A 239,448-nucleotide genomic window follows, 5' to 3' on the forward strand; every position below is an offset into this window, starting at 1 on the left:
TTTCCCCGACATGGCGGCGGCGATGAGAGCAGCACCAGCCGCCGCCCGCTCCTCCTAAGCCGCCCGCTTGCTCGCTCGCCCGCCCGCCCGGGCCTTCTCCTCCGCCGCCGCCGCCGCCGCCGCCTCTCGCCCTCCTCTCTCCTCCTCCTCCTCCTCCCAGCCGGGCCTGCCTCTCGCTCTCGGGCCGCTTCCCGCCGGGGAGGGCAGCGGGTCATGGGCTGCTGCTGCGGCGGCGGCGGCGGTGGAGGAGCAGCAGCAGCAGCAGCAGCCGCCGCGCCGGGCAGGCCGCGAAGGCGACGGAGCTCCGAGCCGTAGTCGCCGCCCCGCCGGGGGCTCCTGAGCGCCGCCGCTCGCCGGGACGGACCGAGCCCGCCGGGCAGGCAGCAAAGCGCTCCTCCGTCGAGGTGAGCCGGGGCGGGGGGGGGGGCTAGGCCTCCATGGGGAGCATTGGGGTGGGTGGAGGGAGGGGTGGTGTGGGGCCGCCTGCCCCCCCTGTTATGTCAGCCTAGGGGGCAAAATAGGGAGGAGAGATGAGCTTAGGTCAAGGGGGAGCGGGGGGGGGGAGGCTGCTGTGCTCTTATTCCTCCTCCCTCCCCACCCCATATAGGGGCAGAGGGTTTGAGGTAGTGGTATGTGGCAGGGGAGGGAGGTTGGGATAGGGGGCAGATAGGGAATCCCTATCAGAGAGGGGGGTGGGTGGGCTAAAGGGGGCGGGAAGAATGGTTGAGGTCACTGAGGGAGGAGAGGACTGCATCTTTCTTGCCCCCCTGCAGGTCTGGGCGAGGGAGGCGAAAAGGAGGGGGTTGAGTGAGGACTGGGGCAGGCGTGGGGTGGGGGTTGAACTGGGGGGACAAAAGAGCTAAAGGAATGGGGAGGAAGGGATTTCTCAAGGCGATGATGGGTCCTCCATCCCCAAAGGCCTGCCTAAGGTGAAGTTGAAGTGTTTAATGCCGCATTTCCTTCCTCTTCTCTGCTGCCCCCCATCTTTGCAGGCCCCATTGCAGCTGAAGCCTTAGCAGCAGTAGCAGCAGCAGTGCCCGCTTCCCTGCAGCAGGAGGCCACCACAGGGAGGAGAAGAGAGCCAAGCCAAGGACTGAGGCCGCTATGGCCCACTCTCCGGTAGCAGTGCAGGTGCCTGGCATGCAGGTGAGAGAGAGAGGTCTGTGGGTCCTGGGGAGGGAAAGCGGGCTCAGTGGGTGGCGTTGAGGAGGTGACTGCAGCCTGGTTTCTGGCTTCCTGTCACTGGTCTTGGTTAAAGTGAGTGCTTCTAAGCATCCATTAAATGCAGCCTCCTGTCGTTACAATGAAGTTTACATCGAATGGCAAGCAAATCCTCAAGGACAAAAACACACCGCCCAAATTGTGGTTGCTGCCAGGATACAACTGAGAATAACACTTGGGGGTAAAATTGAAATTGGGGGTCTTGGCCCAGGAGGCTTTGAGACATGACCCCATGTTTTTGCCACTCTTTCATCCTAGTACATCATGGTACAGGTCATGCCGACTACAGGGACTAATTATTCCCACTCTTAACCTGATTTGCCCCAAGCACTGGACAACTTCAGAATGTATTAATGCAGTTTCTTATTCTGCAATTCCTGACCCTATTTTGTTCTTTGACTCAGACTGTCTCTAGAAAAATAAAACGGGTTGTGTGTGTCTGTGTGTGTGTGAAGGACGTGTTGTACTTTGTTGTGAGCACTGGAATAGATTGTAAAATAGTGCCAGTTTTCCTGAGATTAAAGTAAGGTTACTGTGATCTGTTTGCTATAGTATGCAGTTTCCGAGCATGGAAACATTTCTGTTATTAACATAATTGATGCTGTTGTTTTAATGTTAAGCACGTGCTTTAGTCACCATTGCAACATAAAGTCCCAGTCGATGGGGCAGGATTTTGCGGGGAGGTAGCTGGCCCTTCTAGAACTGTACTTGTCATCGTGGGAACACTGTCTTTGGCCCAAGACCTGTGGCTGAAGGTAATGCTTTTTGGCCCTTGGTGCATGCATAATTTAAATAAAAGAGAGACTTTCCCCCTCAGTTTATGGTACAGATTAATACAACTCCTTTTCAGGAACTGATTTGGAATGTTGTGGAGAGAGGGGGGAAGTTGTTTCCACCCCCTAGTGATTTGCTAATCTGTTTGACATATATGTAATGGCCTTTTGATGGGCTTAGTGTGGATGTGTGTGTGAGTGAGAAAAGAGCAAAGGCCTGCTAGGAGGCTGGCCCGCTAGCAGGTCTTGCTGGTTGTTGGTCAGTTTATCTCTAACTCTATTTATGGATCAAAAGCTTCTGATTCCTTCAGGCTTGTTTATCTTTCAAATCTAACATATCTTGAAAGGTCAATGAACCTTCCAGTTACTTTTGTTCTTCTCTAATTCTATTATATGCATCAAGAAGTCAGTCACCTAAAATTAATCTAAAAGTATTCACATGAACTCCCTGGAAAGTTGTTAAAGCCTGAAACACAGTTCAGAGCTTGTGCTCTTGAATTTGACATATTACTGTTCAGACATACTAACATTCCTATAAAGCATATTTTCCAGAGCTGAACATATAGTATATCTTTCAGTTTTATCATACTCAGATGCAACTTTCTTTTTGCACATATTTTAAAGAATGATGTGTGTGATAGGATGGGGGAAGTGGGAAAATGTCTTCATAAATCTTGCTTGTCACTCTGTACTGCACAGGTACAACTGTAATGTATCTGTAACTGTGGTTAAGATAGAAAAAGAAACCAGATTTTCTTTGTACTGGGAGGATGGGTGTAGTGCAAAGTTTAAGCAGAATCTCAGTTGTGAATCAGGTCTTTAGATTGTATATTAACTTTTATGTTTAAAGATGAGTAGTAAATACTTCTGGAATGAAAGGGCTGTTTGGGAATTTGCCAGCTTGTACATCTTTGGTAGAACTTCCTGGAGCATTCTTGCATTTGAGGATGTGTTCATACAAAAGGTCATTGCAGCCCTTCCAGTTAAAAGTTCGACCTGGTCTGGCCTATTTCCAATCTTCTTGCTTTCCTACTGATCTCATGGGTTAGAATGAGTTACAGTGGGCCAGTTAACACACAGTGCCAAACCGTGGTTGGATGTTACGTGAACAAGGCCTGGGTTCATCCCCTGCAGTTCATGTACTCACTTCCTGGTTTATGGCAGCCACAGTGGTTTCCAGGTCTGATTCCAGGTCTGAGGGTGAGTGCAAACCATGGTTTGCTGGTACAGAAATAATGGTGGAAGTCAGTGAGTGGAATGTACAATGGGTGGAGTGCACAAGCCACAGGTTCCTTCATGCAAACCATGAGTTGCTGTTGCATGTGAAATGACTCGCTGACTTCTTATCAACTTTTAATCTTCACAGTAGTAGTATATGAGGTAGGCTCCGCTGAGGTAGCAACTTGCCTGAGGCTGTGCAGTGAGTTTCAGACTGAGCTGGAATCTGAGCTTGGATGTCTCATCCAACAATCCATCTGTTGTCCTGGCTGTTTTTGATTACAGTACTTTGAAGGAAAAGGTCAAAAAATTTTAAGATTCTTGCCTTTTCAGTGAGGGGGTAGGTACTCACTACTTCTTATTATCCACAGCATACCCCCTCTTTTTTTTTTTTTTTTTGCTGAATACCATGTTCAGCTTCTGAAAGAGGACTTATTGGACTTCATCCATGGCTCTTTCCCCCGTGTGTTTCACATGAACGTATTTTCCCATTTCCATGAAAAATAGAGCTATACAATCCACCTCTCTTTGATAGAGTTAAGGTGCAATAAAAGCCAAAATGAACCCCACCGCCCATTGAGATCATCAGGAGAGGTCCGTCTGCATTCTCCGCTGCTGCCCCGAGGCTTTGGAATGTGCTCCCTAGTGAAATAAGAGCCTCCCCATCTCTGATATCTTTAAAAAAGTCTCTAAAGATGCATTTCTTCACCCAGACTTTTAACTGATATTGTTTTGATTGTTTTAATGTTGTTTTTAGAATATTGTTTTAAAATTTTAAATTGTGTTTTAAATTTCTCGCTTTTAAATTTTTTGTTTTTGTTTTTAATTAATGTTTTACTTTTAATCTTGTTGTAAACCACCCAGAGACGGTGGTGTTTTGGGCGGTGTAAAAATATGATAAATAAATAAATAAAATGTTTGTTTTTAGCACTGAAAATCAGTGGGCGTTTCTGTGCTAAAAATGAGCATCTTAGAAGCTGCATTTTGCCAGGTAGTGACACAGTGTGTTTAGAACACAGGTCTGCTTGAAATCTGTGGATGTCTAGCTGCTATGTACAAACCGTAGCTATGCATAAAAAGCTTGATTTAAGTGACATAGGTACTTGGTGGTGCATTCAGTGATAGAATCTGCTGCCTTGGAAGGAACATGGAGAAATCAGTCAGCTGTTGAAACAAATACATTATGTTGCTACCCCAAAATTCAGTAATAAACTGCCAAATTCCAGGAATAAAGGGCATGCTGATCCTTCTGGGGAGCATCTTAACTTCTTTTCAAACAAGTTGTTTATATTTATTTCCTTATTTTCAAACCTGAAGACTGGTTTGCTCATGTTGGACCAGGTTGGCCTCTGATGTTCTTCCATTCATATAATAATAATAATTATTAATATTATTTACACAGTCAGACAGGTGTTATTGACTGGTTTGTTTTATCCAGACATCGAGTCCTTCCCAAGGACCTGGGATGGCTGAATTTTATTGTCAATGTTGCTGCTGTTATAGATATCGTTGCAGAATATAGGCTGTTCCCAGTAAAGTTGCTTTTTGTAATTGGCTGATGGTGATTTCTGTTGTTGTTGTTGTTGTTGTTGTTTATTAGGGTTAATCCTCATTGCACCCTTTGTGTTTTCACACCATTTGGCCTGGTTCTCCTCTCCCCAAGGCCTAGGAAGACAGGGGGAATGACGGGAAGGCAGATGTAGCTTTGGATGGGTTCAAGTGTAAATTAGCAAAGGAAGGTGATCAAATACTACTGGTCCTTAGAAACGGGCAGGGAGTAGTTGGCACTGGAAGCCCTACTTAGCTATCTTGTACATTCTGAGAGTATAGTATGGACAGATTTCAGGATTGTGGGATTAACCTTTTAAAAACAAAAACTGGAATCTCGAAGTAAAAAACTGCCACCTGACAAACTGACCGGTGGAAAATCAGGTGCAATTTTGTCCTTTCATACACAAATCAACTTCTCATATAACAACAAATATTTATACACAACGCTCATACACAAAGCTTTCTTTGGACTAGTTCAGATATAACACTAAACCGTGGTTCAACGCTATGTGAACAATCCTGGAGAACCCGCAGACTTCTGTGGTTCACTCCCTCCGTGTTTTCACTTTTGAACAAACCACATTTCCGCATTACTCGGGGAACTGTCGTTTGTTCTGAAATGAAAGTGAAAACATTCTGTGCCCTCGCTTTTAAAGGTGCCCAATCTGTGCTTCAAATCGGTGCACGAATCCTGATTTGTGCACATCCCTACTACAGATGAGGGCACACATGGCTATTTATAAGCATGTTGGAAGTTGATTTTCTATTTTCAGATCTGAGCTTTTAATAGTCTTTACTCTCCTAATTCTCAGTTATTCTTGGTCTATGCTTTACTTTCAGGAAGAACTTTCTGGAATTGCTTTAAAGTACTGTGTTCAACTGTTAAGACAATAAACTTTCTATAACAGCATGCTTCCTTTCATTTCCCTGTTGTTGTTAGCTTAACCTACATCCCTTAATTTACACATGTACAGTTAATATTTTTCTCTGTTTCAGTTTTATATAGCTACAGAGAATAAAGCGAGTTCCCTTTTAATAGGTTTTTTAATGAAAGCAAAGCAAACATTCCTTCAAGGACTGGATGCAGAGTGGAAGTTATTTCATATGCCATCTTCTTTCTTTGAACTCCTATTAAAGAAGATAGCCATTATGGATTTGTCCACTTCTAATTATCACCATTATTGAAGCCAGCTTAGTTTATTGTACCAATATTGCTTTGTTCTGGATGGCATTGAAGTGCTCATGGTTTGTTTTCAGGAAGTGTAAACAGATCAGAGTTTGAATGGAACATGCATCCAGTTGTTATGTTAAAATTAGCACTGTGGGAAATATTTTTGTGTGTCTATGTACTCATACCTTCATCTTTTGCTCTGTAACATTTTGCTTGTTGGTAGAAGCAGAACCTATGATGAAATGAGCTGGTGTTTTGTGAAGATCATTAGCAATATTAAAACGTATTCAGTCTCTCTCTCCTCTGCATTGCTAACCAACCAAGTAATGTTAGTGGACAAGAATGAAACAGTGTTTCTGTTATATTCTTTAGGAACATAAGAAAAGCCGTGCTAGACCAGACCCAGAGGTCCATCTCATTCAGCATCCTTTTCTCCATAGTGACCAATCAGATGCCTCTAGGAAGCCCACAAGCATAGGCATGGAGGCATCAGCTTCCCCACTTGTTGTCTGACCCCAGCAGCTTGTATTCAGTAGGGATGTGCACGAAGATCTTCGGCGCCGGCGGGGGTAGTACTTTAAGGGCGGGGGAGGGTGTACTCACCCCTCCCGCCACATTTTCCCCGCCGTCGCTCTGTTATCTTTAAGCCCCTCGGGGCAGCAGCGTTCCTCCCTGCCGCCCCGTTTCCCGGAAGTGGTTGGAAGTAGCGAGCATGCATGCGCCCATCGTGCGCACGCACAGCAGACGGGCGCATGCACGCTCACTACTTCTGGCCACTTCCAGCCGACGGGGGAAACGGGGTGGCAGGGAAGAACACTGCCGCCTTGAGGGGCTTAAAGATAACAGAGCGCCAGCGGGGGAAATGCGGTGGGAGGGGTGAGTACACCCTCCCTCACCCTTAAAGTACTACCCCTGCTGGCGCCGACCCCATGCCCCACGCCAAAACGTTTCGGAGGCCTTTATAATGGTCTCCGAAACGTTTTGGGCACATGCCTAGTATTCAGAGGTAAACAAGAGTACCTCATTATCCACAGGAGTTCCCTTCCCGCAGATTACTGGACGTAACGAAATCGTGGATTGTGGGGGTTAGCTTCCCATACTAACTCCCCTGCCCTGCCCCCACAAATCACCACCAACCTTTAAAATGGGAAAACATGTTTAGTGTAGTAGCAAGCAAGCCATTTCCCAGGGAACCTGGTTGCATATCCTCCCCCAAACCTCTGAAATGTTAATTTTAAAACTTTCATTACCCTGCAACCCAGACACCACATTTCTGCTTAAATGAGCACATACTTTGTGTTGGCCAGCATCTTACTGACCAAATACAAATGTTATTTCAGAATTCAGTCTGGATTAGCAGAGTTTCCAGACCTTTTTCTAGTTAAGGCAAGCTATATTGTGCCCCCCATGGCAATCTAAGAGGCAAATATGCACCATGATTAGAGACCAAATTTCTTATCCACCAGCAACCTGCACACAGGATGAAAAAGCAGGTACTGTAACTCTTACCTATAACAATAAATTGTTGCTGGGGCTGATGGGAGTTGTAGTTCAGCACCATCTGGAGTACCACAGGTTGGGAACCCCTGCTCTAAAAGATGCTTCACAGCAGAAAAAGCAATAAATCAGAGTTAACCATAAGAAGGAGCAAACAAAAATTTAGTTGTTCATACTGAAGGTATATATGATCTCTTAGTATGGTTTTTACCTAAGTGCCATGGGGGAACGGCAGGCAAGCAAGCCTTCCTAGGTTGAGTCTGGAAACCATAACAAGATGGCCCTATCCTGTGTATCCAACAGCTATTCCTATGTTGGCAATGAGACACATAACAGCAGTCGTTCTGAGTCTGTCATTCCCCCAGGTAAACCTCGGAAACGTCTGTGGGACCTCCCACTCCTGTGGTTATTTTGATGATGAAATCGTAAAGATCAGTGAGACAATACAGTGTCACTGATGCCATCCTGGAGAAGCTTGGATGTGTGTGGGAATATCCTTCCAATGGAAAGAGTTCTCTTGGGAGTATCCATCCCTGGAAAAGAGTAGCAGGATTACTGCATCCTCTTCATGCTTTTGGTTTTTCTGGATAGCACTGCAACACTGGAACTGTCCTTTGGCCTTTAGCAATACCTGTCAGATTCAAGTCACGCTGTTGGCATACCTGCACACAGCCCTTGCTTGGAACTGGGCCCACAGTCTTGTTTGTTGTACGAGGTAGGAGAGAATTCACAGCTTGCCGTCAGCCTGTGTTGGTTCTTCAGGTTTGACTGGAGTTTAATATATCAAAAAACCTGTTTTGGCTGATAGGAGTGATCTTGGCACTGAAGAACAGGTCAGTGAAGTTCTATTTTTAAAGTCATTTTCAGAACACTCTAGTTGTTGAAAAGTTTTCAAACAGCCAGGTCATCGAATTCAGGCAGATGTATTCCTGCAGTAACAATGACAAAAATTAAAATCATGTGAAGTGTTATATATACACGCATGCACGCGCGCACCAGCATTACTGTGGTTTAGTAGAAGTTTGTAGAGTATTACAGAGACATGAATTAAAAAAATATTGGAATGCCACAAAATTCTGAATGAGATCTAAATAAGGGTTATTTCTAATGTTGCTTTCCCATAATACTTATATAGAACTCTTAACTCTGTATGGAGGTTAATTGTAGTTTTAAATGCAACAAAATTAATATGGTATTATATCGCTAGCTAGTAAAAGGTAAAATTAAAAGTACTGTTTGGATTGTTTCCCCTGCAAATGAGAGCACTAACCCTGCAGTCTTGAGCATCCTTATGTGGAAGTAAGTCCCATTAAAATCAGTGGGACTTACTTCCAAGTGAACATGCGCAGGGTTGGGATATTGGACCTATAAGCAACAAAGCCTCTGAAAACCCTTCATTGGAGAATGAATCAGTATTCACTTAAACTTGCAGACTATGTGCTTTGTTTTAATGAATGATAATGATTTGTTGTAAATTGTTATAAAAAAGTCAGACTCTTCATGTTGCTAATAATGTGCTTCTTGATATTCCTGCTCTGTTGTCATCTTGATTAAGCTTTGAACTTTGCTTTGTCAGGAGAAAAAGAGCGATTTTCTCCTCTGGAGTTCCAAGTTTATTTTGCATACCGTACTAGCAGGGAGGATCAAACAGTATTGACTGAAGTGGGTGTTCACAAAAGATATTGCCTGGTAGAAACATAAAGCATTGTTCTTCATGCTCAGCCTCAGACAACCCACTCTGGAAGGCAACACCATGTTCCAGGGTGACCTCTGGAGCAGCCAGTCAGATGTTAAATTTGATTGATGTTTCTGTGCTGTTGAGACCTGTTAACTTGTTAGACTTGCGAGCACACAGTCATTTCATATAGGCTGCTCAGTGTTACCCAGAGATGACTAACAACCTTCCTGTTCTTGACGGTTCTTGAGAGTGTAGTATGTACAGGTCTGACATCTGCTTTTCTCAGAATGCAGTTTAATGTCTTAAAAATCTTAAGAAATCAATAACTTAGCATGACAGTTACGAAGCTGCCTTATACAGATCCGTGGTTCATCTAGCTCAGTATTGTCTATTAAGGATGTTCATGAGCCGGTTCGGCACCTCCTATGGGAAGTGCCGAACCGGCTCGATGGGATGGGGAGCGGTTCCCTCTTACCTGCTTGTTCCTGCCCCACCACATTTCTGCCCTAGCAGTGTCTGCGCAGGGCTGCAGCAGTGTTCCCTGCAGCCGCTGCATGGTGTTGGCATGCACATGGCTGGCACGCATGTGTGCCAGTCATGTGCATGCCAAGGCCATGCGGTGGCTGCAGGAACAGCACCACAGCCCCCTGCGTGGTTGTTGCTAGGGCGAGGACTCTCAGCAGAAAAGCGACGAGGCGGAAGCGGAGCAGGTAAGGACCTGCTTACCAGCTCCTTAAGGGAACCACTCCTTGCCCCACCAGGCCGTCCACAAGCCATTCATGCATATCTCCTCCAGGGTTTCAGGCAGGAGTCTTTCTTAGCCCCACCTGTAGATGCTGCCAGGGATTGAATGGGAACTTAGATGCTCTTCCACTATGGCCCCATCTCCTAAGGGGAACATCTTACAGCACTCACATGTAGTCACCCATCCAAATGTAAACCAAGCCATACGCTGCTTAGCAAAGGGGACAATTTATGCTCACTGCCACAAGGCCAACTCTCCTCCCTTTCTACCTAGAGCTTCAGTTAAAGGCTAACTATGTTTTATTTTATTCATTGATTGATTGATTATATTTGTTCACCGTTCCAAACTTCTGTCTTTGGGCAGTATACAACAACATAAAACAAATTAAAACAGGAATTAAAACCTTAAAACAATTTAAAACAACAAGTCTAGTTAAAAAGCTTGGGTGAATAAATGTGTCTTTAGAAACTTCGTAAAAGTTGTCAGAGATGGGAAGACTTATTTCATCAGGGAGCATTCCAGAGTCTTAGGGTGGCAACAGAGAAGGCCTGTCCCTATGTAGTCACCAGACAAGTTGGTAGCACTTGCAGATTAACCTCTCCAAATGATCTCAATGGGCAGTGGGGCTCATAGTCAAGAAGACTTTCTCTTAAATACCCCGGGCTTAAGCTGTTTTAGGGCTTTATAGATTATAGCCAACACCTTGTATTTTGCCAGAAACATATTGGTAGCCAGTGTAGTTCTTTTAAGTGGCGTAGCAAGGAAATGCTTAACAAGCAGAAGGTTACCGGTTTGAATCCTCGCTGGTACTATATTGGGCAGCAGAGATATAGGAAGATGCTGAAAGGCATCATCTCATACTGTGTGGGAAATGGCAATGGTAAACCCCTTTTGTATTTTACCAAAGAAAACCACAGGGCTCTGTGGGTGCCAGGAGTCGAAATTGACTTGACGGCACACTTAATATGGTCTCCTCCAGGTGACCCTGAGACTAACCAGGCTGCCGCATTCTGTACCAACTGCAGTTTCTGGACTACGTACAAAGGCAGCCCCACATAGAGTGCATTGTAGTAGTCAAGTCCGGAGGTTAATAGCATATGTGCCACTGTTCTGAAGTCGTTTCTCTCAAGGAAGGGATGGGATGCAACTGTCATATCAGCCAAAGCTGAAGGAAAGCACCTCTGGCCACTGCCTCAACATGAGGGAGATATTTGGATCCAAAAGCTCTCCCAGACTGTGAACGTGTTCCTTCTGGGGAAGTGTGACCTCATCCAGAGCTGGCAGATCAAAATTGTCACCTTGATTTCAACCCCGCACAATAAGTGATTGATTAATTGATTAAGTGCTGTTAAGTCAATGTCGACTCTTAGCAACCACATAGATAGATTCACTCCAGGATTATATGTCTTCAACTTGGCCTTTAAGGTTTCTCAGTGGTGCATTCAATGCTGTCGTAATCAAGTCCATCCACCTTACTGCTGGTTGTTCTCTTCTTTTTCTTTCAACTTTTCCCAGCATTATGGACTACTCAAGGGAGCTGGGTCTTCACATAATGTGACTGAAGTATGATAGTTTGAGCCTGGTCATTTGTGCCTCAAGTGAAAATTCTGGATTGATTTGTTCTGTGATCATTTGTTTTCTTGGCTGTCCATGGTCTCCTCAAAAGTCTTCTCCAAAACCAAAGTTGAAAAGCGTCAATACTTTTTCTGTCTTGCTTCTTCAAAGTCCAGCTTTCACATCCATAGAGTGTCATGGGAAAAACCATTGGTTGGACGATTCTAATCTTTGTAGGTATAGACATGTCATGGCATCTAAATATACTTTCCAAGGCCTTCATTGCAACCCTACCAAGTGCTAGTCTGCGGCGTATTTCTTGACTGCTGGATCCTTGACTGTTGATGACCAATCCTAAAAGGCAGAAGCTATCCACCACTTCAATGTCCATTACAAATTCTGAGGCTGGTTACTGTACCTGTTGTCTTCAGTTTAGTCTTCTTTACATTTAGTAGTAGTCCAATTTTTTCACTGTGCTCCTTGACTTTCATTACTAGAGCTTGCAGATCATCGGCATTCTCAGCTATTAGAGTGTTGTCATCAGCGTAGCACAGGTTATCGATGTTTCTTTCTCCAATTTTAAAACCATGCTCATCTTGTTCCAATCCAGCTTCTCTCAGTATATGTTCAGCATACAAGAATAAATAAGGAGAAAGTATACAGCCTTGTCTTGCTCCTTTGCCGATCTGGAACCAGTCTGTTTCACCATATTCCGTCTGGACTGTGGCTTTGTGGCCTGTGTATAGGCTTCTTATGAGATCAGTTAGATGTTCTGGGTTTCCCATTTCCCAAGGATATTCCACAACTTGACATGGTCGATTCAGTCAAAGGGTTTTCTGTAGTCAATAAAGCACATATTGACTTCTTTTTGGTATTCTTTGGCTTTCTCACTTATCCAGCGTGCATCAGCAATTATGTCTCTTGTTCCTCGGCCTTTTCTGAAACCAGCTTGGACATCCGGCATTTCCCTTTCCATGTAGGGCTGTAATCTGCGTTGGATGATCCTGAGCATTATTGTGCTAGCATGTGAAATTAAGGATATTGTGTGATGGTTTGCACAATCTGTTTCCTTTCTTTTCAATAAGTACCTCCATCTTATTTGAACACAGGAAGCTGCCTTATACCAAGTCAGAACTTTGGTCCATCTAGCTCAGTATTGTCCACACAGACTGGCAGCGGCTTTTCCAAGGTTGCAGGCAGGAGTCTCTCTCAGCCCTATCTAAAAGATGCCAAGGAAGGAGGGAACTTGAAACCTTCTGCATGCAAGCATGTAGGTGCTCTTCCCAGACTCGTCTGGGAATATCTTACAGTAGAATATCTAAGGGGCATATCTTACAGTGCACTGCTCACACAAGTAGTTTCCCATTCAAATGCAAACCAGGGCAGACCCTGGTGTTAGCAAAGGGGAGAATTCATGCTTGCTACCACAAGACCAGTTCTTATCCCCTTTTGGATTCTGTCTCAGTTTGTTATTCCTCATCCCACCCATCACTTCTTCCAGACAGGTATTTAGGGACGTTATGCCTTCTCCTGATGATGTTGACATGGAGAAATAGATTTGGGTGTCATCAGCATGCTGATAGCACCCTGTACCAAATCTCCTGATCTCTCCCAGTGGTTAAAGAGCACTGGAGACAGTATGGAGCCCTGGGAGACATCCTATAAAAGTTCACATTTGGAAGAACAACAGTCTCCAAGTGACACCATCTAGAATCTTTCCGAGAGGTAGGAGTGGAACCACTGCAAAGCAGTGCCTCCCACTCCCAACTCTCTCAGGTGGTCCAGAAGGATACTATGGTTGATAGTATTGAAAGCTGCCAAGAGATCCAAAAGGACCCACAGAGTCACACTCCCTCGGTCAATTCCCTGTTGGAGATCATTCATCAGTCTGGCCAAGGCAGTCTCCACCAGTGTTCCCTCTAACAGGAATCCCCAACCAAAGGCCATCACAGCTGGGATGCTGGGAGTTGTAGTGAACAATATCTGGGAATCCCTATTAGAGGGAGCACTGGTCTGCACCCCATAGCCCACCCCAAAACCAGTTTGAAATGGGTCTAGATAATCAGTTTCCTCCAAGACTATCTGGAGCTGGGAGGCCGCCACCCTCTTAATTAACTTGCCCAGCCATGGAAGGTTGGAGACAGGCTTGTAGTTACTCAACACTGAGGGATCCAAGGCAGGCTTCTTCAGAAGTGGTCTAATAATTGCCTCCTTAAGACAAGGAGGCATCCTGCCCTCCCTCAGACAACAATCCCCCTGCCAGATAATATAAGCCATATCAGACATGGGTCAAGAGAACAGATGGTAGTCCATTCCACTCCAAGCAGCTTATCCACATCCTCAGGAGTTACAGCCTGAAACTGTTCCAACCTAACCACATAAGAGGAGTTGCTGGACACCTCTGCAATAATTGTGGGGTGTGAATCTAAGTTGGCTCGAATACAAGATATTTTATCCAAAAAGAACTAATTTATAAATGTCACAACGGGTAATTGATAGTTCCAGATTCTGATTCAAGGAAGGAGGGGCATGTACTAGCCCTCTCACAATCCTAATGTTATAATCTGTTGCATTAGAGTCGAGTCTTTCTCAACTTGCGCTCTAGTTGTCTGCCATAGTTCTTCTGTAAAGCAAGAGGCCAATTTCGAAGCAGGTTGGAGAGGACCCATAGGAGCGATCATGTCTACTGACCTGGTGAGTTTGCTGTTCTAGTCCTCCACCAGGGCATCAACAGAATCACTGGCAGAGCCAACACTAAATCCTTCCAAGGTTTCTTGGAATCCTATTGGATCCAATAACCTTCTTGGGTGGACCATCCTAATAGGCCTCTCACTCCTGCGGAGGTGGTTCGTGATCCTAACCAGATGGTGGTCCGTCCATGACAATGGGGAAATCACAAGAGTCCCCACCCATGAAACACCACCCTGACCAGAGTAAAAGACCAGATCAAGTGTGTGTCCAGCAGTGTGCATCGGTCCCAGGACCACTTGGAATTGTCCCATAGTTGTCATGGCTACTATGAACTCTTGAGCCACTCTGGACAAATTGGTCTCGAAGTGAACAATGAAGTTCCCCACCACCATAAGCCTGGGAGACTCCAGCGCCAAGCCTGAGACCAAGTCTGTCAGCTCAGTTTGGGACTCTGTTGGGCAGTGGGGTGATCTGTACACCAACAAAAGTTCCAGTCTATCCTTGTTCCCCAGACTTAAGTACACATGCTCAATATGGTCAGACACTTCGACAGGAATCCTGGTAAGGGCGATGTTGTTCTTATAGACCACTGGCACACCATGTCCCCTCCCACATCCTCTCACCTGCTTCTCAACAGAGTATCCTGGAGGGAGACGCTGGGACCAGACTGGGCCACCAGCCTCCCCCGACCAAGTCTCTGTGATACATATTCGGTCAGCCCCTTCAACCTCAACCATAATCAGATCATGGATGATTTCTGGTTTATCCTGGACCAACCTGGCATTACAAAGAAGTAAGGTGAGGCTCTGTGGGTGGTTGGCACTGCTCCCTGAGGTAAAAGAGCTGGCAGGACAGCCGGAAGGGGAAATAGCCATTAGATTTCTGGCTTCCCTTTCCCTGTAATGACCTGCCAACATTACTTCTTCTGCTCCCTACCAGCACTGGAATAGCTGCCCCATAATCAGTGGATACCCATTCCTGTCTCTAGACAAGCCTAGACACATTGTAGACTAATCTCACCCAGGACTCAGACAACAGAAGTTATCTAAACAACAGCTTCAGCTTCTTAAACAGCCATAAAAGAATATACTCTGCTCCAGCCCCCAGTTGGGAAAGGCAGGCCACGGCTCCAAAGAAGGCAGCCGAGGCAGAGCAGAGCTGATCCTCTGGCCGGGCAAGAGGGGTGGGAGGCAGCAATCCATCTCCCCGTCTGAACGGAGGAGCCTCGCCGGCCAAGTCCAAGCCTCTTACCTTATCTTAACTCCTCCAGTTCAGAAATATTATACTATTTCTCTGAAACGTTTAGGATTAAATATCTTGCATGCAAGGTGCTGTTTGTGTGCACACAGTGTTCACAAGAAAGCATTGCAGAGACGTAAGTTTTGGACAGTATAAAAATATGCTAAATAAAAATAAATAAAAATTGCAGGAGCGGGCACCTCAGTTCATTTATTCTTTTACATCGACTTGCTGTATGTGTAGATGTCAGGGTGAAAATCGGTTCTGGTCAGGGACTGTCATAAAGTGATCTGTCTAGGGCAGGTGCTCTTGGGAGGTTTGATGTGCCCCCGTTCCAAAGGGAGCGCTCAGAACAGGTCCTGCGACTGTGCTGGGCCTGGCGCTGCGTTGTGCCTTTGTGTTGGGAGTAGAACCTTTGCGCCGCACCTTACATCAGGGCTGCAGAACTCTGGCCCTCCAGCTGTTGCTGGACTACAATGGCTGTCATTCCTGACTGTTGGCTGGGGGTGATGGGAGTTATAGTCCAACAGCAGCTGGAGGGCCTTAGGCTATCTAACCGCGTGGATCATTAGTCCTTGAATAAGTTGCTTTTAACTTTCCCCTCCGTCCAGCAGCCTTTTGAGTAGCTTACAATATTCAAAAATGTATACCAGTTCTGGGGAAGAAGAAGAAAAAGCACACCGCTGGTGAAGCGGCCCTTGCATGTCCACAGCCACCCAATACCAGCCTAAATAAAAACATATTGCATTGCAGTGGAAAATGCTCAGGCTCTGGCAGACCTCCAGAGGAGGCAGTTGAGCATTATTAAATGGGGAAAGGCTTGGTGAATAGCTTCATGTAGATTGGAATTCACTTAGTCTTCTTGCTATTTCTGACCTAACCCAGCAAAGGAAGGGGAAATAGCAAAATATATAAAGACTGGCGGGAGAGATTTCCTTGCTGCAAGGCATACCACTTGGTGCTTCATTTCCCCACCTCTGTGGCAACAGTTCATCTCCCTCGTCTACTCAAGATTGCTTGAGACAAGGGCTGCCTGCTTGTGTTCTGCATTTGGCACAGTTCAGCTGATGTCTCCGATTAGGTATTACTGTAAGAAAAACAGCAGCTACTAGACAAAGGGCTGCTTGTACTGGGCCCTTTGAGTGCTGAAGAATCTGCGCTGGGGGCACTTTACAACTGTTTAGTTGGCTTTAGCTTTTTGCAGCTCATTAAAGTAGAATGTGGGAGTGCCGGGAAAGACAATAGGGTATCCACTCGTAAAAGGAGTGTGAAATCTCAAACTCGAATGGCCACGTTATTGCGCAATGGATCACTTCATGAGCATTCCAGGGGAGGTGCTGATATACAGCTATTTTCAAACTCTTGGCAGTATTTGTTCTCTTAAGGCTTCACTGAGCACGGCAGGAATGCTGCCTTCTCTGGCTTGGCTGTTTGGCTCAAATTGTGAGAACTGTATGGATAAGACCCATCGTCAGTGTTTTTATTTTGCCGTCTGTCATACAGATTATAAGGCTGGCTTATGCATGCAGCCTTTTTGGTGTCTTTAGACTTCCCTTGGTAATTATTGATAGGATGCCATTTATTTTAGAGTTCCTATGTACCTTATATCTGCTGTTAAGTGTGGAGTAGTGAATAAAGTGTAGGGGTTTGAATCTCTTCTCAGCCATTAAACTCATTAAGAGACCTTAGGAACATAGGAAGCTGCCATATATTGAGTCAGACCTTTGATCTATCTAGCTCAGTATTGTCTTCGCAGACTGGCAGCGGCTTCTCCAAGGTTGCAGGCAGGAATCTCTCTCAGCCCTATCTTGGAGATGCTGCCACGGAAGGAACTTGGAACCTTCTGCTCTTCCCAGAGCGGCTCCATCCCCTGAGGGGAAGATCTTCCAGGGCTCACACTTCTAGTCTCCCATTCATATGCAACCAGGGCAGACTCTGCTTAGCTAAGGGGACAAGTCATGCTTGCTACCACCAGACCAGCTCTCTCAAGTACCTTGAGCAAGATACTATGTCTGAACTACCTTGCAAGATTGTTATGAAGAGCTGGGTGGGATCTGACAATGTATTCCTAAACTCCTCGGAGAAGCGAGGGAAAACATAAGCCTGACTGAATGCTATACAGCCAACATGGTTGAAGCAGCCTCTGCATGGAGACAGTTATGGTGTGTAAAGTAGTGGTTAAGGGTTGCTTCGTGCTGAAATTCAACTGCTCACCATTTTTAGAGCTGGGAAGGAATTCTCCCACAGGGCAGATTGGCTGATGAGATTTGCCCTTTGCCTGTGGTTTATGACTTGACTCTCTTGAGTCATCTCTAGAGTGCCACAGGCACCTCTGTGGTGGTGCTGGCCCTGTGGCACCTCATAATCTGGTTTATATGGGTTAATCTCTGGGAAATAATGTGTGGGGAATCATGTTTGGGTCAGGAACATAAGCCAAATCCCTTCTAGCCTTATAATAGTGATTCCGTGCTGTTCTTTTGATCTGCATACTCAGGGCTCAGGAAATCCACTAGTTTATTTGTCTGTGATGAGTGAAAAATGATGCCTGACGGGAAAAAATCTTGATGAGTATGAATATGATAAATACGTATATACTACTTTTCAACAAAAGGTTCCCAAAGAGATTTACAGAGAGGGAGGGGGGTGCAGGCTCCCTGTCCCCAAAAGGCTCACAATCTAAGAAGGATACATGAGATAGACACCAGCAACAGCCACTGGAGGGATGCTGTGCTGGGGGTGTATAGGGCCAGTTTCTCTCCCCCTGCGAAATAAAGAGAATCACCATGTTAAAAAGGTGCCTCTTAGCCCAGTCAGCGGTTGACCTAACCAAGAGTAATGTACTAATATAGTTTGACAAATAAAACGTTTTTGTCTGGCTGAGCAGAGCCAACATTTCTTGACCTCTATGCCTATGTAGCAATAATTAGCATGATAATATGACTTCAGCCTTGCAGATCCTTTTTGGAGAGTCTTAATATGGTCATGCAGGCTTTTTGTTTTTTGCGATGTTAGTAATACTTGGCATTAGAGGAGCTGCAAGTGTGCTTCACATAAGATAATCTTGACATCCTTACAAAAACCCTGTCAAATAAGTCAGTGTAGTTGTCCCCGTATTGCAGCTAGGGAGCTGGTTTGCCTGCAGTCATCCACAAAGTTTCTGGCTGAGACAAGTTTCGAACCAGGAACTCCCAGATTCATAGTTCAGTTTCTTAGCCAACTTTTGGAATATGCTTTAGAGATCTGATTTATACGCAGCCCTCCTCCCATCCCAGTCACTAATTCCCCTTCCCCTGTTCTATTTGGAGAACTTCTTGGAAGTGTTTTACTCTCCTAAAGAAAGCCTCTTTATTTCAGACCTCTGGTGACTCCAGAATAAATAGTATAGAACAAATTGATCTGTAAATACAAGTTACAAATAACTTTCCTGCTGCGATTAAGATTGATGGTTATATCAGAAAGTTGTTTTATGTTAAAATACAGATTGAAGTGACTTCTGCTATCACTTCCAGCCCTCTAGGAACCGCGGATACGTGGGTTTTAACCCTTTCGTATCCACGGATAATGAAACCGGGGTGTCAGTCAGTGTGAAACTGCTGATATAGAGTCTGTGTTTAACTAGGTTTGCCTGTATCTTACTTCTCCTAATAAGCAACTTGAGGCGGCTTACAAAAACAATCAAATTGAAATAAAACCACCTAGTGCCATAAAATGCAAAATAACCACAGGCGCAAAAGAAAAGCACTGCCTCAGAGACTGGAAAGGGTCTGGACAGCCAGGTCTTGATCTGGTATCTGATGGTAGAAAATGAGGGAGCCCATTCTTGGGGAGGTAATTCCATAAGGTTGGCGCCATCACAGAAAATGCTCTGTCTAGCTGAATTTCAGTTGACGGAAGAATGCAGCTCAGGACCTCGGATGTTGACTGGAGCATATGGAAGAGGGCGAACCTTGACTTAATTAAAGCCGGTCCTTCCTGCTTTGTGCAAAGTGTTCCCGAAAAGTAGAACCATGCCATTTTAAAAACTCATGTAACATGCAACACTCCATTCAGTCTCTTCACTCAGAATGGTTTCCCCCAGAGTTCATTGGGCAGCGGAGAGGGTCAAAGGATGGCTCTTACAATAGCCCAGAGTCTTGTGTATTAGCTGGTTTATGTAATGGTTGAATGACCAGGTCCATGCTGAATGCTGGATTAATGCATTTGGTTATGTTTCCATTTTTCATTCAGCTGAGATGATGTTTGCATACAGCTGCTTCCAGGCTTTTAAACGGGTTTTTGAAGTTGCGGATTCTAAAAATATATCCAGTTCTGGAAAAAACCTGCCTTATTTCAAGAAGACTGGAGCTCTGGTCTCCATTAACTTGTGCAGACTTAAAAAGGCGGCGGCGGGGAGCCTTCAAATCACTCTGTTTGTGAGGTTCGTTTTTATGAATATCTTCATATCCCCTCAGGTGGCAGGCCTTTGTCTGGCATGACCCAGTCCTGTGGGGAAGAGCAGGAGATCGAGATTTAGAAGTGGAAAATTCCGTGAGGATATTGGACTTTCTTAGCTTTGAAGGAAGCAGTCTGTGTAATTATCAGCTGGCTTCTAAAGAGGAACAATTAGGCAAGTAGGGATGTTGCACAACGATTGCTGCGTGTATTCACAAAAGTACAAATTGGAATGTGCTTCCGGTAGGGCTGTGTTGGTAGCATGCAAGTCCCTTTGGACTCCGCAGAGGGTTTTTCAGAATTTGTTTGGGGGGGGGAGAATTCCTGAGTTGCGGAATGTCAAAGCCTAGCTTCAAAGAAGCATCTCTTTGAAACTTCAAGGGTGGAAGGGGGTTTGACTGCTTTTGTTTCCTTTATGGCAGCACACTGGCGCTGTCTCCATATCCTCTCACGTGTGCACGCACATACCCCTTGCGACGCTGACACTAACCTGCTAGTATGAATTCTGTGGCAAGGTTTCTCAGAGTTAAAAGCCATTGTGGCTGCAGGCTGATGGGAGTTGTAGTCCAACAACATCTGAGGACCAAGTTTGAAAAACTGTTCTGTGGTATAGGGATGACCTATAGTTGCGTTCATTTTAGAGTTGCCATGCCCCCTGAAATTCCAGGTTTCACCCGGATTATAAGCATCAAATTAGGGGCTTAATGTCAAAGGAGGTGGTCCTGGCTTGCGGGGGCAGGGGGCCGGAATGGCCAGTGGGGCTTTAATGTCCGGGGAGGTGGTCTTGTGCCAGTCAACCGCGTAGCAAGGTTGGAGTGGGCCCAGAGACAAGATTTTAAAATAGCCCCCCCCCCCCCCCCCGCCACTGAAGCTCAGCTCATGAAGTAAAGAAATCATAGTAAAATTTACACACACACACACACACACACACACACACCTCCTATGTGCCACAATAGAACATCATCCTGAATTATTTTTTTAAAGGTTTTGTAAATTGTGGACGATGCAAGTCATTTAAGGGTACTAGAGAAAGACCTGCTGTTCTGGTAGCTCCAGGTCTTAACACTCCCATCAATTTCGGAGGATTAATACAGCTGAAGGAGGCCCAGGCGGGTGCGAGGCTGGGGTAGTCAGTCATGTGGCTTGCCTCTTGGGGGCCTCCCAAGGCAGTGGGCCCCCGGACAACTGTCTCTCCTTGCCCTATTGTAGTTACGCCCTTGAATCAGTTGGGGTGGGGGGTGGGCAACGGTTGGCTGGAGCAGGGAGAGCCCAGAGCATGTGAGGAGTGCTAAGCAGAGGGAAAGAGGCCGGGAGAACTAGCATGCAGTTGCGCTGCACTGGTCCAGCTAGTAACAAATAATAAACAAGTGGAAGGGAAAGGTCAGTGCCCCCTCCCGTTGGTGCCCCTTAGCACCTGGTGTTCAGGGGCATGCCACCTCTGATCCTGATGGAGGTACACAGCTGTCCGGTCTAGTAGCCATTGAGAGCCCTGTCCTCCATGAATTTGTCTAATTTCCTTTTAAACTTGTAAAGATTGGCCATCACCACTTCTGGCAGCTTCCCAGAGGCTTCTGGTTGACCAGGAAATAGGATGCTGGACCTCTCTGCTTGACTAGGAAAGGTGGGACCTTTTGTCTGATCTGACAGGACTGTTCTCATGTCCTTCCATCTGCCCTGGGCTTTAGAGAAAAAGCAAAATCAGAAATTACTTCTTCATCCTTCTCTTCCCCCCCCCCCACCACTCTTTTGCTGCAGAACCACCGAGCAGACCCCGAGGAACTCTTCACAAAACTAGAGCGCATTGGAAAAGGCTCATTTGGAGAAGTGTTTAAAGGAATTGATAATCGGACACAGCAAGTGGTGGCTATAAAGATCATAGACCTCGAGGAGGCCGAAGATGAAATAGAAGACATCCAGCAAGAGATAACTGTCCTAAGCCAGTGTGACAGCCCTTATGTAACAAAATACTATGGCTCCTATTTAAAGGTAACGTATACAATTGCTCCATGTTCACTGGGAAAGCTGAATCTTGTCCTCAGTTGTTTTGAAACCTGCAGAATTACATTTATGAGACCAAAGCAATGTCAAAGGGGTGTGTGTGTGTGTGTGTGTGTGTGTGTGTGTGTGTGTTGTGAGGCAGGGGTGGGTCAGGTCGAGGGTAGAGTCTGAGTTTGGATTTTGGTTGATTGTGTTCTGATCTTGGTGCATGAGGGAGTTGCAGTAGTCAAAAATCCCGAAGGAGTTTCAGCTTCCACACCATGCAGTTGTATGGCTGTTTCTTCTTGTTGCAGTTGCATGGCTGTTATGTTTATGGGTTGTTCCAATAATACATGTCATTATGTTTTTTGGTTTTTTAAAGAAACCCAGCAAGTTCCCTTTAGACGGAGCTGAAACCCAAGCATTACGCTCTCCCGCACGCTCTGTGGTCCACCACTTAGCAAATGTCCCCTTTATTTAAAAAGGTGTGGAACATCTTTAAAATTGAAGGCACTACGCCCAGAGTAGGAGACAGGGAGAGGGAGAGAAATATGTGGGGAGAGCAGGAACCCCCCAAGAGCAATATGGGGGAATGGAGAGGGAAAATAAGGGTGGTAGGTGCGTGGGTGGGAAGATCACCTGTTTGGTTTCTTCTTCTAGCATCTGTAAAGGCAACTTTCTTTTCTACATATCACTTCCTTAGTGAATCTGGGTGACACAGTGCCACTCTCATCTGCTATGCACATGTGTGCGCGCACACACACACACACCCTTACCCTTATTCTTCTGAAACAAGCTCACTGACTGAACATCCTGAATATTTCCCTTACTTATTGACAGTTCCTGTAAAAGGAACAAGGCACTTGATGTCTTCACTCTAATGGAGCTTTTCTGTAGGAGCCTGCTGCTATTCCTGTTTTATTAATTAAAATCCCCACCACCTCTCGCCTTTTTAAAAAGTAGGATACCCCAGCAGCTTAAGAAGTTAATTTTTAAGATTTTATACAATATCTAGCAAGGCAGAGCGCAGTCCCCAAAACCTACAAGCAGAGATACTACTGTTGTTGTTGTTGTTGTTGTTGTAACTTATTGTAATAAAAATATAGGACTTTCCCCCCCAAAAAAGGCCTTTGGAAAAGGTATATATGAGTGGGACTAAATACACACCTTGTGTTTCTTTTCAGACTGTGAGCCTTTGGGGGGACAGGGAACCATATTTATTTTATTTTAAGTAAGGGGCTTTGAGAACGTCTTTGCAACAGAAGTTTTCAAAGCAGTTTACTACTGCTACAACTGCTGCTGCTACTACTACTGATTAATTGATTAAGTGCCATCAAGTCGGTGTCTACTGGTAGCGATCACATAGATAGATCCTCTCCAGGATGATCTGTCTTCAACTTGGCCTTTAAGGCCTCTCCGTGGTGCATTCATTGCTGTTGTAATCGAGTCCATCCACCTTGCTGCTGGTCGTCCTCTTCTTCTCTTTCCTTCAACTTTTCCCATCATTATGGACTTCTCAAGGGAGCTGGGTCTTTGCATAATGTGTCCAAAGTAGGATAGTTTGAGCCCGGTCATTTGTGCCTCGAGTGAAAATTCTGGATTGATTTGTTCTATGATCCACTACTACTACTACTAAATAATAATAATAGTATAATATATAGTTCCCTGTCCCACAAAAGGCTGGCAGTCTGAAAAGAAACACAAGGTAGACATCAGCAACAGCCACTGAAAGAATGCTGTGCTGGTTTGAACAGGGCCAGTTTCTCTTCCCATGCTTAATATTCAGAGGATCACCGCTATGAAAGGTTCCTCTTAGCCCAGTTAGCAGGGATAATTGTATTTAGTTGCAGTCAGATTTTCCCTTTCCAAAGGCTTTTTTGGGGGAAATGCCCTATGTTTTTATTGCTTGCCAGAAAGTCAGCCATGATTGACTAAGGTGGGTCTCTCTTGGGAGGACGTTCCCCAATTGCAATGCTACAACCAAAAAAGCCCTTTCCCCAAGTACCCGCATACTCTTCCTCAGGCAGGAATAACTTCAATAGTGCATATGGGAGTGCATGTATTATATGAATATTTGTGTGAGGATCCGTGGTGTTTGATGATCTGGGGTCTGAGCTAGAGAAAAGGCCACTCTGTAGCCCCTGAAGAGTGAACCAGTCCATTAGGAAGAGCAGCAAGATTTCCCCATAAACACACTGTGGTTGGGTGCAAGCACTTGCTTGAAGAGGAATGCGCCTCTTCATCTAAGATCAAACATTTTCTTTAGGATATAATTTGCATTTCAGCACATGTCATATTCTTCCCACCCTGCAGGGATTACAATGTAAAAGATTTCTTATTTTGCTCTTAATGTCGGATGCAGCACAACTCTAACTAAAACTGTTTTTGCCTCAAGCTGTTCCAGAATATGACACATCCTCTGCCCTGCATGCAGTATATCTTGTTGGCCTGTTAGCACCAACAGGGAGCGTTTTAAAATGCCCAGACGAAAATGAGACACACCCAGTTACAGTTTACAGTAGTAACTTCTTTGAGGCATTATTGGAAAAACACTGTACATCTCCCTTTCCGATGTGTCGGTGTTTCCAAATCATGCTCATACCATGCTGCAACCACACAGTTTGCCTGAAAACAAATACTTATTGTGGGATGGGTTTGGTTTTTTCCCCTTACCTGACAGAGTTAGCTTTGTGGAAAGAGCTAAAAGTAGCAAGTATTTCCCCTCCTAGACATTAGAAGAAATCCTTGTCTTATAAGTGCAGTCTATAATCCTTCATAGTTCTTAACAAAGTATGCTCTATTTGGTGGCTAGACCTGTGGCATGGAGATCCCACACCTTTATTTACTTATTACGTTGTGCTCAGATTTCAGTTTGTGTTCAGGAAATGGTGTTGGGTTAAAACTCAGCCTTGGGTGGCAACCTGAATCCTGAAGACTGCTGGCAAAATTTTCTTTGGGCAGGGGCAGATATTTCAATGCTTATTCAGTTATTGGACCAGATGACGAATTTCTCTCATATGACGTCTTTAAATTTTAAGAGAACTTCACCAAATGGGTACAGTGACCTTTATATATCTATATAAAGCTGCTTGAGCCTCATTGACTGACATGAACCTCCCCGACCAAACCACGAAAGTTAGAAACATGCCATTTTCGCAAGTAGGTTCCAGACCTTTTCCAGACTACCAAAAAATGGAGAACCCTGGAAAATTCATTAACTTCCTGGAAAATGCGGAAAATGCTCTCACTGGAAAGCAGAGAGGATGGTGCCTAAATCTACTTGGCATACTCTTTGGTCATGTTGCGTGTGGCATGTTTGAACCTTACAGTCTGTCAAACTCAAAAGCAGTCTTATGGACTCCCAGTTGGCTGTGTACCTCTCAAGCAAATTACAGACAGGCTTAAGATGCGGAGATGTGTGCACGCGCAAAAGCCTTTTGCTGCCGAGAGGGGGAAGAGGCGGCAGGGAGGTACCCTGCCGCCCCAAATGCTTTCTAAAATACGTGCACTGGCGGGGAGAAAGTGGTGGCAGGGGTAAGTACACCCTCCCCCCGCCCTTAAAGGAACCCCCACCCCAGTGCCGGACTGCAGCTCTGTGGTTCCGTGCACATCCCTACTTTTGAGCATGTACGGTGACCTCCAAAATGGCCGCCGCACTGATCTTTGTAGGCCTGAACAGGCCAGAAATCAGACCGAGATGGACTGTGGCGGTATTCTAAGAGGATGGTGTGGGGAGGGGGAACCTTTGCAGACCCCCTGGCGGCCTTTAGGAAGCCCCCCGAAGGGGCTACAGGTTAAAAAATTTTGGGGGGAAATCCATGAATTGGGGAGAGGGTGGGGGCAGCATGGCACTGGCGCCCCCCCCCCAGTGGCGCCTAGGGCACGTGCCCTGGCTGCCCCCCCCTAGTTTCGCCTATGCAGATTTGTCTCTGTTGGCATTGTAAAATAGGTTATGGCACACTGTTTCATCCCATGCAAGCCAGCAGTATCCTTTTGCGGGGGTTGAAGTCATTACATGGACTAATCTAGTGTTACAGATTGCTCTTCCTCTTTCTAGAGGTACTTTGTTTGCTTGTTGGGTATATTCTGACCACCTGGGATCTAGAAGATCAGGAGACTGGTACTGCTTGCCAAGAGACGGCAGTTTCACAAAATGGGATATGCTGATCTTTGCCTTCCGTTAATTTGTGGATGGAAGTCCTTTCAGCCTGAACTGCCTATGATCCGTGTGTGTTAACCTGGCTGTCTGGAACTCCTACGCCAAGATTTGGGATTAGTCCAGTTATGTTAGTTCTTGAATCCTGCTGCTTACTGCCTGGGTATGAATGAGAAGAACAGACGTACTTCTAGAAATATTGTATTGCTGCCCCCTCCTCTTTGTCATCTCCGTGGTTGTTGTGGTAATGTTGATTATGCAATTCATGTTTTATGTGCGCAGGATTGCTTATAACTTCTGTTTGCTGACTGCTCATATTGTTTTTTTAAAAAGTAGTGTATCAGTTTTGTTTTGTATTTAAAAGTAGCTGAGGGTTATTTATATAAAATGCATCCTTTTTGAGACATATAAAATATATAAAATACTAAAATAGTTCAAACTGCCTTAAGATGTTGTTAACAGTGAGAACATAGTTCTCCTGCTTCCCATGTTGCATTTCAAACTTCCATTGTAATAAGTATATCCTGTTGCTACGGAAAAAGCAATAGAAAATCAAGACAGTAGAGTTTTCTGTTGGACCCATGTGTTTACTGTAATGAAAAGCAAACTTCATATTACACACATTTTTTTCACCCCAAAATGGAAAGCTGACATCCCCTCAGTTATATGAAGAGCACAGTTGGCTTCAGAAAGCAATGTGAATCATAAAGCTTTTGTCATCACGGCACTTCTTGAAGAGATTAAAATGCCTTTTTACTAGGACAAGTTAAACGTATACCCGACAAATATTTATATCCCACTTTTCAACAAAAGTCCCCAAAGTGGTTTATGGAGAGGGAGAGAGAGAATGGCTCCCTGTCCCCAAAGGGGTCACAATCTAAAAAAGAAACACGATAGGCAACAGCCACTGGAGGGATGCTGTGCTTGGGATGGATAGGGCCAGATGCTCTCCACCTGCTCAAGAAAGAGAATCACCACTTTTAAAAGGTGTCTCTTTGATCAGTTAGCAAGGGATTGTTTGTTAGCAGGGGACAGTATGCAAGTTATTGAGGCACATAGCTTAGGGGTGAAACACATGCTTTGCATGCAGAAGATTCAAATTCAGTCCCTGGCATCTCCAGGTAGGGTTGAAAAGATTCCTGTCTTAGACCTAGAGAGCAGCTGTTGTCAGTGTAAAAAATACTAAGCTAGATGTACTACTGGTCTGACTTGGTGTAAAGCAGTTTTCTGTATCCCTAACAATAGTTATTGATCCAGTAATCTCAGTCACTTAATTCTGGGCACTTAAGATGGTGCATATATAAAATATGACATGCCATTGAATGGAAATATTCTGTAAACAAGATTACTACTTCTCTTATATGCTGTTGGGATTACAGGTTATAGTCTTCTCCAAAACACTTTCTCTTGACAGGCTTAAAAGAACAATTGTTTGTTTTCCCAGAATGTTGAACAATGCTTTGGAACAATGCCTTGAGTGAAATTGTTACTAAAGGACAGTTCAGAGTAGTTTGAAAGTAAACAAACCTCCTCATGTCCTAACATTTATTTAATTAGTTGTTAAAAAGGGATGTGGGGGTTGGTGCAGCAGCGGATACTATTAGTGATATAAATACTTGGATTGTAATAGAATCACTTGCATTTGTTTTAGCTGATAGATAGAACTTCTAAATACTATTAGCCCTCAAACAAATACATATATTGACTTCAGCAGCCTTCACTCTCCTGAGCAGAAGAGATCTGCTTAGATATAAATATGAATTATGCTGAGTATTTGAATCTTGAATCTTGCAAACCTTCAAAATTAGGAACCAAACTTGGATGTGGTGATGATGATGCTACCAGTGTGCATGTGTGAACTTGTCTTTAGGTCACTAACTAATAGGGAAGTTGTGATGGAGAGTGGTGGGAGTTGTCATCCAGAAACAGCTAGAGAGCTACGTTGGGGTTTGCCACCCCTTCAGTAGTGCTTTTGAGGTGTCCATGGTGTAGAAGACATTTAAAGAGAGACTCTTCTCTAGTTCTGTTGGGATGGTTTACTTTCTTCTCTTCTCTTTGTGCAAGTGGGGGGGTAACGAATGAACACCCCGCAGCAGAGCTTATGCTCCCTCCCCCTAACCATCCTGCTTCTGTCTCCAGATACATTCTGTTTCCATTTCTCTCTCTTTTCCCCATCCCAGCTGCTTTTTCACTTTCCCTTGGCTCATCTCACTTATGGGTGCTTCAAAATAGATATGACATAACTGGTGCAATGAGGGATATCCTCATGATTGTTTGCATGACCTTCTGCATTTCCTCTTACCCAGCTTGCAGCTGCAGTGGTGTGTGTGTGTGTGTGTGTGTGTGTGCATGTGAGTGAGAGAGAGAGAGGGAGAGAGAGATGCTTGCATGTGCATTGTGTGGTGAGGTGGGCTACACATCTGGAAGAGATGTCTGCCCTTTAGGATCGAAACACGAACCTTTCTTGAGAAGTCTAACATATTGTCTATGTTCCCTTTTAGGGCACAAAGTTATGGATAATAATGGAATACTTAGGTGGGGGATCAGCATTGGATCTTGTAAGTATTCTGGTTATCAGTTGCTAATTCATATTTATTTTTAAGTTTGTTTACGTGTCCTTTCTGTTAGAAGTATGGTTTCTCTCTCTCATTAGCAGAGTGCCTCTCCATTCAGTTTCTGCTCTTTATAGGGGGTTTTTAAGCGGACGTAAACATGCCTCTTGCCTTCAAGCAATGTAAGCATCCAGGTTTGGGGAAAGGTTTTAGGTCCTAGGTCCTAGTTACACTAGAAATCCACCTCTGTCTATTCTTGCACTACTGAAATCTTGCACTGTGGAGACAGAGGTGGATTATCAGTGTAACGAATGCCTAGGACCGAAATCCTTTCCCCAGACCTGAATGCTTGCATTACTTGAAGGCAAGGGACCTGTTTACGTCCTCTTGTGGGCGAGGCAGGGGACACACAAACCCTATAAAAAGCAGCAACTGAATGGAGATGGAATGCAACTCAATGGAGCCAGCTGATCTTCGTAATACACTATTAATAATAGGTTTTCTTAGCACATACCTGTTCAGTGTGAGATTGCTTTTGATTGGAAGTTGCTCAGTTTGGTTATCTCTTTTTGTTATTGCCCTCTAAAGTACTGTTCCTGTTGGTGATGTATAAAAGGTACACATCTTATCTGCTCTCCTTTTTACAATAAGCTTGTGAGTCAGGCGACTATAACCTACGTTTGTAGACCAATATCCAAGACTACTGAGTGAGTCAGTGCCCAGGGAGGGTTGGGTCCAAGGCAAACACGCCTTCTGCTGATGTAGACTGGCTGTGTCATCCAGCAGTCCTGTAGGTGCGGTGGTCCTACATGTCTGATTGTAGATGAAGGCAACTCATCTGCCTTGCGCCTTAAAAACCATATTTTAGAATAAAGCATTCAGCCCATTCTGCATGTTAGTAATAGGAGAAAGCCTTGTTGCCATCAAAACATGGTGAATAGTTGAGAAGGTGGGATGTTCTGTCAACTTTAAAACACCCAAATGTTTCCCTTGGAAGCTGGTCCCAGGACTGTTCCAAAGAACAGTTCATATTCAGTGTTGAAACTGACCTGGCTTTTCCATTTTCAGCAGTTTAAATTTAAACCATGAAAGGGCCCATTGCTTCTGACAAATGCAGCGTTCATGGCAGATGCAGCGTTGGAGCGACTAAAAAAGCAAAGAGCTCTGGGTGGTGATGTGTGGTTTCCCCCTGCCCCCCAGCCCAGCTCCACCACAGCCCTGTATGGGAGACCCACCCTTTTCCTGTAAGATAATACAGCTCAGTGTTTATGCTTATGAGATCCTGAAATATTCTTAGCAGTGTGACATTTTTTTGTGTGCTTCGTAGCAGGCTGGCTTGGTTGCACTAGAATTTCAGTGCCTGCTTACGAGTAGCCTCTTCTACACACGGCTCTGCTCACACCACGAGCTCTCAATTAAACCCTACCCAACAACCACCTTCTGCTTTTCCCAGCTGGAGTTCAGTGTAGCCAGGCGCAAGACATCATCTTGCTCAGGGCTGCAGAGCTTTGGCTTTCCTGTAGGTGTTGGACTACAACTCCCATCATCCCTGGCTATTGGTCACTGGGGATGATGGGATTTGTAGTCCAATGGCAGCTGGAGGGCTGAAGTTGTGCAGCCCTGACCTTGCTGCTTCTTACATAGCCAGGTTCTTATGTAGTAGTTGGCGCCTGGAGCCAACAACAAATATTTATATACTGCTTTTCAACAAATGTTTCCAAAGCAGTTTATATAGAAAAATAATAAATAAATAAGATGGTCCCCTGTCGCCAAAGGGCTCACAATCGAAAAAGAAACCTAAGATAGACACCAGCAACAGTCCCTGGAGGGATGCTGTGCTGAGGTGTGTGAATAGGGCTAGTTCCTCTCCCCCTGCTCAATTCAGATAATAACCATGTTAAAAAGGTATCTCTTTACTCAGTTAGCAGGGGTAGAGCCAGAGTCCGAGTCAGAGCAGACGTTAGCAAGAGGGCTCATTCACACTGAATTTTCATTGAATGTTCCTCGCTCCAGTGCCAAGGCCTGATGAGTGAGAACCACCAGTTTGCCTTACAATTGCATGTGCTGTCATGACCTCAAGGAGAATACTTTAGACAAGTCCACACGTTCAGTTGCAAATCATCAAACGATAGACGTGCATGTGTGAATCGACCCTTCCTAGTGGCAGAAGGAGCTTGTCGGTGACAAACTCCTGTGAACCTCTAGCTAGATCCTTGTAGTCTTTGTCTACAATTGCTTCTTGGCCTTTTGGCTAAGATCAAGTGTGTGTGGATTGTCTACAAGGAGTAATACTTGGTGCTGGTGCCTGTTGAGGGCCTTGTGGGTGACATCCCAGCGTCTGTAGATATTCACACTGATCTTGCCAAGTTTCACTCTACTGCAGGATTAGGCAACCTTGACTCTCCAGCTGTTGTTGAACTACAACTCCAGTCACCCCCGCCACAATAAATTGGATGTTTTCTTGCAAAATGAGGGGACGAGACAGGGGAACATGTTCTTGCTTGTGGTGCCCACCGTCTAAGAGATTTCAGGCTTTATTTTTTACCAGAACCCCAAGGTCTACCAGCTGCAGAATAGATTTTGCAGAAAAGCTGGTATTGGCATGTGGCTGGGGTTAGGGCCAGATGTGAAATGGTTGGCTTGGGGTTGAGCTAGTTCCTTCCTGCACCGGGATGACATATACACAGATGAACATCTGAGTTACTATAGATCAGGGATCTCTAATACTGACCTACAGAGTTGCGCAAAGACCTAGTCAAAGGTAACCAGTTCATTTCCCCTATTTTACAACTGAGTAACACTGAGACCAAGAGAAAAGTGGTTAGCACAAGGCCAGCTATGGCTGAGAGCTGGTTTTTAAAAGTGATTTTGCTTGTTTTTTTGTTAAAGCAATTGGGAGCCAGAAATTCATGCCAATCTACTGCAGATCATCTAGAGATCTACCAGTAGATCCAGGGCTGCCAAGACCAGGTTCTGGCCCTGGTGGGGGGGAAAAAAAAGGGTGGCCACCACCACAAGGCCAAACTGCCGATCTTAAAAATAATTCTAGCCACCATGTGTGTGGCTGGGGGTCGAGGGTGGGTGTGAGCCAAGCACTCCCCTGTAGTGGCAGGAGGCAAGACAAAAACATATGCAACATAGTTGGGCCCCGGGCCCCTTTCTGGACCACTGGGCCCCGATAATTTGTACCAGCTTCCCCCTGCCCCCCATCAGCCCTGAGTAGATCCTGATGTACTACCTTCTGCCCATCCCTGCTCTTAGCAGATCGCTTCCAGTGTGGCAAAGTATATTTACTAGAGTATTGCTACATCTTTACGCATCACGATCCTCTCTGTAAGACAGCACTGGCTAAAACCTCTTAGTAAACATTCCCGGTGGTTGCTTGACCATGTTTCCAAGCTGCTTGCAGTTATGATCAATTGTTGTGGAACGTATGCATCAAAGTTTTTCCTTCCTTGCAAGTCTTTCGAGAGAGAGAAACAATGACATTTCAAATTCATTGTGATCTGTAACTTAACGAATGGTGAAGGCTGGGGTTAAAAATAAATGTGAAATGCATTTTGTGTTTTCCCTAAAGCTTCGTGCTGGCCCATTTGACGAATTCCAGATTGCTACGATGCTAAAGGAAATCTTGAAAGGTCTTGACTATCTACATTCAGAGAAGAAAATTCACAGAGATATAAAAGGTGCGCATAAACAAGTGTGAGAGTAAAAACCCTTCAAGCCATATTTCCTTCTGTTTTTAAAATTAAGTTGTCCGCTTTCTCCTCCCTTCAAGCGGCCAATGTCTTGTTGTCGGAGCAAGGAGATGTTAAGCTTGCGGATTTTGGCGTTGCTGGGCAGCTGACCGATACGCAGATTAAGAGGAACACCTTTGTAGGCACACCATTTTGGATGGCCCCTGAAGTCATTCAGCAATCAGCCTACGACTCAAAAGTAAGCCCTTTGTGTGACCTGTTCGTGTTGTGCCCAGATGTATTTAGAAACCTCCCTTGACCACAAGTGTATAATATGGCCCCGAATGTAGATTCTGGCAGATGTCATGAAAGCTTGAGAATGTCAGTCTGCGTGCATTCAGTTTTTAAGAGCAAGCCTCTAGCCCTGATGCTTACAAATGAAAAGCCCAGAATTGTGTGGAAGATTCTTGCCAAGGACAAAAAACCAGAGGGGCCCCTTAGGCGTGGCTATTAGTGCATATGCTCGCTTGCCTCTGCAACTTCTCGTCCTGGGTTTAGTGAGCTTTTTCTCTTCTGCCCTTGCCCCATACCATCTGAGCAAAGAATTCTGTGTTCTTCTCCAAAAGGCCCAAACAAATTGCTGTCTACGAATGTATGCAAACTTACACACGTGGTTCTTGTATTGCAAAGTTTCAAACCTTCCTCTTGTTACACTGCAGAGCTATGACAGTTTCTTATCTTGGCTTCCTGGTGAACTCACACAGCATCACTGCACCCACTTGCTCTTCTTTAATTCTCCTCCTTCTGTGTGAGCACTTCCGCATTTTGTTGACCACAAAGCTGCAGGAAGTTTGTCCGTAACTGGGCTAAACCTATTGAAAGGGCCCACCCAACTCTAGTTCCCTGGGCATGGTTTGGGAGCACACAATGCGGGCACCTTGGTGAAGTGAAGCGAGTCTGGTCGGCGCCTGGGTGGGAGACCACCCTAAATATGCCATCTTCAGTTGCATTATGAAAGACAGCCAGAATATAAATATAGCCAATTAATATGTAACCATTCATTGCTGCCCCAGTGTCCAGAGAGTGCAGCAGCCCTATTTTGTAGGTGTGCAGTGCTCCATATCAGTTCAGGTGTGTGTTTGGGGTTTTTTTCAGACTTATGATGGCTCTCCACATGAGCAGTGTGGAGAGCCAAAGAGGGTTCCACAGGGAGAGCGGGCTTGACCTGCCCTCTCCGCAGACAAGCAGGCAGCTCGGTCTGGGGGGCCGAATTGGCTGGAGCCGGTTAGGGTGGCGATTCGGGCCCCCACTGGAAGTCCCAGAATGCCCTGCGCTAGTATGTGGGGCATTCTGGGGAGCCCCCAACCACAACCACCACCCCCACTGCTGGGAGGCTTCTGGGCCTCCTCGTGAGTCACTGCGGCAGCACACAATCAAAACAACAGGGTTAGCGGAGCGCTCGCTCCACTAACCTCGTTTAAGGGGGGGGGGATTAAGCGGACGGTTCACACGCGTTGTAGGAATCGAGCTGGGCTCCCTTAGCTCGGTTTCCTCTGTGTGTGTAAATAGCCTCCTAGTCTGTAATTGGGGATTAGCAATTCTTGTTCTAGTTCGAAAATATTTCTGCTAAGCAACTCGCTATTTTGTGATAACTGGCGTTGTAAGGAGTGTGGCCTTCCCTTCCCTTCCCTGCAGGCTGATATTTGGTCGTTGGGGATCACCGCTATTGAGCTCGCGAAAGGAGAGCCGCCCAACTCGGACATGCACCCGATGAGAGTCCTCTTTCTTATTCCCAAAAACAACCCTCCAACCCTAATAGGAGACTTCAGCAAGCCCTTCAAAGAGTTCATTGATGCATGCCTGAATAAGGACCCGACGTTTGTGAGTGTCACTCTTTACGTCTCCCTCCGCCTTTGAAATTGTTCTGTTGTGTTCCTGCCGAACAGGAGGCCAAGAGAAGTCTGTGTTTGTTTTAAAATATGTATATCCTGCCCCTCCAGTGCGATACTGCGAGGGGCAGCTCACAAAATAACAGGTGGAATTGAGATATTTCAAACTGTTGCAGGCTGTTGGGATGTGTGGTGTACCGAGTAGCATCGGATGCATCTTTTTTTGTTTTTGTTACTTGATTGAAGGTGCTGTGAGAACAGAGTGGATGGTTGGAGACCACTTGCTTTAAAGAATAATAGGGCTGGACGGGAGGAGAGCTGGTCTTGTGGTAGCGAGCATGTATTGTTCCTATTGATAAGCAGGGCCTATTCTGGTTTGCATTTGGATGGGTGAGCACTGTAAGATATTCCCCTTAGAGGATGGGGCCATAATTCCGTGGAAGAGCACCTTCATACTTGCATGCAGAAGTCCCCAGGTTGTTTGCTTGCATCCCCAGGTAGGGCTGGAAAAGGCTCCTGCCTGCAACCTTGGAGAAGGTGCTGCCTGTCAGTGTAGATAATATTGAGCTAGATGGGCCAGTAGTCTGACTCGGTATAAGGCAGCTTCCGACGTTCCTAAGGGATGTACCTTGTGCATAGTTTTCTTCAGGTAAATCTATTCTCGGATATAATGAAGGCTGCAGAGTTAGTTGTGTTGGGCTTGATAAGAACCACGTTTCTTGCTCTGGGTTACGGTTGGGATAGGAAAAGGTTTTGGATTGCACAGTGCTCTTGGGACAGAGTGGAAGAGAGAGCTAGTTTTCCGCTATAAAGACGATTGAGTAATATATAATTACAGACGCTGTCTTGCAGTGTTCTTCATTGTAAGACCAGGGGGCCAGTGGCAGGCCCCATCTACCCTACGTGTGCCCCCCTGACTAATTGTTTGTTGGGCCTGTGTGAAGTTTCAGCCAAAGCTGAATACTCTGCTCGATCCTCCTGGCACCATGTGGAGACTACCCTGCTCATCGTGCAGTGCTGCGCTTTGCCCAGCACCCTAGGGGCACCTTTAAAGGTAACGGAGCCCTCTTGAACCTCTGCACCATCTTGGCAGGCAGAGTGCTGGGAAGTGTAGCCCCTAGGGAGCTGTCCTCCTAAAACGCTGGAGAGGGCTCCATCTTCCTTAAAGGAAGGGCCCCCTCAGCACTGAGAAAGGTGTCATACTGTGCACAGTGGGAAATGGCTCTCACCGTTAACAAATATTTATATATTGCCACCAACAACAAATATTTATATAGTGCTTTTCAACAAAAGTTTACATATAGAAATAAATGAATAAATAAAGACGGCTCCCTGTCCCCAAAGGGTTCACAATAATAAAAAAAAGAAACACAAGATAGACAGGAGCAACCGTCACTGGAGGGGTTCTGTGCTGGGGGTAGATAGGGCCAGTTGCTCTCCCCCTGCTCAATAAAGAGAATCACCTCTTTTTAAAGGTGCCTCTTTGCCCAGTTAGTGGAGTGGCCCCTGTTTGAAAACTGCTGTGCTGTACTGTTAAAGATTTGACACTTAACAGGTGTGCCCTGATCTAATCAACCAATTTGTATTTACCAGAACTGTGGCCAGTGTAAACTCTATGTGTTTTTACAGCGTCCCATCGCAAAAGAACTCCTCAAGCACAAATTTATCCTGAAAAATGCCAAGAAGACTTCTTACCTGACGGAGCTTATTGATAGGTTTAAGAGGTGGAAAGCGGAAGGACACAGTAGCGACGAAACAGATTCTGATGGCTCCGACTCGTAAGTCTGAGTTCTGGGCTGTGGTTTGTTGTTGTTGATTTTGGGGGCGGGCGGGTGGCTGAAGGTATCTGCCCAAGCGTGCGGCTTTTGTGCTTTAGGGTGTGGAGTTGAGCTCTTGTCATCAGATATCAAAACTAGTATTTTGGAGCCACTAGCATGGGCCAAACCCCTCCTGTATTCTACCAAAGACAGTCACAGGGCTCTGTGGTCGCCAGGAGTTGACACTGACTTGATGGCACAATTTCCTTTCGCATGGGCCGCAGTCGTGAGTAAAAACGTTTCTTGGAGGCAAACTGGCAACTCCTCTTGAAATAGCAGTTTGCAGCCTATCCCTCTGAGCAGTGCAAGTTTTCAGTCCCAGCTGTCCAGCGGTATGTTTAAATCCTGCCCCAACTTGAGCAACGGTCCTCTTGCAGCCCTGAGTGGAGTGTCCCTCCCTGCTGCCAGTCTGGTCGTAGCATTGCATTGTGGTTTCCGCCGCGCTCTTTTCCAGCATATAAATACTGTTGTAAACTGTCCAGAGACGTGAGTGTTGGGGCAGTATAGAAGTGTGTTAAATTTCATCACTCTTGGCCGGGATCCAGACTGCTGAGTGGAGGTGACTGGTCCCACGTCCCCCACCCCCTCCACTTCCGATGGCCGTTTGCTGTGTGCCTCCCCAGGCACCTTCCCACAGGGTGGAACCGCTTCTGCGGCAATACCCAACAAGGCTTGAGTGCTGTGTGTTTTTATGTTTGTTAGTAGCCGCTTCGGGCACTGCATCAGTGGCAGAAAATGTGGCACATAGATACAAGCACTTAGCACATGTGCATCGGCCTCTCTGGATCCTGGCTTTTATTTTTCTTGTAGGTTCCACATGTTTTGTTTTTTTCGTAGCTGAGATATGTTAAGCTGAGAGGGTGTGATCTTTGCCCAAGGTCACCCTTTGGATTTCATGACGGAAACGTGTCACTGCACCGTATTGATTGTGGCGTATTTGTTACATCCTTGTATGGGTGTTGCCCCTTCATTTATGCTTTCTGCCTTGACCTCAGACACTTTTAGATTCCTACATAGTTTGGTGGTGGTTGGTTGGGGTGTGTGTGTGTGTGTTTTTAAAGCACATACTAAAGGCATTATTTAGGGCATTGCACCTACAAAAGACAGCCAGATCCTCTCGTATGAAGAGGGGAGTTGGGAATGCACTGCCAGACCCACTGCTAATGTCGCCATGCCCTACTGGCCCTGACCTCTGTGCACTGAAGATCTGACGTGGGGGTGGGTGGGTGAGTCTAACTGTGTGCGCATAGGTGCTTCACGTGATGGGTAACTCAAGATGTTTGGGTTTCCCAGTCCACACCATTTCCAGATGTTTGGCTAAAGGCCGAGGAGTGAGGCCAGTGGTATATTCCTATGTGCCCACATACAGCATGTACAGAGGAAGAGGAAGGTCTGGAAAGACCCTCTGTGAATGTAGCCCTAACCCATTCTCATCGGTGTGATTTTTATCATTGACCTCCCAGGGATGGGGATTGCATCCTGCTATCAGTTTTGCCCCGTTCCACACCACCTCTGTGAGAAGAGCCCTCAAACGCTGCATCACACTGGTTAATGCTTTGATGTCCTAAGTCTTCAGCTGATGAGGCATGCACCATTCGGACCTTGTAAAGCAAGCTGTCTGAAGTCAGGGGCAGCAGGGTTTGCTTTTAGTCCCCAATTCTTGTCCAGTCTATCACACTGTTGACACTGGCCATATACAGACATGCTGTATGTAGAGCATACCACCAGCCCTGAACAATATATTTAAGAGTTTTCACTTGTCCAGACTTCTGGTGTACTAGCACATGACTTTAAAACGTGTGTCTTTTTTTTCCTTTCCTCAGGGAGTCTAGCAACAAGGAGAATAATTCTCACCCCGAGTGGAGTTTTACTACAGTTCGGAAGAAGCCAGATGCCAAGAAACTGCAGAATGGAACAGTACGTCCAGCCAGAATCTCTTTATACTCTCACGACTCCTTGGAAGCGGTGGCAGGCGGAGTGCTAACCTTGGTGCCTGTGAAAGCGGAGTCAAATGACATGTTGCTGCTGGTGCAGCTCAGGGAAGGGCAGCCCGCTCTGTGGAATCGTTGGCCATTCTCTAGCCATAGTTGTCTCTGCAGCCATTATTCTCATGGCTGAAGGCGGGTGGGGTTCTCGGGACGGCAGTGGAGATTCCATGGGGTTTCGTTGCAGGCCGTGGTTTCTTACTGCACTCCTGAGCACCCTGGCCTTCATCTGTTTAAAAAAAATTACTATAATCATTATTACCTTTATTATTATTAAATATTCAACCATTTTAATAATGCAGGCCCTATTCACAAATTGCGCTGCAAAGCTTTCTGCTTTATCCCTTTAATGACTGGGTTTGTGCAGATCATCTTTTCTCCTGGTCGTGTGTGTCTGAATTTACCTCCAGAATAGTGGCTAGCCCGTGATGAAGCAGTGACCACCAGCAGTAACCCACACAAGACTGTTGCATGTACTCATGTAATCTTCTGGCAGGCGTTAGCGCTAGGTGGTGTCTTTGTTTTTTGTCCTCCCAGTTGCAAAAATAATTTGAGACCAGGATCAATGGATAGGGTTGGTCATTCTTTCTCTGGAATATTTCAGCAGGGGTGCAGGCAAGGGGAAAACCTGAGAGAGTCTGCCCACTTAAATTTGGGTGGAGCAATAGGAATTAGATTTGGCCAGGAGGGGCACTCCTCAAATGCTGGGAGCGGGGGCAATGTTCCTTCTAACAGGGATTCTCAGATGTTCTTAACTACAACTCCCATAATTCCAAAGCAAAAGACATTGCAGCTGGGGATTCTGGGAGTTGTAGTCATCAACATCTGGGAATCCCTGTTAGAGGGCACACTGGGTGGGGGTGGAGGGGTGGGTCTGCATCCGTTATCCCTTCTATAGTTTCAGCCATGATTTTCTCTGCCACATTTCTGAAAACAAAAATACCCCTGATTTGTATAGCAAAATCAGCATGTTGTGAGGCTCCTAAAACTCTGAAAGTATGCTTCCCTCATAGGTGTGGATGAACTTAACTCCTCCAAGAAAAATCTCCTGGCTGTTTCTGTTCTCTCCAAGAGTGGAGACAAGGGGGGAAAGTTGAGGAGCAAGTCCTTATTTATTTTTTTGTGGGTTAGACACACTGGGAGTGAGCTTTATTAGGTTTAGGCAGAGGAGAGTTCAGTGCAGGAGCAGCCGAAATGCTAGGGGGCTAGCATCACCCCTGTATTTCAGGGACGTTGTCCTAATTTGGAAGGGAATTCAGACGGGTTTCCAGTAGGTTACTGGGCTCACGAGACTTCTGCACGGTGTGACTCTTCTTGCTTCGCATGTACTTCCACACGGCACAGCACTTGGTGATGTGAATGTTGCCTTATGCAAATGTGGAGTGTTCCACTTTGACCACGTTAGGGTCTGTTCGTCCAGGCAGTTCCCCTGCACCATGAACCGCTATAGCTCCTCCACATGCAAGGGGTACAACCGTGTGAACCAGGTGGGGATGCAAAGGCAGCCATGGCCCCCTGCCCGGTGGCAGCCCACAGGAAAAAGACTGTCACAATTGCCGAGAGATTTCTGCTGACTGTGTTGGTCTACAGCCCAGCTGATGCTGGCATTTCCCTTTGTGATTGCAGGCAGGCACATGTGCTCAGGGAGGAGCCTCTGAGATGCAGGAGAGTGTGCCTGTGGGGAACTAGTGCATGGTGTCCTGGGTCAGAGCTGAACGGGCTTCTGGACCTCCTTTTTGTTTTTCACTTGGCACCCCCAGGTCTGCCAGTTGGTGCAAAGTGATGGCTTGGAGCAGAGCCAGTTGACCTGGGGAGAGGAGAGCTGGTCTTGTGATCGCAAGCATGACTTGTCCCCTTAGCTAAGCAGGGTCTGCCCTGGTTTCATATGAATGGGAGACTTGATGTTTGAGCACTGGAAGATATTCCACCTCAGGGGATGGAGCCGCTCTGGGGAGAGCAGAAGGTTCCAAGTTCCCTCCCTGGCAGCATCTCCCAGATAGGGCTGAGAGAGACTCCTGCCTGCAACCTTGGAGAAGCCGCTGCCAGTCTGTGTAGACCAGGCATGCACAACTCAAATGACCTGGTGGGCCGAAACTGACCATGACATGGCTCATGGGGGCCGAGGCCAATTTTTAGGGTGCTGATTATTAAAGTAACACTTAATATCAATCAATTAATTAAATCAAATCAAAGTGAAAATAATTAGAATGAATGTAATCAAAATTTAACTTTTGAAGTTCTGGCAGGCCAAGATTAATTTAAATTAAAATAAAATGAATTGAATTGAATTAAAAATTCTAATAAAATAAATACAATACAATCTGTACAAAATACATAACAATAAAATGCATTGTTCTTCCTTTCCACCTCTGCCAGAATGGGGCAGTCTTGGCTTGAGACAGAGAGAGAATGGGGCAGTCTTGGCCCCCGTGGGCCAAGAAAAAAGGCCTTGTGGCCTCATGCTGTCTAGGCCTGGTGTAGACAATACTGTGCTAGATGGACCTATGGTCTGACTCAGTATATGGTAGCTTCCTATGTTCCTACCTGTATACAGGTGGCCCTCATTATCGGCGGTCCCGTGTCCATGGTCGGGCAGTGAAGACCTGGCCTCGTCATGTGCGCTTCAAAAAATACTAGATAGATAGACATTTTTATTTACGACCCGTGGTCAGCTTAGAAAACAATTAAAAAATGGTAGAATAAGAAATCCTACAAAAGGTTAACAGTTGCTGGAAAATACTAGGAATTTGCCTATCTGTGCTTCCTAGGTGGCGGAAATGACCCCCAAGGTCATTTCCGACCGCCCTTTTGCTGAAAGGAGTCTTTTTGTAGCTCTTCAAATGGCCCCCCCCCCCCGGGTGATTTTTTTGTGAGAAATCACCAAAATTGGGGCTTGGCCATGGGTATGCGTGTGTATTGGAGACCTGCAGAGCACAGCACAGTACTTTTTATCCTAAACCCACCCATCTGCAGTTGTATCTGAGAACAGAACCCCCACATGAAACAAGGGCCACCTGTATATGCATACATCCGCATTACTACATATCAAGGCACTGTAAAACTGACCAGCAGAGCTGTACAAAGACCTGGTCAAAGGCAACCAATTCATGCTCCTGTTTTATGGTTGAGAAGCAGGCCGGCAGGTGGGAGATGTGATTACACAGGAAGAGGCCTCCTACCAAGTCAGACCCTTGGTCCGTCTAGCTCAGCATTGTCTACACTGACTGGCAGCGGCCTCTCCAAGGTTTCAGGCAGGAATCTTTCCCAGCCCTTCCTGGAGATTGAACCGGAGACCTTCTGCATGCAAATCAGGTGCTCTACCACTGACCTATGGCCCCATCTCCAAATACAAGGGGGATTAACACAAGGCCAGCCCTGGAAGAAGTCTACTTTTAAAAAAACAAAAAACACTTGCAGTTTTCCTTGTTGTTAAGCTATTTGGATTCAGAAAGCTATGCTGCTCTATAGCAAATCACCCAGAGTTCTGCTGCAATCTCCCACCTATTCGCCCGCCTCTGTCCTAGGTATTTGAGTGTATTGTGAACAAAATATTTTTCTAACTTCCAGGATCAAGACCTCATGAAAACCCTGAGTTGTTTAACCATGATAATCACGCCTGTGTTTGCTGAGGTGAGTCATGATACCTGTTTTGTCCAGAGCGTGTGCTGCAAGGTGGTGAAATCCTGACGGCATGCTGTTGGTCTCCCTCACAGCTTAAGCAGCAAGACACCAACAATGCGAGCCGGAAGAAAGCAATTGAAGAACTTGAAAAAAGCATCAATATGGCCGAAGCTACTTGTCCGGGGATCACAGATAAGATGGTGAAGAAACTTATGGAAAAATTTCAAAAGTAAGCTTGTGGGTTCCATTGCTTCACTTGTGGTTTCCCTTAGGGTGCGTCCACACAGGCAGTTCCTTCACCTTCTGTTTACTGTGCAGGTCTGGAGGAGAGAGTTGGAATAGCGTAGCCTTGAGGCAGTTGGGAGTCAGTGGTGGAGATCTGGTCTTGCAGTCGTGAGAACTAATTATCCCCTGTGCTAAGTGGGGTCATCCTTAGTTTGCATCCTTAGTTTGCATTCTTATGTAGGTGGCTACATAAGAACAGCCCTGCTGGATCAGGCCCATCTAGTCCAGCATCCTGTTTTGCACAGTGGCCCACCAGGTGCCGCTGGAAGCCACAGGCAGGAGTTGAAAGGGGCATGCTCTCTCTCCTGCTGTGACTCCCCTGCAACTGGTACATGTGAGCGCTGTCTGCTGTGAGATGTCCCCCTTAGGGGATGGGGCCATCGTTAGTGGTAAAACATCTGCTTGCATGCAGAAGGTTCAAGTCCTGCCATCTCCAGGTAGGGCTGGGAGAGACTCCTGCCTGAAACCTTGGAGAGCTGCTGCCAGTCAGGGTAGACAAGACTGAACTAGATGGACCAAGGGTCTGACTCAGCATAAGGCAGCTTCCTGTGTAAGTGGAGCTAGATGTTTGCATGACTGAACAGAGGTTGAGGAAGTCAGAGTGAGCACAGATGGTTGGGTGGTCAGACAAGTTCTAGAGCATTTTTATTTACAAGACTGTTCAGCTGAGACAGGATGGTTGGTGAATACTTTTTACCTTGTGTCTCTCCTTCCAGGTTTTCTGTCAATGACTCCTCCTAAGAAACTTTCTATCAGTGATTGCTGTTCCTCACGGACATAGTATAGCCCACCAAAACCTACTCTAAGCTTGGCAATGCTTTGCTCATAAGCTCCTTGTGCCTTTTGGGATCATTGCGACATATTTGATGATCGGGGATTTGAAAGGACTTAACTCCACTATTTTGTGATGGGTATACATGCTTTTTTGTATTTCCAGGACATTCTTTTTGTAAAGAGCAACTTTTAATATTGTAGTTTTCACCTGTTTAATCCAACCGAAAACACACACTTGCAGAACCAGCGGCGAGGTGCAGTTTTGCTTCTAGATCTAATCAGGGGCTACAATTGCCAATCCCACGTGTGGGATCGGGGGGTGTCCAGCGTTCAGTGGAGCACACCCCATCCCATTGAGGTTCATAGGAGATATACAGGCCGTGTACTCCAGTCGCATTGTGTTACTCTCCAAAGACAAGGACATACCGGTGGAGGTCTCTTTTCTTCTGTTTTTTCTTCCGTACGCATAAGTTTATAACTAGGCTTCAAAAAGTAGCTTTTCACAAGCCTCGACGTGAGAGCACCGTAGCCGGCTAGGAAGTTGCTGTAGCCCCTGCTTGAACACGATAGTCTTTATTTAGGCCCCTGTAAAGCATAACTAGCCTGCGACAATATCGACTATTTTGAAAACTGGTACAGTATTTTAGGCAGCTCTGTGATCACCTACCTTTTGAGAGCAATATGTCAAATAGCTTTGCAAGTTAACATGTAGCGACCTGGTATAGCTTAGTGTACAGTCTGTGTGTATCCCCTTTTTAGATCAGGATTTCAGTAGTCTTTCATCATGGTAGGAAATTTTTAAAGCAATACAGGTGGAGGGGGGAAGGGAGGGGGCATTTGGCAATAACGGTCACGCACAGGCATCTGGCATAATTGAAGCGTTTCTTCCTCTTTTTTTCTTTTCTTTTTTTTGAGTAAAATGGGAAATAAGTTTTTAAAAAAGAGTTCATTCTGTGTTTTGGGGCAGGGGACCTGGGCGATTACCGTGGCATGCGATAAATACCTCACAAGCAGGTATATTATACATGTGGGGCACCAGCGTTGTGTGTGGTGGCGTTCCTTTCTTGTAAGATATTTATACACTTGCGTTCTTTAAAGTACATTACATACAGTGCATCACCATGTTACGTTTAGTTCCCCACCCCCCAAAGTGTATTTTAAATATGTATTTACCAGTTAATATGCAAATAACTGAGTTATAGATATTCTTTCACAAAAAGATAGTACTGTGCAGTATGGAGTGATTTTCCCCCCCCATAAAAGGTAGATAAAATTATAAACTTGCTTTCAATTATATATTTATGGTACTGTTTAGATGGGGTAATACCTTTTTTCCTTCCTTATTTTTTAAACCCAGTATGTATATTATGCTGAAGTTTGAAGTGGGGTTGTATTTCAGTCCTTAGCTGTGGAACTGTTGGTGTAAATTTATTTTTGATAAAAAGGCTGGATATGTTTAATTTTATGGTTCAGATCTGCACATTTTTGTTTTGTTTTGCACAGATGTCATTTTAAAGGATTTGAAATATATCTGCCAAATATTGAAAAGAGTTAATGGAGTGCAAACAAATATTGATTTTTTTTTCCCATTCAGTTGCCATTGCATCCTTTTTTAAAAAAGAAAAAAAGACTAAAAGACTCTGGTGAGAGATGGTGGTTAGAAATGCCAAGGGCAATTATTTTCAATGGTGCCTACACTGTAAAAAAATAAATAAATTACTTTTAACGTCTTTGTTTTAATTTTGAAGAAATGTTTGTTTAAAAAAAACTTTCATCTGCTATATAACTGAAATACAATTAGAATTTATATCTGAGGAAAAAAAGTCTGGACATAGTTTTTGAAAACAATAATGTTATGGATTAAATAAAAAATATTTTTATAAATGTAAAAGCAGCAAAAATTGTAAATACAGTTGATTTGAAGCTTTACAAAATAACTGCATCACCGAAACAGAACTGTAGTGATTTTCGCTGTAGCTGTTAGTCCTGTAAATCCGTTCATAGATGAAGCTTCTTTCAATGTTTTTTGGGGGAGGGAGGGCAGACAAGGGGCAGCGGAAGGTTGAATGGTTGAAAAAATAAATAAATATTTAAGTTCTGTAATCTGTTTGTTGTCCCAATTTTGTGGTGATGTGTGTTCATCATAGGACCAAGTGGGAAGCGAGTGGGGTGGAAGGGAAATCGGGTTTTCTGTCTTGAGAGACCCTAGGCTGGACTAGAAATTGCTTCTCCCTGTCACCTAACCCATTGTACCCCTTTTTAGCAAAGTCCTGGGGTATCATTTCAAGTGTGTGGCTTTTATTTAGCAGGTGACTTAGTGCCCAGGGACCCATTAGAAGTGAATTATTCACAAGACTGCTATTCAGAAAACAGTGATGTCACATAGGAAACACTGGCCCTTGATATTTGGGGCCTTACTTGGAGCTCTTTTTTAAAATCACTGCTCCCACCCCTGCACACCTCTTGCCCTAGGTAAGTAAAGCTGTACACCTCTGATAGAAAGCACTCCCAAGCCAGCTTTTCATTGTGAGGAGGGGGAGATGGGGTGGGGGGAACCCATCCACATCTGGCAGCTTCCTGAAGTGCTGGAGAGGTGGTGTTACAGGGCAAAACCTGCAGTTTGTAGTGTTTCCAAGTATCTCTTCTCTCCTGGCTAGTGCCATGTTGCTTGAAAGGAAGCAACTTGTGGGTTGTTGTTGTTGTTTTTAAAATAGCTTGCCCAATTTGTGATGCAGATCCTGCGTGCCTTGAAAGTGCATTGCTTCTCTTCCGACTTCATGCCCTAAAAGCGAAGGGCAGCCCAAAGTTTCAGGCCCTGAGATTAGCAAATAGGTGGCTATATTGAACTTGGATCAGTCCTGACCCCAAATCCCTTGGTAAAGTTTCCTGCCACCGGCATTCTTCTCCGAGTGTCTTCTAGGCCCAGGGTTCCCAAGCTTTTTAACCAAGTGAACTCTTCTGTTGTAAACCTTCAGCTGAGGTATCCCATAGAGACTGTGTCTGTACAGGTGGATCCTATTATCTGCTTGGGTTCAGTTCCCACAGATTTCCACAGATAGTGAACTGTGGGTAATGGGGCAACAGGAATCATGGGGTTAGGTTCCTGAGGCAGCAAAAAAAGGGTGAGAAATGGAAATAAAATAAAGTGCCCTATCGTGCTTTGCAGGTCTGACTCTGCAGCTGTCCCACAATGCCTCCTAAAAGTTTAAAAAGCCACTATCTTTGCGTGATTTTTTTCATGGAAATTTAAAAAGCCACAAAAAAAGTGGCCAGAAATAACCTAAGAGGTCATTTCCGGCCACCCTGACAACGTGGATACGTGAAACTTAAACTGCCCACACCCCTGCCTATACCAAGATTGGGTGTCAATTGCCTGACCGGTGTTATGCAGAACTGCAGGTGTTGGGGCCATGTAGGGCGAGGTTTGCCTGTATGTGTCAATAAAGACTACTTATGAGCAACTTAGTGTGGCTGTGAGCCAGTGCCTATAAAAGTAATAGCCTGTCTTGCTAACTGTAACACTTAAATGTGTGGTTATTGTGTGTATAGTTAGGGAGATGGGCGACTTCAGTCACTGGCTCACATCCACGCTAAGTTGCTCATGAAGCAGTTTTAATGGGGCAAGTTTACTTGTCCGTTTTGATTTCAGTGAGAGTGAGTACACAGGGCTGATTTTCTGAAGTTTGTCAGGCTGAGGGGAGGGGTTTGCTGAGCCAATGGGGAGCAGAGGAGGAGGGACTCCTCCCTCTCCTTCTGCAGCAGATACATCGGGCGTCAGGCTGGCGGTCCTCCAATGGAGAACCAATTGCATGGAGAGGCAAGATTGCTCTGGGGATCCCCCTGTTCTAGGTAACTGCTAAAATGCCAGTGTCTTCATGACACATTTGTCATTCACAGCAATGTCTTGAGAAACAAGAACATACCAACATTCTAGTCGTTTCCCAATCATGGTGAGGAAGTAGGTAAGCTCCCTCTCTCTCTGAAGTCTGGTATAACGCCTGATAACTCCCTTGCACAGTACTGTTATTTGCTCCTGAATACTTTTTCTTTTATCAAATTCCAGTGTTTTAATAATAGCTACAAAAACCAGTAAATCCATTCTGAGGCCTAGAGAAAACCTCCTTTGCCCAATGGCTTTGACAAAAAAGAAAAATACGGGTGCGTTAAGTGAAATAGTTAGATGCTCCCAGGAAAGTCCTGTCCTCAATGCCGCCAGTAGCAATACACACTTCTTCATCCTCCTCTTCAAGCTGGAGACTCCCTGAAGACAGGCGGACCCTTGCCTGGGGTGTCTTGACTACTCTCCCGTAGAGGGAATAATAGTCTGGGAGGAGATCTGAATCCGAGTCGCTAGACTCCGTCCCGCTGCCCACATAGCGTTCAGGAGTCCGCTGGACCCTGGGAGCTTCTGGAAATCTTTGAGCCAGCATATATTGCAGAATGTCAGCTTTCCTGCTACTCAGAACAGGACATGGACCTAGAGGGCGGAACTCTGAGCCGTAGGGGAAGCGGATGGTTTTCATGTCCGATTGGCTCCAGGACCTCTTGGGAACTGGCTCTTGGCTGCTGTAGTCGAAGACACTGCTTCCATCATCTTCCTGTTCCATGCTAACACTGCTGAGATAGCTGGTCCTGGGCAGGGCCTCTGGCTCAAATCCCCGCATCCTTGGCGTAGCCGGGCCTCTTCTTGAAGGCTTTGTGGGTACTGCCACAGGGATGCTGAGCCCACGGGGGGTTTCCTCAGCAGGCCCCACTGAAGGGTGGCTTTGGAACAGGGGTGGCCTGTCCACGTAGAAGAACACTTGTGGAGAAGCCATGTCCAGTTGTGTGTTGGCAGGGGGCAGGTAGGGCACATCTGTGTATGTGAGCAGCCTGGGGGAAGAGAGGGGTTCCCGCATGTTACCCACAGAGGTGCTCATGCTGTTCCCGGCAGCCTTGTATGCAGGCCGGAAGGAGGTCAGCGGGATCCTCTGCCCGTAGGGGTCTGCTGGCTCCCAGTCATGCTCCAACTCTGCATAGACCAGCGGGAAGGTGGAGCTGCTTTGGGAATGATGCAGCAGCGTCGGGTCAGCTTCGGGCTTGGATCGCTCCAGTTCAGCAGCAAAGATCACTTCCACGGCAGAGTTCCGGCGCCTGCTGTCCAGCATGGGCTCCGAGACATGGACGCCGTTGGCGTTGTGGTAGCCCCCCATTGTGCCATAAACCAGCCGCAAGTCCTCCATCTGAGGGAGAAAAAACCAGAATTGCAGGTGAGGGGCATTGTGCTAGAGCTGAGCTGCACAATGGCAGCCCTCCCGCTGTTTTTGGACTACAACTCCCATAAGCCCCAGCCACCATGGCCAGGAGTCGGGGATTCTGGGAGTTGCAGGCCAACATCTGCGGGAGGCCTGAAGTGATGCAGCCCTGTGCTTCTCGTCAGCAAAGCCAAAAGTGGTAGTCCATGATTCTTCTCGCCTAAAGGCGCAACCCCAGAACCATCCCTAACCCAACCATTTTCCTCAGCATGAGTTGGGGGTGGCTGGCAATAAACCCGGAGGTCATTTCCAGCCATCATTTTGAGTTCAGCAGAGACTGAGCCATTGTGTGGCTTGTTTTAAACAAGAACACGCAAAACAAACAAACAAACAAACAAAAAACACCAAAAAACAACCCATGATCTCCGGCTGATTTTTCATTCTTGCGGGGGCATTACCCCTTTTTTGACATTTTACCAACCCCAGGAACCTCCCACCCCCCGGATTTCCATTGCCCCAATTATTCAGTGTATGCAGTTTTCATATCCATGGTAGTAGCAAAGAGTGGAACCCCCACGAATACTGAGGTTCTCCTGTACTTGCAACGGTGTAAAGGTAGCTCTGTACAACTCCCCACATCCCAAAATTACACACTTGTTTGGAAACATCAGTAAGAAGGTCTGGTGACGACCGGCATTGTCTTTCATGGTATCGAGAGGGATAATGCTTCCTGGAATTAAAAAAAAAAAAAAAGAATCATTGGTCAACATCTAATGGCCATTTCAGCAACTTTTAAAACACTTGGTTCCCTCAAACACTTTGGAAGCTGAGCCAGACCTTTGGACACAGTGCTAGTCCCAACGTAAAAGGATGCCAATTCTTTAGCACAGTCAACCAAAACCAAAAAGCACTCTTATAAAGTTTCATTGTTTTCAAAGGATAAAATAAACTGCACGTGAACTCTTCCATTCTGCTCTTGAACTCAGTTCCATTAAAGCACTTACATTTGGCTCTTTTGGCCATTAAATACGAGGAAGTCAGACAATTATCCTATTAAAATACAGAGCATTTACTACTAGTTTGGTTTTTGAAAAGACTATCTTTTGACAGGCTGCTTGGGACCCCAGAGCCTCTTGTGAGCAGTCACAGGTATTCCTGTTGGTGTGGGGTATTATCCCCAGATAGATAAGCAAGCAGGAGATATTTCGATTAATAGTAATGCCTCTGAAAAAGAGCATCTCACGCTCAAAATGCATCAAGCAATAGTGAATACATTACTTATTAACAATTTATCAGCACCTTTGGGATTTCCCCACCTTTCTTTGGCAATACCAGATGGTACCAAGTGGGCAAGAGTTAAGCCATGTTGCATGTGTACTTACAAGAATTTTAGAAGCTAAAGGCCTGGTTCACACAACCACTTGAATCTAGGTTTAATGTGGGTTACTGGTGGCGCAGTGGTAAAACTGCCGCCCTGTAACCAGAAGATTACAAGTTCGATCCTGACCAGGGGCTCAAGGTTGACTCAGCCTTCCATCCTTCCGAGGTCAGTAAAATGAGTACCCAGAATGTTGGGGGGCAATATGCTAAATCATTGTAAACCGCTTAGAGAGCTTCCAGCTATAGAGCGGTATATAAATGTATGTGCTATTGCTATTGCTACTGGCATTAGTGTGGTTGTGTGAACCCCTACCAAGGCGAGAATCTCCGATTCATCTTGGGCCATAAAAACCTGGGCCAAATGATAGTGTGAACCAGGACAAAAGCCAGCGAAGTCTCTTGGCTGGTGGGAGTTGTTGTGCTGGTCATAGACCATAATAAACTTTGAATCTCAGAGTTGCAAACTTAAGCATCACCACCAAGGCAGCTCTGCCTGCATAGTCATCAGTTTGATGTCAAAGCACAGTGGGATGTGGACAGAGCAAAGCTTCTCCTGATAATCTTTAACAGGTGGGCAGAATCCTGCAGGAGAAAACAGCCCTTTTACTCCATAAGGAACTGATTTTTTTCAGACACATGTAGAAAAATCCACTTCTTTAAAACTGAAAAAATCGATTCATACACTTCCCTAGAAGAGACAAGCCTCTTTATAAGTATTCATAAACTGGCTTGTCTCTTTGGCAGTGGGCACCAGCTGTAGCCCGCACATGAAATAATCAACTGTACACAAATCAACTGTACATTTATGTACATTGCAGTTATGGGCAATTAATTGGACTAATTCTAGCCTGCCCTGTTTACCATTTCCTCTTTGCTGAGCGAATCGCTCACTGCTATTTTTAGCTATGAGCTATGTGTGTTTTTCCCCCTCTGTGCAGGTGAAGCGTTTTAAGGGCTCAGTTTCCATTTTGCTTTACAGCATATTGGTGCTTGCAGTGGGATTACATCTGTAGCAACAGTTGCTTCGGAGCCGCACGTGGCAGGACTTGGGTCTTCAGTACTTCATTACATTAGTACTAGGAGCATAGCAAGTAATTAAGTTAGCCCTGGAGAAAACTAGGAGACTTGGTTAATTTAATTTCTTCTGGCAATTCAACTTGAGAGAGCCTCACACAGGGGAACATTAACTATGAGGCTTTTATTTGAAGTGGAGGGGAGCATAGGAAGCTGCCATATACTGAGTCAGACCATTGACCATTGGCTCAGTATTGTCTTCACAGACTGGCAGCGGCTTCTCCAAGGTTGCAGGCAGAAATCTCTCTCAGCCCTATCTTGGAGAAGCCAGGGAGGGAACTTGGAACCTTCTGCTCTTCCCAGAGTGGCGGCTTCATCCCCTGAGGGGAATATCTGTAAGTGCTCACACTTCTAGTCTCCCATTCAGATGCAACCAGGGCAGACCCTGCTTAGCTAAGAGGACAAGTCATGCTTGCTACCACAAGACCAGCTCTCTTCTCTGAGTAGGGGCTGCTATGGGATAGAAGAGGGGGATTTCTAGTGCACCAGCTGGCATTTAATTGTGAAAAGATCATACCTCTCAAAGGGAGAACTCTTCAACTTCCCTTTGGTCCCATATTCCAGCAACTGCCGCTGGGTTCTTCCACTGTCATTTTAAAAAGGACAGGAAACAGGTAAGACAGTTATTTATAATCATGCCAACACAGGGTGCTTTAGAATGGGCCAAAGGAGTGGTCTCTGCCCCGAGAGGCTTGCATTTGCAATAAGGGAGAGAAATGCAGGCCAGGGAAGATTATGCATTTATTTCGGTACAAGAGGCCCTCCCCTAGTCCCATTCTCACCCCCAACCCACCCCCCACCCCCGTTCTGTTTTGTTACCTGTATCGGAAGCTAGAACCCTTGCTACACAGAAAGGCTTTGGGTTTGGATTTTGGCTCCTCAGAGAGCCGGAAGAAAGCATGGTATTCCACACACGTCTTCCAGAAGGCTTTGCAGGTGTCACGGCTTGCCATGGTGAACTCCAAGGTGTCCTTGCACAAAGCCTGGGGGAGGATAATTGGAAAATTAACCCCACTAGAAACGACTTGGGGTTTTTTGGTTTTTCTGAGCGACGTTGGTCCTTGTGCCATCTCAAGGGAGGAACGCTCGTCGTAATTTTTGGCAACATCTACCACCTCCCACCCCCCGAGATGGACAATAGGTAATAGCATTCTTGCACTTATACCTTTCCGGCTGTTATCACCCCTTCTTTAGCCCCACCCCCAAACAACTGGGATAAAATTGCAGTCATTTTTGCACTGAGGAAAGGGTCAGAGTCTGGGTACCAATGGTTTCAGTGTTCTAATTTTTTTCATCTGTACACGGAATAGGTTTTGTCCTGGGGGGCAGTATTAAGGCAGTGTGTGCACATGTGCATTCAGAGTGGGGTCTTCCTGATTCAACCTGCGAGGGATCTAAAACTGAGCGGACATCCAAAAATGTGTGGCTGTGTGCACGTACACACCCCTTAGAGCAGGGCTGCACAACTCAAATGCCCTAGTGGACTGCAAGCATCCACAACTAGGCGTGCAGGGGCCGAGGTCAATTTTTAGCACATTACATTGAAATTAAAATTTTTTAGCACATTACATTGAAATTAAAAACATTATTAGTTACTTGTGGCTCTATTCCCTCTGTCAATGGACACATAGTTTTAACCAAGAAATAGTGGCCAGATAAAAGGTCCTATCCCTGCTCAGTCATTGGGGCCCCTGGGGTGCGAACCAGCCCAAAATAAATGACAACTCCTCTCCTCTCCCTAAATTCTTGTCGCTTTCAGGCTGCAATCCTAGGCATGCTTACATGGGAGTAAGACTCACTGGGCACACCATGGAACAGATCTATGAGAAAACATTCATAGGATGGCGCCATAAAGCAGTTCTCAGCTCCTATGTTGGCTGCAGGGTACCCCAGGGGCCAGTAAAAAGTCCCGCTGGGCCAAATCTGGCCACTGGGCCTTACGTTGTGCAGACCTGCCTTAGAGGGAACACTGAATGGTTGTACTCTGTGCCCTGGCGTCATCTTTGGAGGGCATTCCTGTCAATTTTCATCTCCATTCTTCTTGACAAAATAAAAGTTTCCAGTAGTTCTTGTGTGTTTTAAAAAAATGTTTTAAAGCTTGTAAAACACCATTGCAGATGTGGCCACTAGAAGCCTCTGGTCGGGGTTAGGGATGTGCACGGAACTGGCAGTGTTCTCTCTAACTTTTTTCATCTGTGTGTGGAATAAATTTTGTTCTGGGCAGCAGTATCAAGGCAGTGTGTGCACACCTGCATTCAGAGTGGGGCCTTCCTGATTCAACCTGTGCAGGATCTGAAATTAACTGAGTGGACATTTTAAAAAAACAAAACATGTGAATGCACGCACAAGCGCACGCCTCCCGGCCGCGGTTCCCCAACCGACGCTGTTTCCTAAAAGTCAGAAACTGAGCAATGGCGGGGGAAACACGGCGGCGGGTGTGCATGTGTGTGTGTGTAAGTTCATCCTCCCCCACCCTTAAAAGAAGACACACAGACACGCACACTGTCGAACCCGCTCAGAATTCGAACCTGTTCGGACTAGGGCCATAAAGAGGCCTCCAACAGGTTCATGCGCTTCCCTAGTCAGGAGAATAAACACATGAGAACACACCAAAAGCTGGGAGACTTGTAAGGCTATAGCCTATTCCCCCAACTGGCTCATCATATACCAATAGGTTGACCGTTGTGGTCTCCGTGCAGTCACGTACAGGGGGGAAATATTAGGGTCCTGCTGATCACACACCCGTCCCCTGCTGGAGGCCCTCTTGGTCCCTGTGGAACAAGTCCTTGTTTCCTTCAAAGACTTGCTAAGCTACACCCTCCCAAGCAAAGGCAGCGTGAGATGGCCAACATGGGGCCCGTTTGCCTCCCTGACTGGATCCCTAGGAACATGGAGCCTTTTAGGCACAACTGTACAGAAAGAAGCAATGCAGCACTCACCGAGACGTTGGCGTGGAGTTTGATAAGGAAATGCTTCCGCTTGAAACTCAGTTTGCGGATTTTGGCCCAGTTGAACGTGTTAATCTTTGTATTTCCCTGCGCACAAACACACAAAAATCTGTCAGGCTAGGAAGCCAGGTGCTAACTGAGCAAAGAGACAGCTTTTAAAGCGGCAATTCTGTTTAGTAGGAGGAGAGCAACTGACCCTATCCGCCCCCAGCACAGCATCCCTCCAGTGGCTGTTGCTGGTGTCTGTCTTATGTTTCATTTTAGATTGTGAGCCCTTTGGGGGCAGGGGACCATCTTATTTATGTATTATTTATTTTTCCATGTAAATCGCTTTGGCTGAAGAGCAATATATACATATTTGTCATAGTAGTAGCAGTGGTAGCGGGTGGTTGCATTTTGTCCACTGCTGGAGTGTTGGGAGGAAACAGCCCACCCTCCAGAGCTTGAGAGCGACGAATAAAAACATTCACAACAAAATCTGCACTGACGATGCTTAATTGGACAGCGCTAGACGTCTGACTCGGTATAAGGCTGCTTCCTATGTTCCTATGAGCTCCAACCATTTTCTTGACCTGGGGAAGTCATCTATCTTTTTGTCAAATGTGCACACCGCCCCAAACTTTCATCTCTGGGCGGTTAACAATAACATAAAACAAGTTAACACATTCACAAAGATCTTAACACAATTTAGACAATCTAAAAGTCAACACAGGTTGAAACTTAAAAATTTCAAAAGCTTGGGTGAAGAGGTGGGTTTGCAAGCAGTAGCGTAAGGAGGCTGGCGGAGGCCCCCCTGGCCCCACCCCCACAGCTGACATCAGACACAGGGGGCTGGCTAGCCACGCCTCTGCATCTGACATCAGACACAAGGGACGTGGTCTCCCTCCCAAATGGGGCCGCGCGGCCCCGTTTGGAAGGGAGATCAGCCCACGGTGCGTTGGGCAGTGTGGGCCGGAGCAACTCTCCCTGCCACACCGCCACTGCAGTGCGGGCCGATCTCTCTCCTAAACGGGGCCGCGGGGCGCGTTTGGGAGGGAGATCAATTGGCCCCGCTTTAAGGCAGGGCGAGTCACTCCGGCTGTGCTGCCAAAACAATGCCCCAGTGTCTGACATCAGATGTGGGGTGGTGGGGGTGGTGTCTGGGGCCACATTCTCGGCCCCTGATTGGTGGCGGCCCAGGTTCTTTTAACCCATTTGCCCAAGGGTGGCTCCGCCCCTGTTTTCAAGTGCTTTTTGAAGATTGCCAGAGATGGAGGTGGATCATATTTCAGTAGGGAGCACATTCCACAGGCAGCAACGGAGAAGGCCTGTCCCCGTGTGGCCGCCGGCCAAGATGGCGGCAACTGGAGACGGACCTCTCCAGACGACCTCAATGGATGGTGGGGCTCATAATGAAGAAGACGTTCTCTTAAATACCCAGGCCCTCAGCCGTTTAGGGCTTTATAGGTTATAACCAGCACTTTGTATTTTGCCCGGAAACCTATTGGCAGCTAGTGTAGCTCTTTCAGCAAAGGAGTGATGTGGTCTCTCTGAGATGAGCCAGAGACCAACCTGGCCACCAACTGGAGTTTCCGGACTACATACAAAGGCAGCCCCACATAGAGTACATCACAGAAGTCAAGTCTGGAGGTTACCAGCAGATGTACCACTGTTTCGACAGAGCTTTTTGAAAAAAGACAACCACCCTGATCTCTGCTAAGGTTGACTTTTGAGCAAAGCAGCCTATTTTAGTTTCTTCCCTAGTTGGAAGCAAAGCTGTCTTGGCCTTGTAGCGCCCACATTACACAGCAAACACCAACCACAGTATGTGTTTGCTCCGCAAATATGCCTTGGAGCTGCAGTACCATGTAATTGCCCCGAAATTAGGTGGCTATTTCTGGCAGAAGATTACATGGTCAAGAGATGTCGCACTACCATCTCACGCCACGTTCTGACATTGCAGCCGTTTGGTTTACCAGGAGAAGACAAGGCGTGACTTTAGTGGAGACACCCACATCAAAGGGAGGTTGAGTCTCCTCCTTCAGACCGCGCCAGCAGCAAGGCTGAGCCGAAAACACAAGGACCCTAAAGCACCACTGAGCCCTACACACCCTCCAACCTTTCAAAAAGAAAAACAGAGAACCCTTGTCACGGCCTTATTTCAGAGCAGACCTCGCTGCCCAAGGCTAAATCCTCCCTCCACAGATCTTGCTCACACGCCCTGGCTGTGAGCTTCGTTCATAGGAACAGAGAGAGCTGCCTCCTACTGAGTCAGACCATTGGTCCATCTAGCTCAGTACTGTCTACCCAGACTGGCAGCGGCTTCTCCAAGGTTGCAGGCAGGAATCTCTCTCAGAACTGATCTTGGAGATGCTGCCAGGGAGGGAACTTGGGACCTTCTGCATGAAGATGCTCTTCCCACAGCAGCCCCATCCTCTAAGGGGAATGTCTTACACTGCTCATACATGTAGCTTCCCATTCATCTGCAACCAGGACAGACCCTGCTTAGAAAAGGGGACAATTCATGCTTGCTATCACAAGACCAGCCACCTAATGGCACAGCGGGGAAGTAACTTGCCTAAGGAGAAAGAGGTTGCTGGTTCGAATCCCCACTACTATGTTTCCTATATCAGGCAGCAGAGATATAGGAAGATGCTGAAATGCATCATCTCATACTGTGTGGGAGATGGCAACGGTAAACCCCTCCTGTATTCTACCAAAGACAACCGCAGGGCTCTGTGGTCGCCAGAAGTCGACACCGACTCGATGGCACAACTTGACCACAAGCTCTCCTATCATTAAAAAAAAAAAAAGTAGTGTGATGCAAGTGCCCATGTGCTGTTAGGAACAATAGGAAGCTGCCATATACCGAGTCAGACCTTGGGTCTATCTAGCTCAGCATTGTCTTCCCAGACTGGCAGCAGCTTCTCCAAGGTTGCAGGCAGGAATCTCTCTCAGCCCTATCTTGGAGATGCTGCCAGGGAGGGAACTTGAAACCTTCTGCTCTTCCCAGAGCGGCTCCTTCCCCTAAGGGGAATATCTTGCAGTGCTTACACGTGTGGTCTCCCATTCAAATGCAAACCAGAGTGGACCCTGCTTAGCAAAGGGGACAATCCATGCTTGCTACCGCAAGACCAGCTCTCCTAGATTATTTCCATGCACGTGTACCCAGGACAAGATGCATCCCCTCCATAATCTTACTTACTCGTAATACAAGCACTCCCATGTGAGTGACAGCTAAATTGATCTGGGTCCCTTCCCCATCACTCGCTGGGTGGGGCCGGATCCCGTACATTTCCAGTTTCCGAGCTATGTCCAACAGGTGCACATCCGAGTCAGCTGGAGTTTTCCCTCTGCAGGTGGCAGGCAGTGGGGGGAAGGAATCATATTTTAAGAGCAACCTGACTCATTTGGGCTCAAAGTATGATTATTTTTTAATATCAGAGACCCATCAATTTTACACTTCAATTTTTTCCTTCTGTAATTTCAGCCATGGTTTGGCCTGCATTTCTGAAAATGACAAAACAAACAAACAAACATACAAACCAAAAAAACCAACCCCAAATTGTGCATCAAAACTAGCATGTTGGTAGACCCCCCAAATTTTGAGAGTCCACTTCCCTTTTAGCTAAGGAAGAGCTTAACAAATCCGAGAAAAATCCGATGTGCTATTTCTATCCCTTCTATATTTCCGGGCATGATTTTGTCTGCCACAGTTCTGAAAACTACAAAAATACCCCAAATTTATGCACCAAGGCCAACATGTGAGGCTCCCCCAACTTCAAAATTGTATTTGCTTTGTAGCAAATGTTTGGTGTGGACGAGCAGCTTAACAAATCCAAAGAAAATCTCCTGCTGATTCCTACGCCTTTTATCATTTCAGCCATGTTTGTGTCTGCCAGATTTCTGAAGATCACAAAAACACCATAACATTGTGCACCACAACCTGCATGTTGCAGGGCTCACAAAAGACTGAAAGCGCACTTCACATGAAGGTGTGACTGTAGTGGTTAGAGTGTGGGACTAGGACCAGGGAGACCAGAGTTCAAATCCCCACTCAGCCAAGAAACTCCCTGGGTGACTCTGGGCCAGTCACGCATCTCTCAGCCTAACCTACCTCACAGGGTTGTTGTGAGGATAAACATAACCATGTACACCGCTCTGAGATCCTTGGAAGAAGAGAGGGATATAAATGTAATAACTAACTAAGACAAAAGACAAGCAAGGTCTCCTGGCTATCTCGGTCCTTTCACTCTGACATTGTCTGCCACATTTCTAAAAACTGCAAAAATATCCCGCCCTCTGAATCTGTCTAAGCCCCTTTTAAAGCCATCCAAGCTAGAGGCCATCGCCACATCCCATGCAAAGAATTCCATAGATTAATCTATTCTATACACTGTGTGGAAAAGTGCCAGTCCTAAATTTCCAGACCTTCAGTTTCATGGGATGACCCTGGGTTCTAGCATTGTGGGAGAGGGGAAAATCCCTCTCTCTCTATCCACTCTCTTTACTCCATGCCGAATTCCAGAAGGGAAAGGCGGAGGGGCAACTCGTTTAATTTTTGAAGGGTGGGTTATCAGGTTTGGCTGGGGAGAATTTAGTAAAATGAGTGGGGAACTTTTCAAATACTTGTGGAGGGTGGTGGTGAGGGTACACTCTGTGCCAAAGCAGCAAGGGATAAAAACAACAGACTTACGCGTGTTTCTTGTGGTAGTGCATAATTTTGTTCTCCAAATATTCTTGGTTTGGTAGATATTTGTGCGTTTCCAGGTGCTTTCGATCCATTTCTTCATGAAAATCCCCCAGTGCTGCTGCATTTAAAAAATAATGATTTTAGATAGATAGATAGATAGATAGATAGATAGATAGATAGATAGATAGACACAGACACAGACACACACACAGACACACACACACACACACACACACACTCGTTTGGCCTGACACCATCAATGGGACAGACTTCGGTAATCAATGGGGGCGGATAGGCACTTGCGATAATGGTCAGGCTAATACTACTAACAGCAGCTTGTGTTCTGTAGATGGGGGGCCCTGCTGGGGGTCGAGGGGGGCATTCTATCTACCTAGCCAGGATGGGATCCAGTAATTCAGGGATTCCCAATCTTGAGTCCCCAGACGTTGGACTACAACTCCCATCTCCCCAGCCATTATTATGGAGATTATGGGAGCTGTACCACCTAATGGTGCAGCGGGGAAATAACTTGATCATCAAGCCAGAGGTTGCCAGTTCAAATCCCCGCTGGTATGCTTCCCAGACTATGGGAAACATAGTCTGTGTTTCCCATAGACTATGGGATGAAATCTGCTATCTGTGATCTGAGATCTGAAATCTGCTATCTGTTTTCATCGTCTGAAAAGAGACTATGGGAAACATCTATATTGGGCAGCAGTGATCTAGGAAGGTGCTGAAAGGCATCATCTCAAACTGCACGGGAGATGGCCATGGTCAACCCCTCCTGTATTCTACCCAAGACAACCACAGGGCTCTGTGGTCACCAGGAGTCGACACCGACCCGACGGCACACTTTACCTTTACCCCAATAACATCTGGGGACCAAAGGTTGGCAACCCCTGAGCAAACGGGAGTAATTCAAATGAATTAGAAACTATAGAACCCCTCAAATCTGAATGGCTGTTCAGACACATGCAACATAGTGGGGGTTCTCCTGGAAATCAGACAGGAAGAGAGATGAAAACAGAGGACATGTACATTAGACTGAGCAATTTCAGCACTACAAATATGAGTTTACTCGAGGCAAAATGTGGATATGGATGCCAATTTTACTTATTTATTTTTTTTAAAGAAAAATTCTATACCACTTGTTCACCATCCAGAAATTCCACAGGGGTTTGCCCATGAAGACAAGCAACTAACAAAATCTTTCTGAAATAGTTTTAAAGTGGTTTCAAAAAGACAGCAGGGATGAGACTGTCTGACTTTCTCTCTCTCCAGATTGTTGGGGCTGTTCCAGAGAAGTCCCTGCTCCAGGCTGAGGTTGATTTAGACTCCACAAAGCTCCAGAACAGAATCTTGTGAAAAGCACTCACATGCCAAAACCAAGATGACATTGCAATGAAAAGGGATCCAGAACAGAACCAGAACCTTGGCTTCAGAACAGAACCTTATGAAAAGCCCATGCGTGCCAAAGCCAAGGTGACATTCGTGTAACTAATAACTGCAGTGAAAAGGCAAGAAGCCGAGGAAAGCTGTAATGCAGGGATTCACAACCTTGGGTCCCCAGAGGATGTTGGACTACAACTCCCATCAGCCCCTGCCACAATGGCCTTTGGCAGGGGATGATGGGAGTTCTAGTCCTACATTCTTTGGCGACCCAGGGTTGTGAACTGCTGTTGCAATGTCAATGTCTGCCCAACTTTTATAGGTAAGGAATCCTGTGTCTTCTTTTGAACCTGTCCAGACTTGTGCAGAATGCTAATCAATACTCCAGGCCACGGCATACGCACACTGCAAAAGGTGAGATACCATCAGTGCCGAACTGTTATCGCTGCATGGAAGCCGCCCACCTGCCAGATCCTTCTTGATTTGGAGCGTGAAAAGGTATCTTTAAAAAGAGACAGATAGATATCATTTCAAAGACATTAATGATATAAATTCCTCCCAAAAGGTTTCCCTACCCAACATGAGTTGCAGATGTTGGAGTCTTAATACACCCCTTCATTGGCTTCTCCCATGGGGTGTTTTATATATATATTTATTTATATCTATGTAAACCACTTTGGGAACTTTTGTTGAAAAGCAATATATAAATGTGTGTCATATTCATCATATTCGTATGCTGTGCTGTGAATGTTCATTTTCTAGAAAAAATGCAAATGTGATCAGAAAGCTTTTTAGTGCCTTAAATTCACCAGAGTCGGATTTAGCATCAGATTTTAGTGTATATTACATATATAACAAAAAACTATGTATGGCATCCCTTTGGGCAGTACCAACTCCTCACCCTCCTGGCTGTGTAGATATCAAGCACACAGTTTTCAAAATATATATTTCTAATTTATTCATTATTTGAAAGTATTGAATTATTTAAACATTTAATAAAAGCTACGTTCCAAGACCTCCAGGTCCATGTGGGGCTGGGGGTGGTTCTGATTTCTGAAAGAATCAACTCCAAAGAATCCTACCTTGTCAGCTCTTCTTTCAGATGACCCGGATCCACTGGGAAAAATTTCACCATAAATTTGAAAAGAATCTCCTTAGGATCTTAAAACACAACATCTTCATAAGTTTGGTTTCAAAGGTCTGTTGGGAACATTTACATTACATTTGCACATCCTAAGGAATCAGTTTCTCAGAGCAACCTGACCAAGCGGGAACAAACCCATTTCTACACCTCGCACCAATGGTTCTAGAAGGCTATCCTACTGACGAGTCGTCTCTGTATTTATTACTCGTGTATAACCTATGCACTAGGGATGTGCACAAATGAAAATTTTCGATTCGGATAGAATTCCAAAAGTTCATTTCTAATTTGAATCGAATTCAGACCTTCATTTCTAATCTGAATCGATTCGAGCCTGTTTGGGCACCTTTTTAACCAATCAGGGGGTCTGAATGGTTTTTGAAAGGTGACCAACAGCGCTCTAATCGTATTTGAATTGAATTTCAAAAATTCAATCCGAATTGAAATCTAATTGCCCTTTTAAGGGGTGATTCCATTCGAGTTTGAATCACCCAGATTTGAGTTGAATGGATTCGAATCCGAATCGATTTGCGCATCCCGACTATGCACGCTTTCAAATGGATTCGAATCCGAATCGATTTGCACATCCCGACTATGCACGCTTTCAAATGGATTCGAATCCGAATCGATTTGCACATCCCAACTATGCACGCTTTCAAATGGATTCGAATCCGAATCGATTTGCACATCCCGACTATGCACGCTTTCAAATGGATTCGAATCCGAATCGATTTGCACATCCCGACTATGCACGCTTTCCTTAAGGCTTCCAGCCTTTCCTTTCTCCAGGCATGGAGAAATAATGCTTTAAGGCAGGGAAGGGCACATTTCAGGCTTGCGGGATTGACTTGGCTGTTTACTAGGAGCCCAAGATCCACCAACTGGAGCTGGGTGCAAAACGATAGCTGGGGGGTGCAGCCATTTACATCCTGCCCCCCACCATCCTTGTACATACATTGGGATAAACTTGTGTTTTCAGATTAAGTCTCCACCTGGGTTACTACAGATCCGGGATTCAATTACAGAACTCTGATATCATCCCGTAAAGCTGTGCAGTGACCTGGTCAAAGGTGGCCAATCAATGGTCCCACTTTACAAGTGAGCAATACTGAGGCTTCTGAAAGATAATTAGCACAAGAGGAATGCGGCCGTAGTTCATCTGCTTTGCATGTAAAGTAAAGTGAAGTGTAAAGTTTAGTAGCAGTCACTCCCGACCCCCACCCCGAAGTTGGGACAACAGTCCTGGGAAAGGGAGTTAACCCTCCCCTCATCTTCTTCTTCCAGGGATCATAAACCCCCACACCCCACCTTCTCCATGAAAGCTGCCTAGAGAGCCATAGGGCTGGCAAGTATCATAAAAGTAAAGCAAAACTGTGCTGTCAAGTCAGGGTCAATTCCTGGCGACCACAGTTGTGCTGTTGAATCGGAGTTGACTCCTGGCGACCAAAGAGCCCTGGGGTTGTCTTTGGTAGAATCCAGGAGGGGTTGACCATTGCCTCCTCCCGCGCAGTAGGAGATGATGCCTTTCAGCATCTTCCTATATCGCTGCTGCCCGATATGGGAACATTCCAGCGGGGATTTGAACCAGCAACCTCTTGCTCCCTAGGCAAGTTACTTCCCCGCTGCGCCATTAGGTGCAAGTATCATAGGGTTGAAATTATTGGGCATTCTTTGCAAAACCACGAGTTTCCCTAATGCCAGGATGAGGCCTGCCTCCTGTTTGCCTGAGGCAGCAAGACAGAAATAAAGCAACCATGACACCTCCCACGCCCAGTGCTCCAGGGGTCCCTTTGCCCACCATTTGTTCTCTCCACTGTATGCTCTTTGGGGCAGAGATCTGTGCCAAGCCATTTTGCAAAGCAACGTCTGCTTATGTGTTTATTTATTTATATCTATGTAAACCGCTTTGGGAACTTTTGTTGAAAAGCAGTATATACATATTTGTCGTATTACTCAGACCACTACACCATTCTGGCTATCATACTTGCCAATCACTCTAAATAACTTGTATTATTTTTATTTTTACTTTTATATCCTGCTCATACTAAATACGATCATGAGAGTTAAAAATAGAAGCGGCATGCAAAAGAAGAAAAAAGTGGGCAGATGGTCCATTACATCAGAGTTCTGCTTCCTCCTCCTGAACCGAGCACTCTTAGATTTGCTGAGATTTCTTTGAAATTTGAAATAAATGGTACATATACTTACTTTTAATCTGCTTCGTTATGGGTTTGAGAAGTTCCAGCCAGGCCTGCACAAACACACAGACACAAAGGAATACGGTGAAAAGGATCATCGATCTTGTGCTTTTTCCAGCTAGAGCATCACATGGACAGCAGGGCGTTTTCCACCCAAGGATTTTAGCTCGCATCTCTGGAATGGAGAGTGTGTGTTCACATATTGGCCAGAATGACCCCAAAGTCCCTGCGAGCTATCGGAGAGCTCTTCGCACACGATTTGGGGTTTTCACTGCATATTAGAGTGTAGCCCTATTTATATCCGGGGTAAAAAAAATTCCACTTTTTGCATTGGTTTTGGGGGACAACTTCGGGTTCGCAGTAAAACCGCGCAGTCAACTCATGGTAAAGCCTGGACTGTACCACTGCAGGCAAGAGATGCCACTTTGGGGTGACCCCCCCTCCCCAATGTATTTTTTAAAAAATCCTTGCAAGCAGAAAACTAGTACCTCAGGAGGAAAGAGCCTTCTCCCTGCTGTGCTTGATTTCCACTTGCAGGGAGTCTATAAAACTTGGGAGAGCTTTTTTTTTTTTTTTTTTTTTAAATGCAGTTTTCCTGCTAGCAGCCTGAAGTGGTAGAGTCCTTTCAGCCACCTCATTATGCTGCTGGAGTAGACCCGATCTCTGGCACCCATACAATGCAGAGGCAAAGTTAATCTGTGTACTGATGTATATCATTGAGCGATGTGTCTTGAATGGTTTCTGGGGAGAAAACAGCCTTTCAGCAGACAGGCAAAGAATCGCTGTCCGGCTTTTTATAAATGCACAGCCCTGTTCTTTTACCCCACTGCACTCTAGCTGGTTAATGAAGCAGAGTGAAATCAATGGGCCCCATTGTTGTCCTGAGGATGGAGAATCGGACCATTGATGCCTCTATACCACTTAGCTTCCTTTTTTTTTTCCTACCTGGATTTGCTCCCTTCTGGAGAAAGGTCTGCTTTGCTGAAATCACATTGTCACCAGCGGCACAGAAAGGGGACAGGAATCATACAGCCCTGGGTGGTGGTGGGGAGTCTCTTTAGACAAGAATATAAATAGCTTGGCTGACATGAGGGAGGGGAGCAGCTGAGGGGGGCAGGGCACCCGCTTCGGCTCTTGGTATGAAGACAGGTCAGGCTGGAGATGACCCTTTCCTGAAATCTGAGAAAGCCACTGCTGGTCAGGGTAGCCCAAAGGGCACTCAAGGCATCATCTCATACTATGCGGGAGATGGCAACGGCAAACCCCTCCTGTATTCTACCAAAGATAACCACAGGGCTCAGTGGTCGCCAGGAGTTGACACCGACTCGAGGGCACAATTTGACCACAAGACCAGCTTTCTTCCCATTTATTATTGCTTTATTTTATTATTTATATGCCACCTGATTCCAAAGACTCTAGGTGGTTCACAAAGAGGAATACAATAAAAACAAAATGAAACAAACAGTTAAGACAACAAACAATTTAAAACATTCAGAAATTACTAAAAGCCAGGCTTTAAAAAAATGTATCTTAAGGGCTCTTTTAAAGCCCTGATCAAAATGTTAGAGATGTTTAATCCTCCTTCAAAGCCATCTAAACCAAGTGGCCATGATCCCATCCTGTGGCAGTGAGTTCCACACACCGGTAAGGCCCAAAATTCAAAGCATCCTCACTTACAGTATGCCCTGCAGAACTCCAGAACTCCAGCCCAAAATATTCCTTTTCTGCAAGGTTCAGGTGACTACAGCTCAGGTTGAACAGCGTTTTGCCGGAGGACTTTTGCTATTGGAAACAAGCAAAAAAAAAAATTAAAAAAAATGATGTGGAGTGGAAGATGATCAGGTAGGCAATGCACAAGACTAGAGGACAGAAATTTATTTTAATTACAAAGGATCTAAAACTTTCAAGCCTAAACATCTCTTCATTTTTTAAAGAAAATTTGTTTTAAAAGGAAAAACGCTTTTGTTATGAAGAACTTTTCAGGCATGCTTTTTCGTTGGCCAAGTCAGATAGATACAATCTGGAGCTTCACAAGTCTCCAGCACGCATGAGGGTCTGTTCTCCTCAAAACAGGATAGAAAACAGTACATGCAAAGCTCTGTGAACACATGGAGGCCCCAGTGAATCTACTAGATTGGTGTGATCACATTGTGCATTCAACACAAGCTAACGGATATTAATTCTGGGTGTGTCTTTTAAAGACAAGCTTCTTAAGGTGAGATCAGGGTGAGATCGAAGAGGTCTGAAAGAGAACAGTCCTGCAGAGAAGTATTTACCACCACCTCAGGTCACAGGACCACTATGTACAGCCTAAATCCAAAGAGCTAGGAAACCATTTCCCAATATAATGAATATGACAAATATATATATATACTGCTTTCCCACAAAAAGTTCCCAAAGCGGTTTAGATGGATAAAAATGAAGAACTGAAATGGCTCCCTGTCCCCAAAGGTCTCACAATCTAAAAAGAAGGAAAAAAGAAACATAAGATAGACACCAGCCACAGCAGGGATGCTGTGCTGGGGATGGATAGGGCCAGTTGCTCACCCCCTGCTCAGTAAAGAGAATCATCATTTAAAAAAGGTGCCTCTTTGCTCAGTTAACAGGGGTAAATGATCACAAACGCTTGCCCGGGGTTATTTGGGGGGTTCAGAGGTGTCAACCTAGGTAATTTTGGAGCCTGGACCTAAAGGTCTTTGGAGCCCCTACACCCACCCACAATATTTTAAATACATTTTTAACATGACCACACCACCCAGAACAGACTTAAAAGGATTTTGAAGAACCCAGGCAGTGTGGAGGCCCTGGACTTTGGCCGGGAAGTCCAGGGGTAAGAGCACTTTGGGCGGTGGGGGGTGCGGGTTGTGTTTCTCAGAGAGCAGATAATCAATCCCTTCTGGCTGTATGGCAATCCTCTTGTGAACTGCAGATAATCTGTACAAGCACTTTGTGATATCTACAAGAGGGATTTCCGGTCTCTTCCTGAATGTTCTCGAGTACCCGGTATTTGTGGAGATAAACGGTTGGAAAACCATGCATGCAGGATTCTACCCCGTGGCTCAGCAAGAAGTCAACTTCTTCCAGACTTCAAGCATCCCGACCAATGAATGCAAAAGCATTGGGATAACTGACAGGAACGAGGCTTTTAATATTTTTAAATGGGCATTTAAATTTTGTTATTCTTTTGTGAAATAAAGTTCAAATATAAGGTTAGCGGTATTTGTGTTCTGGCCGCTCTGCAATTATTTCTTCCTCCCTTAAACCCCCACCCTGTCCCCTCACAAAATTTCTGGCTACAGGTCTTCAATTTTAATTTGGCACCCCCTAATAGGGCAGTGGGGAAATGACTTGATTAGCAAGCCAGAGGTTGCCGGTTCAAATCCCTGCTAGTATGTTTCCTAGACTATGGGAAAACACCTATATCAGCAGCAGTGATATAGGAAGATGCTGAAAGGCATCATCTCATACTGTGTGGGAGGAAGCAATGGCAAACCCCTCCTGTATTCTACCAAAGACAACCACACAACTCTGTGGTCGCAAGGGGTCGATACCGTCTCAACGGCACACTTTACTTTACTTACTTACAGCAGTGGTTATCAACCAGGATTCCTCCAGATGTTGATGAACTACAACTCCTAGCATCCCCAGCCACATGAAATTGTAGCTGGGGATGATGGGAGTTGTAGTTCATCAACATCTGGAGGAACCCAGTTTGGGAACCACAGCCCTACAGGAAAATAAGTTGGCCGAAACACCCTCAACCATCTACAACTGAGCCCTGAAATGGAACCCAGATCAAGTTTGACCCACAATGCACTGAGCCACCTGGCAGATTAGAGGCTGTAAAATGGCTTCTGGCATCCACAGACCACATTGGCAAGAGGGCGGTGCAATTTGCACGCATTAATTAAGCTGCACAGTCCTTGATGCGCAAGGCTAATTAAGTATCACTGAGCATGAAGAACAGTGCGGTTAAAAAGCTGATTGCTCAGGCATTCCTGGCAATTTAGCAGCAAGGAGGGAAACAGCACTAGCTGTTCCAGTCGTCAGTTTCAATAATCAACCAATTACTTTATTTGTTTAGGTGAAGCCATAACAAAACTGTTTGATTCCAAAACAGGATAGTTATAACAATATTTTTTTAAAAACCCACAGGACACTAAAAATAAATGTAAAGATGGACTCAAAATAATACAGTGCTGATTATAGCCGCTTTGAGGGAAAGCAGGAAAGTGGCAGCAGGCAAAGTCAATAAAATGTAAGGGGAACTTCTTAATAAGTTGATGATGAGTATTTATATACTGCTTTTCAACAAAAGTTCCGAAAGCGGTTTACACACACACACACACACACACACACACACACACACACACACACAGGCTCCCTGTCCCCAAAAGACTCACAATCTAAAAAAGAACATAAGAGAGACACCAGCAACAGCCAGTGGAGGGATGTTGTGCTGAGGATGGATAGGGCCAGTTGCTCTCCCCTTGCTCAATAAAGAGAATCGCCACTTTTTAAAAGTGCCTCTTTGCTCATTTAGCAGGGTGAAATGACTTAATAGCTTCTGGAATTGCAATTGCATCTTATTTATAAGAACATAAGAACAGCCCTGCTGGATCAGGCTCAAAGGCCCATCCAGTCCAGCATCCTGTTCCCCACAGTGGCCCACCAGATGCCTCTGGGAAGCCCACAGGCCAGAGCTGAGGGCATGCCCTCTCTCCTGCTGCTGCTCTCCTGCAACTGGTATTTAAGAGCCATCTTACCTCTGAGGCTGGAGGTGGCCTATAGCCCTCAGACTAGTAGGCATTGACAGACCTGGTCTTGTGGTAGCAAGCATGACTTGTCCACTTAGCTAAGCAGGGTCCGCCCTGGTTGCATATGGATGGGAGACTAGAAGTGTGAGCCCTGTCAGATATTCCCCTCAGGGGATGGAGCTGCTCTGGGAAGCAGGGCAGATGTGCGAGGGAGCTGGGGCACAGCATCCTCCTGATGTCCACAGAGACCCAGACCTGCCCTGTTGCTAGAGGAAGTGTCTCTGGCACACAGCCGGACGCACCTGTCATTTGACTCCAGCTCCAGAGGAAATTGCGGGGTTGCTTACACACTGCACATCTTGCTCAGCACGACGCGTACATGCTAACATTTTGTGGATAATCCCTCGTTGCAAACGCGATGTTCCAAATTACTACCCCTCTGCAGGAAGGCAGCTGGGGAGTGACAATATAATAACAGTCTTCTCTCCGAGGCTGTCCTGACGTTCTTCCAAAGGGCTGGCTCGCAGCAGCAATTAAAACCATTATCATTGTTTATTCCTCCCGCACTCGAGTATCTGGGCACCAGCTACTCTGAGAGGGGAAGAGTCAGAGACTGGCTTTCACTCGGTCTTTCCTCACCAGAGAGAACCTCATGGGGTCTAATTGGCAGGCACCAGGTCCCCCAACATGTAGGGTGCGTGCGCCCCATTCCTCATAGAAGGAAAGAGGAAATCTTTGCACATATGGGGTCTGAGACCCAGAGGTGCATCTAGGTAATTTGGGATCCAGCATAGCGTAGTGGTTAGAGTGTTGGATTAGGGAAGATCCAAGTTCGAATCCCCACTCAGCCACAAAACTCACTGGGCGACTCTGGGCCAGTCATGTATCTCTCAGCCTAACCTACCTCACAGGGTTGTTGGGAGGATAAACATAGCCATGGGCACTGTTCTGAGCTCCTCAGAGAAAAAAGTGGGATAGAAATGTTTTATTTATATATAAGATTTAGGGTCAATTCAGTGCACGCAGAGCATTGGCCAGGCATTTCGAGTCTCACTGTTATCCTTCATGAACTGAGAGTCTGCTGAACTATTACAGACATCTCTCCCAGCCTCCTCTGCCTGTCTCTGAGGGAACTTCATCAGAACTTCAGAAGATTGCAATCCAAGATTGCATTCAAAGGTCTAAGTCCAGCATCCTGCTTCCCGCAGCAACCAAATAGATGCTCTGAATGGGAAACGCAGAAGCAGGGCATAAAAGTAACAACCTTCCTGCATTGCTTGCCCCCTTCCAGCCACAGGTATTCAGCGATATCCTGCTTCTGAACATGGAGGTTCTGTTTTGCCATAACTACTAACAGCCATCACTGCTGTCTCCTCCTCCATGACTTTGTTGAACCCCCATCTAGGGCCTGCTAAGTAACTGGACATCACCCATCCTGCGGCAAGGAGTTCCACAAATCAATGCTGCATTCTGTGAAGAAGTACACTATCTGGACTGTCCAGAATCTACCATGCTCATCAATTTAACCCTGGGTTCTAGAATTATGAGAGAGGAAGAAGAGGTTCTCTCCATCCATTTTCTCCACTTGGAACATACTGTAGTTATATAAACCAGTGGAATGATATATGGAGGGTAGTGACAGCAGCTGTGATCCTACTCTTCAAGCTTGCACAACTTCCTGCAGACGTTGGACTACAACTCCCATCACTCCTAACTATTGGCTGCTATGGCTGGGGATGATAGGAGTTTATTTATTTATTTAACATATTTCCATACTGCCCAAGCTCACGTCTCTGGGCAGTTTACAACAGAAAGGTTAAAACATTAGTTAAAACAGAATAAATGACAGAAAACATTAATTAAAACAAAATAAGTGATACCAGAAAAGATTGACACAGTACAACAATTTAAAATTTTAAAATATTTTAAAACCATGTTAAAACTATGAAAACACTATTTAATTAAAAGCCTGGGTGAACAGATGCATCTTTAAAGACTGATCTTTAAAGATCTTTAAAGACTACAGCTTTAAAGAGTTGTAGTCCAAAGACTGCTGGAGGGGGCTGTGTGGTGTTTTTGGTTAATCCATCCCTTGATCCAGGCCAGCTTTTGAATGGGGCTTTAGTTATTTATATTCCAGTCCTAGTGTAGAGGTGGGGCTGACAAAACAGCCAGCAGCAAGAGCCCTGAAAAGAGGCGGGGCTAACAGCCAGCAGCAAGAGCACAGAAAAGCAGTCTGCACTTGCCTCTCTGTACATAATATGTATTTCAATGAACCATGAAAATTCCTGATTTTACTCCACTGCCTTGTCCCTGAATACCACAAAACTCTTTCCTCGGGATTCTACAGGCTGTCGTTGTACAGCTCCGCATCCCAATTCCACATGGTTTTTACAGTCCTGCAGCCGATGTGCGATTACGAGGCACGCTGTATGCATTTGTGACAACCAATCAGCAGCTGTTTCGGAAGCCACGCATCCCACACCCTCCACACATCAATTCGGCCCTCCTGATCAGCCTTAAGATCCACCTGATACTCAAAAGATTTTTGACCTCATCCAGGTTGTAACAAGAGCCACATCTGCGCTGCTTGAATGACCCGTTGGAAACGTAACCCTGGGGCAGATGCTTTATTCCAGAACACTCACTAATTCCAGTCTCCTTTGTTGTATCCATTCAGCATCAAATGCACCCAATGCCTACAAGGAGTTTTCATGGGTTTTAAAAGGAAAGGCCAAGCCGGGGCCTTTTAATGGAATATAGTCATTGCAATAACATGTCATGCAGAGCTAAAAGTGCCAGAGACGTCTTCGGCTGTGAACGTCGAGGTGAAAAAGCTGTTGGCGTAGATGCAGAAAGATACCAAACTGCAAGTAATAATTGGCCAAAATCTGGTACATTTTCCAATAATAAGAAGACAAGACCTGCTCAGTTTTAATGCAGCAATCTTTTCCATATTTCCTTGCAACACATCTCTAAAGAACATTGAATCATAAAAGATAAAACACTGAAAACCTCTGCAGTAACATTGCCCGACCCAAATGCAAACAAAATCTGAAAAACCACAAATATTTTCACACTCTGTTAGCTTTCTAGAATGCAGCACAATATCATTTCCTATTGATCTAGATTCTATGAGATACCACCTTTAAACAAAACAAAAACAATACACATATAACACACCCCAGAGCCAGATTCTCACGGATTAGAGAAAAAGAATAACACAAGCCATTTTCCAGATGTGTCAATAACAGACACTTTATCTTAAACAGAATAGATAAATTATCAGGTTTTGAAATGAATGTTTTGAAATGATTGTGACTATATATCAGCAGGTCCTTCCCCTGCTGATATATAGTCATTTAAGGAAGAAGTTTCTGAAATTAGTTTTTCAGATATAAGAGATCAGCTACCCACCTATAAAACAGGATTTTAGAATGTTGATCGAGGATGTTAGAATAATTACATAGACACTAAATTATTAATATATGACACTATCAGCAGCACAGCTTTTCACTTTCAGGTTTCAATATTTTAATGTCGATGTTATGGTTTTAATAGCACAGGTCACTTTGATTACACAGTTATTTCTTAGCACTTGTAATTCTAGATTATCACAAGCAATGCAGATGTTTTCTTCCAAAAGTAATTTCTTTTTTCAAATTTCCTTGACAATCCAATTAATATTTAAGGAAATAAACTCCCAGATATTACATACAGTGTGAGTCACTTATATACATATATGAACACACAATTTCCTAGTGGTCATTATTGTTTATAAACACACAATCTTACCAAAAACCAGCTATTCTGCATTGCTCAGTCAACACTTTGAAACAGCAAAGTCCTGAATGTTAGCAGAAACTAAGGACAGGAACTAAGGACAATTAATCCGAAACAAAGGACTATTTCCATTTCTGAAGCCAAAATGAAGAGGTAGCTTTGGAACCAGACCAGGGAGGTCAGAGACACTTTAGAAGTCAAGATAACAGCTCAACAATGAGAGAAACCACTTACGTCCACGAGGAAAATCTTCTGGGAGTCATCCAAAAATTGGACTTTCAAATGCAGCATCCTTAAGCGCAGTTGGCAATGTCTCGACACTCTGGGATATGAGCAGTGCAGACAGAGAGCTAAAGTGAGCACTAACCCTCCTGATTCATGCAGAGTTTCAGTCTCTGCGGGATGAGGAGAAGGAATGAAGGCTCCAGTGCAGACCTTTGCAGAAGAGCACAAGGAGAAAAGCACTGCTGCTGCTGACAGAAATCAAGACCCTTCCCCCAAATGACAGCTAAACACTTTGTTTTGTTTGCAATTCTTCTTCTTCTTCTTCTTCTTCTTCTTCTTCTTCTTCTTCTTCTTCTTCTTCTTCTTCTTCTTCTTCTTCTTCTTCTTCTTCTTCTTCTTCTTCTTCCTGATTTTCTGCAATGCTATTAAGGTCGACGTTCTGTGAAGACCACCACCTTAACACCTGCATATTGCTCAGACCACTCTGGATTTAAACCGAGAACTGGATTCTGTGCAGAGTTCGTCCTCAATGCTTCCAAAATACCACCGAGGAGGGGGAAAGGATTGCTTACTTCGACTAGTACATGAGGCATAGCCATCTCTCTACCATTCAAGGTCAGAGTGTATCCGATTCAAGAGCTTGAGATTTCAGCCGCTACCTGAGCAAGGTCTCTCTTTAAGGACCAAGAGGACTAGAAACCAACTTAAACAAAAAAAATTTACACCAGATCCTGGCATTTGGGCCAGTGTGTGGTTAAGGGAACAGTGACTACAAGGATTATATGTGTGAAATGGTCATGGGACTCAGTGATCTATGTATTTGGACATTGTTTATGAAGGGGAAGTCATCTGTTTTCTTTTCTTTATTTTTAAGATTCTGAGCCCTTTGGGGACAGAAAACCTTTTTTCATTCCATTGCTATGTGGCAAACATTTTTTTAAAATCATATGTAAATATTAATGAGTCTCTTAATTTGGGGACACCCTGGAGGTCTGCAGAGACCTCACAGAACTATGCAGGTGCTGCTCTGAAACTACATCCCCATTCAGATGGGTCTACTCTGCACTCTTCGTGCCCGTGTCAATTCACATTTACTAGCTTGAGTCGTTTCAAATTTTTTCTCAGCCATGCAGAAAGGACTTTCTTGCTGCAGATGAGATTGTTCCACTTAAACAAAAATGTCCTCTTCCACTTCTTTCCTCTCTTAGTTCATCCAACTTTGGTGCCCTCCCCGCTGGGGAACAGATCACATTTGCATTGCCTTCAGATGACCTGCAGAAGCACTGGGACTAGATCAAGGCGGCAAGGTTGAACGATACAAGGCATCTGCATACAATTACACTCTGTAGTTTTGCTCCTGTTGTCCGGGTACCACATCCAATAGATCTGAGTCCAAGTCTCAAAACATGGTGCATAGAAGTCCCATAGGCCTCCTCTCGCTTGTAACAGGGTTGGGAATAGCAAGCCAGTGGGCAAGTCAGGAATCACTGATAACAGAGCAGCAGTATCAGCACGGGGAGGGTAACTTGCTTTCAAGTGCTGTTCATGGGCTACCTGCCTAGCCACTGTGCAGAGCAGGATAGTGGACAAAGTGAACGTTTGGACTGACAGGACAGAGCTCCCCTTCTGTTCTAATGTCAGATAACGGTCCTTGACATTTAATGGAAAAATTAACATCTCCTGGACGGAGAAAGCTTGGCCACAGTTACTCATGCTCTGGCTTAGATTACTGCAATAATTGTGGGGCTACCTTTGAAAATGGTCTGGAAACCGCAGCTGGTACAAAATAGGGCTGCAAGATTATTAACTGGGACGGGACATTTTGATCATATTACGTCAGTGCTTCGTAAAAGTGCTGGTTTTAATCTTTAAAGCCCTAAATGGCTTTGCTGCAGGTTACCTGAAAGAGCGCCTTGCCCCATTATGTCCCAACCTAAACCTTAAGAGCTTCGGAGGCCCTCCTCCGGGTGCCCCTGCCAAACGAGGTGAGGAGGGTGGCTAGCAGGGAGAGGGCCTTTTCGGTGGTTGCTCCCCATTCATGGAATAGCCTCCCCAGTGAGGTTCGCCTGACTCCATCACTTTGTTCTTTTAGATACCAGGTAAAGACCTTTTTGTTCACCCAGACCTTTTAAAACCTGATTTTCATAGTTGATCTGATTTTACAAGGATTTTAAGCTGCTTTTTAAATTGTAATTTGTATTTTCTTTTCACCAATTTTGTCTGTTATGATTTAATGTATGTGTTTTTATTGTAGGCTTTAATCCTGTTGTGAGCTGCCCAGAGAACAATTTGTTATGGGGCGGATAAAAAATAAAGTGTAATATTATTATTGTTAAAACCAGGCCTCTGATAAGCAAGATGACTCTGAGCCTTTTATAGATGGCTGGTTTTCAATTCATTAGATGCACTGGCCAATAAAACACCATTGGCTCAATGCTTTCCTGAGAATCCTACATCATTTTGGGTCAGTTATATTGGATACTAATGGGGGAGAGCTGGTCTTGTGGAAGCAAGCATGAATTGTCCCATTAGCTAAGCAGGGTCTGCCCCAATTTGCATTTAAATGGGAGACTACATGTGTAAGCACTGTAAGATATTCCCTTTAGAGGATGGGGCTGCTCTGGAAAGAGCAGAGCATTCCGAGTTCCCTCCCTGGCAGCATCTCCAAGGGAGAGCCGAGAGAGACTCCTGCCTGCAACCTTGGAGAAGTCGCTGCCAGTCTGTGTGGACAATACTAAGCTAGATGGACCAGTGATTTGACTCTGTATAAAGCAGCTTCCTGTATTGACTGAGCAGTGTCTTTTGTTTGTGCTCTGTGGTTGAATTCCACATCTAAGTTCAATTTTAGTATTTAATGACATTTCCTTCCTACAATATTCCACTTATATTTTGTTGTTCTCCAATCAACTGGGGTTTCTCCCCATCAACAAAAACACAGTGTCTTGCATAGTTTTAAACTGCCTGGCGATTCCTGTGACTCTGCTTTGCAACCATCACAACCAGAAGTTATCTTTAAGACAGTCGTAAGTAACCCTGGAATACATGCACGTTGAATTTTTGCTACGTACCCAGTAGTGAAAGTACCCTAACCCTTTGGTACCATCCATCAGTGGGGCCTAAGCATCTTTATACCTGGTGCTTTTATGTTGGCACCCACCCTATGCATATGCGTGCGCACATACACATGCATGCGCATGCGCACGCACACACATACACACATGTTTTCAGTGTGCCTCTCTTGGCCACTCGGTGACATTTCTAATGCTGAAGTCTGATTGACTCTTGAGGAAGAACAAACTGTGCTCCATATCTCTGATCTGGGATCACCCCTCTGCGACTGAGCAAAAGAGACACCTCTTAAAGTGATGATTCCCTTACATTTAGCAGGCGGGGAGCAACTGGCCCTATCCAGCCCCAGCACAGCATCCCTCCAGTGGCTGTTGCTGGTGTCTACTTTGCATTTCTTTTAGACTGTGAGTCCTTTGGGGACAGGGAATCATCTTATATATTGGGGGTTTTTTTTCTATGCAAGCTGCTTTGAGAACTTTTGTTGATAAGCAGTATATAAACAGTAGTAGTAGTAGCAGCAACAGTAGCTGGATCTGAGATTGGGTCAAGAGAAACAAGTGTGTTGCTATCTCAGTAGCATTCTGTGCTTGTAGAATTGTTTAAATTAACTCTCAGAAGCCAATGAATATCCACTTCTTTTCTGAGAGAAGGGACCACTCAGAGGAGTTCAGTGCTATCAACAACAGCTTTTTGCTTTAGAAGACTGCCATCTCCTGGCTGCTTTCAGAAATCCAGCCAAACGTTTGTTTTCATATCTTTGAGTATTTGAGTCTACCTTGCACCTGATCTACTGATTTAAATTATTTAAGCTGCATATCTGCCCCTCCAGCACAATACAAAAGCCATTCCAAATCCAGTTATCTTCCTCTTGCTAAGAGCTGCCAGACTGTATATGATGCTCTTAATTTCAAACTTCTTGTTTAAGAGAGAGGCCACATCCATGTGCATATGGCTTGATGAAGTGTAAGTGGTCAGGTCCCTGACCGGGGAGACCCGAGTTCAAATCCCCATTCAGCCATGAGACTAGCTGGCTGACTGTGGGCCAGTCACTTCTCTCACAGCCTAACCTACTTCACAGGGTTGTTGTGAGGAGAAACTTAAGTATGTTGTACACCATTCTGGGCTCCTTGGAGGAAGAGTGGGATATAAATGTATTCATATAATATGAATACAGAATCCTCCTGCAATAGCAGATAACGATTGGCAGTGGATCCCATTTTTTTAACGTTACATAATAATTTACAGCTGCTTTACTCACAAGAAAGCCTCTTCAAATGCCCAATAATTAGTGTTCAAAAGTTCCTGTTCAAATCTGGTTACACCAAAAGACAAGGAAACACAAGAACTTACTCTGAAAAACTCCTTCAAAGGTATCAATAGCCATACCTCACCGCAGTGAAGACTGTTAATATCCTGGAAATGCTCAAAAATGGCTGGTTTTGTGAACAGCTGTCTCTGATGATCTTCAAAGGCTCCCCTTCTTAAAGGAACACATCCTTAAATGCAACAGTATTACAAAAAGACTGAAAGATCTCTCTTATCTTTTAAGCCCAAAGGAGTTGTGCTTTGGTTAAGATACATCTGTCTCAATTCCTTTTGTAAGACCACCTAGAGAGTTCTATATCAGGCAGTATAGAAAACAAATAAATAAAAACACCACCACATTCTGTACATTCATTCTGGAATATCTCCATGCTATAACTTTGTCCACAATCATAACAACAAAGTTTCTATAATCCTGATGGTCATGAAAGTGATTAATTAGGACAGATATCCCCTGGATCATTTCCAAACCTCCTCCTGTGTTCTTGAATTATTTTGAATAGCTTGTCCAATATAAGTTAAACCACAAGGAGTAACAAACAAACATAGATACACTCTACATTGAGCATACAGTATTGCTGCTGCCAAGTGTATGAAAATATTTTTTCCCCACAAAGCAAGATAAGTATATTGCGTGAGCCATCTTGTATGTGACTACATGGGCCACATTTAGAAGTGCCAATAATATCATAAAGTTTTTGCTTTTGTGCAGTTTGGCACATTTTATGCATTTATAGTTCTGCCTTTGTATGTTTGTCACTTACATTGTGTATTTACAATATCCTGTTTCATAGCACTACTTGTCGGTTTCATCCAACTTAAGTGCTTCTGTCTGTTTAACCTGAATTAAGGTTCGCCATGTTCTTTGAAACTCTTCTCTATACCCAATAGTCTATGTTTTTCTCAATTGGTGCCAGTTATACATTTTGCTGATATTAAAAACAATGCAATCAAGTCCTTTTGCAATCTTGGAGGTTTAATTTCTCAAGTTGCTCAGAAATATTACCTCTAGTTTACACAGCACAACACTTCCAGTTATGTCTTCTATATATAGCAAAACCTATCGTCAAAACGGGCATATTTTTAACACTGCCTGATTGCACAATTTTATTTGGTTGTGACTTTGAGTGAAATATTTGTATGAATAGCCTGTTTCTACAACAAATATTCATATGCTGTTTTCCAGCAAAAGGTCTCAAAGTGATTCACACAGAAAAAATAAGCAGCAAAGGGCCCAAAATCTAAAAAAAGAAAGGAACAAGATAGGCACCAGCAATAGCCACTGGAGGGATGCTGTGCTGGGGCTGGAGAGGGCAGTTGCTCTCCCCCTGCTAAATATAAAAGAGAATCATCACTTTGGAAGAAGCCTCTTTGCTCAGATAGCTAGCAGGATAACTCAAACTCTGACTTTGTGTCCAGGCCAGGTTGAAGGGATTGATAATCAACAGTGGCTTTCCCCCTTGATTCTGTACATTTTAAGAAAAACCTGCTCAGTTGTAGCGTACTTTCATTTAACCATAAAATCTGTAATCACGGCTGAGCTTCCTGCAGAAGGAGCGGTTCCAAAGCTCCAGCTGATGCTAAGGGAACTCATCAGTGACCACTATTAGCAATCAGCAAACTCTCCCAGGCTTGATTTGGATTGGGACCAGCTAGTATGACCCAACCTTAAGTGGTATGGTGGGGAAATGCTTGACTAACAAGCAGAAGGTTGCCGGTTCGAACCCCCGCTGGTATGAAATGCCTGTATAGGGCAGCAGTGATATAGGAAGGTGCTGAAAGGCATCATCTTCTACTGCGTGGGAGATGGCAATGGTCAACCCCTCCTGTGTTCTACCAAAAGAAAACCACAGGGCTCTGTGGGTGCCAGGAGTCAAAATTAACTTGAGGGCATACTTTACCTTTACCAAGTACGTCCCAAAGTGGAACACACTCAGAAAGCCGCCCACCATCCCAAAAGTTCAAGACTGAGTTATCATATCTGGCTCCCATCTCAGATCCCTCCTCCAACCAGGTTTGTATGGAAAAGCAGACAATATGTTTAAATAGATTAATCTACATGCCTCCATTGAGAGAGAGCAGACACCCACCAGACCTCACGACATGGCAACCACATGCCCTCTGCGCTCTGTGCTAGGGACAATAAAATCCTGCAGGGCTGATCCGAGTTCTATGTCAAGGAAAGCTGGATTCTGCAGCCTACACGAACGATGTACGTTGGCATAGTTTTCTGGTTGTGCTAGTCAGGGGGAGGGGTAAGGATCCTCTAAGCGAGGGAAGGTGGCTTCTTCCTCAACCAGAAGTAACCTCCTTCCATGTCTCATTCCAGGAAGTCTGGGGCCAACATGAAACAAGCTGCCCAAACACAAACACACACAGCATGCTGATGACCACAAAAGAAGAGCAGAAGGCCCTATTTTCATTCACTAGCCCAAGATGATCAGGAAAAACCACGACAACTCAAGTTTTGGTAATACAGGTATCTATTTTATTAGAAAAAGTTACAAACAGGTGGATTGCAGGGTTGTCGTACAAAATAAGGATGAATCAGGGGGAAAAGGAGGCTTTTTTGGGAGGTTTACAAAGCATTAGATCATTTTTTCGACCTTTTCATTTGCTAATTTTCAGATTTTCACTTTTTACCAAGGAGGATACAGTACATTGGATACGTGTAGGTATTTGCAGGCTTCACGCGTATCGGGCCATTAGCTGCTTCCATGCAAAAGGTTGCTATTGCACCCCCAGGAAGTGTTTCTCAAAAATAAGAATAAAAATCAGACGGCCGTGTTCATGCGCCCTGGGCAGCCAGAAAGACACAAAGCGAGGCCGGCAAGGAATAAGATGCATCAAAGGGGCACAACTGGCCCAGAATACATCCTCGCCACCTCTCAGTAAGGCAGGGGGTCTCAAATGTGGGTCTCCTGATGTTCATGGACTACAACTCCCATCATCTCCTCAAAGCAGCTGGGCCGTTGTGGCTGGGGATGATGGGAGTTGCAGTCCACCAACAGCCCAAGACCCATGTTTGAGAACCCCTGCAAAAAGGGAATAGTTGTCTTGAGATGGTTTGAGAGATACCCAAACACACCTTGTGTTTGAAGAGCCCTACCACAGTGATTTGAACCCCAAACAGATGTCCGAAGAGGACAGAAGGACCCAATCCACCAGCAACCTTCCCTTCAGCGAGCCCCACTGAAATTGAGGGAGTTTATACACAGACTTCATTCATTCATTCGGAGGCACAGTGCTCGTGAGACAGAGGTCAGCGTGCTGTGAAAACGTGTCACATGAGCCTCCAGTTCTGCCTTACAGCCTACGAGAAACTTCATCTAACTGTTTGGTCCTTTATTCCAAGCTGCACTACTGAAGCGGCTGCCCTCAGATGCAAGTTTTGCCTTCTCTGTTAACATGCCAGTTGCAGGTGCAGAGATCAATTAAAAACAGAGTGTAATTTTAAAAAATGTAACTAAAGATATCAGTCAAAATAGAGGAAGAGCCGCTAGTTTCAAGCAATGCGACTTTCCTTTCCTTCTCACTTACAGGAAATTAAGACTGACAGCTCATTTGACTTCTGCGTTTCCTTGGCACATCTGTTAACACATCACCATGTAAATATATTTTGAGAACAGTCTTCCGGTTTAAGTATTCTATTAAAGTGCAAACCTAACGTCAGCTTCATGTAAACCCTTGCAAATTCAGGAATCTGGAGATCCAATGTTAAAACTTATTTTTCTTCTCTGCAGCTGGTGCCTCTCTTTCGTTAAATTACTGAGTTGCCTCACCTCAGACAGGTACTTAACAGAGAGAATTCACTGCCCATCTTTATCTGCTATTGCAGGAGGATTCTGTATTCATATTAAATTGGAATACGACTTACTCTAATGACTTAGAATAAGTCAATTAGTTCAAATGACTTAGTTGGGCTCTTAAACCTGTAACTCTGGTGCAGTTAAACGAGCTGTGGGTTATTCAAACTGGGAGAAAGCTGTGTTAATAAATCCAAAGGTTTCAACTATTTATATATATTCTTCATTCTGCTCGATACCTGTGTTGCTGTTCAAAGATTTCAAGTATCCAGACAAAATAGGTTAAATCAGGTAAACTGTGCAGAAGGCAAAGGCCGAGTAATGCATTTTTCGCATGGCATTACCGCTCACACTATCGCCCTGTTATGCCAATTAATACTCAGTTATTCACTGGAAACACCAATAAAATAAAAAATAAAATTAAAATAGAACCACCCAGTGCAACACAGGGCAAACAAAGGATAGATATTGCTTCAAAATATTATTAGCAGAGACCATTTAAGAATTAGAAAGTGTAAAGTAAATTTTATTTGCATTTGGTTGACATGTGTGAAAATTCACCAGATGTCTTAATCCTATTGAGCAAACCAGAGTCGGATTTTGCTCAGGAATACAAACCCCGTGGGAATGCATTCTCCCTTTCCAAGAAGGCATATTGGGAAAAAGCATATCAGAAATCAGGAGGTGGTAAGCTGAACCACCACCACCAAAGAAAGGGATGTACTGGTGGTTTTCAATACTATGGTAGCATTGGTTAAAACACAAAACAGAACACAGAATTTGAATACCATGTGATAAGAGAAAAACCACACATACAACTTACAGGATGTCCTCAGTTCCTGTCACGTAATCCTCCATCTTCACATCAGGTCAGGCACTGTGCTTTTCAAACTTGGGTCCCCAGATGATGTCTGGACTACTCCTCCCATCATCCCCTGCAACATGGTGGCAGGGGATGATGGGAGTTGTGGTCCAAACAACATCTGGGGATCCAAGTTTGAGACACACTGAACACACAAACTGCCACACTTGCTGTGAAGAGGAATTTTACATCCTTACAACATAAGTGGATTCTCCTGTATCTTTCTATGACTGCATCGCAAGGAAAAACAGAACATTTCAAAGTTTCAACCAATGACATTTGGGGGGAGGGGGGAATACTTTGTTTTTTTTGCAAATCAAGCATGAATGTGAGGTACTATACAGAAGTAACCATTCGTTTAAGGCTCACTTTAATTCTCCATTAAAACTTTCTCTTAAAAAGGCATTGAGTAGGTAATACTGAGTTTTTTGTTTTTTTAAAGTTTAATAAATACAAGTTTTGGAAATCAATAGAAGAAATCAAAATATTTTTTTTAAAAAGAACTCTTGCATATTAGCCATTAATAGGAACTTAGAAAGCTATTAAAAAAACTGAGAGGACCGAGAGATTAAAGAACAGATTTTTAAAAAGAGAGAGAGAAAGAGAGTATGGTAAAGATGCTGAGCATTTCTGTCGCAGGCCCACGGTTCCCCACGGCGGATGCCAGCGACCTTTCGCACTCCGGTGCCTGGAAGTGTGCTCTAGAGAGAGAGACAGGATTTAGCAAGGCTCAGTTGGGCAGCCTGGGGCGAAAACAAAGAGTTCTCCAAAGCAGCATCTGTGTAAACTTCCTCTGAGTTTTCATCTGCAGTGAAGACAAAGAGTGAGTCAGGGGCAGGCCTCGGCTCTCGTGAAAGCGTCTGGGCCATGCGTGCTGCAAGGCTGCCTCACGATAAGCAGCAAGAGGCTCAACTGAGCCAGCTCGCCAAGCCCAAGGTCCACCTGGGGACTCTCCAGCTCTTTCCTGCCTGCAAAGGATCCCTCGCTTGCTGGCTCTCTCCTTATGCTTTGCTTGACAACACACTTCACCACCCGGGTTCCCTGGCATCGGGATTCCCGACAGTGCTGACTACAACTCCCGGCAATGCCAGCTGCAATGGCCTCTGGCTGGGGATTTGGGGAGTTGTAGGTCCGAATCCCCGCCGGTACTATATCGGGCAGCAGCGATCTAGGAAGGTGCTGAAAGGCATCGTCTCATACTGTGCGGGCAGCGGCAATGGTCCACCCCTCCTGGATTCTACCAAAGACAACCACAGGCCTCTGTGGTCGCCAGGAGTCGGCACAACTTTACTTTTCGTCAACAACATCCGGAAATTTCTGTTGCAGGGAACATTGTCCACCACTAAAGATGGTGGCCCTTCTCTGGGCTTCTCTGCTTTCAGGGGAAAGCAGGGGGTGGGAACCAGGCAGTGCAGGCACTCACACCCCCACACCAGATCCCAGCAGTAGGGGAAATGCCCGCCTTTTTCCAAGGGCAAACAGGCATTCTGAGCAAGGGGCCTCCTAAATGGCTCAGGAGGAAGAAATAAAAACCACCACCATTATTTCTCATCATGGCAAACTTCACTGAAGTTCCTCTATGGTAGATCTTGCCCCGGCTGGGCAGGGAAAGACCCTGACCTGAAACCCTGCAGGGCTGTTGCCGGCCATCACGGACAAGACGGAGCTGGAATAACGGCCGGATGTGGTGCAAGACAGCCACCTGTGGTGACAAGTGTTTTACACGTGAAACCAGCCTGAAGACGGCCCCACCCTGCCCCACCACAGTGGAACAGAAAGCGTCACATCAAATTCGGCTGAGGGGGTGGGGAGTGGAAACCAGCCGGCCGGCCGGTCACAAGGGTGGAAGTGGCAAACCAGGACAAAAGGCTCCACTGTGTCATGGCTTCAGTTCTCTTCTACTTGAAGCAACCAAGGAGGGTTTCAACACAGGACCAACGTCAACACACTCGAGAGACGGCTGACACAACCCAATGCTTTCGTAACCTCCTGCTCTGCACGATGGAGAAGCACAGCCCGGACTGACAGCGGTTCCTCTCTTTCAAATGCTATTGTTAAAGCAATTTGCATGGCCGGGGATGTGCGTTTAGGAAACCGTTTTGCCACCATGGGCTGAGCGACACCTACACTTGCGTAGGATGGTATGCATACGGCTGCCTCCTCAACCACTGAAATTGCATCTACCTATCTATGTATTATATTTGTAGGCCACCCCAAACTTCCATCTCACAGCCTACAAACCAGAGGCCAGCTCAAAAGAGAGGGGTTTGGCCAGCCGACTTAACCTGGCAAGCCAACCGCCTTGGGAAACAGAGGTTGCACCCCAGCATCCAGCTCATGAGACCCGAGGAAGAGCAAAGGAGTCTCTGGTAACGTCCTGAGTGCCTTGCTAAGCCAGTTACTGCACAGCGCCACCCAGGATGCCACTGCCACTCCGATTTGAACCCTTCGCCTCCGACACCTCATTACACACTTTGGATGTTCTCACTCGCACTCATGCCCCAGTGACTAGAGGCAACACAGCCTGTGTGTAATGCAGAAACCCACCCCTGTGATTTCCCAATGTGAGCTTTTCTACCTTAGGCTCTGGCAGTTGTACATAGGAATGTGCATGGAGCCGGCGGGGGCTGGTTCGACTGTGGGGGGGGGGGGCTTTAAGGGCTGGGGTGGGTGCACTTACCCGCCCCAACAGCTGGAGTTCCTAACCCCAACCAGTGGTACACCAACTCCCATCATCCCAGCTACCTTTTATTGTGGCTGGGAGATGATGGGAGTTGTAGTTCCTCAATATCTGGAGAACCACTGGTTGGGAACCTCTATAGCAGGGGTTCTCAACGTTGGGTCCCCAGATGTTCCTGGACTTCAGCTCCCATAATCCCCAGCCCCAGTGGCCTTTGGTTGGGGATTATGGGAGTTGAAGTCCAATAACATCTGGGGACCCAACGCTGAGAATCCCTGCTCTATAGTACAGTACTGGGCACATAAAGCATCTTTAAATTGAGTCAGGCCGCTGGTCCACCTAGCTCAGTACGGTCTACACAGGCTGGCAGCAGCTCTCCAAGGTTTCAGGGAGGAGTCTTTCCCAACCCTACCTGGAGATGCTGTCAGGGAGTGGACCTGAGACCTTCTGCATGCAAAGCAGATGCTCCACCACTGAGCTATGTCTGCTGGGATAGATGGACCCAAGGCCTAAATACAAGGTAGCGACTTATTAAGACACTCGACAGATCCAACGCTGCCATCACCTGCTATGAGAATTCCAGGGAGCAGGAGAGTCCGTGCTATCCAGTGAAAGCTAGTGCAGTCAACCGGCTGGAGTGCTGGACCTCAGAAACCCACGTCTAATCCCTGATTCAGCAGCAGACGCAACTGGCTAGCCTTGGGCAAGGCGTTTTCCGAGGCCGCTGCAGGAACGCCAAGGCAAGGCTTGCTCACTGATAAGAAGACCATGCTCTAACCCAAGCCTAACTACACACACTCTTTTGTTGGGGGTCGCGGCTCTACCGGTCACAAAGATTCCACCAACCTGCTCTGGATGGCCATGATTGAGGTTTTGCTCGCTCGCTCTCACTGGACGATGCACGTTGTACAACACTGATCTTGCTTTTCAGGCAGGGACGCATAGTTCATTTGCCTGACAATCTCCGCAAAGAGTTCATCCACCATGGTTTTGCTCTTCGCCGACGTCTCCATGAAGGGGCAGCCCCACTCCTGAGCCAGCGCCCGGCCTTCTGACGACAGGACCTCCCGCTCCGACTCCAGATCCACCTTATTTCCCACCAGGATGAGAGGAACCTTCTCGTACCGCTTCACACGGACAATTTGGTCCCTCATTGGCTTGATGTCCTGAGGAAGAAAAGCAAACTACCTAAGGAAGGGGCTCTCAAACTTAGCTCCCCAGATGCTGTTGGACTTCAACTCCCACAATCCCCAGCCAGAATGAGGAGCTGCGGTAATTTCCGACAGCAAACATGCATACGGTGTCTCCAGTCTTTAAAACTTGTGACACGTTTTATTTTTCAGCAAATACTTAAAGTATTAATATTCCACTTTTTCATCGCTCAAAATGTTCAAGCAAAAAGAAAGAAAGAAAGAAAGAAAAAAGAAAGAGGGGGAGAAAGGACACCAGAACAGAATAACCCCAACATAATCAAAATATAAAGAATACATCAAAAAGCCAAAATTTCATTTTAAGACAACTGTTTTTATTTCAAGGATTGAAATAGTGATGCAGAAAGAGCCCCCCTAAACACAGATATATGCATTATGCTTTCATCTATGTTTGTCCAAACATTTATATTTAGGATTAAAACTATCACAAGTCTATATTCTTGCTTCATAGAGGGTAGGTAACATATGAATAAAACCTACACATACACACTCTCTCTCTCTAAACAGGTCTATGAACATATGAAGTATTAAGAAGTCCAAAAAGGGTATTCCAATGGGAGTCCCAAGTTGCACAGAAGTTAAGCTTCTGTGTCCATAGTGTGGAGTGAGCTATTCCACATGTTGCTTGTCCTCTCATGATAAGGCACAGCACAAGGAAACCACACTCCTTGTGTGCCCATGTAATGATTTAACCATTCAGCATTAAGGTCTGCTTCGGACCAAATCTGTAGCTGTGTATCTCCTCTCTCAGTGGATTGGAATAGACCAGGGCTGCATAACTTTGGCCCTCCAGCTCTTTTTGGACTACAACGCCCATAATCCCCAGCCACGGTGGCCAATCGTCAGGGATTGTGGGAGTTGTAGGTCAAACATCTGCAGGGGGGATCCAGGTTGTGCGGCCCTGGGATTGGCCAATGGGAACTGCAAGATGAAGGAAGAGGGCAACTACTCTAGACCTACAAGTGTGTAAGGTAAAGGGTGCCTTCGAGTCGGTGTCGACTTCTGGAGACCACAAAGCCCTGTGGTTGTCTTTGGTAGAATCCAGGAGGGGTTTACCATTGCCTCCTCCCGCGCAGTAGGAGATGATGCCTTTCAGCATCTTCCTATATCGCTGCTCCCCATTATAGGTGTTTCCCATACCAGCGGGGATTCAAACCGGCAACCCCTGGCTTGCTAGTCAAGTCATTCCCCCGCTGCGCCATTAGGTGGCTACAAGTGTGCAGCTATGTGCTTATAGTCAAACGATCTAAACAGTTCACACAGATTTAAAAAGAGAAAAAGCTCTTGCCTGAAGTCTCGCAGCTTATGTGAAAGTCAGACAAGAGGGGAAGGAAGGCAAATGTCCTGCGTCCTGCCACAACCACAAAGCCCATGAATCCCCAGCCACAAAGCCCATGTCTGGGGATTCTGGGAGTTGTAGTCCAACAACATCTGGGGGGCCCAAGGTGAAGAAACCCTGTGATAAACCATTGAGTTTTGCTGTCTGTCTTGAACGGCAATAATAGCGGGGTTGTTAAGCACTTGGCAGACTTCAACCCAAGTTGGTGGGCTCTGCAGGTGTCCACTGGAGCCTCCAAAGAGACAAGCAGGCGTTTCTATACTGTGCGGTTGGAACATTCCTATAAATAAGTCACACAAGATCTACAGTGTCTTGCACAACCCTAAGACACAGAAGTAATTAAGCACTGAAAGCTACAATTACTAATGCAGTCACATTGGAAGGCTGACGCCTACTTCCTTTTGATTAGCAATGCTGAAAAAGCCCCCGAGCAACTGAAGTGCAAGAACGCACCGCTGGCCCACTTGAAGGGTGGAAAGGCGTTCGGCACAGACTCCGAGGACTTGAGGGGTTTATTAAGCTGTCTTTCTGCTGGAACACATAATGTTGCATGAACAGGAAGGAGATACAGCCAAACAGGACAGAAAAGGAACACCAAGGAAAACAGGCCTGGGATCTGGGGAGCATTTCCCTAGTTCTGCATCCTCTCCTCTGCTTAGCTTCTGCCTCTTCGTTTGCATGGGTGTAGCAGGCTCTGCCAAGAAGCTGGAGTCTGCCCAACTCAGCATGTTTGCTGGTGCCAGGGAGCCTCGCACGGCCCTCAAGGGAGACAGCTCCTGCTTTCACCCATTCGCTTCTTGCCACTCACAGGCTACAAGGCCTCTCCTCTGTCCAGCACTCTGCAATTGCAGTCATTCACCTCTCATTCCTCTGAACATTCGTCGCCACTCCTTCAATCCCTGCACCAACTTCCTGCCTGCTCCCAGGTATTGCAGACATAGCCTGGCCTGGCCTTCAAAGTCCTCCAGGGCTTTGCCCCCTTCTCTCGCCACGCCTGTATTTCAATATCCTCCTCTTTGAGAACTTTGCCTGTTCAGTTTTAGCCCTCTCAAGTTCAGTGGTCCCTCTAATTTTTCTCATCTCTGTGTGGAATGAATTTTGTTGTGGGTGGCACTATCAAGCCAGTGTGTGCACACATGCATTCAGAGCGGGGCCTTCCTGATTCAACCGGAGTGGGATCTAAAATTAACTGAGCAGACATCAAAAAAAATTGTGAGCGCATGCACATGCACACACCTTAGAGGGAACACTGCTTAGCAGGTCTCCCGTTCCTTCAAATAACTTCCTTTTCTCCCTACAGCCCCTCATGTTAAACTACCTCACAGAATCTCTAATTAATTCAAATCCTTCCTCAAAATCCACCTTTTCTGCAAAGCCTTCAGCACAACCGCTCGGACTCCACAGTCCCCTGTGACCAAGCCTAAATAAATTAAAAACAAACAAATGTACACATTCTTCCCCCACCTAATCAGCCTTCATTTCTCCCAACTTCCTCTGTAGTGTTATAGCCTCTTCTCTTGTATTTTGCAAGATGCTGCACGTATAGATTGTGCCAAACAGTGACATTTTTGGTGCTAGACTATAGGTGCAAGCTTGAGCATCACACAGGAAGCCAGTCCAGACAGCCTCTCCCCTCCAGAACCATCCCTAGAAACCCAGGCAGTTAGACCCAATACTCAATATAACTACCCAAGGAAAGTCAGATTTATGAGCACAGTGCAAACATTTTAAACTAGCCAGATCTCTAGATCAAGCTATTAAAATAGCAGCAAGAAGATTAAAAGAGGCTGCCCAAGAACAAATGAACTTATGTTTGTGAACTGAGCAAATCTGAAGGTTGATAAATCATGCAAATCAGATGCATAATCAAAGTATTTCCTCTTTTAAGGCACTGGAGGCAAAAATCCACATATGCCAACAAAATTTACAACTACAGGCTTGAGTAATCAAGAATCAGCTATTATTTCTTCTATCCAAAATAGAATACAGGAGGGCAGCTTTCAAAACATTATATAGAAAGGTTCAGAAACACGGGCTTTGGAGAAATAGTACTATGGTAAAACTCCATACTGCTGCAACTGTGATCATGGATATCAGCTTCATAAAGTCAAGGTGCAGGTCTCATAGTGATTTTTTCCCCAGCTGGTCAAGGTACTTTGTAGTAACTTTTTATGAGATACGTTACCACCACCACCATCAGAGGAGCTGCATTTATTACCTGGAACGACTGTTGGTTTACTAGGCTGTAAACAAGGATGAATCCTTGGCCATTCTTGATGTACAGATCCCGCATGGAAGCAAACTGTTCCGTCCCTGCGGTATCCAAGATTTCAAGTACTGACGGGGAGCAGTCCACTTCGATCTCTTTGCGGTAGAAGTCTTCAATGGTGGGGTCATACTTCTCAATGAACGTCCCGGTGACAAACTGGACAGTCAAGGCTGACTTACCCACCCCCCCACTCCCTAAAACCACAACTTTGTACTCCCTCATGGGCGCAATCTTCCCCTCCGCACAGCATAAAACAGGGATACTGCAAACTTGGGAGGCGGGCAGCCGGTGGGTGTCGGGGACACACACCACACAGCAGACTGGAGAAAGCGCAACTCCTCTTTGGGGAAAGGGCACTTTCCAGTTTGCAGATGGCAAAAGGAAGAACAGTAAATCGAGGCGGCTGGGTCATGCAAGGGAGAAGCGCCCCTCTCTTCTGCAGATTTGCAAAATGGGGCTCGGAACTGGCCCCTTTGCTTGGTGGGGAAAGTGAAGGAGATACCGAAGTAGGCAAAAGAGGGAGAGGAGGAGAGGGAAGCGGGAGGGGAGAGGTTCTTCTGGGAAGGGGGGACGAGGTGCGGGGCACAGGACAGAGCCCCCCACAAGAGTCTAGGGAAGAGCCCGGCTCTGCTGGGGCAGCAGAGGGGAGCAAAAGGGCTCCTCGGACAGGCTCGGATCTCCTACAGGGATCAGGGTGGGCAGGGAAGGGTCCAGGCCCTGCGTGGGTGGGGGGCCGAGGTCAACGGGGGTCCGGGCGTCCCGAGTCTGGTCGGCCTTCCTGTCCGGCGGCTCCGTCTTGCCTGCAGCGGGTGGAGGGGAGAGAAAAGGGCGTCAAGGCGGGAGGAACGAGAGAGGGTCACCCGCGCCGCCCCCCACCTCCAACTCCAACCAGGCCCAAGGCTGCTCACCGCCCCTTGTCCCTCTGCCGCCCCGGCCTGCTGGCGCTCACCCGCCTCGCGCCCCGGCCGCCGCCACTGCCGCCTCACTCCATGGCCGGCCGCAGCGCTCTGTTGAGGGGTGGGGAACCGCCCGCCTACCCGGAACATTAGCCCGCAGCACCGGCTGCACGACTTCCGGGAAGCGGAAGTCGCGGCAGGGGGGCTTTAAAGACCGACACACACCCCCGAGGAGCATCAAGGCGCATGCGCACGGGCTCCCCGAAAGACCCCCCCCAAGAGAAAGCGGCCGGAACGTGAATAATGAGACACCCACATGACCATGAAGAGGGGAGAGGAAAAGCTAGAGTGGACGCTGCGGCGAGAGTTGCGGGTACAGAGCCTGCATTTCCGCCGGTCTGCCTCCCTGCATCTTTTTGGTGAAAGATAGCCCAACACTTTAAAAAAACAACCCAAAAACTTTATAATCTCATTCTCCGTGGTTTAGAGTCGTGATTTGAATGACACTCACAAAGCGAGGGGTGGTGGTGGTGAGGAGACGTAAGTTCACCGGCACAGTCTTCCTGTTTGGCAGTTCCGGTCTAAAGCTGAACAGGTGTCCCACCCTCACAACTATAGAGAACCATAGAGCTGCTGAAGGATGGAGCGGCACCGCTCTGTACCCGGAGGCTCACGGCCAACGCCAGCTTCCGCATTTTTAACCAGTGAAAGGGGAACAAATAAGCCCCTTGTCTGAGCTTTCATCTCAGGGAAGGAAGGGAGCGTGAAAAGTGTAACACCAAGTTGAGCAGACCTGATTCAGTAGTTCAGTTCAGAGATAACTCGATTCAGGTCTTTTGTTGCTGGTCTGCAAAACCCTCTTCTCATATTAGGGGTTCTGCTTTCTAAATAGCATTTATTAACAATTTAAAAAAAAAAAACCAACAAACAATGTAATCATTTACTTATCATTACGAAAGGTTTCTGCCCTGAGGAACTCACTTCTTGTTTAAACAAAATCCATCCAAATCATCCCTTTTATCTTTAAAGCAACCCTGCTGTCTGGGAAAGCTCCAAGAAACATCTTCCAGAAGGGTAGATGTTAGGGTTGCTAACCAGCAGGATGTCCCTCATTTCAGGGATGAAATGTTGGTCCCTAGAGGGACAGCATCTGTCCCTCATTTATTCGGTAGCAGATAATTCAATTACATATACATCAGTGATACTCAGGCTTTGATTACCACTGCATACACCCCCCACCGCAGCCAGCTCCCACAAACTTGTGTCCCTCATTCTGGCAATGAAATGTTGGCAACCCTAGTAGATGTGTTAGTGAGTTGCAGCAACAAACAAAGACTGGTATCTTAATGATTTAAAAGGGTGGTATAGAAATTGAATGAATGAATGAATGAATGAGCGAATTTTGAGAAAACAAACTCTAGTCCTGAAGCAGCTTTTGCAACAATGTATTAGTTGTTGATGTTGCTGTTGCTATTATTATTTATTCGATTTCTATACCGCCCTTCCAAAAATGGCTCAGGGCAGTTTACACAGAGAAATAATAAATAAATAAGATGGATCCCTGTCCCGAAAGGGCTCACATTCTAAAAAGAAACATAAGATCGACACCAGCAACAGTCACTGGAGGTTCTGTGCTGGGGGTGGATAGATCCAGTTACTCTCCCCCTGCTAAATAAAGAGAATCACCAAATTAAAAGGTGCCTCTTTGCCAAGTTAGCAGGGGTTAGGCTTTAAACTCTCTCCTTAGACTCTTCGGGAAAGTCATCTGTATTTTTCTGAACTTTTTCTGCTGTTGGGCTTGTCAAACTTAAAACTCAGCGAGTGCCACTAGGTGTCAGCATCAGGGTTTCACTTAACAATCTAGGCCTGGGGACCTGCTGGTCTCATGACCTTGGCTGATTGTGCCCAACATCCGTGTTAAATATTGTTTTGTAATCAGAGGGATTTCCTAAACTATGTGGCGTCCTCTTCTTCTTCTTTCTTTTTTGTTATATTTGAAAGCAAACTCTTGCTGTAAGGGATAATAAAACACCACATTCTTTGCTTCTTTAAAAACGTCTCGCTGCCTTATAAACATTCCCAAATTTTTATTTTGCAATCCTCCCAGAAGAGGAAAAAGAGGCATTTGGATTGGGATTAAATCTCACAACTAAGTACACTACAGGATAGGGCCCCAGCAGCCATATGGCGAATTTTATGGGCTGCCATCAAATTGGTTTTTCTGACAGGGTGTATGTACATTTGAAAGCTGCATGACAGGAAGGAGTTCAATAGTTACACGTTACCCCCAGTACAGCGATGCAACCGTTAGCAAAACTATAACCTGTTGAAATGTGCTTGTAATGCAGATGTTAAAGGCACAGGAGTTTTGCCAGAGGGTGAGGAGGTTGGCAGCACTACAATACAGTTTACTTATCTTGAGCCAGAGCACTCAACTTCCAAACTGGTTTCATAGTCAGAACCATCCTGAAAGTATACTGTGCTTACTCAGAACAGCCCTGAGAGTATACTGATGCATACAAATTGCTTTTCTGACAGCACAAGCACTCTGCAGCTTCCCGCTGAGGAGTCCGACAATTGTGCCTAAGAGCTGGCTGTATAATACAAGACTGGACCCTTGGACAAACGTCCAAGAGAGGAGAGCTGGTCTTGTGGTAAAGGGTGCTGTCGAGTCAGTGTCGACTCCTGGCGACCACAGAGCCCTGTAGTTGTCTTTGGTGGAATACAGGAAGGGTTGACCATTGCCTTCTCCCATGCAGTGTGAGACAATGATGCCTTTCAGCATCTTCCTATATCGCTGCTGCCCAATACAGGTACCAGCAGGGATTCAAACCAGCAACCTCTGGCTTGCTCGTCAAGTCATTAGGTGGCTATATGGGTGGTCTTGTGGTAGCAAGCATGAATTGTCCCCTTTGCTAAGCAGGGTCCACCCTGGTTGCATTTGAATGGGAGACTGCATATGTGAACACTGTAAGATATTCCCCTCAGGGGATGGGGCCACTCTGGGAAGAGCACCTCCATGCTTGCATGAAGAAGGTCCCAGGTTCCCTCCCTGGCATCTCCAGATAGGGCTGAGAGAGACTCCAGCCTGCAACCTTGGAGAAGCCGCTGCCAGTCTGTGTAGACAATACTGAGCTAGATGGAACAAGGGTCTGACTCGGTAGAAGGCAACTTCCTGCCTATGTCCATTTTGTTCAGTAGCAAGGCCAGCCCTTACGATAGCAGTAAGGAAGCATGGTGGAGGGGTTCTCATCCTTGGGATCCCAGTTGTTCTTGGACTACAACTCCAAGGGTTGGGAACCCCTGGGCATAGTAGATGAAAGTGATTTGCAGAAGGAGGAGAAATGCACTGGTAGGTGCTAGCCTTCATTGGAGTTTATTGACACTCCGTATTTACTTCTTTATTATTTCTTTATTTAGCATAGTTGTATGCTGCCTGCACTACTGACATCTCTAGGTGGTTTACCACATTAAGACAAACCAAGAAATGTCAAAACAATCTAAAACATCTAAAACTCCATATCAAGAGAGCAGGCCGGGCAGATCGCACAAGAAGTTCCATCCAGAGAAGCTTAGGGTCTAATTTTAGCTCTGACGCCAACCGTGAGCGAGAGTAACAAACGAAGGCAGGAGCAGGGCTGGGAGGAGAGGAGAAAGGAAGGTCACAATAACAAGATTATACGGTCACTTAAGTTCACTGTGTGAGCCGGTAGACAGGCTGCTGTTGGACTGGGAGGCCAAGCCCAGGCTGGGAAGGACAGGTGGGCACCTTTTAAAAGTGGCAACGACTCTCTTCTGTTTAGCAGGGGGAGAACAACTGGCCCTATCCATCCCCAGCACAGCATCCCTCCAGTGGCTGCTGCTGCTATCTTATTTATGTTTCTTTTTCAGATTGTGAGCACTTTGGGGACAGGGAGCCTGTATATTTATTTGTTTAGATCTCTGTAAACTGCTTTGGGAGCTTTTGTTGAAAGGCGGTATATACATATACATATACATTTGTCATGTTTGTATTCATTTTGTCATGGCCAAAACTTCTCTCCCAGGGACTTTCCTGCATAAACCTGCAAAAGCTGGTAGACCTGCCTGGAGACCAATTATTAATTATAATAACTAATTCAACCAGGTCCACTATGACAAGCGTCAAATTCTACACATTAGAATGTGGATTGTTAATGATTAATAATTAATAATGTGCATTCTAATGCAGAGAGGTGTGCATTTTAACCTGCAATCCACATTCTAATGCAGGGACGCACAATCCAAATACCAACCATGACATGATGTGCAGGGGCCAATTCTCAGGGCATTAATTGCTACATGTAAAAAGAAATTATTTGCTGCTTATGGATATCCCGTCCCCCCACCCCACCCGCTGTCAAGGGACCCACAGTTTGAACCAAGAATAGCAGCCAGAAAATAGGCCCTGTCTATGGTCAGTCAGTGGGGTGCATGCCAGCCCCAAACAAATGCCAGGTTCTCTCTCCTCCCTAAATCACTGTTGTTTTTATGCCGCACTGGTGTTTCTTATTGGGTGTGGTTGGCAGCAAAGCAGCCTGGGAGGACTGTGACAGAGGGCCTTTGGGGAAACGGAGGTTGCGTCGAAGTCGAAGTCTTTTTGGGTGCCCATATACTCTCCGGTGCTCAACAAGGATGCTCAAGATGGTTTCTTATTGGGTATGCCATGGGACAAATTAACAAATCAATCTGCACAGGACAGCATTGTCAGGCAGTTTCTGGAGAGGAGAGCTGGTCTCGTGGTGGCAAGCATGACTGGTCCCCTTTTGCTAAGCAGGGTCCACCCTGGTTTGCATTTGGATGGGAGACTACATGTGTGAGCACTGGAAGAAATCCCCCTTAGGGGATGGAGCTGAAGAGCAGAAGGCTCCAAGTTCCTTCCCTGGCGGCATCTCCAAGATAGGGCTGAGAGAGACGCCTGCCTGCGACCTTGGAGAAGCCGCTGCCAGTCTGTGCAGACAATCCTGAGCTAGATGGCCCCATGGGATGAACGCTGCCTGCCTGTGACAGAGGACAGCTGCCCTCAGAGAGTTTTGCTTTCTGCTTTGCTGGAGGGCATCCTCCCTGTTCTGTCCCCATCCACTCCAGCCAACTGCATTGATCCGCCGCCGCTTGTCACATCAGTGGGTCAGGCCAAGAGTTCTTCTCGGCTTCTGCTCTTGCTGTGGGATCTTCCTCGCGGGCAGAGCTGCCAACGTTCCATGGCCCGAATAAAGGCCACGAGGTGGGGAGAGGATGCAGGAACCTGAGAGAGTTTTCACCACTTTCAACTTAAACGACAAGGCTCTCCACACGAGCAAACTACAAGGCTCTCCCCGCTCATGAGCAGGCAGCCCGCCCTGGGTGGCCGAATCGGCCGAATCGGCCACCCAGATGATTACCGGCTCCGTCACAGAGCTGGTTGGGGTGGCAGGGTTCGGGGGCCTCCCAGCACCCAGAAGTCCCAGAATAGTGATCTGACCTATGGAATACCAAGGAGGCAAGGCTCAGACCCGAGGAGGCAGCAAACTTCAAGCAAATATAGAAATTAATCAATCAACGAGAAAACGAGGGGGAATGGGAAAGCTAAGTTTGTTAGGGCTAGGGTTGGCGTTCTGGCTGGCTAGAGGTAAGAACAAACCTCTAGTCAGGGCAGTTTTTCTGTCGTTTTAATATATTTTTGCATTTCTATCCCGCTCTTCCTCCAAGGAGCCCAGAGCGGTGTACATGCTGACGTTTATCCTCACAACAACCCTGTGAGTCAGGTTAGACTGAGAGATACGTGACTGGCCCAGAGTCACTCAGGGAGTTTCATGGCTGAATGAGGATTTGAACTCGGGTCTCCCCGGTCCTAATCCAACACCCTAACGACGACACCGCACTGGCCTTCAATGGGTGGGCCTTCAATGGGTGTGAAACAGGATTCTGGACTAGACCCAGCAGGGTTGTTCTTTTGTTCTTATCATCACTATTTATTAAGGGGAGGGGGCATTTTGGCCACATGAACAACCCTTTCTTGCTGGTTTACATATGCCCACTGACCCCAAAAAACCTCTCCTGCTCTGCTCCTGTGACATCAACAGTGGCTTTGGAGTGCAGAAATCCGGCATGTGATGCTTTTCACAGCGTGGAGATGAACCTCATCACCCTGCTAATCCCACCAAATTGTGCTACTCTTCAAGGCGCAGTCGCAAGGGAGTTTAAAAGAGTTGGCAACCGTATTCTGCCACACCATTGCGGTTGCTGATTCATGCTCACCAGCGCCTTCCCCTTTGGCACAGGGAAACCTGTGAACCATTCTCTCTGATTCTGCTCCAAATACCCCAGCTACCAGCATGTAATGGCATTTTTTTCCTTGTTGAGCAACCACAAAGACCAGCAAAAGGGAGGGCATTTGACATGGAGTAGATTATTAAATACATTCCAAGTTGGGTGTGTCTGAGATCATGTGTAGAAGCCAACTAGACAGATAAAGACAACGCCATTTCCTTGAGCCACAGAGCCATAGGAACATAGGGAGCTGCCATATACTGAGTCAGACCCTTGGTCTATCTAGCTCAGGATTGTCTTCACAGACTGGCAGCAGCTTCTCCAATGTTGGAGGCAGGAATAATCTCTCTCAGCCCTATCTTGGAGGAGTCAGGGAGGGAACTTGAAACCTTCTGCTCTTCCCAGAGTGGCTCCATCCCCTGAGGGGAATATCACACTGTCACCTCCTCACTGGAGGCAAGATGCCTCCAAATCTCAGTCGCAGGGGAGTAACAGCAGGAGAGAAGGCATGCCCTCTCCTCTTGCCTGTGGGGTTCTCCGAGGCATCTGGTGGGCCACTGTGGGAAAGAGGATGCTGGATTGATCTATAGGCCTTGGGCCTGATCCAGCAGGGCTGTTCTTATGTAGCCGCTTTTTAGCACTCTGTCCTCTTCTGCTGCTATTCTTGATGTCACAGTTGTTCAGGATGATGGATAGTCTCTGCTGCCTTGGCCAAAGATGCCTGCAAGAACCTTTCCCCAGACTTCGACTGAGGCCCTGCACTTCCTGTGTGTGCCCTTTTTTTCTTTTCCTAACAGCCTTCTTCAGCACCTCTCCTTTCAGGGCGTGGTTTAAAAGGCATGTTTATTTCATGTTTATTTCAGTTTAATTTAATTTCCGTTTAAGAGGCATGTTTATTAATGGGAAACGCCACCCTCTCACTCACACGCTGCCAGCTCCTTACCCAGCAGGGGTTTTTAATAAGGCACTAATGCAGGAAGCTTATAGGATTTCTTGTAACTGAGCAAGGCTGGTGGAGAGAAGAAAGAGTCCAGGGCGAGGACTTTAATTGCCTTAGAGAAGTCCAGCAGCACAAAGGGATAAACCCTGTTCACACGGAGTTCAGAATCAATCCAGATGAACTCCACAGTGTACAGACGCATGCTAGGAAAGGTGACAGTCAGTGGCGGATTAACGGAGAGGCAGAGGAGGCATTTGCCTACGGTGGCAAAATTTGAGGGGCCTCAAATTTCGCCGCCCCCCTCTCTGTGGGCAGCGAGGAGAAAGTCCCCCCTTTTGCCTTATCTTTAAAAAGGCAAACCCTTTTTCTTTAAGGTAAAAGCCAAAAGCTTAATCCGCCCCTGGTGACAGTGTTTGAGACACGTTGGTTTACATAGGAAACTGCCATATACTGAGTCAGACCATTGGTCTATCTAGCTCAGTATTGTCTTCACAGACTGGCAGCGGCTTCTCCAAGGTTGCAGGCAGGAATCTCTCTCGGCCCTATCTTGGAGAAGCCAAGGGTTTGTGGGGTGGAAGTAGGGGAGAGACACAATAAATGCGTCCTGATCCAAACTGCACTTCTGTGGGGCTGTTTTCTGCTAAACTGTAGAGCAAGGGGTGATCAAATCACAGACCTCTGTGTTCTTATCCAGTTACACTAGGATATACCTGGATATCCTAGGGTCCTCAGATGTCATTAGACTTCAACTCCCATATCTGGCCATAGTGGCAGGGGGTAATGGGAGTTGTAGTCCAACACCTAGGGACCCATGTTTGAGAAGGCCCGAGTTACTCTTCCAGGGAGGAGAGTTGGTCTTGTGGTAGCAAGTATGAATAGTCCCTTTTGCTAAGCGAGGCCCACCCTGGTTTTCATTTGAATGGAGACTACATTCGAGCACTGTAAGATATTCCCCTTAGGGGATGGATCTGCTCTGGGAAAAACATCTACACCAGGCATCCCCAAACTGTGGCCCTCCAGAACTACAATTCCCATCATCCCAGCCACAATACATTGTAGCTGGGGGTGATGGGAACTGTAGTTCAGCAACATCTGGAGGGCCGCAGTTTGGGGATGCCTGATCTACATGCTTGCATGCAGAGAGATCCAGGTTCCCTCCCTGGCATCTCCAGATAGGGCTGGGAGATACTTCTGTCTGCAACCTTGGAGAAGTCGCTGCCAGTCTGGGTAGACAATACTGAGCTAGATAGACCAATGGTCTGACTCAGTATATGGCAGCTTTCTATGTTCCTACGAGTTAAGAACAAATCAGAGAGCAGAGGAGGGCTCTCAGTAATGCAGGGATTCCCAGCCTTGAGTGCTATTTGACTGCAACTCCCATCACCCCCTGTCAATGCAACAGGGGATGATGGGAGTTGTAGTCCAACACAACCTGGGAACTTGAGAACCCTTGCTCCAATGTGCTTTTGTTATACTATTCGGCATACAATAAGACAGCAAGGCAACAGTCTAGTTTGCTAAGGACAGCAAAAAAGACCCCGCCTTTGGTCTGTCTCAGCCTCCCTTTGGACACTGCACTCCCTCTTGAGCACACTGCAGCTCTAATAAGAGAAAGGCCGAGGTTTAACTTTGCCATCTGCTGGCAGGCACAGTGTTACCTTGGCATTTAGCAAAGAGGATTTTGCAAGCAGGCTCACATTTCAGCCAGCTGTTGCCAAGGAGGAGAATTTTGCAGAACAACGTAAATTAATTGTGAATTAAAAAGAAAAAGTGTGTGTGTGTGTGTCCCCATTCAGCCATGAGACTTGCTGGGTGACTCTGGGCCAGTCACTTCTCTCTCAGCCTAACCTACTTCACAGGGTTGTTGTGAAAGAGAAACCTAAGTATGTTGTACACCGCTCTGGGCTCCTTGGAGGAAGAGCCGGATATAAATGTCATCATCATAATCACCACTACTACCACCACCACCATCATCATCCCAGTGGTAATTGGCGGCCTGGGTGCAGTTCCAAAAGACCTTGAAGAGCACCTCAACACCATAGGGGCCACAGAAATCACCATCAGCCAATTACAAAAAGCAGCTTTACTGGGAACAGCCTATATTCTGCGACGGTATCTATAACAACTGACAATAAAATTCAGCCATCCCAGGTCCTTGGGAAGGACTCAATGTCTGGATAAAACAAACCAGTCAATAACACCTGTCTGACTGTGTAAACAAGAAATGATGATGATGATGATGATGATGATGATGATGATGATGATGATAATAATAATAATAATAATAGAAGTGAGATTATCGCTCAGTGCCCTTTGTCATCCATTCTTCTCGGGCATCTCCTAAGCTGCTGTGCAGTAGCTTTCTGGTTTAACACCAGAGAAACTGGAGTCAGGCCCCTCTGTAGGATGGGCATTGGAACTTCTGCAGAATCCTGTAGGCTCGGGATCAGAAAGAAACCAGGAATGTTCCTCTATCTGCAATAGGATTAAGGGAGGCTCTGGTTTTGTTGCTTTAAAGACCAGAAAGGATTTTTCTGTCTCCACCAGAGATTCCCAAGATTTTGTTTATTTTCTGTCAGGAGAATCCCAGCTGCTCACAAAACATGCATGCAAACAGATACACCAGATATGCCCCCCACAAAGGACGTAAACATTAAATGCCTCAATCTGGCATCACCTATACATGGGTAAAGGGTCTGAGTGAGATTCCCAGCAAGAGATCATCAGAGGCCAGACATTGCAGGATGAGGACAGAGACAGACATATAGAAGGAACTCCATAAACAGCAGGAGGCAATAGCCCTCTCCCGCCATTGCTCACCAGCAGCTGGGGTTCAGTGGTACACTGCACCTGGACATGGAGGTTCCATTTAGAGTGCTGGACCAAGACTGGGGAGATTGGCGTTCAAATCCCCTTCCAGCCATGAAACTCACTGGGTGACTCTGGGCCAGTCGCTTCTCTCTTAGCCTAACATACCTACCTCCCAGGGTTGTTGTGAGGATAAGCATAACCTTGTACACTGCTCTGGGCTCCTTGGAGGAAGAGTGGGATATAAATATAAACATAGATAAAAAATAAATAGTCACGGGGAGCTACATTCACCAAGGAGAAATCCAATCCCCCTTTAAAACTATTTATACAAGTGGCCACCACCAGATCTGGCAGTCGTGATTCTCATGAATTAATTATGGAATCATTCCATTCATCAGCGAAAGATCTACTCAAGGTCGAGGGTGCCATTCCTTTTCACGTACCTGGTATGTGAGTGCTGCACAATCCATTGTGGATTTTTCAATCTGTGTGGATCGGCAGTGGATTTTCCAACCCTGTACCATTGGGGTCGCCTTCAGGCTTGCTGCTTCATTATTGACCTCAAGCCAGATGAATTCTGAGTGAATTGCAAAGGACCAGTCCCACTGCAGATCCTTAAAGGACCACAAGGTAAAGTTCCTTTCATTCTGAAAACCTTTGAGTTCCTCCAACCATCTGCTTCCTTTGCTTTAACTGCTTCTTGTTGTTGTGCCCTCGACTTGGTGTCGACTCCTGGTGACCACAGAGCCCCGTGGTTGTCTTTGGTAGAATACAGGAGCGGTTGACCATTGCTTCCTCCCGCACAGTATGAGATGATGCCTTTCAGCATCTTCCTATATCGCCACTGCCCAATATAGGTGTTTCCCAGAGTCTGGGAAACATACCAGCAGGGATTCGAACCGGCAACCTCTTGCTCCCTAGGCAAGTTACCTCCCTGCTGCGCCATTTGGTGGCTTACTCATAAGTACTTCCACTGAAATTAATAGGAGAAATAAACCTGCCCCATGAATTTCAGTAGCACTATTCATGAGTAGCTGAATCTGGATGAAAACCACTATAGGCAATTGCTCAAATCAAGAGGTAACACAGCCTTTCAGCATCTTCCTATATCGCTGCTGCCCGATATTGCACCAGCAGGGATTCGAACCGGCAACCTCTTGGATTCGAACCGGCAACCTCCTGCTCGCTTGGCAAGTTACTTCCCCACTGCGCCATTAGGTGACTTCCGCTTTAACCATTTACCTGTTGCAAAAAGGCCTATCTTGTCCTCTCGTGCTTCCACATCTTCAAACGATTCTCTGCACAACCTAGACTCATACTAAGAACGTAAAAATGACTTTCCTAGCTGTCCTGACTCCTACGAGAGCCAGAGGAATTGGGAAGGGGCAGTTCACTGGGGCTGAATCCTTGTCTTTAAGGGATTCACAGTAGGCTACCAGCACCCACTTTACTTTAATGTGGGACAAACCTCTCTTTCCGCATAAGATTCCTGGGGGAGGCTAAAGTGGCAAAAAGAAAAGAAAAAAAAAGAAAGGTAAAGTGTCTCATCAAGTTGATTTCGACTCCTGGAACCCACAGAGCCCTGTGAGGGCAAAACCTTCCCCAAAAAGGCTGAGCACTCCTAGGCCTCCAAAAGCGTGTGACTAAGGCAGATCCAAAATGAAGTACACTTCAGCAACAAAGATTTATTATTAGATTTAAAGAAAAAGGTATGCAATAAAGACAACTGTCTTTTCATAAAACAGATTAGACGAGAGTGTCATCATTAAATTAGGCAACTCAGATTCCAAGCAATATAGAAAAGAAAAATAACTTCCCTGACGCATCTAACTGTACTGGTCCTTATTGCTCACAGGCTCTGGCTTTCCCTTGTCCTCAGCAGCTCTCAGCCTGCTGCTTCCTCAGGGCCCTCCTGGGACAGACTAACAAGCCAAAGCTTCTGCTGGTCCCTTGGATTTGAACTTCCCGGGCTTTTTTCCATTTTAGGAAAGGCCGACCCTCCTAGCAGTTGCTCTAAGTGAGGCTTGGTCCTCCCTCAAAGCCTTCCCATCACTACACTAGCAGAATGAGGAGCAGGGTCTTTTCGGCAGTAGGCCCAATCCTGCAGAATTCTCACCCAAAGCAAGCTGAACAAAGCCCTAAATTAGACGCCTTCCGAAGGAAATGAACACCCTTCCTTTTTCTAATATATAGTAGAGCTTTGAGTGCTCTGGTATAATGGTAATGAGTTCCTTGTTTTAATTCCCACTTTTAATGTCATATTCTCCTATTTTTAAATCATCTGTTAATTCATCTGTTATACTTTTTTTTGGCCTGTTCATGTTGTTAATCTGCTGGAATGCTTCTTTTAGAAAAAGATGGAATATATTCCATCTTTTTCTAAAAGAAGCACTCCAGCAAATTAACAACATGAACAGGCAAAAATATGTGTGTATGTGTGTGCGCATGCACACACACATTCGCGGGAACCTTTGATGAGGAGCTATATTCCTTTTCTCTTTGGCTGTAATCTTATTTGGGGGGCGGAGGCGGGAAAGAGGAAAGGAAACATGACATTTCATTTTTAAAGTTTAATTTGCAACCTGGTTAGGAAGAAGCCATTTATAGAAAGAACTACAAAAAGTGGGTTGACACAACAGGTCAGTCAATTAACCTGATTCGAAAAAATCAGTTCAAAATAGCCTTCCGTAAATGAGAATGGAAGAAAATCCTAGTTGTTAATGCCAATTCCATCCCAACCCCACATCTCTGTCCTTTTATTTTTATCTGAAGGACAATCTAGGGCAGTTTCCCCTTTGCTGGGTATAAGTCACTTAAAAACTCAAGTAAATGTTTCCTCTGCTAACATTCTGCTCTATCCCATCATGCTCACCAGCAAAACAACCCATAAATAGAGGTGACATCTTACTTTTTCTAATGTAGGCATTCCCAAACTTGTGTTCCCAGATGTTTTGGAGTACAACTCCCATCACCTGCAAGCGCAATCGGCCATGATGGCCGGAGATGATGGGAGTTGTAGTCTATCAACTTCTGGGGACCCATGGTTTAGGACCTCTCTTTTAGCTGGTTTTTATCCAGTGTTTCTAAAAGAACTCTTTCCCCAGCAAGCAGATAAAGTGATGAGCTCTCGTTAGGCATAGAAACAGGGTAATTAAAGAGCAGCAAAAGCCCCTTTAGGGTCAAATGAAGCTTTGATCAGACAAAACCAGGCAAAATGTTTGCTAAGAGCCGCATTGGGAATATCAAGCAATATCATCTAAAGCCTGGGAAGGAGACATTTTGCATCAAATCACTGTTGCCAAAGTGAAGAGATGCGCTATTCCTGAAGGACAAAATCAATGGCTACTCCTTAGTCCTGGAGCTGGTGTAGTGGTTAGAGCACTGGACTAGGACCGGGGAGACCCGAGTTCAAATCCCCATTCAGCCATGGAACTCAGTGGGTGACTCTGGGCCACCAGTCACTTCTCTCTCACCCTAACCTACCTCACAGGGTTGTTGTGAGGGTGAACATAACCACATACACCATTCAAGCCTCCTTGAAGGAAGAGTGGGATATTAGTAGTTAATAATAAATACCATGACCCAGAAGGGGATATCAGACACAATGGAGCTCCCTCTCTTGCTTTCATCAGTCAACACTGCCTTATTAATATTTTGTAGCATTAATTCTTGTATTTATTATTTCTGAAGTATGGCTTGGATCTGAAGAACCGTGAGAGGAAGGAAAAAATGTATCTGTGTGATTTAATCAGCGGCAGCTCAAGATTAGTGGTGTGCACGAACCGGTTCGAAAGCCATTCAAAAGGCCACCGAACCGGTTCGCACACTCCATTTTTAGGAAACCTCTTGGGGCTGCAGCGTACCTCCCTGCCACCCCTTCCCCCATTCCTGGCCAGAAGTAGCGACTGCACACATGCCTGCAGCACGGACGCACAGACGGCCGCGCACGCGTGTGCATGCGCAGTCCTGCTTCCGGCCGGGAATGGGGGAAGGGGCAGCAGGGAGGTACGCTGCAGCCCCAAGAAGGTGGGGGGGGAAGCAGTGGGAGGGGCAAGTGCACCCTCCCCCACCCTTAAAGGAACCCTCCCCCCTGGCATCGAACCACACTGTGGCAGTTCCGTGCACACCACTACTCAAGACCTTTGGGACTCTGAGTCAAGTGCATCCTCTATCTCTTTTCTGTGTCCCCCAAAGTAGGGAGCACGAAGTCACCTTAAGTGGCACAGTGGGGAAATGCTTGACTAACAAGCAGAAGGTTGCCAGTCCAAATCCCTGCTGGTAGGCTTCCCAGACTATGGGAAACAATATAGGAAGGTGCTGAAAGGCATAATCTCATACTGCATGGGAGGAGGCCATGGTAAACCCCTCCTGTATTCTACAAAAGAAAACCACAGGGCTCTGTGGGCGCCAGGAGTCAGAATCGACTTGACGGCACACTTGACCTTTACTTTAGGGGGCACGAAGGTGTCTTGCTGCCTCTCTGGCACCCCTATGATCTGCTGCTGGAGGCAACGGCCACACCTTGCCTCACAGAAAGGGGAGGAAAGCTGGTCTTGTGGCAGTGAGCATGAATTGCCCCCTTTGCTAAGCAGAGGTTGCCCTGGTTTTGCATTTGGATGGAAGACTACATGTGAGTGCCGTAAGATAGTTCCCCTAAGGGATGTAGCTCCGTGGTAAAGCATCTGCTTGCATGCAGAAGGTCCCAATTGTCAGGGATGATGGGAGTTGTAGTTCAACAAGGCCAAAAGTTGAGCATCACTAGTATAGACAGTACTGAGATAGATGGTCTAATGGTCTGACTCAGTATAAGGCAGCTTCTTTTAGGGGATGGGGCCATAGCTCAGTGGAAGAGCATCTGATTTGCATGCAGAAGGTCCCAGGTTCACTCCCTGGCAGGTAGGGCTGGGAAAGACTCCTGCCTGATATCTTAAGAGAGCCGCTGCCAGTCAGTGTAGATGGTCGGGGTGTGCACGGATCAGATGTTGCGTTTTGTTTTGAGCTTGAATGAACCCAGTCCTCCTAGGCGTGCCGATGCTCCAAGTCCGGAGCGGAGGCCTGGTTTACCTGCCACATGAGGTGGGTAGACCAGGCCTCTGCCCTGGACTTAGCTCATTGGCCCATCTCTAGTCTACCTTCTGACCCCAATCGGGAGACCAGCTCTCCCTGGAAAAACAGTCTTCCAAAGTGGCGCTTGAATCACTCAAAGCAGGTAGTTTTGTTTTGAGTTTAAAATGGGCCCTTTATTTTGTGTTTTGTCTCGAGCTCGAAACGGCTGTTTTGCACATCTCTAGTAGATCGTACTGAGCTAGATGGACCAATAGTCTGACTTGGTAGAAGGCTTCTTCCTATGTTCCTATAAAGGGCTGTCCCAGGATTTTGTGAACTCTAGGAGAAAGACCCTTTGGGATCTCAGTTGTTGTTCTCAACTTTGTTTACTTGTTGTCAGCCAGAAAGGTTGACAACACACTTTCACAGGCCAAGAGCTTTTGCAGACTTATTGCACACAGGAGTCTCTCTCAGCCCTATCTTGGAGATGCCATAGAGGGAATATTTGTTTCCAAAAACAACAACCACCCCATTTTGATTTGAAACGTTTCGATGTTTTGAGTGCCATTTTGAAAGCCCGTTTTCTCCTTGCTGATTGGTTTTCTGGCACTGGCTTCCGATTGGCTTGCTATCATAGAAATCTAGTATTGTCATGGACAACTGTGCTCCCATTGGCTGGGGGAAGGGAGGAGGGAGCCTAAAGGGGGAGTTTCAATATAGAGTGGTCCCTCGACTTACGAACTACTCGACATCCGAATTTTTCGACTTACGAAAGGAAAAAGTGGCCGCACGCTTATGAATTTTTCGACATCCGAACGGAAAACCGTTGGCGGTTTTAGATGCGGTTTCCTCGACTTACGAATTTTAGATGCGGTTTCCTCGACTTACGAATTTTGATAATGTGGTCGTTGCCCCATGGCGAGCAATGCTCCGCAGGAGTTTGCAGAGTTTGCATTTTGCATGCCTTTAAAGTGCACTTGATAAAGAGTTTTGCACATAAAACTGGGTGTCTGGGTCTTTTTCCTAGGCTCCGGAACGAATTAATCCGTTTCCAATGCATTCCTATGGGAAACCGCTTTTCGACTTATGAACTTTTTGACCTACGAATGTGCATTCGGAACAGATTAACTTCGTAAGTCGAGGGACCACTGTATACTTAAAGGGATTGGGAAGCAGAGAGAACCCTTATAGTGTGCCTCTCTTGAAGAGGATACATCTGTGCTGTTCACATTTCTTTCTGCTCCTTCCATCCTGTTCAGTCTTCAGACAGCTGAGCTCAAAGCTGATCTGTCCATGCCCCCCAAATGTGGAAAGAAAACCCAAGTCTCTGTGTGTGTGTGTGTGTATGTGAGAGAGAGAGAGAGAAAGCAACATCTCCTAAGATCCAATGCATCAGAGAATGCAGCACAGCTTCTGGAAGCTCCAGCTTGTTTTTCCTTTTTCAATTTTATTTCCTAAAATACAAATTTCTCCCAGGTGTTATTAACTCCCGTACAGCAGGTCTAAAAAGGCACCCCATGAGGAAGAAGCGGCCTCGGTGTCGATTCCAAAATACTGTAGGTATTCCACACACCCCACCCCTGGAAAGACATTTATTCTGTCCTGCGCATTACGGATTCATAACGTTTGTTTGATTCAATGTGCCATTTCTTTACATCAGAGAACCTTTCCCAAAGCTGCAACTAATCAACCGGAGACTTTAAAAAGTAAACTCCTATTTATTAAATGTGTCGATATGGGTTCATAAAAAACATAAAGAGAGAATTTTGTACACTTTATTAAAAGATCAAAAATAAAACAAAACAAAATAAAACCATAACAATATAGAAGTAACATAGTAAAATGAGTCGCATTATGCACGATTCTAAAAAGCACTGACAAGCACTACAGCAATATAAATGTGGCAAAAAGGAAAAGAAATTCAAAGCATACACCCTGTCAATAGCAGCTGAGGGGAGGACTTGTTGTGGGCCTGGAGCTGATAGACTGGAATTATCCAGCTCTACATCACAGTGGAACTATGATCTGAAACGCTTGGACTTGAAGCAGGTCATGCTGATTTCCATCAAGCTTGCTTCCGTTTAAGTGTGTGTTAAGATAACAGCCCGAGTTTCATACTAGCTCTGAACACTACACACAGTTCTAGAAACATACAGGAAGGCAAATCTGTGCCTCTGCACACTTTGTGTGTCATTTTTTTTAAAATTCCACATTATGATAAAATTTCCAAATATTAAATGCACTTAATTTTACATTTGTGTTCTTTGCATCTATGAATTTCTAGAATGTTAGTATCAACCAGGCTTTTACGTATTAATTCTTATTAAACAAAATTTGGAATGCACTCTTCTGGATTGTAAATTTTCACACATGGATCCAAAACCAAAGAATGCACAAGATGGTAAATTCCAATTTGAGTTCAGGATCGTATATTTTTCTGGTGTGAAAGTTTGAATGAAGAATTTGAAATGGGGTCAACATTTGTGAGGCTTTCTTGTTGTATGGATGTTTGTTCTCAGTGGAGAATTGTTACTCCTCAAATCCTCTCTGGAGCACAGAAAACGCCTCCTCATCAAATCTCAGATTTCTAAACACCCCAAAATTATCTCCTCCTAGCTCCGAATTTGGGATTTTAATGGGCTTCTGAATTTTGTTCCATCTTTCTGGAAAGCTAAGGATTCTCAAGCAACCTCCTGACCATCCCCTCGAGGCTCATGAATTTAAAGAGTGAATTTGTCCAGAAATGTCTTGCCAGCTCTCTGGTGTGCGGCCGTGTCATTCCCTCAGCTGCTACGAAACAAGAACCATGGCAACAAAATCATTTGGCTTCCACCACTATCAATAGCATCTGTGTACAGTAATAAAGATCTGGAACCTTGTAATTCTGTGTCAGGTAATTTCCCTCTGTTGTGTGTTTGGAAAGGACCACTTGGTTTTTGTCGTGTTTTTTTCAATTGTGTTGCTGGGTTTGTTGGGTTTTCTTTCTTTTGCATGTTTCAGCTGCCTCCTCTTAGAGGCGTGATTGTAGAAAATATGGCTGTGAAGGTCACTAGCAAAGGCTTTATTCAGGGTGCTTGTCGCGACGTTGACCCAGAGCTGTGGTTGTCCAACAACCTCTGCCTGAACAGTAGCCCCATTGTGTTCTTGGCTGCAATTCAGAGTTTGATTTCCCATAGAGTGTGCCGCCCTTAAGGCGTCCTCTGCCTTTGCTTTTGTCAACATGGCTGTTAAGGATTTTGCATGTGACACTAGGCAAGATGCATGTATTAAGTTATGCTTCCAGGGTCTACAATTGGGGGGGGGGAGGGATGGGACTTGGGCACCTTCCCTATGGGAAGATGTGCATCCTCAGATCTGGTATCCCCTGTGCATCATCCTCCAAGATCTCCACATTTTCCCTTCTCGAGAGCTACTGCTTACTCAAAAATTCGCTTTTCATGCTTCTGTTGTCACGTGCAAAACCATCTTTGGGACCTGTGTCGGTCTCACTTCCAGATGATTAGAGGAGAGGAGACTACGTCTAATTGAGCAAAGACCTTTTAAAGTGGCGACTCTCTTCTATTTAGCAGGGGGAAAGCAACTGGCCCTATCCATCCCCAGCACAGCATCCCTCCAGTGGCTGTTGCTGGTGTCTATATTATGTTTCTTTTTAGGTTGTGACCCTTTGGGGACAGGTGACCATCTTATTTATGTATTATTTATTTAGGGGACCATATTCTTTATGTATTATTAATTTTTCTGTGTAAAACGCTTTGGGAATTTTGGTTTAAGAGCGGTATACTAGCATGTCACTTTTCTTTTATTTATTCAAATTATATACTGTCCTTCCTAAAGTGGCTCAGGGTGGTTTACGTTAAAGTCAAAAAGACATCATAAAACATTTTTTTAAAATTAAAAAAAGCCATTTAAGCCAGATTAAAATCAACCATTGACCTCAGTGATTGAGGTCACTGACTTTTGACCTCAGAGATACACATCTCAGCTTGTGGGTCGGCCGAAGGGGTCTTCAGCCTGAAGCAGGCATGGAAGTCACCTGCACCTAATTCACTTGCAAATCCACCCAGAAGCTCTCCTGCGCATGTGTGGATCTGATGTTCATGGGAAATCTGTGAGCACACGGATGACTGCTTTGAGCTGTCCTTAACCTCCAACAAGTCAATAGAGCGGCGCCTTCCAATGTATGACCTGGGCTGCATCTAGCTTCAGAGCATGGCACTCCTCCTGCAAGCGCTTTGGGGCAGGGCTTCTCAGATTCTCCACAGTGAACCTCTCTCCCAACATGGAGAGTTTCAGCTGGTGTAAGGCACCGGGGAGGAGGGCATTTTACACTGGGGCTCCCAGCAGCTGGACTTGGTGCTGCACGTCCTTTGCTACTGGTGCCATTTCTGTGGCAGGTCTGGGCTCCAGGGCGCCCTCTAGGCTGCACTACCAGCCTCCTGAGCATTGTCAGGTGACCCCAAGGACCAATCCCAGGCCACCAGGCCCTATAACACCCTGGCCTGAGATCTTCACTCCTCAATCCAAGCAACTCTTCCCTTGGGCATTGCCTAGTGGCTGCTCCCTTGCTCGGAATTGACTATGTACCTCCCTTCCGTCCCTCTGAACCTGCTTCATACCCAGTTGTGCTGACAGCTGGCTCCCCAACCCAGTTCTGGAACACAACCTACCTGGAGCCTAACCTTTTTGAAGCCTGACGGCATTCATTTTCACCCTCATCTGAGCAGGGAAAAGGCTCAAGGGTGCCTTGGAGAGGCATCTGAGGAATGACAAAAGGCTTTTGAAAGTGTAGGCACTTTCCCTCATCTGCCCTCCCCCTGACGATCTCTCAAGAAGTCCTGGATTACCCGTTGCCCTTCGAAGACACAGCTTTGAATGGCAATTCCAGACTTCTTCTCCAGTATACTTGTGCTGCTAGTGGGGCCGGTGGCAGAAAGCCCAACTCTATTGAATAACCTGCCTGGCAGAGTTGCTTTAGGGTAGGTGGGAATACAGACAACTGTTCATCAATACAACCATGAGATGGGATGGCCGTCCACAGCACCTGCCCATGCAGAGAGGATAACCTTCCCCCCCACATGTCCATACCCACTCAGAAATTTGGGGACACAACAGAGTGGTGCAACACTCCTCGTTGATTTGATGAGTGTCCCGTCCCCACATTGTTCACATTTCCCTTGGCAACCCACCACTTGGAAAACTGGCCACCTTGAATTGGATTCCCGACATGTAGCTTAATCTGTAGCATAATCTCCCCCTTACAGCTGCTCCTACAGACGTTTCACCATGACTCCAAGCTTGGTTGGAGATCTGGATTCCAATTCCTTGGCTTTACTCCTCCCATCCTGACCTGGTGACCTCAAAAGCAGAAGTGGAGCCCCTATCTTGGAACAGGGTAGGGATGGGGCTACAGATGTGCATACAGCATAGCAGGATTCCCTACAACAGGGGTTCCCAAATTTAGGTCCCCAGGTGTTGCTGGACTACAACTTCCATCACTCCCAGCCACAATGGTCAAAGGCCGTTGTGGCTCAGGGTGATGACTGTCATAGTATCATGACACCTGATCAAATAATTTGTGAGTATTTTTAACACATGGAGTTGTGGAAGGGAAGAGGATTCCCCCCCTCCCCAATCCAAGGAGTTGGGAGTGGTGGAAAAAGCATGGTGGGTTTTTAGACACAAGGGCTATAGAGAAACTCCATTCTCAGAGGCAGTCTATCTTAATACCAGCTGCTGGGGAGCAGAGGCAGGGAAAGGTTGTTGACTTCATCTCTGACTGGTGGGCTGTCTGGAAACAGAATGGTGGGCCAGAGAGGCCTTTGTTCTGTTCCAGCAGGGCTCTTCCGATTTAGATTGGCGACAAAGGACGTGAAGCCTTTGCTGGTGACCTTACTTTTTAATTCAGCATTTATTTCCATTATTACTTTGTTTTCGGAGCTGCAAGTTGAAGGTGATCCGGTATCAGTCCGCTGTATTGTAAGCTATATGGCAAACTACGAAGCTTGTACAATAGCAAAGCAACATCATGCGTTCAGATAAGTTTTATAGCAAAAAATCTCTTCCTTTTCAAAGCCTTTGTAATACCTATCTCTTTTACAAACTTTTCCTTGTATTATTACAGACCTTTTTTTTAATATATATTCAAAATAAGTTCCAAGGATTTTCTTTCGTGGACTATGTACATAAGTGCAAATAGATGTGTCTCACACATTCGTACACTAACTGAATCAATTTAACTGCAGCATATTGGTATCTTCAACACTGTTATGGGGTCATTCCACAATATTTTTTCTTATGTACAGATTTTTCTTGTCTTTTCATGCTAGCATAATTAAATTAAAAAACAAAAACAAAAAAACAAACAAATTCCAGTCCTGATTTCAACGTAATCACAGCAAGGCTTTCCTATTACAGAGAGACAAAATCTGTGTTTTTGCAGTAACCAAAAGTTCTGTTATGAATCGACTAATGTTGAAACAAACAAAAAGATTGCACCATTTCAGAATCTGATTGATTTCCTGATGTAAAGACTGACACATGGGCTTCCAAGACCTCACCGGCTGTGAACTTTGATTCTGGGAGTTCACCCAGTGGCTTGAATTCTAACAGCCGTGGTAGAAATGTCTGCTTGCCCCTTTTCTCTGCAGCCTAATGTGCCCTTTGAAAATCTGCTCTCAAGGGTTGCAGGATGCTCTCCACTGCCCTGGAAGATGGCACGAGGTGTGTTCTGGCGAACAACAGCAAGAAGGGGGGAAATGCAAAAATCAGGGGCTTCCTTGCACAAGAACATCTTAGAATCAAAGCCAATGGCATTCTCTTTGAAAAAGTCTATGCTGAAATTTTAAAAAACTTAAGCCAGGTGAGAAATTTGTCAACTGGACCACAATCATTACTGACTTTTGCTAAATTTTGCCCTGAAAACTACTCTCTCGTGATTTTTTGGTTCAATTCTGCAGGGTGCCAATTGCTTTTCAAATTCTAAATGGGTTGTCTTATATTTGTTTCAGCTCTAGATCACACAGAAATGACTCAAACAAAACAGAACCGTCGTCATTGTGCCTCTTAACCCCCACGATGCCGTCTGGTGGGGGTGTCTATTGTCCAGGAGAAAAATACTGTGGAATAACCCAACCCACACAACAAGTTCTACAAGCTATAAAACCTGACTCTAAATCCATGTGTTGTAAACTTTTTGACTGAAAAAGTGACATAAAAGACACAAATCCAGCGTTCACATGGGACTTTGGGATTTTAAAAATATTCAGTCATATCTTTTCTCCGACAGTATCGAACTGTACCTTGAACGAGCCCATACTGTTACACTTTTTAAATTTACATGTGAAAATTTCACAAATAATGTATACAAAGGTAGCCATGTTGTAGTTTGTTGCCATAGCAACAACAACTTAATATAATTAGTTAACAATGAATCTATCATTGTAGGAGTTACATACAAAGTTAATCTTTTGTTTGTTTGTTCTTAAACTATACAAACTAGTAATGGACTGTATATTTCTTCTATATTTTGACATGCTTCAGTGTTTTTAGAAGATAACTAAATGAGTTGAATACATGTATTTAAAAATCTTAAACATCCTCTAACTCTCCTTCAAAAATTAAATTCATTAGTTACTAAAGATATATATATATATAATATATATATATATATAAAAACAAATAATGAAAAAAATCTTTAAAACTAAACGATAAAAGAAATGGAAAATAAAGAGACATGAATGAACTTCTTGTAGCCTAACAACAATGTTTTTTTTTAACTCTATTTACAATTATTTTAGGCTATCAACTAATAGTTTCTTTTAAAAAAAGGTTATTACAGTCTTTAACATACAATATATTCTAAGGCCTTCATCAGGCACATGGTAAATCAGATCATTAGCATCATCCATCCACCCAGGAGGAAGGGGAAATTATATTTTCCTCGTAATTTTCACTTTTAAAATGTGTGTGAAATGTATTTGGGTTCTCGACCTTGGATGTCCAGGTGGTGCTGGACTACAACTCCCATCACCCCCTGCCACATAGCGGATGATGGGGGTTGTAGTCCAATGGCTGGGGGCCCAAGCTTGAGGCCCCTTGTGTTAGGGATTTAAAAAGGGAGGACTCCAGTTTCATAACCACTCTGTGTGTTAATGCATTGTAGAGACAACTACTCTGTTAAGCAAAAGGTAAAGCTGAGAATACAGAGAGGATGAGGCGAATATTATCCCCTTACCTGATCTGATGAATCTACACAACATTCACTACATTCCCCCCTCACCGCCTGTTTATGTAGCTAGCTAGTGTATTAAAAAAGTCATTGTGACGGGGCTGTCTTATGCGACTAGGGCCACGATCCACGTCCCATTAGGCCTATTTTGCGCAGGAGGGTTCGTGAATGAACTGCACCCAACAGGAACCTCTGTAACAGCAGGACCCTATGCATGCTGACTCAGGAGGAAGCCCATTGACTTAGTAGGGCTTGCTCCCTAGGATGTGCATTACGGATTGCAGCCACAGGCCTGCTGCTCAGCATGACTTCTCCCTAGCCGTATCATCTCTAGGACAAATGATCAGCGGTGTGAAAATTCACGCCACCCATGTCACCGCCTGAATCAGTGATCCACACTCCTGGCTTCCAGGATGGACGTGGGAGCCACCGTAGCCCAGAGAGGACTTTGCGGCTCACAAATCTGTCAGGCAGCCAGCTGCGGCAAGGGTCAAAAGAACGGCATGCGATTGATGAGTCATCGGGGTGTGTGTGTGTGATTCCCAAATGGCTGCCGTCCTCCATGCCGCTTGCAACCCGCTGCGGAAACCGAGTTTCCAAGGCGCTGGTGATGGCACGAGGCTTCTAGGCATTCAGAGGACAACACACTGAAATATCCGAGGACAGGGGTTACCCATCTTGGCTCCCCCCCCTTGCTATTGTTGGACTACAACACCCATCACCCTCAGCCACAATGGCCAGTGGCCTTTGTGGCTGGGGATGATGGGAGTTGTAGTCCAGCAACAGCGGGGGAGCCAAGATGGGGAAGCCCTGTTTGAGGGCATGCACTCAAAGCAGCCCGTCGGACCCCAGACCATGTGTATGACTTTCTCAGGCCAGATGCTTGCACAGGGAGGTGTGCGGAGGAGCAACAGGCAAATCTGGAAAAGCACCAACTCAGGCACCCTTCAGCCACATTGGCAAAACATGAGATTTGGGGCCAGACAACACACGAAACTGTGGTTTTGCGGCCGGGGCTCTTGGCGTCATTTTCTCCTTCCAAAAGAACTGTGGCGAGGGGAAGCGGGGAGATTTGTAATTGAGCTGTGGCACAGGAGGAGTGAGGGTCCAACTCTGACCCCCCCTCCACAGGGGCCCCCAATGCAAGTTCCCCTTTGGAGCGGATATTAGCTGTGGAGGGGGGAAACCCTTATGGCACAAAAAGTTCTCCCCAATGTCGCTAGCAGCGGCTCAGGGGAGGGAAATTTGGGGAATAACTGAAGGGTGGGGGGTAAGGGGTTAACCCCCTCCCCTTGTGCAGTGGCCCTGGGGATGGCATCAGACTACAACTCCCCAGATGTTCTTGGACTACAACTCCCATCAGTCAGTCACCTCAACCGCTTTTATAAAGGGGAGCCTGGCTGCGGGAAGGGAAGAGGAGCAACGCTGATGCCCACTGGAAATGCAAAAAACCGACACCCTCTCAAACTGGAAGCTTACGGTTTCATACTAAATGATCAAAAGACAAATTACATGGCTGATTAAGGAAAAAACCACATCCCTATCCATAAGAAGACTGTACTTTATTTTAAAGAGCTACTGTATTTTAAATCCCTCTTTTATTGTTTGGGTGTGCATGTTAACAGTTTAGTTAGTACTGGGGTTCCAAACCTTGGGTCTTCAGAGGTTGCTGGACTACAAATCCCATCACCCTCTGTCACAATGGCCTTCAGCCACTGTGGCTGAGGATGCTGGGATTTGTAATCCAACAGCATCTGGGGATCCAAGGTTCAGCACTCTTGGTTTAGTAAGGATTTTAATTTTTTTAAATCTCTCTTCATAAAATGACTAACGATCTTCCTCCCTCCCCTCTAAATGATCTATCAGCTTTCTCAGTTTCTCTCTGCAGTGACCCGTTTTACTCAAGTTTTAACATTTCTTGCATATTGTTTGCATAAGGCTGAGAGGAAATGGACACACAAACACCAAAAAAAAAAAAAAAGTGTGTGAGAGAGAGAGAACTTTGGATAAATTAAAAAAAATATTTCGGTCTGTTGAAAACTTGGGAAGCTTATTAAAAAGTTGCTAAAATTACACTCAATTTGAACAAACTTTACACACATCTCTGCAATCAGAAGATGAAATCTCTTGTGTTTGTGGCATTTTGTTTAGAGTCACCGAGTCGCCCGGCGACTTTGTAAAACAGAACACACCTATTACTTAGGATTTTATAGTCTTGTCGACTGCTAATTTTTTCTTTCTTTTTTGAACAAAGAAATCATTGCACAACACGCTTTAAATAGTGCTCGCCTCAGAATGGCATGTTTTATTCCTGCACCCCACTTTCCCCGATTGTACTGATTTGGTGGCATTCCTAGTGCTTCAAGCTTTCATTTTCCCCAAACTCTCTTATAAGCGAACGCTAGATTTGCCAACTATATATATATATATATACACATATATATGTAAAGAAAATGGTTGTGGCACCTAAGAAAAGAGTCTACCCTGAACACCTAGCGGACCTCCATATTAGAAAAAATATCTGTGTGCGCCCAACATCTGTAAGGTTTGTGTGTGGCATGTCCCAGGGTGCAGAAATGCAGGGACCCAGTGGCCCCCCGGTGATTGGATTATTGTGGAAGTCGGGAGGGAGGTTTTGCCACCTCTCTGGCCTCCTAGAAGAATCCTGCTTTGCAAAATTAAAACTTTGCCAAAAATAAAAGAAAAATTGCACCCCTGGTGTGTTCTTTTCAGTGCTTTAAAAGGTGTAGACACAAATGCTGTGGAAATATTTTCAGGCTTACATTCTATGCACATCTATGCAAGATGGGGTTCTGGTTTGTGTGTGTTAAGTATCATTCAGAGAAAGGAGAGGGCTACATCAAAGGTGGCAAAAGAGCATTTAAAAATTATAGTACTGAAAACAGACACTCAACCTCCTTCAAAACCATAAAGCTATCACGAGCAGAACGTGTATCCTTTCTGACAAGAGATCAGGTATGTTCTCTGTTGAGGCACGGCCACAGATTGTGCAAAACCCATTTTTTTGTTTGTTAAATATACACATAGTTTCACCCAGGTAGTACTCAAACCCACCTCCCCCCACCCCACCCTCCTCGCTGCCCCCACTAACAATGTTACAAAGTTGGGAAACAGAAAGTCAGAACAAGCCGTGGGCTGGCTGGTTATATTGTCAACATAGGTTTGCCCCTTTTTAGGCAGGCATGAATCTGGAATTAAAATTGCTGGGAAAACAGAATTTCAAATGTGATTTGATGAGATGAACCAAACAATGTTTTCTTCTGTCTCTAGGTGTGATCCAATTCCACCCCACATGTATGGGGGAAAGTGGCCGAAATGCCATAAATGACAGACACTCATACTGCTCTGGATGTCTCCCCAACCTTAACAGAAGGCTTTTGGGGGCAGCTGAAAGTGGGGCTTAAAAGCTCCTGCACAAGAAGGGAGCAGACTCTTACATCCCTCTGGACTCTAGTCCCTGGAAAGTAGCACTAAAACGAACATTTGTCCTGGTTCAAAAGACCTCTGAGTTTCCCAACCAACTGGAATGTGGATTTTCCAGGTGTCCACTCATTCCATAGGGTTCAAACTTTGAGGGCAAATCTCTGTTCGTGGATGATAAGCACCGGGGCAAGAATAAACTTTTTGCAGTGAAACGCAGGGACTGATAAAATGTGAATTTGGAGGAATGTTCATGTACAGTGGCATCTGGTGGGCCATTGTGTGAAACAGGATGCTGGACTAGATGGGCCTTGCGCCTGATCCAGGAGGGCTGTTCTCATGTTCTTACGTGTCTGGGGAATTCCGATTTAATTGGAAAGTCTGTTTCTCCAGTGGAAAAGCAAGGCTTCAACTGGGACCCTAAAGGACACATTCATTTATTCAAAAATCAAGCAAGTTGTGCTATTCCAAAGATAAGCTGCACCTTCACAGCTGAGATAATCTTTTTGCTCCTGCTAAGAAAAGGGAACAGCAAGAAGGAAAACCACCAATTCAAAAAGGAAGAAGTTGATTTAGGTCTGAAATGGATTTGAAAGGTAGGACCTGACCTGGCCACCAACAGAACAGACTGAGAACCAGCTCATACCCCAGCAAAAGACTGGTCATAATACTTTGTCTCTTGAGCCTTATTCAGACATTATGCTGCATATGCATGCTGGTATCTGTACACTTGCACATGTGTTACATGACTGTACATGACTGTACATGTGTTACATGACTGTACATGAGTTCATTTTAAAAGTGAACTTGGGTACAGGTCCCCCGAATACATGTATGGATAGGAAGTGTACAGCTGCATCTGCATTCAACAGAACATGTGAATCGCTGTACGTGTGTACAGATCTGTATGTGCATAAACTGTACACAGTTTATATATGCGTTTAACATAACATGTGAACAGAGCTTTGGTGCCTGGCTACAAACGAACTAGTATGGGGCATTCGTAAGTTACTTACTTTTTCTGGACTACAAAATAGTGGAAACATATTTTGCTTTTTGGCCTCAATTACAAACCTCTCAGCTCCTCCTTAAATGCAGCACTGCTAAGATGTTTCTTTAGAGGTTCGTCTGAGGGTGCCGCCAGCTCGTCTGGTGGAGACCCAAAGGTGAACCTTCTCTGCCGTTGCCCATGAGCTGTGGAACACACTTCCTGCTAAGGTTAGAGCTGCTCCATTCCTGTTGCCTTTGTAGGAAACCAGGCCCCAACTGTGGTTTATCAATAGTCTGAAAAGTCAGGTATCGCAAGTCACAATTAGCACAAATTGTGGCTCTTAAAACACCTTTAAGCTGTGATGATGAATCGTGATTTATCAGCCCCAATCAAACCATGGCTTGTGGGTAGGGGATTGATTGCGGGGAAGAGCTTCAAATTAAAGCAAAACAAACCATGGATTTGTGCAACACCTGAACCCAGTTCTTCTCTGGGCCAGTGCATTTCCACTGTAATATGGTTCTGATCATTACAACAACAAAATACTCTTTTAAAGGAGCTATTCATTCTTAGAATTCTGCCAGGAATACTACTCTTCTCTGTACTCCCTGGGGGTGAAGGGATGTATTAGCAATTAAGGATGCAGAAGCAATCAAGGCAGCAAGTTTTCGGGCTGGTTTGTTCTCCGTAGACCACTGCTTTTTCTCACATTATGCCTGACACGTGGGAGGCCCCGTCACTGATTTTTGCTCTTGTGCAGCAGGAGTCTCACAACCAAGAAAACCACGTGCAAATATAACAACGCCAACTCCACCACGTAGCAAGGTTTCATCTTTCCCTACACTCTATACATTCAGTGCAGCTGCATCAGAGTGTAGGAGGAGCAGAGCTTTAGTTGGGCATTTGCTTACTCCAAGAAAGGCTTTTTGAAGGCTCTGCTGTTGCTTTCGGCATGATCTCGTGGAACAGTGAGTTCAAAGATTAATGAATCAGCCAGCAATTCCTCCTTCAAAGTCCGAGGGAAACCGTTTGCAAGGACAATACTTCATGGACAACCAGGACTGTTGTTTGGTGCTACTTTCCTGGGTGAAGCAGAGGATGAGGGGGGATGGGTCACTTATATGTTAATAGAAAGTGGGTGTTTGTAAAAATTTCTATGTATCACCATGATGGGAGTTTGCAAATCCACAGACTTAATCTCAATGGCAAGAAATCCTCATTTTCCAACGAACTGGTTCTCTTTCCTGGTTTTTTTAAAAAAACAGGATCAATAAGATATCAAAGAATCTTGTGCGCCATCTGCAGCACAAAATGGCACTTAAAAGCAGAAACTTCTGTCTCCTGATGCTTTCTGCCAACCGAGTGAAAATCTCCTTGGCCTTGATGGGTTTGAGAAAATAGCCACATTGCTACCACTCTTTGATCACCACTTTCCCACCATTTCCTGGACTGGCACACAAAAGTTCACGCAAATGTTTAGAGACCCAATTTTGAAGGCAGAGTACAGGTTTCCAGTGGAGGCTTCTAAACATTAGCCAAATCATTTTCCTTTTGTCTTTTCTTTTTTCTTTACAAAATACAGCCAAATGTCTGAACATTCTCGTGTCGTGCTGTTTTTTTTTTTAAGCACATCATTTCCTGTTTCCCACTATAACATTCTTAGCTTGTCTCTCATATTCATATATATATATATATATATATATATATATATATATATATATATATTTATTTATATTTATATTTATATTTATATATTTATATATATATTTGAAAGAGAGAGAAAGAGAGAAGAGAAACCCATAACAACCACAGTATATGAAAACATAAAACATTATGATAATGGGAAAAAATGATGCCGAGTATACACGATAGGGACGTACATTTCTTTCTTCTCCAAATGAATCAATAGACTAGGATGTAAACAAAACAGTAAGATAACACTTCGAAAACAGACGAAACATTTATCCATCGACAATAGAACAGCAAACCCACACAGGTCCACTGGGCAGGAACACTTGTCTTGATGGTAGAGTCAGAAAAATGCTTTTAAGTGTGTTAAAGGAAGGTGTTAGAAAAGTCTATTGTTATAGTTCGCTACTTCTATGTCTCGTGTAACAGAGCGCGGTTTGTTAATTGTTTCTATAGTGCTTTAAAAAAATCTTTTTCTTTTTTTTTTTAAAATGACATTCCCATAGATCAGTTTTTGGTTATCATGTAGGCTGCAATAGGCTTACTGTGGATGTTGAAGGAGGAGGAGAGACAGGCTTATACATACAGAAAGCCCTGCTGCAGCTTCCCACCAAGAGAGAAAGAGAGAGAAGTCCAGGTACTCTGTGATTTCAGGTTCAGTGATTTCCACATGGTTTGCTGGGGAAAGGGAAAAACAAAACCATGACCAAAAGGAAACATGAAAAGGAACGTCACTAGTGTGAAAGTAATAGCCCTATCTCACTGTTGCTCTCCAGTAAATGGCATTCAGTGGTAGACTGCCTTTGAACGTGGAAGCTCTATATAACCATCATTGCAAGTAGCCATTCATAGTAGGGATGTGCAAATTGATTTGAATCAATTTGACTCGAATCTGGGTGATTTGAATTCACATCAGATTTTCAAAATTCAATTCGAATACCATTGGGCACCTTTTAAAAACCATTCAGCCCCCTGATTGGTTTAAAAAGGCACCAAAACAGGGTCAAATCGATTCAAGTTTGAATCAATTTTTTAAACCAGATCTGAATTTGATTCAAAATAAATTTTTGGAATTTGATTAAAATTCAAAATGGGGGGGGTGGGAATTGTTTTATGCACATCTCTGATAGATCTACCCTCCTCTAAGAATCTGTCTCATCCCCACCTCAAAAGAGATGGAATGCAAGAAGGAATGCCTCTTTATGATGAGAGGAATGCCTCTTTATGATGGCTCTTTTCATCTGCCATTTTCATAAGTACCTCTCTTAAAAAAATCATAACGTTTTATCCAAAATCCTGCTGCCCAATTGGGGGCACTTCTTCAGCCAATGACACATTTTTTAATTGAACAATCTAACCAATGAAATCCAATTAGAATTGCAGTCCTACCCACACTTATCTGGCAGTAAAACCCATTGAACTAAGTGGGGTTTGCTTCTCAGTAGACAGCCATACGAAGCCGTGCCAATGCTGCAGCCTAGTTTCAGCCAACCAGAAGCCACTATTGTAGGGCAGGGGCTCCCAATTTTGGGTCCCCAGATGTTGCACTACAGCTCCCATCATATACCACCACAATAGCATGACTTGGGGGATGATGGGATTTGTAGCCCAATGACACTGGTGTGAACCCCAGCTGGAGGGGAATCAATTATATAGGATGATCTCAAGACATCTTGTCAAGTAGAGAACCCCAACATGTGTTGCTTTCTAGGGTTGGGGGGCATGTCTGTCTGTTCTTCCCCACAACTCATCTCCCAACTGGGCTGTTCCAAATTAATAGAGTTAGGAACATAGGAAGCTGCCTTATAGCAAATCAGACTCTTGGTCCATCTAGTTCAGTATTGTGTACACTGACTGGCAGCGGCTTCTCCAAGGTTTCAGGTAGGAGTCTCTCCCAGCCCTACCTGGAGATGCTGCCAGGGATTGAACCTGGGCTCAGGGCTGTCAGGACGCCAGGCCTGCTTAACTTTGGCCCTCCTGCAGATGCTGGCCTACGACTCCCATAATCCCTTGCTCTCGGCCACTGTGGCTGGGGTTAATGGGAGTTGTAGTCCAAAAACAGCTGGAGGGCCGAAGTTGAGCCTGGTCTACACTGACTGGCAGAAGCTCTCCAATGTTTCAGTTAGGAGTCTTTCCCAGCCTTTCCTGGAGATGCTACCAGGGAGTAAACCTGGGACTTTCTGCATGCAAAGCTGAAACTCTACTAGTGAGATAAAGTTCCATCCCCTAAGGGGGATCTCGTACAGTGCTCACACTATGTGGTCTCCCACCCAAATGCAAACCAAGGCAGACCCTGCTTAGCAAAGGGGACAATTCATGCTCACTACCGCAAGACCAGCTCTCCTCCTCCATTAAGCAGAGAGCTAGCAATCCAAGCTGCAAACTTGGGATTCCCAGGGCAGCGCTGGATAAGACTTCAGCCACGCCCTTGGATGGCACAGACGCAGCTCTCTGCCCGAGGCCTGTACTGTGTGGTTCTTGCGATTGTGCCACTGACTTTGATTTGCTCTAGAGTTTTCCGCGTCAGATCCCAGTGTGCCACAGCTGAGGCGAGTGCTGAAAAGGACTTACTGTTCTGTTGCTTGCTTCTACATTTGTGACACAAACATGCTGCTGTTTAGTTCATCTACTGATAACTGGGATATCTGCAGTGAAACAAGGGAGACGAGAGAGAGAGAGGGAAGGGAAAAACAAACAGATTTCTTGTTAAAATATGGCCTTGACATTCATTCTGTCTGTTCTCTTCAGTGCCAGCTGTGGGCCCCCTAATCCAATGGCAAAAGCGCCATTCGCTTGAGCAAACGAGAACTGGGACCCCAATCACTGGTATATCCCTGCTAACCTGGCAAAGAGGCACCTTTTAACGTGGTGATTCTCTTTTATTTGGCAGGGGGAGAGTAACTGGTTCTATCCACCCCCAGCACAGCATCCCTCCAGTGACTGTTGCTGGTGTGTAACTCTTGTTTCTTTTTAGATTGTGAGCCCTTTGGGGACAGGGAGCCATCTTATTTATTTATTATTTCTCTGTGTACACGGCCTCGAGCCATTTTTGGAAGGGTAGTATAGAAATTGAAAGAATAAATAAAATAATAAATAAATAATGTCAAGGTGACACCAAATGATGGAGAAACCACTTCTGAGCCTCAAAGGGATCCCTACCTGGGTATCATGTGGGCAGTGAATCTGGACAAGCCACTGCTGGGTGTTCCTTCTAAAAGGGATTCCCAGATGTCGTTGACTACAACTCCCAGAATCCCCAATCAAAAGCCATTACAGCTGGAGAGTCTGGGAGTTGTAGTCAACCACATCTGGGAATCCCTGTTAGAGGGGAAACTGGCTGCTGGCCTCTTCTGCTATCAATTCTACTGCTCAGGTGCGTAGCCCAAACTAGGAAATTAGCATCCCCGTTGAAGTGGGATGAGAATCGTTGGTTGCTTTCATGTAAAAACTGTATGCAGCATCTAACTCAGGGGTAGGCCGTCATGGCACTCCAGCTGTTGATGAACTACAACTCCCATCATCACCAACCGTATTGCAGTGGGGGATGATGGGAGTTGTAGTTCAGCAGCAGAGAGCTAAGGTTGCCTACCCGTGGCTAAGTTAAGCAATACTGTCTCTCCATCTTATTGATTCATTATTTCTCTGTGTAAACCGCCCTGAGCCATTTTTGGAAGGGCGGTATAGAAATCGAATAAAATAAAATAAAAACATAAAAATAAATATGCACGATAGGGGCTGTGCACGAACCAAATATCGTGGTTCAGCTCAAATTCGAACTGAATTCGAGCCGAACCATGTGCTGCTGTACCGAATGACCAGCCATTTGAGCAAACTGGTTTGGGCGGCTAATACTTGTAAAGGGGAATCCGGTGAGGATGTATGGCCCTGGGTTTGATTCGCGATCGAGCCGCCAAACCGGCCCAGTTCGAGGTGAACCGGTTGAGCACTGAACGGTTCGTGCACACCCCTACTGCATGAGCACAGCAAGCAAAATGTTAGCACCATGGTACCAGCCATGCCTAAAATCTACAGCGCCATCCCCCCACAAATTTGGGGGCCAGTGTCAAGAGGCTCTGTATGGCTAGTGGCACCCTGAGAATAAAAGAGATACCCCCTTTTGCCTCCAGAGCAATTCTGAACTTGGCGCCTGCAGCACATTGGGTTTATGACAGCTGTTGTTGCTACCACTGTATGTACAAACACTGCATTGCATAGCCCCTGAAATGTTGCCTGGCCCATTTAGAGTTATCCAACGACATTCTTTTAAAAAAATGAATTGATGTAGAGCGGAGGTGCTCAACCTTGTGGCCCCAGGTGTTGGACTACAACTCCCATCATCCACAGCAACAGCAGCCATTGGGCTGTGTTGCAGTAGGTGATGGGTGTTGTAGTCCAACATCTGGGGGTGCAGAGTTGGGAACCCCTTCGAGCGTTAGGATTGGTGTGAAGGCAGGAGGCCCGTCCCTTTTGAAGATCCCGTTTGTCGCTGTTTTTACTTGCAAGACAGAATTCGGGCTACAGCCAAACGGTCTGAAATGTTTTTGATTCTCCGTATCAGAAGAACCTTAAAGGAAAACAGAAGCCTACTCCTGACACAACACAACAGATATTAATTGTCAGGGTGGATGAACCACTTTTTGAATTAGCTGCAACCTTTTCCTATTTGAATTCATTAAAAGGGGGGAAAAAGACAGTAGACACTCGTCTCTTCTGCTTTCCATCTGGGGTAGAGGGACCTGAAATACCACAGGGGAGGTGGTTTGATGTGATATTTCTGTTGCAAAATAGAAAGCAGAAGCGGCTTAAGTGGATCTTTCAAGATGAAAAGAAAAGGCTCATCAGGGAACTCAGACACCGTTGTGCAGCACGGCTCGCCGAGTCTGGCGGAGAAACGCAAATTTCCCCAACCGCTGCTCACTGTCGGATTTGACGTTTAATGTGTCTGGGTCCTCACTCCCCATCCTTCCCCTTCCAGAATCACAAAAAGGGGAAAGGAAGCATCCTTGCCTCATCACCAATTCCAAACACAGATATGTTGCCTTCCAGTCACACTGACTGGTGGGAGGTGCTGATCCCACCCAACACTGAAGGACGACAAGGGGAGGGCTGAAGATACTCAGGGCTGGAACACGTATCACGTCTGCCACTGGGACGCCACCAAAAACAACCATGACGCCACCAACAATCCCCATTGGTTTGGGCTGTAAATGGCCTATCGCAGAAATTGCTGGCATTCACATCAGTGCAGGCTGGCCAATCGGAGGCTGCTGCTGGACTCCAAATCCCATCATCCTCTGCTGCCATGTACTGCAGCAGGGGGCGATGGGAGTTGTAGTCAGCCAACAGCTGGAGAACCTCGGACTGGGCACTTCTGTGTTAAGAGCCTTTCCCTTCTGTGCTTGGGGCCTCCAGGAACAAGCCAAAGAAGGGTGTGTGCTTTTGTGGGGAGTCTCTAGCGTGGTAAATGGTGACCCCCTACAAAGATCTCACACTGTGGGCCAGCAATGGCTGCGGGCTCCTTAAAAGAGATTCTACATGCATGGCCAAGGCAAGATCGCCCAGCACAGAAAGGTGGAGAGGGAACTGCCTTATACTGAGTCAGACCCTTGGTCCATCTAGCTCAGTATTGTCTACACTGACTGGCAGCAGCTCTCCAAGGTTTCAGGCAGGCTTTAGTCCTACCTGGAGATGCTAGGGAGTGAATCTGGGACTTCCTGCATAATAGTAATAGTAATAAATTAATCAAAATAATAATAAAACAACTTTATTTGTGAGCCGCCCCCATAACAAATTGTTCTCTGCTTGCATCTGCATGCAAGCTGATGCTCTATCATTGAGCTATATCCCCCACCTCACTAGCAGGGCTGCTCAACTTTGGCCCTCCTGCGGATGTTGGCCTACAATTCCCATAATCCCTGGCTATTGGCCATTGTGGCTGGAGATTATGGCAGTTGTAGTACAAGCCCCACCCCCCTAAAGGTACACGAAGCTCCCCATCCAAATGCAAACCAGGGCCGACCCTGCTTAGCAAAAGGGACAACTCCTGCTCTCTACTGCAAGACCAGCTCTCCTGGTTTTCGATGGCATCTCTGTGGGGAAAGCAACGTGAGGTCGTAACCTCGGCCCCACGTGGGATGTGGTTCCCAAACAGCCCCTGGCGCATCCGAAACATTGCGAAAGAAAGCGATTGAAAGGGCCAAACCTGATTGGCTGTAGCAGTTGCAGCGAAAGGAACGCTGGTGGCAGGTGTCGTTGCTGCAGACACAGTGGTGGGCGTGGCCCCGTGCATCATGGGAACTTTTCAGTAGGGAGCCACGGACGCGACATAACGGAAGGGTGGAGCGGTTTATGTAACCATGGCAACAGGTGGTGGTGGTGGTGGGGCGTGGCAGGAATCACAGCAACAAGCCATGTGACGTCACGGAAGGAGACACCAGGGCGCGGCATGCAATCACAGTGCAAAGCAAAACGGCATTGGAGGGGCAGGAGAGGAGGGGGTGGGTGGGGGGGGGAACAAAGAAAAAAAAGAGAAAAAAGGGGAGGGGAAAAAGGCCAATTACAATTATAATTAAGGAAAAAAACTAAAACATTCTCAAACACTTAGTCACATTTATAAGCAGACCAATGATGTCTCAGACTCCAGGGGCCAAGTTTCCAAAGACGGGTGGGAAGGGAGCAAGCCCACCGTGGCCCCGCCGTCGGCATGCACGGCTAGGCTCTTGTGGGCACACGGGGTTTGCCAACCGGGGCCCCACCGTGCTTTGAAAGATTGGGCCCCCCCACCATGAGTTCAAAGTACACTGCACACTTCAGAGCAAGAATTCCGACGGGACGCCGTTGTGTGACACATTACGATGCCACGGGGTGTTGTTGTGGCTGGCAGCGGAAACATCCCTTCCGTCGTGGGTTCCCCCGGCTCCGGGTCAACCCGGCCAGGCTGTGCCCACGCAGAGCTGCTAGTTCTGTGACAAAGAGGCTGTTCCAACAAGCTGGCCGGTTTGGGTTCAGATATTGTCCAATCCATCATTCGATCGTTTTATTTACGGCCGGAAGCCAAATCAGATATTGTCCGATTTTTCTCAGGGGCAGAAGGGTGAAGGCAGACAGTAACTCTACGAGAATTGAATGCACCCAGAAAGACAGAAATCGCAAAAAGAGGGGCAATTCTGCAGGTGGCCCGCTTTGAAGACCCCCAAACATGAGGGGCTCGGAAGTTTTACAGACCGTGATGTTTTCGGAGGAGCGTTAATGAAGGGATGAAGACTGTTTTGTGATCAGGCCAAAGAAGGGAGCGGGTGAAGATTCCTGATAAATTCCCTGCAGAGTTTAGAAGCTTGGGACTGGGAGAAGGAACGCCACAGGGTCCGGGACTCCCAAGTCTGTTTTGCGTATACAGAAGAACCTCATTAATTGTAGGTCCAGCACCCGCGGTTTCGCATATCCGTGGCTGGGTAAGGCACACCCGACCTTTGTATATGCGGGAAACGACCCTGCAGAAAAAGGGTTAAACCTGCAGATTGGGCTAGTCGTAAATGACCTCGGAGGTCATTTCCACTTGCCATTTTGACATTTTATGGCTCACTTCCTCCAAAACATGGGGCAAAAAAGTGATTTCCGGCCATTTTTTTTTTACTTTTGGGGGGTACCTTCAGAATCCTTGAGGGAAGTGGGACATGGTAGGGCACTTATTTGATCCATTTGGGGGGTGTTTTGGGGCACTGCGGAAACCTAACCCCACAATTTACATTCACTTTAATGCCCCGTTATTTGCGGATTTGCTATCCCCCCCCAACAGAACCCCCGCAACTAACGGGAGTTATTCCCTGCATCCGATACAGTAAGGACTGAAGAGGTTTATGATTAGCTGTAGACTCTACTTGACTTCCCTGTCTTCTCCGGAACTCAACCCTAGGCCTGTCTCTGCCCTTTATCTGCTTGTTCCGGACTCAACCTTGACTTTTTGGACAATGCCGTATCTTGGCACTCCACAGCTGAGAACAGACCCCACCTACAGCCCAACAAAAACCCAACTGGGAACGACAGAATACAAGCTTGTGGACACCACATTCTATTGCAGAGCTACACAACTTCGGTCCTCCTACAGAACAACTCCCATAACCCTAGACTACTGGCCACCATGGATAGGGATGACAGGCATTGTAGTCCAAAAACAACTCTGCTTCATGGAAACCCTCATACTCATAGGAACATCGGAAGCTGCCTTATACCGAGTCAGGCCCTTGGTCCATCTAGCTCAGTTTTTCTTACACTGACTGGCAGCAGCTCTCCAAGGTTGCAGGCAGGAGTCTCCCCCAGCCCTACCTGGAGATGCTGCCAGGGATTGAACTGGCAACCTTCTGCCTGCAAAGCAGATGCTCCATCACTGAGCTATGGCCCCATCCCTGAAGGGGAATATCTTACAGCAGACAGTACTCACGCATCGTCTCCCATCCAAATGCAAACCTGGGCAGACCCTGCTTAGCAAAGGGGGCAATTCATGCTCACTACCAGAAGACCAGCTCTCCTCCCCAATATTGAAAATAACTATCCTCAGTAGTCTAATTTTTACAGGAGCTGTATGAAAATATCTTCTATAAATAGTGGTAGCAGTCCATGGGTAATACATGAGGATCTGGGGTAGGGCTTCACAACTTCGGCTATTCAGCTGCTTTTGGACTACAGCTTCCATCATTCCCCCCCTCCCCCCACTATAGTGGCCAATAGTCAAGGATCATGGGCGTTGCAATCCAACATCTGCAGGAGGGCTGAAGTTGTGCAGTCCTGATCTGGGGAGTCCAAAGCAGTGTTCCCCGTAACAGGGGTTCTCAGATGTTGTGGCCTACAACTCCCAGCATCCCCAGCTGCAGTGGTCTATGGCTGGGGAATCATGGGAGCTGTAGTCCACAACATCTGGGAATCTCTTGTTACAGGAAACACGGGTCCAAAGGTGCAGAAAGGTTAAGTACTCCTTTTCTAGGTCAACCACAACATGAAAATTCCCAGTTTTTCAGAGGAGGAACTTCCCTTTTTTAACCAGTTCTTCTTTAAAAGGAACATTTAATTTAATGTGAATGCATGCGCCCAAACTGGACCCTCCTCCTGCCTCAGTGAAGGGGGGCAGAAACATGTGACGTGACCCAGAGATGCCAATGGAACAATCAAAAGGTCTTTGTCACAGAACCAGCTTAGATGCTGGGAATTCATCCCTCTCAGGTTGGCTTATTTGCAGGGCTGTGCCAGATCGTCTCCCCTATTGATTTTGGGGCCGAAAATAGGGCTTCGGGAGGGGCAGAAATACTTGCTTTAAAATTGTGAGCATATTTATCTTAAAAAATTTTTTTTCGCCCTAACTGCTTCTGCTTTGCACATTTTTCTCCTCTTCTATTTAACTTTGTCTTCATTCTTCCTGGATTAGCCATGCGACTGATTCCAGCCACTCAGGAAACACACGGTGAAAGGGGTGACATAATCGCGCTACATAGCCAATCAGGTTTGTCTAAACGATGACATCAGTGAGGGCGAAAAGATCACGAGAGTAAGGGCAATACTTCCTGGAACCTGTCTTGTGGGAGATCCTGGCCAATCACATAGCAAATGGGGCAGCATCGTGATGCTACGTAGCCAATCAGCTTTGACGATGTCATACTGCCACTGAGGGCACAAGGAGCCAATTGAGAGGGAGGGCACAATGAGCCAATTGAGAGGGAGGGCACAATGAGCCAATTGAGAGGGAGGGCAATGCAAATGAATAGGTGGCCATTTTTGCAGGAGTTCCCAGAAGGCATTATCAAATGGGGGAAGGCGCTTTCCCAATACTTCTCTAGGTACAGCCCTATGTATTAGCATTCGGACTTGCCACACAAAAGGGATCCGACCACTTCAGCCTTCGAAACAACAGTGGGTTGTTAGCCACGGCACTGCACAGCACAGAGAATCGCACCATCTCCCGCCCCGCCCCCCGCCAGGGACACAGAGCAACGCCACCGCCACATTCCGGTTAGGAAAAATTTGTGGAGAAGAACCTACCAACGCTTGCTGTGGGCGTCATGCACAGCACAGAGCCTGAGCACCATGCAGTGAAGCGTGGAAAGATGAACAGAAGGGACATTTCATTAGTGAAGCAGTTCATGGGTTACGAGAGAACTCTTTCAACCGAAGGCTAACGCACATGCAAATCTCCGATCTGGGATCATCGAATCAGGATCCAGGTTTCCACTTTAAGATCATGGCAAATTTAGAATCATGCTAGGATTCTTGGCGGGGCGTTTTGCCTGGCATTCTGAACACAGATGCACACACAGCTTGGGCTGCTTAACACAGTGCGGCTTTCTGGGTGCCAGGGAACACAGACACCAACTCGCGCTGCCGTTCAGAGTTCTGTAGGGTTGCGACATGTACAGGGAGCACAGTGTAAGCAGAAGGTGGGTTCTCGTGGCCATCAAAATCAGCGTAGGAGGCAGGCTACCCAGATTTGCATGATTGTCAGGATCCATGCTTTCCCCTCCAGCCCAGGTTGCTTCCAGCAGGGCTCCCCAGGTTTGACTGAGGGTGGAGAACAGCAGATGTCATACTGCCACTGAGGGTGCAATGAGCCAATTGAGAGGGAGGGCATATGGAGCCAATTGAGAGGGAGGGCAATGCAAATGAACAGGTGGCCTACCCTGATGCTTTGGTTACGAGAACCCTCACACTGCTTCTGCTCAGCCACCGGCACCCAGAATGCCCTCGCCCACATGGCAGCCATAGAGAGCAGTGCCTAGAGCGGCTGCTGTCAGTGGACATGGCAGCCTGCAAAGCACACTCTATGATCCCAAAGCTGGAGCAGCTTTGGATCACTCTATGATCACCTTGCATGGAGGGACTCTCCCAGCACCAAGAAAAGTGCAGCACTGTGTGGAGGTCAGCACAGTGGGAAATGGCTCTCATTTATTTATTCGATTTCTATACCGCCCTTCCAAAAATGGCTCAGGGCGGTTTACAAAGAGAAACAACAAATAAATGAAATGGATCCTTGTCCTCAAAGGGCTCACAATCTAAAAAGAAACATGAAAGTGTTTGGCCAAAGTGATTCCTGCTTGAAAAACAGGGAGGATCACTGATGTAGAGGATTCGTAGAGTCATTCCATTTTAAAAGCTGGAAGGAGCCTTGAAGGTCTTCTCATCCAATCTCAGTCAGTGTAGGAAACTTTGATATCAACCCTGACAGATCCAGCCTCTGATTGAACTCCTCTAATGAAGAAGAGCCCACCACTGCATGAGGCAGACAGTTCCACTGTCTAACAGCTCTTACAGTTATGAAATCCTTCCTGATGTCCAGCCTGAAGCTGTCATTTCCTCTAGTCCTGCTCGAAGGAGCAACATAGAATGATTTCGCTACTTCTTCTGCCAGCCTTCAGATATCTGAAGACAGCTCTCCTATCCCCTTCTTCTCCGGGTTAAACATACTCACTCCTTCAACCTTTCCTCACAGGACTTGGTTTCCAGACTTCTCGTCATTTCTGTTGCCTTCCTCTGAACCCATTCCAGTTCATCAACGTCCTCCTTAAAATGCAGTGCCCAGAGCTGGACACAGTATTCCAAGTGAGGTCCGACCAGAACAGAATAGAATAGAACAATGACTTTCGTGAACTGGACACTGTGGCTTTGTTAGCACAGCCCAAGGCTGTACTAGCTTTTTTAGCAGTTGTGACACATGACTGGCTTGTGGCCCCTGCTAACTGGGCAAAGAGGCACCTTTTTAATGTGGAGATTCTCTTATATTTAGCAGGGGGAGAGCAACTGGCCGTATCCACCCCCAGCACAGCATCCCTCCAGTGACTGTTGTTGGTGTCTATCTTATGTTTCTTTTTAGACTGTGAGCCCTTTGTGGGACAGGGATCTATTTATTGATTTCTCTATGTAAACCGCTTTGGAAACCTCTGTTGAAAAGCAGTAGATAAATATTTGTTGTTGTTTGTGTTCAGCTTGTGGTCCACAAAGACACCTAGCTTGTTCTCATGTCAGCATTTTCAAATCTGGGGCCCACCTTTACTCACTTTGAACGGTGGCACTGTCACTGGGGCAACCCATCTCAGGCCAGGCTGTATCCCAGTTGTGGGTCCCGAATGAGCAGCTGAAAACCACGGGGTTTCAACAGGAGGAGGGATGGGAAAAAAGCTATCCTTGTTGAAACACGCGTATCTACATATTTATCAAAGCTGCTGCCCCCAATAGGCATTCCTGCTAGTTGGGACGCGATTATCTCCATTTTACAGACGGGAATCTTGAGGCCAATGGAAAATAAGAGATGTAAATAAAATGTAGATGCAGTGGAGGCCGGGGCCTCTTCCTGAGGGGAACTGTGGGGTAAAATACAGTGGCTGGGAAAAGCATCCACACACCAAATTCGCCCTCCCCAAATGGCCTCTCCCCAAATTTTTCTGCCGTTGAAGGCAGAAGCCGGCACACACTGGAGCTGCCAAAGAATCCACAAACCGGTTCGCGATTAATTTAGCAGCACCATAAAAAGAGAAGGAAAAGGCAAGCATCAGTGGAAAATGTGGGAGCCACCTTAGGGCATTCAATCTCTTAATAGTGTAGAGGAGAAATAGGCAGCTCAACCTTCCAGCTTTTAATCACGGACGAGATAAGAGAGCAAAGTGCTGGCATTCACCAGACTGCAAGGAGTGGGGCCCAAAGGCTGTCTCCAAGGAACAGGCCTCGTGAAAGTGCATCGGCACATCTCAAGCTCTAGAAGTGGGGTCCCCCAGCTTGGGTGGCCAGAGGATATTGGACTACAACTCCCATCATCCAAAGACCACCGTGGCAGGGGACGATGGGAGTTGCAGTCCAACAACGTCGGGGGACCAGCGTTCCCTATAACAGGGATTCCCAGACGTTGCCGACTACAACTCCCAGCCCCACTCCCAGCTACAATGGCCTTTGGCTGGGAATTATGGGAGTTGTAGTCAACGTCGTCTAGGAATCCCGGTTACGGGGAGCACTGCTGGAGACGCAAGCTTGGAATCCCCTGCTTTACTCAATCCGCCGGAGGGCAATCACCCCGAACCGCCAGTAACTGCTCTGGGGCCTGGTTAGGGTGACGCGGTCCCCTGGGAGGTCCTTCTCCTCTTCTGAGAAGTGGAGCACGAATGATTGCAATCCCAATTCTTGTTCTTTGTGCGTGTGTGTAATCAAGGACTGTGCACCCTGTCGTTCCCAGCGCTGCGCCTCTAACCCAGTTCTCGAGAGCTGTCCCGGATCCACAGCCTCCAAAGACACTTAATAGCCTTTGCAAGGTAACGAGAGCGGCAGAGAGATGAATGCTTTACTGTCCTTCGTTCCCTAGCGCGACAACGCCACCTCCTCCCAAATGCAATGTTCCACCCCCGCCCTGCCCCCCCCCCCCGCCGGAGACCATCTTGATTTGTGCACCTGTCGCCATGCAACACCTGTACAGATCAGCAAAACGGAGGCTGCCCCATTACCAAGGGCGGCGGGAGGGAGGAGTTGTGCCAGCACAGCTCTGTCGGGAAAGAACCCGCTGAGCAAACCGCAGAAGCCAGACCGCGGGCGTCACGCCATGCCGGCCACGGCCGAGCGAGGGCAAACGGCGCGGGCAACCCGTCTTGCCGCCCGCGTTCCCAGGCGGGCGGACCCGCGCGGGCCAAAGCGGAGAGGGAAGCGCTCCGAGAGACCTACCTGTGGGGATGAACGTTGGCTGCTGCAATTGCATGTTTGCTAGGGCCTGTTGGTAGTGGAAAACATTTGGGTTAAAGACTGTGGTGGCACCGTTGTTTTTTTCAAGTGCTGGTCTCTTTGGTAGAGGCTGAAGGGCACCGGGAGGCAGGGCCTGCAGAGTCCGAGAGAAGTCGCCACAGGCGGGGGGCGGGACAGATGGGGAGGAGGAGAGGAGAAGGGGAGGGTGGAAACAGAAGCCCAAATTAGGACACAAGTAGAGATCGCAAGGCTCAAACTAGATATGGTGTGTGGTCTGCCAATCACCTGCAACTGTATGGGGTCCAAAATGGGGGTGGGGTGGGGAAATCACTGTGGTCCATTAAATTCACAACTTTGGGGGATAAACAGGTAGTGCAGATGGAGAGGGTGAAATTTTGCAGGAGGACAAGTCCGTGCTACAAATGCAAACCAGGTTTTAAGCCAGGCCTGCTCAACTTAGGCTCCCCAGCTGCTCTTGGACTACAACTCCCATCATCCCCAGCCACCGTGGCCAAGAGCAAGGGATTATGGGAGCTGTAGGCCAACATCTGTAGGAGGGCCGAAGTTGGACTCTTGGGGCTCCAACCGCTAAGGAGAGAAATCAGGATTCGTGGGGAATGAATATATTCTGGCTAGCCCCCTTCCCCCCCTGCACGCCCCTCCTGGAATCCCCACGGTTCTCTGAGACAAGCGTCAAGAGTTGAGCCGCCTTTGAATCGGTTTGCATTTGCAGCGCAGCTGTGCTCGGAAGGAGACGTTTTGATTTCCAAAGGAGAGAAGGGTCATTAAGAAATTAAAAAATAAAATAAAAAGATCATCAGAAATAATTTGCACTTGGTCAGGGCAGAATCAGAAGGCAGTTGCAGGCAACAAGCATTAGACAAAAACAGAAAAGAAAATTACCAGCTAAGAGGAGACAGCTATTAAAATATTAGCGTACGATGCAAATGTTAGCGAAAAAGTCAAGAGAGCTGTCCTTGGCTACCTTCCTGTGTGCAAACATCTACCCATTTGGTACAATTAGTCCTTGAAATGATACGCAGCAGCTGCAGCAGCAAGGATATGTGAGAGCTCCAAGCCGACATGCTTGCAGAAATGGGCTTTCTTCATGTACGCACGTGAATACTATGCATAGATCATTGTGGGAGTGTGACCTGGGCAGAGCCACCACTGGGTGAACGGGTTCAAAGAACCCGGGCCGCCACCCCCAGGGGCCGCACCTCACGGCCCCAGACACACACCCTGTGTCTGACATCAGATGCGGGGGGCATTATTTCGCTCCCAAACGGGGCTGCGCAGGGAGTGCCACTCCTGGCCTCACTGTCAACGCAGTAAGGCTGATCTCCCTCCCAAACGGAGCCGCGCGGCCCTGTTTGGGAGGGAGACCACGCCCTCACATCTCACATCAGATGCAGGGGGCATGGCTAGCCGACACCCTGGGTCTGACGTCAGACGTGGGGTCAGGGGGCTACAGTGGCGGCCAAACACGGGCTGCCGCCGGCCTCCCTCCACCACTGAGCGTGACTTTAGCAGCCGGTCAGGTGCGCATCTGACACATGGATCGCACACAACAGGAGCCATGTATTTCTGCTCCAGACTGGTGCCGATGTGGAGAAAGTAGGCTCGTTCACACGATTATTGTTTCCGGGACGACCACGGGTGCTCCCGTTTTGTGACTGTATGTTAAGATAAAAACAAAGTCAGAGATGGGGAGCTTGATCGTGTGTGCTAAGCCCCAGCTGGGTAGGGCGTTTTTTCTTCCTTTCTTGTTCCAAAGCAGGGGATGGAATCTGGGGAGGGCGTGCTCACTGGACCCAGCTGGGGCTTTGCACACGATCAAATTCCCCACTTCCACCCTTGTTTTTAACTCACGGACAATCAGAAAACAGGAGCGTGCGTAGCTCCTAGGCTAGGGTAGGATATGTGTCCTATCCTAATAATGATCGTGTGAACAAGCCCATCTCTACTGATGATGCTACATCTTGTGGAACTTTGGGGTTAATCCAGAATTTGTTTCCGCAAGCCTGTTTTTAGGAGGACCCAAATATCCCCATACGAGGGCAAGAAGCACTGTCTGAAACTTTGCAATTTGGGCTGGATTGACAAAGGTGCAGCTAAGCTGGAAGGGGAAGGAGCGGGCTTAGCAGATTTGGGGATGATCAGCAAAACGTGCACGAGCAAAATGCGTCATAGAGTGCTACCTTTCCCAAGCTCTTGAGACAGGCCAGGTTCAGACTGCGAACCACCAACCAAGCCCAGCTAAACCGAAGGCCAGCTTAACCGGCCGTCAGCTGAAGAGGGGCTTAACTAAAATGCACAAGGCAGCTGACTTTTACGGGGTGGGTTATTCCCCGCCCCCAAACCAAGCAATGTGTGAAAGTCATGCAAGGAACCAGGGTCGCAGGGGGCCAAATGGAGGCTCTCCAGCTCTTGTTGGACTACAAACCCATCATCCACTGCTGTACCCGTTCCGACCCTTTGGCTTAATTGGGCTGTGAATGTAATTGCAAGAGACAATGGATAACGGGAAACCCTTAATTTCCTGCTTTTTTCTTAAGGTGGACCACTTTGCCAAAAAGGATGTGTGTGTGTGTGTGTGTGTGTGTGTGTGTGTGTGTGTGTGTGTGTGTGTGTACGGACAGGCGGGGGGTGGGGTTGATGACTCTTTCTAACAAGCATATCTTCTCTTTTTGACCTGTCACATCATGGTGCTCCGAGTCCGTCAAACCTGTTTCACCGCCAGAGTGAGAGAAATTGCTTCAAAACCCTTGCGCATAGGAAAAGCGTGCCCTATGGTTTACTCATCCTCCAAAGGACATGTCTCAACAACAGAACGGCCCGTCGAGCTCTCAGAGAGCCACGGACATTTCTCCCCATTAATGACTTTGTGCAGATAACTGCCTTCTCCCCCTCGCCCCCACTTCCTCTGCCAGGCCCTGGATCAAGGTTTCCACGAAATCCCACCTTGCAATCTTTTAAGCTGCCGTGAGACACAGGCAGCCGGGGTTCTCCAAAGGGAGAGGTGAGCCCCCCCTCGAAGGGGTAGCAGTGGCTAGAGACGCTGGGCGTTCAAGCCTGCAGCCACGGAGAAGCCGCTGCCAGTCTGTGTAGACAATACTGAGCTAGACACAGCAAGGGTCTGACTCGGTATACGGCAGCTTCCTATAAGCTGCGTCCCCAACTCAAGTCTCTGAGTTGACTGCCACGGCTGAGAGCCAATAGGACAACTCCACTGCTTCCCTGGAGACCTTCCTATTAATTTCCCAGTCCTTCCCTCCTTGGTACACTGTAAAAATAACGAGTGTTAACCGCTCAGGTCTCTCATCTAGCAACCTCGGCTTCAGAGCTACCTTTCTAGGGACAGAGATCTTGAATTTATGAAGCTGCCGTACTGAGTCAGACCCTTGGGCCATCCAGCCAGGGCTGGCTTACCCGGACTGGCAGCAACTCTCCAAAATCGCAGGCACAAATCTTCCCAGTTTGGCTAACCTGACAGCTCTCGCTTATAGAGCAGGTGCTGCTAAGCCCTGCTAACTGAGCGAAGAGACACCTTTTCAAGTGGCGATTCACTTCAATTTAGCAGGAGGAGAGCAACCGGCTCTATTCAACCCCAGCACAGCATCCCTCCAGTGGCTGTTTCTGGTGTCTGCCCTATGTTTCTTTTTAGACTGTGAGCCCTGTGAGGACAGGGGACCATCTTAATTAATTCTGTATTATTGATGATTTTTCTACGTAAACCGCTTTGAGAACTTTGGTTGAAGAGTGGTATATAAATATTTGCCGAAGCAGTACATGCTCTGCCACTGAACTATGGCCTTTAAAGATTGGATGCATTCAATCAGGGGTTCCCAAACTGTGGTACCAGGTGTGGCTGAACTACAAGTCTCATCATCCACCACTACTGGGGATGATAGGAATTGTAGTCCAGCAAAGCCTGGACTACTCCAGGTTGGGAAACCCTGGCATAACAGAATAAAAATCCAATAATTCCGAAATTTCAAGTGCCATCTCCAAGGAGTCCCACCAGGCCCCTTATGTGTTCTTGGGCCTCTTTTAACGACTTTGCTCTTTCAACAAGCTTTCGACCTCGAAGAGAACTGCTGTTTTAAGGCATTCGGAACAGTCAAATCTATTCACTTGCACACAGCATGCTTCTGTGTTTGCGAGATCTGAAAGTGAATTTCACCCCAGTTCAGCATATCGGCTGACAGCTGGAATGGGCATGATATTAACGTGCAATTGATCATTCATCCAGTTGTTCAGAAGCAATACTGGGCAAACATTTGACACGGTCCTCCCCTACCCCAGGGGCATGGCAACAAACCCCTCCTTCCATCCTGGCAGACTATTCTGGGGTACACCCTCGAATTTGCATGAGCAAGGGGCGGCCCGTGAACACGCCACCAGGGAGCGGGGGCGGCTTCTTTAAGTGTAAATGGAGCCGGTGCTCCGCGCCGCTCAGCAGCCCCCGCGGCGGGAAATTGCCTCCACCACTCACCTGGCCGCTGGCGGGGGCTTGCCTCGGTGGGAGCCAGGCGAGTGACCGAAGTGATTCCCCACCACTGGGGGTTCTTGGCGGTATGAAGCACCGGCTCCGTTTACACTCAAAGAAGCCACCTGCCGCCCTCCCGGAGGCGAGTTCACAGGCCGCCCCTGAGCTATGCGAATGAGGACATGAGAGCCTAGAATCTCATATTGTCCCTGGCATGCAGGGGGCGAGCATCTACTGAATCGGGCCGTCCTACAGCTAGAACTCCCTCTTTGGCAGAGCTGACCCTGGCTGTGACATATAACGCATTTCCTAGGGGAAGCCAGAGAAATTACTAGGCTGGTTCTCTGGACCAACAGCTGGTAGGAGGCGAGTGCCCTGAGCGTGCTGTTAAGAACAGGTCACGTGCCGGGGGGAAATCAAGGTAGGAGGACGGGGAAGTGATGTTGTGCTGGTGGTCTGGGCAGGATAGGAGGGGCGTGCATTGCCTCCGCCCTCGATACAGTGCTGGGAACATGATGGGGGTTGGTCACATGACGGCTGTCCTACCCAGATCAGGGCTGCTTCCACTTCCTCCTACCCTGGTTTTTGCCGACTCGTAATCAATTCTCGGGAGGGCGCACAGGGCTTGGAGCAAGGTTGGATGCTCCTATCACCCAGCTGTCGATCATGAGAACAAACCTTCTTGATTCCCAGTTTAGGGAGGCTCACCATTAGTGTACTCTGTAATGGGGATTCACAAAGATTGTTGACTACAATTCCCATAATCCCCAGTCAAAGTCCATTGTTGCTGGGGGTGCTGAGAGTTGTAGTCAACAACTTCTGGGAACCCCTATTACAAGGGACACTGCTCACCACAGAACAGTTTGAGAACCCCGCCAAACAAAAATGAAAATGACATATTAAAGTCTTAATCGATTACTGATTAACTTTGGAGGAAAAAAGAAGATATACAGGGTTGCGGAATTACTTGTGTTTGTTCTCTGTGTGCAAGGTTGTAGGATGGGGTGGGAAACCTTGACCCTCCAAGCTGTGGTTGAACTACAATTCCCATCATCCCCAGCCACAATGTTGCTGGGGTTGATGGGATCTGTAGTTCAACCACAGCTGGAGGGCCAAGATCACCCACCCCGTTGGAAGAGGTTGGATCTGTTTTGCTTAAAAGAAACTGGAGTGTTAGATTCTTCGAAACAGGGGCACCTTTAAGGCTAAGGACTGAGATGAAGAACAGTTTACAAGATGTCATGGATGGAAATGCACAGCAGGAGGGTAACTTCAGACTTCTGACAGTTTACATGGAAACAGGTTTCACTTTGGTTTTCAAAACGCCACCGGAGACTGCTCATTGGAGGAATGCTCTGTTCGGCTCAACTCCTCTTGCCAGGGTGGCAGCTGAGTAGATTTGGGTTGAGCATGTAAAGACAGATCTTGATTTTAAAATAATCAACCAGGAAAAAACCCCCACAAAATTTTATCAACAAGAAAATACTCCTCCATGGATGTAGACAGGATGCAGCATGGAACAAAAATGGGACCTGTAGAATCTATTTACCCATGTGATCTGAGGTTTTAACATCAGGATTTGTTGGGTGCTCTCTCTTGCTCTCAAACTGGGGCTCCTAGCCCTTAGGAGCTTTTACCTTTTGTGACAGCAGCCCGTTTCCACTGCAATCCTGGCAAGCTGAGCTCTGTGCTCCAAGGGAGCCCTCTAACCTGCAGTACCAGCCTGCCTACGCCTCAGGTCAGCTGACCTCCAAGAGCCAATCCCAGCCCCTCAAGCCCTAACATGCCTTAGCCTCTGGGGTGTGCTGAACATTTCGAGGTCAGAACCTTCCGCCTTAGAACGGGCCATTTTGAGTGCTCTGAGCTCAGAACGCCATTAAAAAGGGGAGTTCTGTTTCGAGCACCATTTTGGATTCCAAAATGGCGCTCAGAATGGGGTTGGACCATTCCGACGGAATGCTCTGCGCATTTTGAGTTCCGTTCCAAACTCGAAGCGGAATACAAAATGCATTTTGTGCACACCCCTACTAGCCTCAGGGCTTGCTCCTCAGTCTGAACTCCTTCCCTCTGGGTGAGGACACGGCCTTAGCACCTGCTCCCATTCCAGACTGCCACCTCAGATCTTGACCCAGGACTTGACTGGACCACACAAATCCACGCCTCTGGCTCCTTCAATCCTGGCTTGACGCTTTCGACCAGGCGTTCCCAAAATGTGGTACTCCAGATGCTGCTCAACTAAAACTCCCATCATCCCCAGCCAAAATACATTGTAGTTGGGGGTAATGGGAATTGTAGTCCAGTAATATCTGGTGTACCACAGGCTGGGCACCCCTGCTTTAGACCTGCTCCTGGCCCAATCCGACTGACCGCCAGCTCTCCTCTGGATCCCAGAATGTGACCGCCTGGATCCCAACCCTTGTTTGAGGGCTGTCCACAGACCACTTGCCTGTTCATTTTTTACAAGTCAGAAGTGCCTGCAAACGAACAAGCAGGGCTACTAACTTCTAACAAATATTTATATACCACTTTTCATCAAAAGCTCTCAAAGTGGTTTACATAGATATAAATAAGTAAATAAGACCCTCTCCCCAGAGGGCTCACCATCTAAAAAAGAAACATAAGAGAGACACCAGCAACAGCCACTGGAGGGCTGCTGTGCTGGGGACGGATAGGGCCAGTTGCTCCCCCCGCTAAATAAAAGAGAATTGCCACTTTTAAAAGGCACCTCTTAGCAGGGAATTGGAGTCAGCAGAGGAAATGTCCGCTTGCTGCTTTGCTTTTAGTAAACTTAAAGGAAGCAAGAGCAGCAGGGGGTTGTTGACTGAGTCACAAGGCTGTCCTCTCACACACCCTTTTGGCCCATCTCTAATGGATCATAAGGGCAACTGGCAGAACAAATTGCCGGGGAGAGGTTCATAGGCAGCTTCTGAAGCAGGGCCTTTGTCCATGTCGGAAGGTCACTCCCTGGGCTGCAGTGAGAGCTGGGCCAGCCACTGCCACGAGGCACACATCCAACGTTCTTTGTTACAAGTTCTATCAGCCCAATTATTACGGAAAGAGAAAGCCAAGGTGCTATGAGTAATTATTCTTTTCCCACAGGGGGAGAGGGGAGGAACACAGCCCACTTTAAAGAAGGTGGGGATGCTAAGGCAGTTCTTTCTGGGGCGGTTCTCTCAGGAGGAAGGGCTTTTGTGCCCAAATCCCCTCCAGAAACACCCTTTGAATGTGTTAGCAGCTTAGAGTTCCTGTAGCCCGGGGGTCTCCATCCTCAGATATTCTTGGACTACAAGGCCTATCACCCCCCACCAGTGTGGCAGGGGATGATGGGACTCATAGTCCAGCATCATCTGGGGACCCAAGGCAGAGAACCCCTGCTGGAACCTATCATTTGAGAAGAGGGTCATTTTAGTTCAAAGCTGTAGTAACTCTCCAGGAATACTGAGTGGAGGCAAATCCCAATTAGCATTTTGGATGGCAACTGGGTTCAAAAGGCCTCTTGTGACAGCCCCTGCTTGTCTCACTTCCTTTAGGTTTTCCAAAAGCAGCAGCAAGCGGACACCACAGAGAGAATGCATCCCCTCCTCGTTTCTCACTTCCAGTTGAGTACATTTTCTTACTTGGGGCACTGTTTGAATGTGCTAACCTGTTCCCGAGAAGCCTGGATGAGACCTCCGAACTTGGCCTAACTCTTTGTAGCCGCCTTTGCTCTAGAGTGCCACAGGCTCAACCGGGTAGCCATCAGCCTGGGCACAGGTGCAGTTTCAGGCTGGCTTTGCTCGGAACACAAATGCCAGCAGAAGGATGTGCAACGAAACACTGCAACACCTGACAGAGCCTCTGGGTCTGTCCTGTGGGCAGCACACAGTTGCAAATACAGAACGTGTATTTGGAAGAGGGTGGGGGTGGCCACAGCTTGGGGACAGAGGATATGCCCTGCATTCAGAAAGCCCACAATTTAACCGTGGCATCCGCAATTAATAGACTTTTGCCTGAGATAGAGGAGTAGGGCCATATAGTGCATCTGCTTTGCATGCAGAAGGTCCCAGTTTCAATCCCTGGCAGCATCTCCAGGTAGGGCTGGGAGAGACTCCTGCCTGGAACCTTGGAGAAGCTGCTTCCGGTCAGTGTAGACATTACTGAGCTGGGCGGACCAAGGTTCTGACTCAGCAGGGCTGTTCTCACAACTGGGTAGGGCAAGTATCCCGCACAGCTTTGGGAACTGTGTGCACTCCCATTTATTGTGGTGGGTGAGTTAAAAGCCAGGGCAGAGGAGGGGGAAATGACCGTGTGGGTGGTATCTCCTCCTAAACTGGATAACATACTGGGTAGGACGCTGCCGTCCAATCTTGTCCACGCCTCCCACACAATCACTTTCCTCTCCTCCCACCTAGCTTTTAAACTCACATACGGCCATGAAGAGAGAGCACGCACAGCTCCCACAGTTGGGCAGGACGCTCACCCCAAAGTTTAACAGTTGGGGTGACAGCCCTGGCATAAGACCACAGGGATGTGTGAAACAGCTCAAAAACAAGCTGGTTCGCACTCGAACCAGCGTGAACCGCCAGGTCCGGTTCACTCCGAAACGGCACCGAACCGCTCGTGCCAGTTTGGGCCCAGTTTAAGGGGGGCTTCCATATGTGTTATATTCATGAGTGGAACTGAAGTACTTACTCCCGGCAACGCCTCCCCCCCACCGCCACTGGCTTCCCCCCACCCCGACTCTCGGGCCCCTTTTGGTCCTCTGCGTCCATGGAGGCCATGTTTTTGGCCTCCATGCATGCACACAGGCCATTTGTGTGGCCAAAACAGACAGAACTGGGCCCGGGAGACACGGGGGGGGGGCTGGGGAGGGTAAGAGGAGCTACCACAGGCCCACCCCCCCACACGACCACTGGTGGGAGTAAGTACTTCAATTTTACTAACCAAGATAACACTTAGGGAAGCCCCTCTGTCCCACTCGAATTGGGCCTGAACCAGCTCAGATTCGAGCCAAGCCAGGCCCTGTTCCGGAGGGGAGCAAAACTAAACTGGTCCGAACCTGGTTTGGATTCGAACTGAGCTGGAAAAACCAGTTTTGTGCCCATCCCTATAAGGCAGCCTCCTCTCTGTTGCTATGAGACCCTGGAGAACCGATAGTAGTCCATGTAGATGGTACAGATCCAATTGGACTGGTGTTCTAACTCAATAAGCTTCCGGTCTGAAAGAAAGAGCGGCTAAGGCCCAATCCTTAAAATGCCAAACAAGCTGGCACACTGCCGGGGCTGTGGCAAACACAGTGGCACAGCCACTGGTTTGCGTAGAACCTTGGGTTTCATGGCACCGAAACTCCTGGAAGGCTTCCAGTGTGTTTCAGACCAAAGGTGTGAAACGGATCCTGCTGTGATCCATGCTGCAAAAAATTAAAAATAAAATAAAAGGAGAAGACAAAAAGGGCCCAGCTGTTGCTGTTTGGAAACAGACAGGTTGAAAAAGGCTGTGATAATGACATTACTCCCAAGCTGCATCTGGTCTTTGGGAGGGGAGGAAAGAGCTCCTGTCGTATCGAAACAGATCCGACGGCACTCATTTTTCTGTTCTCGTTTTTTGAATTGTAGCAATCGGAACAAACAGGGTAACATTTCCTCTCCGATGGGCAGTCTCCGAGGGTCACACACAAAATGAGTGGGGGGCGGGAATCAATGTACTCCATGCAGTCTAAAGAGGGTTACATGCAAAGCGAAAAGGTGAGAAGTCCAAGTACCAGGTCAAAGGTTGCCTCGAGGGGTCGCTTCAGTGATCGGACAGCTGGCTGAGTCTTAATTAGCAGGCAGCGAGCACATGATGGTAATGAGCCAAGGAAAGGGGGTCAAGCACAACAACAGAAAACAGCAAGCAGAGGTGCGTCATAAAGGAGCGTGACATTGTGGAGTAGGTGAAGAGAAAACAAAACAAACAAACAAACAAAAAACCATAAAAATGAATGCATTAGACCATTTCTTAAGAGAAGACTATACATGCAAAACGCAAGGGGCGGGGGGGAAGTCTGCAGCAATCGACCAGACACACGCTAGGATGGACCACTTTGCTTGCTGGGCTTGGCCGTAGAGGTCGTCCCGCCCACAGGACGATGGTGCCCAGCGCCAGGGAGAGAGAGGGTCCATAACCCCCCCACCCACCCTGTGCAGGTTTCCAGCAAGCACAGAGAACAGGATAAAGTTGCCCAGGGGATCTGGATAGTTTGCTCAGGGCTTTGTGCTCCCGGGGTGTTTAAATGTTTGCTGGGGGTTTAAAACCCTAGCTTTCTATTCCTCATGGGCACGGAGGCGGGAGGGGAGCAGAACACACGAGGCTGCCATACAGTGGTCCCTCTAAGAGGGATTCCCAGATGTTGTGGACTACAACTCCCAGAATCCCCAAGCAACAGCCACTGCAGCTGGGGATTCTGGGAGTTGAGGTCAACAATGTCCGAATCCCTCTTAGAGGGAATACTGCAGCCATATACTGAGCTGGGACCTCGGTGCATCCAGTTTGGCATCCTCTACACAGACTGGCAGCAGCTCTCCAGGATATAGGAACATAGGAAGCTGCCTTATTCCGAGTCAGACCTGCTCCATCTAGCTTGGTGTTGTCTACACAGACTGGCAGCAGCTTCTCCAAAGATTTCAGGCAGGAGTCTCTCCCAGCCCAACTTGGAGATGCTGCCAGAATCTGAACCTGGGACCTTCTGCATACAAAAGATGTGCTCTACTGGCAAGCTACAACCATTCCCTAAGTGTCTAGCTCCTCGTGCTATACCTTTCTCCATCTTTCAAGCATTCCCTTCTCAAAAATCCTCCAAAAGCCCCTTAAGACCTACACTATGGGATATAATTGTGCAAAAATGAAGCACCAATGCAGTTGATCGGCATAATTGCTTCCGGACTGCAGAATCTGGGTTTCCTGGCCACAGGAAATGGTAGCAAGCATGAATTGTTGCCTTTGTGAAGTGGGGTCCACCCTGGTTGCATTTGAATGGGAGACTACATGTGTGAGCACTGGAAGATCTCCCCCCCTTAGGAGGTGGACTGCTCTGGGAAGAGCACCGGCCTGCTTGCATTCAGAAGGTTCCAAGTTCCCTCCCTGGCAGCATCTCCAAGAGAGGGCCGAGAGAGACTCCTGCCTGCAACCTTGGAGAAACCGCTGTCAGTCTGGGTAGACAATCCGGAGCTAGATGGGACCAATGGTCTGACTCGGTATATGGCAGCTTCCTATGTTCCTAAGTTCCTATCCCATGGTGGTGCCAGCTCAGAAGCACAATTGCGACCAGTTTTAATCGGGTGTGAGTTGCTGTCTGCAGAAAACACAGACACCCACAGACACAAACAGCCCTGCTGGATCAGGCCCAAGGAGGCTCATCTAGTCCAGTATCCTGTTTCACACAGTGGCCCACAGGCAAGAGGCATGAGAATGCCTTCTCTCCTGCGGTTGGTATTGCAAATGGTACTGAGAGGCATCGTGCCTCTGAGGCTGAGGCCACACACACACACACACGGCATTAATCATGTCCTAAAGGCCATGTATGGCCAACCTGTGGCACGGATCCCACATGTGACACCGGCAGCTGGTATTTGTGGCACGCCTGGGCAGGAAGAGAGGTGCCAGAAGGCCTGCTGGTGGCAAATTCTCATCCACTGAGTCTGTCTTTTGGCACAGATGTGTGCCCTCAGCCCAACCAACCCCTGGTCACAACTGCCATGCCCGGTTCTCCAGCTGCGCGGGAGCAGCTTTTGCATGCTGCAGCTTAAAGAGCCGACACCCCATTTTTGCATTTTGCGCTCTGTGTGTGTGTGTGTGTGTGTGTGTGTGTATAAGCACAAAGAGGGGCACACACCGTTCTTGAAACGGAGCAAATCTGGCTCCCGGCCAGACATGTGAGCTGCTGAAAGGCTTCCCAGAATTTCTGAGTCGGTGGGTCTGGAAAGGAGCCAGGTGTAATTGCTACCCACCGAAGCCCAGCGTAGGATTTAAGTGCTGATAAAGGGGGTCTTGTCAGTGGACAGCCTGCAATGAAGGCACAGTGAAAGGGGGCCGAATGGCCCGCGAAGCGAAGCTTGCTGGGGAGTAGGGGCCCAGCACCAGTTGCAGCCTCCAGGAGTGCCCTCGACTCATCCTTCTCCATGGATTCTGACAATGTGAGGAGGCAGAAACAGGAATTGCCCCCATAGTCTATCCACTGATTGGCCGCGCCCTGCTATATGGTCAAGCGTAGAGAGACACTTGGAACATTTAAGCCAGCTGCAACAACTAAGTCTGTTTTCTCCCTTTAAGCGGAATTTGTGCATTTGTGTTTTTTTTAAAATAGATCTCTCTCTCTCTTTCATGATCCAACAGCTCATCTCTAGGACTTTTGGCCAGGAGAGCAACTGTCCCTATTCAACCCCTGCACGGCATTTTTTCCAGTGGCTCCTGCTAATCTCTGCCATGTTTCTTTTTGGATGGTGAACACTTTGGGGGACAGGGGACCATCTTATTGGTGCTTCTAAGTAAACTGCTTTGAGAACTTTTTGTTGTTGTTGAAAAGCAGTATATATGTTGCAATCATTCAATCAATCAATCATCATCGAGAGGCAGAATCTTCATGGCGGTGGGGCCTGGGCTGTTGAATTCTTGGCTCCAAGAGAGACTCAGCTAACCTCTTAGAAACCTAAGAAGACAAGAAGCTGCCATATACTGAGTCAGACCACTGGTCCATCTAGCTCGGTATGGTCTACACAGACTGGCAGCGGCTTCTCCACAGTTGCAGGCAGGAGTCTCTCTCAGCCCTATCTTGGAGATGCGGCCAGGGCGGAAACTTAGAACCTTCTGCATGCAGGCAAGCAGGTGCTCTTCCCAGAGCGGTCCACCCCTAAGGGGGAATATCTTCCAGTGCTCACACCTGTAGTCTCCCATTCAAATGCAAACCAGGGTGGACCCTGCTTAGCAAAGGGGGCAATTCATGCTTGCTACCACAATTCATGCTCTCCTCTTCCCTTTGTATATCAAGGCCTTAGGTCAAGGGAGCACGACCTGGCCACACTTTCACTGGGGTTTACTTCTTGATCTGGGTCTGCATCCTGCTGACAGACCACGGAGGCTCTCTTTTGCAATATAGGTTGTTTCATTTTTATTGCTTTGTGTTTAATTGTGATTTCTATCTGTTATAACAACTCCCCCCCCCCACCCCAAAATCATACAAGTGGAAACAACGAATATGGATAAGCTGGATTCGATATACCAATGGGCAACCAACGAATTCCATCTCGTAAGGATTCCCCTTTGCTTCAACCCCTCGAACCGGGTCGAACCGGTCTGCAACAGACCGGGCTTGGTCTGATTCGACTGTAGACTGAACCGCCTCTGCTGTCCCGGAGGCCGGTTCGGTTTGTGATCGAACTGTCAAACCGGCCCGGTTTGCTGCAGCCCGGTTCGATGTCCAACAGTTTGTGCACACCCCTAATCTTAGTTCAGTTAATGGAGATCTCCATAAGCTGCAAATCCCTCTTCCCCTGCAGGAATCTTCGGAGAGCAAAAGCTAGTCAAAGTAGACCATACTGGGCTAGATGGACCGATAGTCTGACTCAGTAGCAGGCAGCTTCTGTACAATATGAGATGTTTTTAGATCAACTCTTTCTAGGTATATCAGTACGATTGACACCACATGTGAAGCTTGATGGAGAAACAGGAGTTGCCTTCCCGCACCCATCTCCCAAGTATAGCCAAAAGTCTGGTTTGTGACCCTCGGGTCATTCCAGATGGTAATAAGCTGCGTGCCATGAAACGATTATGCTCAAGTTCCAAGCGCAAGTGTACTCCCCCTCCACACACTCCCACAGGTTCCCATCTACCTTCCCAGTGCAAATTCACACACTGTCGAGATCCTGAGCAGGGCCCTCGTGTGATTTCTGCAGTGCCACCTGTTGACCCGCTGTTGCTTTCCAAGACGAAGTGATCGCTACTTTCCTGGTGAATGAGGGTGGAAATGGCTGGTTCTTCTTGAAATGCCAAAGCCAGCCTGCAGGTGGTGCTGCAAAATCCGCGCAAGGCCCCTGCTCATGTTTGAACACAAGTGTGTTATTTGCACTGGGAGGAAGGGTTGAAGCCTGTGGGAGGTGTGGCAGGTGAGTAACATCTTGGGACTTGAGTGAGCTCCTCACGCCACACAGATGATTGCCCTCTGGAAAGTGGGCAATCATTTTTGGGCAATAGTGGGCAAAAAAGTGGGCAGTAATTATTGCCATTTGAAAATGGAAAGAGAAGTGGTCCTTTTCTTTCCTTCCCTCTTCGTTTCGGCCATCCATGTCCCGTAGATAACTAAACACTGGTAGGCAGTGTGAGGCTAGTTATTTCTCCTTCAAGGCCAGCAACTTCTGCAGATTTCTTTGCAAGGCTGCCAGGAACCCAAGAGAGGCATGCCGAAAGCCTTGATTTAAATTCATGAATAATGTAAAGGCTCTTTGGGTGGCCAGACCCTGGAGACCGGCGATCAATAAATATTTTAAGCTGGCTGGTTAACGTCACACCAGTGAGGCAAGTTAAGTTTGCGCTGGAAAGGGACAGCATGAATTAAAGACGCGCAGGGGTGCCGATGTCACCGTGAAGATGTCAAGAATTAAGCCTGATTAACAAAGCGCCCCGCAAGCCGATATTTCCAAAGGCTCGCTCCGAGCAAGAGTGCTCAGACTTGAGTGCCGGTCATTAAAGAGCGATCTTTTAAAAGACGAAGCGTGCCGTTAACGGCATGCTCCTCGCTTCTCATTTTAATGGCAAACAAGGCAGTGCAGCTACTGAGTGCTGGGACGCAAATTGGTCGCACGCAAAGATCTTTTCAAGCAAGATGGATTCTGTTGGGAAGGACGCTGGGCTGATCCATTCCCACTTGGGTTTCTAAGGAGCCACACTTTGAGCCAAGGGGTAATCGTTTAGGGCATTAAAACCTTGGGTCCCTGGGTATTGCTGGACTACAGTTCCCATGATCTCTTCGGCCACTGTGGCTGGGGATGATGAGAGTTGTAGTCTAACAACAACAGGCACAATCTTAAGGCAGCAAAACCTGGCTCAGAAGCTCCATCCTCTGCACTGAACAACTGGGGATTAGCTGTGAGAACTAAGCATGGAACTAAGAGAACTAAGCATGGTCAGAAACACTCGTTTCCTCCCAGACTACAGGTGCAGAGGAAAAAGTTCCAGTATAAACATGTTTAGATCTAAAGCTTGGCTTCTTAGATGGCACACCCCAAAACCAGTGGGCCTCTGTTCAAATTAAGCAGTAACTTTCAGGGCTGCTCAGGTTTTCACTACAGTCTTGTGGAATTTCTCCTCTCTCACACCATTTTCCTGCTGGTTTTTACACACTGAGAATTGCTGCTCTCTGCCAACCTCTCCCGAGTTTCACTGTGTGTGTGTCTGAATATAAATAGTCCCCGGGGAGCTTGATGCTGAAGGGTGACCTTAATCCACCAGCCCTAAAGGACCCGAAACAAAGAAATACAATTTCTAAACAATGCTTTGAGGCTGCAATCCTATACATGCATACAAAGGAGTAAGCTCTGTTAAAGGAGTGGGACTTCTCCCTCTCCCCCCACGCAAGGAAGCATGCCGTAGGATTGGGCTGTATAAGATGAAATGCACCGGACCATCCTAAGGGTACTAAAAAGAAGGGGGGTATTCTCTCTCGCTCTCTCTTTGCAAGGCAAACACACAATTTTTAACAGCGCCTTTGCTGGCTGTCGTCCCTTACCATAGCGGCTGCAGCGTTTTGATTCACCTGGTGCTGAGCTGCCTTGATTTTGGCTTGCAGGTGTGCAGGGGGGTGAAAGTACTTGCATTTCTCCCGAGAGCACCGCCCTTTGATGTAATCCATGCAGACTGTAACCGTGTTCTCGTTGGTGTCGATCATGGCAATATCAATCGGGTGGGCGTAACGGCAGTCATTTTCACCCCGTGTGCAATTCCCACGCTGGAACTCTCGGCAAACCTTGAAAGAAAGCCACATGGGTCAAACAGGAAAGCCAGCAATCTGCGCCCCAAGCTCTTCCAGCAATGACTGGATCAGTGAATGGGCAACCCCATTAATTAATCCTCTGAACTGAATCCCAGGAGGGCAGGGATAATGGAGCAGGAGGGGAGGAACAAATGTCTCTGGGCTGCAGAGAGGCCACCAAGGGTTAGGACGGGGACAAGAGAAGGGGCCTTTTCAGTTGTGGCCCCTCGGCTCTGGAATGCCCTCCCAGAAGAGCTTCACCATGCTTCTTCCCTAAAAGATCTTAAAACCTACTTGTTCAGAGAGGCATTTTAATGTGTTTTATTACAGCCCGATGGGCTTTTAATTCTAATTGGGTTTGTCTTAATTGTTTTTATTCTACATGGTGTTTTATTGAGTTAAATGTTATATTACTTTTACTGTTTTACTGTTATGAGCTGCCCCAAGCTGTATTGTACTGGAGGGGCGGGACATAAATATTTTTACTACTACGAGTGGCGCAGCGGGGAAATGCTTGACTAACAAGCAGAAGGTTGCCAGTTCGAATCCCCGCTGGTATGTTCCCCAGACTATGGGAAACACCTCTATCGGGCAGCAGCGATATAGGAAGATGCTGAAAGGCATCATCATCTCATACTGCGTGGGAGGAGGCCATAGTCAACCCCTCCTGTATTCTACCAAAGTCAACTACAGCGCTCTGTGGGCACCAGGAGTTGAAACTGATGGCACACTTTACCTTTTACTACTACTACCCCTTCTCCCCCACCACCACCACTATGCGTACCGTTGTCCAGGTTTGATTCACCTGGTGCTGAGCTGCCTTGTTTTTGGCTTGCAGGTGTGCAGGGTAGTGGCCCCTCTGGGTTTTTTTTTCATCTCTGTGCGGAATGGGTTTTGTTCTGGGCAGCAGGATCAAGGCAGTGTGTGAGCACATGCATGCAGAATGGGGCCTTCCTGATTCAACCAGAGTGGGATCTAAAATGAACTGAGCTGAGTGGTGCAGCAAGGTTGGAAGTACCCTGTTTCCCCGAAAGTAAGACCTACCCCGAAAGTAAGACCTAGCAGTAATTTCTGATGTACCGCTAATTGCCCTAGTGGATTTTTGGGGGCTAAAATTAATATAAGACACTGTCTTATTTTCGGGGAAACACGGTACTTGCATTTCTCCTGAGAGCATCGCCCTTTGATGTAAACTATGCAGCTCGTAACTGTGTTCGCATTGCTGTTGATCATGGCAATATCGATTGGGTGAGCATGGTGGCAGTCGTTTTCACCCCGTATGCAATTCCCAATTCTGCTGGGTCCCCTTTTTGAGATTACCATGCCTCTGTCCCAAATTCATTAAAAAAAAATAAAAAATGCCTGAACACTTTGAGGCTGTGCATGCAACCAAAGACTGAAAGCTCCTAGGTTTGGGACCTTTGCGTGTTTCCTGGTTTCTGGTTCTGTGGAAGCAAATAACTAGATAGGAGTTATGGGGAGTGATTGTGTGGGAGACAGGAGCTGGGTAGGACAGCAACATCCTAGCCAACATTTAACCAAGGTAGGAAGAACAGCTCCTGTCCCCCACGCAATCACGTCTCCCTCGTCCTATCTAGTCGTTTCTTCCCACACAACCGGAAACTGGGATTGCACATAGCTTCCAAACTTGGATTAGGACACTTGGGAGTTTTTGGTTGTGTGAACAGCCTCTTCCTCTGCTTCTGTCAAGCCAATGCGCCTGCCATACCAGTCATGGCCCCATGTGGGCAGATAAGGCCTCTTCTCATAAGAACAGCCCTGCTGGATCAGGCCCAAGGAAGCCCATCTAGTCCAGCATCCTGTTTTACACAGTGGCCCACCAGATGCCTCTGAGAAGCCCACAGGCAGGGGGTGAGGGCATGCCCTCTCTCCTGCTATTGCTCCTCTGCAGCTGGTATTTAGAGGCATTGTGCCTCTGAGGTTGGAGGTGGCCTATAGCCCACAAGACTAATAGCCATTGATAGCCCTGTCCTCCATGATTTTGTCTAAGCCCCCTTTAAAGCCATCCTGTGGCAAAGAGTTCCATAAGAGTTAATTATGCAGTGTGAAGAAGTACTTCCTTTTGTCGGCCCTAAATTTCCCATGATCGTCCTGGTTATCCTCTTCTGCATCTTTTCCAGCTCTACAATGTCCTTCTTAAGATATGGTGATCAGAACTGTACTCCAAATGTGGCCACATGGGATATACCCACAATTCCCTCCATGCATTTGCGGGGAGGTGGGACCATGCCTGCTGCCTCAATCCACCTCCATTTCCTCTTGTAATTGGCGACCGCTAAAGTGTCTGTGCTGCCATTTTTATACGCATGCAGAGCTGCATCCGATTCGGTATTCCGTGTAGGACTTCAGTCACTTGAGAGGGTGGGAAGGTGCAGCTGGCAGGAAAGAACGAAGATCTCCTGCCCACACAGACAAGGTTTCTTGATGCAAGATGACAGACTTGAATCAAAAGCCTCTTACTCTCCGATCCCCCTGGTTTGGCAACCAGGTTCTGGGGACTTGGGGCAGGAATTTGTGGTTCTGCTCTATTAACACCACTCTCAAGGGTTTCTCACGACTCATCCCAGTGAACTGTGACCGTATCGTCCACGATCTGTGACCGTATCGTTCACGATACAACTTTGATGCCTGAGAGATGGTGGAAGCTGCAAAGCCATTTCAAACAAACATTGAGCTTGACAGAAAAAGGGAAACGCTCCCTTCAGTGTCTCATATAACCAGTCTTAAAAGCTTCTGGCCCTCTGGACTAGCAGATCAAACAGTCTGCGGACATTATATGGAACCGATGCAATCAAGACTTTACAGAACAGAGCGCAGCCTGACCAAACTCCGCCCAGGGCCAGATCAGATGTTTGGAGCAGCTACATGTGTGCTAAAGATGTGCTTGTCCCATTTGCCTGTTATGAACGGGGGTGGGGGTGAGGTGGGGATCGAATACCAGAAGGAGCACGTGGGAGAGGAGAGCAATGCCTGCTCTCCCCACCCCCCTTGCTCTGACACAGTTATTCCTGTGCTCCGAAATCAGATCTGAACCAAGCAAGGACAAAACTGCTTAAAGCAACAGAGTCTGGAGGTGTCACGGGGACTTTTTTTGCTTCCCATAATCTGTCAGACCAGGCGTGTAACTATGAACTGGGGGTTGGGGGCAAAGAAAGAGGGTCAAAGCCCTGTACTAGCCAATAGTCCCACTCCAGAGAAGTATTCGCAGTGCAAACAAGGTGGGCCAAAGGTGCCCATCAGGGGCACTGTTAGGGGGTGGCCTATGGGGCATGGGCCCCCAAGGAATGGCTCAGAGCCCCAAATCTCAGCAGCTCCTTCCCTCCGCCACGACCTCTTCCCGAAAGGATGTGCAGCAGTGAAGGCTCCTGCACGGAGCAGGGGAGAGATTGCTCCTAGTCTCACTTTGCTCTCTGATGCCTCCACCTTCAGAGGTGCGGGATTGTAATACTAGAGACTTTTTAAAAAACATACAGAATTATTCTGGGGGTGGGGGATGATGGGGTTTAATTATCAGAAAGGGGCTAGGGTCCTGTGTCTTTTTAAGTCTCTAGAAGTGCCCCTGGTGCTTATACAGTGGTCCCTCGACTTACGAAGATAATCCGATCCGAACGCACGTTCGTAGGTCGGAATTTTCGTAAGTCGAAAAGCGCATCCACGGAGGTCCGGAAACACTCGTAAGTCGAGGAAACCGCAACTAAAAATTCGTAGGTCGAGGAAGCCGCATCTAAACCGGAAACGACTTCCGGTATTTTTTGTCGTTCGTATGTCGAAATCTTCGGATGTCGAGTGCTTCGTAAGTCGAGGGACCACTGTATCTGTTTTAAATTTTTAATCAGATTTGTTTAATTCCCCCCACACACACACACTTAATATTTTAATTTTACCATCTTGTGTTTAAATTTTTTGCTGTAAAGCGCCTTGGGATTGCTTTAATGAAAGGAGGTATATAAATTTAACAACAAACAAACAAACAAACAACCCATTTGTACCTGAACAGAAGATGACCCTGAATTCAAGACATCCCCCTTAAAAAACAAGAGTTTAAATACACGATAAACCTGCATTTACCCAGAAGGAAAGGCACTCTGAATTTAAGACGACCCCACAATTTCTAACGTCAAAGAACTTGGGGGGCGGGGGGCGGGACGAGGTTTGGAGTCAGATAAACACAGTAAATTCTTCCATTGCATAAGACGGGTCCCCAAGGGTGGGTCTCCAAATGTTGTCGGACTACAACTCCCACCCACCCCCGCCACAGGGGATGATGGGCGCTGTAGTCCAACACCACTTGGGGGCCCGAGCTTGGGAACTTCTCGCATAAGACAACACCACGATGCAAGAAGGCGCCAATACCTCCAGCTTATCGGTCCTCATCAGTTTCTGCCCAGCAGAGCCTCCCGGTACTGAAACAGTCGGGTTCCCGGACACCAGGACAGGCGTATTTGGTAACAGCTCTGCAGGAACCAAGCCCATGCCAGGGGACATATGACTTAAGTAGGGGCTGAAAGCCATGGTGGGGCTAGTCGCAAGCGAGGGAGTCACCGGAAACGTCGTCTGTTGGCAAAGGAAAGAGAGTCAAGGGGGCAGCCGGCTTCGGCACATGCCAACCTTTGGAAGCAATTAGCTCCGTTGCACCAGCTGAGAGGAGAACGCCTTGGTCTATTAATTTTCTGCCGTTCACTTGTGATTCCCCACCTCCTCCTCCTCTATTGATTCTCGCCTACCACGAAGGTGCATTTCCTTCTTCATCGGTCAGGACAAAGAACACCTGCGATCGTTAAGGGCTTAATGACACAATTAAGGAGGCACCGGAGGCAATTAGCACAGCTGCCCCCCACCCCCACCCCGCGTCCACTTAACCGTTCACTGGCATAAAAGGAATGGATCTGTCCTTTTTGGACATGAGATGCGCTGGGATGAGCTACCGAGGGGCAGAACTGGAACACAGGCATCTGCCCTCTACTGAGTCAGAGCCTTGGTCCCTCTAGCTCAGTACTGCCGACACTGACTGGCAGCAGCTCTCCCAGGTTGCAGGCAGGAGTCTTTCCCAGCCCTACCTGGAGATGCTGCCAGGGATTGAACCTGGGGCCTTCCGCAGGCCAAGCAGATGCTCTGCCACTGAGCTACGGCACCATCTCCAAGACACATGCTTTGCGTGCGGAAGAGAAGAGCTGGTCTTGTGGTAGCCAGCATAAAATGTCCCCTTTGCTAAGCAGGGTCTGCCCTGGTTTGCATTTGCATGGGAGACTACATTCAAAAGGGGATGGGGCTGCTCTGGGAAGAGCAGAAGGTTCCAAGTTCCCTCCCTGGCAGCATCTCCCAGACAGGGCTGAGAGAGACTCTTGCCTGCAACCTTGGAGAAGCTGCTGCCAGTCTGGGTAGACATCACTGAGCTAGATGGACCAAGGGTCTGACTCAGTATAAGGCAGTTTCCTCTGTTTCTAAGGTCCCGTTTCAATCCTTGGCATCTCCAGGTAGAGCCAAGCAAAGGCCCTGGAAGGCTGCTGATCAGTACTGAGCAAATCTGAGTGATACAGGACCATCTCCCTATCTGGAGATGCTGCCAGGGAGGGAACCTGGGACCTTCTGCCTGCAAACATGCAGATGCTCTTTTATTGAGCTACGGCCCTATCCCAAAGGGGAATATAGGCAAAGGGTTTTCATGGAGACATAAGGAGGCAGGAGAAGACACCATCACACTGCCCAGTTCTGCTGGACTGCCATCTTCCCAACACTGCAGCCATGGAAGCCCAACCAAAAACCAACTTTTCCCATCAAGTTTTTTCAGGGCAACTTCGAGCCTGCACTAAAAGCCTCGCAGTAAACTCGTGATAAAGCCCCTTGTGTGAAAAACGCCCAGGAGCGGGAAGGAGTTAAGCAAAGAAAGACCAGATGCCTGCTTTTGGATCACTTCAAGTTGCCCTTCCCTCACTCCCCAGCCCCATTCTCCGTGTGCAAAACTTTATCTTAAATTCACGTTATTTTTTAATACAATAAATGTTTTGGTTTTTTCCTATTTCTTTCAGTTCAGTATTTCAAAATTCTGCTTTGCAATCTGCCCTCCTCTTCTCTTTCCCCAGCCCCCACCCTCTCTCTTTCATGGTTTCAGTTCTTAACCTTTTTAAGGGAAACACATGAGCTTTAGTCAATTTATCTGTTGATTAAATTTACCAATGAAGCATTTCTGAAACATAAAGCAGAGGCTCCTTTTCAGATGTGCGGCCGCCGTACCAGGCATCACCTGCAAAGAAGCCTCCCTTCTTATGTCAGACCAAACCTCTTTCAAAATGACACTCGCTATCTGCAGCTTCTCCAAGCACATATTGAGGTCATCTGAGGAGGTCCGTCTCCAGTTACCGCCAATTCATTTGGTGGCTAGACAGAGATGGGCCTTCTCGGTTGCTGCCCCGAAACTGTGGAATGCACTCCCTGCTGAGAAACGATCCTCCCCATCTCTGGCAATTTTCAAAAAACACCTGAAAACCCATCTTTTCACCCAAGCTTTCTCAGCTTCCTAAATTTTTTAGGTTTTAAGCTCTGGTTTATTTTTAAATTTTTAAATTGTTTTAAGTTTTTGTAAATGTTTTTAACTTGTTTTATTCTATTGTTAACCATCTAGAGACGAAAGTTTGGGGCGGTGTACCAATTAGATAGATAGATAAAATAAGGGGCTAAAGGTAGTTTACATTAACTTAAATTTTTTTAAAAAATTGCGGACTGGTCCAGACTGGGGGGGGGGGTTCGATGGGGGGCCGGACTGAACTGTCCCGGTTTGGTTCGAGGCCAGTTCGGCCTCGAACCGAACCGGGCCAGCCGGTTCCATGCACACCCCTACCTCTGGCTTGCTAGTCAAGTCATTTCCCCACTGTGCCACTTTAGCAGTTATCAAATCACCTGCCCTACTACTCCTAGTATTTCAGCGGTTCATTCTAACTTGGGACCCTGTTAACCTGGTCACAGGTACAACTAGGTTGAAGCCTGATGCAGCTGTTCAGCACGGCAAGTGTGCCTGCTCACGGGGTCTCATGTCCAGCCTGTCTACTAGGCGGATCTAGGTAACTGTCTAGGGAACAAATTCTTGCAGGGGGGCATGAATAGACACCCTCTGCCTGGCAGCTGGGGTGGGGTGGGGGCAGTAGGGAAGGAGGCAATAGCTTTCTAGATTCCTATTCTAAAAGGTATTTTATACCGAACTACTCTATACTGAGCCGTCTAACGGCGCAGTGGGAAATGACTTGCCTAGCAAGCCAGAGGTTGCCGGTTCGAATCCCCGCTGGTATGTTTCCCTGACTATGGGAAATGCCTATATCGGGCAGCAGCAATATAGGAAGATGCTGAAAGGCAACATCTCATACAACGTGGGAGATGGCAATGGGAAACCCCTTCTGTATTCTACCAAAGACAACCACAGGGCTCTGCGGTCGGCAGGAGTCGACACCGACTCGACGGCACACTTTATGTTTCCTTTATACTGAGTCCATCGAGCTCAGTATTCTCTACACCGATTGGCAGCAGCTTCTCCAAAGTTTCAGGCAGGAAACTCTCAGTTAAAAATATATTCTATACTCTACACATTATAATTTAAACTGAATGTGGGTGGGGAGGCCAAAATCATCCTTTGCCTAGGGCTCCAAAAACTCTGGAGTTCGAGCGCCTTGAAGTTTGTTCTGTCTCGCATCACTGGAGCTCACTAAAAGAAATTATTCGTCTGGCGGTGGGGGTGCATTGAATCTTCCTCGAATTTTAGACCCAAATTTTCCTCCAGCCAAGTTTTTGTCTTCGTCAAAGCTTTCTGCATCTCAGTGGTCCGGAGGATATCCAGAATGATTTGAGCAGAAACTCTGGCTGAGCAGAGATTGCTGACAGGGCAGGGGAAAGAGACACTTTTTCAAGTGTCTGACATGTTTTGTTTTCCTGAATAAATCTTGCTTGTGGTTTCGCAGTTCTCAGTTTGCCGCTGGGCTGTTCACAACTGCTGCCACCCACAAGGCCTTGCAGAGTTCCTTACGCCTGCTCACATCTTGAGGAAACATCTATGCAAAGCAAATACCTATGAAATGCACGTTTCCTTTGAACAAAATCTGGGAAGAGAGTTTAATTCACTTTAAGGCCGAATACTGCACACAGCTTCTTAGGGCTGCTTTTGTTTCCAAGTTTCAGTCAGAATGTCCGAGAATTCTCTTTCTTTAGAGCTCTTTGGTCTGTAACTGATTTGGTTGAACTTCTGCCTGGCTCAGGGGCATCGCTATAAGAAAATGGGCCCCCAGCTCCTGAGGGCCCTCCAGCTCCCTCCCTCCCTATTTTCTTCATTGTCTCCCTCACTCTGGGGGGCCGCCAGAGAGGAGGATGAACACGGGCCCCCTCTCGCCTAGTTATGCCCCTGGCCTGGCTTTTACATTTAATGTTTTAATGGCTTTTACTATTTAGAACTGTGGCTGCAGCACGGTTTTCTGTTCTAAATCGCCATATGTTTTTATGTTTAAATCTCTTAATGTTTTTTAGCCCTTTGTGTGGCCCTTGTCAAAAATCATAGAGGAGTCTTCATCCCCCCCAGATGGTATTGACTACCCCAGTGGTCTCATATACTTCGCAGTCATCTTTCTGAACCAAAATGCCTTTCTAAACCTTTCCTCTTATGAAAGGTGCACTAATCTATTGACCAAGGAATGTAATAAAGCATGCCACCAACAGGCAATGCTCAGTTCCATTTCCTAAGGCAAAAACAGATGCCAGCCGAGATTATTCATGTGTGTTTTTTTTTAAAAACCAACTACTACTACTGCTACAGGACATTCCCATAGCTACGGTGAAATCAGATTCTGAAGGCTGCTATTCATACTCAGCCACTGAAATCTAGAGATGTGCACAAAACAAAACTTTTTGATTCGTTTCAAACCAAATCCCAAAATTCGTTCTGAATTCAAATCAAATTTGAATCTGGTCCAAAAATTAGATTCGAATCCGAATCGAATATGAATCCTCTCGACCCTGTTTTGGTGCTTTTTTTTAACCAACCAGGGTGGGAAGAATGGTTTTCAAAAGGTGCCAAATGGCTCTCCAATCAAATTTGAATCGAATTTTGAAAATTTGTTTAGAATGCAAATCGAATTGCCCTTTGAAATGATGATTCGATTCAAATTCGAATCACTTGAATCACCCACATTTGAGCTGAACCGATTCAAATGCGAATTGATTTGCACATTCCTACTGAAATCCTCGGGCACGCACTCACTCGTAAAAGCTCTTAAGCTACGCCATGCTTCCCAACTCCTCTCCTGGCACTCGGTCTAGCAACGCAGCTGCGCCACGTCACGAATAGCCAATCAAGCTCTAGCAAGAAGCCAGCGGGAGCCCCTCCCTCTCCTACGGAGGTTTTCTTGCAGTCAGGTGCTTGTTCAGTGGGAGATTTCCCCCCTCCCTTTCTCTCATGATGAATATGAAATAAACCCAAAGTATTGCTCTGGTTTCCCTCCCTTCCTCCCAGGAGCTCGGATTGAGGGTTTACATAGGGATTCCCCTCTTTAAGGAGTTAACAACATGGTTGCCAACGGAGCTCCACAAGGGATCTCGGCTTTGCCTCTGCCGCTGAGGTGGAGTTGAACAAGCTGCTGTTGGAGCAGACCTGCCGGCTCCCAGGTATTAATGCAAAGCAGTTCAATGAGTGAAACTCTACCCACTGCACATAAAGAATGCAGTGAAAATGATTAATCCGCAGCATTGTGTCTTCTTTCCTGCGCAGGAATCCGCTGTTTTTATGGGGCACTGACGTGAGTGGCTGTGATATCATCTTACAGTATGGATAACAGACCCGTGTAAATCACTATAGTCATATCCCAGTTGGTTTGGAGGTACCTTTCCTGCCCTTAATGTGGACCATAGGGAGTGGGGTTTTTTGCCTGTCTATCCACTTGGATGACCAACTCTATTGTACACCTATATGCCTTTCGGATCTTGCTTACAAATGGTTTCAGGTGAGGATTTGCCACTGGGACGGTGCATCCCAGAGGAACTTCCCACCGTTCTTCATTTAATGTTTCAACACACAGAGGCTATTCTCACAACCAGCAAAAATCAGGCTAAGAGAGCCTAGCCCGATTTTTGCTGGTCGTATAAACCACCGGGCTTGCAGGCGAGCCTGGTGGTTTACAAGCGGCTCACCTGCTTGCAAAGCCCAGGTTAGAGGAGCGAGCGTTCCGCTAACCGGGGTTTCCAGATTATGCGTTGCTGTGGCGCAGCTCTGCGGCGCGGCAACTCACGAAGAGATCCCCTGATCGGGAGGCTAAAAAGCAGCCTCCCGGCTCGGGGGTCTCTCCAGCATGCTTTACACGCTTGCACAGAGCATGCTGGAAATCCTGGGGGCCACGCGGCCCCCGAACTCCCAAGCCCCCGCCGTCTCCGTGACGGAGCCGGCAGTCGTGTGGGTGGCTGATCCGGCCGCCTAGGGAGGGCTTAATGATCGTCTGTGGGGAGAGTGGGCTTAGCCCGCTCTTCCCTCAAACCCTCTGGAGGCGGGTCTCACTGATCGTGAGACCCGCCTCACAGGGTACTTCAGCTTCAGCACAAGTTCATTCATGCTGGCCTCCCCACTCCTGCAAGGATTTCCCCTTTCTCTCCTTTTTTAACATTAATATCTTCACTGAGGTCGATGTTAACCATGGTTAGCTTTAAACCAGACGCTGAAACCAGAGTTAGGAGCTGGTCTACAAACTCAGATTACAGATAACCATGGGTAGTGTGTCGTATTGGTGCAACCTTAACCAGAGTTTCCAAACCAGGTTCCAACCCTGGTTGTAAACCCTGGTTTAAAGCGATCCATGGTTACTGTTTTAACAGCAGCAAAGAAAGAACACATAAGATTATTTCTGACATTAAAAAGGGAAGAGAGAGAAAGGGCTTTGCATAGTGGAAGTGAATGAGACGCAGGTTCTCCCAAGCTCTTGATCATGGTTATTCTTGCATCTGGTCAAGGTCTTGGAACAAGCAAGCCAGGCAAAGCAAAATAATTGAGTCGGCCACTTACAATTGGCTGCAACTGTGCTCCTGGTAGCATAAACTGCATTTGCTGTGCAAACATGGCTGCGGCGGTCTTTTGCTGAATCAGGTTGTTGCGTCCGTTGATTTCGAGTTGCGTTTTTAAGTGCGGCGGAGGGTGAAGGTATTTGCAGTTTTCTCGAGTGCAGCGGCCCTAAGGGAAGTGCAAAGAACCAAAAACAGAAATGGAAAACGTTTTGGTGAGTAGAGCGCCTACGACATCAGGATAAAATGGAACTGGGGGAGAGCAGAACTTGGCACTGGGGGGGGGGTTCTTTTTATGTGTTTTCAGCTCTTGGACCCTAACTTCTATGCATACGAGAACATGAGAAAAATATAAGAGCAAGTATATTGAATTGGACTGAAGGTCTGCCTAGTCCACTATCCTGCTTTCTGCAGTGCCCAACCAGGGAAGTCCACAGGCAGGAGATGAAGGCAGGAGCCCATTCCTGAAGTTGCTCCCCAGAAACTGGTATTAAGAGGCAGACTGCTCCTGAACAAGGAGGCTCCCATCCCAACATGGGGGTTGAACTGCACTGGTTTCTCCTTCCCAGTTTATCCCGCTAAATTATCCAGTTTCATCTGGATAATTTTCAACCATCCAGCTTTATATAAAAAGGTAAAGTGTGCCGTCAAGTCGATTTCGACTCCTGGCGCCCACAGAGCCCTGTGGTTTTCTTTTGGTAGAATGCAGGAGGGGTTGACCATTGCCTCCTCCCACACAGTATGAGACAATGCTTTCCAGCATCTTCCTGTATCGCTGCCGCCCGATAGAAGTGTTTCCCATAGTGTGCTGGGCTGGATCCTGACTAAGACAACAGCCCTAGTCAGGCAACAGGGCTCATCCTCTGCGCAGATGAGGAATGCACCTATTGCAGGAGGCCCTGCTCCCTGATACTTGCCCTTCCAGCATGCTGCTTCCTGTAGGCTGCTCTGCGTGTGATCAGGAACCCTGCTTTCCCAGCATTCTTGATCATAAGCATCTCGAGAGTTCCAGGTTCAAATCCACGCTCAGCTATGAAACACACTGGGAGACCTTGGGCTCGCTCTCTGAGCCAACCCTACCTTGCAGGGTTGTTGTGACCATAGAACAGGGTGGAGAGGGCATGTATGCTACCCTGAGTTTCTTGGCGGAAGGGTGGAATGAAAACAGTGGGGGGAACAATGTAATATTATTTCCCCCACTCATGAGGAGAGCTGGTCTTGTGGTAGTAAGCATGACTTGTCCCCTTAGCTAAGCAGGGTCCACCCTGGTTGCATATGAATGGGAGACTTGATTTGTGAGCACTGGAAGATATTCTCCTCGGGATGAAGCTGCTCTGGGAAGAGCAGAAGGTTCCAAGTTCTCTCTCTGGCATCTCCAAGATAGGGCTGAGAGAGACTCCTGCCTGCAACCTTGGAGAAGCTGCCAGTCCGTGAAGACAATACTGAGCGAGATGGACCAGTGCTCTGACTCAGTAGACGGCAGCTTCCTATGTTCTTCCTATGAGCAGGGATCCACAAATTTAAGCTCGGCTCGCTAGCCAGCCATGATTTGTGGTCCCCACCAACCCCACCTCAGTTCCTGTTCTGGCACACCGGGGTGGGGGTGGGCGGGGCGGCTTAAGCGAGTAGCAGATCTTCTCATCTGCACTGGGAGATGGAGAGGATAAGAAACAGGAGGTGCCCTGTCTGACTGCTCAGAAAGGACTCCTGCTGTTTCTCACCTCCTTAAAAATGCCAGTGAGAATGAGACTTCTGGGGAGGAGACCTGTGTGGTGCTGGGTGTCCTGCTTGCCAGAGGTCTGGGGGCATTCGCCACTGGCGAGTGGGCAAGCGGACCTGTAGTTGCCTGATCAGGAGACGGCCAGAGGGCCAGTCCTCTAGCACGAACAGGGCTTCTGCCCCAACTTGCCACACTGCATCCCTCCATATTAAAGCCTCCTTCCCAGCTACTGCCTCTCCTCCCAAGTTGGTCCGCGGCCACGTCCTCGGCATCGGAGAATATTTACGAGGGTCCGTGACTGCGCTTGCAAATCCCTTCCAGATCAGATGCCGATCTGACAGGCAAGGCCCACGCTTGGGTCAATGTGCCTTTCTACCTAATTTAGGAGAAATCTGCCGGGATGTTTTTGCATTTACAGGAAGGAGGAAACGAGTCTGCCTCGGCCTTCCCAGGCGGTATGCTTTGCCAGCCAAGCTCTAACTGGGAAATGTGTTGCTTGGGTCGGCCTCTATGGCAGGCATTAAATCAGCTTGCGGGTGATGGTGGTGGGAGATGCAGAACTTGAGATGTGGGTTCAGGGGATTGGGGGTCTTGGCGGCTGGCCCCTTGAATCAGCACACCAGAGTGCTGTGTGTGTGTGTGTGTGTGTGTGTGTGTGTGTGTGTGTGTGTGTGTGTGGGGATGGTGGGGGGAGTATTTGTCTGAAAGCAAGCCTTTCACACTTGAAGGTGCTAAAAAATTCAGAGCAGAGACCAGAGAGGATGGTAGCTTCTTCCTTACATTTCTACAACTCTGTTCTCTCTCCGTTTTGCCAACAAGAATAATGATAATTCTACTCCTTTGGAGAGCCCGCAGCTCAGAGGTAGAGCACATGTTCTGCATGCCGAAGGACCCAGACCAGATGCAATCCCTGGCTGTGCTCCCCAAAAGGATTGCAGGCAGCAGCGCCAGGAACGGCTGCCAATCAGAGTGGGCAGTTTTGGGGTCGATGGGACCAACCATCCGAACGGGTTAGGAATGGCTTCAGTGGTTTAACACTTGGAATGGACCCTGCATATGGTTCGTGGAAAATTGAGTCCAGACGCCCCAATTGTGTTCCTGAAAGGATGCTTTGCATTCTGATCATATTTGTGGAATACGTCAACTCAAAACTCAACGGCACATTATATTCTCAAAACCTAATACTGTATGAACAAATTATTCCACAGGCTGTCGCTAAGTTCTCTTTTCTCAATACACAAACAGAACACAAACACAAACAAAAACAAAAACCCACCATAAAAAAACAAGACCATATTCTTCTGGAGTATAAAAAAAGGAAAACCACAGACACCACCAGAAAACAAGCTGCTGCCTACGGCTAACCAATGGTAAAAGGAAAGGCACTCTGAGCATGCTTTAAAGCGCTCTTGTTTTTGTTCAAATGTCGCAAAGTCAAGCCATCTAAGCCAGAGGCCACATCTTGTAGCCGCCCAAAGCAAGGAAGCACTGTGTGAAGGAGTACTTCCTTGTGTCTATCCAGAAAAATCTGCTGTTTCATTCTCGGACCCTGGGGCCATTCTCGTGATCTTAACTCCCCTGTAGATGATCCACCTGGGGCGCTGGGCACCCAGATCACATCTGCATGCGGATCGGGAGCCCAGAAGCTCAGCCACTGCCCCTGACAGCGCTGAGGCCGGGATGCTTTGCCCCCCCCCCCCGCCCCAGATATCCCACAATGCACTGCGTTGAGTGCATGGTGCATTGTGGAGATTCCCCCAGCAACTGCCGGGTGCCTGTCACTGCTTCAGAGCCAGCTGAAAGCAACCGGCACAGGAACAGGGAAGCGGGGTTAAGAGAGTGCTTGCGCCCTTAACCTTGTTTAAGAGGCGGGCTTCACAACGGGGTTAAAAGCAGCACTGACCTGATGGGATCGAACCTGATCCCGGTGGTTCTCATGCTCAGCCTAACCCAGGCTGGGCGTCCCAAGAGCCTGCCGGAGGACTAGTTTTAAAGAGGAGAGAACATCCTTCTATCTGCTTCATACCATGCTTAACTTTATCTGCCTATATTTTATCACAGGCCTTATCAGTTTTTCTTTGGATCTAGCAGACAGGCAGCCCCAAAATTTGGGAGCCAGATAAGGGACACTTGACAAAGTTACCGGACATTACGGGAAAGGGGGTAATTGGGCTTCTCTTTATCCCCTTCACAAGTAACGTACGGAGAACAGAAGCAGGGCTGCCTGGGACAGAGAAAGGTTTTAGGAACATTGGAAGCTGCAGTCTACTGACTTAGACCATTGGTCAATCTAGCTCAGTATTGTCTACATCAGGCCTGCTCAACTTAGGCCCCCCAGCTGTTTTTGGACTACAACTCCTATAATCCCCAGCCACAGTGGCCAATAAAGGTAAAGTGTGCCGTCGATGCAACGTCGACTCCTGGCAACTACAGAGCCCTGTGGTTGACTTTGGTAGAATACAGGAGGGGTTTACCATTGCCATCTCCCACACAGTATGAGATGATGATGCCTTTCAGCTCCTTCCTATATCGCTGCTGCCCAACAGAGGTGTTTCCCATAGTCTGGGAAACACAGCAGCGAGGATTCGAACCGGCAGCCCTGGGGTTGCCCTTCTCCTTTTTATCTAGATCAAGATAACCCTGCCCTTGGGGACTGTCGTGCCCTGCAAATTTAGAGGGAAGAGAAAATAAAAACAAAACACCTGTAGGAATCCTGCAGTGTCTCTTGTTTGAATGGCAACTGATTCAACTATGGTACCTCTGGAGTATTAAAGAGATCGAGAGGAACGGCCAATCAGAACGGCCAATCAGTACATCTGGTTGCCGGCAGCCCACTGTGCCTGCCTGCACACGCGCGCACACACACACACACACACACACACACACACACACACACCCCTGCAAATCTCCTAATCCAATTCCACAACTTTCCCTGCCTGCCTGAATCTCTCCTCAAGGTCACCTGGGGATGTCAGTGCCTCTGACCTTGCCCTGAACATCACAGCCACCCAGGAGCCAGCGTGGAGACGGCACGGAGAACATCCAGGCCCGAGAGACTAAAACGCTGAACTGCCACATTCATGGTGTGCAAACAGCAGCTCTTTCTGTGGCGCAGAAGGCCACCCTTCCCCAGACTCCAGCAGCATATGTACACCGGAGATTTTAAAGGGACTCTGGTCCAGGTGTGGTTTTGGTCGGACATAATCCAAGGAGTGTATGGAAGGAGGGAGAGAAGGCTGCCAGGATGGCTTCTTCTGCACCACCAGACGCATGAATTATTTTGCAACCTGAACAATGTCTCTTTCTCTCTCCATTTATATAGGAACAGAGGAAGCTGCCTTATACTGACCCTTGGTCCACCTAGCACAGGGCTGCTCAACTTCGGCCCTGCTGCAGATGTTGGCCTACAATTCCTATAGTCTCTGGCTATTGGCCACTGTACCTGGGGATGATGGGAGTTGTAGTTCAAAAACAGCTGGGAGCCCCAAGCTGAGTAAAGTCAATGTCGACTCATTGTCTTGGGTAGAATCCAGGAGGGGTTTCCCATTGCCATCTCCCACGCACTATGAGATGATGCCTTTCAGCATCTTCCTAGATCGCTGCTGCCCGATATAGGAGTTTCCCATAGTCTCGGAGACATATGGGATTCAAGCCGGCAGCCTCTTGCTCCCTAGGCAAGTTACTTCCCCGCTTGTGCCTGCTCAATACTGAGCCAAGTCTCACAATCAGCGAGACCCGGTTTTGGAGAGTGCGCGGGGAGAGCCGGCTAAGTCCGCTCTCCCCGCACACGAGCAGGGAGGGAGCCCTTGGCTGCTGGATCGGCCGCCCACATGATCGCCAGCTACGTGATGGATCTGGTGGTGGCTGGGGAGCTCGAGGGCCGCATGGCCCCTGGAAGCTACAGTATGCCCTGCACGAGTGTGCAGGGCATACTGGGGAGACCCCCGGAGCCGGGAGAGTTAATCAAAGGGAAATGTTTCTTCCTCTCTCACTACACTAGAACCAGGGGTCATTCCATGAAACTGACTGCCAGGAAATTTAGGGCCAATGAAAGGAAGGGCTTTTTCACACAGCGTAGAATAGATCTATGGAACTCTCTGCCACAGGATGGGGTGGTGGCCACCAGTTTGGATGGCTAGCAAAGGGGCTTAGACAAATTCACGGAGGACAGGTCTATAAGTGGCTGGCTACTAGTCGTGATGGCTTTAGATTATCAGAGGCGGGGCGCCTCCAGGCTCAGAGCCTCTTGGCTGTGGGCTTCCCAGAGGCATCTAGTGGGCCACTCAGGGAAGCAGGATGCTGGACTAGATGGGCCTTCTTGGGCCTGATCCAGCAGGGCTGTTCTTATGTTTGTGGCCCAAAGAGACAGACACAGCCCTCAGTATAACGGACAGGGTGCCTCTGAGTACATTCTTAGCCCAAGAGTTCATTTTGAGGACCGATCCGAGCTCACAGTCCTTTCACTCAGGAATCCACTTCTGGTTTTACACTATCTTCATTTCAACTTAATTATGGGGGTGGGAATGAGAGGCCTTTTAGTTGTAGCTCTTAAATCATCGGGAGACAGAAATCCTCGTGGACTTACTACAAAGCACAAAGATCTCCAAGTATTTCCAGCATTACCTTTTGCCTGCCCTGTTCTACAGTGTGCATAAAATTGTTAACACTAGGAATGCTGGAACGAAAAGAAGCATGCTCCTTATTGTACAAAAAGAAAGATTTCTTTAAAAACCCTTTTATATCTGTAAGTGTCGAAGAGTCAGGTTCAAATCCCCACAGCTACAAAACTCACTGGGTTCCCTAGGCCGTTCACTCACTCTCACTCTCTCTCTCTCTGCCTACCTCACAGGGTTGCTGTGAGTACAAAACACAGATATGATGAATATTTATACACCACTTTTCAACAAAAGTCCCCAAAGTGGTTTACACAGATTTAAATATTTAAATAAATAAATAAGTGGCTCACAATCGAAAAAAAGAAATTTAAGATAAACACCAGCAACAGCCACTGGAGAGATGCTGTGCTGGGGATGGATAGGGCCAGCTGCTCTCCCCCTGCTATAGACGCGGTGGGGAGAGCAGTAGAACCTTTTATGATCCTTAGTTAAAGGGCAAGATAAAAATGTAATAAGCAAACAATAAAAACAGCCATTTACCTCCTTGCTTTCAATCACAAAATAATTTGGTCCTGTGATAGTGAACATGGATTGCCCCGTTTGCTAAGCAGGGTTTGCCTTGGTTTGCATTTGGATGGGTGTCTACATGTGAGTACTGTAAGATATTCCCCTTAGGCGACAGAGTCATAGCTCAGTAGTAGAGCATCTGCTTTGCACTGGAAGGTCCCAGGTTCAGTCCCTGGCAGAATCTCCAAGTAGGGCTGGGTAAGACTCCTGCCTGAAACCTTGGAGAGTTGCTGCCAGTCAGTGTAGACAATTTTGAGCTAGATGGGCTAATAGTTTGACTCAGTATCAAGCAACTTCCTATGTTCCTAGATACTGTGCTCCTGGATTAGGATCTAACAACTTCACTTTGAGATGGTATTGTGTGGTCATTTCCCACCATGTTACTTAGGGAAACTATGGTCTCAGCAGTAGACTCTATTTGTAATATGGGCCATCTCACAGGGCTGTTGTGAGGACTAGAATTTGATTGCCAAGAAATTTAGGAGCAACAAAAGGAGGCATTTTTTCACACAACGCATAATTAACCTACGGAATTCCCTGCCACAAGATGTGGTGACTCCCAACATCCTGGATGGCTTTAAGAGGGGTTTGAATAAATTCATGGAGTCGAGGTCTATCAATGGCTACTAGTCTGGTGGCAATAAGGCACCTCTAGCCTCAGAGGCAAGGTGCCTCTAAATACCAGTTGCAGGAGAGCAACAGCAGGAGAGGGGGCATGCATATATCTCTTGCCTGTGGGCTTCCCAGAGGCATCTGGTAGGGCACTGTATGAAACAGGACGCTGGACCTGATGGGCTTTGGGCCTGATCCAGCAGTGCTGTTCTTATGAGCACTTGGGAAAGGCACTTTATAAATAATTTTGATTATTAACTATTTAGTTGCTGCTCAGCATGTGGGACACAAGCATTAAATACATTATATATATATTTAAAATCATCAAAAAGCAATTAAACAGCAGGACAACATGCCTTTGGCTGCAGCCAAGTGAGTTGCGTTAATTTTGCAAAATCGTTTATCAACACCAAAACGTCTATATTGTATTCCCAATGAAAAAGGGTTGAGAATTTGCATCAGAGAATGACACAAAGAAACAGCAAGAAATGAGCTTGCATTTTTTTAAACGTAAGATTTAGCAGAAATCAATGGAGAGGGGGGAAAGCGGGGGGGACGGGACACATCAAAGATTCAGGCCGATTCATGTTTCTGTTGTCGCATCGCTTCAAAATCATCAGCCTAATGAACATAAACAGATCCTGGATTTAAAAATAACAGCCCATCTGAGCTGACAATTTGGTTTCAATCTGGAAAAGCAATCCGAGCCAGGAAAAACGTCACTTGCTTGCTTGCCTGAGATCACAGAATTAGAGGAGGGGTTCATCTGGAGAGGTCCGGTTACGGTTGCCCCCGGCTCGTTTGGTGGCGACTGGGAACCGGGCCTTCTCTGTGGCTGCCCCGGGGCTCTGGAATTCCCTCCCTGTTGAAATAAGTGCCTCTCCTTCTCTGCTTGCTTTCAGGAGGACCCTCAAGACATACCTGTTTTCCTGGGCATTTAAATTTTCAATACGTTTTTCTCTGCTGAGATTTTAAAAAAATGAATTTTAACTGTCTATACTGTTTTACATTTTATGTTTTAACTTTGCAGATTGTCTAGAGATGTCAATATCAGGTGGGATGGATAAGCAGATGGAGAGATAACTGCAGCTGGGACCCTGCCACGGGGCCGCAAGCAACTTTAAAGGGGGCTGGGGGTCAGGAGGGAGTGGTTAGGAACATAGGAAGCTGCCATATACTGAGTCAGACCATTGGTCTATCTAGCTCAGTATTGTCTTCAGAGACTGGCAGCGGCTTCTCCAAGGTTGCAGGCAGGAATCTCTCTCCGCCCTATCTTGTTTTTTGATGATCCGGTGTGAGAGAATCAGGATTTCTTCCTGAGTAAGAGAACCCCAATTATAACTGTGTGAATGAGGCTAGTGTCTGTCTGAAAAGAGCTAGGATGTTGCATTTCAGCCTAACTCTATTAATCCACCCAGGACAAAACCCCACCAAGCTCTCTGGACAAAGAAAGCAACCGCAAACCTTCTCAAAACCTTCCTATTTTGTTTGTTTGTTTCATTCATTCATTCAGCAACACAACCAAACTCAGCTCATCAGATCCCTCAGGACTATTTCTTGTGCTCGGAAAGAAATCCAGTTCATCGGACACCGTCCAGAAGCAGTTGCGTTAACAACCAAGAGTTTTGTGGCCCCTTCAAAATTTATTTATTTATTTATTAAGACATTTTTATACCGCCCAAAACTTGCGTCTCTGGGCGGTTTACAACAAAATTGTTGGCCGCACGAACTTGCATCAACGAGAGCCCACTTTTGGAAGGCTCGAAGGCGCCACAAAGGTCTCTGCTGTCTGCATGTCATGGAAGGGAATGATATGCTGGTGCACCGCTCACCAGACAGCTGACTGCTCCCTGCTATGCAAAGGCTGGCCAGGAAGCCGGGCTGCACACAGCGTGCGTGTCTAATAGCTGCACAGTGTACTCAGGCTGACCCCAAGACCTAGAAATATGCCACGCAGCCGCGCTGCTGTTGCCATGCAAAGCCCTCAAATCTAATAACGGCGTTTCAGTTTCTCCAGGCAGTGCCAAGGAGGAGGATTAACAGCAAATGCAATCGCGGCTTCAGAGGCTGGAAGGTTAATTCTGCACACCCACCAACTACATTTCTCCCCTCCCTTCACGCTTTCCCCAAGGCATTCCTAAAACAGCAGCAGACCGAGCTCTCCTCCCAGGAAATGGTGCACAGGGTGCAGTGTGCAAGACTATCGCCTGTACGCAAAGACTAAGGCGGCTGGACCGATACCTGCTTCCCCAATTTGAAGCGAGCAAAATCTGATGGAGAGAGCTTGAGTGTCAGACTGACATTCTGAAATTGTGGCTTCCCAGGTGCTGTTAGCCCTACACCAGGGTTTGCAAACCTTGGCCCCCAGTTATCGTTGGACTACAACTCCCATCTTCCTCCTCCTCTTCCTCAGTCACTGTGGCTGGGGATCAGTGTTTCTTCTAACAGGGATTCCCAGCTGTTGTGGATTACAACTACCATCATCCGCAGCTGCAACGGCTTTTGGTTGGGGATTATGAGAGTCGTAATCAAGACCATCTGGGAATCTTGGCTGCGGGGAACACTGCCGGGGATGATGGGAGTTGTAGTCCAATAAGATCTGGAGACCCAGGCAGTGTTTTCTCTAAATTTTTTCCCATCTGTGTGCAGAATGAGTTTTCTTCTGGGCGGCAGTATCAAGGCAGTGTGTGCGCATGTGTGTTCAGAGTGGGGCCTTCCCGATTCAACCTGAGCGGGATATAAAGTTAACTGAGCAGATATCAAAATACGTGTGAGCGTGTGCATGTGCGCACGCCTTAGAGGGAACACTGGACCCAGGTTGGGGGACCCTGCTGCTCTGCACCCACTAGAGCTGTTATCACAATTCTTAGTAATTGCTGCATAAACTGCCCTGAGCCATTTTTGGAAGGGCGGTATACAAATCAAATCAATAAACAGGCACCTTCTAAAAGGGGTGATTCTTTTTGAGCAGGGGGAGAGCAACTGACCCTCTCCATCCCCAGCACAGCATCCCTCCAGTGGCTGTTGCTGGGGGTCTCTCTTGTGTTCCCTTTTTCGCTCGTGAGCCCTTTGGGGACAGGGAGCCATTTTAATTATTTATATCTATCTAGGTAAACTGCTTTGGAAACTTCTGTTGAAAAGCGGTATATAAATATTCGTTGTATTCGTATTCGTCGTATCACACTGAAGAAACTTCTTGTGGCCACACCTTTATGGTAGCTAACTGGAGACAATCAGTCGTCGTCATCATCATCTCCTTTTTCTAATTTGATCCGCGAAGGGGAGGTTCTTAAGTAGCCTCATCCTGGGAATTTTATAAAGCTGTCATGATTAACCTGGGAAACTATCAAATGGGGGGGTGGGGGAAGCAAAATATGTTTCTGGCCCTCATGGTAGCCAAGTGCCTGTCTAACTGTTCAGATTGGCACGTGAACAATCCGTTCTTTATTTCCAATTTATAAAGGACTGGATTCAGTCTCCAGACTGTGCATGCTCCCTTCTCTAGGGGATGCTTTTAACATGCCCTCTGTTTCCCTATGCAAAGCTTCATTACCTCTGAGCCGTGGCATCCCTTGCAAAGAGTTTGGCCTTTGACCTGGAGTGCCTCCCTAGAACCAACAGACTCAAAGCGAAAGCCACATTCTTTTCAAGCACACTTTCTAAAAGCAGGAGGCGGTTCTGGAATCCAACGGCTTACGGCTGATGGCTGCCTCCTCATCTTTTCTGAAGCAAGCACTCTATTTACCAGTGTTAACCAAATCCACTAGCATCTCACCTTTTCTCTTGACAAACAATCTCCAGAGCTGCAGGAATCAAAACAGAAAGCTCTTCAGCAGAAAGCCTTCTCAGGGTAACAAAACCCACCCTTTTTCATTACGATCCCCCCTGCACCCTGCAAATGAAATATTAGGGTTGTTCACACGTCCATCAATTGGGTAGGAGAAGAGTCCTACCCAGTTTCGAGAACTGGGCGTTTTGAAATCATGCGCAAGACGAAAACAAGGTTGGAGGCAGGAAGCTGGATCTAAAAGCTAGGTCAGGAGGGAGAAATGATCGTGTGCGAGGCGAATGCAGCATCGGACAATGTTGTCCTACCTAGCACTTTTCCGCCACGTATTACCAAGGTAGGAGGAAATGCCATCAGAGCCTGTGCTCGCCCCCACACAGTCGCTTCCCCCTCCCTCCAATCTAGCCTTTCATTCACACACAACTGGAAATCGGAAGAGCACGCAGCTCCCAAAGCTAGGGAGGACATTTCTCCTACCAGTTAATGGTCGTGAGAACAGCCCTAATGCCCCGAATAGTGATATTTTCTGGTCTCTGGGATCTGTGTGTGTCCGGGAGCTGACTGGGGCACAGTTCTGTCTGTGGAAAACTGGGCTGTGAGAGGAAAAGCTAAGTTAAAGCAAATGACCATGGCGAGCGGTGGGATGTTGGCAACCCTAAACCTCAGGCCTGACAGCCTAGGGTTGCTAACATTTCACTGCCCAAATAAAGGGACACGATGGGGGTGGTGGGCAAGAATATGTGTGGGGGGGGTAATCGGAAGCCTGAGGAACAGTGCTGTATGCGTTTTAACCACTTTTTACTTAAACCAGTTACAACAAATTGCTTCTCCTCTGCTGATTGATGTAACCATGGTTAGCCCAACTGGGCGTGATGTAATTTTGTTTTCTAAAAAGACAAGCATTGTTAGCTGGCAATTATAGGTTTCACATACAAGCACTGTCTAGTAGTTATTGTTTGCATGGTATTAATGATCCTGATACCTGGAGAATGGGAAGTGAGCCTATCATTCATTCATTCATTCGATTTCTATACCGCCCTTCCAAAAATGGCTCAGCGCAGTTTACAAAGAGAAACAATAAATAAATAAGATGGATCCCTGTCCCCGAAGGGCTCACAATCTAAAAAGAAACGTAAGACCGACACCAACAACAGTCACTGGAGGTACTGTGCTGGGGGTGGATAGGGCCCCTGCTAATAAAAGAGAATCACCTTTACAATCAGAATCACCGTTCAAAGGTGCCTCTTTGCCAGGTTAGCAGGGGGTCTACCATCATTGGTGGCTGTTCATGTTTTTGTTAATTTCCTCAGTATGGGACTGTTGGCATCCCTAAGCCTGTAGCCCACCAGAACCACAGAGTATTCTGGTGGGGAGGGAGCAGGGAAAGGCCTTCAAATGTGTACAGCAGCAGGCTCCTTTAAAGGCACAGAGAGATAACTTGATAGTGGTGGTGGCGGTTTGTGAATCCCGCCCGCTGAGGAATGGACAGGAGATCGTCTGTGGGGAGGGCAAGTGAAACCCACTCTTCCCCCAGACAGCCCAAGAGCTCTTCTCACTTATCGTGTGAACAGCTCTGGTGTGTGGAAGCAAGGTAGGAGGAGAACCTGGGTAGAAGTGATTGTGTGGAAGCCAGCTAAGAAGAAGAAATCTTGGGTGGCTTTTCCTACTACTTTGCTTCTACACAACCACTTCTACCCAGGTTTGCCTCTTACCTCACTTCCACAACACTGAAAATTGGGAGCACAAACAGCTCCCAAACCCAGGTCGAACACAGTTTTTGATTGTGCGAATGACCTCAATTTCTTTATATTTTTCTTTGAAGACTGATCGGGATCATCACCTTTATTTTGTTACTATTGAAAACGGCAGGTTTAATCTGGGCCATAGGTTCTTCCCATTAGCTGAAAATAAGGGACAACGGGACATCTCCGTTGGTGGCCCTATGCCACAGCTCTTCATATTCTGGCCTTTAAAAATGAGAGAATAGATTCCCCAAAGCCAGGAACGTTGCACTGCAACATCACGCAAAAAACAAAGAACAAACCAAATTGCACGGAAAGGAAGAGGTGAGGGGACCGAGGGATTCCCATCAGCAAGGAGAAAAGTGGCTTTTAAACACTGGGGGTCTCGGCAAATCAATGGTGCGGCGCAGGAAACAAGGGGGCACCGAATTTGGCCCGGCCTTTTATCCTGCTGCTTCTGGGCGGCAGTTCTTTAAAGGCCTAATCTCCGTGCGACTGTGTCACCAGCTGGCTTCTATGGATAAACGTGTACTTAGAAAGCGGCAATCCGGTAATGGAGGCGAACACACCCGCCCGGCCGCCCTCCGCTTCAGGCTCTCCCACCCCAGACGACGACAATAAAGACAGACACTCGACATTCTCTAGTGACAGGCGCTCCCGATGCGAGGTCACAAGAGGGCGGCTGCAGTTGGGGAGGGGAGAGGCTTGTAGTCATAAATAAACTCCCTGCTTCAGATCACAGCCACTGAAAAGCTGAGAGGGGCAACAAGAGAGGAAATGAGGAGTTAATGAGGAGGAGGGCACAGGAGACCGAGACGAGTGTGCCATGCAAATCTGTGCCGACAACGAGAAGCGCTTCCACCGCTGCTCACACTTGGTGCACAGTTATTTTTATTATTATTTATTCAATTTCTGTTATTATTTATTCGATTTCTATACCACCCTTCCAAAAATGGCTCAGGGAGTTTTACACAGAGAAATAATAAATAAATAAGATGGATTCCTGTCCCCAAAGGGTTCACATTCTAAAAATAAACGTAAGACAGACACCAGCAACAGTCACTGGAGGGACTGTGCTGGGGGTGGAGAGGGCCAATTACTCTCCCCCTGCTAAATAAAGAGACTCACCACGCTAAAAGATGCCTCTTTGCCCAGTTAGCAGGGTTTAAATGTGGTTTTCTTACTACTGGACGAGCCAGGGGCCACTGGAAGCACACCAGCAGAAGCAGAGGCACCAAAAAGGAAGCACAAACTGCTTGAAGTCCTCCAGGGTCAGAGAAGTGGGTGGCTAGAGCGTACTTAGTAACTGGAGCTGCCTCTTCCTGTTATAAGGAACATTCTATTAGCTGCACAGGATTGTTTTTTGTTTTTTTTTAAACCCCAAACAAACCTTGTGGCCTGTTTATACAATCGGCAAAATCGGATGGAAAATTCTCTTTGAGACTGCTTTGCAAATGAGAGATGGTGGCCAAGTGTTGGAATGTTCCCACCCAGGAAAAGAAAAGTGTCCCTCCATATGGGAAAGGCAGCATGGGCTGAAATCTTCTCTCTGGCATTCTAGCTTTCTACCTGTAGGGAGCTGGGGTTGTGTGTTTTGTTTGTTGTTGTTGTTTTTTAATTAGAGTGCACAGAATCACACGGGTGGTTCCCTCACCTAAAGGCTGATGTGCTCCAAGAGGAATTCTCAAGCTTGATGTTGACATCAAGCAAACATCATCCAGATGTTGCTAGATGATGACTGGTCTCCCCCAGCCACCATGGCCAGAGGCTGGGGGTGGAGGGGACTCTAGCCCAGCCACACCTGGCAATCCAAGTTTGGGAACTCCTGCATTATAGCAACTGCACTACTACTATGCAGATGCTGATCTGGTGTCAGTTTCTGGGGCCTTAATTGCTTCTGCTTCCATTGCAAACACCCTGTAGAATATTCAACTGAAAGGTGGGGTGCCAATCTTTAATATAAGTTTTTAAAATTCTGATAAAGAGAGAGAGGGAGGAAGAGGGAGGGAGGAAAAAGAGAGCCAAAGAAATAAAGTTACAGAAGGAAGGAAGGAGAGAAAGAGAGAGGAAGAGAAGGGAGGAAGGAAGGAAGAGAAAGAGAGAGAGGGAGGGAGGAGAGAGAGAGAGAGAAAAGGAAGCAATGAGGGAGGGAGGGAGAAGGAGAAAGAGAGAAAGAGAGAAGGAAAGAAGGAGGAGAATGACAGAGAAAGGAAGGGAGAGTGAAAATGAGAACACTAGTATTTTGAGGTCTTCTACTACTACTACTACTACTACAAATACTTATATACTGCTCTTCAACCAAAGTTCTCAAAGCAGTTTACATATAAAAGTAAACAATACATAAATAGGATGGCCCCCTGTCCCAAAAGGGCTCACAATTTAAAAAGAAACATAAGGCAGATACCAGCAACAGCCGCTGGAGAGATGCTGTGCTGGGGTTGGAGAGGGCCAGTTGCTCTCCCGCTGCTAAAGATAAGAGAACTGCCACTTTAAAACGGTCCCTCTTGGCTCAGTTAGCAGGGTCTATTCAAAGTATAAGCAAAGCAAGATGAATCTGTTTTCAAAACGCCAGTGAACAAACACTTTCCTCATCCTCTCCAGAGAGTCAGCCAGGAGCGTAGGATCTATACCCTTGATGGAGCACTGCTAGTTAAAATCAGAAGTGTTTGATCTGGGCGTTCGGCCTTCGAAGAGCCTGTGTATCAGAGGCAGTAGTACCTTGCTAGCAATCATTGGCTGTATAGATCTTATTTTCATTAATTAAAACTATCTCATTTGGCTTTTTAAAAAACCAAACAAACAAAAATTAAAGCAGAATGTGGTCTGTATTAAACCTAAAGCAATAACAACAGTGTCTGTTGGAACAGTCAAATATAATGGATTAAAATAGAAAATAAAAGCCATTAATAATTGCATCTAAAATGGGGCTAAGTAGTGTGCGTGTGTGTGGGAGGGGGGAGTAAGTTTTTAAAAAAACCTTTCTATAAAGGAGAGCTGTCTGCTGCTTCCTAAAAGTTATCAAGAAGAGGAGAAGGCAATTTTTCTTCGGAGAGGAAAATAGTGACCATGCAGCCACGGCGTGCCCAGATAAATTCCTTTGAGAAAGGCTCTGCCGCAGGCATCTTGCAGAAGGGTTATACGTGAGCCTGTAGTAGCATAGTGAGTGGTTAGAATGATGAACTAGGGAGACCTGGGTTCAAATCTCTACTCCGCTCGGATGCTCCTAGAGGGGCTTGGCCAGTGGACAAGCCACTCACTTAGAAGCCCAGGGAAATCATCCATGGAGGTCTCCACATAAGCACCCTCCTCAGAGGATGTGTAGTTCTGCGGCACTTTTACACCAGGAGTGACTGGATCCGATCACAACCAGTGGTAGAGATGGGCCAGAATGACACCGCCCTCGAATGGGCTGAGTGTGGAAAGAGGCGCAGTTAGAACAGTGACTCCTATAGAGAGCAGCAGGCAGCCTCTTCCAGATGGTGGGCTTCTACACTGGGAACAACTGGGTACCAACCGCAAACAACACAAAGGCACAGCAACATTGCGAGCCCATCGTGGAGGCTGAACGGAAGAGGGCGAGGGCAGGGCAGCAAGTCAGACCGAGATACTGCAGGCAGCCTCTTCTGTGTGGGCTGGAAGGCGCCTCGAACCACACAGCGAATTTATTTCTCACGGCACACCAGCCGTTTTTCTCATGGCGGGCTAGAGCACCCTGGGACCGTTTTGCAACGATTCGGAGCTGCCTCCTCTCTGGGAGGTCATCTAGTAGTCCACAGAGGCCCTCGTCTTCCCCCAAATTCGGGCTGCTTCTCAGCCAGACCGCCTCTCCATCAGCATCGTCAGCCTCTTTCACTGTGTGACCTTATTAGTACTGATCATGTTTCTAATAATATCTGGCATTGTAAGATGGCCATCTGCTGCAGCCTTTCCAATTCCCGCCCCCCCCCCCTTCCAAAAAACAGCAGAAAGCGTGTTTGGGGAATTGGTCGACCCAATCAAGGAGAAAACACACCAAATCCTTTCAGTGGCAAATCGCAAACTGCTAGTAGATGCGTTAAAAAGGTAACAAAAGCTCCCCGATTCAAATTAACCCACAAATCGGCTGCTATGAATCCCGAGTCGGTTTCCCGACTGAAAACCAAAGAAAACAAGGAGAATTAAAGATACAGCAAATGTAGGTTAACATACGTCAAATGCTGCAAGCTCAGTGAATGCTGGCACTTGCTAGACACTCTCCAGATTTTGGGAAGCGAATGCCAGGATATTGTGACATTCCCCCTAGTAAATCTCATGGCCAACCAAGTATTTCTGAGAAATGACCAAATTTCATTCCCATCTCCACCAATTTACCAGAAGAGGATTAAATAGACCAAAAATTACCACATGAAGTTAGCAATGTAGGAAGCTGCCATATACTGAGTCAGACCATTGGTCTATCTAGCTCAGTATTGTCTTCACAGACTGGCAGTGGCTTCTCCAAGGTTGCAGGCAGGAGTCTCTCTCAGCCCTGTCTTGGAGATGCTGCCAGGGAGGGAACTTGGAACCAGAGCGGCTCCATCCCCTGAGGGGAATATCTTACAGTGCCCACACACTGTCTCCCATCCATATGCAACCAAGGGGGATCCTGCTTAGCTAAAGGGACAAGTCATGTTTGCTACCACAAGACCAGCTCTCCTCTACCTGGACAGCTTTGAAACCTACCCTTTCCTGATTGTTTCACCCATATTTCCATCGTTGGCTGCTGCCATGGCATTAAGTACAAAGTCAGGCCTGTATGTACTTTTGCGGTAGAAAACATTAGATCCTCAAGCCCAGGCAATGCAAATTCCGTACTAAGAAAAGCTGGATACTGCAAGCTGCATGGTTTATGCAAAAAGACCACATCTGCATACTGTCAAACAAACATAAAACTGCAACACAAGCAGGACTCTGTTGGACCAGACCAAAGTCGGTTCATCGGGTCCAGCATGCTGCTTTCCACAACGGCCGGTCAGATGTCTCTGGGAAGCCCACCAACTGGAAAGGGAAGGCAACTGTGCTGGTACTGTACCCTGGCAACTTGTATTCAGAGGTAGACTGCCACTAAACATGGAGGTTCCATCTAGCCATCACAGCTAATAGCCACTGACAGTACTGCATTTTTCTCAGTGCCAAGAGTAACAGCTCTCTTTTAAGAGCTCTAGGAGGAAAGCGCTGGGAAGGGTGACACTCTGTGCATGCCTTCTTGAGCAGGGACTCAAGAGGGCTCCATTTTCCTTAACGGAGCCCCACCAGCAATGGGCAAAGCACAGCACTGCACAGTGAGAATAGTAGTCTCTGTCTGGTGTCGAGGGCGGGGCAGGGACAGGAGCATAAGGAAGGTGCCTTTATACCAAGTCAGACCATTGGTCCATCTAGCTCAGTGTTGTCTACACAGACTGGCATCAATTTTTCCAAGCTTGCAGGCAGGATTCTCTCTCAGCCCTATCTGCAGATGCCTATGTGTAGGAACTTGGAACCTTCTGCATGCAAGCATCCCCTAAAGGGACTATCTTATGGTGCTCACATGTAGTCTCCCATCCAAATGCAAACCAAGGCAGACCCTGCTTAGCAAAGGGGACAAGCCATGCTTGCTACCGCAAGACCCGCTCTCCTCACACTGTGCAGAGCGTCCCGCTTTGGCCGAAGCTTCGCACAGGCCCAAAAAACAAACTGGTCAGGGAGCCACGATTAGGGTGCTATCTGGCATCAGAAGCTTTTTGACCAGTCGTCCTGCCTTTCGTTAAAAACAACAACCAAAACTTGCCAAGGTCAAGCTAAGCGGAGGAACGCGTCAGAAGAACAACTGGGGTAATTGTTGGCACACTTCCTGAACACCCCCAGCAAACTTGTACGGACGGACGGCGTATATTTATACGCCGCTTTTCAACCAAAGCTCTCAAAATGGTTTACATACAGAAATAAAATCAATTCATTAAATGGCTGCCTGTCCCCAAAGGGCTCACAGTCTAAAAAAGAAGCATAAGACAAACAGCAGCAACCACCACTGGAGGGATGCTGTGCTGGGGCTGGATAGGGCCAGTTGCTCTCCCCTGCTAAATAAAGAGACTCGTCACTTTTAAAAGGCACCTCGTTGCTCAATTAGCAGGGTTCAGGTTGTGGCCAGCATATCCCACCAACAAAGGTCAGATTTAGCCAATGCATGCTGCCAGAGCAGCAAAACTAGAAGCAAGCAAAATGCCTGCCGTTCAGAAAGGGAGCCGGCCAGGCGAGCCGATGTGGCTCGAAACAGGCGCTCCGCCGTGCTCTTCCACCAGGCTGTGCGTCTCACGGGGAATTTCACGCAAGCTGGTGAAGCAGAGAAAAGCGAGCGGCTGTTAAATATTTCATGCCTCTCTGGTTTTTGAGGGGGGCGGGGAAGAGAGAGGGAGCGTGCACCAGCACGCCTCAGGTGGGCACAAAGGGAAAGGCGCCAGAAAGAATTTTCTCAAGTTCAAAGAGGAGCGAAGTCTGGCTCTCTGTCGAAATGCAAGGCAGGGTTTGCGGAGGAAGGAGCCTCTGGCAGTGATTGGCTGGGCTGCCTTTGTGTCAGAGAGGTGCAAGGGCAAGCAGAAGAGTCTCGGTTTGCTATTGGCTGAGGTGCCCTGACCCTAGAGCAGGCCTGCTCAATGTAGCCCCCCCGCCAGCTGTTTTTAGACTACAACTCCCATAATCTTTAGTTTTTAGACTATAACTCCTGCAAAAGGGCCAAAGTTGAGCAGCCCTGCCCTCAAGAGAAAGGCAGAAGCAGGTCGAAGGGGCTATGAGCCAGCGTGGTGTAGTGGTTAGAGTGCTGGACTAGGACCAGGGAGACCCGAGTTCAAATCCCCATTCAGCCATGAGACTTGCTGGGTGACTCTGGGCCAGTCACTTCGCTCTCAGCCTAACCTACTTCACAGGGTTGTTGTGAGGAGACACTTAAGTATGTAGTACAGCGCTCCGGGCTCCTTGGAGGAAGAGCGGGATATAAAAAGTAAATAAATAAAAACAAATAAAAATTTAAAAAATGAAGGAGGTAGAGCAGGGCTGCACAACTCCGGCTGTTTCTGAACCACAACTCCCATCATACCCAGCTGCAGTGGTCCACAGGGATAATGGGAGCTGTAGTCCATCCACAGCTGGAGAGCCAAAGTTGTGGAGCCCTGAGGTAGAGAAATCAAGACGTGCCTAGGAAAGCCAGAGCAATGGGACTGAAAGAGCAGCATGAGAAGGGAAGCTGATGAAATGGGACCGGTTCTTGTGAGAACAGAATGAGAACTGGGAGACAGGGCTGGCAAAACACTCCAAATAGACCAAGACTTTGGAGACGGTGGATCGCATTTGGATTTGAAATAACCAGCCAAATCGTCTACTTCAGGCCCCTAATGCAGATCCCTTGCTGTAGAAGTGCCCCGCTTGAGGACCCCCCAAATGCCAACAGAAACTTAGTGCTACTAGTGTGGACACTGAAAGAACGTCTATGCCAGAAGAGACCGTCCGTGTTCCCAGTTTACCATTAAGGTTGTTCAAAACAGGGAATCAATCATCAAATACAAAGGTGAAGCAACAAAAACTCAAATTCTGTGCCCCAAATCAAGACAATCTACAGACACGCACTTGTCTTCCCTAATGTTGTTCAACCGGCCTGGTTTGCCATGTGGTGGGAAATATATTTTGTTGGGAAAACAACTTTTCTCGATAAATAGTAAATTGCATTTTCGGTAGGTTGTTACCAGACTGCAACAGCTAGATTCTAAAGTCTCAAAAGGTGTCCTCGCCAATAAAAGATCAATAGCCACCAGCCTTTAAGACTTAGATACATTCATGGAGGACAAGTCTATCCATGGCGACTAGTGTGAGGGCGATAGGCCACCTCCAGATTCAGAGGCAAAATACCTCTAAATGCCGGTTGCAAGTGAGGAACAGCAAGAAAGAGGGCATTCCTTCATCTCTTGCCTGTGGGCTTCTCAGGGGCATCTGGTGGGCCACTGTGGGAAACAGGACGCTGGACTAGATAGGCTTCCTTGGGCCTGATCCAGCAGGGCTCTCCTTATGTTCTTAGGAGATAAAAGCCCCACCTGCAAAGAACACTAAGCTGCCACAAACTAAAGGTGACTCATAGCAAACAGGACAATAGCAGGCAGAGGGACCACGCCAGATCTGCATGGCCACTGTGACATCAGAGCAAGCCAGGCAATCAGAGAGAGGCAGAAAAAGTCCAGAGGTCAAGTCTGAGATTGCAAGGAAGCATTTGATGATACTCCTGGCCGATAGCTTGTGTCTAAATATGTAAAATATGTAAGTTTTGTTTTGCAATCTGGGTTCCAGATATTCTGGGCTTGGTATGTATTTGACAACCAAGCTGACCAATCCAGCTTTTCTCTCTCTCTTTTTTTTTTATAAAAGAAAGAATGCTGAGATTTCCAGGAATCCAGATTCTTGTAGATGTCAGATGCCTCAAAGACAAACAACTCGGTGTATAAAGTCATTTTCCAGAGCCCTTGCCATTCTGGAAACGAAAAAGGAGGAAGTTTGCACAGACCGTTCTATGTACCAGAGGAGGATTAATACTTAAACCATCCATGAGACACATTAATCCAGCCCAGCCTTTGGAAAACAGTTCATGTAGTTCTGTATGCTCATGTTACTTTGCAAACTCATTCCCCTACCCGCCTGTAGTTCTTGAAGAATTCGGGTGAAATGGGATGAAAGGTCTATACTTTCTAATGCCATCGGTTTAAAAAGGATGTACGGGAGAACCTCATTATCCACGTGGGTTTCATTCTTGGCTTTATCCATAGATAACGAAACCGTGGATAATGAAGCATTAGAGTCAATGGGACTGGGGGCGGGATTAGGTTCCTGGAGGCTGCAATAAAACCACCAAAAACGCAAAATAATTTGCCCTCCCACATTCTGCGGGCCTTCATCAGTCCAATGATGCCCCCCCTCAAGGCCCAAACTCCCAATTTCCCCACAAAAAAATCACCGGGGGGGGGGGGGAGAGATGGATGCTATTTTTAATCAAAATGAGCCACAAAATGGCTCATCATAAAATAAAAAATTAATAAAATGGCAGCTGGTCATTTCTGGCCACCTCTGACCCAAGGAAACGTGAAATTAACCCCTCCCCACACACAATGTTCCCTCTAAGGAGTGCACACATGTGCACACTCACAAGTCTTTTTGATGTCCACTCAGTTAATTTTAGATCCCGCTCAAGCTGAATCAGTCAGGCCCCACTCTGAATGCACATACGCACCGCCTGCCTTGATGCTGCCGCCCAAAGCGAAACTCATTCTGCACACAGATGAAAAAGATTAAGAGAGAACACTGCTCCTGCGTATGCCAAGGTCGGGTGTCAATTACCTGGCCACGGATACATGAATCTGCAGATAGCAAGGTTATCCTGTACAGGAGGCAGGGTTAACGAAAGGGAGCAGGTTGCTAAGATGTTGGAGGAACTCCATGATTGAAAACTGAGTGGACCCAAGTGGACGACGTACTTCAAAAGTGTTGAATCTGATTTGATTCTATCTTAGAATTTCTATCTTAGAAATGAATCGGACCAGCTCTTTCAAGTGCTGCTAAATCACTGGAAGAAATATATTTCCCCTATGAATCTGCCAAGCTCCTCAGGTCTTGATCTCAAGACCTGTGCTCAGGTCCATCCCTGACACTGATCTGGTTTGCGAGGACCAGGGATGGGGTCTTCTCAGTAGTGGCTCCCTGGCTTTGGAATGCTTCATCAGTTTCCCTTCTTGATTAGTTTTAAGAAGAAACTGGGAACCCTTCTTTTAAAAGAAGCATTCTAAAATGGGTTTGAATTGGGTTTCTGGGTTTAATTCCGTTTTCGTCCTGTCTGCTGTTTTCTCTTGCCGTCTTGTTTTTTTTAAAGTTTACTGTTATTTATTGTTGCCTTACTGCTTTATTGTTAGCTGCCCCAAGCAGTAATGTGCTAGGTGGGCAAGATAAAAATATTTTCAGTGAATAAAAATATTTACAGGGGCTTGACACTGGAAAAACAGTTGTCATCAGAAGCACTATAGTTAAGGTAAGGAAAATGCAAATAGGTACAATGTTCTCTTATTCTGTTTGAACCCTTAAGACAGGGTTCTCAACCTTGGGTCTCAAGGTGTTGTTGGATTACAACTCCCATAATGCCATTGTGGCAGGGGATGATGGGTGTTGGAGTCCAACATCTGGGGACCAAATGTTGAGAAACCCACCCACCCCCATCTTAGGAGCCCTGGAGGAACAGATCAAAGGCCCATTGAGTCCAGCATCCTGTATCCCACTGTGGACAATCAGGTGTACTTCCAAGCACACATACATAACAATATCCCTCTCTTTCTGCTGCCCCACCCCCCAAATTTATATTCACCAGCATACAAGCTTCAAATGTGGAGTTCCTTATCGTGCCAAAATGAGTCAAGATGGCTGCCCACTCACTACTGAGTCTCTCCTAAGTGCTTTGAACCACCTTTCCTAGAAAAAGAATGGTGTGGTGCCATTTGAGAGCTGTAAATAGAACATTCGGTGTACATGGTCGAAAGTAACGCTTGCCTTTCTGCAAAAGTGATGCATTTGTCACATCCTGAGAATGGCCAAGAAAGCAAGATTCCTCCGAAAGCTAAATAAGTGGACAGAGACAGCTGCTCTGCATGAGAGGAACACTCCTGGTAAGTAGAAATTTTGTGTGTGTACACACACACACACACACACACACACACACACACTGTATTTACTTGAATCCAAGACTAGGTTTCTCCCAAGTTCTTTGATGTTCAAAATTGGGGGGTGGGGGTCATCTTAAATACAGAGTACCCAAAAGGAAAAGTAAATACAGGTGTAACATCTATTTTTTAAAGAGGGTGATCTTAAATTCAGGGTCGTCTTCTATTCGGGCAAATACAGTACACAATGAATGGGGAATCTTCAGATAACTCACCTCAACCTAGCATCCCGCTACACATTTTCCCGAACATGCTAAATGGATGCCCGAGATAAACCTCTCTATTTGTGTGACAAGAACATCAGACTGTCAGTTTCCTCCACACACAATGAAAAGTCAAGAGCAGCTAAGCTGCAATCAAACAGACCTTGTCTTTCAGTTGGCTTTGCTCAGGTTCCTCGAGCTCCTTCAAGGATCCTCAGTGAGGAGATCAGTAAAAGCAGACCGGCTTCCCCGATAACGATTCTTAGAGGTCGTTCTTTCCCCGATACGATTCTTAGAGGTCGTTCTCACGACCAGGAGGGCAGGGGGGAGAAGGCTGCTTAAACTTACCTTCCCTGCCGACAATTCCCGAGTCCTTGCTGGGCACGATGATCGCATGCCAAAACGGTTACTGGCTGAGCGCGGAGGTTTGGGGCAGGGACACATGTCCCGACCCCTGGAAATCCCACAATGCACTGGGAGCACTGTTCCCTCTAAGGCGTGCACACGTGTGAGCGCTCAGTTTTCTGGTGTCCGCTCAGTTAATTTTAGATCCGACTCAGGTTGAATCAGAAAGGCCCCACTCTGAATGTAGCATCTGTCCACACAGTGCCTTGATGCTGCTGCCCAGAACAAAATTCATTCCACACAGAGATGGAAAAATGTAAGAGGGACTTAGAGGGCGCACAATGCATTGTGGTGATCCCCACAGCTAGGCATAGGCAGCCGTCAGCCTGCGCTGCACACAGTCAGGGGAACATGGTTAGGGGAGCACTCGCTCCCCTAACCTTGTTTAAGAGGCGGGCTCCATAAGTGGGTTTGCTGCCAAGGCGCTGCCGGGAACTGGTAGGTTCTCGCAGGTTCCCATGGGCAGCCAAACCCGGGCTCAGCTGCCCTAGCTGGACAGCAACTCCTAACAGCCTCTTAAGTTTGCCACAACTGGTCTTCCTAGAAGATCGCTGGATATGTTCTGGGTTCTATCCTGTTCTCAAGTTGACCCAGGGAACTGGCAACAGACAGGCAGATCTGGCATAGGGTCCCTAACAGGACTCAGTGAAACATGCCCAAGAATTTTCTGGGATGCACAGAGTTCCTCAGCAAAGAAGTCAATTTGGAAAGAGCTTCTTGGACCTTAAATGGGTTGACAGTCGGCCAAATTAGGACAAAACCCTGTCCTGCATGTAGGCCTTTCCTATCTCTCCGATGTATTTCCTAAATCATCTACTTGGAGTATATAAACAAATCTCCCCTCCAAATCTCTCTAACAAGGTGTGCCTCCCCATACTTGGGGAACCCGGGGAGCCTAATTTGGAGAACCCGAGGTGGACAGAGGTTTGCTCAGGGCCTCAAACAGCCACGCTTCTTGGGCACCTGGATGTTACGGCCTTTACCCCGCACAGACCCAAGTCTTCTAAACACGCACCAGTTCCGCTCAGCGCAATAAACCTGTTGAAGCTACTGAGACAGGAAAACGCAAAGATGCATGCGACGTGCCAAGAATAAGAGGCCATGTGGAACAGCGGAGAGCTTCTGAAATATTCATGCAGCTCACCACTCGGTGCTATGGTAATTTCCACTTCTTCGTCTGCAAGCCTGTCCCCAGAACACCCCCTCCAGCAAGAACGAGCGTGCTGCAAATGTGCGAAGAACAGAGCCGTAAAGAACGGATCTGCACCAAGTTAGAAGACCTATGTGCAAAAGGTGCCTCGCCAAGGAAGTCACAGGAGCATAGGAAGCTGCCTTATACTGAGTCAAACCACTGGTCCATCTAGCTCCATTGGTCCATCTAGAGGAAAGCTGGTCTTGTGATAGCAAGCATGACTTGTACCCTTAGCTAAGTAGGGTCTGCCCTGGTTTGCATTTGAATGGGAGACTTGGTGTGTGAGCACTGTCAGATATTCCCCTTAGGGGATGGAGCCGTTCTGGGAAGAGTATCTAGGTTCCAAGTTCCCTCCCTGGCAGCATCTCCAAGATAGAGCTGAGAGAGACTCCTGCCTGACTCATTATATGACAGCTGCCTATGTTCCTAGCTCAGTATTGTCTACCCAGACTGGCAGTGGCTTTTCCAAAGTTGTGGACAGGAGTCTGTCTCAGCCCTATCTTGGAGATGCCAGGAAGGGAACCTTCTGCATGCAAGCACGTGGGTGTTCTTCCCAAAGCGGCCCCATCCCACACCCCACAAGGGGAATATCTTACAATGTTCACATATAGTCTCCCATTCAAATGCAAACCACAGTGGACCCTGCTTAGCAAAGGGGACAAGTCATGCTTGCTACCACAAGACCAGCTCTCCCCCTTTAGCATCCGTCTGCATGCAAGGGTGTCATCTGGCCCCGATCAGGTTAAGACAGACCTCCAATTCAGCCTGGCAATTTGTCAGATTCCTTTATTTCTAACTTTGTGGCTCAGCTGAGCACGAGCCGTGGACAGTTCTAAGAGCAGGACTACCTGTTATAAGAAAAAGGAGACATCAGAAAACCACCCTCCTGATCAGAGCCATCTAGACTGAGCTTCTTCTCACAATGGCCAGCCAGGTCCCTATGGAAAGCCATGAGTCAGACATTTAGGCTACAGCCCTCTCCTGCTGTTACTTCCCAGCATCTGGCATTCACCAGTAAACTGCCCCTGAACTGGAAGCTTCACGTACAGTGACTGCAGCTAAGACTTCTCCTCCTCCAAGGATGTCCAAGCTTTTAAAAAAAGGCAATCTATTTCAGTAGCCCTCACATCAGTGAATTCCATACAAAAATTGTGCAACTAAGTACTTCCTTTGGTCTGTCCTGAATCTACAATCTTTCCATTTCATTGGATAGCCCTCAAACTCTAGTGTTCTAAAGGAGAACGTTTCTCTCACACAGAACTTAATTCACTTATGGAACTCTCTGCCACAGGATGGAGTGATGGCCACTACCTTGGGTGTCTTTAAAAGGGGCTTATACAGAGTCATGGAGGACAGGGCTATCAATGACTATTAGTCTTGTGGCTGTAGGCCACCTCCAGCCTCAGAGGCACGATGCCTATACCAGTCGCAGGGGAGTAACAGCAGGAGAGAAGGCATGCCCTCACCTCCTGCCTGTGAGCTTCTCAAAGGCATCTGGTGGGCCACTGTATGAAACAGGATGCTGAACTAGAGGGGCCTTGGGCCTGATCCAGCAGGGCAGGGCAGTTCTTATGTTCTCTCTCCACCTTCTCCACACCATTACTGGCTGCTGGACAGGGCAACAAGGTCTGGACACAAGGCAAACTGTGCTACGTCTCATGGAGAAGAAGAACTGGACATGGCGGTTGTCATCTCTTTCTGCAGAAAAGCTCTGCTCAGCAATGCCTTTCACTCCTCCACAACGCAAACATGTTGTGGCAAAAAATCTGGGGCCGTTAGTGGGCTGGAAACTTCTGTGTGACTCAATCACGGGTTGATGGGCCCGGAAGCCAACCTGGAGTGCTTTTAAGTGACTCATTAGTGGCTCTGAACTATCCTGAACGGCTTCCATCCTGGAGAAGGATGCCCTTGGGAAGCTTGGGAAAGTCGCATTCAGGCATGGGAAAGCCAAGGATTACCTCACCCCCTGTTCCCTCCCTTGAAGGTGTGTGTTGCGTAAAGGAAAGAGCAAGCAGCTGCTAGGCGAGTGACACGACACGACACAGCAAATATTTATATACCGCTTTTCAACAGAAGTCCCCAAAGCGGTTCCCACAGATAGAAATAAAATGGCTCTCTGTCCCCAAAGGGCTCACAATCTAAAAAAGAAACACAAGACAGACACCAGCAGCAACCACTGGAGGGATGTTGTGCTGGGGATTTGAGAGAGAGAACATGGATTTGGACACTCAGGGCAGAAAGCTGCAGACTCTCAGGATGCCAGATTCGGCCGCACTGACAGAACCTGCTGCGGACCTTAAGAATGTTCCAGTGGAGCAATCCACACGACTGGGCGGGCAGAAGGATGCACAGAGCTTGCCTGCCCCCAGACGATCCATCTATTGTTGCTGGGAGCACGGACTGTGCTCCCAGACGATCCTACACTGCGCTAGGCAGTGGAGAGCTCTGGAGGCCAGGATGATGCGTCCCGGCCTCCGGATATCCCACAATGCAACAGATGCAGTGCATTTGGGGGATTGCCCCAAGAGATGGGAGCTCTAGGCACCCGTCTCTGTGTCTCCATGGGCTAAATGAAGCCCAAGCAGACACACAATCATGGAGCCTGGCCTAATGGTGCGTTGGGGCTGCTAACCCAGGCTAAAAGCCGGGCTAGGCAGCGCTGCCCCACCAGGATCGGACCCAATCCCAGCGGTTCTCACATGTAGCCTAACCCAGGTTGGGCTTCGATAGCCTGGGTTAGGCTGCGTGGGAGAACAGCCTCACTATTTATTGATTGATTTTATTTACTGTTAAATTTATATAATCACCTTTCATTAAAGCCACCCCAAGGCGGTTTACAGCCAAATTTAAAAACAAGATTGTAAAAAAGACACAATTAAAATGTTAAGCTAAAAATACAAAACAAATCTGACTTAAAAAATTAAAACGCAAGCAAAAAAGCAATACTAAGTACAAAGAGCAGCAGCAGAGACAATCACATAAAAGCCCTGGTAAAAAGCCACGATTTGACATGCTTTCTAAAAGCTGTGATGGAGACTGAGGAGTGAATAGCCACCGGGAGAGCATTCCAGAGTCTGGGGGCAGCAACAGAGAAGGCCCTGTCCCGCTTGCACGACAACTGAGCCTCCCTCATTGTCGGCACCTGGAGCAGAGCCCCCTCCGATGACCTCGTCAAGTGGGCAGCAACCCTTTTCACTCAATGCTGCCAATTTCGGCCCGTCAACTAAATATTACAGAGATCTCATGCACCGACACTCCTCCCAAATGAAGCCCAAAATCCAAGGAAGGTTCTCACCGTTCAGGGAAGTGCAACAACGGAGGGAGAACAATATTGTAGAGTTTGTTTTTAATTCATCGATCTTCCCAACAAGGCTGTGAGCTATGCCAGCATGAGAGGCAGGTGCTCGGTCCCTCACGGCTGTGCAAGGATTTCAAACGGAGGACTCCAAACCCATCCAGAACCACAGAGGGTGGGCCTCCTGGTGAGAACAGGTAGTTTTGCTTTTCACTGGATGCTCCGGCTCCCTTGACGGATATTTTTGGCAGATCCTTTGCTACAATGATTCTTGCAAGTGCTCTTACCCGTGGACTTCCGGGCAGAAGTCCAGAGCCTCCATACCCTTGGACTCCCCTAAATCCTCTTTAGTCTGTCCCAGGTGGTATGGTTGCTGCGTTGCGTGATGCTTGGCAGCTGGGTGTGACTGCGACCTGCGCTGGGCGACCCACGGGGGCGGGGGGGGGAATAAATACGTGGGATGGGAAATATGTTAAGTTGTGTGTCGAACTGTTTCTGCTCATTCACATTTGCATCAAAATCCCTGTTTTATATTCTTACATCCTTGTGAGTTCAGTTGCTGTTTGTGCCCTCGTGAACCCACATGTTAAAAATACTGTGTGTGTCACGGGGTGTGTGTGTGTAGGGGGATGATGCTTAACTTGCGGTGGGGCAGGGGGAGAGTGGGGCTCCAAAGGCCTTTCGGTCCAGGCTCCAAAATTACCAAGGTGTATCTCTGTTTGTAGACCAACCTGAATATCAGATGCAGGAGAAGTGGAAAGGTGCCAGGGAAACATTTTAAATAAGCAACCAAGGAAATTAATATGGGCATCTCTTATTTCAACTCAGCAAAAAAAAAAGAGAGAGAGAGCGTGCCTTAGCTGTTAGAAACTTTGGGAAAAACTGGCTCAGGAAAATTTATACCCGTTACAATTAAATGTGATAGACTCCTCCTGGGCAACTGGTATTTTCCTCCAATTTACCGTGCACACTTTTATGGATTACTGCCACTTCAGTCATCTTAAGTACAAAGCTGTACCAGGATGAAACATGGTCTGAAAGATGACAGAAGGTTGCAATGACACAGTTGTTACTGTTTTTTTCTTTAGACACAAGGATAATTTCCCCTTTTCCCATTAGCTCGAAAGTGTAAGCAGGCACTCTCACCAGAGGGAAAAAGGTTTGTGCTTTGCGCTAGGCCACAAGTATCTTGCATCTCATAATCCTAATTTTTCCTAGAGAAACACGGATCAGAAGGCCACAATTTAGGAAGTGACAAAGAAAGAAAGAATTGCAATGCCTTTTTGGAAGCCAATTTAATTAGCCCTGCTTTGCAAGATTGTCAATTAACTATAGTCAAGTTTTCTATGAAACCAAGGATACTACTGTGCAGGTTTTAATTTCGTGATGCTGTCCTTGGTTAACAAGGGCAGGAGTAAGAACTACCTAACTCCCTAGTCTTGCAGCAGTCAGGGGCAAACACAGCAACATAGCAAAGCTCCTCCTGTTGGTGACCTGCTAGAATTGCAGGCACCTTAAACAGGAACTCTGTCATCAGGGGCAAAGGTCACTGTTGGGAAATGCCAATGACTCCATCTTGCTTGTTGCTGGCAGGGGGGGAAAAGCGGGGATGGCTTGTGTGATCTGGCTTGCAGCTCTGCAAAGCTCCTGCGAGGGGTGGGATGCCGACCTAGAAACCTCTTAACTTTTCAAAAAGTGAACTGTTATAAAATAATGAAATGAATTAATTCCTTTTCTTTCTTTCTTTCTTTTTTTGCAATCCACATTGATCAAACCTCTTGATGATTAAGTATCTTTTGTTCTGTTCTTAAAGAAATGCACAAAAAATACTTGACCACGATTTGATAACATTTCGCCAGTCAAATGCCCAACCCCAAAGTCAAATTAATCAGCTTCCAAGCAAGAAATCTGCAAAAAGGAAATGGATACGTCCAGGAAGCAAAAGCTAGTTCAGAAGCACTGTTGGTCCCGAGCCAAAGCAGAGCTCCAACTGGATTGTTCCACAAAATATTTAGCTGATGAACAAATGTTATAAAAAGCAATGTAAACATATTAATCTTCTTATCCAAAATATTTGTGGTGCTGTTGGCCACAGCTCAAAGTCTTCAAGGACACAGCAGAACAAGAAAACTTTCTTTTTAAACAACAATCATTTGACTCGACAGAGCTCGATTCGGGGATTCAGCTATTGAATCTGTTCAGGAAAATAAAAGCTACAAATCTCTCTGGCTCCTGTACTTTTGTGGTGAGGGGGCACAAAAACACAACGACCACAAAAGCAGGTTCAGAACCAGTGCACACGTGACTATCACGTGCCAAATTTAATGAAGGGATCCTTATTATCTCAAAAGGGACATTGTAGAACTGGAAAAGGTGCAGAAGAGGGAAACCAGGATGATCAGGGGCCCAGAGCACCTTCCTTAGGAGGCAAGGCTACAACACCTGGAGCTTTTAAGTTTGGAAAAGAAGCAAATACAGGGAGACATGATCGAGGTCTATAAAATTATGCACAGAGAGAGTGGACATGGAGAAATTTCTCTCTCTCTCTCAGAACACTAGAAGCAGGGGTCACACACACCTTCGTAGAAATTCAGCACGATCAGCTGAAAAACATACGTGCCCAAATCCACTGGTTTTAGTGGAACATATTTGCTTGTTCAAACTGAAAACCAACACATTCCGCATTGTATACTATTCCTAGGCTTCTACTTCGCAATATCAGGTCAAAGATTGGCTGTGCACCTAACACGCTCAAGACCAAACCTACATGGTACGACCCTCCCTGCGCACGTTCAGCTGGCAAAAAAACTACAAGGAAAGTTTCCAAGTTTCCCAAAAGTTCAAAGGTCCCCCACCTAAAAAGCAATGAAGCTGTGCTCACTTCTGGAAAAACCAGCCCAGCTTGAATGGCAGCCGGCAAGGACTTAACCCTTCCGATCCTACTTCAGATGCACAACGTGGCTCTTCTGCATCCTGTCTGCACAGCAACGTCACGAAATTACCCTAAAACGGCACAGAAGCACACTAAACCTAAAACCCCAGGGCGAGAACAACTCAGCTCTTCAGAAGGTTCCAGTGGTTTTGACACTTTCTACCAACAAGAAGCTTAAATCCTCAGATTTCCCCTAAAGTCTCAGACAAGGTGCCTCCCTCCTCTTCATGATTTGATCGCAGGTCCCAGCTTTTCTCCTAGCCACCTAATAGCGCGGTGGGGAAGTAACTTGCCTATGGAGCAAGAGGTTGCTGGTTCAAATCCCCGTTGATATGTTTCCCAGACTATGGGGACTGAGTCAGGCAGCCTGCTTTCAGCCCCAGAGCAGGGTGAACTGGGCCAAGCGCCCTGACCCAGACTGGCAACCCGAGAACATTTCTGCGAATGGCCTGTAAGCAATTGAAGCCGTGGACGACGCTGAGCGGCAGGACTTCTCCATTCCTCAGTTAGGAGTGGGAGGAGAGATGCTCTTGTGCCAGCAAGCATGACTTGTCCCCTTTGATAAGCAGGGTAGGCCCTGGCTGCATATGAATGGGAGACTAGAAGTGTAAGAACTGCAAGATATTCCTCTTCTTAGGGGATGGAGCCGCTCTGGGAAGAGCACCAAGGTTCCAAGTTCCCTCCCTGGCAGCATCTCCAAGATAGGGCTGAGAGAGATTCCTGCCTGCAACCTTGGAGAAGCCGCTGCCAGTCTGCGAAGACAATACTGAGCTAGATGGACCAAGGGTCTGACTCAGTATATGGCAGCTTCCTATGTTCCTATAGGTAGTCACTGTGGTACTCTAGCCTGCTACAAATTAAGCTCCCTTCCCTAGGAAATAAAATAAAGGACAAGCACCTTTTCTAAGGATCAATTCCTACCCCCATCCCCAGCAAGCTGGCTAGTATAAAAAGCTAAGCTCCCTTGAGCGTGGCTAGCTTTCCCCCAGATGGGCAAGTGGCTCAAGAGCGAAGCAAACCCTCCTTGGGCTGGGGTGAGTGCAGGTGGCCCTTCACGGTCTGATCCGGGAGGTGAGAGAGCCAGCCAGCCTCCGATCAAAGAGGCCGAGGGCAGCCCAAGGAAGGCCCCAAAAGTAAACACCAAGTCCCACGTTGGCTTGCCAAGTCACATTCACCCTGTCGTTGCTATAGCAAGTTTCTCGGGCAACATTCTTGTTTTTCTAGAATGTGAATCTGGATGGAAGCATGGAGCAGCGACGGCATTCAGCTAAGCGCGGCTGTAATGGTTAACAAGCTGGCAGGGGCCAGAGGACAGAACAGAAGATACGCCCTCCTGGGGTTGACCAAAGGTCCACCCAAGCCCAGCTTCCTGCATCCCCGAGGGGCCAACCCCTGAAACCCTAGCTCAGTGGCAGAGAACCCGCTTTGCACGCAGAAGGTCCCGGATTAAACCCTTGGCAGCAGCTCCAGGTAGGGCTGGGAAGACCCCCTGTCTGAAATCTTGGAGAGCTGCTGTCAGTCAGTGCAGGCGACACTAAGTTCGCTAAGCCAAGGGTCTGACTCAGTAAAAGGCAGCTTCCTAGGTTCAAGTAGATGCCTCTCCAGGAAGCCCACAAGCAGGCCAGGTTTCTGAACATGGAGGCCCCACATAAGTATTAATGTGCATATATTGCACATTATATATATTGCACTTTGCTAACTTGGCAAAGAGGCACCTTTTAACGTGGTGAATCTACTCGTAGATTTTAACATGTCACTTTTTAAAATGCAATCATCCTTAATTCTGGCCCTTTTATGATATGTATCATCATATATGCAATCAGCTTTATCCTCCCGTGCTTTTAAACATGCAAACTTTTAACATGTACTCACTATTAGTCCTTTTAGTACTAATATGTAATCACCCTCATTCAACCTGTAATTTTATGCTGGTCTCTGACCGTAATAAAGGCTGGTTGGTCCCACAGAGACATCCTGGCCAATAGAAACGGATGGGCAAATTCAGGAAGGATGGGACTTATCCACTGCAAATCTCTTTAAGTCAGTGGCCACCAACATATCTTGTGGCAGCGAGTTCCAGAAGTTAATCATGTGCTGCATGAAGTCGTCCTTCCTTTTGTCTGCTCTGAATCAACTGCCAGTCCATTTCACTGAGTGGCCCACAGATTTGAGTACAACAGTAGAGATGGGGGGGAAACCTCCCCTCCATCCCCTTTCTCCACACTATGCATCATTTATAAAACCTTTATTATGCCCCCCTCCCTGCTTAGCTGCCCCTTTCCCTGAACAAAAAATACAGGCTACAAAGTATTTTCAAAACTCACTTCTGCTATGAATACACCAACCAGCCACAGACGCTTAACCTCAGCTATGTGGTGATCGCACGACTGATTTAACTCACCGATGTAACAAACAGAGCAATAAACAGCAATATATTATTACTCTAATTCCATTTCAATGTGGAGCATTACCATTCAATTGCACACATACAGTCTACCTCACAGGGCTGTTGTAACGGACCACAAGGTAACAGGAAGGAGATACTGCAAACCACCATTTAAACGTTAGGCATCACAATCAACTTAGCGTGTAATTGTTCACATGCACATCCGCTTCCTCTATCTCGCACACACATTTCCCCTACATGGTAAAGAATTAACCTACTGGTTCACTCAGCATTGTAATGCACGCTGTGATTGGTAGCAATTCTCCAACGCCTCAGAAAGAGAAAGTAGTAGCTCATCCAAATAAGTGAGGGTGTGGGGTATGCAAAGGAGGCAGATTGGGCTGCTCCTCTCTCCCACCCTGACCCAGATCTGTGCTGCCTGCAGGCTGGTCATTCGACACTGCGCAATCAACTTAAATTCTAGCTCTACCTGATGAATGGGCAGCCTGCAGGCAGCGCAGAAGAGAGGGGAACAACCCGAGCTGCCTCCTTTGGAGCCCCCACTGGCTCGTTAGGACCAGCCGCTACTGGATAGAGGGCATTCCCAGCTGGGCTACCAGACAGCCCTCTTGGCTAGAGAGAGAAGCTCGATCTTCTTTTGGCAAAGCACATGTACTACCACTGAGATGGGCCCTCCCCATAAATAGCTGTGGGAACAGTTTGGCCTCTGGTCCTTCCAGCTCGGGACTGTCTATTCCAACGGGCAGTACTTCTCCACGATTCCTTAACGGGAGCTGGCGGGGACTGAACCTGGGACCTTCAGCATGCAAAGCACGTGCTGAGCGGCTGTGCTCCGGTCTCCTCCCCGAAGCTGTGAGTGGAGCTGGCAGCCGTCCAGCAAAGGAAATCCTTCCTGTCCTCATGTTTGATATTTCAACCAATGACGAGCAAAGAGAGCATCAAGGCACCGAGATCCCTGTTGAGACAGGCGTCCAGGCAGTGCTTACCTTTAGGGAATCAAAGCAGGCAATAACTCGTCCGTTTTCCACATGGCAACTCCGTGACGGGTGGGCAAACTTGCACTCCGTGTCAGACCGAGAACAGGTACCTCTCTGAAATTCCCGACATACTTCTAACGTCAGCCATTTTGTATCACGAACCAAAGAAACGTTCACAGCCATATTAAAAACCACCAAAAAAAGGAGGGGGGGAAAGGGGGGAATGAACACCCAAGAGACCACACCCTTCTTCAGGAGAATGCTGATTTTAAGAAAACAAATCCCCAAAAAGGAGGGAAGGGGGTAAAAAAGTGAATTCAAGTTTAAAAAAAAAAAGTAGTGAAGAAATAACTAACTTGTTGCTTTGGTAGAATTTCTATACGTCAGCACTTAGGGTTCCATGAAACTCAAATTGTGTTTGTCGAAAACAAGGATTAAACATAAAGCCAATCATAAAATAGAAATCTCATCAGAATTAACCGAAAAATCAAATTAGAGGCCAGCTCCTAAAAGTGCAATTGTCGAAGTTAAAATAGAAATGTTATATATTTTGTGCCACTGCCAACGTTATTACTTCAAAATAACCGGCAGACTTTTTTTTTTTAATTCCTCCAAAGGATTCTGTGCTCTCCAGTTACTGGTTTCAATTATTCTCATGCAGAAAGAGACCATGGGGAACGCTGCAGATTCCGTGGAATGGTTTCGTTTCTTGGGTGGGGAGAAATGGTGTGTTCCTTAAGAGAATTTTTTTTTCTTGCTTCTAAAAATTCACAGAGTTGCAAGGGTTAAAACAAACAGAGGGGGTTTTCAGATTTCCATTTTAAAAAATCTTTTTTTGAAAAAAGAGTTGAGTTTACAACATAGTCAGGACAGGGAGATGGCTGATCAAATCAAGTTCCAAGGAGAAGGGGGGGAAATAAAATAAAATGGATGAGTTGCTGTCAGGATATGAACCGCAAGCAACGCCGAATTTTAAAAATAAAAATAAAAAAAACAAGGAAGGAAATATATATATGTATGTGTGTATATATATATGTATGTATATATATATATATATTTCTAAAAAGCGCGCAAGGCAAAGCTCTAGACAGAAATCCAAGCAGCAGCAGCAGCAGCGCCGGCTTCGGGGAAGGCACTTTTCAACAACCTGCAGAAAAGAAGAAATAGAATCAGCTAAGCCAAGGAAGGTCCTCACCCCAGATGCCAAAACCCCTCGCTTGGAGGAGACACTAGAAATTCATTTTTACAGGAAATCTCCAGATACTGACAGTGCGGTGTACTGAAGTCAGCCATTGTAGATTTTTTTTTTTTTTAAAGAGAGAGAAAGAGAGAAACAGAGAGAGAGAAGGGCATTTCCCACACAGAGTTGCGCATGATAGGAGGAAACGACCAATTACATTTACCGTTGCAGCTGAAAGTCTGGGCAGGCATCCAGTAAAAGAGATTGTTTCATATTGATCTAATTCCGGCAGGCATTCTCTCTCGTTTTCTCTCTCCCCTCTCCTCTTTCTTTTTCAGTGCCCACTGCACGGAAAGTGCCTCCGCCCGGCGTTGCAACGGACAGCCCCCGGTGCGCCCGCGATGTGTCTCCGGGTCTCCAACAAGAGCTCGCCGGCACGGGGCTCCGTCTGAGCACGCTCCTGCCACGGGGAAGCGTGGCACGAGGCTCCCGGGTGCCACAGACCCCTTGGCACCACCAAGAGCTCCCGTTGGCAAAGGACGCATGCTGGGGGAGGGGGAAACACCACTCTCGCCGGGGGTCTGCCGACACCCACCTGCCTGTCCCCACCCTCCTGCCGCACCCCTCCTGCAACCTGGATCGGCGGGTGGTGGCAGCGTGCCCTGAGCAGAATGCAGCTTGACAGAAAATGAGTGGGAAACAGCCCTCGGCAGACAAAGAAGAAATTAGCTGCCCTTCTGTTCTTGTCAGGAGGCTAGAGGTCCTCGGGGAAGGAAGTGTTTGTGTGCATGTCTGGCTGGTGGGAGATTTCTCCCCCCCCCCCCGCCGCCACCCTCCAGCGGACGTTTAGAATCGGGAGCCTACATATCGGCGTACAAAGAGCTGAAGCAGAAGGCACCGTCACCACTGGCGGCCCACTTCCCCCGTCTCGCCCATTAACTGCTCCGCCTCGGTTATGCAGTATGGTTAACCCCCTGCTCACTAGCAGAAGCCGAGCTGCGAGGTTTCGTGGCAGGGGACAGACCCCGTTGGCGGGCCTGCTGGCCTCCCTGATGAAGCCAACAGCCAACGCCACGCTGAAACCTAAGCCTCTGTGGAAGCCGAGGGGGGATTTCTATTCTTATAATAAAAATAAAAAATTAACTCCTTGCTAACAGCTGCATTCCAAAGCAAGTTCATGTGTGTGTAAGCAATGATTCCAGGATTTGATTTGATTTTGCCACCTTGCATTGTTTCAAAAAAAGATTTCCTCTGCATGCTCGAAGAAGCAAGAGTGTGATGAGAGCACAGGGACTCCAAAACCGGGGTGGGAAGGCACCGTCCACTCAAAAATGAGACCCCTGGCCAGAGTCTTCTCTCTAGCTAGCATTAAAATCATCATTATAAGAGCTCTGCTCTGCTGGATGAGATCAAAGGTCCTTCAGTATCCTGTTTCGGGCAGTGGCTAATCTTTAGGGCTCCAACACAGCAGTAATTTCAACACACTGGACACGGGTCTCAGAGGGAACTAACCTAGCTACCTGGACCCACAACTAACAACAGAGAAGGTACTTATTGCGGGGATTCTCTAACTTGGGTCCCCCCAGATGTTGCTGAATTCCCATTATCCTCAATCACAACGGCCTTGGAATTGTAGTCCAACAAAATGGGGGGACCCGAGTTTGAGAACCCCTGTACTACTGAATCAGACCCTTGAATCACTCACTGGCCACCAACAATGGGGAAAGGGGGAAGCTATTGGCTTCAAGGGGGAAAGGGGGAAGCTATTGGCTTCAAGAAGGATGCTGGACTAGGTAGACCTTTGGTTTGAAATAGCAGGGCCTCTTATGCGCTTAGTAGACATGGTAGTTCAGAAAGGAGCCTCCATGTCCACAGGAAGTCTACAGCATAAGAGGTGTGGTAGACATTAAAAAATGCAGAGGTCTCTTGCCGTCTTTCATGGCTTGCAGCCTTCCCAGAGATGTTTCACTGGCCACTGTGGGACTCCAGATATAGAAACAGGGCGGCCTCTGATCTGATCCACCCGGACACATCTTGTGACCTTAAATAAACAAAATCAGCCTAGCGAGTTTCGCCCGCCACGCACATACACACATGGTACAGTGCTAAATTCTAGGTGGGCATGGCTAGTTTTATTGTTAAAAAGAAAGGAAGCAAGATAAAATGGTCAAAATGACCATCAAGGCAGAACTGGAGAGGAAATCACCTCTCTCCAAGAAGTCTGGCAAACGTTTTCCCAACGTTCCAGTTTGAATTTGGAGCTTCTGAGCCACCTCCCTCCAACCAGCAGGCGAGGAGGAAAAGGTGTGGAAACTACATTACAACCGACAGTCAGGAATGGGTTGGGAGCAGCTCCAGAGACAAGCCAATACAGGCTGCGGATGGGTGGGGACAATTTCAATTCCACCAGGTGGAATTGTCTTAAAAATTATGCTGAGCCAACTGGAAGGAGAATGGGTGGGAAGTAGAAAGGCATTCCTCAATGCTGGGTAAAAGTAAAGTGTGCCGTTGAGTCGGTGTCGACTCCTGGCCACCACAGAGCCCTGTGGTTGTCTTTGGTAGAATACAGGAGGGGTCTACCACTGCCATCTCCCGCGTAATATGAGATGATGCCTTTCAGCATCTTCCTATATCACTGCTGCCCAACAGAGGTGTTTCCCACAGTCTGGGAACCTCACCAGCAGGAATTCGAACCGGAAACCTCTGTGCCATTAATCGTGGGTCCAGCACTCGCAGTTTTGTGTATCCGCAGTCAGTATATGCAGGGGGAGGGTTAAACCTGTGTATCCACAGGTTAAGAGTGCCCGGAAATTACCTTGGAGGACATTTCCGGCTGCCATTTTGTGCTTGGCAGCCATTTTATGGCTCATTTACTTTTTAAACATGGGACAAAACCCAAGATTTTTGACAATGTGGGCAACTATGGAGCATGGTAATACATATGGGGGGGTCATTTGGGGGCAACTAGGGGTGATTGGGGGGAAATGGGGGGATAGCAACTTTTGGCCAATTTTTGGCGATTTTGGGCAGTCCGGGAACCTAACCCTGTGATTCCCATAGCCCCAATGCTCCATCATCCACAGATTTGCTCTCTGCTACCCCCCTGCAGAACGAGACCCCTGAAAATAATGGTGTTCTCCTGTACCAAGTCAGACCATTGGTCCACCTACCGGTAGCTCAGTATTGTCTACACAGACTGGCAGCAGCTCCCCAAAGTTTCAGGCAGGAGTCTTTCCCAGTCCTTTCTGGAGATGCTGCCAGGGAATGAACTGGGACCTTCTGCATGCAAAGCAGATGATCTACTACTGAGCGACAGCACCATCCACTTACACCAGCCAGTGCTCACATGTGGTCACCAGTGTTCCCTATAATAGGGGCTCCCAGCTGCTGACAACTACAACTCCCATAATCCCCAGCCAAAGGCCATTGCAGCTGGGAATTATGGGAGTTGTGATCTATCAAGAACATATGCGAATCCCTGTTACAGGGAACACTGGTAGTTACCCATCCAAATGCAAACCAGGATGGAGCCATGCTTAGCAAAGGGGACCATTCATGCTTGCTACCACAACACCAGTTCTCATGGCTATTGTGGCTGGACATGATGGTGTAACCCACTGGCTATTATTAACCCAAAGCGTCACATAATTCATGAGGAAAGCGACATGAATCGAAGATGACTCCACTACAAGGTCTCTCCTACCCAAAGAATTTTACACAGCAACTGGATCCTCTGTTTTTTTTCTCCACATGCATTTATTCAGGTGTCTAGCTCATCAAAATCATGCAAAACCCAGAGTGGGGACATTTTTTAAAACCATAATCAAAGTCAGGTCACTAGAGCAGTCATCTGGAAATGTGGGGACCTGGTACCTAAAGTAGGATGGTTTGGCTGTTACTACCCAACGACAGGGATCTTGGGTCTTGAATTGTAAGCTTCACCTTTATTTATTAAAACATGTATATCTTGCTTTTTGGCCCTGTAGGAGCAACGAAAATGGCCACAACTCAAGCCAATGACAATCTGCAACGACAATCCACCACTCTAGCTACATGCTTTGTTCAACCTGATGAAACAACACCACCTTTCTGCCACCAAGGCAGGTGATTGGCATGAATAAAACACTTTAAAAGAGGCTGGGGTGGGCCCCTTGCTTTTGAGCAGTGTTCTCTCTAATTTTTTTCAGCTATGTGCGGAACGAGCTTCATTCTGGGTGGCAGTATCCAAGCAGAGTGCGCGGACATGCATTCAGAGTGAGGCCTTCCAGATTCAACCTGAGAGGGATCTAAAATCAACGGAGTGGGCATCCAGAAACTTGTGAGCGCGCACACATGCGCACACCTTAGAGGGAAGGAACACTGCTTCTGAGTACATTTTTTTAAAGCGCATACACCAAGTTGTACATGCAGGTACCTTGCAGACTCAGGGAGGGGTGGTGTTATTTGTAACTTGGATACTGAAATCCAAGAGGGATTTTTTAATTTTTTTAAAAGAAAACCTATTAGGCTCGTTCACACAATTAGGAGAAGCATACTACCCAAATTTGGGAGCTTTGGGTGCTCTCGTTTTCAGCTTGGGGGAAGCAAATCATAAGGTTGAGGTTACGGGAGTGACCTACCTCATTCAGGAGCTGGGTTCAGTTGCTGGGTAGGATGGAGCCCTCCTACCCAGCAGGAGGCTAGTGGACGATCACTGGCCTTGTTTTCCCCTCGCACACGATCACAAAAGGGCAGCATGCCCTGCTCCCGAAATGGAATCCAATGCTTCTCCCTTCTGCTCAGGGAGGGCCTTCTCTGTTGCTGCCCCCCAGGCTTTGGAAAGTGCTCCCTGCCAAAAGGAGAGCTTCCCATCTCAGACATCTACTCACCCAAGCTTTTTAACTAGAATTCCGGTTCTAAACTTTTTATTTGTTTTGTGTTTGTTGTTAACTGCCCACAGACGTGAGCTTGGGGTGCTGTACAAATACACTAAATAAATAATAAATAGATATGTATCGTTGTGTGAACGAGCCTATTGTTTCTTTGTCCTTCTCAGTGCAATCTGTTCTATCCACTAGTCTCCAAACTCATATCTGGCCTTTCTATACAGAGCACGCTCAAGGCACCTTCATTTGAGGGGAAAACAAATGTCATTAATTAAAAAATACAAACGGCCAGCCATCAGAACCCAAATCTAACTTTGTGCTGACAAGAGCTTACTCTAATTCAGGCAGCAGTCTCAACACTGAGCTCAATGAGACGGACTTCTAAGTAAACATACATTGGATTTGGGCACATGCCTGGCTACTTGCATTCTTAAGACTATATTTACCTGAATCCAAGACCAGGTTCCTTGATGCTAGAAATCAGGAGATCACCTTAAATTCAGAGTCCTCCTTCCTTTCAGGTAAATACATATAACCGCTATTTGACCTGTGTTTTTAAGGGGGGTCGTCTTAAATTCAGAATAATCTTCTATCCAGGTAAATATGGTACAAAATTGCAGACTTTGGAGTTCAACACCATGTCCTCATTTTCTCCCTTCATGATTCCATGAAGGAATCATGGATGGGATTCCTTCACATCCATGCTGGAGAACTTGCAAGTTGTTGTGACATTTTAGTGGGTCCTAATAATTCTACTAAAGAAAACCACAGGACTCTGTAGGCTCCAGGAGTCGAAATCGACTTGATGGCACACTTTAGGGGTAGCACCCTCCTGCGGTTTTTGATTTTTCTTCTATATCTATATAAACTGCTTTGGGAACTTTTGTTGAAAAGTGATACATAAATATTCGTCATATTTGTATTCTTCCCTAACAGACTTGACTGATGCAATGCATTTTATGTGGGGCTGCCTTTGTACGCAGTCCGGAAACTGCAACTGGCACAAAATGTGGCAGCCAGGTTGGTCTCCAGGTCATCTTGAAGAGATCATATTACTCCTATATTAAAACAACTACACTGGCTCCCAATAAGTTTCCAGACAAAATACAAAGTGCTGGTTATAATCTAATAAGCTTAGGCCCAGGGGATTTAAGAGAATGTCTTCTTCGCCATGAGCCCCATCACCCACTGAGATCATCTGTGGCCACTCAGGGATGGGCCTTCTCCGTTGTCGCCCCAAGATACTGGAATGTGCTCCCTGCTGAAATAACAGCCTCCCCATCTCTGACAGCTTTTTAAAAGTCTCTAAAGATGCATTTATTCACCCAAGCTTTTTAAATAGAATTGTGGTTTTAGATTGTTTTTAATTTTTGTTTGAATTTGTTTTTAAGTTGTTGTAAACTGCCCAGAGATGTAGGTTTGGGTGCCAATATAATAAATAAGATAAAATAAAAATGGTTATCTATTATTTTCCCCCCACACAAGAGTGTGCAAAGGCAAACGCATGCAATCCTGGCTGAAGGAAGGCCTCTTACTAGAAGGAATAAATATAGGTATCTGAAAATCTTGGAGCCATGTCAAATGTGAGCTCTGTCTGCCTTGCATTCAGTCAATGGGAGCAAGGACCAGCCTGAGAACTGAAGGTCACATTAAAAGATGCTGCTGGCAGGATGAGTCTGCAAAAGCGAGGAGGTGAGGCAAGGACAGAGCTGGAGCCCCACGCGGCCGGCAGTCAAATCCCTCTCCGCTTCCCTGTAACTAATCCCTTTTCGGCGACACAAGCGCACGCTTTGCGGATGTTAACAAAATCCACATCGCCCGCCGCCAGTGCAGCCGGCCAGAAGGCTCCTCGCTGACCCAGGTCGCCGAACAATGCGGCACACAAAGGTCATGGTGTCACTGCCAAACGCTCTGGGGCACCATCCCTATTCGAGGGGAAGGGATCTGGCTCCAGCGGGGTAAAAAGGAAAACGGGTACACTCGCTTGATGATGAGATGCCGACAATGGGGTCCCAAACAATCCATCCTGACAAAGCACTTTCAAAACCCTGGCTTGAAAAGGAGGACTGCCTCATTGCATATACTTGCATGACGATAATTAGAAATGTGCATTTCTAAACAAAAGGTCACAGGGCCTCGGGCTCTTCTGAAGGCTAAGGTGTGTGCATCCCAGGCAAGGTTGTGGGATTCAGTTCTCAGAAGCAACCCAAATAGGTATACTTAGCAGGTACGCCCACAATTTCCACTTTCCTTGCCATTCCACTTCCTGTACTCATTTCTCCCTTGGGTCCTTGCACCCTCTGTTACTCCTAGTTTTCCTCCTTCTGCTGCCTCCTGCACAGTTCTTCACTCCCACTTTTGTTCTCACAACCCTCCCCTGCTTTCAGCCCCTTCCCCAATGTTCATCACTCTCTAACACTTCCCTTCCTGCCATGGAACAAGCCACTTATAGGACTTTTTAGCTAAAGGAAGGAGCCAGCCCGTGAAACACACACACACACACACACACACACACACACACACACACACACACAGTTCACTGTGTGGGGAAATATACATCACTGGGACTGGGAGCAAGAGCAGGGCTGGCTGCAGTGTGTCCAGAGGGGAGCCTGTGCAAGTGCGGGGCTAGGGGCGACCGCCCCAGTCGCCCCACCCTAAGGACGGCCCTGTGATATATAAAGAAAGGCATGAAGGCCAAATTCCACCCAATTGCTCGCTAAGAAGTTAAATTGTTCCTGGCAGCCCACGGCAGTGAGCACAGAGGCAATGCAACCAGCACGGATCTCTCTTTTCAAAGGTTCACAAAGTTCAGTTCTATCACATTCATGTTGAGGACAACATTTCAGGAGGTGACCTGCATTTACGTCCTGGACATTTCGGTTCTGCAACAACCTTTGGTTTCCCTAGGCATGCCCCCCCCCCCCGCCCCAAACTTAGATATCTTGCTTTTGACTTGTGCCCATCGATTCCTCACTCTGTGGAAACTCAAGTGAAAGAAAGGATTCTAAAAAGGGGTGGATGGATGAGATACTATTTACCGGACGTGAATGCCAGTTACGGCCCCAATGCATTTTTCTGCAAGACTTTAAATGCCTAGGCTTTGCCTTCGGATACTGTAATTATCCTGACAGTGACTTAAGCGGTCTTCGAATTTTTAACTTCTGTGGTTAAATTGCTTGAATCTGCCTTCCTTTCAGTAAAAAGAGGAGTGATTTCTGCTTGCAAGGGGAACTAAACCAACTAAACTCAGTAACGACGAAAAACAACAACTCGAGTTTCGAAAAGCAGAAGTCAAGTGTGCCAGAGTTTGGTCAAGGCCTCAAAATGGCATCCGTCGACCAGAGTGCAGCTGGAGATTACACGCGGCATGTAGCAAGAGGGGACAGCCCCTGTGTAAGAGCTCCTCCTCACACAGATAAGCAATCATGCTCATTCTCCCTCTCTACCCCTGTATCTCAATTAGAGGAAAACACATTCCTGCTTTAAATCAAAGGAATCATTATATTAAAGCAAACACTCTGTGGGCCTGATTAGACACTCGGAATACTTCCCTCATGAACATTCTGTACCTGGACGCTTTCCCCCTCGAGGGAAGTTTACTTAATTTAAGGTAGGCCTTTGGCAGCCGAGGGGAAATAAAACACACTTTTGTTTGGGAAGCTGGCTCCCCATGAAAAAGAACTGTACTTTCTTTCACACACCCGAGAAAGATTCAAGAAAGATCTAATTGCAGCCAGGTGCTGCCGGAAGCAATATGGCAGCAGGCAACTCGTGCCCAATGTGTCAAACTATCGTAGTCCCTAACTGGAGTTGGATCTTTGTCCACCTGGCGAACTTTCGCCGTTAACACTGCCGAAATCTGAGAACTGCTCGTGGACCGCTACTGAAATAAGCCTGGTCTCCAGGGAATACTGTGTTGCTAGCACTGCGCGTGCAAAGTGGGAGGCAATTTTAAAAGCTTCTCAATTAAAACTCCTTCTGCACTCCGACGCAGCCATACCAAGAGCGGGAGAACAGGTTACAAGAGGCCTTGACGAATGTTCTGCGGATCTAGGAGCCAGCTCAAAAATTTAGGAGCCAGAATTCAGGCGCCAGAATTACCGGACTTGGTGATGGACACTGTGGAGAGGTTAAATGGGTTTCACTTTATCCTTTTCACAAGGGAACTAACTGGAGCAGGGCTGCCTGGGACAAATACAGATTATATTAAATAACTCTGCCTCTTCATATGAGCCAACTAATGGCGCAGCGGGGAAATGACTTGACTAGCAAGCCAGAGGTTGCCGGTTCAAATCCTCGCTGGTGTGTTTCCCAGACTATAGGAAACACCTATATCAGGCAGCAACAATATAGGAAGATGCTGAAAGGCATAATCTCATACTGCGCAGGAGACGGCAATAGGAAACCCGTCCTGTATTCTACCAAAGAGAACCACATGGCTCTGTGGTCACCAGGATTCAACACCGACTCGACGGCACAACTTTACTTTACATACCTCTTAATATCCAAGTCCAGGCACCACAGTTAAGTTTCTAGGTGCCATGGCTCCCTGGTGCCTGGGATTTGTCAAGCCCTGTTTTACATAAGAACATAGGAAACTGCTTTATACCGAGTCAGACTGTTGGTCCATCTAGCTCAAAACTGTTTACACTGACTGGCAGCAGCTCTCCAAGGATTCAGGCAGGAGTGTCTCCTGGCCCTACCTGGAGATGCTGCCAAAGATTGAAACTGGGACCTTCTACATGCCAAAGAGATGCTCTGCTACCAAGTTACGGCTCCATCCCCTTCATGTAACTTTATTACTTTATTGTTAAATTTGTCTACCGTCTTTCATGAAAACAATTTCAAGGCAGTCCACACAGAAAAATTAAAACAAGACTATAAAAATTACACAATTAAAATATTAAGCGAGAGTATAAAAACATAGATCTAACTAAAAAGATCTAAAATACAAGCACAATATAACCACACCAAATACAAAGCAGGAAAACAATCATATAAAAGCCTGGGTAAAAAGCCAAGATTTCACACGCTTTCTGAAAACTGTGATGGGAGACTGGGAGTGGATGCCTACTTGACTGGGAGAGCATTACAGAGTCCGGGGGCAGCAACAGAGAAGGCCCTGTCCTGCGTGCACAACAGCAGAGCCTCCCTCATTGTCAGCACTAAGAGCAGAGCCCACTCAAATGACCTCCTCAAGCGGGCAGCAACCCTTGGGAACCTGGGTGCACAAATCATGTAGGAGGAGTCTTCTACCTACCTGGCTGCACTGACTTTGTTACTTGTTCTGGGGTGGAAGAGTGAGTGAGTGAGTGAGTGAGTGAGTGAGGCCTCTTTAATCCCCTTCCTGGCAGCATCTCCTAGACAGGGCTGAGAGAGACTCCTGCCTGCAACCTTGGAGAAGCCACTGCCAGTCTGTGTAGACAATACTGAGCTAGATGGACCAATGGTCTGACTCAGTATAGGGCAGCTGCCTATGTTCCTTCCTATGTCCCTAATCCAGAGGGGCCTGTAAAAAACAATAATAATAATAATTCAAACTATAGGACTGTGATATACTATGGCTGTATTGTCTGACATTTTGCTGCAAAGCTTAACTCTGGGGGTTGGGAGAGCGTGGAATTTTGTGGGGGGGAATGAAGGGGCAGCACCTTCTAAAGTGTTGGCTCTTATATTTAGCAGGGGGGAGAGTAACTGTCCCCATTTAACTTAGCATACTGTGATGTGTCTCCTGGAAGCTGTTGCTGGTGCCTCCCTTGTGTTTCTTAGAACATAAGAGCTTTGCTGGATCAGGCCCAAGGCCTCTCTAGTCCAGCACCCTATTTCATGCAATGCACCCACCAAGATGCCCACAGCCCAGAGATGAAAGCGAGCCCTCTCTCCTGCTGTTGCTCCCCTGCAACTGGTATTCCGAGGCATCCTGGCTCTGAGCCTGGAGGGAGCTAAAAGCCATTAAGACTAGTAGCCACTGGTAGACGTACCCTTCATAAATTTGTCCGAGCCCTGCTTAAAGCCATCCAACCTGGTGGACATCCCCACATCCCATGGCAGAGAATTCCAGAGATTAATTATGCGCTGTGTGGAACATAGGAAGCTGCCTTCGACTGAGTAAGACCTCAGAATTGTCTACCCAGAGTGGCAGCAACTTCTCCAAGTTTACAGGCAGGAGTCTCTCTCCATCCTATCTGGAGATGCTGCCAGGGAGGGAACTTGGAACCTTCTGCTCTTCCCAGAGCGGCTCCATCCCCTGAGGGGAGTATCTTACAGTGCTCACATGTAGTCTCCCATTCAAATACAAACTAGGATAGACCCTGCATAGCAAAGGGGACAATTCATGTTTGCTACCCCAAGACCTGCTCTCCTCCCCGACAAAAGTATTTCCTTTTATGGGTCTTAAATTTTCTGGCAATCAGTTTCTGGTTCTTCTATTGTGAAAGAGGAAGAAAAAAAATTGTCTCTCTCTCTAAATAATTTTATGGACCTTTATCATGTCTCCCCTAAGTTGCCTTCCCCCCCTAAACTAAAAAGCCCCAGATGTTGCAGCCTTGCCTCATAAGGAAGGTGCTCTAGGCCCCTGATCATCTTGGTTGCCCTCTTCTGCACCTTTCCCAGCTCTACAATGTCCTTTTTGAGATAAGAGTGGCCAAAACTGTACACAGTACTTCTTGGAATATGAGCCCCTTTGGGACAGGGAACCAGGAGGGCTGGTCTTGTGGTAGCAAGCATGAATTGGTGCCTTTGCTAAGTAGGGCCCACCCTGGTTTGCATTTGAAGGAGACTACATGTGTGAGCTGTGTGAGATATTCCCCTCAGGGGGCGGGGACGCTCTGGGAACAGGACCTGCATACTTGCTGCCGGTCAGCACAAGCAGTACTGAGATGGACGGACCAAGGGTCTGACTCAGTATAAAGCAGCTCCCTATGTCCTGATGAGATGCAGGTCTTACTGACAGAGTGCAGAGAGAATGAATGGAGTGCAGTAACATGGCTGGGGAACTGAACTGGAGCCGATGCATGAGGAAGTGTGTGTGTGTGTGTGTGTGTGTGTGTGTGTGTGTGTGTGTGTACGCACAAGTTAAAACGTGTCTCTCCTGCAGCCGATAAAGCAAGGTCTGGGTGACCTTGGCAGCTGCACAAAGCGGTGGTTGCATAAGAACGAATTGTGTTGAGTATACTGGAGAAATTGTTCAGGAGCAAACATGCTTCTCTTTGGTACCAAGATGTTATCGGCTTGCTCCATCTCTTCTTTCGCAGCCTGAAACTTACACGCAGGCTGTGAATGCCACAGCAGGGAAACTTAACTCTCTCTCCCCCACACCCCCTCTCGAAAATGGGTCTCTCTCTGTCCTCTGGATGCAAGATCAGAATTCCTACAATTAGGACAAGGCTGCACAACTCTGGAGGAGAAATGGTTTTGTGGCTGCGGTTGCACTGGTTGTGCCATCGAGTCGGTGTCGACTCCTGGGGACCACAGAGCCATGTGGTTTTCTTGGTGGAATACCAGTGATTGATTGATTGATTGAGTGGTGTCAAGTCGGTGTCGACTCTTAGCGACCACACAGATAGATTCTCCCCAGGATGATCTGTCTTCAACTTGGCCTTTTGGGTCTCTCCTACCTGCAACCTTGGAGAAGCCGCTGCCAGTCTGTGAAGACAATACTGAGCTAGATAGTCCAATAGTCTGACTCAGTATAAACCACCTAAAGGCGAATTGGGAAATGACTTAACTAGCAAGCCAGAGGTATATCTGGCTTGCTATAAATCCCCACTGGTATATTTCCCAGACTATGGGAAACACCTATACACGGGGACAAATGTGTTGGTACCCCTCCACGAAGAAAGAAGAACCCACAATTGTCTTTGAAATAACTTGAAACTGACAAACGTAATTGGCACACATCATTGTTTATTCCGCATTTAACAAAAACCAGACTTTGCTTTAGGGTTTTGCTGCAACAAAATATTTCAAATAATAACACAAATGAAAATGGCATGGACAAAAATGATGGGAAACTTAACCTAATATTTTGTTGCACTACCTTTAGATGCAATCACTGCAAACAAGCAATTCCTGCAGCTCTCAATGAGACTTCTGCATCTGTCAACAGGTAGTTTGGCCCACTCATCCTGAGCAAACTGCTCCAGCTGTGTCAGGACATAGAGCTGTGGACATAGAGCTGATGTGACTTGCCAAAAAGCTCCAGTTTTGTCATTAAAAAGCCAGACTGGAATTTGCTAAAATGCATACTGACAAGCCACAATGCTTTTTGGGAGAATGTCCTTTGGACAGATGAGACAAAACTGGAGCTTTTTGACAAGTCACATCAGCTCTATGTCCACAGATGGAAAAAATGAAACTTTCAAAGAAAAGAACACCATACCTACTGTGAAACATGGAGGAGGCTCGGTTATGTTTTGGGGCTGCTTTGCCTTGAGTCTGTGCTGGGAACAATGAAATCTCAAGTCTATCAAGACAGTCTGGAGCGAAACGTACTGCCCAGTGTCAGAAAGCTCTGTCTCAGTTGCAGGTCATGGATCCTCCAACAGGACAATGACCCAAGACACACAGCTAAAAGCACCCAAGAATGGCAAAGAACAAAACACTGGACTATTCTGAAGTGGCTTTCTATGAGCCCTGATGTGAATCCTATTGAACATCTATGGAAAGAACTTAAGCATGCAGTCTGGAGAAGGCACCCTTCAAACCTGACACAGCTGGAGCAGTTTGCTCAGAAAGAGTGGGCCAAGCTACCTGTTGACAGGTGCAGAAGTCTCACTGAGAGTTACGGGACTCGCTTGTTCGCATTGACTGCCTCTAAAGGTTGTGCAACAAAATATTAGGTTAAGGGTCCCATCATTTTTGTCCATGCCACTTTCATTTGTGTTATTATTTGAAATCTTCTGTTGCATCAAAACTCTAAAGCAAAGTCTGGTTTTTGTTAAATGCGGAATAAACAATGATGGGTGCCAATTACGTTTGTCAGTTTCAAGTTATTTCAGAGACAATTGTGGGTTCTTCTTTTTTCGTGGAGGGATACAAACACATTTGTCCACGTGTGTATATGGGGCCGCAGCAATATAGGAAGATGCTGAAAGGCGTCATCTCATACGGCGTGGGAGATGGCAATAGTCAACCCCTCCTGTATTCTACCAAAGACAACCACAGGGCTCTGAGGTCACCAGGAGTGGACACTGACTCAACGGCACACTTTACCTTTACCTGGTAAAGCAAAGTATAGAAAAGAAATGTCTTCAATAAGGTTTTAAAGGCTGAAAGGGAGGAGGCAGACTGAATCAGGAGAGGGAGGGGAGAATTCCAAAGTGAAGGGGCAGCATCAGAGAAAGCCCTTCCATGGGCCGCAGTGCTATGGACGTCTCTGAGACCAGGGACCAAAAGAAGAGCAACCTGAGAAGATCTCACAGGGTGTGACAGGACTAGTCAGGAGAGGTGGTCCTGAAGGTTAACAGAAGCCCTGAAGGGTTTTAAAGGTGAGGGCCAGAACTCTGAATTGGACCCGGAAGCAAATAGGTAACCAGTGCAGCGACCACAAGAGAGGGGTCACACTATCATATCTCCTAGTGCAATAAGCTTGGAGGGGAAAGCTTATTTGGTGTTGCTCCAATTAAACATTTGGGAGTTGGAAACCTTTAGAGATCTACTGCAAATCGCCCAAGATCTCCCAGTAGATCAAGCCACCTTCTGCCCTCCGCTCCCTTGCAAAAGGTTCCGGGATCCTCCCCGGGGTGGCTGAGGAAACTGTAGCCAATGTGCACGTTTCCTTCAGCAAATGATGTGGAAACGGTTTCCAGAACCGAAGAAGTTTGAACATCTCCCTACCAAAGTAAGGGCCGATTCTTTAAAAATACAGAATATCCCTTTAACTCGGGGACCTTCAGCAGTGCTGCCTGGTCCATCTTCGCCAGAAATCGCATTCAAGATAGATTTTCCAAACTTCCTTCCAGCAAGGCGTTCCCAGTGCATAGAGAGAAGCTTTTTCCTATTATTTTTGCATGCCCCAGTAATGTCATAAGCGTCCTCTGTGAAGAGCCCAGTGAAAAACAAATGTTTAGTTTTCATCTGATAAAGAAAGGTCTGCATTTTCAGGGAGGAAGAGATAACAGAGTGAGCTGATAGGAGGGGGGAGCCTTTCTTTCTCTCTCTCTTCCCAACACGCCTGGCTATTTTTCAAAACGAGAGTCCCTGTTCTCTTGTTTTGATGAGGTTCCCTCACTACCAAAGCCTCACGTCCCTGTATTAATGCAGTCTCATGAGAAAGGCAACTTTCAGTTTGAAGAAGAGTGAACACTACATCCTTTTAAAGAGGGCTGTAGCCAAAGGGTTTGCCTTAAGTCTGACCAAACACAGCCAGTCTCACTTGCTCCTCTGTCTCTTACTCACCCACCTACCCACCCTGGGAATTTCCTTGGAAAGCGGAAAAATACAAAACTGACGATTACATCGCTGTTTGTCAAACACTGTGCAGAACAGGTCGGGGTGGGGGGCGGTGGCTGTAGTATGTTTCCTGAAATGACAGGCTGAAGTATTGGGGGTGTTTTGGTTTAGAAACAAGGCAACCAAGGGGATGGGGCGTAAAAGAAGTTTGCACAATTATGCATGATGTGGAGAAAGGCGAGGAGATAAAATGGTTCTCCCTCTCGCATTTACTAGGTCAGCCAGTAAAATGGAAGGGCAGTAGTTTCTGAAAAGAAAGGACTTGTTTACACAGCGCATCATTAACCTGTGGAACTTGCTGCCACATGATGTGATGGAGGCTGCTGGCTTCGGTGGTTTTAAAAGAGGATTAGACAAATTCATGGAGAAGGAGGGGAGATCTGTCCACCACTATTGGGAACAATGGCTAAGCAGAACTTCCATGTTCAGAAGCAGTGACTGATTGACTGATTAAGTGCCATCAAATCAGGGTAGACCTTAGCAACCACATAGATAAGATTCTCTCCAGGATGATCTGTCTTCAACTTGGCCTTTCAGGTCTCTCAGTGGTGCTCTCAGAAGCAGTGTACCTCTAAATATCAGTAGCTGTGGAAGAACAAGGGTTATTTCTTCCATCCCTTGCTTGTAGACTTCCCAGAGGCATCTAGTGGGCCACAAGAAGAAGGGTTCTCAACTTTGGATCCCTAGATAATGTGGGACTACAACTCCCATCATCCCCAACCACAATGGCTGGAGAATGATGGGAGTTGTAGTCCCACAACATCTGAGGATCCAAGTTTAGAAATCCCTGCCCCCTGTGCGATAGAAAGCTGAATGCTGGACTGGACGGACCTCTGGTCTGATCAGGGCGGCTGCTCTTTTTTCTTATGAACCAGGGTGAACAGTGTCGTCATCATCTAGTTTTCATCAAGTGCAGAAATTGTCCCTTCCCACCCGAAAAAATTCCCCGTGCTTTGTTTTTCTGTGGAAATGATTCCATTTCAAAAAATTTTCCTTGGCTCCTTAAAAAAAACTTTGGAAGATAGTGTATGAAATTAATGTGATGGTGGTGTGTTTTGTTTATAAATAGGTTGTAGTCTAGAAATCGGTTATAGATTTTGTGACCTGATGTGGCATGATATTTATAGAGTTCAATGAACAGATCTATTTAGGGCATCAGGAAAATTTGTATAGGGAGTTTTTGGGGGGGTGGGAGATGGCATTTGGGGGGGGAAATAATGCAGATTTTATACCAATGAGGGGGAAATTTGAATAGGAATTATTTCCAGAAATAAATTCAGAATTTTTCCAAATTCAGTCCCGCCCCCGCCCCAGAAAACCCACATCTCTGTCTCCACTCCAATGCACCTCTGCAGAATTTGTAATAGTCACCTTAAGGGGCGCAGCAGGGAAATGCTTGACTAACAAGCAGAAGGTTGCCAGTTCAAATCCCCACAGGTACTATATCAGGCAGCAGTGATATAGGAAGATGCTAAAAGGCATCATCTCATACTGCACGGGAGGAGGCAATGGTAAACCCCTCCTGTATTCTACCAAAGACAACTACAGGGCTCTGTGGGTGCAATGAGTCGAAATCAATTTGACGGCACACTTTGCCTTAACTGTTAAGGTGTTTGTACACATAAATCTTTAGTTAGTAGAAGAGCCTTGAATCCAATAAGAGCCTTGATATCTTTTTCATGGTGGTGGGGGGAGACAGATCAGAGCTATTTTGTCTCTCTGGATGATTCTTTTTATACAGGGAAGTCCTGCAAGACTCGCCCAGATGAGGATTAAAGTATCTGGCAAAATAAAAATTATGCAATCAACCAGGAGATGCCACACTGAACCTTCAAAATGCAAGATTCCAAAAGAGATCTGCATATCACTGCTGACTTGCAACCCAAGTTTTTGAACAATAATTGGAATTCCCTTAATAAAACTTGGTGCATGTAATTAAAGCAGAAAACAATATTGAATTGGAAATCGAGCAAACTGTATCGAGACTTTTTGGCTAAAATGTTGTTACCAGCAATCACCCGCAAGACCTGCCATCAAGATGCAAGAATGTTTATTGGAGAGCAAGAAAGCAAGCACAATCTTATCTGTTAAAAATTGCACAACTTGGGCCTTGCTATGCTGTTTTTTGGGGTTTTTTTTAATGAATTGCAAAGGCAGTTGATGTTTTTCAAGAGCCGAGAACCTCAGCGATGCAAATGAGTTTGCTAAAGTTATTAATCCAAAAGAGAGAGAAAAAATATGTATTGGCTTGCCTGCCCACATATGCTTCTGCTATGTGGTTCTGGAATGTGGATAGTCTTAATGTCCCCAGCAACTTGCTTCGGTAGCTTCCCCAGAGTCACGGGGAGATACAAAGTTCCCCCTTTTGCACACGGACTGGAAGCGTGAGTCACTCTCTTTCTGCTTAGAACTGCCTTTTAGAATAGGCAGAACAGCTCTCTGAAATGCACTCTGCGCATGCTTGGATTGATTCCTTCCATGGTCTTGGGCTGAGTTCACAGCCTCCTACAGGCAGCAAATTGCAAAGGTCTGTTGCTTGATGTCTGCAGAGGCTGTGCTCTGTCTCTGAACTGGAAACTTTTCAGACCTTTTTTGTCTTGCAGAATGGGACAGATCACTTGGCTTTTCGTTACAATTCAGGTCATAAACAAATGTCAAAATCATGGAATTTCCTGCTGGGTGGAAATTCTGCTTCTTGGATTGGCTGCCATCCTTCTCCAACTGCTGCTAGGACAGCTTGTTTCCCGCTGCTTGTTTATTGCGCCTTAAAACAATTATAACCGTAGCCATTTTTGGCCTGCTAAGACCTTGTGGCCTGGTAGCTGCGTTTGGCTGGCTTGTGTGTTTTGGAACAAAGTTGCTTTCTGTTTTTGGCCATTTCCCTGTTGCTGTTGAGAATGTTTATATCCCGCTTTTCAACAAAAGCATTTTCTGAAATGTTTTGAAATGGAGCAAAAGAGGAAAGAAGATGGCTCCCTTTCCCAAAAGGGGTCAGTATCTAAAAAGAAAACACCAAGGAGACACCAGCAACAGCCACAGGAGAGATGCTGTGCTGGAACTGAATAAGCAGGGCTGCAGAAACCCACTAGTCTACTAGTCTGTGATGAGTGAAAAATGATGCCTGACTAGTGAAAAAAAGTCCTGTTCAGCAATGTACCAACATTGCACAGCCCTGAGATTGTTTTAATGAAAGGCGACATAGAAATTTAACAACAAAACAAACAAATATTTTTTACCTGACAAGTAAAATATTTTGTCTGGCTGATAAACTGAGCCAACATTTCTTCACCCCTGTGAATAGGGATAGTTGCTTTTTGCTAAATGTAAAAGAGCCTCCACTTTAAAATATGCCTGTTTACCTAGTCAGCAGGAGTGGTTTCCAAACTGTGGTGGTTAGGAACATAAGAAGTTGCCTTCTACCGAGTCAGATCCTTGGTCTATCTAGCTCAGTATTGTCTACACAGACTGGCAGCGGCTTCTCCAAGTTTTCAGCGAAGGGGACAAGTCATGCTTGCTACCACAAGACCAGCTCTCTTCCCCCCTGCAGCACTAAGGGAGAATTATTATGCACGTCACTCATCCTAACCCTGGAATGACTGACGTACCCACTTGATAGAAGTCACAGGGCAGTTCACATGATTGGTATTTGGGAAGGGCAAGAAGTGTCACACCCATTCCCATTTTGCAACCGTGAGGCGATCAAAGTTGGGAGCAGGGAGTCGATCGAGTGAACGGGGAGTCGATCAAGCTCGGAAGCGATCGAGCTGGGGAGTTTGATCGTGTGCTAAGCGCCAGCCAGGTATGGTGGCTTCCCCTCCAACTTGGTTCCAAAGCTGGGGATGGAATTTGGGTAGGACATGGTCCTTCCTTTCACCTCCTCTCACACAGGCGCACAGTTATCTTTCAAAGCCTTCTTGATGCTACTGAACTAGCTAGTCCCTCTCACAGGTCTCCTTCTGCTTTAATCAAACCTGACGCACAGAGGCCAGTCTCGTCTCAGCCAAGTCACCAGATCTGCCGCCACCACTGTGCCCTTTGGGTGGATGCCACAGACAATTCCTCGGTCTAGATCTGACCTCGATCTTTTACCAAGAGCTTAATTCTCTATCTTGAGGACCAGGACTGCCAAGGTAGCTTCTGGGGGGGACGACCCAGCCTCCTCTTCCTCCTCAAGCTACCAGTGGGGTCAGGAGTAATTTCCATCACCTGGTGGTACAAACACTGTTTACCAGCAACCCAACGCCCCAAGAATTCAAGCCGAGCGAATCTTTAAATGCAAGTGTATATGTGCAAATTCGGTGAGGGAAAGCAGGGTAAGCTTGCCAGAGGCGAATTCTTACTGCACACTGGAGAAGTTTTATTAAATGCATGGAGGGTGAACATGCATAGGAAACTGCATTACACTGAGTCAGACCACTGGTCCATCTAGATAGGTATGGCCTTCACTGACTGGCAGCAGCTCTCCAAAGTTACAGGCAGGAGTCTCTCCCAGCCTAGAGATGCCAGGGAGCAAACCTGGGACGTTTTGCAGACAAGAATGCAGATGCTCTTCCACTGAGCTATGGCCCCCATCCCCTGTGGGGAATATCTTACAGCACTCGCATGTAGTCACCCATCCAAATGAAAACCAAGGAGGACCCTGCTTAGCAAATGGGGACAATCCATGCTCACTGCCACAAGACCAGTTCTCCTCCCTTGCAGAAGCAGGCTTCCTCCTAGGTTACCCCGGGTTCTTCCTTCACTCTGCTTCCCATACAGGGTGAGGTCGCTCTCTTAATGGAACAGGATTGCCAGCTGACCAGGGGAAAGAACCCATCAGGGCTACTCCTGGGTCCTGGATAGCAAACTTCATCTGCAGAAGCAAATGAAGCTTGCCACAGCCAGGTGACCAGCACGACAGCCCATTAATCGCTAGCTCCAGATCAGAATATTGTTAAAGGCATAGCACAGGAGGAAGAAAAGAATTTGGCAACCTTATGATAGAAAAGGTAGCTCACACAAGTGCGGCAAATTTGTATTTCTTTGTAAAGGTAAAGTTGTGCCGTCGAGTCCCTGTTGACTCCTGGTGACCAGAGGGCCCTGTGGTCGTCTTTGGTAGAATACAGGATGGGTTTGCCATTGCCTCCTCCCGCGCAGTGTGAAAAGGTTCCGCATCTTCCTTTATCACTGCTGCCCGATATTGGTGTTTCCCATAGTCTGGGAAACATACCAGCAGGGATTCGAACCGGCAGCCTCTTGCTCCATAGGCAAGTTGCTTCCCCACTGCGCCATTAGGTGGGATTAGACAAATTCATGGGCGGGGTGGCAATGCCCATTAGGAATACAAAAAGTTGCCTTATTCCAAGTCAGACCGCTGGTCTGTCTAGCTCAGTATTGATCCCCTACACTGACTGGCAGCGGCTTCTCCAAGGTTTCAGGCAGGAGTCTTTCCAAGCTCTATCTGGAGATGCCGCCACCTGGGAACATCTGCATGCAAGCAGATGCTCTGCCATTGATTATGGTCCCCTCCCCTGAAGAGAATTATTACAGCAGACAATCAGGGTTGATTTGATTTAAATCAAATCAATTTAAATTACGGTTTAAGTCGCTTTCGCAGAAGGACTCAATTTTAATGGTTTAAACCACAATTTAAATTATTACTAAACAGGATTCTATTTAATCGTCATTTTCTATAAAAGTGCATTCTTCTTGTCTAATATAGCCATCATACCATATGTAGAGACAGATGCAGGTTTCATTTTCAGAAGGTAGGTACACACTATCACAGGTACAAGCTTCTCATAATGCTGTTTCATTCGGGCAACCAGGCCTTGCATTTCAGCGTTGCACTGTTTGCCTTTCGCACAATAACACACACTCCTTTCTTACCCATTCACTGGAAGTTCATTAAGATATTCCCAGATGCAGTCTCTTTAACAGCCTGTTGCCATGATAGGTGCTTCCTTTCAATAATGGAGGATATACACTCTGGAAACTTTTCCTCCGACCTGCATGTATATGTTCTGTTCACTTTTGGTTTCACTTTCTATTCCCCTCCACGATCCCTTGCATTTCTATCCAGACTCCTCCTCCTTGCTCAGATCTACACCATGCCCCCAAATCCTCAATTCATTCAACAACCTTCTTTGTCTTTGCACTGGGGGAGGGCTTGAATGTGTGTGTGTGTCTCTGTGTGTGTGTGTGTTTATCTCGCATCCCCATATACTGATGTTAACATGTTCACAGAATACAATTAGAAGTTATGATTAATATTAATGATAGCTTTGACCTAAGTTCTTTATGAATTAAAAAAAAATCAATGTAAATCAAACAAATCCAATTTCACATTTTTAAAAATCTGATTTTGTGGGGTTTTTTTTACAAATAACATGGGTTTTTATCAACCCTGCAGACAATGCTCACATGTAGTCACCCATCCAAATGCAAACCAGGGCAGTTCCTCTGCTGAGCAAAGGGAACAATTCGTGCTTGCTACTGGAAGACCAGCTCTCCTCCTCATTAGTTATGATGATGACGACATGGAACCTCCATGTTCAGTGGCAGTCTAGCAAGGGAAGGTTATTTCCTTCATGCCTGGTTGGTCCACTGCAGGAAGCAGGATGCTAGGCTAGAGGCATTTCTGGTCTGATCCAGTAGGGCTCTTATAATCTCTTCCATATGGCGCAGCGGGGAAGTAACTTGACTAGGGAGCAAGAGGTTGCTAGTTCGAATGCCCGCTGGTATGTTTCCCAAACACCTGTATTGGGCAGCAGCAATATAGGAAGATGCTGAAAGGCATCATCCTCTCATACTGCGTGGGAGATGGCAATGGTCAACCCCTCCTGTATTCTACCAAAGAAAACCACAGGGCTCTGTTGTCGCCAGCAGTCAACACTGACTCAATGGCCCAACTTTATGTGGGATCAAATGAAGGAAGTGTTAAAAAGGCTGTACATACACAGACCAGAACAGCCATTGTTCATGGAAAATATATATATATATATATTTAACTTGCTGGCATGAAATTGCTCAGGATTATTTACATTGTTCAAACACTGGTGTAAAAGATTTTGGTGAGCCCGCATGTTGGAGCAAGAGCCTGGCATGAAGGGCAGGGGGGAGAAGGGAGAAATGACACAGCACCAACAAATCAAAGGCAAAAATGGTGGAAGATCTCCCAAGGTGCTGATAGGTTTGCTCAATATGTTTTTATTAGCACACTTTTATAAAATTGGTTCAGTGTTGCCTTATCCGTTTAGAGGCAGTATTCTTCTCAAAATGCATAAGGAAACACTGAACCAATTTTTATTAAAGTGTACTACGAAAAACATATTGAACAAACCTATCAGAACCTTAGGAGTTCTTCCCATTTTCTTTTCCTTTTTTTACCACCATGGAGAAGAGGAACCTACTCTGTTAATTTGGGTGTCTCCTTTTTGTGGGCAAAACTCTGGGTTTTTAACAGCTTCTTGCACCAACTAGGACTAGCTGTTCATACTAATAGAAACCTTCTGCATTTTAAAGATACTTGCATCCAACATTGAAGGGATTTCCCTTTTTTCTTTAAAAAAAATTTAATTCCATTCCTCCTATGTCTTTGTTATACACCACGTGTCCATATCTGGGCCTCCGCAACCCGAAACGCCCAGGGCAGTGCATGCATTCAGAAGCTGGCGCTAATGTGCTCTCACCAAAGGAAACGGTTTCGGTTTCTCACAAGGCATTTGATCTGCCTTATCGTCAGAGGTGAGCAGCCTGGATATCGTTAATTACAAGCCTCCGTTTTGCCTGGATGAATTTACAAATAAATCACAACTCTCTTCCTTCTCGGCAGCTGGTGCTTTGGTGCTCGTACAGATTTCCCCAGCACAAAGCCCAACCTGAGACTGGCTGAGGTTCCATACTGCAAAAGTCAGCTCTGTCAACTAAACAGTGGGAATCCTAAATCCAAAGCTTCGTATTTTATGATGCTGCAGAAGCAGCACACATACTCAAGAGATTTTTTTGTCTGCAGTCTAGAGAACAAAGTACTGGGCGCTGTGCATTTTCCATGATTATACAACATCATGCTGACCTGTATAAAACAGGTTAAGAGGTTAAACTTTTAAGGAAAGCCTGGATACTAGATTTCTCCGGAGGCAAGGAGTTTGCCACTGCTAACTGGGCAAAAAGACACATTTTTAAAGTGGTGATTCTCTTTATTTAGCAGGGGGAAAGCACCTGGCCCTATCCACCCCCCACAAAGTATCCCTCTAGTGGCTATTGCTGGTGTCTATCTTATGTTTCTTTTTAGACTGTGAGCCCTTTGGGGACAGGGAACCATCTGCTTTATTTATTTTTTAGTTATTATTTCTCTATGTAAACCACTTAGGAAACTTTTGTTGAAAAGTGGTATATAAATATTTGTTGTTGTCGTTGAGTTCTCAAACTTGGGTTCCCAGATGTTGCTGGACTACAATGGCCTTTGGCAATTGGGGCTGGGATGATGGGAGTTTTAGTCCAGTAGCATCTGGGGACCCGGGGACCCATGGCCTACGGCAGGCATCCCCAAACTGCGGCCCTCCAGATGTTGCTGAACTACAACTCCCAGCATCCCTAGACACAATTTTTTGTGGCTGGGTATGCTGGGAGTTGTAGTTCAGCAACATCTGGAGGGCCGCAGTTTGGGGATGCCTGGCCTACGGCAATAAAAATGGTGATTCATAACTGCCAGAGAGATGGCTTCCTCGCTTGCACATCGCCAAAGGTATATGGCTCCATGGAGGGAGAGATACTTACTTCACGAAAAGCAAGATGAGAGGAGAGCTGGTCTTGTACTAGCAAGCATGACTTGTCCCCTTAGCTAAGCAGGGTCTGCCCTGGTTGCATATGAATGGGAGACTTGATGTGTGAGCACTCTAAGATCTTTCCTTCAGGGGATGGAGCCTCTCTGGGAAGAGCAGAAGGTTCCAAGTTCCCTCCCTGGCAGCAACTCCAAGATAGGGCTGAGAAAGATTCCTGCCTGCAGCCTTGGAGAAGCTACTGCCAATCTGTGTAGACAATACTGAGCGAGATGGACCTATGGTCTGACTCCGTATATGGCAGCTTCCTATGTTCCTAACATAACTGTACAGGGGACATCTGGTGGGTCCCTTTCCCCACATGGTCTATTGCTCGAAAACTGGATGTGCACTCATTTTGACCATCTATTCACACGGGCCCACAGGCACATTTAGAACCGAATTTAAAACGTATCCCCAGCCAAGAAATCAGAACTCATCAGGGGTTTATTTCCCAAGCAGTAATGGGGACAGATTTAACTACTGAAAAACAGCTGCATGGCAGGCAATGACCCAGAAGATAGGTAAAAAAATGAAATTATAAAACAGTACCTCTGCCCACTCCTTTCCTGTGTGCATGCAGAGAGGTGTGCCCTTTAGCCAAAGTCCTGAGAATTCTCATATGAGTTCAACCACGCACCAAGATAATCCTATTTGCATCCATTTATTGATTATATGGAGAATAAGTCTAGCGCTTTGCAGCCACTCAGTACATATATGTTGCTTTGGACCATTTAAATGTTGCTGTGGCTTTTTTCAGGCTAGGATGCATTTTGGCTGAATTGCCATCCCTTATTCTACAGGCAAAAATTGTGTCAACAAACAATTATTTTGTATTACTGTTATTTTAAAAGGGGACTCTTGTACCAAGCCCACAACCTGAATAAAAAGGGTTCTGCTCTCTACTCAGCACAATGTCTGCCATTTGCAGACTGGGGTGCATGAAAATAAAATAAAATTCCAGCTGCAAACAGGGCCTCCCGTTTCTAACTGGAAGTCACAGGCTGTTTGCAAAAACGTAAAGAACTTTCGGTGTTGAAAATCAGATTTACACATTGCCTGAATATAATAACCTTAACAGAAGCGATTGCATGTGGAAACATGGCCACTTTTGACCCTAGCCGACTGGGAACAAAGTTACGAGGCACGACCCAATCCCAGCCTCTCGCGCTGGGGACTAGAGCAGAGAAACCGGCATTTCCTGTCATTCTCCGCCTTTGTTCTCAGCTCCGCCAAAGCTGCTGGCACTGTTTTAACATTTTAATGGTCCATATCTGTGCGCTGCACAGTTCAGAAGTGTGCTACTCCAGCTTTTCCCAAGGGCTGTGACAGACCTTGGATGAAGAACTTCAGAGAAGCAGGAAAAAGAAGTTTCTGGAGGTCTGTGGAGCATTCCTGCCTCTGGAACTGTGTTGTGCTTTTCCAGGCCAAAACCTCTAGCCTGGATTCTCCCTAACGTGTGACATGCTGCACGAGGGCTTCAGAGCTGCTGTTCTGCCCATGATAGACCTAGTATTAGTTTCCATGCCCCACCCCTCCTTCCATCTCTCTCTCTCTCTCTCTCTTACACACACACACACACACCAAGCTGGACACCCTCCGCTCCTTGAGGGACTCTGCGTTACAGCCTACATATTTTATACAGAGATTTTTTTTCATGCCGTAATGCTTTCCCACTTCAGACTAGCCTGCGCACACATGCTCGCCACACGCCGATAATTTTTTTTTTAAAGATGTCCGACGACTCCTACCTCATCCTCCTAAACTCTGCCACCCTCTTACACCGCCAAAGAGCTGCCGTTCAGAGCTTTGCATTTCCAAGCAAGGAACCCTTTTCAGAGTCCATGCTGCTGTTACTACCCAAAAGGTCCCCCAACTGTCGCCCAAGACCCCCAGGATCTGGGCTGGGCTTTGTTGTTGTTGACGTTGCACGCCAAGAACAGAACAATCCACAGCGGTCGGCAAAAAGCAGGCAAGTCAGTCAGAAGTGCCTCCAAAAGCTCCAACTCTTTCTCCTTTAAAAAAAAAAAAAAAAAAGGCACGGAGAAAGAGAACGCCCGCCCTTAGGAAGGCTGCCAACCAGCCTCTCGATCATGAGGCTGTTTTCGGAGCTGAACAGAGATCTTATTGACACAGCTTACAGCGTCCTGCAAGACATTTGACAAGAGATTGGATTACACACACGCGCGCGTGTGCACACACACACACACACACCCCGTTTTAGACACTAAAGAGCCACTGGTTGCCCAAGGGTCAGCCTCCACAAACGACAAGGTGCCGTTAGTGGGGAAGCACCACCATTGGGCCATCGTGGGCTGTTCCCTCTGCGAGTGACTCACAACACAAGCAGCCAGGGCTGTTTGCAAGAGAACGCCATCGGGCTTTTGCTGCAGAGCAAGGTGCTAGTAGTCAACATGAGCCACGTCTATTCCAAGAGGGTCCATGTTGTGGGCACCAAAGCACCTCGTTTCTTGCTGCGGCAGGTCCTGTACTGATTGCTGATGCTTCTCTGCCAGTCGTCGTACCCAGCCTCTCTTACTGGGAAACTGGATCTCAAGAGTTCTACTGGGTTGATGGCTTTGGTGTTTTGTTTTTCCAATTCTGGATGTTTTAACATGTGGGGACTGTGATGAGCTGGGATAACTAAATACAACCATATTGGCAAAGTTGTACTATTTCAAGACATAGGAACATAGGAAGCTGCCATATATTGAGTCAGACCATTGGTCTATCTAGCTCAGGATTGTCTTCACAGACTGGCAGCGGCTTCTCCAAGGTTGCAGGCAAGCATCTCTCTCAGCCCTATCTTGGAGAAGCCAGGGAGGGAATTTGGAACCTAGATGCTCTTCCCAGAGTGGCTCCATCCCCTGAAGGGGATTTCTTACCGTGCTCACACATCTAGTCTCCCATTCAAATGCAACCAGGGTGGCCCCTGCTTAGTTAAGGGGACGTCATGCTTGCTAGCACAAGACCAGCTCTCCTCTCAAGGATAAACAACTTTCTTTCTTTCTTTCTTTCTTTCTTTCTTTCTTTCTTTCTTTCTTAGCAAGTAGCTACATCAGGAGTACCTTCAAAAGGTGGGAAAGCAGGGCTAATTTGCACCTTTCCCATTATAATTTGCATACATGTGGGCAGTGCTCATTTGCCTCGCCACTTTCGCAGCAGCAAATAGTTCACTAGACTAGGAGGATGCCAAACTGGGGTCTTGGAGAAACACAGCTGTGAGGTTTTGAATCAGGAACTCGAGAAAGAGGGCTCAGGCAGCTGTCTGCACCACTAGGACTGCTTACAGTGGGAATGACTGGTTGGCCTGGGCCTTGCTGCTCCACAGCACCGCCCTGACAGTGGCCAAAAGAGAAACTGCAGTCAGCCTGCCCAAGATAAATCAGATAACCTTGGGAGTCAACAAGGTTCCTGTTACTCCTAGGGAATAACTCTCCTAGGCTTTGCTCCCCAATCTGAGCTTCTTATCTGTGAGAGAAGATGCTAAACAAACCTTTCCCTTGCTTTAGCATCTCTGGAATCTGACTACACCACTCTCTCAGCCCATCCAAAAGCCTTGATAGATTTATAAGTCATGAGAATTCACTCAAACTAACTCCAGGATACAGCTTGCTTGCAGCGGTTTGAGGATGAGAGATTGTCAAATTTTAACTGTTTTATATTGTGTTTTAAATTATGTATACTGCCTAAACAGGTACATATCAGGTAGTATTAAAATATGATAAACAAACAGCATTTCAATCAAGCATTATAGCTCCACAGAACCCAAAAGTGATAGAGATGCAAAGTTCACGACCTGGACAAACTGGAGATCTTGACCCTTCCTAGTTTTATTTTTTAAACTCAGGGCAGGGGCTGTGGGAGGAGGATTCTATTTTAGCCTCACAACAACCCTGCAAGGCAGGTTAGGTTGAGAAACAGCAACAGGCCTAAGGTTGCCCAGTGAGCATCAGCACTCTGGGTCCACCCTCTGAGGCATGATGAAAAGGTGGTCCCAGGATATGTCCATCTGCGTGTAACTCACACAGCTCTTGCGTCACACACAAGCCATATTCAGGGATTATGTTGCAAAAGTGTACAGATGTCTGTAAACCAGTGCTCCTTGTAACAGGGATTCCCAGATATTGTTGACTACAGCTCCCATAATCCCCAGCCAAAGGCCACTGCAGCTAAGGATGATAGGAGTTATAGTCAACAACATCTAGGAATCCCAGTTACAGGGAACACTGCTGTACACCCGTGCATGTGTTTGTGTGAATGACTATACCTGCATTCATTTGAAAAACAAACCTGGGTACAGGCCCCTCAAATGTGCAGTACAGGAAAAATGTGTACTGCCGTACTTGTGTTCCACATAACATGTGAATGACTGTACCTGTGTACATATCTGTACCTGTTTACAATGTACACTCATTGCACAAGTGTTGAAAAAAATGTCTGAGTAGTGGGTTTCCCAGAAGGAAATACCTATATTGGGCAGTAGCGATGTAGGAAGGTGCTGGAAGGCATCATCTCATACTGCGCAGGAGATGGCAATGGTAAACCCCTCCTGTATTCTGCCAAAGACAACCACGAGGCTCTGTGGTCGCAACGAGTCGACACCAACTCGAGGGCAAAACTTTACCTTTAGGGCTACATGCACCGCCAAATCCACTTCCCATCCCGCCAGTAGTGAGCGTCCCCATTAAATCATAACGGACAAAAAGGGAGAAAAGAAAATACAAAATACAACCCAAAAGCAGTTTAGAAACTATGTTTAAAATTAGTTTCTTAAAAAAAAAAATCAAACCAGAATTTAAAAGGCCTGGCTGAACAAAAAGGTTTTTACCTGGCATCTAAAAAAACACAAAGTGATGAAGCCAGGCAGACCTCACTGGGGACGAGGCTATTCCATAAACAGGGTGCAACCACTGAAAGGTAGTTTCAGATTGTGAGCCCTTTTGGGACAGGGATCCATCTTATTGATTGATTGGTTGGTTGGTTGATTATTTCGCTATGTAAACTGCTTTGGGAACTTTTGTTGAAAAGCAGTATATAAATATTTGTTGTAATAGTAAGTGACAGTCAAAAATAATAGCGGGCTAGTGAGCTCAGCCTCAAGTTCTGGATCCTCTGGCTTCGGCCAACACTTGTCACCTGCGTCCCAACGGTTAATACGCCAATCCTTGATCCCAGAGTCTGTCTGCACCAAACTAAAAATCCTCACGCTTGCACACACCAGCACTGTTTCCTTCTGCAAGAAGATGAGGTGGGGAGTGCTGAACAAACCTGCTTTACTCCAAGACTTTTATCAGAAATCCCAAAATATAACAGCAGCCCTTCCGCGGAGTTTCCTAAACAAACAGGAAATGCCTGTTCAAACGTACTATTTATCTATCTATCTATCTATCTATATATATATATATATACACTGAAAGCTGCTGTCTACTGAGTCACACCCTTGCAAACACTTCCAGTATTGCCTGCCCTGACTGACAGCGGGTGTCTCTGACAGCAAGAGATCTTTCCCAGCCTTGAGATCCATTGGAGCTGCCAGGGATTGAACCCAGGATGTCCTGAATGTGGGTGCATCCTGCATGCACTGCCATTACAGGTTGCACCACCACTGATGCCAGGTGGAGGCTCAGGGGTGTACACACAATGTGTAAGCTCAGGGGTATACACACAATGCAGACTAAATTCCTTGCAGGTAGAAAACTAGGGTGCAGGCAAATCCTTCTCTCCGTTATCCCTAGTCGTCTGTGTGGAGTGAATTATTTTGCAAGGAGGATTGCTGGTCTTGCGATAGCAAGCGTGAATTGTGGCTAAGCAGGGTCCACCTTGGTTTGCATTTGGATGGGAGACCACATGTGAGCACTTGTAAGATATTCCCCTCAGGGGATGGGGCTATAGCTCAGAGGCAGAGCAGCTGCATACCACGCTCATCCCCTGGCATCTCCAAGCAGGGCTGGGAGAGACTCCTGCCTGCAACCTTGGAGAGCTGCTGCCAGTCAGTGTTGACAATACTGAGCTAGAGGGACCAATGGTCTGACTCGGCAGAAGGCAGCTTCCTGTGAGCATGCAACCCAGCATGCCTTCACCTGCCGTCTGAAGCAGGTTTACCACTTCAGTGAGAACTCGGCCAGAGATTATTCAGAGCTGCATTCACGTCTAGGCTGGCTAATCATGGCCTGGCTTGAGGATAATTAGAGTACCCAACAGTGTTCCCTCTAACAGGGACTCCCAGACGTTGCTGACTACAACTCCCAGAATCCCAAGCTGCAATGGCTTTCGCTTGGGGATTCTGGGAGTTGTAGTCAAAGACCCCTGGGAAACACTGGACAGGACTCCTGCACACTCACAGCTGTCGTGCAGAAGAGGAAAGTTCAGCCACAGCCATTAGGAAGGTCTGGGTGCTGCAGGATTAGAGGCGCTCATGGACAGAGGGCTGTTCAGCAGCGATAAGCCTTAGCAGCTACGGTAAGTGGAACTTATATGGGTGCATAGGAAGCCACCTTATATCAAATCAGCCAACAGGACAACTCTCCAAGGTTTCAGCCCTACCTGTAGACGCCGGGGATTGAACCGGGGACCTTCTGCATGCAAAGCAGGTGCTCTACCACTGAGCTATGGCTCCAGCTTCAAGGACCTCCATCAGATTTACACACCACATTTATTCCTTTTCCGTTACACCCTCCCCTCTGCAAAAAACACTCACTTTCTAGACTGTAACCTCCTTGGGCTCAGGGTCCTAACAGCAGCCCTGCTGGATCAGGCCCAAGGCCCATCTAGTCCAGCATCCTGTTTCACGCAGTGCCCCACCAGATGCCCCTGAGAAGCCCACAGGCAAGAGGCAAGGGCGTGCCCTCTCTCCTGCTGTTGCCCCCCTGCAACCGGGATTCAGAGGCATCTTGCCTCTGTGGCTGGCAGTAGCCTATAGCCCTCAGACTAGTAGCCACTGATAGACCTGTCCTCCATCATTCTGTCCAAGCCCTTTTCAAGCCATCCAAGCTAGTGGCCAACACCACATCCCGTGGCAGAGAATTCCATAGGTTAATTATGTGCTGTGTGAAAAAGTCCTTCCTTTTGTTGGTCCTAAATTTCTCGACCTTCAGTTTCATGGGATGACCCCTGGGTCTAGTATTGTGAGAAGGGGGGAAATTTCTCCCTGTGCACTCTTTCTGCTCCATGCATCTTCTTCTATGCCTCTATCATGTCTTCCCGTAGTCACCTCTTTTCCAAACTAAAGAGCCTCAGATGCTGTAGCCTTGCCTCATAAGGAAGGAGCTTCAGGCCCCAGATCATCTTGCTTGCCCTCTTCTGCCCTTCCCCCAGTTCTACAATGCCCTCTCTTTCTCCGTTTGGTTACAGGACTCTGTCAAGTGTCGTGGTGGACACTGACATAGGAACACAGGGACATAGGAAGCGGCCATATCCTGAGTCAGACCATTGGACTATCTAGCTCAGTATTATCTTCACAGACTGGCAGCAGCTTCTCCAAGCTTGCAGGCAAGAATCTCTCTCAGCCCTGTCTTGGAGATGCTGCCAGGGAGGAAACTTGGAACCTTAAGCTCTTCCCAGAGTGTCTCCATCCCCTGAAGGGAATCTCTTACAGTGCTCACACTTCTAGTCTCTCATTCGCATGCAACCAGGGTGGACCCTGCTTAGCTAAAGGGACCTGTCATGCTTGCTACCACAAGACCAGCTCTCCTCTATGCCAACGTGGTATCAATCATGATGCCACCACCATTCGCCTTCATATCCTGCTGGCTTCCGGAACCGGAAGTCTCTGCTGACCACGGCCAGAAGCAGGATGCTAGGCTAGGTGGGTCTCCCATCTGACTCAGCAGAGGCGGCTCTTCGGAGTACAAAAATCTGTACTTGCCAACATTTTCTTTTCTGCACATGTATTACAGTCCTTGCTTGTTCCCAGTCTCTCAGACACAGGCCCTCTGTGGTGTAGTGGCTAGAGTGCTGGACTAGGACCGGGGAGACCTGAGTTCAAATCCCCGTTCAGCCATGAGACTAGCTGGGTGACTCTGAGCCAGTCCCTTCTCTCTCAACCTAACCTACTTCACAGGGTTGTTGTGAGAAAGAAACCCAAGTATGCCGTACTCCGCTCTGGGCTCCTTGGAGGAAGAGCGGGATATAAAATGTAAAAAATAAAATAAAAATGAAGTACGTGTGACCTTACCCCCGCCCAGGTTCCTCCCAAGGCTCACCCTTCTGCACACTGCTCGATGTAACCCGGCCGGCCATGGGCATCCGCCAGAGCCCAAATGGAAACCGCAGAGGAATGACAGCTCAAGGAGAAGGAGAGAGGAGTTTTGTCTGCCTCCTCCCTCTGGAGTCGCAGTGCTGGCCCTCAGTGCTACCGTCAGGAGAAAATAAAACCTGGCACGGCAGCGACATCCGTCCGAGTTTCGAGAGCCATATTGATCCGAATGGAAGTGTGCTCACTTCCGCCTAATGGCGCAGACAGTACATTTGTGCAACGGTAGCCCCTCTTTGGATTCATTACTTGACATCCAGACAGGCCCCCCGGACAAGCTATGTAGCCAATCAGGGACTCGGCTAGGCGGCGATGTCACAAAGCCAAAGCCGAGCGAAGGCAAGGCTTGCTGCCCTCACTCTCTTAGGAAATGCTTTCGCTCGGCTTTTGGAAGACCTTCCCCTAATAATAGTTAAAACCCATGTGCTTCCCTTGGTGGAGGGGAGGGGCTTCTGTTTCTCACAGAACATGCACCCCATTTGGCTCAGTCCCAAACTTCAGCCAAGTACTTCCTGCCTCTCTCTTCCCACGCTGCCACTCCAGAGAAGTGCTTGCCTCCCTGCTCTTTGCTGCTATTTGGAGAAGGAAGCCATAACTAGTAGCCCTTGATTCCCTTGAACTGAACAAGGGAATGGGGCACAATGATGCTACTGGGAAGAAGAAACACTCCTTATTCAATTTTCTGCTCAGAATGGCCACCTCCCCCCCCAAAAAAAGCCAAAAACACAAAACAAAAAACCCAGGAACATCCCCATACAATGACATTATCTACACTAGGGATTCTCAGTGTTGGGTCCCCAGATATTATTGGAATTCAACTCCCATAATCCCCAGCCAAAGCCACTGGGGCTGGGGATTATGGGAGTTGAAGTCCAATAACATCTGGGGGCCCAATGTTGAGAATCCCTGATCTACACAACCAATGATAAAGATAACAGCCATATAACAGGCAGGGAAGAAAAAGCAGATCTTATTTCAACTTAGCTGTGAAGCTAGTGACTCCCAAGACAGTCTCTCTTGTGCAGGCTAGCCTACCTTGCAAGGATCTGGTGAGGATGAGGGAAAGGACCACAGACATTGCCCTGTGCCGCTTGGGGGCAGGATGGATTAAAAAATTAAGTCCCACTGAAACGCACAGCAAAGGGGGCTCAGAAACAGGAAGCTGCCATTTACTGAGTCAGACCCTTGGTCCATCTAGCTCAGTATTGTCTACACCGACTGGCAGCAGCTCTCCAAGGTTTCAGGCAGCAGTCTTTCCCAGCCCTACCTGGAGATGCTGCCAGGGATTGAACCTGGGATATTCTGCATGCCAGGCATATGCTCTACCATTGAGCTACATCCTCCTCCCCTAAGGGCAATCCCTTATAGCAGTCAGTGCTCCCACAGTGTCACCCATCCAAATGCAAACCAAGGCTGGCAGGCTTCCCAGCAGCACCCATGTGGCTGGGCAAATGGGCTGCGGGACTGGTTTGACCTTTGGCTTGATCCAGTGGGGCTCTCTTTATATCTAAATTGGGACCACCACCAGGAAGGCCCTGTTGCTGGTTTCCACCAGACATATTTCTAATGGAGACGGGCCATACAGGAGGCCCTTCAAAGCCAAAGTTAAAGCTCAGACAGGCTAAAGACATAAGAACAGCCCTGATGGATCAGATCCAAGGCCTCTCTAGTCCAGCGTCCCATTTCCCACAGTGGCCCACCAGCTGCCTCTGAGGAGCCCACAGGCAAGAGGTGAGGACATGCCCTCTCTCCCGCTGCTGCTCCCGTGCAACAGGTATTTGGAGGCATCTTGCCCCTGAGGCCGGAGGCGGCCTATAGCCAACAGACTAGTAGCCACTGATAGACCTGCCCTCCATGAATCTGTCTATACATTTGGCCATGATGAGAGTTTATTCTTTATTTATTTATTTACATATTTTTATACTGCCCAAAACTTACAGCTCTGGGCGGTTGTGGTTCAGCCACATCTGGGGATTCAAGCTTGAGTACCCGTGCCTTAAGTAACTTGGGCTCGGGTCATTCACGTCAATATCACCAGCTAAAGGTCAATATCGCCACTTTCTAAAGGTCAATATCACCAGGCACAAACAGGGAAACAAGGTTGCTCAGCAGGCTTGCCTGCCACTCCTGGGGATAGCTGGATTAGGACTGCCCAGTGCCATTTCTGCCTTGCTGGTTTCTTCCGACTGAACTACAGTATTATTGCTCTCTTGATTTTTTGATTTTTTTTTAATGACAACGTTGATATAAGATTTGTGAACTGCCTCATGGAATAAAACAGTTTCAAGGAGGAGGGGCAAGGAAGAGAGAGAATGAATGCAGGAGAGGTTGCATTCCACAACAGAATAAGATCCCCCAACACATTCTGCCCATTATCTTCACAAGCAACAAAATGCAGACGTCTCAACTGAACAGAAGGTTGCCGAATTCTCAAGGAGGCTAAGCTCAGGTTCCTAAAATCCTGCAAGGATGCATAAGGCAGGACAGCACAGAATTCCTTTGGCAAATGTACCACGAGTGGCTGCTACCAAGGAGTAATTCACTCTGATTATGTCTTGTACGTGCTTGAACTGTGCTGAGAAAGGCAACAAAGTTACTGCAACCCCTTGCATAACACAACTTTTTCATCCACCTTCTAGAAACCATTTCTCCATTGATCCTGTGTGTATAAAGGTAAAGTGTGCTGTCAAGTCGATTTCGACTCCTGGCACCCACAGAGCCCTGTGGTTTTCTTTTGGTAGATTACAGGAGGTGTGCCTGCCATTTTACACTGCATTTGACAAAGTGGGGGGTGGTTGGCCCCTAGCTTCATTTGTGCTAGCATTCACTAGAGCTTAGTCCCAGCCTGTCTTTCAAACGACAAGGCTCAACCCTGCAACACACAATGTCAGCCTGGGTGAACACACCTCTGAGCAAGTGCAGAGTGCTTTCCGCTCACTACAAAATTGGGGATTCAGGGGCAGGTACCCTTTCAAAACAGAACGGCACTTCTAGATTTTCAAAACACACACTTTGCATGGCTTTCCACTGCCATCAATGGGCTCATCTTCCTGGTGACACGGGACTCTTGTGCCGCTTTCGCTACCGCAGACAAGTCCGGGATTCTTCCGGGCGGGATGAAGGGCAAAAATGGAATCAAATGTCGATCAGCCCTAAAACTGGCACCAGCCTAGGTTGCGTTCCCTTCCCAGTGTGACTCCCAGAGTCACTCCCTCTCCTCTCCGGGTCGGAGCGCACAAGGCTCGTTCCGCAATGATTCAGCAGCGAGGAGGTGCCCAGACGGCCAGGAGGCACACGCGGCCTGGCGAGAGCTGTCATCGCGGGAGGGAGAGGGGTCCCCCTCTCCCTCTCCAAGGACTGCAGCAGCGCAGGGCGCACCGCCTCTCCAAAGCGCGCCGCCTCCTCCGCGGGCCACTCCCGGCTGAGGGGCACGCTGGGCAAGGCAGGGGCGACCAGCCCCCGTCTGGCGGATCTCGTGAACTCCGACAGCACGTGGGCCAGGAGGGAGGCGGGCGTGGGTGTGGAGGGGAGGCCACGCCGCCAACTTCCGCGCGCTCCTGTCCCTTTGTTTCCAGGCAGACTACAGTGCGGTGGCAGGAGCGGGCAAATGCGCATGTGTTTTTTTGCTTCGGATCCCGCGCCCCCCCCCCGGTTTTTTTTTTATTGCTAGACTCGAGGTCCTTTCCCAAAGCGCTCTCTCTGCCCGCCACGCTTCTCCAACTCCCAACAAGTCTGCCAAGGGGCTGCTTTTTCGCAAAAGGAACGACTCCTTTAGCGGTCCAAGCCTCCCCCAATCCCCAGAGCGCGCCCTCCAAACGTGGCCAACCTTTGCTGGCCTCTCCAAATCTTTGGATGTCCATTTGGAGGGGGTTTGCCTGGAGACCTTCAAGGAGATCCAGAGCGCAAGAAATCGAGAACTAGGATTTTAAAAGGAAAGCCAAGGGAAGGTCGGAGCTAGCTGAGCTCACTTGAAAGCCAAAAGGAGCTACGCAGGAGTTTTTGACTCGCAGATCCGTTTGGGGGGAAAGAAACTGAACTAAAAAAAAGAAAAAGTGGGGCGCGGGAGGGGGCGGTGAAATGCGCCTTTTAATATTAAGTACTCCAAATCAGCCCCTTTGTTATCAGCCGCTCTTTATTATTAATTATTATTATGCCAACCGTTTTCAAGCTTACAACTATCCACCATGACAGTCTAGGGAAGAGTTCAGCGCAACGTACGGAAAGTTGGTACGAAACCAACCCGATTCCCGTTTGTTTATCCCAAGTCTGGGAGACCAGTGCGTCTCCTAACCCTGCAGACCTTCCTCTTCCTAGCGAGAGGCAAAGAAAGATAAATATTCCGCAATCCACGCACACACGATGTTATTTCCGAGGCCTCAACAAGCTAGAACCGCGAACCGATGCCATTTTTTTTTTAATTTTACTGCATTTATTTTTCTTTCGCCAAATCTCAAGCACACACACATGCGCGCGCGCGCAGGAAGGTGGAAAACATTGCCCTCCCTGTTCTGTTATTAAAATACTACTTATTTAAAGGAGACGCGCCACGCACTCCGTCCGAAAGCGCAGAGGCAAAGCCGAGCCGGGCGGAGATCGGCAAGAACGACCAACCTGGGAGGCTCTGGAGTCGAGCAATCGGGGGCAAATGCCTGCTCGGAGAGCTGGTGGCCAATCCAAGAGCCCTTGGGACGAACCAGGGAGGGGGACGCGCGGGGTTCCCCGGTGCCAACCGAGCGTACATGTTGCAAAACGCCACCAAGAGAGAAGTCGATTCTTCTCCTCCCGACCAGCAGATTCCAGGGAGAGAGAAGGAAGGAAAGGGAGGAGGAGAGGAGGAGGAGGAGGGGAAGAAGAAGAGCCGCCCGGGCCGCGCTTACCTTACGCTTTCCCGCTGCTAGCACAAACCAGCCGTGAGGAAAGGAGCCAGGCGTCCGCGCCCGCGGCCCATAGGTGCGTCCGAGTGCAGAAGAAGCGCAAAAGGCGCGGCGCGCAGCAGCCCAAGGCGACTTAAGTGCCGGCGGCGGGGGGAGGTTTGGGGTGGCTTCCTTGGCTTCCCTCGCTTGCCTAGCATGAGTGTCTCATCATGCATACCGCCATTTTAAAAAAGGAAGGGGGGGAGCAAAAAAAACAAAAAAAAAAAAACCCCACGCCAGGCGTCTGGACAGTCATGAGCTCTAGAAGCAACTCAAAGCACGCCCCACGTACGAGGAGGAGAACTTCATGGCCGGGAGGTGGGACCAGGCTCGGGCAGGCAGCGGCGGCGGCGGCGGCGGGGGGAGAGGGTGCGCGGCGGCGAGCTGGAGAGGCGCCCCTTGGCCAAGCGAGCCGCCTCCTCCTCCCTGCCCTCTGCTGCCCAGCAGGCGCGGCTTACACGGGTGCCCAAGCTGCGCAGGCGGCGGCGGCGGCTCTCTGGCCCGGCGTCCTCCCTCGGCAGGCCTGCAGATGGTACGGTCCGCCCAGAAGCGCCGCCTCGCCCGGGTTGGGGAAGGCCGGGCAGGCAGGGCGAGCGCCCGCTGCTGCCATGGAAACGCAGCTCAAGCTGCCGAGATGGAGCTGTCAAGAGCCCGAAGGTGAGGGCGGCAGCCGGCGCTTCCCTGCAGACAGAGCGGCATGGGCTGGAGAGGGAGGGGGCCGCCAGCCCGGGCGTGCTCCAGCGAGGCCTGTTGCAAAAAGAGAGAGGACTCTGGCAGGCAGGCGCCATGGGATGGCTCCCAAGTCAGAAAGATGCATGGGGCAGAGAGAAAAGAGGGCAGCCCCCACAGCAGCCTTTGCAGAGGGGGGCAAAGTGACTGGGGAGGGGGGGCATGGGGTTGCCCCCAAGTCAAAAAGTTGCTTGGGTCAAAGGGGGCAGCCCCACAGCAGCCGTGCGGAGGGGGCAACCCACTCAGACATGCTCTATGTTGCAAGGGGGAGAGAGAGAGGAGGAGTCTGGCAGTCGGCCTTGGGTGGCCCCCAAGACTTAAAATGCAAAAAGGGGCATGGGATAAAAGGAAGGGGGGAGCCCCACAGCAGGGGGTTGGGGAGGGCTGCCAGCCTGGGTGTGCTCCAGCGATGCATGTTGCAAAGAGAGAAAGAGGACACTGGCAGGAGAAAGACTTGGGGTGACACACACACACCCCGGACTTAAAATGCAAAATGGTGCATGGGGGAAAGAGGCAGACAGTTTGTGGGCACACTTCTCCAATGGGGTATCAGGTAGCGAGGGGGGTTACTCTTTGCACCTGTGCATGCATGCATGTCTCGGCTGGAACCACCAGGGCAGCTGTGCATCGTAACCATTCATCAGCCAGGTGTGTGTTTGGTTTGGAAGGCCCAACGTGGAAGGCAGCCTTTGTTTTCTCACACTCAGGCAGCTGCAAGAAATGTTGAGTAAAAAAAAAGACCCTGCTCAGCCTCAGACAATGTCCCTAAAAGACCCACTTGGCATGATGAGCAGAGACTGGAGAGCGCATGATGCATGAGACTGACGGCCACCCAGGGCTTCCCGCATGCTTTCACCGCAGGAAGGCAGCAGCGGGTGGTGCGTGGCGCTCCACAGGCAGGTCAAGGTTTGTTCTGAGGCTTCCCTAGCGCCTGAAAATTTGGATTATTATATATTATCTATATATGGCTCGCCTTGGCTGGTATTCCAGAGAGGAGCTTGCGTGAGAATACTGTAGCAATGGAGTGTGTGTGTGAGCAAGGGTTTTGTGGCATCTTGTCGACACACAGTTATTGTGCCATCAGCTTTCGTGGACCTTCTCACATCCATGAAGGGTTACATTCCGTTGCAGAAATTAGCTACATGCACGCAGGTACCGAGAGAACCCAACAGCTTGTACACAGTGAGGAATGTTCATGTGGCAGCCAGACAGTTACATTTCTGTGCATAGCCTGGTGATCCTTGCTATTTTCTTGCTATGCGACTGGAACACTGAAACAAGGGCCCTTGCTTTCTGAAGTGGGAAAGATACCCCCGATCGTGACTGAGTCCAAATTCAATAGAGTCAAATTTGCTAATACTTTTCCAGCTCAGCTTGTCAGCCTGCACAGCTCTACCTGACGAATGGTCAGCCTGCCAGGAATCAGAGGCAGCTGTGCCTCGTTTGACACCCACACCCTTGTTAGGAAAAGGCGCGGCTGAGTTGTGTGTTGTAAGTAAAATAAAGATTTCCTAGGAAAAAGAAAGCATGACTATTGTTTCTTTCTTTCTTTTTCCTAGGAAATCTTTATTTACTACAGTATTAGCAAGAAACACAGTGAGAACACTTCTTGGTTAGGGTAGTCAACTGTGCAGAATTTTGTTTGGAATTCCTGCGCTATGTAGTGTTGCCAGCTGGGAGGTCAGACAGGGACAGCTGTTCCTTCTTCACATGCCTGGCAAATGGACGGATTCCTAACTCCCTGGATTATGGCTTTTTGCTGCTTCCAGGCAGTTACACTTCCAATTTTTTTCCTTTCAATTAATAAATGGCATAATGGCTTGGCTAGATTTGCTAGGCAGAGCATGAGAAAATGGTGATAGGAGTGGTTGTCCCACAGCCGCTGGGGTCCCAACGTTGAAAACCCGTGCACTCAAAAACCACCACAATGCCTAGCAATTAATCCACACACATAAGACTTGACTTTATTTTTTAATTATTATTATTTTTTAAATTTATATACTGCCCCTCCAAAAATGGCTCAGGGCGGTTTACAACAAATAAAAGCAATTAAAATTAATTGACTGTTAAAATCAAAACTAAATCAATCAAACAATTAAGATCATTTAAACATTAACATTCAAATCATTTAAAACCAACATTAAAAATTTAAACCATGAATCTAATTAAAAGCCTGTGTGAACAAATGTGTCTTGACTGCCTTTTAAAAAGTTGCCAGAGATGGGGAGGCTCTTATTTCAACAGGGAGCGCATTCCAAAGTCCAGGGGCAGCAATGGAGAAGGCCCCATTCCCGAGTAACCACCAAACAAGTTGGCTGCAAACTGCAGGCGAACCTCTCTAGATGATCTCAACAGGCGCTTAGGCTCATGGTGAAGAAGACGTTCTCTTAACTACCTCTTTTGTGCATAAAAGAGAAGCCACTCAATGGGAAACACCTCTATCAGGCAGCAGCGATATAGGAAGATGCTGAAAGGCATCATCTCATACTGGAGGAGGCAATGGTAAACATCTCCTGTATTCTTCCAAAAGACAACCACAGGGCTCTGTGGTCACCAGGAGTCAACACCGACTTGATGGCACATTTTACCTTTACTCAAGCTGATCCAGTTTAGCAATTTGCAAACAAAATGAGGAACTCCTCTGCTTAAACTCATTACGGCCACAATGTGACATTCAAACTGGCCTTGGGCCACGGACCAGGGAGTGCCGAGAGCCAAGTCCCGTGTGGGCATTTAGTTTATCTCTGACTTTAAAAAACAAAACAAAAAACCCATTGCATATAATTACAAGAATTCAGCTCCCTCCGGGAAGATGCAGCTGGGAGCACAAGGCAATGTTGCAAGGCTGAGCCGAGGTGTAATCAGCGGAATTATAGTGGAAACAAAATGCAGTGTGTTTGCACACCACCTACCTGGGTGCCAGACGCCAGCCCCGACAGCTTGCCCATGAGGGAGGGGAGCCCAAAGCGAGAAGACCCAAAGGCCTCTCTACAGCTACGACAACGAATATTTATATACTGCTTTTCAACAAAAAGTTCCCAAAGCAGTTTACATAGATATAAATCATTAAATAAAATGGGTCCCACAAGGGCTCACAACTTAAAAGAAATGCAAGCTAGACACCAGCAACAGCCACTGGAGGGATGCTGTGCTGGGGATGGAGAGGGCCAGTTGCTCCCCCCCGCTCGGTAAAGAGAATCACCACTTTAAAACGATGCCTCTTTGCTCAGCTAACAGGCGATGCACCCAGTGGCACTCTTATCCCTGGACTTTGGGGCCAAAGTCCGGGGCCTCCACACCCCCGGGGGGGGCCCAAATCCTCTTTAGTCTGCCCTGGGTGGTGTGGTTGCTGCCAGGCAGACCAGTGTGATTGTGACCTGTAATTTACATTCTTGTGAGTTCAATTGCTGTTTGTGCCCTCAGGAACCCACATGTTAAAAATACTGTGAGGCGGGTCTCACGATCCAGGAGACCTGCTTTGGCAGATTTGCCCGCTCTCCCCGCAGACAAGCAGGGCGGGAGCCCCGGGTGGCCAGATTGGCCACCCACATGACTGCTGGCTCCATGATGGGGCCGGGGTGTTTGGGGGCCACGCGAGCGTGCAGAACCTGCTTTTAACTTTAGTCTAGCTCACGCAGCCCCAGTGGGTGCTTCTGCACTAAGGTTTGGTCAGGGCTGTGGTACCTGGTCTTGGTCTTGGGGGGCACATAAACAGTGCCAGAATATAGTGCTGCCAGTTCTTCTCCCTCTCCTCCCCCCTCTTGTATTGCACCTTTGAAGTACTGCCCAGTGGTGTAAGAATGTAAGATGCAATCCTGTGTCCTGCTCCCCAAAACAGTCTTTTTAGCGCATTGCACCTAGCTAGCCTCCTAAGTTGCACTGTTAATAGGAATTGCCTGCCTCAGCATTCATTTGCAGAAAGAAATGGTCTCCGACGGGATTTCCAAATTAGGAAGAAAGGAAGCTACCTTATTCTGAGTCAAACCTTTGGTCCACCTAGCTTAGTATTGTCTCTACACTGACTGGCAGTTGCTTCTCCAAGGTTGCAGGCAGCAATCTCTCTCAGCCCTATCTTGGATCATTGTGTGTAAATCTTTGTAGATATATCATGTACAAACAACCACTTTGTATATAATTGTGCTTTGGCAACGTACTGTATGCTTTGGTAGTTTGTTGGTTCAATTAAAAAAATCTTGTCCTATAAAAAAAAGTCTTGTCCTATCTTGGAGATGGCGATGCCAGGGAGGGAACTCGGAACTTGAAACCTTCTGCATGTGAGTATGAAGGTGCTCTTCCCCGAGTGGCTTCATCCAAGAGGAATATCTTGCAGTGCTCACACACATAGACTCCCATTCAACCTCTCCCTCATTGTAGCTTCAGACCTGTGCAGGTTGGTCACTGGAGCCTGAAACTGAGCAGCCAGCCTGCGTATTGCAAGTTAAAGCCAGGTCTCCATACTGGGGTGTGTGTGTGCCAAAATCAGATTTTGCCTAGGCTGGCCCTGAGTTTGGTCTTCACTTATCTTTGTTCACTCACTTTTTACGGTGAATCCAGATGACATCACTGGAACATAGGAAGCTGCCTTCTACTGAGTCGGACAGGTTCATCTAGCTCAGTATTGTCTTCACAGACTGGCAGAGGCTTCTCCAAGGTTTCAGGCAGGAATGTCTCTCAGCCCTGTCTTTGAGCTGCTGCCAGGGAGGGACCCTTCTGCATGCAACGATGCAGATGCTCTTCCATTGAGCTATGCCCCCCATCCCCTAAAGGGAATAGCTTAAACATTTAGTCTCCCTTTCAAATGCAAACCAGGGCGGTTCTGCTTAGCAAAGGGGAAAATTCATGCTTGCTACTACAAGACCAGCCACCTAATGGCGCAGCGGGGAAGTAACTTGCCTAGGGAGCAAGAGGTTCCTGGTTCGAATCTTTACTGGTATGTTTCCCATACTATGGGAAATGCATATATGTAAAAAATGTAAAAATAAATATATTGGGCAGCAGCGATATAGGAAGATGCTGAAAGGCATCATAATCTCGGACTGTGCGGGGGGAGGCAATGGTAAACCCCTCCTGTATTCTACCAAAGACAACCACAGGGCTCTGTGGGTGCCAGGAGTTGACACCGACTCAACCGTACAACTTAACTTTACTTGCCCTAGCGCTCTGCTAGCCTGTTGCATTTCAGTCTTGCTTTCCAGACCTAACTGGTGGAGTCCACTGCCCCCACTTTAACCTTAAAACACAATTGCTGCTGTAGCAGCCAGTCTGGTGTGGACTAAAGGCACTCTTGAGGCTTCTAAGAGATGCTGGTTTCTAATTATTGGCTAGAAGATACATGATTAAAAATGCAACAGAACAATAACACACACCCCTTTTCAAATGTGTGCACATGAAAATACGTTCACACACTTCCCTTTAAAAATGTGTGTACACACAGACATCACACACACCTCCAGATCTGTGGAAAGAGCAGTGGGAGACCAGGTTTATTAAACAGACAAAATAGGTCATACTATGGGAGAGAGAAATCAATTCTGCCACACGCTGATGCAGGATCGATCAGAAAAGACCCACTTAAATGGTTGAATCCCAAGAGATTGAAAAGGAGTTCTACTTTGCAGGAGATATCTGGAGAAATAAAGCAAAACATTTCTTTTTTTCTCTCTCTTTCACCTCCTTGTGTCACACCAGAACT

At 47.0% G+C, this 239,448-nt stretch overlaps 4 protein-coding genes and 1 non-coding gene across 24 annotated transcripts; 1 reads left to right on the plus strand and 4 right to left on the minus strand.

Moving 5' to 3' along the window:
- Positions 1-248: 248 nt before the first annotated feature.
- Positions 249-44,232, plus strand: STK26 (serine/threonine kinase 26). The gene is made up of 12 exons (XM_053273953.1): positions 249-404; positions 993-1,146; positions 21,525-21,755; positions 28,404-28,460; positions 32,032-32,140; positions 32,233-32,390; positions 33,827-34,012; positions 35,650-35,798; positions 37,661-37,754; positions 41,390-41,452; positions 41,536-41,672; positions 42,445-44,232. Exons 2-12 carry the CDS (start codon positions 1,105-1,107, stop codon positions 42,467-42,469), a joined length of 1,251 nt encoding a protein of 416 aa, XP_053129928.1. The 5' UTR covers positions 249-404; positions 993-1,104; the 3' UTR covers positions 42,470-44,232.
- A 153-nt stretch (positions 44,233-44,385) lies between these two features.
- FRMD7 (FERM domain containing 7) lies at positions 44,386-75,803 on the minus strand. Of its 5 annotated transcripts, none has more exons than XM_053273951.1 (12): positions 75,723-75,803; positions 64,216-64,320; positions 62,549-62,591; positions 60,282-60,399; positions 59,604-59,701; positions 57,814-57,928; positions 56,323-56,470; positions 53,130-53,225; positions 51,010-51,173; positions 50,708-50,776; positions 48,391-48,466; positions 44,386-47,724 (listed from the first exon to the last, which is right to left on the minus strand). In XM_053273951.1, exons 4-12 carry the CDS (start codon positions 60,332-60,334, stop codon positions 46,666-46,668), a joined length of 1,878 nt encoding a protein of 625 aa, XP_053129926.1. In that variant the 5' UTR covers positions 60,335-60,399; positions 62,549-62,591; positions 64,216-64,320; positions 75,723-75,803; the 3' UTR covers positions 44,386-46,665. The 5 variants fall into 5 exon arrangements, with proteins under 5 accessions (XP_053129926.1, XP_053129925.1, XP_053129924.1 ...); XM_053273950.1 differs by lacking the exon at positions 75,723-75,803 and adding an exon at positions 71,313-71,375 and having other exon boundaries at positions 60,282-60,315; XM_053273949.1 differs by lacking the exon at positions 75,723-75,803 and adding an exon at positions 71,313-71,375 and having other exon boundaries at positions 57,814-57,925; positions 60,282-60,360.
- Positions 75,804-78,160: 2,357 nt separating this feature from the next.
- On the minus strand, positions 78,161-89,388 carry RAP2C (RAP2C, member of RAS oncogene family). Of its 4 annotated transcripts, none has more exons than XM_053274227.1 (4): positions 89,270-89,388; positions 87,812-88,662; positions 83,890-84,209; positions 78,161-81,168 (listed from the first exon to the last, which is right to left on the minus strand). In XM_053274227.1, exons 2-3 carry the CDS (start codon positions 88,082-88,084, stop codon positions 83,931-83,933), a joined length of 552 nt encoding a protein of 183 aa, XP_053130202.1. In that variant the 5' UTR covers positions 88,085-88,662; positions 89,270-89,388; the 3' UTR covers positions 78,161-81,168; positions 83,890-83,930. The 4 variants fall into 4 exon arrangements, with proteins under 4 accessions (XP_053130202.1, XP_053130201.1, XP_053130199.1 ...); XM_053274226.1 differs by lacking the exon at positions 89,270-89,388 and adding an exon at positions 88,812-88,939; XM_053274224.1 differs by lacking the exon at positions 89,270-89,388 and adding an exon at positions 88,771-88,923.
- Positions 89,389-105,583: 16,195 nt separating this feature from the next.
- On the minus strand, positions 105,584-233,575 carry MBNL3 (muscleblind like splicing regulator 3). Of its 13 annotated transcripts, none has more exons than XM_053273519.1 (11): positions 232,992-233,571; positions 194,572-195,709; positions 159,379-159,543; positions 152,712-152,912; positions 148,095-148,331; positions 142,101-142,154; positions 131,851-132,001; positions 128,197-128,232; positions 124,373-124,467; positions 120,742-120,815; positions 105,584-118,848 (listed from the first exon to the last, which is right to left on the minus strand). In XM_053273519.1, exons 2-10 carry the CDS (start codon positions 194,743-194,745, stop codon positions 120,759-120,761), a joined length of 1,170 nt encoding a protein of 389 aa, XP_053129494.1. In that variant the 5' UTR covers positions 194,746-195,709; positions 232,992-233,571; the 3' UTR covers positions 105,584-118,848; positions 120,742-120,758. The 13 variants fall into 13 exon arrangements, 11 of the variants coding, with proteins under 11 accessions (XP_053129494.1, XP_053129497.1, XP_053129496.1 ...); XM_053273522.1 differs by having other exon boundaries at positions 233,486-233,566; XM_053273521.1 differs by lacking the exon at positions 232,992-233,571 and adding an exon at positions 195,966-196,702.
- Positions 153,420-153,491, minus strand: TRNAA-GGC (transfer RNA alanine (anticodon GGC)). The gene has a single exon. It is a non-coding gene; the product is annotated as a tRNA-Ala (tRNA).
- Positions 233,576-239,448: the final 5,873 nt, after the last annotated feature.

This window comes from Hemicordylus capensis, chromosome 11, assembly GCF_027244095.1.
Source record: "Hemicordylus capensis ecotype Gifberg chromosome 11, rHemCap1.1.pri, whole genome shotgun sequence".
NCBI lineage: Eukaryota > Metazoa > Chordata > Lepidosauria > Squamata > Cordylidae > Hemicordylus > Hemicordylus capensis.

What these genes read in the sequence shown, in the direction of transcription:
- STK26 (XM_053273953.1), top strand. Translation starts at nt 1,105, where the DNA reads ATGGCCCACTCTCCGGTAGCAGTGCAGGTGCCTGGCATGCAG. An exon ending in ACTATGGCTCCTATTTAAAG is followed by an intron (nt 21,756 to 28,403) that starts GTAACGTATACA and finishes GTTCCCTTTTAG; the next exon opens with GGCACAAAGTTATGGATAAT. An exon ending in GATTCTGATGGCTCCGACTC is followed by an intron (nt 35,799 to 37,660) that starts GTAAGTCTGAGT and finishes TCCTTTCCTCAG; the next exon opens with GGAGTCTAGCAACAAGGAGA.
- FRMD7 (XM_053273948.1), bottom strand. Translation starts at nt 71,369, where the DNA reads ATGCTGCATTTGAAAGTCCAATTTTTGGATGACTCCCAGAAGATTTTC. An exon ending in AGAAGATTTTCCTCGTGGAC is followed by an intron (nt 64,321 to 71,312) that starts GTAAGTGGTTTC and finishes TGTTTCCAATAG; the next exon opens with CAAAAGTCCTCCGGCAAAAC. An exon ending in GGAGTTCTGCAGGGCATACT is followed by an intron (nt 62,592 to 64,215) that starts GTAAGTGAGGAT and finishes GTGTTTGTGCAG; the next exon opens with GCCTGGCTGGAACTTCTCAA.
- RAP2C (XM_053274227.1), bottom strand. Translation starts at nt 88,084, where the DNA reads ATGAGGGAGTACAAAGTTGTGGTTTTAGGGAGTGGGGGGGTGGGTAAG. An exon ending in TAAACCAACAGTCGTTCCAG is followed by an intron (nt 84,210 to 87,811) that starts GTAATAAATGCA and finishes TTTCTTCCTCAG; the next exon opens with GACATCAAGCCAATGAGGGA.
- MBNL3 (XM_053273519.1), bottom strand. Translation starts at nt 194,745, where the DNA reads ATGGCTGTGAACGTTTCTTTGGTTCGTGATACAAAATGGCTGACGTTA. An exon ending in AAAACGCTGCAGCCGCTATG is followed by an intron (nt 142,155 to 148,094) that starts GTAAGGGACGAC and finishes CTGCTAATTAAG; the next exon opens with ACTCAGCCAGCTGTCCGATC. An exon ending in CAACTGCTACAGCCAATCAG is followed by an intron (nt 120,816 to 124,372) that starts GTTTGGCCCTTT and finishes GTTTCACTGCAG; the next exon opens with ATATCCCAGTTATCAGTAGA.